Source organism: Dermacentor albipictus, chromosome 8, assembly GCF_038994185.2.
Source record: "Dermacentor albipictus isolate Rhodes 1998 colony chromosome 8, USDA_Dalb.pri_finalv2, whole genome shotgun sequence".
Lineage (NCBI taxonomy): Eukaryota > Metazoa > Arthropoda > Arachnida > Ixodida > Ixodidae > Dermacentor > Dermacentor albipictus.
Window position 1 is genome coordinate 16,711,368 of NC_091828.1, and position 253,000 is coordinate 16,964,367.

The 253,000-nt window shown below is 47.0% G+C and overlaps 3 protein-coding genes, 3 long non-coding RNA genes and 2 pseudogenes across 13 annotated transcripts; 5 read left to right on the forward strand and 3 right to left on the reverse strand.

The window, feature by feature from the left end:
• Positions 1-2,989: 2,989 nt before the first annotated feature.
• On the reverse strand, positions 2,990-104,040 carry LOC139048636 (uncharacterized). Of its 3 annotated transcripts, none has more exons than XM_070523087.1 (5): positions 103,336-104,040; positions 20,145-20,511; positions 14,139-14,257; positions 11,059-11,128; positions 2,990-4,058 (listed from the first exon to the last, which is right to left on the reverse strand). In XM_070523087.1, exons 1-5 carry the CDS (start codon positions 103,824-103,826, stop codon positions 3,948-3,950), a joined length of 1,158 nt encoding a protein of 385 aa, XP_070379188.1. In that variant the 5' UTR covers positions 103,827-104,040; the 3' UTR covers positions 2,990-3,947. The 3 variants fall into 3 exon arrangements, with proteins under 3 accessions (XP_070379188.1, XP_070379189.1, XP_070379190.1); XM_070523088.1 differs by lacking the exon at positions 103,336-104,040 and adding an exon at positions 71,563-72,224; XM_070523089.1 differs by lacking the exon at positions 14,139-14,257 and having other exon boundaries at positions 103,336-104,033.
• LOC139048373 (uncharacterized) lies at positions 40,967-41,792 on the forward strand (annotated as a pseudogene).
• LOC139048374 (uncharacterized) lies at positions 55,853-59,226 on the reverse strand (annotated as a pseudogene).
• On the forward strand, positions 64,234-70,876 carry LOC139048635 (uncharacterized). 2 transcript variants are annotated; one of them, XR_011507843.1, is made up of 3 exons: positions 64,234-64,370; positions 64,436-68,230; positions 69,038-70,876. XR_011507843.1 is itself a non-coding variant. In XM_070523086.1 (2 exons), the coding sequence occupies exon 2, from the start codon at positions 64,444-64,446 to the stop codon at positions 66,637-66,639; it is 2,196 nt and encodes a 731-aa protein (XP_070379187.1). In that variant the 5' UTR covers positions 64,234-64,370; positions 64,436-64,443; the 3' UTR covers positions 66,640-70,876. The 2 variants fall into 2 exon arrangements, 1 of the variants encoding a protein (XP_070379187.1); XM_070523086.1 differs by having other exon boundaries at positions 64,436-70,876.
• Positions 104,041-128,987: 24,947 nt separating the features above from the next.
• Positions 128,988-137,723, forward strand: LOC139048631 (uncharacterized). Of its 5 annotated transcripts, none has more exons than XR_011507841.1 (3): positions 128,988-129,040; positions 129,179-130,603; positions 137,611-137,723. It is a non-coding gene; the product is annotated as an uncharacterized lncRNA (long non-coding RNA). The 5 variants fall into 5 exon arrangements; XR_011507838.1 differs by having other exon boundaries at positions 128,992-130,176; positions 130,308-130,603; XR_011507839.1 differs by adding an exon at positions 131,145-134,542 and having other exon boundaries at positions 128,992-130,603; positions 137,611-137,711.
• LOC139048632 (uncharacterized) lies at positions 130,691-150,098 on the reverse strand. Its single transcript, XR_011507842.1, has 3 exons — positions 149,850-150,098; positions 146,829-146,861; positions 130,691-130,866 (listed from the first exon to the last, which is right to left on the reverse strand). It is a non-coding gene; the product is annotated as an uncharacterized lncRNA (long non-coding RNA).
• A 16,380-nt stretch (positions 150,099-166,478) lies between these two features.
• LOC139048375 (uncharacterized) lies at positions 166,479-174,257 on the forward strand. The gene is made up of 3 exons (XR_011507646.1): positions 166,479-166,672; positions 168,178-168,314; positions 173,376-174,257. It is a non-coding gene; the product is annotated as an uncharacterized lncRNA (long non-coding RNA).
• Positions 174,258-212,612: 38,355 nt separating this feature from the next.
• LOC139048633 (astacin-like metalloprotease toxin 5) lies at positions 212,613-249,660 on the forward strand. Its single transcript, XM_070523084.1, has 6 exons — positions 212,613-212,783; positions 215,545-215,618; positions 218,965-219,037; positions 228,933-229,047; positions 241,549-241,724; positions 245,321-249,660. The coding sequence occupies exons 1-6, from the start codon at positions 212,678-212,680 to the stop codon at positions 245,539-245,541; spliced, it is 765 nt and encodes a 254-aa protein (XP_070379185.1). The 5' UTR covers positions 212,613-212,677; the 3' UTR covers positions 245,542-249,660.
• The last annotated feature ends 3,340 nt before the right edge of the window (positions 249,661-253,000 follow it).

Sequence of the window (253,000 nt, forward strand, 5' to 3'; positions counted from 1 at the left end):
CATCTGTCAAGAACGCGACACGGCAGCCATGGTTTAGATGCGGAGGCAAACCATGCAGGAATGCAAGGCCGCCAGAACCAAATAGGTGCAGCTTCACTATGGCCGCAGTCCGGCCTGTCTGGGCACGAGTTTACGCACTTAGCACCGAGCCCCTCCAGCCAGGCTGTTAAAAGTCTCAGCTACTTATCACCCTTTACTACAGACTCTGGTAGTTGCCTGATCGGTCTAGGGAGCCCACACGGTAACAGTGCTTTTGCTTGCATGTAGGCTCCCTAGATTGGTCAAGTCCAGCGCTTCCAGCGTACCAGGCAGCAGCTGGTGAAGTTGGATCTGTCATGCCAGAGATGGTAAGTTCGCTAAAATTTTATCCTGCGCTTTAAATGTGACCTGCAGCAGCACGGCGATCAGGTGTTGCCGCAGCGCTAGCGGGCAAGTGAGCTCTTCTTTGTTTGTCAAAGGTGCAAATGCAACACACTTGCTTCACTGAACCCAAACAGCATGCTGCTGGTCAGCCAAGCTAGCGTGCGATGCACCCTGTTCCAGCTGCTCCAGTGTGCGACAGGACATGTTCTATTCTCACGCCAGCCACACTAGAATGCAGTGCGATGAATTTTTGCCGATGTAGCGTAACTGTGCCACGTGTAGATCGCGTCCGCGTTAAGCCGGACTATACAGCACCTTTAGCTTCGCCACCCCAATGCGCTCTTCTTTGAGCGGAGGCAGAACACATTGAGGCCTGCTGTTGACGTAGACAACCAGATAGAGAAAACCGGCTGGACACAGGTAATACTTCGACGAGAAAATCGTGGTTGCGCCACGACATTGTCGCAGTGCACAAATCAGCTAACAAAGTGCACATACCAACTCTGTGGCTAGCAGACATACTGGACCTGTTCACTGATACACTGGAATGGAATACAAACCATAGCCTCCTCTCAAGGTGGCCTGGGGAAGCAGACAGCACAGGTGCTGGTTTTCTCCACATTCTTCACTATATGTCACTTTTGCCGGGCGATTATGGCGTTTTCCTCAGTTTCGGTCATTTTGCGAGCTCTTTATGTCCCATTGACCTGTATTTCAAGCACAAGTTTTTGCACAGAGGCTGCTGCATGTCCAAAGTATCCGAAACTGGGCTTCTTACGCGGTCGAAAATTCTGTCGCAGTTGGCCTTTAAAGGGCCCCTCACCAGGTCTAGCCATTTTCAGCTGACAAGCGCAGAGCATACAATGCACGCCAATAATCGTGTTTGCAAAGAATTGCATCGCTACGCGCTAAGGAAAGGCCTGAAATTTCAATCTGTACACCGTTTTCCCTTTCCGTCGAGGTTACTGCGCTCCAAGCCAGACAGCGACGTACTTGTGTCCGCAGTGTGATGTCGCTTGTGGTGACACGCGACTTCGAGAATTTTTCAAGGCAACATCTGTTATTTCTGTGATCTGCTGCTTCAATTGACGAATTGAAGTTTAGAAAATTAATAAAACACATAAACGGAATGTCTGTGTTTTCTGTTTTACTTCGCACAGAAGCAAGAGAGATGTACTTTTGCTTTGTCTTTTTGTTCTCACGGTCATGCAGTCACATGCGCAGGTACCGAAACTATGCCATTTTCTTATGTTCCAGCGTGTTATCATGCTCTGTGACCCACTTGTCTGCCTCAGTATTCATGTAGCACTGAATTATACTGCTAGTCACGTATCCTTGTGCACAGTGCTCACAGTCATGCACTGCGTGAAACAAGACAATCATAACAGCCCGCGCGCTCGAGGTCCGGCGTGGGAGAACACAGGGAAGGAATTTTGCTTGCGTAAGATGGACGGGGTGAGTGGAGAGTGCTTCACTATGTAGTGGAGCTCGCCTTCTGAAATCATGGGTTCATGGCACTGAAATATTTGTATCTCGGCTATTAACGAGCCGATTTGAAACATTTTCACGGCTGAACGCTCCCAAGAGGACACGTAACAACTTCCAGCACATAACCAAAACTTTCTATGGGACCTGGTGAGGGGCCCTTTAAGCCATTGGCAGAACTGAACAGCATAAGGGGCCAACAAGCAATCTGGGAGCAGCACCCAGCGCTGCTCCCAGAACTTCACTGACATCAAGTCAGTGAATTTGGCGCTTTCCGTTGTGTTTCAAAGGGTGGGGCAGCGTAGAGCTATGGGAGCAGCTCATTCGTGTTCGAAGGGGTGGAAGGGCGACAGGGGAGAGACGCGCGAGGCTGGCCAACACCACCTAGAGTGCTCAGTAATTTAGGTGATATTGGGCTGGCGGTGTGGAGAAGGTATGAAAACAGCACGCGGTAACGTGCAGCGGCTTGAATTTCTGTTCTTTCTTTTCAGAGATTTCGCATTCGCTTACCTTTCGGCACGGACACCGAGTAGGCAGACTTCATCGTTGTAGCCGATAATGCGGCATGGGGGCATTGTAGTAAGTGAGCTATTTTACCGACAGAAGTTGACGGTGCAGTCATTCTAACCGGTCATTCTAACCGATATATACTAGTTAAAACCGGTATCGTTAAAAGTGGGTTCAACTGTAATGGAATTTTCTTGGCCACCTGAATATTGTCATAATTAAGTTTGGCTGCAGCAGCACATGCAATGGCTCGACGTGTGGGAAGCACAAATGAAACAAATCTCAGTTACAACTAAATGCCGCTGCTCTTAAACTTTGTGACAACTAATTTTAGGGGTGCTCAAACAGCGAAATCTGCAATCAAATAAATGTAATTATTAAAAAAGACTTCAAATGTTGATTTGAATACCAAAGATATTCACTTTCTAAACAAAATAAAATATAAAGCTTGTGAGGAGTGTTTACATGAGGCTTATTTATGTTGACACATGTAATACCATTATGTGGACATCAGGTCAGCTGGGAAGCCTGCTGATGAGAAACAAAAGAAAGGCGACTGTGTCTTGTGCACCACAAGAATGACAGTCGTGAAACAAAGGAATGCATAACAAGATGCACCAGAACTTCACAATGATTCAAGGCTACCAAATACAATGTTTAATCATTGTGAAGCTCGCACTCGGTGTGCTGGTCATCCACGCTTACTGTCCCAAGGTTATAAACTTGTAGCTTCAACTAAGAAATGATGCTGGCAGGCCAGAAATAGAATAACTTGATATAGAGTCAATCACCGGGTGTAATGATCTGCACTGCGTCTGGAGTACACAACTTAGTTATGATTCTGCCATGTTTGCTGGGCATTTGGGGTCCAAGCCATACATTGGGTCACGTGACCCTACAATCTCATCATGTGGCCCAATTGTATGCGAGATGCTGGTGTGTCTTCTGCTGCACGGTAACTGAAAACTCCTACACCATTTGATGGCAGCAATCATAATATGGGCTTTCCACGACTTGTAGCCTCACCACCTGTGGCCTCACTAATACACATCTGCCACTGATATAGCACCATCCCACTTGGCAGCACTATGCTCAGTCATCTGCAACTGGTAAACTTGGCAAGCCCCCTGACTACACGGCAAGGTCACATCCAACAGGCTCCTGTAACTGCAGTGCACACACTTCTAGCATATGCTGAGGAGAGAAACAGGTGTGCTAAGGGTCTATGGCTCCTCTGACTATGCCTTCCGATTCCCTGGACAAGTTCTGCACCATCGTCCTTGATAAACATCCAATCACTCAGTTTACTGCCTGCGATGACTATATGATGAATAAGCATTCTTGCTTTGTGCTCCCTAGCAGAATGCAGTTGTCATGGCCGGAAATCAAGCGCGCAACCTTGGTTCTCACAGCAGCAGAACTGCACAGTCACTTAGGCACTTGGGTCTGTTGTAATGGCGTGGCACACAGGCACACAGCTGAGATCTGCTCTCCGTTTCAAGTACCTCTTAAGAGGAATGCCATTCACCCACTGCACTGCACTGACTTGGACAGAGTTCTGACAAAACAGCTGGCAGCCTTTGAGGCCATTTTCACGCTACACTGGGTGGAGATGTCTCTGGGAAAGATGAGTTCGACCGCTGCAAGACGTGCCAACTTCCGCACTGCATCCTGGTCACTAGCACGGTGTCCTTTATCTTGTGCTGGAAGGAGAGAGGCCAGACAGTTACAGACAGATACAGGCGTTCGTCCACTGAGACGAGAAATCTTCAAATAAAGAAGAGCTGCCGAAAACCTAAGTGTGTACTAAAGACAAGAGGCTTCCACTAGTCAAGGGCTGCATTCTGCACTTCACTTGCCTTTATGAAGGCTCGAAACCCTAAAGTTTATTTTATACCCACATTAACAGGGCATTCTTTGGTATCTGCTCCATAATTTTGTAGTGATGACTCTGTCCTAGGTGCACACAGTGCCAATGTTGCTCATGTCACAAAGCCTTTAAAACATTATCACCTTTGTACCAAAACTAATAAAGGAAGAAACTATGCAGATCTCATGCTCTGTGGAAAACAATGTTACGAGAACCACTGTGCAGGGAGCTGGCTATCTAGTATCATTTGGAATAGTGCAAAGTGTTACTAGATGGCCTTACTTGTCCGTGTAAGGTGTGTGAGCAATTGTGCATGTAACAATGGTAAAGTGAGAGCATGAAAACAAAGACGGCTTGACAACAATGACAATACTAGTATGCCAGTGATGGCGAAGAAATGCTACAAGTTACACAAGGGCCTGCGCCGATTCCACAGGTAGTACACTGGTGTGGTGAATCGACTTGAATGGGCAGCGTTTCAGTAATTTTTAGTCTGTATCTAGATTTGTGGACTCTGTTTGCGGAAAAAAAGAAAAGTGAAGCCAAGCCAAGGGCAGGTGACTCGGGCAGGTGTGTGAAACAGCCAAGATGCAAGAAAACTTGAGCTGTAAAGCTGGCAGACCCGCAGATGCATGCACTATACCGGTCTAAAAGCTTCTGCCAGAAGGTGTTCCTGCCGTGGGCCTGTATCAAGGAAGCCCTTCCGGTCCACCTGTTGAGGGGCATTGTGCATGATGTCTCTCTGGGATGAGGGTGCCAAAGGTGCAGGCCACTTAGGCTGGCCATACTGACATGGCTAGATGCTGCACAGGGTAGTGCAGCCATGTGTCAATGTCAGTCTGTTCTGGCACCTCGGCTTGCCTCCGGGAGTAAGAACACAAAAATCCACCTGCCATCCTTCTAATGGTCACATCAAAAACTGCGAGATGACATTCCCCTGCTTTTCGACATCAAGTGCTCAGGATGTTCACGATTATTTGAATGCGAAGCTTTTCTTTACGAATAACGGTGGGTTTTACGACTGTGTGTGCTGTGGCCTCGCTGTGCCCTTGCTGACTAGGCCAACTAATTGTAGCGGAGCACGCGCACCACTGGGTTCCTTGCAGCACCGCCACATGATGCTTGCCTTTGAGCATCTGCGGCGCTGGCTGTGAGGGGGAAATAAAAAAAAAGAACCAGAAAGCTCAGCTTCGCACATCCGTGGCTGCATGGTTCTTGTAGATAGAATGGATTTGAATGGACTCGCTAGTAGTCGGCAACTCCGCTTAACAAAAGGCTCGGTACAATTTGTGTGCATCCACGCTTGTGTGTGTGTGCACGAGTGTACTCATGTTTCGGCTCTTCATGCACTCACGGAAGGCTTCGCTAGAGTGTACTAAAACATGGAGAATGTCCAGAACGGGCGCTCTTTCAATGCATTCAAAGTGAAGCCAAAAAATTGTAACGCCGTTGGGGGTGCTGCGATCGGTAGCACTCATGCGGCGTGGTGCAGAGGTAGAATGTCTGCTTCCCACGCAAAAGACCGGGGTTCAAATCTCAGCAAGGGGTAGTGTTTTTCTCTCTTTTATTACTTCATGTGCTGATGTTTATATTATTTATACTGCTGCTTAATACTTGCAGCTATTGCTATGTAATGCAAGAAAGAGTGAAGCATAATATGAAGCAATAACAACAAAATAAAATTTTTTTACACTGAGCGGTAATTTTAGCAGCACCACTTCACGGGAATGAATAAAACTATCCAAATCAAAGCATAGCCTCCGAGCCCTGTACGCATATACAAGCCTGCCGACGCCGGCTTGACAGGCTCCACTTGCTTCGCTGGCTGTGCTTTCCGAAGCCATCAGCGCAAAAGGGAAACGAGCTGTGTTAGCCGACGTTCGGTGACCGCAAAATGGCGCAGTTCGAATACCGCTAAAGAAGTGATATTGTGCCTGTGCTTTCATTCTTGCCAATTGTAAAAAAAACAGTGGACATGGTGGTGTGCATGAGCGAAGTGCACGTAAATGAGATTTGTGCGTAGAGGCACGTTTAATTATTCAACAACAAGGACTACCCTTCTTGAACAGCCTTCTTTATTGGTATAATACTTTGACTTTTCAAAATATTTACCAGAGTGCATGCTTCTTGCATACCATAAGCAATGGGAAACTTCTTTCTTGGGGTGCATTCAGTGTATGAGTACGCGCGTTGACACAGCACATGCAGTATTCGAACCTGCACCATTTCGCGGTCACCGAGCGTTGGCTACTACAGCCCGTTTCCCTTTTGCGTCGATGGCTTCGGAAAGCACAGGCAGCGAAGCAAGCGGAGCCTCTTGAGCCAGCACCGGCAGGCTTGTGTATGCGTACAGGTCTCGAAGGCCATGCTTTGGTTGAGATAGTTTTGTTCATTCCCGTGAGGTGGCGCCGCAAAAATTACTGTTCAATGTTATAAAAATTTAATTTTATTGTTATTCTTACACATTATGCTTCACTCTTTCTTGCATTACATAGCAACGGAAGCGAGTATTAAGCAGCAGTATAAATAATATAAACATCAACGCATGAAGCATTAAAAAAAAGAGAAACACACTACCCCTTGCTGAGATTCGAACCGCGGTCTTTTGCATGGGAAGCATTCTACCTCTGCACCACGTCGTGCGAGTGCTACCGATCGCAGTGCCCCCAACGGAGTTACGGTTGTTTGGCCTCACATTTGGAAGCTCGTTCAGGGCACTTTCCAATTCTAGGTCACTCTAGCTTCGCTGTATATTGACACGTGTACTTTGTATCTTTATTGGGCGACTGCTTTTCACCGTCTAACAAATGTTATCGCTCAGCGCAGGATGTGCCCGCATGTATCGGAAGTTTCTCTAACGTTACTGATTGTTCTATTTGCTGTCTGTTGTCACCAAACCTTGTGTAATCCGATTGCATATACTATACGTGGCACATGGGCACCAGCGATTACTTTAGAACATTCAAATCGTGTATAAAAGCCGATGTGCTTGACCTGCTGATGAGATTTTCACCAATTGCTCACTGTGTTCGCTGCTATCATTCTGCTTTAGGCGTAGCCCGTTTTTCTGGGCACAGGTTCGCCCAATAAAGGGTTAGTTTTGCCATTCACAGTTTTGCTACTGTGTTTTTGACCGTCACTACCACGTGACAATATAGATTCCAAGATCTGTGGCATTTTCTTCCTTTCGTTCTGAGCTCGAGCTTTATTCGTCTTGCTAAACTGTCTCATGCACTATAGCTATCTACTTGCATTTTTGTAACTTGCGTGCAATGATTTCTTTTTTGTTTTGTTATCACTTGTCAAGAGTCATTTCTGGCCTCACAACGTACAAACAATGGACAAATGTCCTAACCATCACCATTAGGTAAAGTGGGCCAATCCCAATGAGTGTGGCATGGTGGGCAGAGGATCAGACTATTGTGCTGGTGGATCCTGTTCAAATCCTACTATCAAACACCAGTATGGTATTGAAGCACAGGGTCATAAAGCAGTTGAAACAAAAAAACCTTTATCGCCACACTACTTTCCCTCCCCTACGTTTCTCTCAATGTGAGCAACACAATGTTATCGAATAAACGCACTGTGCTGGTACAGTAAAACCTCGTTAATTTGGATTTCACAGGACTGAAAAAAATGTCGGAGTTAACCGTATCTCGAATTATCGACAGTATCCAGAGAACAGTTAGCAATTGCTCACTACATCAAGGCTTTTATTTAGGGAATGAATGAGCAAATAATTTTTCTATTTTGCACAATAGCAGTGTGGAAGCTGTAATTCTCAGCTCCTGACTCGTTGGCTCTCGCAGCAGCAATCAAGGGCCTGCAACTTTCTTCGCGGCACGGCTGCGGCATGTGCCTTCATTTGCGACACACTTTTCACTTCCACAAGCACATCCAGATTATTTTCTCGCTAGTGAACTGATCGCTAACAGATCGTCCATCCACTGCAATATAGCCAGTGCTTTTCATCCTCGAACGCATTGCACCTAGTCAGAATGAAACTACCATTCACTGCAACAAATGCAGACAAACCCGCGGTCGCTATCGACGCGATCATGGATGGCGACTATGCAGTATTTAGGTACGCAGCCTACACACGTACCGAGCCAAAACAAAGTTCCGTTAACTGCAACCGCTGTAGAAGAAACTGCAACCGCTATCGTCGCGATTATGGAAGGCAACTATGCACTTATGAAAGCACACGGCCAACGCCGTGTTATACAAGGCTGTAAATGCAAGAATACAGGCTTTAAAGGCAGAAATAAGCATGAAGCCTTCCGGCACTGCTGTCATTCACGTACGATTTCCGCTGATGACTATACCGATATGGACTCCGCCGTTTCATTTCAGCTGGGCGCTGGCAGTTTTTGCTCTCTTGCATGGCAAATTTGCGGTGCTCCTCACTCGCCAAGCTCTGAAAGTTGTCTGAATTAGGCAATGTGCAGCCAAATACGTTTGAATTAACGAGGTTTTACTGTACTTTCCTTCGCCCAAGCATAAATGCGACGGTACTCGTGTGAAATCCTCGGTGCATCTACTTGGCAAGATAAGACTGCATGCCACACCCAGAGCAAGAGGCAAAGAAGGCTTCCCTTTAGAGTGCCGCCACTACCACTATCCAGAAATGGCACAGAGCCCAGAACATTAATAAATACTAGTGGTCACATCACAACCTGGAGGCATTGAGTGAGTGATATGCTTCCAGGACCCAGGAATAACACCCATGTCAGCATGTGTGCATTATTCAGCAGACCAAAAGAAATTATAGTTGTTGAGCGCAAACAAGGAAGGAAGGGGACAAGGGGCGCGCCAACTTTCGACTGTTCATTCTATTCCGTATTACAGTCTAACATATATATGCAGCTAAATGCACAACGAAAAGCTTCAATTGTGTCACACCCAATCACAGCCGACTGTCAAAAAAACTCTTCCTGCATGCAAAAGTAAAACTGAAGTATTGCTAATACATGATGAACCTCGTTATTTATTGTGATAAGCCTCTTAACAATTCACATGCTGTGGTGTCCCTGCTTTTTCTAATCTGTATCTTGTCCAATCGTGGTTTGCACCAATGCGAATTGCAGTGTGTAGGCAAATGTGCCCTGTGCTTACTTTTTGGTGAAAGCTCATGTTCTCTTGTCCCCTTCCATCCTTCCTTGTTTATGTTAACCGACCATAATTTCTTATGGTCTACTGAGTAATAAGAAATGACTAGCCCAGCAACATGTACTTTTGTGTGCATTATCCTGGGACATCCGTCATATCCCCTTCCAATATGGTGCCCACGTTTTCAAGCTGCTATACTTAAAGGCTGTTGATTAAACAAATAAATTAGTGGTTGCCAACCCTGAGCCAAGGTCAAGAGTACTTCGACAGTTTATATTACTTATTTATAACTATTTTAGGTGCTACTTTCGGGCATACATAGAATAAATTTCACAAAATGCTAGACATCTATGTCTCAGCCAAGGGAAGATGTTCAGTGCTCTTGAAACAGCTTTTCGTTACAGGTATAAAGCCGGAGCAACAGCAAAATAAAAAAGAAAAGAATGAGAAATGAGTATTATGCGGGGCTGTGACAGAGTTTCTGTTTCATGAAGGCATACCTACTCTATGTCCACAGCGACAGATCTCCAAAACTGTCATTCTTTTCAGCATCATGCCTATCACTTTTCATTGCATCTGCACATCATCAGGACACACTACACTACATATGTGAGGCGAAGACTCAGAAGATTAAAGTGAAGCAAGGGGCTTGATTTTGTTTAATTACAAATACGCATGAAGTAGACACAGAATGAAGCAAAAAAAAACGTACACCAAGTTAACCGTTCTTTTAACTGAAATGCAGAAATCTCGAGGAAAATAGAAGCAAAGACAACCTGCTGTAAGAGCTGAACGGTATGTGTCCAAAGCTGCACGATTAAGCTACCAAGGTGGCTGACACACGGTCCACTTCATTGAGCATTCACGCACGTGTCATAGATTTAGCCTTGGGAGTGTTGATAGCCAGGGCCACTCAAGCCATGGTGGCGGATGTGGAATGCCCTTTTAACTGCGGTACATGAACATATCGAGTGTCTCGTGTCACATGACAAAATGTTTGCGAGTCTGGAGATGGGATACATGCTTGCAACTGTCACTGCACAAAAACTCTAATGCTGAAAGCAGAGAAGACAAAACTAATATGGACAACCTAGGGAACATTTTGCAAGATCAGCAAAATAGCAAGTAATAATAAAATAAAATAACACAAAGGTATCTATTACCACAAACGGTCACATTGTGCAATAATCAACAGCGTAAGGAGTTAAAGATGCAACAATAGATGATATCATGGGGGTCAGAGAAACTGTGGTGGTTTTTGCCAATCGTAAATAGCAACCATATGTTGACACTCCTGTGAAAAGGCCTGCTGCTTTTTGCAACGTAAAGTGACCTGCATATCATTTCTCAAATAGTTAAAAGATTTTGTACTGACAGCCTTTTGTTCTCTCTTTATAATCGCAATAAGATTGTTTTCTTAGCTTCCTTGTTTGTCCATAAAAGCTGAACCATTTTATGAGTACCTCAATGCCATAGAAGTGAGTTGCCACACAAACGTGGAGTTGCTTAGATGCTTGCAGAAAACAAAAAGCCTAGCCAAGAAATGACAGCAACCATTTTCCTTTTTTAATTGAATGATGTGGCCCAAAAATACAACCTTGCCATCCAATTTGAAGAAACACAAAGCAGCACCAAGTGCAACATCTTTTAAAGCTTTTAGAATAAGAATGTAGATCAATGTACTATGACCTGTGAGAAAGACATGTATACCACTGGTGACTAACCTGTAACTGACTGGCAGGAAGCCAATGAATTGCGTGTCCTCCTTTCTGCATCTTCGACGGCAGAGGAAGCCTACAAAGCAAAAGTGGTTACAAGCCACCTCAGAACACCGCTGGAAACATGTCACATGATGCAACCCATGCCTGCTTCGAGAAACTTAGATTGTCACTTTGAAAAACACTGCTCACCAAGGTATACATAGCTTTGTAGATTTTCACTCAAGGAATAATTCACAAAACATTTCATACAACACAATGGCAGTATATGTGGCTAAATGCTAAAAAGAAGACACAGAATAATGGCAATAAAATCAAATTTACAGTGCAGAAATTTCTAGTGCATGTAGAAAAAAAAAATGGTCATGAAACTAGCGTTTAAAGCTTTTTCAATTGACCGCGCGAGTTCTACATGCTTGCGACGCAAATTATGTCACATTTGGATACAACTGTCTTAATTTTGCTGGGAATGCAAAACCCACATTTCAAAGAAAGTAGAAGCCTTTGTAAGTACTTGCAATGGCCTTGCTATACAGGGGTGGGACTGCGCAAAGTAATTCTGAAGCAATTCTGGTAGCAATTTAAAGCAATCTGTTGTTCTGCCCACAGGGGCAGAACAACATATTGGAATAGATTTATGTTATACCAATCCTGGGGGCAGATGCCAGCCCGCTCAATACGGTGTAGCACACACCTCCCTCATATCTAGTTAGCTAGCAGAGCCCTCAGCCTACTTTTCATTGTTTTGTACCTTAAATAGAGAGAATTGCATTGCTCCAGCCACTCGACCATATTCTCAACACCACCATCATCATCAGCCTATATTATGTCCACTGCAGGACGAAGGCTTCCCCTGCAATCTCCAATTACACCTGTCCTGCACCAAGCGATTCCAACTAGCGCCTGTGAATTTTTTAATTTTATCACTCCACCTAGTTTTCCGGCGGCCTCGACTGCACTTCCTTTCTCTTGGCACCCATTCTGTAATCATAATGGTCCACAGGTTATCTAGTCTACGTATTACATTACCTGCCCAGCTCCATTTCTTTTTCTTAATGTCAATTAGAATATCGGCTATCCCTGTTTGTCCTAATTGACATCCATATTCTAGCACACTCCAAGTACAGCCGTCCTGGCTGTTCTGACAGCAGCAACAACAGTCGGGAGTGGCCGCAAGTGCACCGGCCCCTTGCCGGAAGCACCGACAATCTGGTGTTATAAGCGTGAAAATTGCGAGGAACTGCAGGAGGTGCCCTAGCACAGTGTGTGTAATGTCAATGGCTGCACTCTCTTCTGGAGAATGAATCCACTTGCTGTTTGCAGCCACTGCCGGAGCACACATTCCAAAGCTGTTCTGGCGCAGCGTGGTGCAATTTAAGTGAAATTTCTATGTTTGGCACAGTCTAGCGCAGGAAACTGTGTTTTTATCAAAATGGCGCAATTACCTCAGTCCTCTGCATGGATTAATCTTCGGATCTACTCCTACCTTTTGCCAGGTGGTACCATTACCCTACACGAAAATTGTAGGTTCCGGAACTGAGGCATGAAACCGCTATCTCTGAGGCTATGAAATAAACTGGTACATATGCAAAACATTGTCATGTTCTGAAGTGTGATGCAAACACTACAGAAAAACATAACTGATCACAATTATTTCGTTTGATTATGTAATTGATTACAGTTGCGAATTACTGCCCCACTAAAGCAATCAAGCAATTACTAAATAGTAATGGATTACTTTACTGTTACTTAGCTCTATACTTTAACGCTGGACAAATACAGTAAATAGAACAAGGCGGCTTGGCTCTTTCAATGTGGTCTCCGAAAAGCTTCAAACATTATTTTTACAAGAATTGCTTGTCAAAATTTTGTTCAGCAATTTTCCCTAGTTTTTATTGTGAAGATATCTGCAAGGAAACTGAAAACTCGCTCCACATGCCTGCTAAAGAGCACTGCATAATAACATACAATGACTTGCTCAAAAGATTGTAGTAACTCAATCCCGTGATGCTCCAGGTCTGGGTTCTCGATAAAGTGCAGCACTTAATTGTTGGGGAAGGTGCTGCCTATAGTGCCAATGAAAAACAGAAAAATTGATCAGACATGATTTTCTTGCGTCAACGTTTAAAGCGGAGCCATAGAAGTGACGTTTCAACTTGTTGTCTAACATCTGGCGGACCTCCTGTTTGGGCACCCTCCACTTGTCAGCCATTTAGACTTAAACGACAAATTGTAACGGACACTAGCAAAGCAAATCTTGAAAATCTGGCCATATCTGTAATGGAATTTAATATGAAGCTGCATAGTATTCAGCCGTAGAAATATTGTTTGTGTGCTCCAATCACGAAAATATGTTTATTTGAGTCACGTAATATCAAACAGGTAGAAACTTATGAATTTATTAGCTAAAATATTTGTCTGTATTAGAGAAGTCATAGACGGCACTAAGCGAAGAATTGAGCAGCAGCCCTTTCTGCCTATGAAGGCAGCTTAAATGTGCTTCCAGGATAGAGTGAGAGCAATTTATTATAAGAAACAATTCAACAATTACGGTACTCCCTGATGAAGAATTTGAGCGTAGCTCTGTACGTGTTTTTATAGCGCTATATATCGTCTGGCGTGGACAATGTCTCGTGCGGCACACTGCAAATGAACATATGAAGCGAAGTGTGGCGTGATTGCCTCGCTAATTGAGAGATCATGAGAGGCAGCACATGGGTGACGTGTGGGTGCGATTCACAGCAGCTGCCGCAGACAAAGTGCTGCTCATGCAGCACTTCGTTTCCATATATGGTATCAGTGGATACACTCGGTTCATCCCATCACTGAACAGACGATGGTGCACTACTCTTCTTGGAGCAGTTGTCGCCACAGAGCCTGTCTTTCACGGCACTACGCTTTTCTTCTCACACTTTTGCCCCACCCTCCTCCTTCCACCTTTCCACCTTATGGTTCCACTGCACCCTCTTTCTCACACTCTCTTTGAAATCGCCGTCTTTAATCCCCCGCTGTGCTCCGCATTCACTCTTTCATCCTACACTGTGCTTGTTTGTTGAGTTACACTGAGGGACAATGCTGAGGCTCACCAATGCTGAATGCGGGAACTGGCGCCTAAGAGCTGCGCTGTAAAAAAGCTCCGAGGTCGGATTTCCGAGAGAAGTGCGCTAACATGCAAGTGTGACATGTTCAGGTGATCCAGGTGTACCTGCAGGAGGCAGATTGTGGGTCGGAGGTAACCCCATGCACATGGTTTTATTCCTCTTGCTAGTTCGAGCCAATTAAGTGTTCCAAGCTGCGTCGCCTGTCAGCGCTTGCTTCATCAAAAATGTAAGTGGCTACATGCAACTGCTTAGTGAAAAAAGTAACTCAATTACAGTGAGTGTTACCGAGTGACCAAATTATTGTTAAATTAGAAAATTATAAAGAAATGTATTTAATTACATGTAATTCGTCACATCCAAGTCTGGTAGCACTTAATAGAAGTTGTCATATAAGAAGCCAGCAAACACTGACACCAGGGACAACATAGGGGAAATTACTCATGCTTAATAAATGAAATAAAGAAATGATAAATTAATGGAAATTAAAGTGGATGAAAAAACAACTTGCCGCAGGTGGGCAATTTATTTCATTATATTAAGCACAAGTAATTTCCCTATGTTGTCCTTGGTGTAAGTGTTTGTTGGCATCTTATGATAGGGCTAATAAAAATCGGGTCCCTTGGTTAACCCCCTTTCTTCTCGTTTAATAGAAGTTGGATATTCACAGGTCACTTTTCAAACTGTTTCACTACCGTAAGCAAGCCACACAAAGCGATTTTTGGCTTCCTTTTGATGCCACCATCCAGTGGCTTTTAGCGCGATAGCTTTGCTACTCCAGGTACAAACCCAGAAAACGCCTGGTTCCGCAAATCTGACCGTCAAGCTCGGCCGAGGTCAAATTGGGACTCGGGCCTGCCAGTATTGGCAACTGCTGCGTATGCCATATGGATGGCCTCATCTTGAAAGCGATCTGCGATGTGTACAAGTGTGTGTGCCGAGTGCTGGTAACTTCATATGTGCAGTGCTTTCGATGCTTAGTTTGCGTTGAAGCGAGACGCAGCATGAAGATCAATTCACTCACTACTGCTGCCACGCCAAGCAGCATCTTTTTGTTGTCTTGTGGTTCAATTGTAGATGCAGTAGTTGCTATCAGCGCCGAGCAGCGTTTGTCTCCTTTCTTAAACTAAGCAAAGCTGTGCTGTTGCTCGACAAAATCGGTTTAACCGCATTCAACCACGGCAACTGTTTTCCTCTGCTTCATGCAGAGGGAGAATCAGATGTTTGTGTATCATGGAGAGACTGTGAAACTGTAATCAAGATACTGTGAAGTATAAAGAGATTTTCTCGTCATTGCCTCAACAAGAATATTGGTTGTGATTTGCATAAAACTTGCATAGTTGTAGAAAGAGTGCACATAAATTATGGGAATCATAGAATTACCAAATTATGAAGGTGTTTAATGAGTACCTTGTGATAACTGAATTTGCACAAGTGAGTACCATTCAAAATTTCAAGCTGAAGTATGGTAACATTTTATTTTGACGTAACCCAGTAGAGCCATGTTCATAGCTTCTCAAAAAAAAACATGAGAAACTGTTTAAAATGGCAAAACGTAAGATCTAAAGTCAGTAAAGAACTTTACAGGCTCAACTGTAGTTGACATCTATTTTTACATGAAAGGCAAAGCGTTCATAAATCGTTGCAGCACGAGACACCCATGTGCTGAGCTGGTGAGGCCTAAGAGGCGATTTGTCATTTTTGCAGCTTCCGGAAACTTACCGTATTTGCACAATTGTAAGTTGACCTATTTTTTTTTATTTGAAAATGTGAAGTGGAGGGGGGGGGGGGTCGGCTTTAAATCGAAACCAAAACATGGCACCGCCAAAAAAGCGAAACCAATGAGATATCAGGGGAGCTATAACGAAAGTACAATTTTATGCTTGCTCTCTGGTCCCACCCATAGCTTTTTGCTATCCCATGTGTTTGTTCCCTTCTCGGAAGGCTTCTTCAACATTTTTGAGTTTTACAGTGCACACAACAGTCACTGGGGTGAGGACGATGGTCGATAGTTAATGGAAGTGCCGCTGTTCCATTTGCGGCGGCACCCTCAGAATGGCGGTGCTTTCGGGGAGTATCGATAGTTCAAGAAAGAGCTGGCACCGCTCACGTGTTTCTCTTTCTCTCTAGCTCTTAGTTTACCGCGTTCGACTTGACTGCCGGCTACGTGCTACTACCATGCTTCCTCAGCCGTCATGAGTGCTTTAGGCCCACTAATATTCGACGCTCATTCACAGCAGCGTTCAAGAGTGCTGCCATCCTTTTACACTGAAGAAATAATATCACTGCGCAGTGGGCCGCAAGTTCAATGTTTCTGAACAAGTGTTGCGGGAGTGGCAACTGCAGTGAAGCAAAATTTTCACCTGTGACGGCAAGTGACGAATTTCCCACGGGCCAAAGTCAGGACGATTTCCAGAACTGTAGGCCAAGCTTGTGGCGCACGTCACTGAAAGGCGTGATCGGTTCTTGCCAGTGAAGTGCGACATGGTCATGAAACAAGCCCGGATCTTCGCCTTTTGAGGACCTGCTCTGCTGCGAGTATGAGTGGCTGGCAGCAGAAGACTGCAAACTTACGCCAACCAGACCTGTCAAAAGAGCCTGCCTGACAGCTACGTGTGGTTGGGTGCATTCGGTGTGGGCTGCTGTTCCACAAGATGTCGTGGTGCGGTCGTTTGCCAAATGTGGAATTTCACTGGACGACGACGCACTGTGGGACCGCAGCAGCAATGACGATGGCAGCACTAGTGAGGACGATGGCACAAGTGAAGAGTAGTAGTCCAGTGACCAGGCCAGCTACCAATAAATTTTTGTTATCGAATGTGCCCTCGGGTATGCTCTTAACTTTTTTTTTTCCCCTGTCACACGCGATATGGGAGGGTCGACTTACATTCGAGTCAACTTACAATCATGTAAATACGGTATGCATGTGTGCACTACTTGAATTCAGCCTGTGTCAGAAGCTTGCACAGCGTGTCTACCAAGTTGACATTTCCAAATTCCCTGAGTTTTCTAGGTTTTCCCTGAGTGGCTTTGCAAAATTCCCTAAGTGATGCAGAACTAGTTTTATGTCAAGACGAGCTGAAACCATATCGCCCGATGCGGTCATTCTCTAGCAAGCATATAAAAAAATTTTAAAAACGACTTCATCCAATTTGAATACTAAGGAGTAGTGTTCATGTTATTCAAAAAGAAAATAGAAGGGTGGGGTTAGTAAAATGAACAGCAAATAAGATATCTTCGAAAAAAAATTGCTAATCAAGTCGGACATTCTCAATTGCAAATAAAAAAGGAGATGCATACAAAAGCAAATATTTTCGAATATGAGCTATTTCTATCAACTGATAGGAAGCTCAGTGGTATGAGGCCCGAACTTTATCACGACTGAGATTCTCTCTCAGCAGCTCGTAAGTCAACCTTAAATGTCCTGACATACTCTCAGCCCACGCACGACGTCTCACTGTTATGTTTCACTGCTTTAAAGAGTTTATTTTTGTTTGCATTAGGGACACTTGCATCTAAGCATCAGCCAACACTTTGTTTTTTGAGCTCAAGCTCCTTCAAAATGGCGGCAGCATGCTTCCTTTCCCGTTCATTCCTCAATGCGCAGGTCCTTTCTGTTCCTGTACTCCTTCCACCACTCGTCCACCCCACAGACCATTTGAAGCATCTTCTTTGCCAGTCGCAGAGTCCACGTCCGAGTTTTCGAACTCCTTAGGGGTTGCGAAAACGTCCGAAAAATCGGCCAGTTGGAAAAAAATAAATGCATGTCATTTACTGCCCTTAATGGCTCAAACCACCACAGGCACATTCGAAAATGCTCTGAAGGCCTTTCGGGACATGTATTAGGCATATCGGTGCTCACACTGTGAAAGGAAATACCGATTGCACGCGTGTATAATTCAGGAATACATACTGTGTCCCGTGGCAATTGCCCCTTCCCATGCTTGTTACGCTTCACTGCAATACTTTTGTGCATGCTTCACCAAGTAAGATTTCTATACAGAGGCAAAGCTGACTTTCGGGAACTGGCATTATGCAACGCACAGTGCTTTCTAAGCCAATCGCGAGGACCGCAAAGGCAGAGTCCGTGCCATTACTGACAGCAGTGAATTCTTTCAGTAAAGAACACGGCACCCAACGGCAAGAAGCTTCATATCGAACGTCGAAGTAGCTAGGCCTAGTGTTGCCGCAGCGTTGGCTACGGCTGCCAGCGGATCTGCGTGCCAGAGCAGTGATTTCAGGCGGCGAGGTAATCAAAATGGCAGCAGTGGCAGCTTTTATTAATACTGTTTCGGACCAGCGGTCACGACAAAATGTCCGGAAAATCAGACGGCAAAGAGTTCTTGCGTCTGAAATTATAGATGTTCTGATACATTGACTCTAGGGAGACGTGGTGGTGCCGCGAAGCCATCCAAATTATCCGGAATCCGGAAAGTAGGTCGATGACTGTACACTGACAACTTCCCAGCCGCCGACAGGACGTCAAAGACGATTCATTACGATTTCTGTCTGTTGCTCGATCCAGAATTACCGCGACTTTCGACCCTTTCAATAAAATTACAGCTAATTTTCCCTGATAGAGACACAAATTCCCTGAGTTTTTCCAGACTACTCAAAATCCCTGAGAATTCCCGGTTTTCCCGGTTGGTAGACACCCTGCTTGCAGAAGTTTTGATGTGCCCACTCAGCACGAATTGAACACAAGAAGCCCATGCAAGTCAAGGTGGTGAGGCCCAAGTGCATGGCGGTTGTCGTTTTTCTATTGCATAATGTTTAAAGATCGGGGGAACCCGAAAGGAAGTCGAGCTGGTTGGCAACGCAAAAATACAATGCCGCCAGAGTGAAACATGATGCTGACTTGCTGCAGGTGGTGCATTTGGGTTATCGCCTATTAAAAGCCTGCATTACACTTCCAATGACACTACGACCCATGCGCTGTGAAACAGATAGGTGAAGATTCTTATTGCAATAGGTTTGGCGGCGATAGTTGTGAATGCACAGTGCGATGACCTGGGAGGAGATTTGCTGCTACTGGAATAAGAAACCGAGTGCACGCTGGTGTTTTCAGGTGAGACGGGCAGACGAGTATTGCAGGAAAGCTGCTGCAGTGGGTCACCTTTCCTTGTTTACATGACATCAAGCAGACAGAAAACATATAATATGACGGTAGTTTGACAGTGTACCGAACGTTGATGCTGAAAGATTGCGTTTTCCAGGAACATATGAACTGGTAAAAAAGCTTAACTGTATTGGGTAATTTTCCGTCTTATCAATAGCGAACATTGATACCAATAAATTGTGTGTAACGGGACTGTATCAACGAGGCTCTCCTGTATACAGTCCTGTGTGGCTATGGTTAATTAAGTGCACTGTAGTCTCTGACCCATTTGACAATGCAATTTTTTGCCTCCCTTTGTTTTTGTTTTTTTATATTGTCTGTTGATTGTGAGGGCTACGTTAACTAAAAGTGAAAATTTTTGCTGTTAGTATTTTTGGTTGTTTCTTAACTTGATATCATAGTATCACCTGAAATTAGTCTGTGTTAGTGAATAGTGAAATTTTTGCATATATGTTGTGCAACATGATCATCAAATATTGAACTGGATATAGAATGTTCAATATTTAGCTTGCACGGAGTTCTTGTTCTGGAAAAGAAGAAAGCAGGTTTATGTACACTGGCACCATGCAACAACTGCTTTGAACTATCTGGAACACAATGGCAATGACAAATTGTTGCTGTTAGTATTTTTGGTTGTTTTGTACCTTAATATAATAGTGTTACCTGAAATTATTGTGTTAGTGAATAGCAAAATTTTGGAATATAGCGAAACACGATCACTGTATATTGAATCGAATATACAACATTGAATAGTAACAAGGCAAGCCTTATGCCCTTGGTATCTCTCGTTATATGTGCATCATGCAGCTTCAATGGTTCTAGAAACGTACGAGGAAATGTCTGCCAATTGGCGGCCACGAAATATCACAGCTCACCAAGCGTTCTGCAGTGCCGTCAGGGGCATTTTTATTGGCTGTTGAACTGCACTGCTCTTCAATCGGGTACAGCGTTGGCACTGCGCCCCTTTTTAGACGCTTCCTATAGCCCGCACTGCCACCACGTGGTTGCTGAAACCGGAAGCAGCGCACTGTGAAGTGCAGTGAGCACACGAAACTGATCTCATTGGTTGGTGGGTTCCAGTCACAGGCATCACCACAGGGGCACCCACGCACAAAGTCAATCCAAGCCTGGCGCTGGGACGGCTCAGCAGGCAAGGGGTACAGGATGGAGCTGGGTGCTGACCGTGAGTGGCAGACTGGCACGACACACCGTGCGGTTCTCGGTGCAGCAGGATCTGCATTGCTGTTCCAGAAGATGTGAGCTATAGCAAAACTCTACAGTTTATGTGCAAGCCACATCACCTGCCGGTTGCATATCACACTACAGTAAACTCTCAGTTGTACGAACGTCGCTTTATCGAATATTTCAGAAAAACAAACTTTTTAAAAATCCCCGGCAGTATTCTTATAGATTCTATGCAAAAATATTTCACTTAAACGAATTTCGGAACAGTCAACATTTCAGTTTTACGAACTCGCTCAGAGGACCAAGGCTTGCACTGCACTGAACTGCAGGTGCAACCGAGGCCCGCCCTCACCAAACCGCCGCTCCAGCGGCAATGTAACGTCGCTGGCGCTACAGTGCCCTTGGGGCAAAGCGGCGGCACGGAAAACGAACGGCAACGAGGCATGGCCTCCTAGATCACCTGCACAAAACGAGCAAGCATGTAATCTCGAAGGCCATGATCAAAGCAACATTGCTGGTGCTTGCAACGCTGCCAGAGCAAAGCAGCAATCTGTCACACCACAAACCACGTGGTGTGTGTTTTTTCCGACCGGCTAGTCGTGGCATGGTCATCGTCTCTTTTTTTCCAGTCTCGTCGGTTTCGCGTGCGCACACAAACTACCCACATGGCGTGTTTTTCATTGATATGTACAAATTCCATTTCACATATTTCTAACACTATGGATGCCATGTCTTATGTTGGTCTAGTGGATATTTAGTTTTGTGAACTTTCAGTTAAGTGAACGATTTCCTTCGGTCCCTTGAAGTTCACTCAAGTGAGAGTTCACTGTATACTGGACATATGCGGTTACCAACTGTGACAACTGGATGGATGCCGGAGGGCAAACATTGACACCACACTGCCCCTTGCTTTGTTAAATGCTCTGGACCCATCTCTGTGAGGACACTTGCTCATGCCATGGCCTATCATACACTGCTACACTGCTCTGCCTGCTACCTGTTGTCACAAATCCTCTCAGGCAACACAAATGATAATGAACGTTGAATTCCCCTCTGAAAAGGGACAGTAGCAGATGTCTCACATTACAGCATACTGTATAGACTCGTGTAAGGCCTGCACTTCTTTTCACAATTTCTTTCACGGCCCTTTCCCAAATTTCACGGCCTTTGCATGGAACTGAACTGTGGAGCAGCGGGTGACTTGCGCACACCCTAGGTCCAGTGATCTAATAGCGGCACACAAAAATTAGCCGATGCACAAGCGCTGCATCGGAGCTACAAATGCGAGTGCTTCACCGTAGGAAACTTTTTCTTTTAAACTTTGGGCTGCCAAGTTGGGGGTGTGGCCCTACACAAGCCTAATGGTACGATTATACCTGCCAACTGTGAACTTTAAAATCTGTAAAGATTTTCTGGACACTACATGATGACAAAGAGGGGGGGGGAGCAAAAGGTGAATAGCATGCACTGTTTTTAATGCCTACCCACAGCAAGCGCCTTTTGACACACACACACACACGTATATATATATATATATATATATATATATATATATATATATATATATATATATATATATATTACATATATATATTTATATCACGTGCTCATCCAACTTTGCCAATAATGTTACCAGTCATGTTTCGTTGTGTTAACACTTGCTCACCAGAATATATGTACCCACCTCTTATATAATACTCCTTGTGGGTCATTAAGGTATTAAAACACACACACACACACACACACACACACACACACACACAGGGTGTTAATGTTTAAGTTTTACGAAAGCTTTAAAAATAGCATGTTGAAAATAACATAATTCTAGTCCTTCAGCTGGATTATTCAGAGAGGCAGACTTGACTTGCATGAGAAATTGAAATCCATATTCAACTAATTAACAAAAATCCACTAATTATCTTTTGAATTAATTACTTTATGAATACATTGCAATTTATGAATTGTAGCCAGTGATTTTGCGAGGCATATCCACTTGGAACAAATGTCTAGAATGACACCGCTTTGGAAATATGCACCCTCAAACTTGCCGTAAAACTGCATTGTTGTTCCACTTTAACAAAACGCTCTTTTATGCATTGAAACACAAAAGTAACTGGAACACCCATGTATTTTGTTCCACACTTTGGCAAATATTTTGAAACTGGTGTCATCCTGGAAATTCATTTCAAGTGGACATGTCTTGCAAGCTCACCAGCTACAATTTGTAAATTGCAATGTATGCCATAAAGAAATTAATTAAAAAGTGAATTAAGCAAGCTCGGCTGAGTAGAATTTTGGCCGAGTCCATGCGAGGTAGGTTGAGCACAATTTTGGGGTCTGCACCCCCATGCCATAAAATCACACCATGGAATAAAATAGTAAGCACCTGCATCTCAGAATCTAATGAAAGAAAAATTCGGATATGCAAATTTCATGCTGTCTTTGTATACCCTGAAAGTTGCATGGTACTTATGGCGGCAGTAATGATGGGACATAGTTACGAGTTTATGCACTAATACATGTTATTGCAAAACAAACTCATTAGCAACTTTGCCTCCGTCACGTTGAGCATGGCCTAAGCCTCGTGATACGTCTGCACACTTTATTAGCTGTGGATGTGCAAGAACCATCCGCACTTATAAAGATGCTATAATTCGCTGGAACAGACGCAACTGACTGACTTCACTGCACCATTTTGATTTGCTTTCATTTAATGTGCTGTATACTCTTTATAAAAACAAGGTGCTTGTTCACTTTCCACATCGTTGCATGTGTTTCACAGGAGGTAGAGAGAGAGAGAAGCAAAGAAAGGAAGGGATGTTGATGGTGAAGCAGTTTCTTAGAATAATGCAATATCTTATGATCAGCATAAGCAAAAGAGTTTAAATGCACTGAAGTAAGTGCAATGTGCAGTTACCTTTTAAAGTGAAGGTTGATACAGGTGTAGTAAGGTTACTAAGTCTGCAATACATTGGAGATTTACTGTATTCAGTGCAGGAAAGAAATGGTACATCAGAAAAGATAATAGTGTTTAAATGATGCTTATCACGGATTCATGCTTTGACAGCAAATTGACGATGCTGTTTATTCTTTGTCAAAGTGTGAAACATGTTATTGCAGTGGTGGAACGTCCATTTCACCTTTCGATTAAGGTCCTGGCGCAGGCAAAAAGTCGATTTGGCGCATCAGCAAGCGCTTCTGACGCACGGTTTAACGCACATATACTTACTACATAACTAGCGAATTTTGACTGATATAGTCAATATGTTATGGAGACGGGTTTGTGTGAGGGTTACCCTGCAAGCACGTTCAGCAAAAGACGCGATGCTCCTCCACACCGCGATGCACCAAGGGTGCTATAGCCAGGTTCGTTGATATGGCACAGAGAAGGCACCACGGACAAATCGCCAATAAGCACATGTTTATTTACCCAGGATGCAACACAGTGCAACAGTCGTGGCTTGTGAGCAAAAGTTCACCACAAGACTGATGGAGTACACATGCCTGCACTGCACATGAAATCATGCAATATACTGATGTCATGCCAGCACATTAGGGAGTTGTCGAACAGGGGCCACAAAGGTTTTGAGGCTTACTTTTAATCCTGAATGTCACATCCTCCTTTGGCAAACTAAGCAGTACCACACGAGTTAAATCAACACCGAAATTAAGTGCCAGGAAGATAGTACAGCAGCACTACATTGTATGCCCTCAGAGAAAAATGAGCTAAGGACGGGTCGTATGGTTCTCTGCATTCTTCTCTTCTTCCCATACGGGTCTCTGCTTCCTTCTGTGATGGTGAAGATAGTATGCTGTTGGTTTTGATTTCAGCTTTTCTAGCTGTGAAGTATTGACAGATGGAGAGTTTCACTCTCATGCATACTTTGCTGCACGTCTACCGATAACCTACACGTGCGCTACTGCGACATGCCCCTTTGATAAGAGCTTATATACCGCGGCGCCGAGCGTAACCGCACACTTCTTCCCAGCTTATCACAGCCGGCGGCCCAGCTGTGCTGGCGCTCGCCAGTCACCTTGTCAATGGAATAAAGCAATTCCCTTTTGCGTACTTTCCCTGCTACCACCTGGTTCCTGCCTGCCTGGAAGAACACCACATAATGACGACGAGAATCAATTGCAGTCTCTTCTTCGGAACCGACAATACTGCGAAATGGCCTCGCAGCTGGGACAGATGGAACCTTTTGACGATTCGACCAGTGACTGGATGTCGTATGACGAGCGACTCTCATCGTAGCTGAGGGCAAACAAGGTTTCAGCCGACCTTCAAGTCGACGTTTTCATGAGTCTCATCGGTCCGAAAACATACCAACTGTTAAAGTCTTTGACTGCTCCCGATACACCTACATCGAAGTCGTTAAGCGAGTTAAGGGAAGTTTTGAGCAAACATCTGTCGCCAAAGCCATCCGTTATTGCCGAGAGAGCCAAGTTTTACCGTGCCGTGCAGGGCGAAACGCAGACGATAGCTCAGTTTGTAGAAGAGATACGCAGGCTAGCTCAAACCTGCGATTTCGGTTTTTTTTTCGACGATGCACTTAGCGACAAGTTTGTGTGTGGCATGCGGCGAATAGACATCCAGAGACAGCTGTTCGTAGAGGACAAGCACTTAACTGTCCAGAAGGCAGTTGACCGTGCTCTGGCGTCCAAGGCCGCAATGAACAATGCAGTGACAGCCCATGATTTATCAGATAGCGGTGGCCTAGTTCACCGAATGCAGAGCGGAAAGCCGAAGAATAAGTACGCAAGTAAACGTGCCAAATACCAGCAGTGTTATCGCTGTGGTTCTTTCAAGCACGATGTGCAAGCGTGTCCGCACGTACAAGCTACTTGCTTCGAATGTAACCGGCAGGGGCACATACGCAGAATGTGCAGAGCAAGAGCGGAACCAAAAAACCAGAAGCAGTGTGTGCGCACACTTGAGTGCAAGATCCAGCACGACTTCACTAAGCTCAACAGTGTCGACGTGTCACGAATGGCCCCCATAATGTTAGGCGTAAATGTAGAAGGAACTACTGTAAACATGGAGCTCGACACTGGAGCAGCAGTATCGGTCATGTCGCGCCATCAGGCTAAAGTGTACTTTCCTGGTGTTCGTTTGCAACCAACAAAGATGCAACTGAAGACGTACACAGGGGAAACCGTAAAGCCTGTAGGAGTAATGGATGTGCTGGTCCGCCACAATAACCAACAGGCACGATTGCCGCTTTACATTGTTCCGCAAGGCGGTCTACCGCTCTTAGGTCGCAACTGGCTACAGCATATCAGGCTAGACTGGGGTGGCGTTCGAGGTCTTTGCAAAGTGTCCGCTTCGTCAGGCAGTCCACCCACAGGCAGTCCACCTGCAGCACTAGAAACGCTGCTATGGAAAAACGAAAACCTGTTTAAGGATGAGTTAGGGACCATATAAGGAGAGCAGGCAAGCCTCAAGTTTAAGGATGACCAAGTGCCTCGTTTTCTAAAAGCACGGAGTGTGCCTTTCGCTCTTGTAAAAAGGGTAGAGGCTGAATTGGAAAAGCTTGAGAAGTTGAGAATCATTTCTCATGTCGCCAGTAGCAAGTATGCTACGCCGATTGTTCCCGTAGTAAAGTGCGACGGGTCGATTAGCATCTGTGGAGATTACAAACTCACGCTGAACCCAATCCTAGATGTCGAGACGTACGCGCTTCCAAAGCTGGATGAGCTTGTGGCAGCATTAGCGGGCGGTCAGAAATTCTCCAAAATTGATTTAAGTCGGGCTTATCAGCAAGTTGAGATGGACGAGGAATCCAAAGCCTACCTGAACTTGAACACGTCCAGGGGCTTATATGTTGTTAACCGCTTGCCTTCTGGCATCGCCTCAGCGCCGGAGATCTTTCAGAAGATCATGGATAATATTCTGAAGGGCCTTGACCGAGTTACCTGAAGGGCCTTGACGGAGTTACTTGTTACATCGATGACATCATGGTCACCGGAAAGACTGAACAGGAGCACCTAAAAAATTTGGAGGCGGTATTGAGACGGTTATCAGACAGAGGCATCAGGGTAAAGCGCGTGGAATTGAACCGGCAACTGACAAGCTAGAAGCTATCACAAAGGCTCCGCGTCCCACGGACAAGCAGCAATTACATTCACTGTTGGGCTTAAGTTTGTTCCTAACCTGTCAAACATCGTTTTACCCCCGAACAGATTGCTGCGGCTCAATGTTCCCTGGGCCTGGAGTGACGTGTGCGAAGCAGCCTTCTCGGATATCAAGCAGCTGCTGTCGCAGTCACCGGTTCTCGCTCACTACGACCCCAGTGCGCCCCTGCAACTGTCGTGCGATGCATCGGGTGCCATCCGGTTGCGTACACATCACGTACCTTATCTTCAGCGGAGGTCAATTATAGTCAGCTGGAAAAAGAGGCACTGGCTCTAGTTTTCGGCGTCAAACGCTTCCACGACTATCTTTTCGGGCGTTCATTTGTTCTCATTACTGACCACAAACCCTTGCAGACAATTCTCGGTCCCAAGACAGGAATACCAACTGTTGCCGCAGCTAGACTGCAACGCTGGGCTAGCTGCGGGCTAGCTGCAACGCTGGGCTAGCTTATATACCGCGGCGCAGAGTGTAACCGCGCACTTCTTTTCAGCTTATCACAGCCGGCGGCCCAGCTGTGCTGGCGCTCGCCAGTCACCTTGTCAATGGAACAAAGCAATTCTCTTCTGCGTACTTTCCCTGCAACCGCCTGGTTCCTGCTTGCCTGGAAGAACACCACATTTGGTGCAGGCTCAATTAAATTTTTCGCTAAAATGCCATATCGGCGCAGGATGGTGCAATCGGCACAGCTGTTCCACCAGTGTTGTGGAAAATTCATTATGATATATAGTTTGCACGTTCACCTTGTGAGCTTGATAAGTTGTCGCGTCTCGCAGAGAAAGTAACAGAACCATGAAATAAGATAATTCATAGGAGAAAACACACATGAAAGCTGAAACCAACAGCCCGCAACTAAATGGTCGCGTGTACCGTGCAGCGTTGAAATGTCGGATAGTATGCTGTAATGTCATTTCCCCTCGACACAGCATTTCACCATAATTGCACATTCTTTAAAACGCTCTCTCCATAAAAGTGTGCCGGGCTACGACTGTGGCGTTTTCGTATATTGCAAGTAGCATGTATGTAATAAATCCAAAAATTAAGGCGACATCTGAAGGCCATGCCTTCTCGTGAGGGGCACCTTGTAGAATTTACAACTTGCAGCAACTGTAAATAACAGGAAAGGCACGCAAACGTACATACTGTCAGCACCTAAAGCCTAATCTAATTCTGGGGTTTTCTGTGCAAAAACCACGATTTCATTAAGAGACCTGTCATAGTGAGGGACTCCGGACTAATTTTGACCACCTGGGGTTCTTTAATGTGCACTCAATGCACAGTACATGGGCGTTATTGCATTTCAGCCCCGTCAAAAGGTGGTCGCCACAGCCAGGATTTGATTCCGTGCCCTTGGGTTTAGTAGTGCAACACCACAGCCACTCGGCAGGCCTACACCCAAAGCCAATGTGAAGATAAATAGGGCATCACTTTATTAGAAACATAGTGTGTCAACAAACATAAAAATCACATACTTCAATCTGACTTGCGATTGCAATTTCTGTGCACGCGACCGAAATTGCGCTTCCGGTGCGATGAAAATCGTATCATGAGAGACAGGCTTAATAGCTGCACTTTAAAAAGTAACAGACTGTTGTGGCTAGGGTGGCGTTCAGGGCATGGAATCTGCCATGCCCATCGACTGCTAGGTCAGGTTGTAGAAAATGAAAGAAAGGAGATTTATGGATTATTGGATTTATGAAAGGAGAAAGGAGAAAGGAGATTTGCCTGGATTGGGCTCCAGTTATTGAAGCCCAATCCAGGCAAGAGCAAGTTAAACATCTCAGTTCACATCAGGACCTTCTTTCTCCCACTGCTCGAAAAGTCTCCACATTTAATACTGTCGTCGTCCCCAAGCAAGTCGACTATGGAATCTAAAGACTGTCCAACAGGAAATCATAATCGTTGACTCCGTTGTGATACCACGCCCATGCTTGCAATAACCCGAAGTAGCTCCGCCTCCGAAGAGGCTGCTTTCGAATCTGTGGCAAGAAATCAACCTGCGACACCCCGTTCGTCATCGTTGTCCCCCTCCTTTTCATCCTTTCCTCAGGCTTCCAGATAATGGTGGGGTGAGCGCCTTTCACCTTCAACAGTCGGTGTCCATGCTGCACTGACGTCTGGATAGGAGAGGTGATGGTTTGACAGGTGGCAAATGTCCAATTAACGCCTCTGTGTTGTTGAGACGTAACAAACACCTCCACTGTCAAGACATTCGACATGAGGGTGACCAGATTTCAGGTTGCCCAAAGCGCCGATGTTCGGTTGTGGCCTCGGGGACCATTTTAGTTGTGATGGCCGATGTCACATGGCGGCTCGAGGGCCCAGCCCTCGCTTCATTGTGTCCACCTCCCTGGGAATACACAGGCACACACACACACACTTGTCGGCACGCCTGAGTGACATGCCTGCCAGACACTATGATCCCCGTATCACTTACAATGTTTTACCCTTCTCTCTGTCTCTCTTTTCTAGTCGTGGTCAGCACTCAACAAGACAGAAATAGGTTGCCTAACTCAATAACATCATTAGCAATATGCATAAAACACATTCTTAAAATGTTTACTCTTGAGTTCATTGCTTGAGATCTCCGGCTCAGACTGTCTGGATTCTTATTCCGGCCAAATGCGACCATCATATCCATCTCCCGTTCCTTTCCATCATTTGCTTCAGTCATGCAAGAGGGCCATGGTCGCTCTCGACTGTGAATTTAGTGCTTTGAATATTGCATCCTAGCTTTTGAATTGCCCATTCCATGCAAAACACTTTCTCCGAGGTACTAAATACCTCTTCTCGCGGTGTCAGTTTTCGACGGAGGTACAGCACAGGATGCGCTTCACTGCTTTTGTTAATTTGGGCAAGGATAACACCTCGACCGCAGTTGCTGGCATCACATCAGAGAATGCATTCTCTGCTGAGGTCTGACGAGACAAGTACAGGGTGTGAAGACAAAGTTTCCTTCTCGAGCAGTCCACATTTTACGACTAGCTCGGCTACAACTTCCGTGCGACTTGCGCACTAACACCGTCTCTCTCTTGTCTGCGAAGGACCCGCACTAATGTAAAAACCAAGAAATGTTGCGTAAATTACCTGTTTGAAATTACCACGAAGATTCAAGCTTATTTTTTCATTTCTATCCTGCACGCTCTAAGTGATACTAAAATGCTGCTGTCTGATGAATACATGCGCAACACATACCAACACTTTGCTTCTTTGAGTATGGCACGCCTCTAAGGGACAGTATTAACTTTTTCAATCGTGCGGTTAGCAGCGGTTCCGCTAAATAACAAGTCTTTCTTCCAAAGAAAAAAAAAATATTGTGACCACTCATGAAAAGTGAACTGTTACTCAAGCACGCTCTACTGGTTTCTAACAAATAATCACGACTTGGTGGTACAGGCGTACCTAAAAAAAAAAAAAAAAAATAAGCCTGTCTGTTAAAAAAAACGACATATCGAAAAAACAACGTTTCTAAACTTTATGCGTTTCAAAACCGTCTCTTTGAACCGTACTCGAGGTGGGTGCTGTCTGAAAGCTGCTGTCGAACTGGTCAACCCGGGAATACAAAGGGCACGTATGTCATTCCCCTTGCTGCACAGCTCCGATACCTTTCGTACAGTCCACCTACTACGTAACATCGCCTAACCACTGCGTTCTCTCGTGTCATACAGGGTACACCTTCAAATGAACTAAAGGAGCGAACATTGTTTAACTGCGCGAACAAACGAACCACAACGACAGAGAGGGACAAGGACGGGCGCAGACTTGCAACTAAAGTTTATTCCACAATGTACACATATAAGTACACAGCCGACATGCACCACTGCGCGTGCGCGAAAAAAGATAAACAAAGGTAAAAGAAAAGTAAAACCTTGTATAAGCGAAACGCGACCTACCTACGCTCGTCAATAAACCTCATCTCACTGTGATATAAATAAACTGAGGTGTCACTGACACATTGTTGCCCCTTCTTTCTGATGTACGCCTCGAGTAGCTCTCTGGCTCGGCTATCTCGGCATCGGCACAAAATCTTCACTTCCTTCATTATCGGCTTGCACGTGCACGCCAGGCAGTGGACAGGCAGGTGCCCATTCGTTTTATTTCTAATAGACAATTCATGCTCACGCAAGCGCACATTCACACACCTTCCTGTTTGGCCTATGTAAACTTTGCCGCATGATAGAGGTATCTGATATACTACTCCAACACAGCAATGTACGTGGGAAATGGAGTGCTTAGTTCCGCACCCTTGGAAGTTATTTTTACTGCTTCCTATGCGCGAGCATAGCCTAGCGAGCTTGCCGGGAGCCGAGAACGCTATCTCAACTCCATACCGTTTCACAACCTTCTTTAAGTTGTGGGAAGTCTTGTGAACATAAGGCACAACTGTCCTTTTCTTATTTTTGCGCTCCCTTGCGTCTTCAGCGTCATTGCCTTCTGTCTTTGCCTTCTTCTGTCATTGCCTTCTGCCTTCTTTCTTTTGCGAGCTCACGTGCAAGCCGATAATGAAGGAAGTGAAGATTTTGTGCCGATGCCGAGATAGCCGAGCCAGAGAGCTACTCGAGGCGTACCACATCAGAAAGAAGGGGCAACAATGTGTCAGTGACACCTCAGTTTATTTACATCACAGTGAGATGAGGTTTATTGACGAGCGTAGGTAGGTCGCGTTTCGCTTATACAAGGTTTTACTTTTCTTTTACCTTTGTTTATCTTTTTTCGCGCACGCGCAGTGGTGCATGTCGGCTGTGTACTTATATGTGTACATTGTGGAATAAACTTTAGTTGCAAGTCTGCGCCCGCCCTTGTCCCTCTCTGTCGTTGTGGTTCGTTTGTTCGCGCAGTTAAACAATGTTCGCTAATATCTACCAACTCGCCCAACAACAAGTTCTACTAAACTATGAACTAAAGGAGGGGGAACATAACTGCCCCCTGGCCTTTGTCCTCCTCCGTGCCAAACGTCGCTTTCTTTTCAACCTCGTCGGACGACTTGGATGCGCTCTGAATCGAACCACTGCACCCGACAAATGCGCCTTTCTAAACCTTTCTCTGCACTCCCCACAGAGTTTAGTGGCTTTAGATTTACTCGGCCACATTGTCTTCTCTGCCACTATTCTGAATTTGTGACACCTCTTTCCCTTGGCCCTGTTTTTGGTGTTCCGTTCTGAGTGCCTTTTTTTTCTTTTCGCTGGTGGCTTCTCGGCCTTACCAACTTCTTTAATTTCTGCCGGGGACATCAGAAAGAATCCCTCCTCCAACTTTAATATGCCTCCCGAACTAGCTATTTTATCCTCTTTCTTCGCACTGATTTAATCGTAATTCAGTACCCGACTCTCTTCCTGAATTCTGGGAGGCAAAATCGCAAAGATTTCCTTTTTCGGCTGCACTACGTCTCCCGAGCTAGCTACTTCAACCTCCTTCTCTGCACTGTGTTCCGCATTGCAACACAGCGTACTCTCTCCGACTTTCGATTTCCTCCTCCGGCTTAACAACACCTCCCGAACTAGTGGTTTCATCCTCTTTCTTTGCACTTCGTTCCACATCGTAGCACAGTGCCAGACATTCTGCCTGAATTTCGGTTGGGGAAATCGGTTCCTCCCGAAATTCCTCTGCAGGGAGCTTGTATTTAACGAGCAAACCCACCTTCACTCAAATGTACTTGCCTGCCTTGGCTGCGCTCAGTCATACTACAACCTGCGCGACCTATCAACTAACAACCGCTCTGGCCCTGGTGAAATGATCATCTCTCACAAATCCGTTAAAAATTAATCAGGAGGAGACTGATGCCATCACCTGTTTCGTACGGCTGAAGCGAACTCACCATTTCTACGCTTTGCATTTGTGGAGGCGCTGTATCCGCACTCCGCATTAACCTCGGTCACTCTAGTCTTAGTTTTGCGAGCTCAATGTTCATCTGCCTCTTCTCTACCTGCCACTCCTCCTCTTTTGTCTCGTATTCCTTATCTTCATCCCTTTCTTCCCTCTCGTGCTCCTTCTTTTCCGCTTCTTCTGCCCTCACGGGCTCTTTCTCTTCCACTCTTTCTTCTCATGTTCCTTCTCTTCCTTCTGGCGACATACCTTTCCCAGGGATCTGTGAGTCGTCCCCATCGAAACCCACTTCGTCAATCGCAGTACGAATTACTGGCTTCCTCAACCTATGGTTAATATCAATACCGAGCTCTGCTGCCAAGAGTAACAGCTCTTTTTTAACGCTGTAATATCCAGGCTTTTCGAGAGCTGACTACAACTTCCCCTGTATTGATCACACACCTGGTGGCGATCAACTACAGCTAATTGCCCGATAGAGCCCTGTCCTTATTGTCCGGCAAAACGTAGCCACTCAAGCAGTTGCCCAATGTTGAGCTTGCGAAGGTCGAGTCTCCCAGAGCCACGTTCTCAGGTCCGCCGATCCCAGATGGCAGAACTGCCTTCTTGTTCTCTTCCAGATTCCTCGAGTCACCCAAGACTCTACGCCGTTACTGCGACGGTTGAGCCTCCCGGAGCCACGAAGGAGGTCTGTTGATCCCGGATCTGCAGAAGTCGCTCTTCCATCAGTAGTTTCCCTCAATCTTGGAAGTTTGTGTCTCGCAGAGCCACGTACACTGGTCCACCGATCCCAGATCATGAGGACTGCCTTCTTGATCTCGCTGCTGCCACCAGTTTGTTACGGCTAGGGTAGCATTCAGGGCATGGAATCCACCATTACATTAAGGAAAAATGGTTTATTTAGCTTAGTTACATGGCTCCAGTTATGGAAGCCCACTCTAGGCAGGTTCAAGTTAAATGTCTCAGTTCACATCAGGACTCTCTGTCCCGACTGCTCGAAAAGTCTCTGCCTTTAATACCATCTTCACTAGGAAATCTGAAGACTGTCCAACAGCAAATCATAATCGTTGACTCCATTGCGATACCACGCCTACCACGATACCATGCACTAACTCCACCTCCAAAGAAACTGGCTTAGAATCTGGCAAGAAAGCAACCAGCGACACCCAGTTCGTCGTCGTTGTCTCCCTCCTTTTTGTCCTTTGTTTAACTTCCAGATGATGGTGGGGCGAGTGCCTTTTGTGGGACCCTCAACAACAGTCTGTGTCCATGCTGCGTTGACGTCTGGATAGGAGGGGTGGTGGTGCGATTTGTCGCAAACATCTAATTAACTGCGGCTCTCAGTTTGTCATCATGGTTCCCCTCCTTTTCATCCTTTGCTCAGGCTTCCAGGTAATGGTGGAATGAGCACCTTCCATGGGGCCCTTCAACAGTTGGTGTCCACATTGCGTTGACGTATGGATAGGAGGGGCAGTGTTTGACACGTGGCAATCGTCCAATTAGCGTCTTTGCAGTGTTGAGACGTAACAAGACCTAGTACTGATCTTTGAGCAACGCCAGATTTAACTGCGCAGGGGTGCGAGGAACAATTATTAGTTATTACTTTAAAAGGTAACATTTGGTGGGACACCTTGTCAAAGGCTCTTGAAAAGTCACTGATAGCAACTTTGCAGGTGCTTTGAAAAGTAAGCCTGGGATGCAGCACCAGACAACAACACTTTGCAGCAAGGATGTACGAAATTTGCAACTGCAATTTCACCTTTGTTCGGGTGCCAAACGACTACTTAAGCAGTAACAGCTGCAGGAAAGGCACGGGCCTTTATACGAACGGACATGTACACGATATTACCGGAGTTTGAGACAATCCAGTGCGCATACATGCGAGATGCATCCCGCAGACGAATACAACAAAGCCCAGTTATACAAAGTGGAGCTCGAGTCAAGAGGTAGTTTTCTTTTGCTAATGAATGCGATGTCTTGATCCTTATTTTGTAATTCTACCCTTGCCACATTACCATTTCTGTACCTCAATAATAGGCACATGTCTCTGGTGAAGACATACCTTAAACAACTTCGCATGGTGCAATGCCTGCACACATTGCAGCGATCTTGTCAGCGATGGATGCACGTGATATTGCCAAGTAAGTGATGTCAAAGTCACCACAGAAAGAGTAATTGTGAATTGGTACACTATTAAATGAAGTCACCAAATGCACAGACGAATGAAAGCACAAATTAGCGCTGATTGGTTGATTATTGGAATTTTATGGAACAAGGGCCAGTTCTGGCCAAACAGTGCCAAACAGGCAATGCAATGATTCAACAATGGTCCCTGAAGTCAAGGATGTAACATGGCTGTAAAGTGATCTAAAATCAATGGCTATATAAATGCATAAAATTTATGTACTAAAACGTGACAATAACAGGTGAATGTGCTATGGCCATAAAATATATGTGGCGACGTGATCAACAGGTAAAACTGTAAGCATATGCAAGTAGCACTGACACCTCACCTGGGCCTTTGAGTGCAAGGGCCGAGAAGCATTCGCTCCAAATACTATTGTTGCAGCAGCAGCTTCTGATAAGAGGCTGTGCTACTGATCGCATGGGTGTACAACATGTAGTATCCAAACATATTAAAAAAAAGCCGAGACTAGATTACTGTCAAAAAGCGGGTCGTTGCCTAGGTATACTGCTGGATGTAGAACTTGTTGATGGTGTGGTGAACGAAAATGTATTTTCTGTAAGCCTTTAATTCATGACATTCCAGCAAAACATGGAGCACAGTCAACGCCGTGCCACATGTAGCACAGACAGTTGGCTCATCACTAGTCATCAAGTACGAGTGTGTGTCAAACATATGGCCAATTCAAAGTTGACAGATAATGACCTCGGTTCGTCCTACTTTTTAAATGGGTGGCCAATTTCCCAACTGGGGTTCAATAACATGCAGCTTATTAGATGTTTCAGTGTCCCATAATATTGCCAATAGTTGCTAAGGTGTTTTGGTAGGAAAGGTGTTTCAAGTGTATCGCAGACATATCTATAGAGGAATCAGTATCTTTTATTGCTACTGATCTGGTGGTTTCGCTGGCAAACACATTGCTGTCGGTTCCTCCATGCTCAGGAACTCAGCATATTATCACATGCCTAAGAGATGAATAAATATTGCACAAGACTGAATAGACCTAAATAAAAATAGGATTTTTCTGCTTTTGCAATGACATTAACTCTTTTACAACACTAATGAGTCTGAATATCACTGCATTCAGCAGTTCTAATTTCTTCTTATTACAGCAGACAATACTGCATAAGCTTTTGCAGTAAAGATGCTTGTTTGGGGTGCAACATATCAGATTCAGAGAAAAAGGGACTAATAGCCACATAAAATATGCCAGCAAGCGACTTTGATGTGTTGGTGTAGAATTCAGAGCAAGGGTACTTCATTTTAATTTCAAGGAAGTGCATTCGGATTTCTAGCTCTGGAGCGTGCTTTGTAACTTCTAGAAATGACGTACCACATTTTATCACCTGCCACTCTCAAGGCGAGATTGTTCGTACTTATTTGACTGGTTTTTCAGAGTGATTGATATGGAATTGGTGAAAGATTGCTTTTTGACAACGAAAAACACTGAAAGACTTTGGTGTGGCGTCTTTTCTGAGGGCGATAAGGGAGTGAGGGGGAAAAACCAGCCAAGGTGAACATGTACTTTTCGGCAGTAACACCAGCCACCAACCATAGAGCCCTACACGGGGACACTGCAGAGCCTGTAAAAACAACAGACCCTGCAAATGCCAGCTGTACTTTACCACTATAACCGAATATGACATAACCTAGGTTGGCTACTCACACAAGGTTAACCCCTGCTGCCCGGAAGATCGGAAGTAAAAAGAAATGGAAAAAAAAGGAAAGACTGCAAGTGAAACACAATGGTTGGAGAGGATAGTAAAAGGCAACTACCGATTTCCCCTGGGTGGGTCAGTCCAGGGGTGCCGTCTACGAGAAGCCAAGGCCAAAGGGGTGTGTTGCCTCAACCGAGGGGCTTAAAAGATCTAAGCACTCAGCATTGGCCCAACCCCTAAGATCCCTTTTCCCCCGCAGCCAAGCCATGCACGGTTAAATGCGGGAGGGGCCAACATTCATGTGCTAAGGTCCAAGGTGTCGCAACACACCAAATGCCTGCTGATGCAGACGCACCTGTGGGGGAGTTAGCACTGCAATGCCGATGCAATTCCGCAGTGTAAGATGACGAACTGCTCTTCTCAATGAAGCATTCACAAAGTATAGATGAAGTAGTGCCCATGAGGAGCAAGGCCACGAGAGCATGTTGAAGATGATAGTTAAATTTATGCGCAATTCAATGCCTTAATAAATGTCTTAACATGTCAGTCAGTGGCACCAGCGGATTGTCTCCCAAAATTAAAGCAGGGTGTAAAGATATGTGTAGTTGATATAATACCCCTGTCAAGCGGGCAAGTTAAGTGTACATTGCCAAATCTAAACGTCGCAATTGGAGTGCCACTTGCAGAAGAGTGCGCTCCGGTTGGAGGTGCATACACGGAACACACTTTGCTGGCTGAGTGTGCAGCCTCTCTGCCAGCGGTTTCAATGGTACAAAATGTAATGCATCTAAACAAAAGTTCATTTTAGTTGTTAAACAGCTTTCAACAAAATCAGAACAGAACTCGCTCATATTCTGTTCTATCAGGATCAAATGCTGCCTTGTCACATGCCACCAGTCCTGGATTGGTTATGCATTCTTCTTGGCTGGCATTGACTCGCAACTCTTATTATAAAAAAACTTTTCATTTTTTGTTGAGCAAAAATATTATTTTTATTCATAATACAACATAGAACAATCCCATTTAGAAGTTTTTTTTTTCTTTTTAATCTACCTCTTCAAAAAACATGCTCTTATTCTGTCACCAATTTTTCTTTGCGCGTGTGCTCTGTTTTCCCGTTCAGCAACGCTTAGCCTAAAATGTCACTTGTGGGGATGCGCGACTCTCACGCGCCCTCTGATATATTGTTTTCCCCTATAGCTCCCGTCTCCTGTAATCCGGCTTCGCCGCGAGGCTTGATTGCTCGCGGCAGTCGGTGTGGGTGAAGCGCTTCGCGAGAGATGGCACGAGTGTGGCTGTGCTAATGCCACGTAACAGCGGGGTTACTTGGGCGCAAAAAGGAGAAGGCTCTTCCTCTTCAGTTGGAAGTCTGCAAGCGGCGCGGACGTTCTGCGCGTGCGCCGATCCGTGCTTCTGTGAGACCGTCTCGCAAAACCTCGTTCGAACGCGCGAACGACCAGGCGTTGGTGTTCAGCATGAGGCAAACATATTCGCTCGTTAAACGGTTGCAGTAAGTCGGACTTCCCAAATTTGTCGCGCGCCCATCGTCATGTTTTGTGGATAGCAACTCGGCTGGCAGGTCTATGAAAGGTGCAATAAATGCGCTTGTGATTGTTTGCACTACTGTGTTGTCGTTCCTTTGTCCGAAGAGCACAAGTGAGAACCCCACATCTGGCTGCCAAACATGGACCTCTTGGGGCATCGGACGATATTTTAAGTTTTGCTTTGTTCGAGACCTTTTTTTGAACCGAAGCGTAGGGCTCGCATGGATTTTGATTGCTAGCGTCAGCGGCGTGCTTTCTTGAGCGAGGCGACGATGGCTGTAGTGTGTTTGAACTTGTCGACATGCTAAGCCTTTTCGCAACTGTTTTTTTTTTTTAATGACATTTGTTGGTACGAAAGCCACGTGGTCTACATCCTGGGAGAGCGAGGCTTAGCGCCCGCGGAGCATTGGCAAGCCTGAAGCGAGTGAGTACGGAAGCCTTGTGGGTGGTCCGAATTTCTTATGCAAACAGCTTCTTCTGTCTCTTTGACTCTGATGAAGTCGCAGCTCTGGGAGCCGGGTGGCCGTGGGCCACGGGTGCCGCTACGGGCTGACTGGTATTGAGGCCTGGCACTGGGCGCTCCGACACAGTCTGGAACAGTGGGTGCCATCAACTCGGATGCTGCGTGCACCGAGCGGGGTAGGACCACCCAATAGAGCTGATATCTCCACGTGGCTGCCTGCTTTGTGCCCATTTTGGGTGTTGTTTTTTGGATGCCGGTTGTTGTCAGGGTAGCGATCCTTTAGGCCCAAAGCTTTACGAAGCTGCCTGTCGCACGTGGAGGGACACAACCTGGTGGACCATGGCGTTGAGGTGCTGCACTTTGCTTCCCTCATCCTAGTTAGCCTTGCACGAACTGAGATTACTTGTTCGACTCAAGGAAGCAAGTTTCGTTCACGTGAACTTAGCATCTCAGTAGCCGCCTGACCTTTGCTAGCCGAGTTGAACACCGTACCACGTGGGTGATGTGCATGCAGAATTCCTCTCCCTTGCACTACTTTAGTGTTTTCCAAGTGCGTTGAGTGTACACAGTGTGAGTGGAGTCACCCCTGGTTTGCCGTCGCCTGCACATTGTCTGCGCTGCTGCCCCGGACTACGATCAAGCCACCCTGGGCAATGGTGATGCTGTGGCCAGTTCAGCGCAGCGACATCGGTGGCCACTTGTATCCAGCTCGCGACCCTCGGCGGCAGAGAAAAGAGCCGGCGGTCACCAACAGCTACTGCAGCTCTCGCCAGCAGGGCGCGTCGGCGCGAGTGATGCTTGCTCGTACCGACTACTGCATCACCGTTTCCGGACTCCTGGCCTGAAATCGTGCCGTCGAGTCTGCAGAGCTGCTGCTGTAACCAGTGGACGCCAGCGGTGTACCGAAGGACAATGTCGGCTCGCATGTTATGGACGTGTGGACATTTCCTCGGTGCGGCCACTGCTGCATGTACTACCTTGTTCGTGAAGCATATGTTGGTGTTAGACCGCGTGACACGTTTCACCAGAATATGTAGTGATTTAAGGTTGGGGGGATGCGTGACTCTCACGAGTCCCCTGATATGTTGTCTCGTATAGCTCCTGTCTCCTGTAATCCGGCTTTGCCGCGTGGCTTGATGCCCGCAGCAGTCAGTGTGGTTGAAGCGCATCGCGAGAGATGGCGCGAGTGTGGCTGTGCTAACGCCACCTAACAGCGGCGTTACTTGGGCACGGAATGGAGAAAGCTCTTCTTATTTGGTTGGGGGTCGGCAAGCGGTGTGGACGTTCTGCGCGTGAGTCGATCCATGCTTCTGCGAGACCATCTCGCGAGGCCTCATTAGAACGCGCCACCATTCACGTGACCATACACGCGAACGACCAGGCGTTGGTGTACAGCATGGGGCAAACATATTCGCTTGTTATCCGATCGCGGTGAGTCGGACTTCCTAGATTTGTCGCGCACCATTGAAAGGTGCAATAAATGCCCTTGTTATTGTTTGCACTACTGTGCTGTCGTTCCTTTGTCCAAAGAGCACGGGTGAGAACCCCACACACTCAAGGTCCCGAAGTGCACTTCCCGTAAGTGCACTTAAACTTGCCTACTTGACAGGGGTATAACTTATGCAAAAGTTTTTGTCTGTGTTTCAATATGTGTACATGACAGTAAAATGTGCATCACTGTTAGCGGTTCTTGCAATTTCTCGCATGTTGGTGGGTTTTCTTTTCTAAGTAAAAGAAAGTGTGGGTGAGGTGTGTGTGCCCAAGGCACTGTTGGCATAGGACTACTTCAATTAACCCTTTACTGCACCTTGTTGCATATATGCAACATACCGATAAACGGCCATAAAAACAAAATCTAAGTTCATTTGGTTCTTCCTGTACACGATGTTGCATTTCTGCAACAATAGTTTGAAAAAAGCGTCTTTATTTTCTGCTCTCTGTGTTCATTCTGCGCAACTATTGCCAAACAAATATGGTGGACGCTGCTCGCGCCAGCACGTAGCTATACAGGTAAGTTTTGCCAGTTATAAACGCCTTTCTGAAGGAAATAACCTGTGGAAAAAAAATGTTAAGCTGTGCAATACATCCTCCTAATCGTTTAGATGGCAAAAAACATTATTTTCTCGCAATAGTTTATTTCTCGCGACGGAAAGTTACTACGTTGCGTATTTGCAACAACGTGCTCACTGGGTTTGATTTTTGTTCTGGAACTAGAAATGGATCCTAAACGTTATTATTGCCGAGCAATTCCGTCAGATAGCCAAGACAGCGAACTTTCCGGGAGTGGCGACGACCCCGAGTGTAAGTCTGTTTGGATTTATCGTGTGTGAAATGTGTTGCCTGGTGGAATGCCCGAATTTTTTTATCGGGGTGAGCGCGCGCGCGCTCTGCTGTCTCGCATCGTTACGGCTTCACCCTTATGTCTGTGCCAGTGGCCTGGCCTGCTAGGTAGGCCGGGCCTGCTGGACAGCCCATGCCTACCTAGCGAGCAAGAAATGAAAAAAAGGAAGAGGATATTTTGAAGAGAGAGTTGCGGTTGTGGATGGAATTGAGCTGTCATGCACAAGGTAGCAAGATACCCGAGCAGTGACTTTGCTCTCTTCATTTGTTGGAACAAAGCCTGCTACAAGTGGATCAAGGTATAATCGTAAAAAAAAAGAGCAGAGTGAGATACTATGCCCTGCAGTGATCACCATCTACAATAAGCAAATGGGAGGCGTCGGCCTTTTGAACTCCCTCATCTCCATTTACTGTCCCTACTAGAGGTCGAAAAAATATTATTTTCCTGGTTTTCTGCACATTCTTGACTTGACAGCTGTAAATGCTTGGTTCCTTTACAAGAGGAACGTCATGAAAAAACGCGATCAGTACACTGAAAGGCTACTTCCGTTGGCTGAGTTCAGGATGGACCTGGCTGCATCACTCTGCAAGGCTGGGAAGACGGCGCTGAAAAGCGAGGAAGGCCTAGCAATGAGTCAGTAGAACAAGCCTCTGAGGAGAAGAAAAAAAAGGGACCATCAACTCCAACTCAGGATGTCAGGCTAGATCATGTATTATTTCTCAACAAGAATATCTGCCTCAGTGCTCATTATTTTCATTGCTTTCCTGAGGTTGGTCACTGGGTTCTTTGCAGCAAGAAGCGGCAGCGCTGCAAGCTTCCTGGCTGCACAGGAATCTGCATGAGCTACTGCGTTAAATGTGGAGTGCATCTCTGTTCCACAAACAAGAGCAATTGCTTTTTTGTGTACCACACTACAAAATGAGTCCACCATTTCTCATTACTTACTGATTACTGCTCAAGGTATAGAACCAACCTTTTCAAGCAAGCAAGTGAAATAGCTTTCTATTGTACCATGTGTTCCCCCCTTGCTGATTGTCATGTAAATAAATGTGACAGTTTGAAACACAATAACCCGGGCTTTCCTCAACATTTTCTTTATGTGCACGTTGTTGCAAATATGCAACGTACCCTTTTTCTGCCAATACAAACTGTAAAAGTCCACTGAACATATTTTTTTTATTATTACAACTATTGGTATGGTTCCCTGCAACGACATGAATAATCTTATGGCAAAAGAAAAAATTGTGCGGTAAAGGGTTAAACCGTTCCTGGTGATTACATGACTTCCACTTGCTAAGCACAGGTTTAGCTAGTTGTTTGAGCAAGACTTCCATCGATTGTAAAGTGAAGGCTTTCCAAACCATTCGTATACTATCTTTGTATGGAAGTGTCCTGTTCGTTATGCCTTTGTACGTTGCCATAGATGTGCATCTATCTTCTGCTTCATCACCCAGCATCCCAACAGGGCTTGGGACCCTGCAGAAGTGAATTGACCTCCCGTATTTGTTAGAAGTCACCATGTTTAAAATATCTCCTAGCAAGAGTTCATACTTGGCTTTCAGATGCAGAGCCTTTAATGTACTTAACGAATCAGTGTATATGACTGCATTTGTGTGCTTGTCAGCAGTGGCGTAGCTAGGTAGTCTGGCACCCGGGGCCCATAGGTCTTCTGTCACCCCCCTCCCCGGGTGTAGCCGGCGGAAAGAGGGGTGTCTTCAGACGTATATGACACCCACCCCCCTTACTGGCCCCTTGCACCCAGGGCCCACGACCCCCCTGTTGCTACGCCACTGCTTGTCAGTGACAACTTTTTTAACTACAGTCCATAAAGCCGGGAACTGAGTTGCAGCGGAGCGCCTGAACCAGAGGACCAGTGTAGCAGGCTCTTACAACAACCTAGCGTGTGCTGTGCCCAACTAAGTTGGGCACAGCATGCAACAACTTTATTTCGTCACCTTTTGCAGTGCCAACCGAGAGTGTTGACCTTCAGTAGTGAAGACAGAGGCATACTGTGATATTCGAATACCTGTTTCCCAGCTTTTCGTTATGGCCCCCCCAATCGCGTGTTCTCGGGTTGTAGAATCATTCGTGTAAAATCCTCTGTGATTTTGATATTTGTTCTGAACAGTGTTGAAACTATGAGAACAAAGAAAAACTGCGCAAAAAAAAAGACAAGACAGAGAAAGAACCACACGACACAGGCGCAGACTAACAACTGGTTTAATGCTCCAACGCCTCTTTCCTACCAACAATAGAACGCATGCGCACCAACCACAAAGACCAATGCCGCTATCATGTAGTCGAGCCTAGAAACGCCAACTCCTTGCGGTACAAATGTATGGAAGCCTCACTAACACATTTATCTGGCCCTAATCTCGCGATTTCTAAAGCTTCGATTACTTCACGCTCTTTCTTATCCCTTGCGCGTCCGACAATCTTAGTCCCGCCGAAAAGTGAGGTACAAACTTTGCTGTCTGCTTTTGCCAGTTTTAATTTTACTATTGAACTTCCTGAAAACTCTTGCTTGCAATTCCTAGACTTAAAATTATTTTTTAACGATCCTGACCACCTCTGCTGGGCGTACATGCCTAGGTCGCAAAAAGAACTTCTACCCTTCAACTCGAGCCATTCGAAGCTGGTAGAGAGGGGGATTGCGTCAACGTGCCTCAGGGCTTCGTTAGTGAAGTCCTGCCCACGTAAGGTTCAGTCTAGTTTTGATGCCCAAGCTGATCGCCTTCGGTCAGCCGGTTTTCCATTGGCCCTTCTTCGGGCTGTTGCCGAGTCCCTGCTGAAGTCCTTCCGACCAAGTTCAAAGCCTCGTGGGGTGGATCCACAGGAGAGGAGGAAGTATGAAGTTATGCCCTATGTCCACAGGGTCTCGCACGGCCTGAAGAGGGTCGCGGGTAAATTCGGCATACAGGTTCTCTTTTCGGCACCTTGTAAGCTGTCCAGTCTGTGCAATTTAGTTAGACCTGATAGGAAAAAGAAAATCGAGTGCAGCACTAACCACAGGAACAAGTTTGTGCCCTGTAGTGCGAATGTGATCTATGAGATTCCGCTGAGTTGTGGCAACGTGTACGTTGGACAAACAGGCCGCTGCATTAATATTAGATTATTAGAACATGCCAATTCCCTAGATGATTCTAGAGGACAGCATCTTCCTAAGCATTGCAAGACCTGCAGGCATGACGGCAAAGTTTGTACCCCACTTTTCGGCGGGACTAAGATTGTCGAACGCGCAAGGGATAAGAAAGAGCGTGAAGTAATCGAAGCTTTAGAAATCGCGAGATTAGGGCCAGATAAATGTGTTAGTGAGGCTTCCATACATTTGTACCGCAAGGAGTTGGCGTTTCTAGGCTCGACTACATGATAGCGGCATTGGTTTTTGTGGTTGGTGCGCATGCGTTCTGTTGTTGGTAGGAAAGAGGCGTTGGAGCATTAAACCAGTTGTTAGTCTGCGCCTGTGTCGTGTGGTTCTTTCTCTGTCTTGTCCTTTTTTTGCGCAGTCTTTCTTTGTTCTCATAATGCCATACCAACTAGCCCCTCACCGTACGCTTCTAGTGTGGAAACCTTGTATCATGTGTCCTTGTGGAATGCCTCTTTCTTTAGATGCATCAATGTCCAATCACATAACTGTGCAAATTCGTACCATGGGGGCAATTGTTATGACTCTTTAGCCACATGGAGAACTGCATCAGGAATGCCAATCCAGACAGCATTCCTCATATCTTAAGACAAGTGGCTTAATCATGTTCGGTTTATTAGTATAGTGTAAGCGCGAGTTGCATTTTGTGACGATGTTGTAGCATATGCATTGTGCTGATGACTGAATCTTCAATACAGTGGACCTTGAATAAACAAAGTTCTCTTAAACAGAATATGGTATCAGCTTTGGTTGGTTGCCCATAGATGAAATGTTAAACTACAGTTAAACAGGACCCATCTTTTTGTTAACTCCGGTTAAGCGGAACTTTTACCGAAACGACCACCATTATCGGTCTATGGAACATTAAAAGTCTGAGAGACATGTCAAATGGTGATGCTATATAGAGTGGAGGGAATCTACTCCATTTGGTAATTGTGGTAAAAATAATGTGCGCTAGAGATGCTGAAGTTGCAACGGTGTTTCTATCACGAGGAATTCACTACGCAAGTAATGATTCCGGAGGAAGAAGAGTAATAGAATCGGTAAGACCTTACTAGCTACCTGTCACTGCTGCTTCGTTCTCAGAGCCAGGAATAGAAGGAGGAAGAAAAAAACTGATTAAAAAAAAGAGAGAAAGGGCAAGCAGGTGTCTTTCTGCTTGTGCGGGAGGCGCTCTTAGTCCAGGGCTCCTGCGGCTCTTGCTGTCTGCCGGGCCCACTGCACCAGTTGATGCTGGTTACGAGGGTCCGATCTAGTCAGCATGACCTCCCACTGCTCGGGTGTGGGGTTGGGTATTTGCAGGGCTGCCTTCATGTTGGAGCACGCCCATGTGGTGTGATATAGGGAGGCGTAGTCGTTACAAAGGGAACATTTGTATGAGTATAATGTAGGGTGTATTGCGTGTAGTCTGCTTAAATGGAGGTATGTATTGGTTTGTAATTGTCGCCCTGTTACGGCGTCTTCACGTGAGAGAGCTATACTCAAATATTGCGTAAAATTGAATTTTATTTCTGCAGTGTCTTGTATAATGCTCAACACATTACATAAACTTTGTATGACTGAGACTGAAGCACGGTTTACTATGGTTTACACCAGCACACACCAGGGTGTGCATTCTTGTGCAATTCTGTTCCTGATTTAGCGCCAGAGAATAATTATTTATTTTTACAACAGCAATAACAACCATGCATGTACTCATATAACAATACTCATCAAGTATTTATAGGAATAAAAATTTTGTATTGTGAGAAAGTGCTGCGCCCTTGAGAGGAATGCTACAAGCGGCGACTGCTACAACGCCTGCTCACTGCGAATGTGAGACTTTTCTCTCAGACAGGCACTTAATTGTGCACTCTCTCGCTCTTTCGAAAGGCTGCGTCGGCAGTCACAATTGCTGAACATCTTCAAGTACGTTTAAGCACATCTGCTGCACTGCTAGCAGGGATGCTTGGGGCCTCCTACGAGTATGCTTCATTTTATTTTATGTTGACGTACCGCTTCCGAAGCGTTATGGCGTTGCTTTGCACTTACCCATTTTGCGACACCAGACTACAGCCAGGAAGCAGCAGCCTTTCCTACCACAAGTAAGTTTGTGTTCTCAAAGTCCTAAAACACGCATTTCAATGAGTACATAAACGAGCAATGCATAATGAAGCCCTCAATAAAATTTGAGTGTCAAGCCACTAGAAGTACAACTGTCTGTGTCTTGTATCAGTAGTGCCTTCTTTTTCCTATTCTGAAATTTCATAAAGCACTTAACGCTACAGCGCCAACCTAACACACTATAAACCAAGGTCCAAATGGTCAAAACATGTTCTTTCAATGTGTACGATGCTGTCACTTTCTCGTCAGGGCTTCGACACCACACCACGACACAAAAACATTGTTCCAGCCGCTGGCCCAGTGCGCTATCACCACTTCGAGCAAGAGAACAAAGCAAGAGAACAAAGCCAGAAAGCTTTCTGCTGCACTGTCCCACTGCAGGTTATAGCAACTGCACTTGGAGCGAAACCAAAACTTGTAGACTAGTTCGCCAGTCAACAGAATGCCAATCCGTAGCCTGTACTTCCTATCATTCCCATGATGGTGGAATGATCGCAGTGCCAGATTTCCCTCTAGTTATACTAATATGAAACTCTATGGCTGTGAGGTTGCGACAACATTAGACGCACTGCTCCCTCATGAATTTGACGACTATGAGACGGCTACTGAAGAGATCACACAACGAGCAGAGGCAGCTTGCACGTCTGCGAATCAACGAACAGGACTGTGATGTCAGCAGCTACAATCTTTGGAAAAGACTCGTAACATACAACATCAACAACAAAGTGTCGGTCTGGACACCCATTTGTCAGCGTGAGCTCTCTGAAAAGCTCCTGCGCAAATACTTCGGGCCCTACATAGTTCTCCGACGCATCAGTGACAACTACGAAGTCGTTCCAGACAGCTCTCACTGTTCAAAGCGCCGACGGCATTTACCTGAGGTCGTTCACGTGCTTCATATGAAGCCATACTATGAAGACTGACAAGACTGCACCGCTTTTTATCGCTGCTTTCCAAGCCTCTATCATCGGGACGATGATCTTTTCTAAAGGGGGAGCAAATGACACAGCTATATTTGGGACAACTATATTGCCACGGGTATGTGCCAGTGGGAACAAGGTTGATGTAGTGCAGGTTCTTAGGCTAAATGTGGAGACGAAGAAGACTATTTTCTTTGATGACTGATAAAGTGCATTTCTTGGTGGTGGTGCTCCACATTCTCATCGATCCCACGTTGTTACAATATGGCAGAGTAAAATTTATCTTGCGTTTCGAGTGTAACAATGTACTAAAATCAGCAAGAAAAAAAAAGAAGCGCAGGCTGAACACAACAATGCTTGGTTTCGAAACACTTGTGCCTTGAGAATAAGGCATTGCCGAGTAAAGCCATAGAGAAAAAAATAAATAAAGCTGGAGATTTGTCTGGGTTTCAGAAGGAAAAATCTTTGCAAGAAAATTGGAGAACTCGAAGGTCATTTACATCACATGTGAGGATGACCACGTGAGGCTAGTGTAGGTACTCCTGAGACTTCAAGTCTGCCTTTCAGCATAACCATGGCATTCCCAACCGCTCAAGCCAAGCAACTACCATGTGATAGGATACAAGTACACGTTGCTGCAATATTCGCAGCATAAGAAAAGATTTCAACTTGCTCCTTGCATTTTTATCAAAGGATGGGCACAGGTTCGACGTGCTAACACAACGGAAACTTCATTAAAAAAAGGAGAGAATGTGGCCATTCCTGGTTATGCAACTCTGTCGCATCCATGTAACTTATGTTCATGTGGTGGTGGCGTGGTACTTTTTGTGAAGAACGGCTACACATTCACTGGATTATTATTGCTGCATTGCAGTTTCCCAGATATGGAAGCTCTATTTCTCAGAGTGTACTGTTTTGGTATAATCGGTGTTGTTTATCAGCTGCTAAATTCTAACATTGCTTTCTTTTTCGATAAAATAGAACAATTATATTTCAATCTTTAAAGAAAGTACAATGACCCCGTGGCAATTGTTGGAGTTGTGAACATTGACACATACAACACTAGTCGTAATAATTATACGACAACTACTTCATTCATTTTTTGCAACCTGATCAACATTCCCACGAGGTTAACTAATACGTCGGCATTGAAAATGAATGCTGGTGTGTACAATGAACAAATACCAGATCACCTTCCTGTTCTTGTCTCTGTTCATGGCGTAAGGAAAAAGAGCACGACGTGTTTGACAATGATCCGCAATATCATCATCATCAGCCTGGTTACGCCCACTGCAGGGCAAAGGCCTCTCCCATACTTCTCCAACTACCCCGGTCATGTACTAGTTGTGGCCATGTCGCTCCTGCGAAATTCTTAATCTCATCTGCCCACCTAACCTTCTGCCGCCCCCTGCTACGCTTCCCGTCCCTTGGAATCCAGTCTGTAACCCTTAATGACCATCGGTTATCTTTCCTCCTCATTACATATCCTGCCCATGCCCATTTCTCTTTCTTGATTTCAACTAAGATCTTATTAACTCGAGTTTGTTCCCTCACCCAATCTGCTCTTGACGGTAACCTCCTATATGAACACAACAATCAAACCCCGGCCCTCAGTCCCCAGCAGCTGCGAAGCAACTGACCACGGCGGCAGTCAGACCTGCGATGAAGCAGAGGGTGCTAAGAATCCCTGGCACCGGACAGGCCACCATTGGAATATGATCCTGGAAACGTTTAACGCTAGAACGTTATCCAGTGAGGTGGGTCTAGCAGTGCTATTGGAGGAATTAGAGGGCAGTAAATTGGATATAATAGGGCTCAGTGAAGTTAGGAGGCCGAAAGAAGCATATACAGTGCTAAAAAGCGGGCACATGCTGTGCTACCGGGGCTTAGCGGAGAGACGAGAACTAGGAGTCGGATTCCTGATTAATAAGAATATTGCTGGTAACATATACAGGAATTCTATAGCATTAACAAGAGGGTGGCAGGTCTTGTTGTGAAACTTAATAATAGGTACAACTTGAAGGTTGTACAGGTGTACGCCCCTACATCCAGTCATGATGACCAGGAAGTCGAAAGCTTCTATGAAGACGTGGAATCGGCGATGAGTAGAGTGAATACGAAATACACTATACTGATGGGCGACTTCAATGCCAAGGTAGGCAAGAAGCAGGCTGGAGACAAGGCAGTGGGGGAATATGGCATAGGCACTAGGAATAGCAGGGGAGAGTTCTTAGTAGAGTTTGCGGAACAGAATAATATGCGGATAATGAATACCTTCTTCTGCAAGCGGGATAGCTGAAAGTGGACGTGGAGGAGCCCGAACGGCGAGACTAGAAATGAAATAGACTTCATACTCTGTGCTAACCCTGGCATCATATAAGGTGCGCTGCAGTGACCATAGGATGATAAGAACTCGAATTAGCCTAGATGTGAGGAGGGAACGGAAGAAACTGGTACGTAAGAAGCCAGTCAATGAGTTAGCGGTAAGAGGGAAAATAGAGAAATTCCAGATCAAGCTACAGAACAGGTATTCGGCTTTAACTCAGGAAGAGGACCTTAGTGTTGAAGCAATGAACGACAGTCTTGTGGGCATCATTAAGGAGTGTATAATAGAGGTCGGTGGTAACTCCGTTAGACAGGATACCAGTAAGCTATCGCAGGAGACAAAGATCTGATCAAGAAACGCCAAGCCTCTAACCCTACAGCTAGAACAGAACTGGCAGAACTTTTGAAGTTAATCAAGAAGCGTAAGACAGCTGACATAAGGAAGTATAATATGGATAGAATTGAACATGCTCTCAGGAACGGAGGAAGCCTAAAAGCAGTGAAGAAGAAACTAGGAATTGGCAAGAATCAGATGTATGCGTTAAGAGACAAAGCCGGCAATATCATTACTAATATGGATGAGATAGTTCAAGTGGCTGAGGAGTTCTATAGGGATTCATACAGTACCAGTGGCACCCACGACGATAATGGAAGAGGAATGGTAGAGGAATTCGATAATGGTAGAGGAATTCGAAATCCCACAGGTAACGCTGGAAGAAGTAAAGAGAGCCTTGGGAGCTATGCAAAGGGGGAAGGCAGCTGGGGAGGATCAGGTAACAGCAGATTTGTTGAAGGATGGTGGGCAGATTGTTCTAGAGAAACTGGCCACCCTGTACTGTATACGCAATGCCTCATGACCTCGAGCGTACCCGAATCTTAGAAGAACACTAACATAATCTTAATCCATAAGAAAGGGGACGCCAAAGACTTGAAAAATTATAGACCGATCAGCTTACTGTCAGTTGCCTACAAACTATTTACTAAGGTAATCGTAAATAGAATCAGGAACACCTTAGACTTCTGTCAGTCAAAGGACCAGGCAGGATTCTGTAAAGGCTACTCAACAATAGACCATATTCACACTATCAATCAGGTGATAGAGAGATGTGCGGAATATAACCAACCCTTATATATAGCTTTCATTGCTTACGAGAAAGCGTTTAATTCTGTCAAAACCTCAGCAGTCATGGAGGCATTACGGAATCAGAGTGTAGACGAGCCGTATGAAAAAATACTGAAAGGTATCTGTAGCGGCTCCACAGCCACCGTAGTCCTCCATAAAAAAAACAAGATCCCAATAAAGAAAGGCATCAGGCAGGGAGATACGATCTCTCCAATGCTATTCACAGCGTGTTTACAGGAGGTATTCAGGGACCTGGATTGGGTAGAATTGGGGATAAGAGTTAATGGAGAATACCTTAGTAACTTGCGATTCGCTGATGATATTGCCTTGCTTAGTAACTCCGGGCACCAATTGCAATGCATGCTCACTGACCTGGAGAGGCAAAGCAGAAGGGTGAGTCTAAAAATTAATCTGCAGAAAACTAATGTTTAAGAGTCTCGGAAGAGAACAGCAGTTTACGATAGGTAGCGAGGCACTGGAAGTGGTAAGGGAATACATCTACTTAGGGCAGATAGTGACCGCGGATCTGGATCATGAAACTGAAATAATCAGAAGAATAAGAATGGGCTGGGGTGCGTTTGGCAGGCATTTTCAGATCATGTACAGCAGGTTGCCATTATCCCTCAAGCGAAAAGTGTATAACAGCTGTGTCTTACCAGTACTCATGTACAGGGCAGAAACCTGGAGGCTTACGAGAAGGGTTCTACTTAAGTTGAGGACAACGCAACAAGCTATAGAAAGAAGAATGATAGGTGTAACGTTAGGGAATAAGAAAAGAGCAGATCCGCAATATAGATTACATCTAACTGCGGAATAACATTTTTTCCATTGACTTTGATAATGCATTCAATAATGACATAAACACTGAATTTCAGAATGTAATACACATTCTTTCCTGTGCCGTCGATGATAGCCAATCAAATGTATCTATACGCTCATACAAGACTCCTTTGCGTCCCTGGATGACGAACGAGATCCTTGCATTAATGAAGCAAAAGATTTCTGGTACCACAAATGAAGGCAGCATAAACATAACGGTTACTATTTAGGCCAATTTAAAATTTTAAGGAATAAAACTATATCCCTCATGAGAGCATGAAAAAGGGAATATTATTCCCATCTTATTGAACAATCTCAAGGTAATCTTTAAAAAACTTGGGAGATTCTAAAGGAAGCTGTTGCCAATCCACCTTCACAATGCGTGTTACTTGACATTATTGATGCATACACCGTGGATAACTTTATAAATTCTTTCATAGAAATAAGTCCAACATTAGCAGCACAGTTCTCTCCTGACAGAAACCAATGTCTTTCACACTCTTCATTGAATATGTTTGCTGTTCACAAGATTACTTTAGAGGAAATTCAATACACTGTTGCTAATATGAGCACCAGTAAAGCTATTGAGTTAGATGGGGTTACAGCACAGATCATGAAAGCTAACATTGACATCCTAGTCTTATGTCATGTATTTATTAATTCATCGCATACATCAAAGTATCCCACTCGTTTAAAAAAATCTAAGGTTGTACCGATATATAAAGACAGCAATCGCTCTGATCCGTCAAGTTACAGACCTATATCTCTTGAGTATTACAAATAATATTTTTGAAAAAATTGCTGCAAAATGTGCACACATCTTCCTAGAAAAATACCATGCAATTTACCCTGAGCAACATGGATTCAGCTCACACCACTCCACTTCATGCTAACTTTAGCACAAAAAATTAACACGGCATTATAGAATAACCTAATTGCAGCTGTAGTTTTCCTTGACCAAAAGAAAGCTTTCGAGGCAGTAGACCAAGAGAGTTTACAAATGAAATTAAAACACTAAGGTTTCTGCGGCAAAATATTTAACTTATTTTCTAGTTACTAAGCAAATGCCAACAGTCATAATGTGCAATCTTTCCTCTTCCCTACTACACATAAAAACAGGGATGCCGCAGGGATCCATTCTCGGGCCCTTACTGTTTTTGGTGTACATGAATGATCTGTCAAATAAATTCCACAGAGATGCTAATGTACACTGACATTACAGTGATCATAGTTACTGCTAATAATTTTAGAACATAGAACGAATGCAGAACAAAAATACATTTGCAAGTGGTTTTCAGAGAACAAATCAATAAAAACTAGACACACAATTTTCCACTCCTGTTACAGACCTTTAAACACTGAATCTTTTTGCCTAACAATAAACAACTGTCTGCTTCAGCAGACATCAGATTTCAAATATTTGGGTGTATTTTTCGGCAGCTACCTTAACTGGCAGTGATATCACCTCAGTAGGCACTAAATTAGGGCCTGGGAGCAATATGCTGCTAATGGCTAGGAATTTTTTTAATGGCAATATTGTTCAAGTTTATTATATTTCACATTTTTTTTTTTTCATTGTCACCTGTTATATTGCGTCGATTCGTGGGAATGGACAGTGTGCCGATGTTTCATGAAACAGAAATCTTGTCTTTGACATCTTGCAACAAAATAGAACTGGCATTAAGTATAAACCACATGCAAACAATCTTGTGTGCGACAGCGACAAGTAATGCGACGGACATGGCTGTCACATTCAGTCGTCACCTACAAGTCGTACCCCATGCAAGTGACAATTTTGAGCGACGTCTCCCCGGTATTGCAGGTATGAGGGCAGAGACATACGTGCCAAAAGTTGCGCGACACATGCTTTATTTAATAAGTTGATGTATTTTACGGTAAACAGCAGCATAATATATTTCTGAGGGTCTTGCAATAGGTTTTTATCCTTGCACATAAAAAAATTCTATCGTTTGCTCCTTCCATACGACAATCAGTAGTACTTGAGTGATATTTATTTATTTACTTAACATACTGTCAATCCCTCATGGGATTATAACAGGAAGGGCAAGTATATATGGTAGTATTGTGAACAAAGAATATAAACACATTATATAATCACGAGTGTGTTATTGCAAAAGTTTTGGCTTTGCTAAACAAAAGAATTAAGTACTTCATCACAAATGCAATATTTCGGTACAATATACTATAATGAAGAATCTGAGAAAAGAAGAAACCAAATAAGAAAAAAAACACACCTAAGAACACATGATATAAAACACCTAATGAACATGATAAACAGGATGCAGTCATGTGTATAATGCATTATACAAAAAGAACACTTGTAGATTAAAGTGTTAGGCTATGAAGATTGGTAACAAACTGGAGTATGTAAATCAGAGCTGTAAGGCAAGGAGATGTTATTCCACTGAATTAGCAAATGTATCTAATGAGGAGCTGGTACTAATGGATTCACTCAGTTTATTCCATTCTCTTATCGGTAAAGAAAAGAATGAATTCTTAAAGCAATCGGTATGAAAAGACTAATCATTGAGTGTTTGTGTTTTGTTGCGCTAGCAGTGTTTCATTTCTGGAGATATATCTAGAGGTATCAATATTAAGCTTGTTGTGTAGGAGCTGGTACATAAGTTTAGAATGGGCTAGTACAGCTCAGTTTTGTACTGTTAAGATTCCGGCTTTGTTAAGTAGTTCGGTGGGCGAGTCTGTTAGTTTATGTTATTGTATATATTCCGTAGTGCTTTCCTTTGTACACCTTCTAGTTTAATTAGTTTTTTAGTGTGTGGGAACCAGATAACATTTGCATACTCAAGGATTGACCTGACGAAAGTTTTGTAAGCCAGAAGTTTTGTGTCGGGCGGTGCTAGTCAGAGGCGTCTTCCAAGAAAGAAAAGGCATTTCATTGCAGTTGCTGTAACATTGTTTATATGGGAGTTCCATCTGAAGTCATGTGTTAATGTTAATCCGAGGTACTTCTGTTCATGAAATCATTAGTGGCACGGCATTAACGGTATACCTAAAGCTCGAGTTACTTTTTTTCTGGTGACTGAAAGAACAGCAGATTTATTAGTATTACTGGTCATCTACCAGTGGGCACACCAGTTAGACACAGCTTTCAAGTCGTCATTTAATGTTATGTGGTCATTAAGTGAGTTAATATTTTGATAAAGAACGCAGTCTGCAAATAGCCCATTTCCTGCGATTTTCGTGGGTAGATAAAAAACACTAGCTTTTGGCTTTGGGTCTAACCAGTTTTGCCTATTTTTATACATTGTAGTCTAAAATGTGTAATAAAAGGAAGAAAAAAAAGAAAAGCTAGTCTCGTCCAGTTTTGCTATTTTTTTTTTCAAATGCTACAGGAGAGAGAACCTACAGGATATATATATTTAAATGCAAAGCAGAGCCAAACAAGTATTGATTCGTTCTGGCGGTAAGGGCGGTTTATGCCTTTGCAGTGTAGGGATCACACTTCTACGCCACAAAATATAATCAAAAGAATTCCAACGGGTAAAAAATGCACAAGCACAAAGACGCTCAGTTGTGATAACTATTACCACAGTGCACACTAAAAAACATGGACGAAGAATAGACAAACACGAGCGCTTACCCACGACTCATGTTTCTCTATTCTTTGCGTTTTTTAGTGCGCACTGTTTGTAATAGTTATGAAGATGTACCTACTCGCCCAGCTAGCTATCAAATTCAGTTGTGAAACAACGCACTCTGCATGGTAGGTGTGCTCAAACGTCATCGATGCGTACAGACAACATGACGCAAATTTTCAATTAAAATCGAACAGCAATACCACATGCCGCAGCTAACAGCAATCCTCACCCTGAGCTACATTACCAAGCAACCGCAATATGAGAGATGTCGTCGGGTGAAAATATTAAAGCCGTTTAAGAAGCACTTGCCTCTAATTTTTCCGATAAAACACAGTGCGATTTAAGCTGCTTACAAATGAGACGAAAACATTGTACTCGTAAAATTAACAACAGTTCTGCATAAAGCAACAGTTCAAGAACCCACGCATAAAACAGATCCCCAAGTAACCACGGATATCCGTGGGACGTCCGCCATAAGTCCCAACGTCCGTCCATTCGGATATCCAACATGGACGTCCGTGGGACGTACAGGAGAAGTCCATATCCTGTTTGGATGTCCGAAGGACATCCCAATGGGATGTCCATGGGACATCCAGTTTTGAACGTCCGCTGGCTGTCCGTAAATAGGCATGTCCAGGATATATACACTAGCTAACATAATTATGTAAACTAACATGAAAATATTGCCGGAAAATTGTTCATATTATGTTTGCTTGTTTTTATTCTCTGTCAGACACAGTCTACGCTTTGCAAAGGCAAAATAAATATATTTCCAACTTGATATATAATTTGCCCATTTTAACATCGTAGTATTATAATACGTTTCTTTTCTATCAGTGGGTCATATAAATGAAGTTTGCTTTCAAAAAATGCTTGTGGATGACTAGCAGAATAGATAAGCGCCCATTTGAAGCGACTTCAAAAAAAAAATGGAAAGACGCACGTAGGAAACGTACACAAGACGGGAATGAGGCTGGTTCCTGTCTGTCCAGCCTCTTTCTAGTCTTGTATTCCTGCGTGCATTTTTTGGCATGTTTTTTTCTTAAAACAGGAAGTAGTTTCCTGTGTTCAAATTTGCATATAATTATACAATTGCATGCTACAAGTGGAGAATTCTTATTTTGTTTCATTTTGAATCCTCAATCACTATGTGCAGCCAAACAGGTCTAGTAAAGCTTTAGTAAAAATCAAGGAAAACATTCCACAATTCAACAAGACTTTATTTTCCACTTTTGTAAGCTAATTAAGCACCATCATGGTCCTGCACGGAAGTAGCGTCTGGTTTCTGTACAGCAACTGAAATAAACAGACAAGTAATAATTAAACTCCATTTTAAGCGTTAGCTTCAACCTCTAGCTGCCAAATGTTTACTCAAGAAAACCATTTCACATACACTTTCAGTCTTTCTTAGCAGTGGCTGCACACCTTTCTTTTGCCCTGCGCAGCCACTCCTTTATGTGGTAGAGCACGTCGTCTACCGTGCAGTCTTTGTGGTGGCGTGTCCGCCGAGCAGCCGCTAAAAGAAATGGGCGCGCCTTAAGTTTCAAGAAACAGTCAATTTCTACCAGATGTGAAGATGTACACTTACAGAACAGAACTTTGACGAGCTTCAGGTCCCTAAATCAAACCTTGCCTTTGCGGCCGTCCATACTAAATTCCGACGCAGCCTGATCACTCATTATATAAGCCATCATTGACTTAATAGTTGTGTTCAGGGTTCTTGTTCCATAGCCCATAAGGTCCAGAACCTGGAAGAAATTTAGGATGTGTATGTAACTCTCAGCTAACATGCAAGTACATAGCATATCTTCTGAGATGTCGGTGTGGCAGTGAAATGGGTTTACACAGATGCAAATGCCAGGGCCACTGAGCACATGTATCTGTGAATGCAAACAAGACGAAAATTGTATGCACTGAAACAAGTGGAGCAAAGTTGGTCATTCACTGGCACACTTTTTTGAAACAGGTTGTACATATGCAAATATTCAGCAAAACCGAGACGCTAGCATCTGAAACGAAATGTCTTACTGAACCATACCAGAGCTTCACTTTTTCCTTCAGTCAGTTCTTCATTGAAATCAAGGACTTCTCGCACACTGTCCAGTGGGCAGCGCAGCACTGGCTCAGGAGTGTTTGAAGTTTCTGCACCTGGAGGACTATTTCTTTGTAGGGCTACTGTCAGCATCTGTATAATTTCAGCCTGATTGTGCCTCACGATATTTAAACTGTTTATAACCCGCCGCTGAAACTCTGTAAGAGGGAAAACAGCATTAAACAAGTAAGCCAGAGTACTGCTGTTCGAAAACTTACCAGCACTGCTCAGGGCTGTCCCCGAGGTTTGTCGACAACCTGGAAAGTGCAACACAGCGATTAATGAGCAAGCACCCCAAAAGTGTGTTGGAACTGTGAGAAATAGGCAAAGTGAGTTTTACAATTGGCACTGGGGCTGGCATCCAAATGCTGCTGACTCTCAGCTCCTGCAATAATAGCTGCAGTGTTTGTTATGCAACTCGGTTCTGAACGTGTGCAAGCAAGACAGAACAAAATGACATGAAATTGGGAAAACCTTTTTACCTTGGGACTGTTGCGCCACCTCAGCCACAGCCACACAATCCCTAATTAGGCCGACTTCGTCCTCATTCCGATTTTCGAAAGGAAGAGCGGGTGTCTCCCGACTAGAACCTGCAGAAAGAGAGGGTCAGTGCAATCAAACGACACCTAGCTGGCAATGAGCTGATATGCTACCTGGCAGTGACGTCATCTCTGAATTTCCTTGCAGAGGCTCCATTCTGCGCTTTTTTGGGACTCTGCAAGCTGAACAAAACCAATGAAACCTCACATTGAAAACAACCACCAAATGGTCTGCCAACAAAAAATATGCGAATTTTATAAGCTCAGGGCCACCATTTAAAATTTTCTAAGTTACTCATGTTACTGGATCCTTATGTAGTGCACCACCTGGCAATCACTTTTCCACACACTAGTGCCACTGAAAGTAGCAACTTGACCAAGGTAAAATACGAAAACAAAAGTCTTACGTGTCTTGTGCTGCATGGAAAGCTGCAAGGGGGCGCGCGGAAGGTCATCATCGGAATCAGATTCCGAACTGTAGCGCAAAGGTCTAATTCTCTTCCGCTTTCCACCGCCATCAGATTCCGATAAATCGGACCTGAACCGGGCCTCTTCCAACTTTGCACGGCCATCTTCATATGTGTCTGAGGTATAGTGCATTGACAATAGTTAAAAGGCCGAAACTATGCACACGATCACATGTATACCATCAACATAAATTAATTGAAGCGCGGACAGTAAAGTGATGACAACGACTGCTACGTGCAATGGCTTTGGAGGCTGTTTCTAAACATGCATGGAGCAGTTCAAAGTAAAAATTTTAGAGTGAAATAACCCACTGGCATGCACATATGCAGGTAAATTTGTAAACCGAACAAAGCAATTAATGCAATATAACTTCGTAACTGGCGTTTGAATTTATAGTGACAGTACACATAATAGTCAAGGGAATACTCACGGAATACACCTTTCACGAGCGCATCATATGAGAGGAATCCCGCATCTGGTTTTGCTGCGCGTCGAACCATTCTTGTGGCTCTATCTGATGGCACTTTTGGCCACAGACATTTGTCACCATTTACCCACGTGCAAGGCACAACCTCCACTTCCTCTGTAGCAGTAAACTCCACAATTGCATACATCTGAAATGATGCCACCACGCGCATATTAAAACAAAAAACCCAACTATACATTTAAAAAAAAAGGTACACTATTTCAGCTATCGCTCTACACCATCCCAGACAGGCCGGGCCACATGCACGCTAATCGTTGTCAAGGCGGATTAGCTGCAGCGCGACAGGTTAAATAATAATAATTTATTTGCTCAAAGACATGAGCCCCCCACCCGGTGACATGCAAGGCTACAAAGGATAGACGCACGTGCGCCGGCTAGCCCATCAACGAAGGGTAATAAATAGTACAAATAACGGCAGCGCTTTGCATAAATATTAATATAAGGACCACTAAGCATAGATGCACTTACCATGCTCTGGCAAACTTCAAATTAAGTGACCGCGCCGACCACGCTCCGAGCTCAGGTTTGAATTGGGCGCCGGGACAGACGAAGTAAATATCTATACGCGTACAAAGGTAGCAAGCGCACAGAAAAAAAAGAAGCGCTACATATATATATATATATATATATATATATATATACATATATATATATATATATATATATATATATATATATATATATATATAGTGGTATAAAGTTTGTAAACAGGGATAACGTACCTCAGACAGGCTGGCCAACGTTTCTACAGGAGGACCTATCTTCGTCAAAGGCGGCCTCGTCATCGTCGGCGTGTTAGTTTTAAAGGGTTAGTGCAGTGACGTCACATGCGGAAGTTGTCGCTGGCGGCTGGTTTTAAAGAGAGCGATTACAAGAGGAAACAAGCGCTGTCGTCCGACGTCTGTGAGCTTCATTCTCAAGACGAGAGGATGAGAGCGTGAGAGTGGGCACGCGGGGAGAAAAGAAAAGAAATAGAAGCAGAAAAAAGGGGGAAAAAGGGGAAAGGGGGGTGGGGTAATGGGCGGCGCAAAAAAAGGGGGGTAGTGAAAGAAAAAGAAAGAGAAAAATGAGATCTTTAAGAAATACGGGGGCTTGGGGGCGTGTTGGAGATGCGAAAGGTTAGGAGGTACTCAGGGGGAGTCGTTGGCGGCATGTTTTTGAGGCATTAGAACGGCCACACACACACACACACAAGAAAAAAAACATGAGTAGGCAATGTTAAAGGCACGGAGCCTGGACGATCAGCGAAGTCTGGTGGACCGGGCCCGGGCTGCAGCATTAGCCAACGGCTTTCTGGACTGAGAGAGCCGCCCACCTAGGGCGAAGAAAGGACACTTTCTCGCTGTTTCTTAAAATAAACGTTCATTCCTCCTGAAAGTGACTTGAGTAGCATAGTAGTAATACGCCGAGTAATTTTGAAATAGTTAAGGTGGCGACGTCGTTTCGTCTGCGGTGCAATGTATGGTGTGACTGCAGGCAGCGGCATGGTCTTTCAAGGGGCACTGCCCCACGCGCTTAACGTAGGTGTCGTTACGGCGGCATCCAGAGATGGCGATACTCTGGGTTGAGGCGCCGAAAAAGGCATATTGACTTCCGAATGTGTTGTCGAGGGGGTTTAAAAAAAAAGATAAAAAAAGGGGGGAGGGAAGGGAGAGGGGGGCCGAAACCGGTATAACAAACAGGAGGGTAACGCACGCAGAAGCGGGCGGGGGCAAGTGTACATGGAAGAAGGGGATCGTACAGTTGGTATAGACGTAAAAACCTGAAAGAGTACATTAAATTGAGTAGTAGGCAGGAAAAATTTTTTTCGAAATGGAAGAGTAGATGAGGTTAAGAATTAAAGTTGGCTCGTGGCCTAATGTGTTTTGTGTATTGGTTGATGATATGAGAGTTTCAGATTTAAGTTACAGCTTTTAAAGATTCTAAGTTGCCGCGTGCCAAATCAATTCCTGTCGGGTGTAGGCAATTAAACTTGTGTATGAGGTATGATTCCGTATATATATATATATATATATATATATATATATATATATATATATATATATATACGGGATATACGGCTATACTACGGGAGGCCTAGCTCGCTTGGGCTCACTCGTCTGGTGGCACAACATAGTGTGCGTAGAGCATCGCAACTTAAAAACGAGGAGCAGCTTCTGTTGTGTCAGTCAAAGCTCACTGAATTGCAAGTGCTGGAACTGGTAAAGTACGAGGGAAGGAAAAATTTCAATGTCCAAGAACAACAAAGAAAGAAACGGGAGCGTGACAATATCCCAACGGCCATCAGAGCTGATTCTCAAAGCCAAAACCCTGACTCCGAGGCGACCGATTGTTCTGAAGTAATCAGTGGAAAAAAGCACGAGACGGTGGGCAACGCCTCAAATGTCATAAACTTGTCGAGTAGCCCATTGTCGAGTGCGCAACTAAATCTCCTTTCGAAAGGTCTAACTTTTTGTCCGGCGTCAGGAAGGATGAACGAGTTTCAATTGTTTCAAGATTTGGATGACTTCGCGAGAAATTTGCGACTACGGGAGTACTTTTATGATCGAAAAACTACAGAAGGGTGTCTTGACCAGCTACCTGAACTCTCCGAAAAATCATGGACACCTGGCGAGGCACGCGACAAATACTTGGACATGTATATTTGTGCGGTTCAAAAAGACATTATAAAAGAGTACGAGAGGCATCGTCCCATCCGCAGCAACCTCTCAAAAGAGGAAGAGCAGGCACTGCGAACTCTACGTGATGATCAGACAATTGTCATTAAGCCAGCGGACAAGGGTGGTGCAGTGGTGGTACTTGACCGGAATGTTTACATAGCCGAAGGTTTCCGTCAACTGGGAAACTCTAAATTTTACAGAGAACTCCCAAGCAATCCTACCCAGAAATTTGAAAGCGAAATAAAGGACGCCCTAACCACTCTGCGCAAGGCAGGGCAGATAACCGATAAGACGCTCAAAGCATTGATACCAAGAAACTCTGGCCCCGGCCGTTTCTACCTACTACCCAAAATCCACAAAATAAACAATCCCGGTCGGCCTATCGTTTCCAGTGATGGAACAGTGACTGAGAAAATATCCAGCTTTATTGACAGTCTCATTAAGGACATCCCATCTTCATTTCCCTCGTACATTAAAGACACAAATCATTTCCTTCGGGAGGTATCAAACCTGACGGTACCGGCGGGGGGTTACTTGGTCACTGGATGTCGCATCTTTGTACACCAATTCATACCTCACGCCGAGGGCATAGCTTCCGTAGTTTCAGCTTACGCTGGCTCCAGCCAACCTAGACAATTAGATAAAGACACAGTTGCGACTCTTTTAAATCTAGTACTGAAATATAATCACTTTGAGTTCGAGGACAAGCATTATTTGCAAATCAGTGGAACCGCCATGGGAACGAAGATGGCGCCAAATTATGCAAATATCTTTATGGCATCTTTAGAAATACCCTTCCTCGCAAACTCGGCCGTAAAACCAATATTTTATAAGCTATTCCTGGATGACATTTTCTTTGTGTGGGCCGACAATGAACAAAGTCTCTTAGACTTCATTTCCAATTTCAATTCTCTGCACCCGTCAATCTGCTTTACGCACAACTTCTCCCAAAATAGTATTCACTTCCTCGACGTCACTCTGTCACTGAGTGGCGGTCGCATTTCCCCGTCCCTATACAAAAAGCCAACAGATCGTCGGCAATATCTGCATTTTTATAGTAGCCACCCCCATCACTGCAAAATAGGCATTCCCTACTCCCAGGCCCACAGATACAGAAGAGTCTGTTCCCAATCTGCGCAATTTGAGCGACACGCGGAGGAACTGAAATCTGCTCTCATACGCCAAAAATATCCTCCAAAAATAGTAGACGATGCCATTGAACGCGCCCGCAGCTTAGATCGCGCACAGATAATGGGAGAAAAGGTTAGCAATACCAATACACAATCAGATCGAAACTTGGTCCTCACATACACCACCGGTGCTCCGCGGGTCAATGCCATGGATTCTCACCCGCCATTTTAATATCATGAAACGCTAGAGCATCCGACTCGCTACTATCTTCAAGCAGCCGCCTCGGGTTGTGTATAGAAGAAACAAAAATTTAAGGGATTTGTTAGTCAGGGCGAGGACACAGAAGTCAAACACGCCCGAGGGCTGTCGACCGTGTGGGAAACCTCGTTGCAAGGTATGCCGTCACATGACAACAGCAGACACGGCTGAAGCATCGAACTCGCCCTTCGTATATAAAATTACCGAAAATCTTGACTGTGATTCCAGTAACGTCGTGTACAAAATTCGATGCGAGGTGTGTAAGCAGGAATATATATCGGCCAAACAGAGATCCCTTTCCGCCTACGGTTTAACAATCACCGCGCGCATGTGAAAAGTCTCCCCAATTGCACCCTTCTCCAGGCACGTTCGGCTGCCAGATCACTACTTTGAACGCGTGAGCGTTGTGCTCTTGCAATCTGGTTTCCAACACACCCGTGCACGCGAGCAGAGAGAATCTTTTTTCATCCATAAATTTGGAACGTACACTAAAGGAATTAATGAGAGTCCGGGGCGGATGACGTGCCTCCGAGATATGCCGTGAAAGTGCATGGGAAACGCGAATACATGCTATGTACTGTAAAATTGAGACGCTGGCTATTCACTGCTTACTCACCCCTCCGCATACGCCTCAAGGGGGCGAGCGGAAAACCAATAAATTCAGTTTCCTGGACCCTGCCACTGAAGTGTCATTCTAAGTGACCTATTGCCCTTCCTGAAATACGCACGTGCTGACTTGATGTCAGTTGTCTGTTAAACAACGTTCAAAAACTGGACCACAAGGAGGCTATTTAACTCGACGCCCTAAATCTAAGCCCATGGGCGCACTTGCGTTGCGAATCCCATGCATTTTTTGGAACTATTTTTTTTTCTTTTTGTCGCACCGTAGCTGGACCACAAAGCTGCCGGAACGGGCCGTGCCTTGTATATTTGTACTGTGACACTGTGTTTCTTTCTACAAGTTGCCGCTCTTCTGTCTTCCTTCTGGGCCCCTTCTCTATTGTGTCCCCCGCCACCCGCTCCCGCTACAACGGCAGCCCACGCACTGGAGCTGCGGAGCGACCGCTTTCTCCCTCCTTGCCTCGGGCGCACGGGAACCTAGCTGCCGCTACTTCCCGCCCCCCTCCCTCTCCGTTTTACGTCTCCCTCCTCCTGTGTGATTTTTTCTTTTTCTTTCCGTTTTCTTTTTTTTTCCTCACTTACCTCCTTGCTCTACATACATGTGACTCCGCCTTCCTCTAACTGCCCTGCATAGCTGCCAAAGGCCGCTGTAAATCTGCCAAGGCGCCGAAAATCAATCACTGTCACAACTGTTCCTCTCGGTTTGATGTATGTAAGAACGACCGGGTACCCGGTCTGGTGTCTTCCCTACCACGGCCGAACTGCCATTTTTTTGTAAACCCTGATGAAGATCGGTCCACCGATCGAAACTGTCGAAATTAAATACTTGTTCTGTTTACCTTGTAGCACCACTCAAGTTCTTTATATATATATATATATATATATATATATATATATATATATATATATATATATATATATATATATATATATATATATATATATATATATATATCACCCATGGTGCTGGCGATGGCACTATCGCTTGTGCGCGACGGAGCATTGGCCCTCGCCAGGCAACAAAAACAAATCTCAAAGGCTATGCTTTTGGTGCCCGCGTGCGCTGAAAGCGAGTATACGAAAGCTACAGTACGTCACAGCCGCCATGTAGTAACAGTAATCTCAGAGGCTATAATTTTCTGCCCTTAAAGTGCCAAAAGCCTTAGCAGCAACACAAAACGCGAAAATCGAACAACGAATATTTCCAAAATAAGTAAATATTTCACTGTGTAATAATAAAATACTTTAAAAATTTATTTAAGTTTGCGTAGATGCACGTTGATGCGTTATAGGCCCTTTGCAAAGCAGAAGCCTTGCAGTGATCCAATCCAAGCCTAGCCATCGTTGTCACGGCGTCTTTCATTGTGCGATTGTTTCAAGGGCAGCGGAACAGCGGACGTGTGTTGATTCGTTTGTCACTTTCCGTGCCTGCCAAAGTCTCCTGCTCCTGCAGCTAATAAGGTATGACAGCTACGTCTTATTTCTTTTTTAATTCGTTTGGGTGTTGAAATGTGCTTTCTGCACAGGTGCCAACATGCTTAGGCTTAAGGAGAAGCCTTATACGCGAAAGAGAGCGTCGCTGGAGACAAAGATGCTATTCGAGGACTTTGGATCTCGCACCGGCAGCCAGCAGTCAACGGCTCGAGAAGTCGCAAGTGCAGAAATGTGCAGTGGCGCATGTACTACTCACGCATGTGTTAACACGTGTGGTCGTGCTGTACCTGCAAACATTTGTGTGCCTTGCGACTCTGGCCGCTGCACCGAGGCGACATCAGAAGTTCAGGCCGCTGGTTGTGACACTGCGCGCACTACGGACAATGTACCTTGCTTCCTTGATGGATCCACTCTAAGCGACTCTTCGGATGGTTCACTTGGCTCGCCTGTGAGAGCGTCACAAGAGGATCCCTTAGGAGAGGTGAGTGTGGGTTCTCTGGTTAGCAGGACCCCGGAGCCTACATTTGATTTAGCTACCGCGGACTCTTCATCGGTGCCCTCTGACTTTGCTGAACGACTGCGCAGTTGGGCTATTAAGGAAAATGTTACGCATACAGCGGTCACATCACTGCTAAAGATGCTCAAGACGAGTAGCTTTGACCCCTCATCTCTCCCAAGTGACGCTCGCACTTTGCTCTCCACGCCCAGGGGTACACAACGTGCACCTGCTTTAACTGACATGGCTCCTGGGCAATACTGTCACTTTGGCTTGCAGTGCAGTCTAGAAAATGCCTTGTCGGAAGCATGTTTTAAGGGCAGCCATGTTTCTTTGTTGTTTAATATTGACGGACTGCCAATTTCTAAGAGTTCTAACATGCAGTTGTGGCCAATACAGTGCATGATTGGTGAGCATGGCAGAGTTTCACCCTTTGTAGTCGGCATTTTTGCTGGGCCTTCAAAGCCTGTTTCAGCGAATGATTTTCTGAGCCCCCTTGTCAGTGAGCTGCAGCAGCTTCTTTCGCATGGAATGGTTTTTGAGCACCGGGTAATTAAGGTTTCGTCAACTTGTTTTGTTTTAGATGCACCAGCACGGTCATTTGTTTTTCAAATTAAAGGACACACTGGATATTCTGGGTGCCCAAAGTGCACAGTAGAGGGCACATACAGCAACAACCGACTCAGCTTTCCAGCGAGGTCCTCCACTTTGCGCACCGATGATTCATTCAGGCGTCAGACTGACCCTGACCATCACCTAGGCACCTCAGTTTTGATGACGCTTCCCATAGACTGTGTCGCCTCTGCACCCCTTGACTACATGCACCTTTTATGTCTGGGCATTATGAAAAAGTTGCTTAGTGCTTGGTTAGGTGGCCGTTTAGAGGTCCGTCTCGGACCTGCAGAACGAAGACGGTTGTCTGACTTAAACCTATCTTTAGCTCCTAATGTACCTAAAGAATTTTCCCGCAAACCTAGAAGTGTAGCAGAGGCTGAGCGTTGGAAGGCCACAGAATTCAGACTACTACTTCTCTACACTGGGCCTGTAGTACTCATGCCTGTTCTACCTCCTGATCTTTACATGAACTTTCTTTCGCTGCACTGTGCAGTGTACATTCTGGCAAGTCCTAGCCTGTGCCAGCAGCATACTGATTATGCCGAGTCTCTTCTTAAGTACTTTGTTAAAACTTTTGCAAGATTGTATGGAAATGACCAGGTTTCCTACAATGTTCACTGTGCATTACATGTTGCAAATGATGTACGCAAGCACGGACCACTGGACATGTTCAGCGCATTTCCTTTTGAAAATAATATGCAGTACCTCAAGCGGCTTCTAAAAAGCCACAAGACTCCACTTGCCCAGCTGTACAACCGCTTAAAGGAGCGAGAGGGAAAGGGGGCGGCAACCTTTCCATCACTGAACGCGATTAAATTTACAAAAGAACATTCAGATGGGCCTCTCCTAGGTACCTGTGCACCACCCCAGTACAAACAGGCCACGTTTGCTAGCTTCATCCTCAGTGTAGATGTTCCTGATAACTGCTGCATAATAGATGGCTCTGTCGTGATTGTAGATAGTTTCGCACACTTTAGAGCTACACAAGCACCTTGCATCATTGGTCGCGAATTCATGGTGAAGGAAAACTTCTATGATAAGCCATTTTCTTCTTGTACCATTGATGTTTATGTGGTTTCACAGCTTTCTGATGTTAAATGTTGGCCATTAAGGAATGTGCGTAAGCTTGTCAGGTTACCCTGGCATGGGAAATTTGTTATAATTCCATTGCTGCATATGTCTTAATCGCAGGTGTTATACCTGTGCCACACGGGCGAGGTTAATGGCATTAAATGTTTAAGACCTAAGTTTCTTAATGCCATTATATTTCGGTCGCTGCTACATGCGCATACTTAATGACATTAAGCTTTGCGATGGCGATAGATGCAGTGGAATGGTCAAGTTCGTTTGCAGGGCGAAATGCGAAAACACCCGTGTGCTTAGATTTAGGTGCACGTTAAAGAACCCGAGGTGGTCAAAATTTTTGGAGTCCTCCACTACGGCGTGCCTCATAATCAGAAAGTGGTTTTGGCACGTAAAACCTCAAATATTATCTATTATTATTAAATCGTAATACAATAAAAAACAGTCATCTAGGGAGCAGATGTTTAATTAATTGGCATATTGTATGTAGTTTACTTCTGGAATGTCATTGTTACACCCAGCCGTAAACTGTTTGAAGCCAAAGCTAGCTCGACGGCCAATCCATAGCGTAGCCAAAGCATTGAAATTGGAAAAATAGCGCTCACAGCTTCAAAGCTCCCAAGCAGCGATCCTGAAAAATGTGACCGTGTGCTCCAGTTTGTTCTGACATACGTGCTTCGAGTCGAGCATCGTTGAGAAATTCGAAGGCTTCAGTATGAGGCCAACAAGGCAAGTAGCCGCCGCTGTGCAATCGAACAGCTTCTCCTGGCTAATGCGCTCACGGTTAGAGCTGTGGCCGTGAGTAGCGCCAAGATCGCCTGCTGATCTCTACGAAAATAAAAAGCTCCTTTTAAAAAAGTGAAGAATGTATTAGTTGTTTTGATCTACAAGTTTGTTTAATATCGTGAGGATATGGTCACTGCAGCCACGGCGGGAACATTGTAAATGAGAGTACGCATTCGATGGCCAAGTGAGTTTCAATAATTGTAAGAACTCACTACGCCGCAAGAGAGAGCTATTTTTTAAAGAAAGTCAAGAATATATTAATTGTTCTTCACTAATAGTTCGTTTAGTCACGTCAGATTGGGGAGACATTGGGAACCAGAGTACGCATTCCACGGCAAAGTGAGTTACGAGAACGCACTACATTGCGAATGGCATTTAAGCTTGAATACCATTAAGCATGTCCGTGTGGCACCCCGCAAATTACATTAAAGTTTAAGGCATTACCCAGTTAATGTCATTTTATGTGCCCGTGTGGCAGGGATATGAGTGCTATTCAAGTGATGTAGTCAAGATTAATTCCTTCATGTCATTTCTGTTGCTTTCGCAGTTTAGTAATGCTAATTCATGTCTTTTTGCTCTCTTTCTTTCAGCATTCTGGGCTCCGTTGGAGCCCAGAATGCTCCGTTGGATTTTGTGTTTGTCTGCGTATAACTACAGCCTTCAGTACAGGCGAGGCCAAGAAAACTTCAATGCAGACGCACTCAGTTGTCTGCCAGCTCCGGGAGACGAAGACGAGCCACAGCTACCTGGGGACGTGCTCCTGTTGGAAGCAGTCGAGTGCGCACCGCTGCAGGCGGCAGACATCGCTGCGCTGATCAAGAAGGACAAAGTATTGTCCATGGTAAAGGACTGGATCCTTAGTGGCTGGCCGTCAACACAACTGGACAGCAAGTTCGCGCCTTACGAGGTGAGGAAGACGGAGTTGTCGTTGCATCGTGATTGCATACTGTGGGGGAATCGCGTTGTAATTCCTCACGCAGCAAGAGAAAGTGTGCTTCAACTCCTACATGCAAATCACCCTGGGATGAGTGCTATGAAAGCGTCAGCTAGAGGGCTCATGTGGTGGCCGAAAATGGACCACGAAATTGAAGAGTTTGTACGACACTGTCAGCCATGTCAGAGTAACCGGCAAAGTGATCCCAAGGTTCCAGTGCATTTTTGGATCAATCCAGATCAACCTTGGAGTCGCCTACACATTGATTTCGCTGGTCCAGTTAATGGAGAAGTATTTTTAATCGTGGTAGACGCGTACAGCAACTGGGCTGAGGTCGAAATCATGTCATCCATGAAAGCTACAGCTGTCGTCACCAGCTTAAGGAAGATGTTTGCGACACACGGTATGCCAGACGTTATCGTTTCGGATAATGGCACAGCATTCACTAGCTCGGAGTTGCAAACGTTTTTAAAGTGCAATGGTGTGCGTGCTATTTTCACTGCTCCTTACAATCCCGCCAGTAATGGCAGGGTGGAGAGAATGGTAAGAGAAGTTAAAGAAGCAACAGGAAGGTTCAACGCAGTGCAAGATTTCACGGTTCCTGTTTAAACAGCACACGACGCCGCATTCGGTCACGGGGAAATCTCCGGCAGAATTGATGTTCGGACGAAGGCTGAGGACAGCCTTGGACAGACTTCATCCGGACCGGCAATACGTGCCGGAACCGCAACGACCGGAGATTAAGAGGTTCCATGTCGCTAACGCGGTCTATGCTAAAAGCTTCTGTCCAGGTCCAAGGTGGAAGGCGGTCAGGGTTGTGGCAGTGCGAGGCCTGGTGTCGTACATCGTCCAGTTGGACAACGGCGAACGCCATCACAGGCACCGGAACCAGTTGAGGAGCGCCTGGACGAGGCTCGAAGCCGATCCAGTCTGAAGTGCAGACTACCACGTCAGGCTGCCTCCTACAGCCAGACGACCACAACAGCCGCCGGTCAGCACGGAAGCAGCCGCAGGGGCAAGACCGGGCCAAGCTACCCAAGACCCGGTCGAGACGCGAAGATCAACACACGTTAGACGGCCTATCGCACGTTATGGCATTGATGACTAACCAGACATTTTGCAATTGTGTAACGAATCTTAGGGGAAAGGAATATTGTATATTGATATCGCGTGTCATACTACATTTTCATGATAATCGCTTATCGGCCACGCAAGCATCAGTCGGCAGATCACATGTTCATCACCCTATAAAAAGGGCACGGCATCAATAGACGTCTGTTCCACCCTGGCGTCCGGCTAATACGCTACACTTTCTTTTCGAGAGCAGTTTACTGTTGTTAACAATTTCTCTTCCCCGACTTCTGTTAGCTCTGGTGTGCCACAAGGCAGCGTCCTCGGCCCCTTACTCTTCTCAATCTCCATTAACGACTTACCCGCCCAGATTACTTCCTGCATGCGCCTTTTTTCCGATGACTGCGTAATCTACCGTCCTATTCACACGACTGACGAACTTCAAGCAGATCTTAACCTTATCGCTAACTGGTGTAACAAATGGCTCATGACACTAAACTGTACAAAGTGCGAGGTGATGTGCTTCAGCCGAAAATGTGTAAGTTCTAAAAATTCATATCATCTTAATAACACTATGTTTTCCCACACTTCATCATATAAGTACCTTGGTGTTGTTCTTGCAGAGAATCTTTCATGGACCCCACACATCACTTCTACATACACCAAAGCATCACATTCTCTTGGCTATCTACGGCACAACTTGCGAAATGCCCTGCCAAACATTCGAAAACTCGCTTTCCACACATTCATTTTGCCACAGTTAGAATTCGCCTCCCCAATTTGGTCCCCTCATCAAAATTACCTAATAAATATGACGGAAATGATACAAAACAGAGCAGCCCGGTTCATATCCCATAACTACAGTAGAAACTCAAGCATTACACAAATTAGACTAGACCTACTGTTGCTGCCATTAGATGTCCGCCGCAACATCGCTCTTCTCTGCTTATTCCACAAATATATTTACACTAATAAACGAACCCGGTTACAAATACAAATACCACACTCTTTTTCACGCAGATTACATAATCAGTTGAGTTTCATGCGCACATATGCTAAAACAAATGCATTTAATTCATCTGCACTACCACGTGTCATTCGTCTCTGGAATGACCTCCCTGATAACACAGCCTCCATATCTAATCCCGACACGTTCAGCTCTCAGTTACTCATGCTTTTCCCATTTAATACCATTCACGAGTGACAAATCTAGTGTATGTTATCGTGTATTTTTGCCATGTTGTATATCATTTTCAGAAACGGTATTCCTTTGGTCTGTTAACAGTAACAAGTGTTCATGTGCCTTCAGATATTGCTTTGTATTCCTAGTGCCTTCAATATTGTGTAACACGGTAATCTCTTTCTGGCACTGTTCCTCTTGGAAATTTGAACGTTTTATATCTTTACTGTTTAATATGCCCCCCTTAATTACTTTATGCCCTGCCATAAGGCCTGTAAGGTTCTTTTGAATAAATAAATAAATATTTGCTTTTTGGCCTTTATATGTATATGTATGAGGTGACAATAAAAGATTAATTGTATTTGGAAGTTGGTGTAGGTTCATTTCTTGTTTTTTTAAAACAAGAATGCATTCAAGCACTCGACCAATGTAATATATTTAATGGTCGGGTGCTTGGATGTCCCAACCGCTATTGTTGCTTCAAGGTATGTGTATATCTGGAATATCCCCGGGCACACACGCACACACACACACACACACACACACATATATATATATATATATATATATATATATATATATATATATATATATATATACTGAACGTCCCCTGAATATCCATGATGGATGTCCGCGTCGGACGTACTACGGACGCCAAAGCAGTTACCTTTGGATTCCCCAGGGACGTCCCTCGGACGTACGTCGGATATTCATGGACGTCCCACGGACATCCCGAATATCCAGAAAGGACGTCCGTCGGACGTCGCCTGGATATCCGTGGTTACTTGGGTCTAAGCACATGAACTTGTGAAAGCTGGTGCGACGACTTCATAGGCCGCATAAAACGTTCAAAATGAACCCTTCCAAGTCTCAGCAACTTTCACACACAACACGATGCACTCGTACAGGCGTGCATCCTAGCTAAAGCGACACGGTGAAGAAGCGGCACGTGGTATTCAGAACATAACGTGGTATTCAGAACATAAGTGAAATGTCTTTAAACTGCATGCTTGCACCGCGGTAAATTCAAGCAAAATTCATCTTCGTAACTTACCAGTGTAAGAAACGACTTTCGTTCCATGAAGTGAACTCGTATTTCGGGTGGGCATACGTTCTCTTATTTCGGCTGTCACTGTTTAATTTCCGCTTGAAGATATTGGTCGCAAATTCGTGGTGTTGGGCATTTTGTTGAGCTCGACGCTTACGACTTTCGCGGTTCGAAATTCGGGCCGCCTTCAAACGCTGTTCTCGTTGTTCCGCCGACTCCGCGTTGACTTGCGCACGGTACTGGGCAGGGCGGGAAGCTCGTCTTGTCGCTAGTCGGGCTGCATGCTCTTCGGGGGTCTCCTGGGCACGTCTAACCCGAATGTATTGTCGAGCACGTTCAGCCCATGCTTGGCGTTTAGCGATGACTTCGGGATCGGTAGACTCACGTTGTTCGAGGCGGCGCTTACGTTGCGCCTCGGTCCTTCTAGCACGCCGTTCGGCTGCAAGATCACGAGAAGGGCCTGCTCCATACATACTACTTCACAGCGATGGAGCAGGGACTGTTATACGCAAGCGTCGATACGATACGTGCCCCTCCGAGCGCCGAGTTGTCTGACTGGGTACTCGCGCGCTATATATACTTGTGCCGATGACGTCATTCGCAGCGTTTGTTGGCTGTTTCCCCTGTTTCTGATACTTCTGCAGATATGTTTATTAAGGCCATCCATCATCGGCCGTGGCCACTGCGCCCATAGAGTGAGAAACTGGCTGCACCGTAGAAAACAAACAACAGCGAACCACATTTCCGTTTTGGTTTTGGACGCGCGTAATTTGAACGCTGGCTAGTACGTGTTACCGCGACTGCGCTGATCGGCGCGGCCTGTTTTTGCTTCTACTTCTGAATCGCGCGCTGTCTTGGTGCAAAATTGTACATTTTATTTAGTAAAATAAATGTAATTGCGAGGTACCTTTAAAAGCCTTGATCAAAAGTGTAGTAGGAGTTCATCAAAGTAGGAGTTCTCGTGCGACGTTCCGCCGGACGGCTTCAAGCGAAAAAAGTGAATTACAAGCCTGTGTTTGGTGTTTAAAGGGGCCCTGAACCACTTTTTATCGAAGTTGAGATAGCCATTTGAAGTAAAAATAGGCTCTCTCAGAAATACTTTGCCACAAAAAGTACTTCAATGCGTTCAGCAGAAGCGGAGTTATTTGCAATCAAACACGGCCTCCGCTGTGCTCCCGTTCCTTCTTCGATGCCTTGCACTGCGAAGGCTACGGCGGAGTGGGGCATGCACACAACGCTCCGCCTTCTAAATGTCACCGTGGCCCACTGTTCAAATTTGCTTTTGGATGTTAACGCAGACGCCACGACTTCCGCCTTGGGTGCCTACGACGAGCTAAACAAGCCAAACGCGGTTGACCTCAGCGAGCCGCAGTGCGCTTAGCCAGTGGACTCGTGGCGGCACCTCACTTCGACCGCGGTACAAATGGATAATACAGACAAACACAGACATCTGGCGCATATCGACCGCAAAGAAAAACAGTCTATCGTGCTATGCCAAATTGGAACCTGGCAGTGAACCATACTACAGGGGTCACACCCCGAGCGCACTACTCTTCCAAGCTCGCAGAGGATCTCTGGCCACTCAACAACGACATTAACTGTTCGACTCAGTTTAAATTTATTCAAAAATAAATGCAGCCATCTATGCGGGCGAAGAACGCTTCGTTTTACCCGCCCTGGTTGCTCAGGAGTATGGTGTTCGGTTGCCGAGAACGAGGTCGCGGGATCGAATCCCGGACACGGCGGCCGCATTTCGATCGGGGCGAAGTGCGAAAACACCCGTGTACTTAGATTTAGGTGCACGTTAAAGACTTCCTTGCCTCTGGAGTGAACAATTACCACCTTGGTGTTTTTCGTGCCATCGAAAGAATTCCATGTGCAAGCTCGATATTTATCCATAATTTCAGGCATTCATACGCTTCTCTCAACCTCACTGAATTAATGAAACAAGCGGAGGTCATACGACAAACGCACAAGCTATCGAACCAAGAACGTCTTACGCCGAAACAGTTGTTGGGCACTCTTCTGCGGAAATCTCAATAAATGTAGCAGTATACTCAGACAAATCTTTATTTTTGTTTGGGATAGCGGCCGAGGTCGGCTTTGCTCGAGTGAGTTGGCGGACTTGCTCGTTGAGCCTAAGGACGTAGGCCTAGCGATGAGACCGAAGAAAGGGAAGGCTGCGGGGGACAGGGAGCAAGGGCAGTGCGACGAGTGCCTGCGCTGGTGCTTCCTCGACGAGACCAGTTTCCAGAGTTTAGCAGACGCGGAGGGGTCTAGCTTTACGTGCAGGCTGTGCGAGGGTGTCAGGGAAGCAGTCCAAAAACTGGAAGGAACTTGGGCAGCCAAGTTCGAAAGGATTAAAGCATATCTGAGGGAGGAACGGGAGAAGCGGGTAGCACTGCAGGCGAAAGTCGCCGATTTGATCAAGGTGGAAGCGGTCCAGGCCGCGCAATTAGTAAGGACCGTGACCGAGCTTGGAGAAGAGATGGAAAGGAGCGCAGAACTGGAAAGGCGGCTCGATGCGCTTGAGGCGCGGGCAGCGGAGAATGATGGGTCGGGACATCAAGCCGGTGGCAAAAGCCCAGAAAGTAGGGTAGACCCTACAGGCGAAGTGGGAGGCAGGGTGGCAGAGCAAGCGGTCGTCGGCTCGCCACCGGTGAATCGGCATAGTTATAGTGAAGCGGCGCAACACACCCCGAGTGAGGCGACGCTGCAGCCACAGGGGCGCCAGCGGGCGCGAAGAGAGGAGGGGAACAAGCTAACCCCAAGGAATGAGGTCACAGTCAATGATAAGAGGCAGCATAATCTGGAAGTTGAGAGGGATGAAGGGAATACCCTAGTACTTATCGGGGGTGATTCAAATATGAGGAGGTGCAAAAAAGCTATAATGGAGCATTCAAAGGGTGATAAGCGGGTAGCAGTCGGGGTGTTCCCAGGCAGAACAATGAACACAGTACTGAGGGAGACAAAAAGCAAGCTTTCTAAGAATGTCGGAGAGCGCAATTTGGTAGTGGTAGCGGCGGGGCTAAATGATGTCCTGAATGGTGAAGCCGCAAAAGTAGTGGAAAGATTAGTGGAGGGAGTTGATGATTTAAGGGCGATAGCACAGCAAGTACAGATCATGGTATGTAGTGGAGAAGATTCTGTTAGAGCAGTTTCACAACTGTCTCCCAGAGCAGGAAAGGAATTGGTTACAGGACTGGAGCAACATGACTTCTGCAATGAAAACGGCCGAACTAGTTGAGGAGTAGGCATCGCGCTGAAAGCTTAGCAGCATTCTAGGAGTTGATATATGGCCTACAATTTCCAAACAAGTGCGAATAACCGTTATGCGAAGCACCCTTCAAGCCCTTGAGTTGAGAGAGAGGAAGAAAAAAGGTCCCTTCAGGTAAAAATGAAAGAAAGGACTACAGTGAACTGAGTAAAAAAGTGACCAACGCACAAAAGGCAAAGAGCCCTTTTGAGACTAGGCAGCCGATCACTGGCTACAAATGCAAGGAGCCGGGTCATATATAACGGTAAACTGCACAAAGGAAATGCATTTTCGTACATCAATGACTGCAAAGAAAACTGCAATGTTGTTGGAGCCTTACATGCATGGCGTGGTAGTAAAGGTGAAACCGTGCAGAGCACTGCATGACTCTGCGGCCAAAATGAATGTCGTCCATCCATTGTATGTGCCGCCATCCTACTACTCAGGCCAATGCACATGGATCTGCGACGTGGTGGAAGAAAAGAGTGTGTAATGCCACTCGCGACAGTGGTCATCGAGGGTCCTTTCGGAAAGCGAACACCTGAAGCTGCGGTTTGTTCGCAAACAGATCAAATATGTTATTGTGAAAAACGGGCATTATTTTCGGTGACCAGGTTGTACAAGCATTAAACCCTTCAAAGGTGCAAAAATTCACAACTCAACTCACTTCCGAGCGTTACACTATGGAGGAAACACCCAATAAGACTGTGGCGGAAACGGATGAATGCAGTGCAGACTACTGCAATAACAAGATACCCGAGACCGGTCAGCTGGAGAATCAACCTCGCGAACTGCAGAACGAGGAGGTCCTTGAGAACACGTTATTGCCACCAGTGTCAAGTACTTTCACTACACTCCTAAGGGGGAATAGAGAAAAGTTGGCTACTGAGCAGGTGGAGGACCCCACCATTCAGGAGATCAGTGAGTGCCAGAAAACAAGTACTCCAGCAAAGAAGAATATTTCCTTCCAGCTGAGAAGCGGTGTGTTGTATCACTTATACAAGGATAAGCGCAGTGGAGTGAAGTCAGCTACCGGTTCCCCAAAAGTATTGTGCAGACTTGTTGCTGCTCTCCCATAAGAGTTTGTGGTCGTGTCACCTTGGAACCAGGAAAACAAAGCAGAGGTTGTTACAAGAGTATTTTGGCCTGGATGTTTTAAGGATGTCTTTCCCCTTATCCTGCATCATAAAGGTGCAGGAGAAGTGGAAAGCACTGATGGTGTTAGTACCGATTATTTAGTAAAGCAATGAAGGGGGGTAGTTGGTGAACGTTCATGGTTATTTGCGCTTAGTTTAGCAGTGACGATATTAAGTGAAGGACAGGACCTGGACCTATGTAGTGCAATGTATGTCCACGTCCTGTCTCTAATTGCGCTACGTACGTCCACGTCCTGTCCTTCACTTAATATCGTCAGTGTAAAACTAAGCACAATATAACCATGAACCGATTATTTACTGAGCTGTTTCAGCGGTTAGTGATAGACGTAGTTGGGCCACTTCCCGTGAAAGAGACAGCGCACCGGTACATTATATGTTATGCCCCACCACAAAGTTTCCAGAAGCGCTTGCACTGCGTGAGGTGATGTCGGAGAGTGTTCAGGGTTCACTGTTGATCTTTTTTCGAGTTGGCTTCCCTTCTGAAATCCAAAGTGATCAAGGCATCGTGTTCACAAGTGTCCTCACGAAATCATTTCTAGAGCGATGTGGCATAAAAAATGTGCACACCACATAGTGCACAGCTCAATCCTTCATACACAGAGCAAGAGTGTAGAAAGGTGGCATCCCGTTTTTAAGTGCATCCTTAGAGGACTGAGTAAGGTTTTCGGTTTCTTCGCCTGACCCAGGCACAGTGATGAAGTCGTCGCAGTTCTGTCACCTTCGTGAGTTCCGATCGGTTACCGCCTATCTGCCACTGCCGTCCACCGAAGGCTTACCGAGAACAGATATCCTGTCGGCTGCGCCAGTAAAGTTTTTTTGGTTTCTTCTCTTCTTCTTCCGCCGGGTTCTTCTTTCTTTGTGGTTGTTGTTCGCTCTCGGCTTTTCCTGAGCCGATGCCCTGCTCTCTGCTTCGGTATCTCGGCATTAACGATGCTTGATGTCAATAATTCGAACTGATTTATTTACAGGCAGATAGTAACGGTTACAAGGCGTATATGGAGTACAAGGAGTTACAAGCAAACAAGGAAAACAGCTTCACATTTACGAATGCGGCTGAGCAAGGCCTCGGAGCAGTCCGTCGCTCCGATCGGGCACCTGACGAGAACGGTCCGTCGTCTCTCAGGCCTCAGCTCACACTGCCCGCCCAGCCGCACACATTATCACCCCCCAGCCAGCCGCGGGACCATGTCCCCGGGCTGCGTAACTCGCACCGGCGGTGGCCGCCGCTCGAGCCCCCCCGCGGCGCCTCGGCCCGACGCAAAACACTCCCCAAAGACACCCTTCTCCAGATGTCGCTACAACGGCTCACTGCGCGATTTATGGCACTCGCCAGACCCAGTGCTCGAGAACCACTGCCGCTCCCTTTTTCGCCGAACAGCGTCCGGCCACCGTCTTCCCAAAGCAGGCACTCCCTGGAAGCGGCCAGGGTGCGAGCCAACAGCACAACATTGCCATACAACACATACCGTATACAAAAACAGAGTGGGCCCCACAGAAGTCGGGGAAGCACGCACTTAAGCAACGAAAATAATGCACATATGAGCTTCACCAAGCCGAACATTCACAACGACCTTACAGACTGTATTATGAAAATAAGCACAACTGGGATGCATGCCCACCAGCAGCACTTTTCAATTTGCAGTCGGTACCACATGAATCCACTGGATTCAGCCCTGCCGAGTTGGTTTATGAAAGGTCACTGCGCTCACCTTTGCAAATGTGGTGTGGGAAATGCAGGAAGGGCGTGGTGAGGACTCTATTGTGGTGGAGTTTGTTTTGAACTTGCTGAAGCGTCTGCATAATGCAAAATAACTTGTTGAGGCCAGCATGAAGTCAGCTCAGGTGCGATCCAAAGTCTACTATGATAGCACCGCCCATCAGAGAACATGCTGTATTGGTGACAAGGTAATGTTACTCAGAGCCTCAAGGCAAAACAGGTGCGAAGTACAGTGGGAAAGGCCCGATGAAGTGGTTGCGAAGCTCTGACACGAAGTATGTGGTGAAAACTCAGGGAAACGTAAAGAGGTGCGCATTTTAGCATCATAACCTAATGAAACCTTATGTGCAAAGAGAGGCTGTGGTGAATATGCCCCTGAGCCTTCTTGAAGAGATGGAGGACAACCTGGTCTGTATAAGTGTAGGGGGAAGTAGCGCTCAAGAACTCCTGAAGAGGACTGAGGAGAGAGAGAAACTAAAGGAAACCCAATTGTCTGATATCGGTGAAATTATAGCAGGGTTTGATGAATGGTTCATCGACAAACCAGGTAGAACTGATTTGACTGAGCACGATATTGAGGTGACGTCCAAGGAGCCGGTGCAATCAAAGTGTTTTCGATTCTCTCCTAGGCAGCGAAATCCTTGACAGGGAAGTGAAGCGCATGCTCGAATTGGGAGTAACTAAGCCCTCCCAGAGCAAATACGCTTCACCTATAATCTTGGTGGAAGCTCCGGGTAAACACACAAGGCCCGTAGTAGACTATCGGAAATTGACTGCTCTCACCAAGGATGAAGTGTATCTAATTCCAAATATTGAGGAGAGGGTGAAACAAGTGAGTCAAGCAGCCTATGTGACTATGCTAGACCTTACTCGAGGGTACTTGCAAGTACTGCTCACTGAGCGAGCCAGCAGATATGCGTCATTCGTCATACCAACAGGCAGCTCTCAACCGACAATGATGAGCTTCAGACTCAAAAATGCTCGCTCTTCTTTTTCACACATCGTGGATAGGATTCTAAAGGGTCATGAAGCATTTGCCTTGCCCTATTCAGATGACATTGCAGTCTATTCTGATTCATGGGCGAACCCTTAGGTGCATATTACAGTGGTGCTCAGCCGTTTGCATCAAGCTGGGCCCACCGTAAACGCGGAGAAGCGTTGTCTTCCAAGGGCGACCGTGCACTACCTAGGTCCCTACATAGGTGAAGGTTTTAGGAAACCTAGTGAGGTTAAAATATCAACGGTAGCAGGCTATCCTCGAATGAAAACCAAGTCGGACATTCAGGCATTTTTGGGGCTCGCTAGGTATTATATTTAGTACATCCGGGATTATTCAATTTGGCAAGCCCCCTGACTGATGCTCTCCGCGGAACAGAAGGCAGTTCTCGTGCAGGCATCACCTCGAGTGGTACGCTTGGTCTTGAGGCTGGCAGCTTACAGTTACCAGCTGGTTTACTGTCTGGGAAAGGACCTGGGACTTGCTGATGCCCTCAGCCACCTGCCTCTGCCTGAGGTGCCTGATGCTGTTCCAGAACCTGCTGAAGTGTTCATGCTGGAGCATACCTACCCGGAGGTGCTCTCCAGATCTGCGGTATCACAAGCGACCAGCCAGGACCCAGTCCTGTCTCAGGTGGTCAAGGTGGTGTCCTGTGGGGAGGAATTGGTTCAGCAGGTCTACAGCCACAAGACCGCTGAGCTGAGCTTGCATCAGGGCTGCCTACTGTGGGGTTCCAGGGTGATGATCCCACAAAGCCTCTGGTCTCGAGTCCTACAGTTGATGCATGTGGGTCATCCTGGTGTGGAAAAGACCAAGATGGTGGCCCAGTCCCATGTTTGGTGGCCTGGCCTGGACCAGGACATCGCTGACATGGTGCAGAGCTGCCAAATCTGCCAGGAGCATCAGACGGGGTCTTTGCCAGAGTCGGGAGCTCCAGTTTTTGCCAGGAACTTTCGTCCTGGCCCGCCCTGGTCCGTTGGAGAGGTGGTGTTTCCTGCCAGTGCCTCATCGCTGCTCGTCCGCATGCCAGACGGGGCCCCATGGCACAGACACGCCGACCACGTCAGGCCTCGCCTCCCGACCTGGCCAGCACCCTCGACTGCCACTTCAGAGTTTCAGCCCGCAGGAGGACTAGCAACAACAGCAGTCGCTTCCAGCGGAGTACCGCCTACCTCGGAGGCGGCAAGCATTGCCAGTGATGTGGCGCCCGTTGGGCCGGTGTCAAGTCCGGCATCACTCACAAGGCCGACCACTGCGGATCCTTTGGACAGAGCGAGAGCTGGCTCAGGCAGCACCCGGCCCATCAACACCGGTGTTGATGCCCAGGCACAGTACTCAACCATGGAGGCCGCCGGACTGTTACTCGCCTGGATAGCAGCCACCGTCAACTTGTCTGGGACGGCGGCAGAGCCTTATGCTCTGAACATGGACGTTTGTTTCTTTTAGTTAACAACCAAACTGGGGGTAAGGAGGTGGAATAAGCATGTGACGCCCCTTCGGGCATAATTTTCGTTGGCCTGCCAGGCTCTGTAAACAACGTTGGTCACCGCACCCAATAAACACCGACAAGCACAGCTGCTTGGCTGTGCTTGTCGGTGTTTATTGGATTATCGTTCGTCACCACCATGCTGCGGAGCGCATGTCTAACGGAGGGTGTCTGGAGCCTCCCTATTTCACGAACCTGGGCGGATCATGACAAGAAACGATAAATGCAGCTTGGGATGAAAAGAAGGAAGCTGCCTTAAGCCTGAAGGCTGTATTGATTAGCCGTCCGGTGTTGCTAGGTCCCAATTTTTGAAAGCATATCTAGCGCCAGCGAACAAGGACAGAAGCGAGATGACGCCACAATGCGCTATGCGAATGTGGTGTCATCTCCCTTCTGTCCTTGTTCGCTGGCGCTAAATATGCTTTCCAAGTCAGTTTACCAACACGCCTAACAAATGGCAACTCCAAATTTTGACCGAGAATTTATGATCTAGCGTGATGCCAGTGATTGAGGACCAGGTGCCGTTCTCTGCCAGAGGGATGACGACAGTAACGAACATCCCATGCTCTATCTGAGCCGAAAACTGAGCTCTTGTGAGATGGCATACTAGGCGTTGGAAAAAGAATGTGTTTGTATTGTGCGGGCCATTCAGAAATTGCTATGCTATGTCGGGGGCACACAATTCACTGTAGAGACGGACCGCTGTCCCCTGGCCAGGCTGCAAACCGCGACATCAAAGAACTGTCACCTCCAGCGGTGGAGCTGCATTCTACGGCAATATCATGTTGACATAAAGTACAAGAAGGGCAAATTGAATGGGAACGCGGATGCACTTAGTCACTCTTTCTAAGCGGTCTGGTGTTGCTTTTCCCCATTACTCAAAATTGCTACTTAAGCTTTATTTGTGAGATTGTGTGTATAGCATAACACAGCCCATCAGGCTTATCAGCATAAGCGAGTCCACATAGTTTTAATTACGTGAATTTCGCAACGAGCTACTAAAGAAAAATCAACTGCCATCCCTCTTTTGACCTGGTTTGTTCAGAGGGGGCCAAGTGCTTGCTTGCGAAGACAGCCCGGAGAATCTGGTCGGCGACATATTCAACAATGTGGCAATCGATGGTGAGTTTCTGGCATTCATCTGCAGTAAATGAAGTTGTCTCTCCGTGCAGCAGCAGTGTCTGCTGCCCTCTGTGACTATACTGGCAGGGGAGGAAGCTGTTATGACTGGCATAGACAACATGCTGTTGGTCAGGCGAAAGAGTACAATGTGAGAGCCACGCTGGTAGATCGCCGGAGGACAGTTTCCATGCGATGCTGGGTGCAGCTAATTTTCCCGTAACCAGCTCCCCTTGTCAGAGAAGAAGCAACACAAAAGGAAGAGAGAGTTGCCACTCAAAAAGGTGGGGGGGAGGGAGGGAGACGACACGAAGAGCTCATGGACGTTTCCAGGAAGAAACCACGAACTGGTGCCTGCCCTATACTGAGAAGAAGCAGAGAAGACCACCTGGGAGTAAAAGGTCTCTCCCATAGCCACGGCCAGACTCTCTGCATTTTTGCCCGCTGGAACTTTCTGGGAGGGTGGGTTCGCCGATCCAATATTCTATCTGAAACAGTGTTGTATATGCTTCTTGATTGGCAGGTGCCCTTGTGAGTTGTGAGTTGTGTGATTGGCTGCCGCCAGGAAAGAGGGTTAGAACAGAGGTGTTACAATGATGGTGCAGAGAGGAGAGAAGCTGCTCTGGGGCATGGAAATGAGGCCGATCCAGATGTTCGTTGCTGAACACTTGACCTTTTCCTGTTGTACAGTGAAGCTGTATATGGCTAGCCGATTCGTCTGTCCGTCCATCTGTCGCCTGTACACTGATAACTCTGGCACAACCCGATGCGCATGCGCTAAAAAAAATAGAGGCACGCGAATGGCTTGACGTCGTTGCTCTTCATTGCAGCCGAGTGCGCATGCAGCAGCTTCTCTCGGGCTTTGAAATGGGTAGGCCACAAGTCATACGTACTCCTGAAGAGCAGACAGCTTTCTATCTGTAACATAACGAGCAGAATGGGGAACGAGCTCATCTACACCGTGCCGATTCTGCAGTCTGGGCACAAGAACAGGCTCGTGCAGCCGAGCACAAGGAACAACTGCGTACCAAGGGTCTGGCAACCTACCAAGCCGTCATTTAATGAATAGTTGAGATTAACCCAGTGATAAACACCGGGGCCGCACGTTGCAGCTTCGCTGGTTAACTATCTGTACACAGTGCTTGGGCGGGGATTTTTTTCCCTTTTTAACGATGTAAATAATTTTTGCTCAAGTGCCAGTAAACTTATTGGTTATCGCTTTGCCTACTTCCAAGACCATTGATTTCTTCAACTCGAAGCCTTCACCGTGCTACCATATGGAGCCAGGTTCAAGACATTACCTAGCGCCACAACATCTATATCTATACATATATATATACAGTCGAACCCCGCTATATAGAACTCGCAAGAAAACACTATCAGCTCGATATAGAGCATAATTTGATGTGCCGGCTAAATAATTGGATGTCAGAAAAGCACATACCATTTACAAAATCACTTTACTGATGAAACTTAGTTTCGCAGGAAATAGTCCTGCATTTTCTCTTGCTTGGGCAACTTCACTGCCTGCGATGCATGCACTTTTCCACATTGTCTAAGGAGTCGGTGCAGCTGAGGCCCCAACCTTCTGCATTCGCGCAGAAGCACCGGACTAGTGCGGGCGCACCAATCACTTCAGAGGATGTGGGCAAAGGACCGTCTTTGCTTTCCTCGTTGTGCCCACTTTCACTTGTTCTCGGTACGATGTCTTCGTTTTCGGGCTCTTTCGTGGTCGCGACACCATCATTTGCACTCACAAACTCGTCCACCGTTGATTTGTCAACAACTTCTGGAAATTCTGACAGCTCGCTCCAAACTTCGGCAACACCGGCAATGGCTTTGTCACATTCATCAGAATTTACAGTCATCACCGAGCACGCGGAAGCCGGCACGGCTGAAGCATTTTCGGATGACCCACTCGTACATGGCTGTACGTAGTATGTGTCAGGCGCCATGGGCAGCGGGTCGGAAGTTCGGCCGCTTTAGCTCTAATCTCCCCTTTATTCATCAAGATCATGCTGAGAGTGCTCCTCAGAATCTTGCACACTGCAGGGACATTCGACTTCTCGCCGCATTCGATCTGATTTATGATTTCGAGCTTCACAATGAAAGGCGAATTCTGCCGCTTCATCACGGTTACACTGCAGGAGAAGGCCCACAAGGCGCACACACAATGAACCAGAAAAGCAGCGAGACAACTCGTACTTTCGCCATTTTGCGCGACGAGGGCACAAGAGCCTCTGATTGGCTGTCCGAGCAAGTGCTGCAGGCGGGCCACGATCATTTTTTGCAAGGGGGTGTCGACAGCTCGTTCGAGGCAGCATGGTCGCGATAGGGTGAACAGTTGGATGGAGCCGCGCCGCCGGGTTTCCCCACCACCACAAGGGAAAGCCAACTTTGGGGGCACTTTTCCGCCACTTATATATTGATAATCGCGAGTCGCTACTATTTTTGTTTGATGTAAGCATAATTTTTGCTATATATACTCATTGTAACTATACCTTGTCTGAACATTGTTCGATATATAGAATAATTTTATGTAAACGAATTCGAAAAAGTCGAGTTCAACTGTGTACACAAGGTCTGTTAGAAAAGTATCCGATCTTTGGCCAAAGAAAGGAAACTTGCATAACTGGAGTGTTGAAAACCTAATCACCCTCAAAGTAGCCTCCTTGGGACTCTATGCACTTCTCCCAGCGGTGCTGCCATTGTTGAAAGCATTCCGAGAAGGCCTCTTTCAGAATGGAGTTTAGCTCAGCTGTCGTTGCAACCATAATGTCTTCTCTTGTCTGAAATCGGGCTCCTTTCAATGGCCTCTTGATTTTGGGAAACAGCCAGAAGCCGCAGGGGGCCATATCAGGAGCGTAAGGAGCCTGTTGAACTAGAGGAGTCTCGTTTTTCGCCAAAAAAGGTCTAAAACAAGTGCGAGGAATGTGCAGGAGCATTGTCATGATGCATGCGCCAATTTCCTGTTGGCTACAACTGTGGTCTCTTGCGCTGGACAGCATCACTCAGGTGACGGAGGACATCCCTGTATATGAGTTAACTGCTGGGCTAGTTGGTGATCTTGCATACTAAAAAGATCTTGTGCCAAGACAACACACACAAGAAAGAAAACAACACCACGGGCGCTACATCAACTGTTTAATGATGGTGAAAGCACTCAACATATATAGCCCTCCAAAACACCGTGCATGTTGTTTTACTCCACGCGTTGCCTTGTATGCAGGCACGGTGTTTTGGAGGGTTAATATACACCTACTTAGGGCAGGTAGTGATGGCGGATCCGGATCATGAGACAGAAATAATCAGAAGAATAAGAATGGGCTGGGGTGCATTTGGCAGGCATTCTCCGATCATGAACAGCAGGTTGCCATTATCCCTCAAGAAAAAAGTATATAATAGCTGTGTCTTACCAGTACTCACCTACGGGGCAGAAACCTGGAGGCTTACGAAAAGAGTTCTACTCAAATTCAGGACGACGCAACAAGCTATGGAAAGAAGAATGATAGGTGTAACGTTTAGGGATAAGAAAAGAGCAGATTGGGTGAGGGAACAAACGCGAGTTAATGACATCTTAGCTGAAATCAAGAAAAAGAAACGGGCATGGACAGGACATGTAATGAGGAGGGAAGATAACCGATGGTCATTAAGGGTTACGGACTGGATCCCAAGGGAAGGGAAGCGTAGCAGGGGGCGGCAGAAAGTTAGGTGGGCGGATGAGATTAAGAAGTTTGCAGGGACGGCATGGCCACAATTAGTACATGACCGGGGTTGCTGGAGAAGTATGGGAGAGGCCTTTGCCTTGCAGTGGGCGTAACCAGGCTGATGATGATGATGATGATGATGATGATGATGATATGTCGAGTGCTTTCACCTCCTTAAACAGTTGAAGTAGCGCCTGTGGTGTCATCGTCTTTCTTGTGTGTGTTGTTTTGGCGCAAAATCTTTTTAGTATGCGACATCCCTGTAGTACTCTTTGATGATTGTTTGACCCTGTGGTGCGTACTCACGGTTTACCACATCACAGGAGTCAAAGAAAGCAGTCAGCATCACTTTGATTTTGCTGCGCACTTGGTGTGCCTTCTTTGGTCTTGGTGACATGGAATGCTTCCAGTGTGACAAGTGGGATTTGGTTTCCGAGTTGTACCCGTACGCCCAAGGCTCGTTACCAGTGATTATCGTGTTCATGAAGTCGGGGTCACTGTTTGTGGAATCCAGCATGTCCTGTGAGACTTCAACACTAAGTTGCATTTGCTCCACTGTGAGCAGCTTCGGCACAAAATTTGCCGCAACTCTCTTCATAGCCAAATCTTCAGTCATAATGGAATGTGCAGAAAAAGTGCTGATGCCCACCTCTTCTGCAATTTCTCAGATAATCACACGATGGTCCCGCATAATCACAGCGGTCACTTTGGCAATGACCTGGTCATTTCGGCCTGTTGATGGCCGACTGGAGCGTGGCTCGCTCTCCACCGATGTGCGGCCATCTTTAAACCGGTTGTACCACTCCTTAATCTGTGTGCTGCTCATAGTATCGTCAACGAAAGCCATCTGAATCTTCTGAATGGTTTACACTTGGCTGTCGCCCAGTGTCTGGCAAAATTTGATGCAGTAGCACTGCTCAAGTCGCTCCACTATTTTCCTTGCAATAAAAAACCGATGAGAGCACTGCGCACTACCTCATTCAAACACTGTGTCCCAGCAACTGGCGCTACAGGCAGGCAGGAAAAAATTTGCACATGTGCACGAAGGTTCAAGGTCGGCTGATGCAAGCGCATTTGTTACATACCCAAAAGGTGTTCGCAAGAAAAAATAAGGTCAGACACTTTTCTAACAGACCTCGTATGCATATGTGTATATATACATATATATATATATATATAGTATACATATTATATATACATATATATATAGAGTGTGAGCATCTATATTATGGACGACATCTTCATCTGTACATAACATTCAACATCGCTCGTGCTTACGGAATAAAAGCGTCGAGTAAAACTGTTGCTTCCCAAGTGGTGGAAGTGCTTTAAGATCCCTTTGACCTCTCACATTCCTCTCCTGGAGGTGCCAAGATGAGCCAGTAGCGTTCACTGGCCCCGTTCAAGTGCCAGCCACGCCACCTTCCTGGACTGTAAGCAGCCATCAGTGCGATCCTGAGCTGTTTGCAGGCCTGCTTGGTGATGACGTTGAAGACTGGTTGGACAACTACAATCGAGTAGGCTCCTTCAACCGCTGGGGCGATGCTCCTAAATTATGGAATGCTGCCTTCTACATCACTGATGTAGCCAAAACATAGTTGGTCTTCTTTCAAAGAGCATCTTCAGCGTATCTTTTGTAAACCTATGGTCCGCTCTGAAGTTTCGAAGAAGAATCTCTCTGAGTGCATGCAGCATTATGGCGAGTCCTATACGTCATACATTGAGGATGTTCTTGTGCTTTTCTGTTGTGTCCACAACGCCATGCCAGAAACTGACTGTGTCTGCCACCTTCTCAAAGGCATCGGATCTACCACTTTCAAAGTCCTCGCGGCGCAATATCCTTCGAGTGTACACGACGTCAGCTCTGTCTGTCAGTGCCTCGATGCCTTGCAATCAATCTGTTTGCAGCCTGACTCGTCCGACAACCCCCGACCTGCACTACTGAGCTCTGAGCTTTCATTAAAGTTCTCATTCATGAGGAACTGCAAACTCGCAATTTGTCACCTTCTTCTAGCACTCACTTTCATCCTGCTGCTACAGGCCTGCGCGACATCATTAAAGAGGAATTGGCCTCCCTGAACAGCGCCAAACATGCAACCACTTCTCCTTGCCTGCCACTGCCTTCGTACGCCCCCACTGCTGCAATACCACCCGCATCTTCTTGCGCCACATTGCCTTTGCCGGTTCAAGGTCAGTTAGCACGTTTACTAATGCAAGCGCTCAATCTGCCCGACTTCTCTGCTTGGCGTCAGTTGCGCCCAACTTGCTACTTCTGCGGCATACATGGGCACATCTCCCTGTTTTGCAGACACTGCCAACAAGATGAACGACGTCGCTACGTTGCTTTTGAGCCTGATGCGCATTCTCCTCCTAGATCATACAACCAACCCTTTCATAATCTGTCCCGTCACCGGTCTCCATCTCTCTCCAACATGCCCCCCAGTTCACATACCTCAAGACGCCGCTCCACATCGCCATTCTGATGCTCCATTTCTCCGCTTTGCCCGGCTTCTCAACCCCCTATCCAGCGCCCAGAAAACTAACCAGTGCAGTTTTTGGTGGGAAAGCTGCAGGTTTGTGAACTGTTCTCATTCCTCCTGAGCACTCGTCAAACATGTTATCAGTGTCTGTGGAAAGTGTGTGGTTATTGGCTTCGGTTGACACGGGACCTACTATTTATTGTTATGCGTGCGGACTTGCGCTCCCGCCTGAAAAAAGTGAAAACGACTTACATTGGACCATCTCCGCCTGGAGCTGATGACGCAATTATTTGACCCTCCGCAGAATGTACTGCACATGCTATCATTGATGGTATCCGTCACCACATTCAGTTTGTGATTTTGTTTCCATGCGCTCACAAACTCATTTTAGGGTGGAACTTTCTCTCGTTGGCATTCACTTTAATTTCCTGCTAGCAATGCGTCATAAAAATGACTGAGACTGACCATTCTACTGACGACGACGAAGGACGATTGCTTTTGTTCATAGCTGCCGATTCTGTGCTCCCTCCTGACCACGACAAACTTCATCCAATGCCATCCCCGATGGCGATGATTTTCTCACTCCATATGGCCGTTGTCTTTCACGTGGGGTTGTCTTCGTTTCAAGTATAAGTCTGGTGCGTTTCAAAGATAGTTGTGCGTTCATCACCGCTTTAAATACAACCCCAGAGACCATTATTCTACCTCAAGATACCACTGTCACTTGCTGCGTGGACATTCAACCACTCTTCATTTTCTTTAGTTGATGCTTCTGAAACGATCCCTCAGCTGGACAAATCTGCTACTCCATCCGCCCTTGCTTCCCCAATAAGCCCTAAACTTACTTTTTTGCAGACTTGGGCATTGCAAGATTTGCTTATGAAACACCAGGCATCCTTTGACGCCAATTCTTTTTTGCTCAGGTAGACTTCCATCGCATTCCACTGCATTGACACTGATAGCAAAACTATTGTGCGTCATCATCCCTACCGCGCCTTCTTAGCTGAGTGCCAATTCATTGAGGAGAAGGTCGCAGACATGCTGGAACATAACATCATACGCCCCTCTGCCAGTTCTTGGTTATCACCCGTCGTTTTAGTACAAAAGAAAGATGGATCGGTACGTTTTTGTGTTGATTACCATACGGTCAATAAGATCACTCGCAAGGGCATCTATCCGGTACCTGGGGGAGAAATGCGAAAACACCCGTGTACTTAGATTTAGGTGCACATTAAAGTATCCCAGGTGGTCAACATTTCCGGTGTCCTCCACTACGGCGTGCCTCATAATCAGAAAGTGGTTTTGGCACATAAAAACCCTATAATTTAATTTAAATGTTTTTCTATCCGGTGCCACGTATCGATGACGCACTTGATTCTTTGCAAGGGACGCAATACTTCTCCAACCTAGATCTTGGTTCGGGCTATTGGCAGATTCCAATGCATGAAGTTGACAAAGAAAAGACAACCTTTTCTTCTCCTAATGGCCTTTACAAGTTCAACATAATGCCTTTCCGCTTATTCAATGTTCCCACCTTTCTTTACCCACCGTGGTTGCTTAGTCACTATGGTGTTGGGCTGCTAAGCACGAGGTCGCTGGATCAAATCCCGGCCACGGCAGGCATATTTCGATAGGGGCGAAATGCAAAAACACCCATGTACTCAGATTTAGGTGCACGTTAAAGAACCCCAGGTGGTCCAAATTTCAGAAGTCACCGCTACAGCGTGCCTCGATCAGATCGTGGTTTGGCACGTAAAGCACAATAATTTAATTTTTTTAATGCTTCCGCCATGTTTGAAACAATGATTGGCACTCGTCTTCGGGGCCTCAAGTGGAAAACCTGTCTCTAATCTCGACGACGCTGTTGTCTTTTTGACGACTTTCCCCGAGCATTTGCAGCGTTTTGATGAAGTGCTGACGTGCCTTGCAAGTGCTTGTCTTCAACTAAACACCAAGAAGTGCCGCTTGGCTAGCAAAGAGATTAAAGTTCTGAGTCATCTTGTAAACAAATGCGCCATTCAACCTGATAAGATTTCCGCAGTGCTCAAGCTTTTCATGCCCACTTTGTGTGATAGAACTGCGTAGCTTCCTTGATCTCGCCTCGTACTTCCGATGTTTCATCCGGGACTTTGACACTATTGCAGCGCTCCTCCATGGACTTCTTGATGGTGCCAGCCCCTTTCAGTGGTGCGATCAGTGCGAAGCCACTTTTCAGGAACTTAAGCGCCCCACCCATCCTTTGTCATTTTGATAGTAAGGCACCCATCCTACTGGACACTGACGATAGCAGCCAAGGAATCAGCGCCATGCTGCTGCAGCGTGACGGCGCTTCTCATGAGAAAGTTGTCGCATTGGCAAGCCACATTTTGACTTCTGTGGAAAACAAGCACACAATCACTTAACAGGAGGTCCTGGCTGTTGTATGGTGCATACAGAAATTTCGCCCATACATCCACGGTCGGCATTTCATTGTTGTCAGCGATCATCATGCCTTATGGTGGTTGTTAACAACCAATAACTTCTCAGGATGCCTTGGCCGCTGGATCTTCAGATTGAATGAATGAATGTTTGATGTTTAATGGCGCAAGGGCCAGGAATGGCCAAAGAGCGCCAATCTAGTGTTCATGAGTTTGTAGTGGTCTGATGGGATCTGTGATGCTAGTGTGACGTGGCTGTAAAGGGGCCTAAAAGACGTTGCTGCACATGGCATAAAATCTATGCGTAATAAAATTATGGCAATGATTAATGACATGTACCATGAACACTAGAATGCATTGGGAAAATTATGCAATATACAAAATATCTGAGATGCTAAAATTTTCTAAGAGCACTACTGCCTCGCCAGAGCCTTTGAACCCAAGGGACGAGAGGCATGTGCTATACGAAACAACTATCACAGCGCTATCCTCTATAGAGAGGAGGCGCTACAAACGTATCGGCTAATTACATGTAATATCGATATTCGTGTAATACATGAATATCGATAAGAAGAACTGTTTATGTACAAATGCATCACGGATATTTGCTTCAATGTGTACAAGATGATCAGTGGTGGACCGCCCTTCTCTGAAGCCACACTGATAGGGATCAAGCAAATTGTTCAGTTCAAGGAAATGTATTAGTCTACGATTATTCATTTTTTCCAATAGCTTACAAAGACAACTTGAAAGAGCTATCGGGCGATAACTTGCCGCCAAGGAAGGGTCTATACCCGGCTTCAAGACGGGAATAACAATAGCTTCCTTCCATGAGGATGGAAGGTACCCGGCAGCCCAGATGGAGTTGAAAAGTGCCAGAAGTGTCATTTTTGTGTCTTCGCGTAAGTTCTTAATCATGTCATAGATGACTTTATCAGCTCCCGGTGCAGAGCTTCTGCATGTGCTCAATGCAGCTTTAAGCTCGGCAATATTAAAAGGACGGTTATATGGTTCATCCGGACGGCATTTACGATCAAGTGTCTTAAGTTCAGCTATTTGTTTATACTTCAGGAATGATCTTGTGTAGTGTGTGGAACTTGATACATACTCGAAGTGTTCGCCCAAAGCGTTGGCCTGATCTTCCAAGGTAGTTCCTTGGGAGTCAACTAAGGGTAATGGGTGGATGTACTGCCCCTTTAGCTTTCGTACACCATTCCAAACTTTAAACTCTTGAGTGTAGGATGTGATGCTCTAGAGAAACCTCTCCCAGCTAGCCCTCCTTGCCTGTCTCCGGGTGCGTCTTCCTTGCAATTTGGCCAGTTTAAATTCAATGAGGTTTTCTGCAGTCGGGGAGTGACGCAGCAAACCCCACGCTTTGTTTTGTTTCTTTCGTACGAGTCTGCACTGTTCATTCCACCAGGGGACCCGTCTTTTAAAAGAGAGACCCTGTGTTTGTGGAATGAACTTTTGAGCTGCGTCGAGTATAAAACAAGTAAAATATACTACTGCTTCATCTATGTTAAAATTACTGATAAAATCCTGTGATAAGTATGTGGATGCGTTAAAATGGTTCCATTCGGCGAAGGCTAGTTTCCACCGGGGGGCGTGTGGAGGGCATTCATGTTGATGTATTAAATTTAACTTCCACAGGGATTTTCGGTTACATGCCATTGTAAATCAGGGAAAATTGAGGCATAGCCAATTGACAGGTCTATTGAGGAATATGAATTATGATAACTGTTAAAATACGTTGGTCCCTTCGTGTTGAAGAGGCATGCACCGGAATTCAGAAGGAAATTTTCAATAAAACGACCTCGCGCATCACATTGCGGGTCTCCCCTCATGGTATTGTGGGCGTTAAAATTGCCTACGATGAGGTAAGGGTCCGGGAGCTGATCAATCAGGCTATAAAAATCGCTTTTTCAGAGATCATAATTTGGGGGTATGTATATGCAACATACAGTGATTAGTTTATTAAAAAGAATTGCCCGAACTGACACAGCCTCAAGGGGCGTCTGAAGGGCGACATAATGACAAGCTACTGACTTGTCAACAACTATTGCTACACCGCCAGCCGAGGCATTCGCCTCGCTGCGGTCCTTACGATAGATTGTGTAATGTCGGAGAAAATTTGTATTCGTAGGTTTCAGATGTGTCTCTTGAACACACAGCAACTTGGGATTGTGTTTGTGTAGGAGTTTGCTAATGTCGTCTAGGTTACGGAGGAGTCCTCTAACATTCCATTGTAGTATTTGTGTATCCATTATGCTATATGTGTTGGGTGCTGTGTGTTTAAGAGACAGAGGTTAGCTCACGGGCCTTTTGTCTGGCGCCGTGACAGGAGCTTTGTCTCTTTTGGAGCGATCGAGAGTGCCTCGCCGCTCCTTAGGCGCTGGTGGCGCCGTCTTGCTGGTGGTTGTGTCCATCGCCTCTTGCGAGGCGCGCTGGACACGCGCTCTTCCGAGCGCTTCGTTTGGCGTGAAGGCCTCGGCACGTTGGACGAGGCCTTTGGGGTCACCTGCCCAGGGGTAGATGGCCCCTTCTGTTGGGTTGGCGTAGCAGTGCTTGCTGCAGCCGCCGAGGGGGCGGATGGCGTGACTGCCGCCTCACTGGATGTGAGTCGGACAGCCGCCGGAGACTGTTGTGGCGCTGCCCCCTGACGCGCCGCTTCGGCAAATGTGTTCTTGGGCAGGTAGGATACCTGCCTGCGTGCCTCCTTGAAAGTGATATTTTCCTTTGCTTTTATGGTCACAATTTCTTTTTCTTTTTTCCAAGATGGGCAGGACCGCGAGTACGCGGCATGCTCGCCATCGCAGTTAACACAGTGTGGGGTATTCTGGCAGGTTTCAGAGGAGTGTTCATTTTCACTACACTTGGCACAAGTCATCCGGCCTCGACAGTTCTGTGAGCTGTGGCCGAACCTTTGACACTTCAAGCATCTCAGGGGATTTGGCACATATGGCCTAACACGAATCTTGAGGTACCCAGCCTCGATGGTGTCGGGCAGAACACTAGAGCCGAAAGTAAGTATTAGGTGTTTCGTCTGAATTTCTTTTCCTTCCCGCCTCATCTTAATTCGTTTGACACTGATGACGTTCTGATCACTCCAGCCCTCCAGGAGTTCAGTTTCAGATATAGCTCTAGCAAATCAGCATCAGAGACGACGCCACGGGTGGTATTCATGGTACAGTGTGGGGTAACTGTAACCGGAACATCACCAAAGGACACTAGTTTAGGTAGTTTTTCATGCTGTTTCTCGTCACGAAGCTCCAGTAGGAGATCGCCGCTTGCTATTTTTGACGCTTTGTAACCAGGTCCAAAGACTTCAGTCAGAGATTTCGATACCAGAAAAGGTGAGATCATTCTCACTGTTTTTCCAGATTGATCAGAGTGGACGACGTTAAAGCGGGGAAAGTTGCATTTTCGGTTGCCCGAATATTGAAAGATTTCAGTGCGCCCTCATTTAGGAGGACGATCAGGAAGTGGGGGAAAAGAATTTTGCATGAATAGGCATAATAAATTTAGCAACAGCGCCGACCACCCACCACGGAGCCCAACAAGGGGACGCGGCAGAAATTGTATACAAGTCTGCACGATGCCAGCCGTATGCCGTCACTATAATCGTATATGGTGTACCCAAGGTAGGATAGCCACACAGGGTTAACCCTTGCCGCCAAGAAGAAGGAAGTAAATAGAAGAGAGAAGGAGACAGCAAACGTGGAAAGTAAGGGAAAGACAAAGGTTGTAGGAAGAGAGAGACAGGAAAAGGCATTGCCATTTGTTGGGCGTGTTGGTAAATTGAAAGCATATTTAGCGCCAGCAAATAAGGACGTAAGGGAGACAACAACACAATGCGCTTTGTGTTGTCGTCTCCCTTACGTCCTTATTTGCTGGCGCTAAATATGCTTTCAGGAAAAGGCGACTGCCGAGGGCGAAGAGGTGTGTTGCCTCCACCAGGGGGCCTTAAAGGTCCAAACACCCAGCATCGGCTCAACACCCCCAGGATCCCCTTTTCCCCAGACATGGCTAAGCCACGCACGGCTACACGCGGGAGGGTCCAACCCTCGTGTGCTCGGGTACGTGGTGTCGCCACACACCAAACGCCTGCTGACGCAGACGCTCCTGCGGGGGATCTTCAAATTAATCATGCGATTTTGAAGTTGTTTATAAGTCTGGAAGAAAGCACCAAGACGCCGACACACTTTCCCACTGCACACTACCGCCATCTTTCGATCACATTATGTCACCTAGTCAACTTGGCCATCCGGACGTCACGTCTTTAGTTTGACCTATTGCTTCCATGACCCAGTTGCCATCTAGCCGCCCTTCTGTGTTTTCTCCTAACCACTGCACTGGTCCCTATTGCCACGACATCCGGGATTGCCTCGTCGGTATTTCAATCCTACCTAGCGCCAAAAGCTCAAACTGTTCAAATTAGAAAATGATGTTCTCTACCGCTACATTTTTCACCCATTGATGGTTTGCTATCATTTCGCGCTCTCTCTGTGCTGAAGTTCTCCAGGCTTCTTACGACGACCCGGCGTTTGGCCACTTGGGTTACCACAAAACCCGTGCATGAGTACTCGGCCGCTTCTTCTGGCCAGTTCTTTTAACCAGCGTAGCTCGATATGTCCCCTCGTGCACGCTCTGGCAAGCAACTCGTTGCAAGCAACCTACCACGGCACCCACCGGGACACTACAACCACTACCTTGTCCAGCAGAACCTTTCGCTGTCATCGGCATTGACTCTCACAGCCTTCTCCCGGCCACTGCAGAGAGCAATCGATGTATCGTCACTGCTGTGAATCACTTGACGCGGTACGCGGAAACTGCCTTTGTCCACTCAGGGACTGCTTCAGAAGTGGCTGCCTTCTTCATTCAAGCTATCTGCTTACGCTACGGAGCCCTTCGCACCCTTTTGAGTGATTGCGGCAAGGAATTTCTCTCAAACATGCTTGCTGAAGTTCTCCGACGGTGCAACACCATGCACAAGACAACCTCCAGCTACCACCCCCAAACGAATGGTCTGATAGAGCGATTTCATCTCACACTCAGTGATATCGTAACTGGGATGTCATTCTCCCCTTTGTGACATTTGCCTACAACACCGCTGTTCAGCGTGCCATAGGTTACTCCCCATTTTTCCTGGTCTCCGCCAACATCCACCCTCTGCCCTCGACATTTCTTTATTTTCTGGCACTGTCAATGCTTCTCCATTCATTTGCGACCAGTTTTTGTCTTGTCTTAGCCAATGTCACCACCGTGCCTGCATAGACGCCAAGGTGAGCCAAGAAGACTCACCAATCCGCGCTAACTACCTTTTTGTTGTGCCCTCAGCAATGCGTCGAGAGATTCTGCACGTCCTACATGACGGACCGACCACTGGGCACTTTGGTTTCTTGCATACCCAATCAAGGATTTAAAAGAAGTATTACTGGCTGCGCATGACCGCCGCCGATGCTTACGTCAGTACATGCCGGACTGCCAGCGATGGAAGACACCCCAAACAAGGCCAGCGGGATTGCTGCAGCCAATCGAGTCAGCTTGCCGACCATTCCAACAGATCATTATGGACTTGTTCAGGTCATTTCCGGCATCGACGTCTGAGAATAAGTGAATATTCGTGGCTAATGGCTACATTACCCTCTACGCTGAAACAGACACCCTACCCGAAGGTACCGCAGCCAAAGTGGCGAAATTCTTCGTCGAGAACATCCTGCTGCGACATAGTGCCCCAGAAGTCCTCATCATCAATAGAGGAACGGCGTTCACTGAAGAGCTCACCCAAACCATTTTGCAATACAGTCAGACAAGCCAAGGAAGACAACTGGTTACCATCCGCAGACGAATGGTCTTACGGAGCACCTGAACAAGACCTTTGCTGAAATGGTTGCAATGTACGTCAACGTCGAACACAAGACGTGGGATGCCGTCCCGCCGTACGCAACTTTCGCTTGCAACACGGCGGTGCATGAAACAATGCTGATCACACCGTTCAAGTTGGTTTACGGCAGGAACCCGATGATGATTCTCGACACCATGCTGCCGCACAGCTCCGGCAAAGAGAATATCGATGTCGCCACCTATCTCCAGCGTGCCGAAGCCCCACAGCTCTCCCGGCTGCTCATAAGGTACCAGCAGATGACCGACAGCCAGCACTAAAATTTACAATGATGATACGCCGAGTACCAGCCCGGTGACCGTGTTTGGGTCTGGACTCCAATATGCCGACAACGACTTAGTGAGAAACTGTCACAGTGCTGTCCGTTGTTCCGGACCCTACAAGATCATCCAACGCATTGGCGCAATGGACTATGAGGTCGTGCCGGATGTAAAATGCAGAAATGATTTTCTGAGTTAACTACTGGGCCGATTTTAATGAAATGTATTGCATTTGAGTGAGATAGTGAGTCTGCATCAAAAAGAGATATCATCACTCTGTAAATTGCATCCATCAGAACATACAAAGCGGACAAAATTAACATATTAATTTACATCTTACATGAATTTGTTACAATGTTCATGAAAGCATTTGCAAATGTGCTACTCACATATTAGTGGTGGATCTGAGAACCATGCATAATACCTCAAATTTATACCCTTTAGATGCAATTCACACAATTGCGATATTGCTTTTTTTTTAATTGCTGAGTTAGAGTTGTAGACTTGATAGTTTCGTTCTTAAAATTTGCAATTATTGACAATATTTATAAAACAAACCAACGGCCTAAATAAAGAATCTGCTTCCAACAATCACTAGAGTTTACTTTTTTCTTTTAAATACAGCCAACCTCCTTATATTTGGTGCAGTGGTTGCCGAGAAAAACAATTTCTCCTTTCCCATGAATTTAGATAGGAATCCTCAAGCTGAAGCTTTGTCTTAAGCCTTTCTGCACCCACTGACGATTTTTGTTGTTTTCTTTATTACGGGTACTTTTGTTCTTCACTCTTGTGTTTGTAGCATCGGGACGATGCTTTTCAAGAGGGGGGCATCGACATGTGTACTTATTTGTCTCTGGTGACCGCTTTTCCCCAGCTAAGAAATGTTAAATGTAATCGCTCAGCGCAGGACACGCCTGAATGTATGAGGAGTTTCTGAAATGTTTTCGATGGTTCTAGCCGTTGTGTGTTGTAACTGAACCTTGTGTAATCCGACTGTATGCACCGTGCATATTGCGTACCACTTTGCGCAAATTGAGCCATTTGCACAATGAGCCAGAAAATTGAGCCAAATGGCTCAATTTGCACAATGCAAATTGAGCCATTGCGCAATGAGCCCATTTGCGTATTGGGCAAATGGGCTCATGCCATGTTCCAGTTGTCGTATTTGCAGTGATGTAAGCATTTTCTTAAAATATTGCACCACAGTCATTTATTCAACTTTGTTTTGAAACGTACAAAAAGTAGCCACCCAGTAATGGCCAAGATAGTCAGCAGCATTGGCAAAAATATGATGCAGATCCAATGCATTAGTTGGAATCGGCATGAGGCGAAGCTTTCACGCAGCGGTTAATTAGATTCTATAAAACTAGTTTTATTTTCATCCGATGAAACATGGACTCCTATGCAATGTTTGCTTATGCCCTGCACAGGTCACAACTCTAATGTCATCTAATGTATACATAGCTTGGTGAAATCACTTAAACGTCAGCTCAGTAAGACCTGGACTGACCCTTAAGGCTGAGTTTGGGTGAGCCTGGCTGAGTAGAATTTGGTGAATGAGTCAAAGCAAGCTCAGCTGAGTCTGTGTGAGCTAGGCCGAGTAAAATTTAGGGGTCTGCACACACATGCCATTAAATCACACCATGGAATGAAACAGTAAGCAGCTGCACCTCAGAATATAACAAAAGGAAGGTTCAGACACACAAATTTTATGCTGCGTTTGTGTACCTTGCAAGTTGCATGATGCTTATTTTATAGAGGCAGTAATGACAGGACATGGTTATGAGTTTACGCAGTAATACATGTAATTGCAAACTCATTAGCACCTCTCCCTCTGTCTTGTTGAGCACAGCCTATGCCTTGTAATATGTCTGCCCACATTATTAGCGGTAGATGTGCAAGAACCATCCGCACTTGAAAAGATTCTATCATTCGCAGAAAGGGGTGCAACTGACTGACTTTACCACACAATTTTGTTTTGCTTTTGTTTAATGCATTATCTACTGTTTATAAAAACAAGCTGTTTGCCTGCTATCTACATTGTTGCATGTGTTTTACAGGAGCTAGAAAGAGAGAAGCAAGGAAAGGCAGGGATGTTCATGGCAAAGCAGTTACTTCAAGTACCGCAATATGTGACAACCAGCATAAGCAAAAGAATTTTAATGCACTGAAGGAAGTGCAATATGCAATTACCTTATAATGTGAGGGTTAATACAGCTGTATTGAGGATACAAAGTCTGCAACACATCAAAGGCTTATTGTTTTTCGAGCAGGAAAAAAATTATTGGGAGGGGAGCTCCACCACTGGAAAACTGGCGCCACCATCGGCGTGACGTGGCATGAGAGATCACGTGTACACATCGGCCACGTCGGCTGCTTCGGAAGCACCGAAGCAAGCTGAAAACGAAAGTTTAAAGTCCCACCTGCGCTGCGGTTCTGATTACGTGGTGAGGCTATACCGCCATGGATGTCTGCTTGACAACATTTGAAAGCACTATAATTGGTAGTGGCTGTCTTTGGAGGCGTGTAGCATGGTAGGCTACTGCTCGGTGCCGTAGTGCCAGACATACGCAACGGAGTCCGCGGTGTCAGTCTTATTCACACGTAGCCGCAGAACAAGAAGCTGCGTGAAGCTTGGCTCGCGAAACTTAGAACCGGCAGACAGCCACCGGCTACAGCTCGAGTGTGCAGCAAGCACAGACGCGAGGAAGATTTCTAATATGGCGCTGGGGCTGCAATGTTCAGTGAGTGGCACAAAGCGCGCAATGAGACGCTCGCCCGAGCGCTGCCCGGCTCATGTCATAAAGTTTTGGCCTCTGAACTTGTTGATGCTAGGTATTGGCAAGTTCACAGTAATGGAAAGGTGACCATAAAAAGTACACAAAAAGAGGAATGACATATGCTCAGGCTTGTGCAGCACCAAACAATGAAATGTACTGGATTAAAGGGACCCTGAAACAATTTTGACGGTTTTCTACAAACGTACTGAGTCGTTAGAGTAGGTCCTTCTTATCATTAGTTGACACATCTAAGTGCTCTGTGTAAAGCATGTAACTTATTATAAGGTTTTAAAAATGCACATCGCTGCCGAACACAGCACACAGCGCGGCGGAATTTTAAGCCGCCCCTACCCATATGACGCAAATCCCTCATATGACGTCAGTGGGGCGAGCTATCCAATTGGCTGACCAGGGCGCGTGAGCGATAATTTTTCCAACTTTATGATAAACAAATAAAGTTCGTAATAATTGAAATGTTAGTTAATTTGCTTTTATAAAAAGTAAGAAAAAAATATATAAAAACAGTTTAAATTATGCTTATTGAGCATCCACACTTCGAAAGCAAATTGACAATGCAATTTGTTCCTAGCCATAGCGTGAAATATGGTATTGTGGAAAATTTATTATGATATATAGTTTGCCTGTTTGCTTTGTGAACTTGATAAACAGTCACATCTCACACCTCATAGCAGAAGCAACAGAACCTTGAAATGATAATTCACCGGGAAAAATATGCGTGAAAGTGGAAACCAACAGACTGCAATATGGTCCCACATACAGCACGAAATTGAAATGGATAGTATGCTGTGATTTCGTATCCCCTCGACACAGCATTTGACTGTAATTACATAGTCTTTAAACTTCTCTGTCCGTAAAAGCATACTACGCTACAACTGTGGCGTTTTCGTATACCAGGAGTAGCTTGTACGCAACAAACCAGAAAATTGGGATGACATCCAAAGGCCACATCTTCTCGTGAGAAGTACCTCATAGTATTGAAAACTCGCAGCGCACGCCAGTAATGGAAAGGCAGGCAAAAGTACATACTATTAGCACCCGAAGCCAATGTGACGATGCTCCATGGCTTCGGGAGTTCCAGAGTTTTCAAGCTATACCGTCTTGCCTGACACACTCGCATTGTCACAAACCACGTAATTCTTCAGGAGTCTTCTCGGCATGCCTAGCCTGTGCCTTTTGCTCATCTTGTTCAGTTCTTGCCCAGCGCTTGCCAATGACTTCAGGGTTGGTTGACTTGTGCTCGGCCTGCTGCCACTTGCGTTGCTACTCCATCCTTCTCGCTTGGCCTCTCAATCGCCAGATAAATCCTGTACATACATAGTACACGGTCTGTAGCAACTGCCAGAGGAGGTGAAGCCAGCATGCCTGCACCAAAGGGTTCTCCGTATCTTCTACAGCATACACTTCCATCTCCAAGCTTGGCGGCCTTCGATTTGTACCCCTGTCACATGGGCACCCGCGAACTCCTTTGAACTCCTTTATCTTGAAGGAAATGCACTCAGTGTCCCTAGTCTCCCTTCTGGTAAGCCAGTTTAATGGAACTTTTGGTAAATGTTGTTCAGCAATGACCATTATGGCTGCATGGAGTACTCTTGTTTCCAGATAGCTACAGCTGCGATGAAAACAACATTAACAAAATTGTCATAGCTAGCTCACTTATAAATTGTTTTTCTTGCAAAATACTCCATGCCATAGAACTTTTTAGTCTGTTTTTAAGGATATCAGCGCCTATACCCTGTACACTCATGCTTCACCATGCCCCATGGGGAAATGTTCTGACATTTCGTTAGTTTATCTGCATGCATCGTGTGATTGTGCATCACAATGAGCAATCCCGGCGCCTCATCGTCCCCGTCACTCGCACCGGCATCAGTGGAGCACAGCAGCAGCACCCCTTCACAGCCATGATTTCACAGCACACAACCACAACTTGTCAGTTGTGCATCGGTTGAACAATGTGCCCCCCTGCATAATGATGATGATGCCTGTGGCCACATCCCTCTGAATCGGGAGATTAACGGGTAATGCCAGATTGGGCCATAAAACAAATGAAAATAGAAAAATGGAAATATAAAATGTAATGCGTCTCTGCTGGTTCATCTACTGCCTCTTCCCATCTTTAACAAAACGCGATCCCAGCGGCACTTACTCACAACACCATTGTTTCAGTCACCTCTTTGTAATATCCATTGCAACACTGCATCGAGGCTCCCCCATGCCACGGAATCTTAGCGCCATCCAAGCGCATTCCTGTGATCGTCCGCTGCAGCACCCTGGCTACGGGGTGCAACGGGATGCAAGCCCGGACATTCAATGACTAAGAATGGAAATGTTCAATACACTTGGGTACCAGCCACTGAAAATGGAAGCACCAGATATGAAATTCTCTCAAAATGTTGCCTGTCAATGAAATTGCATTATCTTGGTTATTAGCACTCAGTGGAGTGTTAGGGACGAGAAAAGCCATTTTACACTGCTATATCTTGCCAACTGCTAGGTCCAGTAGCTGCACAAACATGCACTGTTTTTCACTTATGCATCGCACTTAGGACATGAAAGCATCAAGCTATCCTAAAGCTAAAAACATATTTGGAATGAGGATATCAAGCTATATACGTGGTACAATTTTCATTTGTCTAGCATTAATATTTAAAAAAAAAAACGGTTTCCGAGGAGCATCTCCCCTTAATGGTCTCCTCCCCAGCCTGGCATCAAGGGCAAGCCATGCTTAGATCCGCAGTGAACTTGACCCACAACATGCGTGTTCTAAGCACACCATTGCCTTTGGAGTTGTCGTAGATGGTCTCTGACAATATTAACTTTTCCAGCATAGTATTTCGCCAGGACAGTCTTCACTCGAGTTGCTACCACCCATCTCTTGGTCGCTACCCTCTGCGTAGCTCTTGCACCCTCTGCCTTGAGCCATGCCGGAGGGTGTTGCGACGGCTGTTTCTCGAACCTTGACTGGCGTTACTATTGGGTAGCGTGGTGTTGTCGGCAGGCTGCAGGCGTCCGGTAGATCATGGCGACCAGACAGGGACGAGACAATGTCTAGTGCGAAACTTGCACTGTTATTCAATGGTTGGTGAAGGATATAGAATAAGAGAATGAATGAATTAAAAATACATTGCGAGGCTACTTAAATAGGCCCACTAAAATCGTAGGCGGGATCTTGCTCACATCAACGTCACATTACATGCACTGAGGCTGGTCGGGGAGGGGCGGTTGATACTTCCTCCTAGGCGATGTTGCACGTGTGTGCCAACCCGTGGGTCCCATTTGGTTCGTGGAAAGGGTGCTCCCCTAGAGTCGCACAGTTAGTGAAAAGGGTTCTCCCCTAGAGTCGCACACACACAAAGGGGCCTGTAATCACTGCGGGGCACCCGCCAGACTGGCAACGACTCGAGACAACCATACCAAATTAGGGATCCATCCTCTGTTTCGATTAGGCATGGTCTTTGAGCATCCTTTTTGCCCGGGGTGTTACATCCCAATCGCAACAAGGGGTTCAGTGAGTCGGACAGCCTCTACTATCACTGAGCTAGCCACCGGGTTTAGGCAACTCATTTTGTTCTTACTGAGCCGAGGTGAAAGTATTTATATGCTTCCTGAGCCCAGTGCTCCTCCAGCATACTGCTGAAGCACCTCTCGTATGAAATGATGAGTCTGGCGGGCAGTAATGAGTCCAACTCGTCATTACTGCCCATCAGCAGGTCAATATCATCTGCATAGAAGCGTGCAGGCAGCTGTCGCGCCTTTAGCATGCCCAGCTCTGAGTAGCCAAGATCGAAGCCTAGCCCTGATTCTGACAGATCTCTCTCCATCCCAAACACATACAGCATGAAGAAGAGCGGCAACATTGGACAGGCCTGTCTTAGCCCTTTGGTGATCCTAATTTGATGGGTGAGCATGCTGCCCCACTAGACAACCGCCTGGGTCTGTGTAGGGGCCCTGTAGCAGGCAGAGCAGTTCCTCCAGTATACCGATCACCCGCAGCAGCTACCACAACCTGGCTTGCTCAATGCTGTCGCAGGCCTGAGAAATGTCAAGGAAGGCATCAAAACGCTAAGGTGCACCAAAGCAAGAGCGCAGTGTGGCCAGCGTCGTTTTCAACATCGCCATGATTTGAGAATACAATTCTTGCAGTCACATATAGCATACTTCCTTGCTATGATTTTATAAGATTACATAATGCGTAAAAAAAAAGAACAACTAGATGTAAAATTTTGCACGTGAACACAAGCCCAGCTTCGCCGTTTTTGTTGTTTGTGTACCATGCTGCTCCCGTTGAAAGGTAGTGCTGCGACATGGGACACGGTCGCAACTTCCTTGTCGTAAATTTCCGTTTCGGGGTACACGGAGCGGAAAACCGGCGTCAAAGCGACGAAATTCGCCCAACAAACTTGCGCGTAAAAAAAAAAGTAAAAGAAAGCAAGGCAAGGAGTCAACCGGGTGTCGACGCTAGAGAAGACTATAGACATACCTGGTCGCTGCAGCTCGGCGAGCGCGAGCCGCCGTTCTCATGCGATCAAGCAAGTGTGCACGTTCCCTCGCCGGCATCAGAAGGTATCGAGTCCTTTGAAGTTCTCTGCGGTGAGCCAATTCCGCTTGCCGTTCTTCTTCGCTCATCGAAGCCCATCGGATCTGCTTAGCCGCCCTGCAACGCAGGAGACGCTCGTTGTATTTCTCCGAAGTCTCGGCAGCCACGCGTCTGTGTTGGGCGACTCTGTTCCGCTCCAGGACGTCCAAACGTTGCGGGACGTCCCGCCGCTCCTGGCGTGCACGATATGCACGCATTTGGGCGAGTCGGGCTTCGCGAGCTTCACCCGTCTTCTTGGCGTGGCTGGCGCGTGCTTTGGCGAGACGAGCCGCGCGCGCGTCGGCACTTTCACTGGCCCGTCGAGCGCGCGCAGCCTCGGCTCGTTTGCGTTTCCTCTCTTCAGCGTCAACAGCTGCCTTGCGACGCGGCGGCATGCCGGCGTTATGAAACACTCACACACAAGGAAGACTCACGCAGCCGGCGGATTTAAACACTTGCACTTTTCACTGCTTGAGACCTCCAGCCACAACCTACCGACCCAGCGCACACTTGCGTCCCGAACGTCATAGTCAACGTCCCGATGATGAGAAATGCAGCATTTTTCTAGGATAGATGTTATGAGCGCACCGTTTAACTTTGGCACTTCGCGCCATCTGGCCTAGGGTGCTGCAGTTAAATTTGATGGCACTTGGCGGCGGCACGGCAGGGGGCGACAGTTACTTAACCGACCGTTTCTTTTTGTACTTAAGCGGTTACAAGATCACTAGATCCCAGATACGCTAACAGTTCTTTATGTGCCAACTCTGTGTGAAGTCAGCTAAGAAGACCGTCTGGCCTTGAAACCGAAACGGATTTGAAGCAAAGTGCGGGCAAAGTGCTTGCCCGCACCAGCACAGTGTGCGTGCCCGCTTACGCTCCGGCTGTTCGGCGAGCGCTAGCCGCCGCTCACGTGCGATCTAGCAAGAGCGGCGTACGCGTCGGCGAGTCCATTCCGATTCCTTACGCGAAGCCAATTCCACCTCGTGCTCTTCGCTCATCGAAGCCTTGGCCGCCCTACAGCGTGCGAAACGTTCACGGTATTCTCCGGGTGTGTCGGCAGCCACACGTTCGGAGACTCTCTCGCGCTGCAGGGCCTCCAAACGCTCCTCGATGTTATGTTGCTTCCGTTGGGCACGCTTCGAGCGCACTCGACCAAGGCGCGCTTCGCGCGAATCGGCGGATTCGTGTGGCGTCGGCACGCTTGCGTTTCCGCTTGAACCACTCTTCCCCGCCGCTACAGCTGCACGCCTCATAGTTTGTGCGGCCCTGTATTGTAGCGCTATCCACCGCGCGCACTAAGAATGACAGCAATTTCCAATGGTAGGCGCACTCACGCATGAGTGCACTCACTCACACCCGCAAAAGGCGTCAGTGCGAGCGAGCGCCAGTGAGTTTGAGCGGAGGTGAGTGAGTGTGCGACTGAGTGTGAGTGGAGGTGAGTGGGAATGCAAGCGAGTGTGAGCGAGTGTGAGCGGAGGTGAGTGCTAGTGAGTGAGTGTGAGCGGGGGTGAGTGTGAGCGAGTGCCGGTGATCGCGAGTGAGTGCCAGTGAGTGTGAGTGGAGGTGAGTGCGAACGTGACTGAGTGCAGGCGAGTCTGAACGTGATCGTGAGTGCAGCTGTGTGTGAATGTGAGTGCTTGTGAGTGAAAATAAGTGTCAACGTGTTGTTTGTGAGTGAGTGGAGATGAGTGTGAACCTGAGTTATTGAGTGCGGATGAGTGTAAATGTGAGTGAGCGCTTGTGAGTTGAAGTGAGTGAGTGAGTGAGTGAATAAACTTTTATTTGGTCCAGCGAAGCGCGATAAAACGCGCACCTGGCTAATCCCACGACGGTACTGACAGATCTAGTCTGCCGCTTGTGAGTTGAAGTGACTCTGAATATGAGTGCGAATGACGGTATGAATGCAAGTGTTCGTGAGTGTTAGTTGGCGTGAGTACAAAGGTGAGTGAGTAGACGTGAGTACTAACGTGGGCGAGTACAGCACAGCTAGCACAACAATTAAAGACGTTTAAAGTTACCTTTAAAGGGACAAGAAAGGTTACTATGAAGTAAAGTTAAAGTGACAAAGCAATGCTCTAGGGCGTTAGGCGTCAATATAATCGCGAACAGAGATTTAGTAACCGAGAAATTGAGGTAAATGCATGACACGATTTGAGACCCCCAGCGACATTCCGGTACTAGCCCGATGACGAAGGCTCTCCTCATCATAATTTATGTCACTAGTACTCAAGTACTCGTAATAAAAAGATAATTTCATTAGGTTTTAAGATGGAAGAAAATGCTACTTGTCTACTTCTGTTCGATTCTAAGAAAAAAAAACTACCGACGATTACGTTACTTCCTAATGCGAAATTTGAGCGCAGCAAATAAGCTGTTTCACCTTTTTGCGAGCCTTTGTTTGCGTTTGGCCTCGGCCGCGCGAACGGCAGAGTCTTCTCGACGGCGGCGATGAGCCTCCGCTTCGGCGGCGCGAACTGCAGGGTCTTCTCGGCGGCGGCGATGAGCCTCCGCTTCGGCGGCGCGAACGGCAGGGTCTTCTCGCCGGCGGCGCTTAGCCTCTGCTTCGGCGACGCGTACTCCTGGATCATCTCGACGGCGGCGACGGTAAGCTTCTGCTTCGGCGGCACGCACCTCTGGATTCTGACGGCGACGGCGCTGGGCCTCTGCTCTGGCAGCTCGTTTAGCAGCAGCAGCAGCAGCAGACGGAGGACTTCCATCGGTCGTCTCGCTCATGGCTCAGAAAGAACTGGCAGATAATTTCGCAGTGGCGAACGGCAGCGGCAATTTCGGCTCGGGCGGTGCACATATACAGATCCGCCGCCACCGATCTGGCTCTCTGATTGCCACCGCACAGGGGTTGCATTGGAGGAGGAGCGAAGAAAGGAATTAAGTTCGAGCCGGCGCTTTGACAACCGGAGACTCGCAGGAAGAGGGGGGAGGGGGGCGGCGTGTACACCCAGCGGCAAACGATGGGGGCAGAAGCGCGCGCAGCAAGCGGACAACACGATAAAGGGAGGAGGGAAGAGATAGCAGCGACTGACTGATGCCGCTGACGCCGATAGTGAGTCAACCCCAGCTGCGGAGTTGGTTTCAGGGACAACGCCGCCGATGCCGACACAAACAATATGATGCCCTCGCTTCCGCAGCGCTAAGAACCAGGTGTAGCCGTGGGAAGCTGGTCACGTATTCGTCGACGTGCCGGGGCCTACGTGAAATAACCGGCGCGTCGGCAACTGAAGAGCGCCCTATCCGCCACACAAGAACAGGGGGGGGGGGCACCCTTTCCTCCTCTTTCTGCATGGCGGCGACGGTGTTCTATGCAGTCACGTTATCTTGACTCTCTAGCGGCGTCAGCGGCATCCAGCGGTATCAGTCGGTCGCTGCTAGCGCTGGGGGGATGAAAGGGGGGCGGAGCTGGTTACGAGGCCGACGACAACGCCGACGACGACGCGAAACCCAGGAACGGACGCCAAAGAGCTGCGCTCTAAAATAACATTTTGACGTTACCCTTTAGTAGTATGGGTGTCGAAAGGTTTTGTTTTCGCTCGACTCTGCGCGCTCGACGCTGCGCCGCGCGCGCATTGGAGTTTCAGTTGTTTCGTCATCGCGTCGTGCTGCGCTGGATTTGCTGGCTCGCGAAACTTGCATTGAAACAAGCAGCGAGAATGCCACGTCCATGTGATGTGGGATGCGCGAACGGTCCGCGGAACTTGGCCAAGGGCAGCTGCAGTGGCGAATCCAACGTTACTTATCACTGTGTGCCAACGAGTGAACCTCCCCGTCCGAGGTGGTTAAGTGCCGTACTTCTGCCACAGCGCGTTGGCAAGGAGCCGAAAAATCGCATAGTGTGCTCGCTGCACTTTCGTCCAGAGGATTACGAGTTCAACGCCGACACATGCTGCGACTGCAACGACGAAAATCGGTGCTGTCGCACGCGTCGCAATGCGATTTTTAGAGGGCTCATTTCACATGATTGCGATTTCAACAATGCGGATGGGTGGATGGATGGATGGCGGCTATACCCTTTGTAACGGGCGGCGGCTGGCGCCACCTAGCCTTTTGCTCCCCCCTCCTATTTTATTATTATTCTTTTTTTTTCCCAACCTAGTTTTTACTCCCCCCCCCCCAAGATAACTATCTAAAACAGTAGAGAAAACATTTTGTCCCCGATTTATGTTATTATCTATCCCTTGACTTCCTCCACCAATCCTCTAGCCTCCCCTTCGTTACTGCCACTCTTTTCTCATCTATTTGCCCTCGTTCCCCGGGAAAACCTAATGCCCCTTCCATATCTGCCTCTGTTCCCTCTGCCTGGGTCGGGCGAAGGGCTGTGCATCTCAGCACTATATGTTCAGTGGTCTCCATTTCTGCTCCGCAAGCTGCGCACCGAAGGTCCACGTCTTCAAATTTATCCCTGTATGTTTTCGTCCTCAAAACCCCCGTCCTAGCCTCGAATAATAGTGAGCTGCCCCGCGAGTTATCAAATAAGAGCTCTCTCTTAATCTCCTGTTTTTGTGACCTATACATTGATAGCGATGGCTTTCCGAGCATTCTTTCTTCCCACATTTTTCTTTCCGTCTCCTTCACCTCCTTTCCCACACTAGAACCACTTTGGATCCCCTCCCTCGGCTGTAGGTATCTATTCCTCAGCTTCCTCGTTCGGAGTGTCCACTTTGTGTTCAAACTTTTCATGTACAGATATTTGTACACTTTTCCTGCCCACCTTTTTTCCTCCAGTGCTGAGAGTCTCTGTTCAAATTTTATTTTACTTATTGCCTCTCTACCTTCAAATGACGTCCATCCCATGTCCCCCTGCACTCCCTCATTAGGGGTGTTCCCGTGTGCTCCTAAGGCCAACCTGCCTACACTTCTCTGTCTCGTTTCCATGCATGCCTGAACTTCCGATTTCATGCACAGTACTGAATTTCCGAATGTGAGGCCAGGTACCATAACCCCTTTCCATACGCCCCTAACCACCTCGTACCTATTATAGTTCCAAAGTGCCTTGTGTTTCATTACAGCCGAGTTCCTTTTCACTTTTTCAATCATGATCTTTTCCTGTTCTTCCAAGTACTTTTTGCCCTCGTTTAGCCATATGCCCAAATACTTGTATTTTTGAACATGATCAATCTTAGTGCTTTGTATTTCCAATGGCTCCCCCCTTTCTGCATTGTATACTATTACCCCAGACTTCTCTCTACTGAATTGGAGTCCCAATTTTTCTCCCTCCTCTCCACATATGCTCATTAGTTCCTGTAGTCCTTCTCGGGTGTCAGCAAGCAGTACTATATCATCTGCATACATCAGTCCGGCTAGTACTTGAACTACCTTCTGCCCTTCCAGCATATAGCTTATGTCGGTTCCTATTGTGCTCTGTTCTAGTCTCTTTTCCATTTGGCTCATGTAGATCATAAAAAGCAGAGGTGACAATGGACAGCCCTGTCTGAGACCGCTTCTTATTTTAGCTGGCTTTGTAGTTTCCTCCTCCCATGTTATCTCTACCTCATTATCTGTATAAACTTGTTGTAGGAACTCTATCATCTTTCTCTCTAGACCATATTCCCTCAACTGGCTCCATAACTTTTCTCGGTTTACATTATCATAAGCTCCTCTAATGTCTAAAAAGGCTATCCATAGTGGTTTCTGTCTGGCTGTCGCTATCTCTATGCACTGTGTTATAACAAATAAATTATCATCTAGCCTTCTGTTCCTTCTAAATCCATTCTGCAGTTCTCCCAAGATCTCTTCTCGTTCTGCCCATTCCTCCATTCTCTCCTTCGCCATCTGCATTGCTACTCTGTATATGACTGATGTGATAGTTATTGGCCTGTAGGATTTAATGTTGTCCTTGCTTCCCTTACCTTTGTAAACTAATAACATTCTGCTTGATTTCCAGTCCTGTGGAACATCTCCCCCTACTACTATTTGTTCAATAAGTTGTCGTAATTTTAGTTTACTTTTCTGGCCTAATATGCTTATCAATTTCATAGGTATGCCGTCAGGTCCTGTCACTGTTCCCACTGGGACCTTGTGTTCAATTCTGTCCCATTCCTTACTTGTCATCCTTCTGTACTCCTCCTCTAATTCTGTCCTGCTGTTGTCATTATTCTCCATTTCGTTACGCACTGGCTCTGCAAATGCTGCCTCTATTGTTAACCTAATATATTCCTGAGCTTCCTCTCCCTCTACCTTTGTTCCATCTGGCGTGGTCAGTGAGTGCTGAACCACCTCTGTCTTCTTATTCTGTTGCCTAATGTGTTCCCAAAATTTCTTAGAGGCATTCCTGTCTTTTTTTCGTATCTCTAACATCCACTGTACCCCAACTTTTGCTATCTTGGCTTGAATTAATGTCATTGCTTCTCTTTTCATTGCAAGGTATTCCTCCCATTTAGTCTCCACCTCTTCTGGTGTGGCTCCCCTTTTCTTCGCTGCTCTGTGTTTTCTGCACGCATCTTTGCGTTGCTCTACGGCTTCCTTAACTTCTCGGTCCCACCAGCTTTTCGGTTTATATTTACCCTGCTTACTTCCTAGTTTCCTAATCTGTCCCTTCTCTAGCTCTCGTTTAAAAATACCTATTAACTCGTCGTATGTCCATGCCCTTTGTGGTTGCTGGGATACCATGCTTTCAATGCTTTTCGCCACTTCTTGTAGCTGCCTGTCATTCAATTTGCTCATACCTTTCCTTTCTTTAGTTTCTACCAGTGGTGCTGTCCTTCCAAAACTGATTTTGATTCGTTTGTGATCACTCCCCAGGCTTTTTGTACCTTCCTCATCAATTTCCATACATCCCAACCGTTCATACAGCTTGTGGGACATTAGGCAGTAGTCGATTGTCGAGTGGGTGTTATTTCTTTCCCATGTTATTTTCCCATCACATTTAATTTCAGTATTAACTATCACAAAATCATGAGCCTCACAAAAATCTACTAACATCTGCCCTGTTGCATCTGTCGCCCCGTCAAAGTATTCCAAATGTGCATTCATGTCCCCTAGGATGATTATCTCCCGTTTCATAGCTACCTCCCTGATGTCCTTGGCCATACATTTGAAATGTTCTGCATTCTCCTCTTTCGACCCATTCCCCGTTTTCAGATACACAACTCCCAGGATTGTCTCAACATTCCCTACGGTGCCCTTGAGCCACATGTGCTCACTGCAGCTCTCTCTTACCCTTTCCCAGTCCTGTCCCTTCACTAGCGCCCCAAGGCCTCCTCCTCTGCGTTCTTCCCTTTTTCTGTTGCAACCAACCCAGGTGTATCCCGCAATGAATGGTGGCTCTTCCTCATCTCTTAAATGGGTTTCGGCAACTCCATATACCTGAAAATGACGACTGGTGCGACGCCCAGGGTACAGTGGCTACAAGGGGGAAGTGTGAGGAGCGCGCCCGGGCAGGCGAAGCGCTTTGGAAGGAAAGGGGCAGATGGCGCTGCAGCGCGCATACACGTCAGATTCTTCGGCTGCAGCGTTGGTAAACGCGTGTTTTATACGCGGCGGACGCAGTTTTTCTTTCGTCATGTTTCCATGGCTCTCACTATATTACAGAAATCGGTTCTGCTGGACACTTGGTTGTACAAGAGAGCCGGAAATATTACTGAGTTAATTCCAAATTGAGCAGAATGTCAAGAGAAAGCAGACTTACCGTTTCCATGTTGGATCGCCCAACAGCGTAGATTATTTCGCGACGGGTTGATTTCTGCTGTACTCGGACAAAGCACCACATGTTCAAATGCGCAAAATTTCTGAATAAAGCTTTATTTTGCTAAGCTGCTCTGGTAGCGGCAAAATAAAATGATTTCCTGGTACTTGGGAGTGAAACCTCTTCCAAACAGTCCTTAGGTAACCCGCCTCAGTTTCAAGTGCTTCTTTTTTTCCCGCGATGATTCCCTCTCTTTGTTAAGGGATTTCATGTAGAAATGAAGGCGTGTTAGCAGGAAAAACTTGGTGATGTGGTTGGTAATACTCAGCCCATGAAGTTCACAGCCAATCAAGACATTGTTCTTCCTGAGACAGCATGTCAGCTGATCAAGGCTGTCATAGTGCAGTTGGTTGTTGCTAAACCACATAGAAAAGGTGAGTTCTAACGCCTCTACAAACGAGAAAAGTTCGTGGGATGGGTAGAGCAGACCACCTTTGTCACAAAATTTGGTAAATGTCGAGAGTTCTTTGTTAGCATTCTCCGGATTCACGAGAAGCTGATCAAAACAGTCTTTGCAGTGAGTTTTCAGGATGGTCTTTCGTGCAACATACCCTGCAATGTAAAACACCAGGCGGCTGTCGCTCGTTTTTTCATTGTACACATGGTCAGAGAGAAGCTCAGATTTCTGGAGCCTTTGTGAAGCATCTTCTATCTGTCCTCTGTCAAGAAGTTCATCCACTTCACCGCCTGCTTCCTTCTCACCCAGCAAAAACTGCAGGGTGCCTCCTTCACAGTTTCCGCTGCTCGGCGCTTTCACTAAGTTATAAAAACTTAGGCAATTAACAGTGATGAGGAACTGGGTTGCGTTGGGGTGGTCATTACAGCCGGAAAACTGACGTATGACGCCAAACAGTTTTTCCAGGCTATCCTGACAAAGGCGGCTTGTCAGCAAGTACTTGTACCCAAGCTTGTCATGGACATACTTTAACAGATCTAATGTTGCATGGAGGGTAACCCTCAGTCCTTCAGCTGTGCTTGCTGACAAAAAACCTACTCTGGAAGGTGCCAAGGATCTTTCCCATTTGTTAAGGTACTCGATGAAATCTTTGATGTTTTTCTCTTGAATGGACCCAAGTCTTAGAGCTTCGGATGGAATACGTGCTGTCATCGCCTCTATTAGCTTGGCCATTGTGCTGACAAATGCCTCAGTTGCTGCTGGGTCACCCCAATTCCTTTGAATTTCATTCTTGTAAAAGAAAAGGCCACGAACGACTTCTGAGCTGAAAAGTTGGAATGCTAAGTTCACCCTCATTTTCTCAAAATTATTGGGCTTCACGTGGCATGCACTAATTTTTGGCATGACCTTGAGGGTGACTGCACATTTATCTTCCTCGTGTGCCACCCTGATGTGCTCAATGTAGGCAGCACCATCCGGAGTTTTGTAGAAGCACTTCAGGAAACCGTTCCTTACGCATTTTATCAAGTGGGGAAAATCTGACATAAAAAAAAGACGTCTTTCTTTATCAACAGGATGAGCAACCGACGACTTCACACAGCTCGAGGAACCAGATATTCCAAATATGCGCCACATAGAGCGGTTCCATGAAGCGCCATCAGCTGTCACAAAATCAACCTTCAGGCCAGCTTTTTCGGCAAGAATCACAGCTTCTAGGACGATTTTCGACAACAGAGCTGCCTTCACATTGCCCCTTGAGGCAAAAACACCAAGTATTTGATGCCAAGAACCGCTTAGAGGTTGAAACATGACCACTAGACCGTGATCACAAGGCACATGTTTCTCACTTTCGGGGGTGAATTTTCCTAAGTCCACAAGTCCCTCAATCTTTCCCCCTCCAACTACACTGAAACACTCGGACAGTTTCATCTCATCTATTATCAGGCCACCGTGGCACCTGAATTCATCCATGGTCTTCGTTTTCTTGCCAATCCCTGCAAGCACAAGGGAGTTGAAGCCAAACCCGCTCTTATACTTCCGCATATATGTCTTCAAGCAGGTTCTGTTCGGGAGTGTTAGTATTCCCTCTCTTCTGACGTGCTCGCAGAGTCTTGGACTCTTCATGCGCATTATAATGCACTCGAGTAGCCAATCTGGGTTGTATTTCATCCCTCTCAGTGATTTGCGACGAGCTGCCTGAAAACACTGCAGTACCGCGAGCCTTTGCTTAGGTGGAAGAGCTTTTAATCTGTCTTCCAGGACGCTCTCTTCCAGTTCTACACTCTGCCTCTCAAGATCCTTGATGGTTTGTGTGTAGACTGACAACTTGGCCTTGAGTCGCCTAACAGTTTGCGTTTGAAGTTTTTTCTTCCTTGAGAGTCTGGGAGCTGAATTCTGGCTACGACGCTTTTTTGATCGCTGGTTCAAAAGAGCTTTTCTTAGATGCTTGCACATCACACATGGCCTACTGTCATGCGCTAAACCACGACACTTTATGCTTGAAATGATTGCGTCAAAAAAGTGAAATTTCTTGCTTCCCAACGCAAACGGAAATTCATCGACTGTGCCGGCTCCAACACAGACTTCCATGCTGTCGACCTCTTTCAAAAGAGATGTAGGATCGGTGGATGACAGCCCCGACTGGCGCACTCCCTTTAAAAAAACATCTTGTTTCACACAGTTCGCTTCTTGTGAAAACACAACCAGCTTGCTTGCATATAGGACCCGTTTATCCTTCCCTGGTTTGCACACACTGTAAGCCACAGTCAACGGCGAAGGGTTCAACGTGTGCATGCCCCACGAACACGACGGTAAAGTGAGGTCCTGAAACGAAGCTGTGCAGTACGGAACCTCCTCGAAGCCCACACTCACAGAAACGGCACTGTCTTCTGCACATTTCTTCTTGGCTGGAGCTGTGGGTTCAGGCTTTGCGGGCCGCTTCCTGTCAGGCGGCAGTTGCTTCGATAAATACTTTGGTAGGTTTGGGAAAAGCGTGGGCACAGCTCCAGGAAGCAACAGAGGCCTGCTTCTTTCGATTCGGACGAGCTCTCCATTCACTGTGTGCTCAAAGTACCTTGAAATGTACCTTGTGTCGAAATGAAGCTCGCACACCGCAGAGTTCTTCTCGAGTTGTTTGTCAGCACGCGGTATAGCCCGCTGCCACTGCGCCAACGCCAGTTCATTCTTGGGTACACCAAACAGCGACAGTTTCATCTTGCACGATTTGTAGCCAGTAGTGCACCCAGGCACAAAACAGTGGCTCTGTTTTCTGGGCATCACCACACATACAGCGCACAAGAAATAACTCACACAACTGCCGGCAAAGCCGAGAGAAACACGTCAGGCCCCGTACACTCTCAAGTTCAACTAATGGCCACAGAGGGCGAAAAAATCGACCGCGCGCCGCTGCTAACAAAGCCGACCTAGTAGGATCACCTCGGGATTCGTTCGTTAGTTCCAACATTTCCCGGTAGAGGCGTCGTAATAAGCGCAATTTTATCTTACAAACTTTCTCTTACAATTACCGAAGCATTTTCTTTTACATAAAAACAGGGCAAAATTATCATTGCTAATTAGATATTGTACTCTTTGTTAGTAAGTTTATTGTTTCTTCGCCATTATGAACGCAAATAGCGTTCAGCATCATCGATCTTTCACGTGACCTCTGGCCTGGATTTAAAATTTTTACCGGTATTTCCGAGTGCACGGCGGCACGGATTCATTCGTTCGTACACTCAAGACTGGTTGCTTCTTTGTTTCTAAAACTAGTTTCTTGCGCTTCTATGTAACTTGGGGTGAAGTTACGTGTTTGCAAGCGGACATGTAAGCCCGGCAGTTGGGTTTCGGTCGTGAGCCATTCGGAACAGGTCTGCATCGAAACGGGAGCTGGATTTTGCTGCGGCTGACAACGGCAATAACGGTGAGTCGTTTAACACCGCTGCTTCAATCGTTATATAATATCTGTCTCATTACCTTCCAGGCGGGCACAAGTTAACGAACTAGATCTTGCATTACATATGGGCAGTGAGGATCTCAGTTGCTGTTTCCTAAATAAACCTTTACTTGCGAGGCTGTCGTTTGGTTTACACACACAACCAGGAAAGAAAGAGCGATATCGGAACGCGCGTCTCATTTTTCATGTTATTGTAGCCGTGGTTGTAGGTGACTGAGTAGCCTTATCAATATACAGATTAAACTTTTTTTCGAGTCGGCCGGCAACGTCTGTCGTCCACAAAACCGAATAATCCTTTGGTAAAATGAAACAAAACTAACAACAAAGTAAGAAACACGGGAGCCATCCCGTCACAAATCAGAGACAGGATACGCATACCACCACTCCCGAAGAATATGCATCCCAGCCACCACCAGGACAGGAGGAAAGACAGGGTTAAAGCGTTACAAAAATCACTAGATAAACAGCAAGGGGTGTTCTACACGGATGCAGCAGAATATGAAAGCAGACCAGGTTTTGTCTCAGTGACGACACAGGCTAACGGTGAGAACTCAAAGAGCTGTAGTACCCCGCAAAACAGTGTGGAGGTTGCAGAGGAGGTGGCCATAGCCCTAGCTTTGACTCAAAAAGGGGTGAAAATCATAGTGTCAGATTCCAAAACGGCTATCAGGAATTATACCGCAGGGAGAATCTCCAAAGAGGCGCTCAACATATTGGAGAAAGGACCAATTCCAGAAGAATTAGTGAACCTTATATGGACTCCTGCCCACGAAGGCTTGCCCGGCAATGAGAAAGCGCATGCATTGGCCCGAGAGCTTATTTACCGGTCCACCAATGCAGCCTCTACAGCCAGGGAGCCCCTACAAAAAGAGGAAGGTGTAAACACTTACAGCGAAATTCTCGATTATTATAGAATGGGAAGGAAAACACTGCCAGAGGCGCATAAGAAACTAAGTAAGCAAGAAGAGATAACATGGAGGCAACTCCAAGCGGGGGTGATCTGCAACCCCTACATTCTGAAGAGATGGCACGATAGCATTGAGGCCATGAGTTGCAAACACTGCGGGGCAAAGGCGGACATGATCCACATACTATGGACATGTCCTCGATACAATAAACCAGACAGGGATAGACAATCCTGGGAGACTTTAATGACCAGCTCAAAGGAAGATGACCAAAGAGAAGTCATCCGCATGGCCCTAGACACCGCTGAGCTCCAAGGAGCATCAGCCAGCTGAACGGGGAGGAGTAAGCCGAGGAGACAGGAAGACTCTTGCCTCCTCGGGGCTCTTTTTGCGGGTGCAAATAAACGTTATTTCTCTCTCTCTCTCTCTTTGGTAAAATGAAGTGAAAGTACAGAATTTAATGTATTAAACAGTTGCAAGCATGATACCCATATTTCGTACTTGTTGGTTCCAAATGTTCTTGCTGTTCAGATTGGTTTACCGTAGGGCATTTATTTTTGCAGTAGTGAAGCGGTGCGTCACGTTCGTGGAGAAAAATAATGCATCAGTTCTAATAGCTTCATGACTTTCATGCATTTGCTTGAGTAACTAGCAGTGTGATCACTTCTAGAGCATAAATGAACCCACAAATGTTCTCATTTGTGATCTTAATAGTACTTGCGCTGTTGACATGCATTGTAGTTAGGCAGACATCAATTTTATGGGCAATAGCAATATTTATTTAACATGCTGCTTAAGCACCCTAGAATAGACAGTGTACATTTGCATGTGTTCTGTAGTCGCAAATCATTACAACATATATGTCACACCTTTTTGCATTTCATATTGCAAAACTTTGCTTTTTCAATTTCTGATTCAGTCAAAATTTCTGTTCCAGACATGCAGTAATGAGGACGGCACCAGTATAAAGCAACACACTCCACGCACTAAACAGAAGCTGCTGCCTGCTACGACAAGGTCATTGTGTGGACATTGGCTACTACTACAAGGTAAACAACATATGGTTCAGAAATAAATATGTTTGATCTATGCTGTATTGGCTTGCCGTTTGCAGCAGATATGAATGTTTGTTCATATATATGGTTCAGTATAATTGGTTCGAACATATAAAACCCACATAAATTTGGCTAATCTGTGCTATATCTCACGTGTCACCGTTTTGCCCCAACAGAGTCTATGCCAAGCACATCTTGGTCATCACAGGAGCTCCTATCTGCACCAACAGGAAGGGGCTGGAGCCGAATTTGCAAGGCTTTTACACCAAGAACAAAGAAGCACATGCACAAGAATATGGATGAGATATCAAGTCTGCAAAGGACTGTGTTAAGACTGCAAAGAGCTTCAGCCACCATTCCACCAGCACGGACATTTGGCTGAGTCATCCAAGTAACTCAAAAAGGACTTTCTAGAAATTCTTCGTCTTCAGATGCACCTGCAACATCTGACCAAGCACGGACGACGCTGGCCAAAAGATTGAGTTTCATCAGTTCGTCCTTAATCAGCTTCCAAGCCATGTTAATTCCGTTTGTGCGAAGTGTAATTTTTCTTCTATAAATGCAAGCTTTCTCATTGCCCATTTTTGTTAGAGGTTATTCATCCTCATCCAAATATAAAGGTCAACCTTTATATTTGGATATTTCGCTGATACTTAATACCAGTCACTGTCTAGCAGCCTAACATATCTGTAGCAGTATCTTCTAGTGTATGTTGTCATGCGCAATTACTCTCCTGAAATAGCTGATGCAGCATCGGCATGCGTCTTGCATTAACCTATGCACATGTGCTATGCACCATTTTACTTTTCTTGGTGTTTTTAGCCTTCAATGCTTGCAGAGCAGAGTGGCTTCTCTCTTGAATGCAAGCTTTCTCATTTTCCATATTCCTAGTCTCGTTGATGATTGCTCCTCTTCCTTGATAGCCTGGGTCTTTGTGCAAGCTACAGTGAAGTGATTGATTGCAGAATCTGGTTTTGCTGCCACACTTGGTTGTGGTAACTGTGTTACAGATGTGGGGGCCTGGTCAGTTGCATTGGTAAGCAGTCCCTCGAGGTAAGCATTTGCTCCTGCAGTCCGCAAAGCGACATAGACTCCCAGTATACACACACCGTAACTGGTGCGCCCCGTTCGTTCTGGCCTGCTGCAGCCATGGGCAAATTGTGCTTGTGGCCTACCTCGGCCATGATTTGCTCAAAACGGAGACCAGCATATGTGCTTACATGGTTCGAAGTGTATGAAGTTGATAGCCGTATGGGTGGAAAGGCCCGCAAGAATGGCTGCCGAAGGTGATGCCCACAAAAGCGACTTGTCCACATTGCGACAAAGTGGGACACAAAGTGTGAGCCACACATAGCGGCCCCCGAAAGAAAATAAATGTGCAGGTTGGAAAGGAGTTAACGCTAAAATGCCGGGTAGTCCATGTTGCTGTGTTGGTTGCGGCAGCAGATGCCTGCGTCACCTGATTGCTTCGCAATGGAAGTTGCTCATCTTCAACGGCAACTGTTGGTTCAAACAGGTGCAAGGCTCTGTCCAATCTGTTTGTACCGCAGGTTGTCGCTCGTTACCAGACCACCACATGTGACAAAGGCAAGCATTATGCCTGTAAGATGGTACGTAGCCAATGTATAATGTATTGTCAACCTCAAGCGGTGACTGATTGCCGTTTAATTTTGCTGTTATGTCACTTGGTTACGGTCGCAGTTTTATGTTTTTCGAATATTGCTGCCTGGTCGGTTGCACTGGGAAGCAGCCTCTCGAAGTAAGAATTTGATCCTGCAGTCTGCACAGCGACATAGACTCCCAATTTACGCACACCGTGATTCGTGCTCCCCGTTCACCCTTTCCTGCTGCAGCCATGGGCAAATTGTGCCTCTGGCCTTTCTCGGCCGCGATTAGGCATGAACGGAGACCAGCATAAGTGCTTACATGGTCGGACGTGTATGAAGTTGGGTGGAAAGGCCCGCAAAAGTGGCCGATGAAGGTGATGCCCACGAAAGCGACTTGTCCATATTGAGACAATGTGGGACACCAAGTGTGAGCCACACATTAGCGGCCTCCAAAAGAAAAGAAACATGCAGGCTGGAAAGGAGTCAATGCTAAAATGATGGGTAGTCCATGTCGCTGTGTAGGCTGCGGCAGCAGATGCCTGCGTCACCCGACTGCTTTGCACTGCAAGTTGCTCATCTTTAACAGCGACTGTCGCCGCAAACAGGTGGGACACTCTGTCCAATCTGTTTCTGCTGCTGGTTGTTGCTCGTTAGTAGACCACCACGTGCGACGAAGTCGGGCACTACGCCTGTAGGTAGGCAGCTCAATGTACCCTAAGAGACCCGTGTATGTGAATGCTCACTGTTGCCATATGGTTCGTCGCCAATGTATGATGTATTGTCTGAACCTCATGCGGTGACTGATTGCTGTTTAATTTTGCTGTTATGTCACTTGATTATGGTCGCAGTGTTATGTTTTTCGAATATTGCGGCCTGGTCGGTTGAACTGGGAAGCAGCCTCTCGAAGTAAGAATTTGATCCTGCAGTCTGCACAGCGACATAGACTCCCAATTTACGCACACCGTGATTCGTGCTCCCCATTCACCCTTTCCTGCTGCAGCCATGGGCAAATTGTGCCTCTGGCCTTTCTCGGCCGCGATGAGGCATGAACAGAGACCAGCATAAGTGCTTACATGGTCGGACCTGTATGAAGTTGGGTGGAAAGGCCCGCAAAAGTGGCTGATGAAGGTGATGCCCACGAAAGCGACTTGTCCATATTGAGACAATGTGGGACACCAAGTGTGAGCCACACATTAGCGGCCTCCAAAAGAAAGAAACATGCAGGCTGGAAAGGTGTCAATGCTAAAATGATGGGTAGTCCATGTCACTGTGTAGGCTGCGGCAGCAGATGCCTGCGTCACCCGACTGCTTTGCACTGCAAATTGCTCATCTTTAACAGCGACTGTCGCCGCAAACAGGTGGGACACTCTGTCGAATCTGTTTCTGCTGCTGGTTGTTGCTCGTTAGTAGACCACCACGTGCGACGAAGTCGGGCACTACGCCTGTAGGTAGGCAGCTCAATGTACCCTAAGAGACCCGTGTATGTGAATGCTCACTGTTGCCATATAGTTCGTCGCCAATGTATAACGTATTGTCTGAACCTCATGCGGTGACTGATTGCTGTTTAATTTTGCTGTTATGTCACTTGGTTATGGTCGCAGTGTTATGTTTTTAGAATATTGCGGCCTGGTCGGTTGCACTGGGAAGCAGTCTCTCGAAGTAAGCATTCGCTCCTGCAGCCTGCACAGCGACATAGACTCCCAATTTTCATGCACCGTGATTCGTGCTCCCCGTTCGCGCTTTCTTGCTGCAGCAATGGGCATATTGTGCCTCTGGCCTTTCTCGGCCGCGATTAGGCATGAACGGAGACCAGCATACGTGCTTACATAGTCCGATGCGTATGAAGTTGATAGCTACATGGGTGGAAAGGCCCGCAAAAGTAGCTGATGGAGGCGATGCCCACGAAAGCGACTTGTCCATAGCGAGACAATGTGAGACACCAAGTGTGAGCCACACATTAGCGGCCCCCGAAAGAAAAGAAACGTGCAGGTTGGAAAGGAGTGAACGGCTAAAATCTGGGGTAGCCCATGTCGCTGTGTAGGCTGCGGCAGCAGATGCCTGCGTCTCCCGATTGCTTCGCAATGCAATTTGGGCATTTTTAACGGCGACTGTCGCTGCAAATAAGTGGCACACTCTGTCCAATATGTTTCCGCTGCTGGTTCTTGCTCGTTAACCTGACCACCACGTGCGACGACGACGGTGAGCCGTTTACGAGCTCGCGTCAATGATTCCAGCGTATCTCGACATGCAAATTTTATTTCTGCTATTGCACGAGGATGTACACTGCTTGTCTTCTGCCAATAAAGTCGCGCGTTCTGTTCACTCACTTGTGGCTTGTTTGTATGGGCGTCAGTAGAGGCTCTTGGCAATGAGAACGCACCAGCTAAGCGGCAGCGAAGGCATTGAGGCATGCCGCATAGCCTGCAGGGCAAGCACGGCACGTACCAGCGTACGCGACCGGCAAAAAACGGCCATATTGAATTTTGCGCTAAAAAAAAAAAAGTTTGCACTTCCGCTTCCGGATTGAGCAACGTCATCTGGCGTCCCCGAAAGTTAGTTCCATGCGCTGCCGCTGCTTATTTTCGAACCACTGCCAAAGGTACAGTTCCCCTTCTCTAAAGTTGTTCTTTATTCTATGAACACGTGCAGCACAGCTCACGCCAGCGTATGCCACCGCGCCTTGCCCATCGACTGACGTGCAAACGTCGTCGAGCGCCGCCTGTCGGATCCTCCTCAAAGGCCTCAGTGGACCGCATACGGCGAGCGGCGCGCTGCTCACACTTCCCCCTTGTAGCCACTGTACCCAGGGTGACGACTGACGACTGGTGCGACGCCCAGGGTTGCGTACTGCCAGGTTTCGTGGCACACGCTGCATAATTCTTTTATTGTAATGAATAAAACGTTTACAGTATGATATTATTGACTTTTCTTGATTACAAGCAAATAATATGTACGTTTAATAATTTAAAAACGTTAGTTAAGATTTGTCTTGTAGTGCGCGACGGCGGTTTCGGTAGTTCAGTGCGACATGGAGCACGTATACCGCTGTTCGCAGGTGGTTCTGCGCCGTGTGTTGTCTCATCTGCCTTCTATGACCGTTTCGTTCTGCCTGCGCTACAACAATCTCCAAGATGACCTATCGACCGGTTCATATTGCTACCCTCACCGCATATGCAGTAGTCGGAATTCGGATGCCACGAAGTCGTCGTGTCAGCCCAACAATATCCTCGCGCTACCCGTGCTCAGCGTCAGCTTCTGAAGAAATGATGCGTGTATATTGCCCGTGATTGCGCATATGTGGTGCCTGCTACTAGCCATATTCTTACGTCAAACGCAACAAGAAGCACCAACCCGAAAGCACGCGTGTGCCACTGAACGAAGCCTCAAATGATCTGTGTGATTACGACGTGGAATGAAAATTGTGTTGTGAAATTCAACTTTAGCGCTATCCTGGTTCGTCCATCGCCGTGCTTGCGCTGCGAATATATATATGGGAGCCCTCTCTAAATATTTCTAAAGGCGCAAAAGCCGACGCATCAAATGTTTCAAGCGGTTACCGTCACTTTTGTAGAAACCTGTACGTTGTAACATATCATTCTAAAAGACACGCTTCTCGCCCACTTTGTTGTCCTGTGTCTCGCGCTGGCAGTATACTCGGAACTTCTAACAAGAAGACCATATCAATACGCGCTATTCACAATGCAGGATCGTAGGCCTGCGGCAGGCGCACTTGCCGTAGAATTTTTCAGCTTTCTGCTCAGCCTCGCACTTCTCTCACGGTTAGCCTGTTTTGTGGAAATAAATATTGTTCTTATATTATTAATGTTATTAGATATTATAGTTTCTTCACTGTAATTTATAGCAATGATCCAGATTTCTTAAGCTAGTCATGCATTTAACCTGTATTAGATAAACATTGTTACGACATGCTTATGGGAGTCATTTCAAACTAGATTGCTCAGTCAGAGAAAGTACAAATTAATGCAAGTCTCAATGTTTATTCGAATTTGGTATTCCTAAACAGATTATATTGGCAGAATTTTATGCCTGCTTGCATTTCCTGCACTTCAATGTTCAGAGCTGGAAAAACTGATTCCTTTCCTTGCTGTCGAAAGGCTGCTTCAATGTCGATAGCAAGCTATAATTATTCATTTCGAAAGTGTTAAGCAATGACTGACAATGAAGCAGTAAGAACAGGGTACGCTAACTTCTAATTAAAAGGTTTATTGTGAAAATGCAGTGATCTATAAAGGTTACCAGAAAGTAGTACAGCAATAAAACCTGATAAAGACTAGTGCTTGATGAAACCAAACATAAAAGCGGGAAAGGGAGAAAATACATGTAAGATATACAAGTCCAGGGAAAAAAAACATTGTGATCACCAAGTGTGCATGTGGCTACCTTCCAGGAAACTCATTTTTTTCCCAATGGCATGGAACTGGAAGAATGTGCTTGCATAAGCAAGCTGTCAGTCTGTCTACTGGAATAACAACAGTGTTTCTTGAAAGGTGCTGGCATGCAGGATTGGCAATTGTAATTATTTTTTTCCTGCTGTTGGAATTTTTCTCTATTTTCTTTCTGTAGCATTTTTATTTATGTTTGGCTGCACCAAGCACCAATTTTTATCTATCCTTCAAAGATGTCTTTCTTTTTCTGGGGAAAACTCGGGGAAGGCGGGAGATGGAAATTCAAGACGATGAGCAACATGAGAACAAGGTGAAAGTAGGAGCCAACGTTTCCACAAGTGGACCTTGAAGAAGACAAGTCCACTTGTCGAAACGTTAGCTCCTGCTTTCACCTTGTTCTCGTTTTGCTCATCGTCCTTTTCTTTTCTGGTAAGTTATATAACTCGCCACATTTTTACAAATGAACCTCAGTTGAAAGTTAGTCCTCATCCATATCTAGTGTCATCCTGTTGATACTGCTTCATGCGATGCACTCTTGCAACATTTATGTGTGTGTGCGCGCGTGTGTGTGCACATGCGTGGATTTGGATGTGAGATCGGGCCCTTGGGCAGAGGTATCATTCTTCTCCTGTGCAGCCTTATGAATTCATTAACTATAGTGCAACAGAAATGCGATGGAGAGGAACGAAGTGAACACACAGAGCGCTTTGTTCTTGTCTGTTGTCTATCTGTTGCGCTTTAGTTAATAATGAATACACACAAACTCATCCAGTTTTCAGTTATTATGTCGGGCTTATAAGCCCGCTTGTGTCCTGGAATATCTGCATGGCTATGTATCCTGTAATTTAATTTCTGGCCATGTGCTTGCAAGTCGCGTATCAATCTCCTGATTTTCCTGACAATCTTGTATGATGTGCAGGCCCAGACAGTTTCTGGTGAATCCATGCAGGGTGTTGTGCAAGGTGTAATCTGCACTACAAGTGCTGCTTTGATTGCTTTCATTTCAGCTTTTCTAGATGTAGGATGACCTGGAATGGTCATCCTACATCTAGAAATGGTCCTACATCTAGAATGGTCACTTATATGGGGTTTAGTTTTATGTAGTGTCATACTACTGTTACACTGCTATTGCCAGATCAGTGTACTATATGTGCCTTATGTTTGCTTGCATCTTCATGATTCGCAACCTCCTCTGTGCATTTGGCAGTTGCATATAGTCTCCTGGCCTAATTGTTTGCCCCCATATTTCATGGTATGGGCCTGTTGTGTTTCAAGTTCAGGTACTCCCGAGGTTGTGTTTCTGAAGGGAGGGTCTTTGCATCTCATATGCTAGCTGGCATAGTATCTTGGGACGAGGTTCTGAGCTCTTGAGACAAAGAATTTGTGCTGCAGGCTGCGACTCTACTCTGTCTAGGTGCTTGTTCGTTAGCTCTTTCTCATAGAGGTCTTCAAGCATGGTAAAGTTGGAAAGACCTGTTATTACTACCCGATGCCTGTATTCGATGAGTTGTCTTTATGTGCTGCTGGTAATTCATACCGGACCATACCTTGGACACAAGCACAGCATCTGCAATTCTCTATAGTATCCACTCGTCCACCCCCACTATTTCGAGATTATTCTTTTCACCAGGTGTGGAAGCTGCATCCAGGCATTGCATAATTGTTTCACCCATGTGCTGGCTCTGCCGTCATGGGCTTACACTAACTGAGGATTTGTGGATGTTGACTTGCGGGCATATTTGTCCAGCTATGTGGATCACAACGTGCAATCTGGGGTAGTTCTTGATTCTAGTCTTTCTTTCTTTTCTGACGTCGATATGAGCTGACTTATCGGAAAGCGAGAGGCCAGACTGGCCAAGAAAGTCTGCAGTGTCGTCGAGAGCTTGTTGCATCATTCTTGATTTCTGTATAAGATAGCTTTCCCATAGACTGTAATACACCATAGGCTGTAGTGTTTCTTGTAGTATGCCCGTGTTGTTGGTGTGTGCGGGCCAAATGTACCTCCAACTCTCACCTGGAATTTTCTGTCTTTCAGAAAGTTACTGTTTAAGTGCTATACCAGAAATGCTTTTGCTCATCGTTCTCTTATTAGAGCAGCATGAGGTACTGCTGTTAAAATCCTATTCACTCACTTCATTCTTTCATAAGCGGTATTACACAATGTCCTGTAATAAAGTTTCTGCTGCTTATGGCCCACTCATATCTGCAGGAAGGGACAACTCTTGAAAAAGGTTTTCTCTGTGCTATGTGTGCGGCGTAGTACGAGCATTCATGCCTTGACATTTATACATCTGTAGAACCAGCTTCCTGACAGAGTACTTGCTATACCTGATCATGCTTATTTGTGCAGCGCTGTTGAACAATACATATTGATGCAATGAATATTTACACACTCGAATCATCACGAAAGATAGTTGTTTTACAATTCTGCCCTTTGCTTTCTATTGGTGTTAGATTTCCCATAAGCATGCCCCCCTATGCAACAGTATTTTGAAGTGTGAGGGTTCAATAAAAGGTTATGAACTAAATCTAAGTGCAAGAGCTCTTTTTCTCACCTATGACTCCCATCGAAATGCGACTTCCATGGCTGGCATATCAATCCCTCGCCTTGTGTTAGCAGCAGAATGCTATAGCCACAGTGGCAGGTGAACAAATTGAAGAACAATATTTCTGTCTATAATTTTTTTTCTTGCCTGCATGTAAGTAAAGTTTGGAATAAGTTTGTCATTGCAAAAAAGCCCAGGTTGTGGTCTTTTATTGAATAAACCACATATTATGTATAGTTGAAATGCAGAAATTTGTTCTAAAATCCTCGGGTGATATATGTTCTTGCAAGTGGCATGGTATTTCATTACTTATAAAGATAGTAATCGCAGCGGATATCGTTATATGGGCTTACACACTAATATATGTGATCACAAACTTATTAGAAACTTACTAGAAACATGTAAGGCATATGAATGTTTCTGCACATTTGATCAGCTGTGAACGTGCAAGAACTGCTTGTACTGGCTGACTTCACTGCACAGTTTTGATTTACTTTTCTTCAGCATGTCGTTTTATACTGTTTTATCCCCACAAGAACAGGCCGTTTGCCTGCTTTTCGCATTGTTGCACGAGTTCTACATAATTGTGCAGGAGGGTACGGTGTCACTGTGCCACTATAGAAAGCAATTTACTTAATCTACTAGCTGTACAGTTAATTACCTTGCAGAGCAAGTGTTCATACAGATGCAGTAAGGATGCAAAGTCTGCAACATAGTCAATGTTTATTGGTTTCTGTGCAAGAAAAAAAAAATTCTCCACAGAAGAGGTGCAACTTAGCGTGCATGTAATATTTTATTCAAGCCACGGATTTAATGCTATCGTAGCAAATTCATTACGATAGCCTACACTTTTGCTCTGTCAAATTTAATAAGAGGCAAGATAAGCTTTCAAGATGCATCGGGAAATTCATGCTTGAAAACCGACAAGAAAATGCAACTGAACGGTACCGCGTTCAGCGCAACGTTGAAACTTCGGGTACTTTGCTGTCTTGTCATTTGCGCTTGCCGAGGTTGAAATATTTCAAGCGGCTCCGTAAGCGCGATTTTTGCATGCTACTCAACAAAAGAAAATTGTGACCCTCGTCGTCTGCTAGGGATCGAACACCTCCTAGCACTGACAACTCGCAAAGGCGTACGAAGCGAAGGTGAAAATGCACTTCATTTGCTGTGTAGCGTGTCAACAGACGCATAGCAATCGGAGAATGCAATCTGCGGTACAAGTTTTTTATTCTCCCTTCGCGTACGTACCGAATTCGACGATCCACGTCTCCGCGCATTGCACTTGTGCGAGGCGCCTCTTTCCAAAACAAACCGGCGAAATAGCTCCGTTGACAGCTCCCCGCGCAATTTCGACGGAAAATCGCAGCGGACGGTGCGACTGTGCGACCAACCGGTTGGTCGCAGCCGAAAATTGGGGGGTCGGCACTGCGACTGCGATTTTCATCGCAAACGACGGAAATCGCACTTCCGGTGCGACGAAAATCGCATCATGTGAAACAGGCAACAGGCTTTACTGTGGAGTGCCTTTCAAAGCAATGCTTTCCCGTAGCGCTGTTTCGTCGGTCTTGCCTGCATTCTCCCGAAGTTCAAGAACAACTGCAGGTCCACGGTGCGTGCGGCATTTGGTTTTCACGAAGGAAAAGCTACAAATGTGCGAATATGTACAGCCATGACCTGCAGTTGTCGTCGTAGTAGAACGCAAGGACGGCGGCAGCCCGAGCCCTCAGCAGCAGGTCACGTTCATCAGTGCTTAAATCGCTGAAGTCGAGCCCAGCATGACAATGTGTCGTTGTCATGGTCGTCCATTGCAACGAGTGTCAAAGTTGGCGTCATAAAATAAAGAACCAGCTTATCGTCGCGCGCAGCGCTGGATTAAAGGGGGGAGGGGGAGCTAAGGGGGCTGCAGCCCAGGGCCTCACCTTGGACAGTAGGAGAAGGGGGCCCATTTATTCTAACCTGCTTAGTATATGGAACCATGGGCAACGGAACTTCGAGCGACATGTATGAAGCGATAAAACCAGAACGAGCAGACGGGGCCCCCCGCTTAATTTAGAAAGTGTCTGCGTTCACCCGGTGAACGCAGCGCAAGCGTTAGGTTCACCCAAACGTCACGTCCGGGACGTCACATCAGGTCTTTGTTTTTTTCACGTCCGTGATGTCACATCCGGCCTTTTTGGCGGCATAAGGGCATAATATGGCATATGGCAGGTTCGGAGGGTAGTTCTGAACTTAGTGTCACACATTACTCCCCCCCTCTTCTTTGGCTTCTGGATTGGATTGGCGCGGCTCGCTACGTGCTTGCGCGCGCTTTTCCGAGCGCAGATTGGTGTGCGCCTGGTTTCTGCACTAGGCTGTTATGCGATCGCTTTTTCGAGCGCAGATTGCGGAAGTGCAGCGCCGCGGGCCTACCGTGTATGGAAGCGCACAGCAATGCCGGGAAACATTCATACAAAAGCAAAGGGTCAGAAAAGTGCGCTTTATTTTCCATTACTATGTCACACTGGGTAGCGCCGTGCGATCGCTTCTAATAAACGCAGAAACGAGTCCTTGCAGCGCATGTGCCCATTAATCGATGCCCACCATAGCCATATCAGGTGCGACTCGAGAGGAGAGTCACCCTGTAGCCGGCGGAGTCGAGGTAGCGCTTCACCTTCTGCCAGTAGCTTTCGATTTTCTGGGTGTGAGCGCCCGTGATTGGGTCTACAAAGTTCATGCTGTGGTTAACAGCCTCCCATTGCAAATTCAGTCTTGCTCCGTTAGCCCCCACCAAGTTCGGGATGAAGTTGTATGGGGCCCATTCATCACTGTGGATGGTGGTTCCCGGTTCAACGTTGGCTGCAATAATGGGGCCTAGCGTCGCCGCGTCTCGTCGGTCGACCTTGAATAGTCGGAGCTCCCCGGTGGTCACGCAGATCATGCCGAATACCCATGGTCCACGATCTGCAATGCCGCCGTAATTTTGGCGGCTCGGCGGAACGTTGTCGCCCGTCATCAGGCGGCCTCGATTGTATTTTCGCTTGCCGCGAAGGAGGCATTCATCAATTTGCACAATCCTCCCGGGGCCACCGAGTGGGGGTCGCGCCAGCAGCTCGTCCCGCACGACCTCACGAGCGTAGTTCCTCCAGTCGGCGATGACATGGTCCGACAGATGAAGCAAGTCGCCGGTCATCTCCTTCATGAGCCACGTGCCTATGTTTTTGCTCACGCAGTACGTGAGTCAAATCACTTGCCGCCTGCAGTAAGCGACGCTCACTTCGCCTTTTGAAAGCCCAGTGCAAAAAGCAGGCGATCGTGCAAAAGCCTAGTGCAGAAACCAGGCTCACATCAATCTGCGGTCGAAAAAGCGATCGCATAACAGCCTAGTGCAGAAACCAGGCGCACACCAATCTGCGCTCGGAAAAGCGCGCGCAAGCACGTAGCGAGCCGCGCCAATCCAATCCAGAAGCCAAAAAAGAGGGGGGAAGTAATGTGTGACACTAAGTTCAGAACTACCGGTTCGGAGTGCACGAAGCGGTGGATCGCTTATTTTTCGGGCTTTTGCTTCTCGTAAGTATACTTCGTCTTTGCGTTTGATGTGCATCTACTACGCGTAGCTAATCTTTCGACTGCATGATGCCATATATAGGTGTTCTGTGATGATACTTTATAGCCAGGTTCCTCACGAGCTTTTGTGATGCATTGCAGGGACCGCCACACCGGCCAGCCAGTGCTACAGTGTCCTAATGCAGAGAACGTATATTACACGGAACTGCGCTCCTTCAGAGTTATTTAGAGTCTTTGTCAGAAGCACGTAACAGTAACATTACTTGGTTACGGTGCTGCTACATGGCAGAATATTTGAATGGCAGATGTCCCGAGTGCGGCATGTAAGTACGTACGTACGCGCGCTTGTTTAGCCTAAATAAGAGTTTCTATTGTTCCCCAATGGAAATGCACATTCCTGATGCACGGTTCAGATCTGCCGGCTAAGGGCGGTAGTGAATAAAGTCACCAAATTGCGGCCTCGTTGCGGTCTCGCATTGCGGCCTCATTGCACGGTCGGGAAAAATTGCTTTAGAACCAAAATTTCGCTGCGCTGTCAGTAGCCATTCACTGATAAGCTTTCTCCGCAGCGTAATGCTCAGTGCAGGTGTGATGGGGGTTATGTGTGCGGTCGGTATGTGACCGATATTCCTGAACGCAGTGTCATTCAGCGATGTGCACAGCTGTGGCTGATTGTCGAATGTGGGCTGTGACAGGAGTGATGGGGACCATGCTCCTGCCTCGGCCAAGGTTGCAGCGATTTCAGAGCTGCAGGGAGCGCCCAGGCAGAACCTAATCTCGGCCCTATGCTGCAGCTCCAGCTTCTTGAGACGGGCACGTGGTAGTGCCACGAGTGGGAGGACGTACCGCAGGCGTGAGGTGGCTACTGCATGGTACAGCCGCAGAGCCCACCTAGTGGTGCAGCTCTGTCCTCGGGCAACAAGCTGGGAGACTGCCTTGTGGACCCGGAGGACCTGGACGTGCAGGGTCTTGACAGCAGGCAGCCAGGTCAGCCGGTGATGAACGTGTAGTCCCGGGTACGTCACTGCCGGGCTTCAAGGTCGCCTTCCAGTTGCAGCTGTGCAGCGGGCGGTTGCTCTTGGGTGGAGCAGCATGGCCTCTGTCTTCCTTGCCGAGATGGCAAGGCCAATGCAGCTCAGGTAAGCAGCGGCGGTGTCGAGGGCTCTTTGCAGAGCCGAGCGCGCACTGCTGTGGCTGTGTGGTGGATTTCGCACACATAGGGCGATGTGGTCCGCGTTGATGGAGGTATTCACGTGGTTGTGGGGGTCAGTCTGCAGGACAGCAGGCAGTCGGGCCAGGTTGAACAGGAAAGGGCTCACCACTGATCCTTGTGGGACGCCCTCTACCAAATAGGTCCAGGGCCTGCTGAACGACTGGATAGGGCAGGCCGTCAAAGGCCCCCTTCATGCCGATAAGCACCAGGAGCACGGCCTCACCGCAGGCCTTGGCCTCTTCCAGCGTGGAGACCACGTCCACGATGGAGTCCGCACTGCATCAGCTCCGCCGGAAGCCTATCTGCTCATCGGCCAGAAAGCAATGGCCTCCATCAGCTTGCAAGCAGCAGAGGTGAGTGAGACTGGCCGATAGGAGCTCACGTTTTTCAGCCGGCCTTCAGGATGGGGGCCACGTAGGCTGTGCGCCATGACTCCGGCACCTGCCCTGAGTGCCAGATGTTTAAGCAGTCAAGCAGGTGCAGCTGCTCGCTGGCGGCCAGGTTGCGAAGCATTTGGGTTCCTGGTGCACTGGGCTCCTGGTGCACTGCGATGCTTGGAGCTCGTGCAGCGTCAGCGGGTCCTGGTAGATAGCCATAACCTGGCTCGATGGCCACCCTGGGTGGTGAGAGAGAAGGGAAGACGGAAAGGCAGGGAGGTTAACCAGGCTGAGTCCAGTTTGCTACCCTACACGTGGGGAGGGGAATGGGGAGTGAAAGAGGAAGAGAGAGAACTTAAGTGTAGGATGTCTATAGTCGGGCACTCAAGTCTGTTGCCCTCAGGTAGCGAAAAAGCGCTCAGACTGCTTTCTGGGCCAATGAACTGTGAGGCCAGGCTCCCAAGACTGGATGACAGGCCATTTACAGAAGCGAAGACCCTGTGTGGTGGTTGTGCAGGCAGCTAGGCAGGCTGACGGAAGGCTGCCCTACCTTCAGGATGGCTGCAGTGCGTGGTTCAGCCAGCGCAAACTGGTTGGCGAGGAGCTCCGCAAGGGCCTCTTCGCTGATGCTCAGCGTGATGGCCACGGCGAGGACAGGTTGTAGGCTTCCTCTCCTGCTGGTGAGGGATTTGAGCAGTCTCCAAGCCAGGGGTCCCCTGGACCTGCCCTCGATGGCAGAGGCTCCTCCTGCGCCGGGCTTGGCGTCTGCAGCGGGCATCTGCACGTCTGTACTCGGTCCAGTGCTCTGCCTTGCCCGTCCGGATTGCTCCACGCTCCATACGGCGCCTGGAGGCACGAATGTTGAGCAGGTGGAGGTCCGGAGCGGGGGTATCTGGTTGGGTAGAGCACTGAACGGTGGCAGCCTGAGCACAATCCACGATGGCGCTCAGGAAGTCACGGCCATCTTCCAACTTGCTGCAGTGCTTCCGGAACAGGGACCAGTCTGTGACGTAAGTTCTTGACCTAGGCCTTCTCCCAGACCTGGGGCTGATCACAATAGGGAAGTGGTCAGACCCCCATTTGTCCGAACTTGTGGCCCAGGAGTAGGAGCACTGCTCAGTGTTGAGGGAGAGGTCAATGGCTGTGCGAGCTCTGCGGTAGACGTAGGTGGGCTCCCTGGTGTTCCAAGGTCAGCAGGCCAGCTCAGCTGATGGCATCTGTGAGGCCTTTGCCTCAGCGGGTGCAGCTGCTGCTTCCCCAATCCGTGTGGTGTGCGTTGAAGTCACTGCACAGGACTGCATGCCCACCAAGGCGAACAGCCAGCTGGATGAGGCTGGAGGGATCCCACGGCTTTCCTGGACGGATGCAGATGCTCGCCACAGCCGTGTCCTGGCTGCCAAGGCGTACCACAACGGCGCATTACTCCAAGGGGCCACCGGCGATGTCAGCAACAGGTAGAACAGCACGCGCCAGGGTGCTGCGGACATAGATTGCCGTGCGTGGCTTTCCTGGCTTATGGACTCCATCTAGGCAGGGTGCCGCAGTGCAACTGCATGTGGCACAGGTGGTGGCACCCGTGTAGTCGGGAAGCCGTAGGTTCTCGGCCACGGCATATGTCTCCAGCAGTGCGAGTACCGTATAGTGCGGAATATAGGTTGAGGTTTTTTCCCAAAAATATTACTAAAAGTTCACCCCTTGACTTACATACCGGCCCTTGGCACAGCATGAATAGTCGTCTGGCAGCATGTAGGAGCGCAGACCTTTCGGCATCCACATTGTTATCGCCCCCTTGGTGACCGACGCGGCCCAACTCGCAGGCGCTGCGCGGTTCTTTATTCTGACGAAGTTCTTTATTCTATGGCGCAGTGCACCCGGAGCTCAAAGACAGGGTGGCGGATTTTGTCCGCGAGCATCGTGCCAGATCATTGCCAGTCACAGCAGAACTCATCTGCATCAAAGCTATTGAGATCGCCCGAGAATCCGGACTGCCCAAGGAACAATTCAAGGGCTCCATTTATTGGGTTCGTCGCTTCATGCAACGCAAGGGATTCGCACTTCGACAGCGCAAATCAATCTGGCAGAAGCAGCCAGAGGCATACGAGGACAAGTTGGTCGAATTCCAGCGCTATGTTATCCGTCTCCGGCAGCAGCATGGCTACATGTTGGTACAGATCGGCAACGCTGATGAAATGCCGGTGTGGTTCGACATGCCGTCGCTCACCAGTGTGCGAACGCGGCACAAAAGAAGTCGAGCTTCTTTCTACGGGGAACGAGCATTCACGGTGATGCTCGCGTGTACTGCAGATGGCAGAAAGCTGCCCCCATACATAATATTCAAGAGGAAGACGCTGCCGAAAGAGGCTTTCCCACGGGATGTCGTTCGCGTGAATGAAAAGGGCTATATGGACGAGGCCCTCATGCTCAATTGGATTAAGACCGTCTGGAATCGGCAACCAGGGGCACTCTTGCGGTTTCCGAGCATGCTCGTCTTGGATGCCTTTCGCGGGCACTTGACCGCAGGATTGAAGCTGGCACTCCGCGACGGGAGGACGGAACTCGCCGTCATTCCGGGAGGCATGACGTCAACACTTCAGCCACTGGACGTCGTGCTCAACAAGCCTGTTAAAGACCGTGTCCGTGAACAATATAATCAGTGGATGGCCGGCGACAACCTGATGACCCCAACCGGCCAGCTGCGCAGGCCGCCTCTCGTCACTGTGGCCACGTGGGTGTCGCAGGTTGTGCTCGCTGCCCGACGATATGGTGGTGTGGGCATTCAAGAAGTGTTGCATAAGCAAGAAGTGTTGCAAAATTTTTTGCATAAGCCAGGAACGCACACAGGAGTCCAAAGAACTTTGTCACCAGGAGAAAAAGTTACAGCACAGTGGGTCGAGTTGTAACGAAACTTGCGAGCGTCCTGGGAGACGTCTGTGTTAAGCGGGGCGAGGCGTCTGCACTCTGCGAGGCGAGACACAAACTGTTCCAAGAAAGGAACTGATGGGGGTACAGGAGTCGAAAGGAATGATACATCAAGAATGAAACTTGGTGAACAGCCATAGATGAAGAAAAAACGTTAAATCCAGTGGTACGTTGCGTAGCCATGTTATAGGCGAATGTCATGAACGACAGGATTGCATCCCCGTTCGTGTGGCCAGGGTAGATGTACAGTCGCATGCAATATGACTTGCAACACTCTTGTTCGTTGTTGAAGGGGCTCCACGGCTGCGCAGCAGCTCTGACATTCGAAATAGCAGTTTAATAGACACCACTAATTGAAGCTGTGTTTCGGTCTGGAACTTACCATGTGTCTGCACAGCCGCACAGCCTTGGAACCCCTTCGACCACGGGTACCGGTGTTGCAATTCATATTGCACGTGACTGTACATCGCAATCATCAAGCTGTTGGTCTGCAGATGGTAACTGGAAGTCGTCTTGCGAATTGTGTTAGAGGTGCACAGAACTTCGGTAAGGATAGAAGAGAGGAAGACTGCTGCAGTCACTGAGGAGAACGCGCAGAGCGCTGCGGTGTAAGATAATATTGTGTAGAAAGAAATCGGCGACTTCAGCAGCAGTCCAGGATGGTAGAGATGCTGTCTCCGCATAGCGTGTTGGATGGTCTATGGCCGTTGCAATCCAACGATTTCCATGTGAGGTCATGGGAAGAGGACCGTACAAGTCTATTCCAACTACTTCAAAAGGCGAAGCGGGACAAGGCAGAGGTTGTAAAGAGCCAGAAGGAGCTGTTGGGTTTGCTTTGACAATGAACGCAGGGTGCAACATACTTCGCAACGGCTGAAGATGGGCCAGGCCAGGAGCAGCAACTTCATATTCTGTTGCAAGTCTTGTGGTAGCCTAGAGGACCAGTCGTCGCATGATCGTGAAAGGCTTCAAGCACCTCACATTGCAGAGAACATGGTATGACCGGGACCCATTTGTTGCCATCGATGTGATAAATGTTGCGATGTAAAACCCCATTGTGCAGCTTGAATTGATTAAGTTGTCGACGAAGTCAGGCGTTTGGAGGTGACGAAGAATCTTCCATGCGTTGGAGAATAGTTCAGCAGTGTGGGTCGATGCATTAGTGGGACACAAGGACAGATGGGCTGTTGTGTCTTAGCCATTCGAGGGCTACAATGGGTAAAGCCGATGAAGAGGACTCAGGACGTACACAATCACGGAGAGGTTATGGTGAATCGTCATGATTCGGCAGAGGGTAGCAAGAGAGAGCATTGGTGTCTTGATGCTTCTTTGCAGCCCTGTAGGTGACATTGAAATCGTACTCCTGTAGGTGAAGCACACAGCAACCCAGGTGACCTGATAAATTCTTTAGCGATGAAAGCCAGCACAGTGTGTTATGGTCGGTAACGACTGTGAAATGGCGGCCATGTAGACATGGGTGAAATTTTTGCACAGCCCAACAGCAAAGCACTCCTGCTTGGTTATGGTGTAGTAATTTTCTGCACTGGTTAGTGCACGACTAGCCTAAGCAATTACTCGTTCGCGGAATGTGTTGTTGCATTGTAGTAGAATGGCACCGAGACTGACTGCTAGCGTCGGTGTGAAAGATGGTGGGCGCGGTTGGATCAAAGTGGCGCAGTACTGGGTCTGACGTCAGGGCATGTTGCAAAAGCAGGAAAGCATGTTCACATTCGTCGGACGAAACAAAGGGTGCATTACTGGGGAGGAGTTGATGGAGCGGGGACGTAAGTGTAGCGAAGTTGCATATGAAGTGCCGGAAGAAGCAAGTCCAAGAAAACTGTGCATGTCTTTTTGACGCAGTGGACACAAAATTCGAGGATGGCAGTAAGCTTCTCGGGGTCCGGACGAATACCTTCTTTGCAGACTATGTGCCCCAGAACTTTGATGGCCTTGCTGGCCAAACTGCATTTGTGTGTGTGTGTGTGTGTGTGTGTGTGTGTGTGTGTGTGTGTGTGTGTGTGTGTGTGTGTGTGTGTGTGTGTGTGTGTGTGTGTGCGTGTGTTGAGCTGCAAACCAGCATTTGCAAGACAGGCAAGGACTTCATCAAGATGTTGCAAATGTTGTGAGAACATGGTTGAAAACACAATGTCGTCGAGATAGCACAGACAGGTTTTCCATTTCAAGCCACACAAGACTTATCGATCATGCGTTCGAATGTGGCAGGCACATTGCAGAGTCCGAAAGGCATCGCACTGAACTCGTAGAGCCCATCAGGGGTAGCAAATGTCGTTTTTGCTTTGTCGGATTTGGACATCGGTATTTGCCAGTAGCCTGGTCTAAAGTCAAGGCTAGAAAAATACTCAGCACCGTGGAGTGAATCTAGTGCATCATCCATCCGTGACACGGGGTGAACATCTTTGCGCACGATTTTGTTCAGCGCACGGTAACAGACGCAAGAACACACTGAGCTGTCTTCGTGACAATTGCAACGACATGAGTGTCAACAGCTCAAGTGACAGTTGATCCACGAGGCAACAGTTGGGGTTCGATTTGGTTTATTGCAGTAAGCAATGCAGACCCCTCAGAGAAGCGAATAAGGCCAGGGGTAATCAGAATTGCTCGAGATAGGGTATGGTCATAGGGTAGAATGAATACGCCGCCATCCACAATGTTACAGGAGTTGACACCTATAACCTTTTCTCTAGGTGGCCAAAGAACGTAATCGGAAGAGGTGACAAGACGAATGCATTCTTCGTGGTTAGGAAGAGAATTGCCAGTGGCATCATCCAGTTGTGTGAGGCGCTGACGACAAGAGATAGAAGCAAACGCCAAAGATAAGAAGTCCCACCCCAAGATGAGTTCATGGGTCACTCACGAAATACCGCAAAAACAATGTGGTGAAGAATTTAGTCTATGGACACACGAACAGGACACGGTGCAATTGGACGAATAATAACCTTGGCCGCTGCACAAAGAGAAAGGCCGGAGTAAGGCAATTCTTGTGTTTTATAGAGTCCCAAACAGTCACATGGCAATAATTGCCAAGCGTCTTGTAACATGGAGCCACCTCAGAATTGCGCCAAACAAAGATGATGGATGCAGCCAGTCTTGCCAGATAACTACATTTTGACTATTCTGTATTGTTTGCATTTTTTGTGTAAAAGGAATTGTCGCAGAGAGTTTTATCTTCAGTGGCCTTCAGTTGACGTCATCTGCTACAACTAGCACATAAGTTAACTCCATAGCACCACTAGGATGGAGACATTGTGTCGTGGGGTGCTTCCTTAAAAGTGGACAAGAAGATCCTAAAGGAAAAGTGTGAGATGGTCACAGTAATAACCAAGGCATTTGGCATGGGAATGACCCAGCTATGAAAGTATTATCAGATGTGCACAAGCATATAATACTAAATGGTGCCTTGCACGAGTCCCAAGTGTCAAATGTAATGAGTATTGTGCATTGAAAGGGCCAAAAATGTTTTGTACATGCAAGGGAACACTATGGGCATTTTATAACAGTTGCTTAGATGTACTACATTAACAGGAACCAAACGAACTCCCTTAGACATAAGCATGCAGCAAATTCAAGGACTAGATGAAGCTTCAAAGAAGTAACTGCATTTCATGTAGGATAGGTGTGAATGACCTTTGTGCACGAGATCAGTGACAAAAACACTAAATGAATGCAGTACAGTGTCTGTATCATATCTTGTGCAGACCAAACTAGCCTGGAGTTTCAGCGTTCCTTGTCAGTTCATTTAAATAGGCACTACATTGTTCAAAGTGCAATATTGTTCTACAAAACATAATATGCAAGATGTAGCATGCTAACCCTCGTGGCTCAACAACTACTGAACCGAAACCTGAATGAGCAGTGAAGCTTCCTTGTAATTTTCATCGTAACCATACTTTCGCTCTTGAAAGTGAACCTCTTTAGTGAATTTGCTTGTGTATTAATTTTTCTTTAGGCAAGTATTTTTTATACATGTTAATGTCTCAATCCTGCTTTTTCTTTCCGGGGCTAAAACAAAATGCCTCTTATTTCACTTTGATCTTTTGACCTAGGAAGCCATCATCTGGTGCTGTGTACAGCAAGCACATGCTTCGGGCAAGGAGGGAGCCAGCACCATATCTACATCAGCAAGAACCTCGGTGCTCAAAATAAACATTTTCTGTGCAAATACCTGTCTTTTTATACTTCCAGCATGAATTAATAAGTTTCTTTTGCCTTCACATGCAGGAAGGTTTATAGGAATAAATAGTGACTGTTGAATGCCCAGGAAAAGCCTTGAAGCCATTATACTTGTACAGTGATAAAGTACATGTGTACTTGAACTTAATAGTACAGAAACGAAAAGCAAAGTAATAGGCAAAATGCTCGGGGCAGCAGTCGTATAAATGGTAGATGAACACAGCTAATTGTGCTGTCCAGTTTCATTCAGTTTGACCAAATGTTGCAAGATTTGCCTTCAATATGAATCATTCAGTTTAGCCAGCTAAAGTCGAACTCGTACAAACTTTGGAATGTCTGCTGGGAATTTTAGCATAAATGGTATGTGTGCATCCTTCAGCAGCACCACAAGCCCAGTAAGGTTTTTGTGTTACTGTCCCCCCTCCCTTGGGGTTATTGCAGTGTCTACTTCAAGTGCTTGAGGGTATAATGGAAAATGACTCCATTCTCCAATGAGAAGGCTATATAAATATGCAGGACAAGAGCTTGTAGGCCTGGTTATAAGCATGAATTAGATATGTATAGACCAAAGGCAATATGAATACAATATGTTAAATTGCATCCATATGTGGGAACTGCCCACATCAAAGGAAAGAAAGTGCAATACTTGCAACCTACCAACATAAACATCAGTCTAGGGAAGGATTCTGTAAGGATCCACTAAGTGGACTGTTTCAGCACACACTGATTAGGTAGAGCTATAATCTGGTAGAGCAAGTGGCAATCATCACCATGGGCTCTCGTGCTCTATTCATTCAGCGTGTACTGGAATGGACAGTCCACTTAGTCAACACTTACAGACTAGCCCCCTAGGGCTGTGGAAGCACGCAGTATATTAAGCTTAAGTCTGGAGTGCTACCTTCTGCTTATGTGGCAAGTCCTCCTGTTTACCTGTTCCTTTCAACTGAGAGCTGAGCACTGCCTAGGTTAAGTCAGAAAAAGCAACCAGCGTCCATAGAATTCAAACTATTACTATTTGCCCTATATAAGGGGACAGTGAAGCCTAAAATGACACTTGACTTGGGCCATATTTTTCGCGATATGCCCGAGAATATTGGGATTTCCCATCAATATAACCCTTCCTACATCACATAGTGAACAACCTGAAAACTTAACACTGTTGCGCAGAGCGATGAAGGGTCAGGATTTGAGCGAGAAAACAACACATGACACCTGAGCGCAAACTATGAACTGGTTTATTTTTCTGCAAGTGAAGCGTACATAAAGCCTACACGCATGCACAGGAGTCCTCTTCCCGGTCTACCTACACCCTCTATTGTCAGTGATTATGCTAATCTCTTTATTGCTGAGTGAAATAGACGGCGGGCTGACACATGAGCCCTGTGGGTCCACCTTGAGGTTGTATGCTTCCACGACTTGTCTTTTCCTTTGGTTCCTACTTTTCAGCAGAATCATTGCCTTGTGATAATCACCAGTTGATAGTTTGTGCTCAGGTGTCTATTGTTTTCTCGCTCAAGTCCTGTCCCTTCGTCACTCCGCACAACAGTGTTAAGTATGTTGAACCAACTAGCACACTGCACAATTTTCCTGATCTTGAAAACAATTGTAAACTAAAGTCCGTGAGAAACAAAGTGTTCTGTCATGACATACAGATTTATGCATGATCACTTGGCTATATAAAAATACAATTTTAGCCAATGTTAACAAAGAGCTTCACTTCTGGTGTTCACTTAAATAATGTCTGTGATGCATTGTGACAGTACGAGGTCCTGGAGATCGTACTGTGGAGATATGTCAACATTGAGCCTATTCCTGTTTAATGTATGGATAGATGCCTTCACGAAGAGTTGGAGAAACTGCACAATACAATGTTTTATATCACATGTAATAATTATGGTGTGATAAAGTGTACACGCTGAGCTTAATGTTTTAGAAAAGCTCAAGAAAAGGCTCCAGAATAGGTATGATGGATAGGCAACCTTTTATTTGGCTCTCTTCATAGTGAAATCTAGACGCATCACCTCAGCCACACTTAGTAAAATCTGTGGGCTCGTACTGCCCATGCCTTTACTGCACAAGTTGCCTTGGTGCTCCCAGTCTTGACAGGTAACACTTAAGCACACTCTCATGCACGTGTTTGTTCCAAAGCTACAGCTGCTAACTAAAGTAACTCCCACATGCGATTCTGTAACTCTAGACCTAACTGCAAAAACGCATGCAGTACTACGAGTTTGGCATGGAGTCCACATGACATGTGCACAACTTCAAATTTCGTATAGGCAACAGATAACTGGTAACCTGTTAGAGTAACAAAATGGATGCCAAGGAAAATTCACCCAAAGCCTTAGGCAGGAAAATGAGGTGTTGTGATGAGATAAATAGCAATCACATTTGATCGACTGACTAAAAGCTGGCAGGGGTATTGCATTTGACATGACTGAAATGACCTGCAGCATGGCATGGTAACTGTGGCAGCCTTTACAATGCCGCGCACTCTGAATTACACTTATGTGCATCCATATGCTGCAGCGACCAACTGTTTTTATTCAAGAAAGCCAGGTTTGTGGTTCAGCACACATCATACGCTGGCAAACTCACTGATGAGTCAACTCCCTGAGATCATCCCATGAGTCTGAGTGAGCCCAGCTGAGCAGTATTTTGGCGAGTTTGAGCCCGAGTGAGCTCGGCTGAGTAGTATATTCTTATGAGTTCAAGTGAGCAGCTAATTATAATTTTGGCGAGTCTAAATAGTGAGTTCCGATTATTTTGCCAACATATATATGGTCCGTGTACTTTCGAAATTCAGCTACGACACTTGCGCATAGGTTGGAAATTAAGCTTCTCGCCAAGTGACTACTGCATAAATGATCATAGAGCTAGCGAAGAACGATACGCCTTAATGATGCAGCGTGCCGCGCGGGATCCATGTGTGCAGCGTGCCAGTGGATGGGTGCGTGTTTGGGAAATTAGGGGGTTTCGACCCATCCACAGATAATTTACATAATACCTTTCTCCATAGTGTATTATTGCGATAGCAATTTTTGGACACCCTAAGCGAATTTTCGCCATCGCCCTGATGTTTGGTTTAAAGTCCAAATGTGACAAAAATTATAGTGCTCCGTTGCATCCCTTATGCTGGGGTTAATTGCGAATGAAAGGGTGCGATTGTGAGCCGAGAAGGATGGCAGCTTTATGCGCGCTGTCCACGTCCCGTGATCAAGTGCGCGCTAGGGTCAGAGAGCGCGCGACGTCTCTTGCCTGGCCGTGCCCGTGCATATGGCTGTCCGCGCGCAGCAGAGTGCATATACACGGCCCGCGCGTGCCACATTTTTTAAAAGTAATTTGCGGCCGGTGTAAAGGCGGCAAGCCGACGTGGCTGCAGCTGGTTTCACGAGTGTCAATTGGAAGTAGCGATATCTAAGTTTCGGGCGAAACTTAGAGAACAGTGACTTCCTTAGAGGGGCCAAAATTTTGGGGCGCATGAGCGGCACGTATAGTAGAATGCAATGTTCCATTGTAAAAAAAAAAATTGATGTAACAAAATAGAGTGCTGAGTGTTACGTCTTTGTTACATCAAGGTTCAACAAAAATTAAGCGCTGGAAATCAGCGCTGGACGCACATGCAACTCCTTACTCCACACTGAAAACATTTGAGAAAACATTTTTTTTAAATGCTTTGTACATTTGTATAAATCCCTACCTGCGGATATTCCTCTGGTTTAGCCTAATTATGTGCTGCCTACTTAACTTACTGACGCAGCATACGTATCATTGCGAAATTTATAATTTTTTGCTTTTAGAAAAAGCATCGAGTTATTGAATTTTGCGAACAGAAAAAAAATTGCAACTTCCAATATAGCGCGCTTCCTAGGCTATTAAATAGCTACAATGTTCAAGGAACGTACTGTTTCCATGAGTGGTTTACTCATGCAGTAAGATGTACTGCTCCTATACACCTTGTAATAAAAAGCATATGCATCGACACATAGCAGCTGATATTCTTGCTTATTTTCTCATCACAGAGGTAGATGGGGCACATGAACCAATATGCTCACACAAATCAACGTGACCAACTACTGCGGAGACATGGCAACGAATTCTTTGTTTACCTTGTACACCACAAGTGCGAGGTTTGCGCATTAACTTGACTTCATGAAACCCTACTTATACTACAGGCTTTACGGCAATGCTTGCATGCAGTGCGGTGAAGCGCTCGACGAAACTGCACATATTATATGATTTGTTTGATATTAACTCGAGATGCAAACGTTTGTGCAGGCAGGCAAGCAATGTTTCCATTCACGCAGCGCACCAAAATAGCGAGGTGTATGCATTGATCTGGTTTCATGACATCGTACTTTTGCCACTAGCTTTACGGCAGTGCTTGTGTATAGTGCTGCGAAGCACGCCGGAATTGCACGTTATTATACGGTGTGCTTGAAATCCACTCGAGATGCAAACGTTTGTGCAGGCAGGAAACGAATGATTTAATCCACGTAGCACAACACGAGAGCGCGCTCTATGCAGTACTTTGATTGAATAAAACTCTATTTCTGCCACAGGCTTCACAGCAATGCTTGTGTAGAGGGCTGTGAAGCTCGACGCAGCTGTAACAGCATCCCACAGTACACCCGATTTTTACCGAGTTTGTTTTAAAGGGCCCCTCACAGGCTATATAACAAATTTTGGTTATACACTGAAAGTTGTTACGTGCCCTCTAAGAAGTGTTCTACCGCAAGCATTTTTCAAATTGGTTCATTAACAGCAGATAGAGAATGATTGAAGTGCCGCGAACGCATGATTTCAGGAGGCGAGCGTCGCCGCCTATATAAACACTCTCTCGACATTCCCCGTTTCGCCTGTGTAAGCAAATTTCCTTCACTGCGTTCTCCCATACCGGAGCCGAGGGGTCGCGGCGGGTATACCCTGCCGTCTTCTTTTTTTCACCGTCACCGGCACACTTCCGGTGACGGTGTCGCGCGAGCTGTTGCGCTTGTCTCGTTTCCTGTAGCGGACGATAGTGCGCGCTCTACACGAGAACACGTAATTAGCGGTATAAGTCAGTGCCCCAGCACTGAGGCAAACGCGAGAGGATAAAAGAGCATTCATGATCGCAATGCTGGAACACATGTAGACAATGACGTATAGTTTCGTTCTCTGCGCGCGTGCAAACGTCGGGAAAAGGAGACGAAACGGAAATTCATCTCTCTTGCTACAGTGCGAAGTAAAACAAAAGCACCCAGACATTCGGGTTGTATTTTTCATTATTTCTCTAAACTTTAATTAGTTCACTGCAGCAACAGATTCAACAAATAACTGATGCTGCCTTGAATCTAAGTCACGTGTCACTCTGAGTGCCATCACAGCACAGCCTGTGCTCCTATGCAGCAGCAAAGTTACGGGCATTCATCTGCTTGCTGCTGCGATAACATTATGACACTTTAACTCAGAGGTACGATTTTTGTTGTGTGAGATTATAGATAGCCAGTAGACTACTTGTCTGATGTTAAATGCTATGACCCACTGGCAATCCACGATGCACTCAACGAAAACGTTTTTATGCTGTGTGTGGCGTGACTCACCAGTGACCCACACGCAAGAATTCTTGCTCTTGTGTTGCCATCTGAGGTTTGAAATTGCAACTAATATATATTTTTATTGCATTGGACATGGGGTGGCATGTTTGTTTCGGAGAGTGGAGTGGCGGCGCATTTCTCAGTTGGGTTTCTTGCAAACTTTCGCAGCAGTCTTTGAAATACGTCCCATTGGAATAAGTACCTGCATTTTTCTTGCTACTCCCAAACTTTTCAGCGTGTCTAATAGATAGATCCTCATGCCCCTTACGGATGAAAAAAAAAAGCACAATGCAGAGGAAACAAATAAACTTAGTTTTGGGCCAGAAGAATGCACCAGCAACTTCGCGATCACCAGCGGATGAGTCAAGTGCTTCAGTGTCAGATGTTCAGCAGTGGACAGTGAAATCAGTGACAAAGATAGTGTTTACGAACCATCACAGACCTCAGCCAGCATGTCAAATGGAGAGTCAGACCTGACTGATGATTCTGAGGTGAATGATTCAGGATACAATGCTCTCATTTCTCTCAGCCCATCTCTAGAGAAATGGACACCGGCAACAACCACTTCGCCTAGTGTGACACCACACGTACTCTAGGCCGCCCACTATCATTCAGTTGCCATCTAGCCGTTATGCCCCATCTTTATGTTCACTGTTTATTACGGATGACATTTGGCAAATGATGGTCAATGAAACAAACAGGTTCACACAAGTGTTGAAGTCAACTACTCCTAAATCTAAATCACGCTTGAAAAATTGGACGGAAACCAATGCCAAAGAAATTAAAGCATTTATTCGAATACTGATTTGTATTGGTCTCCTCCGTCTTCCTACTCCCAAATCTAAATCAAAGTTGAAAAATTGGATGGAAACCAATCTCCAACAAACGGAAGCATTTGTTGGAATACCAATTTGTATTAATCTCGTCCATCTTCCTATCCGAGTCACTACTGGGCAAAAAGTAACCTGTATGGTGTTGAACTCATTCATCAAAATATGAGCCGTGACCGCCTTCTCCCTACTTTTGAGGTTCCGGCATTTTGCGGACAATTAACTGATTGCAGAGTTGCAGGATCATGTCTTTAAGATCCATCCTCTGGTAGAGAAATTGAACCAAAATTTTTGCCACTGTGCTTGAGCCAGGAAAGGAGGTTGTGATAGATGAAACAATAGTGCCATGGTGTGGCAGACTTTCGTTCTTACAGAGTCAGGCTGTTCAAGGCATGTACCAAAGACGGTTACAGGCTAAAGGTTGATGTATATGCCGGAAAGTGTGACTGAACAATTGGCATCGGACATGCCGAAGATGTATGCTTGAAACTCCTGCAAAATTACAAGGAAGTTGTGTGCCCGCTGTCCGTAGACAACTTCTACATGAGCTTGCCGCTCACTTTTCGCCTTCTAAAGGAAGACACTTTCATTCGTGGCACAGTTCGCTCAGTGAGGAAAGGGCTGCCAAAAGATCTCACTGAAGTAAAGGTTGCAAATGGCAGTGTTACCGAACTTCAGTCCAAAAATGGAGTGAAGGCACTGAAGTGGATGGACAAGAGGCCTGTTCTGATACTCACATCTGTCGCCAAATATGAAGCAACTTTGGTGGACAGTGGGAAGAAAACAAGGGACGGTGCACCAATCATGAAACATCAGGCCGGTCTCGATTACAATGCAGCAAAAAAGGGCGTCGACTATAGTGACCAAATGACGTTATACCACAGCTGCCTTAGAAAAGGACTCAAGTGGTACAGAAAGGTAGCTGTTGAGTTGCTTGTTGGATGTGTCATCATAAATGAGTAGAACATTCGTGGCATGCTTGAAGGAAACTCTACGCCAATTATAAAATTTCAAGATGAACTGGCTCATTCACTGTTCGGCCCTCGTCAAGACAACATCGAAGAAACTCGTGGGAGAAGTGTCCACATGCTAAGAAAAACTGGCACATCGGCACACGACACTCAGTGGCTCTGCACTGGCTGCTATGCGGCCAACAGTACCAGCAGTAGCCCAAACACTATGGAGAGAGTGAGAAAAGTGACCACTTTCTGTGAATAACGCCCCGGCAAGCCATTCATCTGTTTGTTGTGCTTTAATTCTAAGCACAAGTAACCTGAGAAGCAAGCTAGCTTCAACTGTAAAATGAGTAGGATGAAAACTTCAAGACATGGCTAATGTTCATACTAAATTTTAGCCTTTCTCTAACTAATAAATATTTCTAACACAGGAACTGACTTCTTGTCTTTTTTAATGGCAAGCACTTTGTAGTTCAACATAGGTTTCTAGCATCTTGAATCCATTGAGGGGCTACAGAATGTATTAAAGAAAGCTAAAAATGCATAATGTTGTGCTGAATGTGATCAAGACACATGTACAAGAAACTATAGTCATTAGTTCGATGAGGACAGTAATGTGCTTTAGCAAGTTAGAACTTTGTTACCAACTTGCCCACATTCACATCTTAACAGATTTAACAATGTTTCCACTACGTGGAGAACCTTGATCTACAGTGCTTTTATCATACTGAAGAAGGTTGGTGTTCCTATTATAACACGTGTACTTAAGAAGCTCAATCTCTCAGGATTTCATGTTGTTTTACTTGACATAAGCTTACGAGGCTTACAGATTACGTGCTCATATCTCAACGTAAACACTTACTTCCTTTTCAATGATTTTCATTTCTGTAAAAGTACAGTAAATTTCGTCAGACGAGAAGTGCAAATGTGTTTTTTATTCTTTCATACTTGGTGCTTGCTATTATACAACTTACTTATATCAACTTGCTTGTTTAGAAAACTCATAAAAAACACTCCCCCCACCTTCTTCTTTTACTTTCCATTGACTCTGACTTTCATTATGCTAATAAACTTCAGAAGAGCTTGCTCTCAGGCTAGTTTGTACACACTGCTAAGAATGAAAAAATGGAGAGAAAACGGGACAAGAAAGAAAGGCCTACAGAATGCTGATTTGCGCGCGGCAATCTATATCAAGGACGGGGTGCTGGACCAGGGAAGCTAAGAAGCCGCCACAACAAACTATGGGAGCTAGGTGAATGGCTTCGATGTCCACACAGAAACATAAATATAGGAATGTTATAGAATTCTGTGTCATTCAACAACCCCGTGAATGTTGAAAAGTGGGACAGTGATCAGCTGCAAAGAGTTTCAGAGAGCTCCAGGGAGTGGGGAGGATGATACAGTAAGGGGGCTAGGGTGGTGACACGCATTAAGGGCATCAAGAATGAAGTGAAAAATTATGGAACACAGGGGGATTGTCTCATCACTGCTCGATCGCTCAACACCAGATAGCTGTGGCCAGTTGCCTTAGCTGAGATTCACCTACCCTGTCATAGCATGTGCTGTGCTTGCTGCTTTGCAGTCTTTAGAATAGGCAGGTGTCAGGGAAGCATGCCCATAATGCCTGCAATTAAGTAATAGGCGACTTGCAAAATAGTGCCCGCTCTCTTCCATACACAGCCATGGCTGAACCACTCACTAGCAAATCTGGTAAGAAAATAACGCTGACCTTCACTGCTACTTGGGCTGCAACAAGTCTGGGCTGCAAACAAGAAGACACAAGACAGAGCGCTGTCATGTTTTTAGCACAGTTCACTTTCCTAAGTAATGTACCAACAAGGTCATAATATACATTATATAAATACATCAATTTGTAAACAAAATGTTATTTTTAATATAGTCATTTTTAAAAACAGCACAAGGATGATAGCATAATTTTAGGTGTAGTCTTAGCAATGAAAAACTTTTGTCAGAAGTTAAGCAAAGTTTTGGCAACGTAAAAATGTGCATCCTCATTGCTAAAGCATTCCTGTCCGGGGAGTGCTAGGAGTTTGTCTTGGTGTGATGTAAAACCCTCCACACATTTATATAGTGCTAGAGAGAGAGGTGATGGGGGAGTGGTAGTGGCCAGTGGAGAATCCTTCCCTGAAATGAATTTCTGGCTACGTCACTGAATGTCTGCAATGCCTTGTAATAGCAATAGGTCTTGGATGGAAACACTATAGATGATACCAGTGAACCTATTGAGCCTATTCCTGTTTAGTGAGGTGATGTATGTTTTCCCAAAGAATTATAGAAACTGTACAATGGAATGTTTTGTACCACCTGTAATAATCATGCTGTAAGAAAACAGAAAGGCTGAGCTTAGATGTTGTAGGAAATCTCTTAAGAGGCTCAAGGATCGGTAAAGATGACTAACTTCTGTATTCTCCACTCAACCCTCCACCTGGATTCAAATGCACAGCAGCCCCACTCCTTGACACAGGCGGTTGTTTAGCTTTAATTAAACTTCATGTCAATTACTGTGAAACACAGCGTCGTCTTCAGTCAAGGGGTGGCACTGCGCTCATCTCAGTGGAATGAAGCTTCCAGTCATAGATGGTTTCAGAATACAGGGTAAGTGACCTCACATTTTACTCTCTTCGTTGTGAAATCTAGACACCAAAGCCTCGGTTTGAACAAGTAGTGCTTTAAGCGCTCTCTCATGCATATGTTTGCTTTAAGGCAGAGTCAGCTTACTATTTCCTGCTTCTGCCACATGCAAATGACACAAAAATATCTCAATAAAATGATTGTGATTTAAGTGGTACACACTCTCTGCAATGTGATTAAATGTTTGTAATAAAAGACGCACTACTCACGTGCTGGTCAGCATCTGCAGCATTATGTTCACCAAGATAGCTTTTTTGTCTCAATATATTCAATATTGTTGCAAATTTAAGAGGTTTTGCAGCTAACATGTATCTGTCAACTTGTGTCTCGAGAACATACAGCTTTAGTTGAGAGGAGCGCTATATTGCATGAGACAAGGGAGCATTTTTAGACTGCTTGTTTTATTTATGTGTGAAAAACAATTGTGAAGGTTTTAATAGCAAAGTAATACAGTAGGTGTTGGCAACGCGAACAAGCCATGCAAAGTGTATGCATTAGAAATGAACTATCCAGATGAGGACCCCCCACCCCACTGATATATGTCAATGCTATAATATCAAATGCTGTGACATTTAACACATATGGTGACTAAAAAAAAGGATAACTAAAGCAAGAGCAGCATTAATAAAACAATATCAACTGCAAAATTTATACAATTTTTCTCAAAACTTTTATCTTCGCATAAACTGTGGCATCACACACTGTGGGCACTTTTGCTAACAACCTTCACATTTCACTAGTGCTAATTCTAGCTTCCCTTTAGCTTCTAGCTTGATTCTAGCTTCCAGCTCAACTGCAATGTTTTGAACATCAGGGCATGTGCAAGTGAATATTAGTTTGTGATGGCCATGTGGATCTGTTTCTCTGCCTGAATAATAGGGAGAGGAGGGCAATATAATTGCCTTGAGAACTATTAAGCAGAAGCAGCATGGTGGATGAGGAGCAGTGGCCGGAATAAAACATTTCAGGAGTTCAATGTAGTAAGGATACAGGAGTCATATGATTAACTTCGCAAGAATATGAGGCCATTATAACACTAAGGGAAACAGACTGGCCCATCACACTGAATTTTCAAATATCCTAACTGGTCTAGAACACCTTGCACAGCTGCTGTAATTAGGAAAAAAAAAATGTAGCATTGTCTTAAAAAGACAGCTTTTTTGTTTGTTTACTCTGCTATGCCACTGTACACATTATTACTATTACTTTTTTTTCTTTTGGAACAGAAAGTCACCATATGCCTGGAGGTTTTAGATCACCTTCTTGGTGTGCTCCCAATATATGAACAGTTCGAAAACATTAACATTGTTGCTTGGTTTATTGCCCAAGTAGAGCGGCACGTAACGACTGACTACGGAACCAGGCGTGTGAATATGCACACCCTGTATCCAATCAACCCCTATATCAATCAATTTTGTACAATTAGACCTCCATATATTGAACTTTAATGTAACAAACCGTTTTACTTTGGAGAACTTATTTGGTGTGCATATAGAAATCTTCAATTTATTGAATTCTGTTTATCTGCAATTTCAATTTACGGAAACTATAAATTCTTCTAAAATTTAAATGAGGATATGTGTTGCATTTGAACTGTAAATTCTATGGACGTACAAGCGCTTTCCGGGAGTAAAGCTTCACGATTTCCTTCCAAAGTTTATTCGACTTAAGGACAAAATTCTGCAGCAAAGTTATAAACGACCACAGGTGACAAGCAGCTGAATGCGAGGTATCTGGTACAGACCCACGGGGGAAAACTTAAAAACCACAATAGCACACATTCAGGCGAGTATGTAAACAGGCGAACTAAGCAGGGAACAAAAACAACACAGCACTGCTTTCATAGGTCCCGAATGATCAGAGTTTCGTCAGAGTTGGTGCAAGCACGCATCCGCAGATAAAACGGGCTCCCACCGTGCATTGACCAATACTTCGAGAGCTGACGCCTACACAATAACCGGGGTAGGTTACAGCACTTGTTTCTGCTCTGATCGTATAGTGTTCGAATGATGTCGCGACAACGCAAGTACTTGCAATAGGGGCGACGACCTTCCATAACTCCAGAACATCACAAAAGACCGTTTGCACATGTACTAACCAGCCAAACAAACTAACCACGGCAGCGAAGACCACTTAAATCGAACATACAACGCAGAAACACCTCGTAAAGGTTTCACCATAGAGAAAGGTTACACCTTGTTGCACAGACGCTCACAAGAAATTCAAGAAATGTCCAAAGCGCACTACCGCCGCCTTTTAAAAATCCAACGGGAGCCAAGCCAAATCAGTAATAAGTTGGCTATTTGGGTGAACGCAACGTACCCGTTGCGTTCACCGGGTACGCCCAACGCCGGCCCTTAATTTAACAGCATACGTTTAGCCTGATCAGTTGGGGAGGCTTGTCGAGCTGCAAAAACAGGAATCCACCGCCGCCCCGGCGGGACCCTCTTTCTTAAGATGCGAGGTGCGTTTGCTTGGAGAGAGAGAGAGAGAGATAGCACTTTATTTACACCCGTCAGAGAGTGGGCTTCTTCGATTTTCCGCTTCTGGCTACCCGCGGGCTGCCAGAGCCAGCCAGAGCGTCTTCGTTTTTCTCGCGTTGCTCCGCCCACCGCGCTACGCACTTCCGCCGGGCGTTCGTTTTGCTCGCGCTGGACGGTTCTGGCTACCCGCGGGCTGCCAGAACCTGCCAGGACGATTTTGGTCTGGCTGCTCTCTGGAAGTTCTCTGGCTAGCAGACGACTAAAAGAGGCGATGGGCGCTCGCCGCCATCTTTACGGGGACTTCACGGATTGCAACGCGGGCGCTTGAGGACTTAAATTTACCTCGCTCAGCCAAGTGTATACGGTCATCTCCGGATTTCCTTACTTCTGGCGTTATCTTTTTAGGTGCTAACGCTCCGTTCCGCATCGCGAAGCGGTGTGATACGAGCCGTGGTGAACCGTTTGAAGCTTTTGTGTGTGTGTCCCCTGATTGCTTCTTCGCGGCGGTGAACAGCGCGCCGTGCTCTCATGCGTGCATGTTATATGCATCGTGTTCCATGCAAATTGTTGACGCTCATTCACACATCGCGGTACATCTTGGTTTCGTCTTTCTCTGGTGGCGTTCCTTTTCACATATTTCGCGTATGTATATCTCTCCTTTCTCTGCAGTTAGCGAAGGCTTTGCAGTTAGCCCGTGTTCGCTCCGTCTCTCCGTCGTATGATTAGGTGGCAGCTCGAAACCGATATGTGTTCGAACTGCAGGCCGTTGATCTAAGAATACACTGATTGCACTCGGTACATTTAGACACACGTACATTGGCTTATTGCTCTCATGATTGCGACCAATGTTGTTTTTCGTGTGAAACGTTTCGCTGGTCACAGGCGACGTGCATTTTCACGCGCCAGCCGCGTCCCCAGGTCCTTAAATGCGAAGCACCATCAGCCACAACAAACATTCTGAAATCGAAGCCCAAACAGGTCGGCGCGAAATTTTATGCGTATGAGACGTACCCGTTAACCTGCTTTTTCATGTCTTGTGATGACAGAACGCCAACTCATCATTGTCGCCGGTGGTCGACGTGATCGCTGCGAGCAGGGATCCTCCAGCTATCGCTTTCGAGTATACAATCACGATTTCGCGTCTTGTCATGCGCCTCGTCGGAGGCCATCTGTTGCGCTGCGCAAGGCGAGGTTGGCCGAGTACGCGTCCTGCGCCCAGTCGCGCGAAAGTGATCGTATTCCTGAATACAACTATATATTTTCAAGCTGGCAACGCACAAATGGGCCGACTACGCCAAGCGCGCGTCGGCCTCGACGGGCGCTGCCATGCTGGTAGCATGTTTACATTTGGCCAGCTGTACCGGCGTTCGATTTTGCAAACTTCAGGCAGGTTCGGGTTGTCTTGGGATCCCAGCCCACGTGACTTCCTGTCAGAACCGGAACTAGCTGGCTGCCGTCTGGCTCCCAGCGGGCTGCCAGAACTCCGAAAATGGGTGATCGGGTGAGACGCAGCTCTCCCTATCACCGTCTACCTCCCCCCTAGACGTCGGCCGGAATCAGTTGACTTCCGGCGGCGGCCTGGGCTTGACGGATGGCCTGTTTTTGGGCTTGCTCTTCCTGGCTATGGAGGGAGGATTCCCATGACTCTCTGTTTCCATGTAGGCCGTTTAGGGCTGGGCAAGCCAAAAGCATGTGATTTAGCGTTGCTATGCCTTCACAGTTTTTACATTTTGGAGAGTGCACCTCAGGATGCCATTTGTGCAGAATATACGGGTTTGGGAAGGTACCTGTCTGCAGTTTTCGCCATATTACCTCTTCCTGCTTTGTGAGAGATCTATGGGGGGGAGGCAGAGTTCTCCTCCCCATTCTGTAGTGTTCTAGAACTTCTCTGTTTGTGGTTAACTCTCGCTTTTTGGACAGGAAGTAATCTGCCTGCGCTGGGGCCCGGTGTGTGAGTCCTCGGGCGACCTCATTGGCGATCTCGTTCCCTGTGAGTCCACTATGAGCGGGTGCCCATATTATCCTAATTAGGTCGTTAGGTACGTTCTCCTTGCCTGCTTGCAGAATTTCGCCGGCCTCTTTGGAAACCTTACCTTTGTCATAGGCTTTGATTGCAGTTTTAGAATCGGTGATGACTATTCTAGTTGATGGGTATGTGATTGCCAGGGCAATCGCCGCCATCTCTGCCTCATCTGGTGAAGAGTGTCGTACGCTACAGCTAGAGACTAGCTCGCCTTTGTCGCTCACTACTACTGCAGCATAATGCCCTTCTGGGTATTCTGCCGCATCGGTGTACACTACCCCTTGTTTTTGGAGGAGGGAGCCTTGGAGTCTTTGGACCCTGCTTCTCCTGCGTTCCTTGTTGTGTATGGGGTGCATGTTTCTTGGGATAGGGGTTATTCTTAACTTGTTAGCAATTTCTTTGGGGATGACGGTTATCCTATCACGTGATTCTGGGTTTTGATAGCCCAGGTTTCTGAGGATGGATCGGCCCGTTTTGCTGCCAGTTAGTCTGATATATTGTGCCGTGAGTTTCGCCTCGCACATTTCCTCTAGGGTGTTCGACACTCCTAGGTTCAGAATCATCTCGGTTGATGTGCATGCTGGTAAACCTAGTGCTGTTTTGACACCTTTCCTGATGAGAATGTCTACCTTGTCTCTCTCTGCTTTAGTTGTTTTTAAGTACGGGATAGCGTAGGTGATTCTGCTAATGATGAAAGAATGAACGAGCCTAAGTAGGTTTGCCTCTTTCATCCCCGCGTTTTTGTTTGCTATCCTCCTGAGAAGCCTGCATGTTTGGTTGGTCGTGGCTTCTAGTCGGTTAATTGTTTCGGTGTTTCTTTTCGTGGTTTCCTGTAGTCCGTCCGTCCAGTGCTGTCTGGAAAGGAGGGGCAAATGGGAAACACCTAAAACATGCAATGTGGGATGAGGACCTAAATCTCCCGTGCCCCTCGTCACCACCACGCCACCTTCCACCTGTCAAATAGTTCCGCCGCTGTCCTTCTCATAGAAAGGATGTGCTGCAGTAGTAACTGTGCCTCCCATTCGACTTTTCTTTACCGTGATGGTAATTTGCGCGGGGGAGGATGAGTCCGATAGCAGCTGATGATGAGTCTGATGGCAGAGTCTAGGCAGGAAAGGAAAGAAGACGTCACACGTGCTTTTGTCCGCGTACCGTGTGGCATGGAATGTTCACTGTTCGGGCTAGGGTTGTGGAAAAGTGAAGGGTGAAGTTGGAGAGCTGGACACAAAGGCCTGTCTCCAGAGCCCATTCCTGCCTAGTGGCTGCGCACCCTCGCGCGCGCTCGACGGACAAAGGACGTCAGACTGGCCGCCGAACTTTCCAGGAAGAAGTAGAAAAAGATGACTCAGAGGCGACGGAGGGCGCGTAACTTCTCCCGCGCTAGGAGTCGCCCTCGCCCCTTCGTTCTCGCGCTTGGCGTCGACGGGACGAAAGAAATATCGAGAACCTCCCAGAACCGACGATTGCTCCTAGCTACTAGGAAGACTAGACCGGAACGGGAGAAGGAGTGAGTTTGTACGGAGAAGGAGGGAATTTGTACAAGGAACTCTATGCGTATTTGAACGCATGCTTTGGCGCTAGTAACAGACAGACGCGGCGCGCTTCTATAAAAGGAAGTTGATCGCGGGCTGCGATTCAGCCCCGAGCCGCCGGTTAAGCTTGCATAAGCCCGCCCGCTGAGGAGCTCCCGGGGGACGCACCACTCTCAGCCAGCCACAGACCATCCAGGCAGTGTACGCCAGTCATCGGGACGGCCACTGTTGGACACCTGCGGTCGCGTCGGACTGACGAAGTGCCCGGTGAACAATGAGCATTCATTCATGCGAAAATGCTCGGTCGGAAGCATCAAAGTGGTGCGTCTAAACGAAAGGCGAAGTTAGAGAGAGAAGATCGTGAAAAGAAAAGAAGTCGTTGTAATTAAGCTTTTGGCTGTGTGCAACCTAGCGTTTAGTGGCAGTGAGGAGATTTTTGGTTCACCGAGAAATGGCAATTATATGGGAGTGCTTGAGGCCATTGCTAAGTTTGATCCCTTTCTAGAGGAGCACTTCAAACGCCACGGGAACAAAGGAAAAGGTCACCCCTCGTAGCTGTCAAAAACCATTTGTGATGAATTTATCGAGCATATGGCAAAGGCTGTCAAGCAACGTCTCGTTGACGAAGTGAAACGCGCAACAAACTTCTCTTTAATTGTTGATTCGACTCCATACCTTACTCACGTTGATCAGCTGTCAGTTTTGTTACGGTACTATTTAAATGGGAAAGTGTATGAACACTTTCTTGGATTTGTTCGAATCGAATCGCATACCGGTTTGTATCTTTTCGATACTGTGATGTCCCTTTTGACGACCAATGGCATCTCAATTGATGATTGTAGGGCCCATGCTTATGATAATGCGAGTAATATGTCAGGAAAATACAAAGGACTGCAAGCTCAAATCAAACGCCTGAACGAATTGGCATTCTACGTCCTGTGTGCTGGTCATTCCCTGAACTTGGTTGGCGCGTGTAGCGTTGACAGTTGCCTTGAGGCAGTCAAATTTTTCACTGTAATTCAGAGACTGTATTGGTTCTTTGCTGCCTCACCTAAGCGATGGAGGTATCTTTTGGACAGCATGGGCGGAACTGGCCAGGAGCTTGTTTTGAAAAGTCTCCCTAAGACCAGGTGGTCAATGTAACGTAGCCCAGCCTAGCGGGAGCGCATTGCCCAGCCGGCAACCCTGAGCCCCCAAGAGGCTGTTGCGCGTTCTCGAGTCGTCGGCGTGCGTTGAATCCAGTCTTTGTTCAGCACTCGCCTTGGTGTGCGTGTCGTTACTCACGCTCGTTACATGGTGTCAGAAGTGGGATAGCCGTTCGCGCGCAAGCGGCCGTGGCATAGCAAGCTCGAATTTCAAGCCTGCGCATGGAAGCCCTACCGCCTCCTGCTCCGCTGGTGCTCGCTGAGAACGCGGCAGCCAATTGGAAGAAGTTCAGGCAACGCATCGAGCTATATTTCGTAGCCACGGGATAGGAGCGTACCAGTGCGGAGAAGGCTGCCATTTTTTTACATGTGGCCGGCCAGGAGGCTATTGATGTCTTCAACACTTTTCGACTTACGTCTGCCCAAGCGGAGGACTACGATGTGCTGGTGCGCAAGTTCGAAGAGTACTGCGCACCACAACAGAATGAAACATTTGAGCGATACGTCTTCCGCATGCGACTCCAGAATGAAGGTGAGCCATTTGAACAGTTCTTGCGGGACGTGCAGCTCAAGGCGCAGTCGTGTAACTTTGGCGATCTCAAAAACTCTATGGTGCGTGACCAGTTAGTCTGTGGAACTCGGGACACAAAGTTGCGCTACAGGCTGCTGCGCGAGAAGGACTTGACACTCGAGAAGGCCATTGATTTCTGCAAAGCGGCGGAGGCTGCCACGAGCCAGGCGCGAGTATGGGAGCAGGCAGAGACGGCACAGGTGATCGGCGCAGTGGAAGGAAAGTTAGACGGGCCGGCTCGGGGCAAGACTTTGCGGCGGTGCAACTTCTGCGGCAACTGTCACCCGCCACGAAAATGTCCGGCATGGGGAAAGAGGTGCGTGGTGTGCCGAAAACTGAACCACTTCGCGGCGTGCTGCAGAGCGAAGAGAAGCGTTCAAGAAGTTGAGTGCCCGGAAGAAAAGTCGGAAGATGATTTTGAAATATTAGACGTGCATATAGCCGGCGTCGCCAGCTCGAACGATTGGATCGTCCCGGTTAAAGTTGACACAGATACAGTGCACATGAAGGTCGACACGGGAGCCCAGGCGAATTTGTTGCCGTTATCTTTATACCGGAGACTCAAGCGAAAGCCACCGTTGCGCCCCAGCCAGACTGTTCTTTCAGGCTATGGAGGCAATGCTATACAGCATGTTGGTACAACGGTGTTGCCTCTTCAAGTGGGCGATAAATGCGAACAGCTGGTTTTCTATGTGGTGAACACCCGCCGTGGTTGCTCAGTGGCTATGGTGCTAGGCTGCTGAGCACGAGGTCGCGGGATCAAATCCCGGCCACGGCGGCCGCATTTCGATGGGGGCGAAATGCGAAAACACCCGTGTACTTAACACCCGTGTACTTGGGCACCTTAAAGAACCCCAGGTGGTCAAAATTTCCGGAGTCCTCCACTACGGCGTGCCTCAAAATCAGAAAGTGGTTTTGGCACGTAAAACCCCATAATTTAATTTTTTTATGTGGTGAAGAAGGGCAAACAGGCATTACTCGGCCTTGAGGCATGTGAGAAATTCGGCTTTATAGCACGAGTCCGGTGAGTGTCACAAGAGGAAGGAATGGACAAGCAGCGGATTATTGAAGAGTTTCCCGCTCTATTCCGTGGCCTAGGATGTACGAGGCGGAAATACAGGATCAGCCTGAAAGACGATGCCCGACCTATAGCGCTACCATCGAGGAGGGTGCCACACGCACTGAAGGAGCCCCTGCGCCAGGAGTTGGACCGCATGGAGGCGGAGGGCATTAGAACTCGGATGCAGGACCCAACTCATTGGGTAAGCCCGCTTGTCATCGTAACTAAGAAAAATGGGAGATTAAGAGTGTGCATGGACCCGCGGCGTGTGAATGAGGGTATCCGAAGGGAGCACTACGAGCTGCCCCGAAGAGAGGACATTGAGGCAGAGCTGGCCGGAGCCAGGTATTTCAGCAAACTGGACGCTAATAGAGGCTTCTACCAGATACCTCTAGATGACTATACGTCCTGCATTTGCACGTTTAGCACGCCGTTTGGCAGGTACCGGTTCCTGAGGCTTCCATTTGGGCTGAGTTCAGCGCCGGAGGTTTTTCAGAAAGCCATGAGTGATGCCCTGGACAACCTCTCGGGGGTGCGAGTCTACATAGATGACATCTTAGTATGGGGAGCAACCAGGGAGGAGCACGACGCCCGACTGAAGGCGGCGCTCAGAGCAATTGAGACTGCAGGCTTTACCCTTAACCCGGAGAAGTGTGTAGTGGCCGCTGACAAGATCAAGTTCTTAGGTGATGTCCTCTCTAAAGAAGGAATACGGCCCGATCCGGATCTGGTGCGATGCGTAGCCAGCATGCCCTCACCCACGTGCAAACAGGAGGTGCAAAGACTCCTAGGCGCAGTCAACTATTTCGGAAAGTTTTTGCCTTGTCTGTCTGAAAAAACACACATGCTACGCTCCCTCGGAATGGAATGGGAATGACAAGGAATGGAAAAACTTGTGCGGCATGCTATCCTCTGCCCCCCTGTTGGCCATTTTCGACACTCAGAGGCCCACTAAAGTGTCAACCGATGCGGCCAACTTTGCCTTGGGTGCTGCTCTCCTCCAGCTACATGAGGGGGGTTGGAGACCGGTGGCGTATGCCTCGCGTGTTTTAACGCAAGCGGAAACCCGGTATTCTCAAATTGAGAAGGAGGCACTAGGAATAACATTCGGCTGCGAACGCTTCAGAGAATTCATCGTGGGGTCTCATGTCACCATAGAAACAGACCATCAGCCCCTTCTAGCTATTGCGAAAATGGGACTGAATGAAATGCCCCCTCGTGTTCAGCGTTTTTTCTTGCGTCTGATGCAGTTCGACTTCACCCTGCAGTTCGTGCCTGGAAAGCAGCTCCCACTGGCGGATGTGCTGTCGCGTCTGCGGATCCCACCAGACTCAACTCGGGCAGAGGAATATGAGGATGTAGCCATACATGCTATGAACGTACTTTCAACCCTCGTCAGTGACGCCATGGTAAAGAGGCTGCAGGCAGCGACGGCTGAAGATGAAGACCTCAGGCGAGTGATGACCGCTCTCGAGAATCGTGAGGCCATTCAAGGGCAGTTATCGCCGGTGGCAGCAGAGTTGTCGGTTGTGAATGGTATCCTTATGAGAGGCGCTAAAGTAATAATACCTAAGAAGCTACGGAAAGAAATGCTGGACCGCGTGCACGAGGGGCACCTCGGGGCGAACAAGGCAAAGGCGAGAGCTAGAGCCCTAATGTATTGGCCGGCTATGCAAAAGGACATTGAGGAAAAAACGTCAAAATGTGAGCCCTGCTGTCGCTACGCGTATCGGCAGCCATCAGAGCCAGTGCTAATGAAGCCTGTCCCTTTGTCGCCGTGGACAAGAATAGGGTTGGACCTGCGTGAGCATGCGGGAGTGCACTACTTAATGGGCTATGACGCTCACTCAAACTACCCAGAAGTAGAGCAGCTGACTCAAACAACGAGCCACCAAGTCATCCAGAAACTGGAAATGTGGTTTGCCAGGCATGGGATACCTTTAGAAGTGTGCACTGATGGGGGACCGCAGTTCTCCTCGAGGGAGTTCCTAGAGTTTGCCAAGCTATGCGACTTTCGACACGTGGTTTCGAGTCCGAGGTTTCCAAGGGCAAATGGGCTAGCCGAGAAAGGAGTACAAGTGTTCAAAAGACTCCTGAAGAAAACAAAGCATGCTAATGAGCCTCTGTGGCTTGGACTTCTAAACTACAGGTCATCGCCATTAGAGGATGGAAGGAGCCCTACGCAGCTGCTGATGGGAAGACAACTTCGAGGCCGTCTTCCAGACTTCTCCACCCCTCAGGCAACCGAGGTGAAGAAGCAGACACAAAGGCACCGGCCAAGGCCGGAACTACCGCCACTCAGGACAGGAGACACTGCCCGCCTTCTAGAAGATCAGGGTTGGACTAGCGGAGCCAAAGTAACGCGGCAGGTCACACCACGATCATATTTGATGGAAACCGAAGACGGGAGCCTACTGCGTCGAAATCGGCAGCATATCCTGCGGACGGCAGAGCCGTTCCACTCGCCTAGTGACACAGCGGGCAGCCCCCACCATCCTCAGAAAGCTAATGGCAGCGGTCAAGAAACAAGCCCTGCAGGCACCCCAGAACGTCCACCAGCCTCTGGCCTGCACGACGCAGCAACTCCCATGCGCCGCCCTGTGCGGGCAAGGAACCCGCGAGTGCGTCTAACTTACGATGAGAACTTCGGGCAAGAACCTGGACCCTCACGTGGGAGTGAGGGAGGTGTAACGTAGCCCTGCCTAGCGGGAGCGCATTGCCCAGCCGGCAACCCTGAGCTCCCAAGAGGCTGTTGCGCGTTCTCGAGTCGTCGGCGTGCATTGCAATAAATCCAGTCTTTGTTCAGCACTCGCCTTGGTGTGCGTGTCGTTACTCACGCTCGTTACAGTCAAGACACGCTGAATCATGTAAGGCCATTCTGAGAAATTTCAATGCAGTCTTGTGTTGCCTTGAAGCTATATCAAAGAACGTGGAAGAATACGGTCACACTAGAAACGAAGCGCACTCTCTCTTCAAGAAAATGACAAAACTAGAGACTGCATTCATGGCGATTTTCCGGAGTGAAATCTCGGAGCGTTTTGACAAAACGAGCGTAGCACTTCAGAAACCAGGCCCAGATATTTCAGCTGCTGTAGACCTGCTGAGCTCTCTAGAAGGCTTTGATAATTCTTTGCGACCTCTCTCTGATACCTTCGAAGAGAGAGCACGCATGCCAAGTACCAATCAATGTTACCAGAATGAGGGCAAACGTATCGTTCTGAGTAAGCACTCGGACGGAAAGAGCGATAGTGCGCCACAAGGTAGAAAAAAAGTTTGTCGTAGAGACCTACATTGTTGTACTTGACAGTCTAGGCTCCGCTTTGCGAGTGGGAAAGGCTGCCTACACTGAACTCTGCGAAAGGTTCGGATTCTTAAAATTGCTGACAGAAGTTGGGAGCGAGGCCTCTCTTACACAGCCGGCTGAGAAGTTGGTGAAAACCTACAAAAATTATTTAAAGCCAGCATTTTCCGCTGAAATCGTTCAGTTTCCGAACTTTCTGTACAACTTTGTGCGCGAGGACACGAGTCCCCTAGGAATAATGAAGTTGCTGCACGAAAGAAAGCTTATTGATGTGTTTATGAACCTTTCTATTGCTTTGCGAATGTACTTAAGCACACCCGTGGCAAACTGGGAGATCGAACGATCGTTTTCCAAGTTGTCGCTGATAAAAAATCGCCTTCGGTCGAGCCTCCTTGACAACAAGGTGAACTCGCTTGCTATCATGTCCATTGAAAGTGACCTCCTCCGCGATCTATCCTTCGAACAGACTATGTCTGATTTCGCCAAAGCGAAGGCGCGAAAGATGTCATTTTAAAGGAGGACTGTTTGCGCTATACAAGAATAGTTCCCATAAGTTCGTTGTGTCTCCTCCCAGCCTCAACGTTGCCAATGAAACGCTGAGCAGTGTAATTCAAGATAGCAAATCTTTTGTTGTTCGTCTCTTGTTTGTTCTTGTGATATTTAGCGTGCTTTAAAAATGGCCAGGCTTAGCTTGGTTAAGCTACAGTGTTCTTAGAACACTGTAGTTAAGCCAAGAATGCGTTGCATATTGCGCGAGTTGGGCCCCAGCTATTCCTCCGGCTGTCGTGACGTCACGTCACGTGGTTGCGCTAAAGGTCAATGGTGGCTGCCCGGCCGCGCCCAAGGGCTGAACTGATTGATTGCAATATGCAACGCATAAAAATAGAAGCAACTTAATAACTGTAATGAAGAAGAAGAGCACAAGGACAAGGCCAGCCAGATCGTCAGTTCCGTGCCTGCAGTGCAACCAGTTGGCCTGCCGGATCGTCAGTGCTTAGCACGAGCGTGAGCCGTTCGGGCAACCAGCTGTTCCTGCTCTGCGTGACCTTCCTTATCGATTACGAACAGACGCTACCAACTGAACTGTTCAAACACTCCATTACAATTGGTGGAAGGTGCGGGGTATTTAAGAGCATCTACACCCTGGCACTCCGGTCTCGGACTCTGCCTCCCGTCATGCCTGCCTCTCCCCAGCCGACGTCGCCGCCACCCTCCGTTGCCTGCTCTGGCGCTGTCCCGCAACGCCATCCAGCGGTTTTCAGCGGTGCGGATGAGCAGGACGTCAATGACTGGTTGTCTACATACGAACGGGTGAGCTTGCACAATCGATGGGACGATACCGCCAAGTTAAATGCCGTCATCTTCTACCTTGCGGGAGTGGCTCACCTGTGGTTTAAAAATCACGAAGCCGACTTTCAGTCCTGGTCCGCGTTCAAGGCCAGTTTCGCTGAAGTTTTCGGTCGCCCCGCCGTCCACAAGCTGCGCGCCGAGCAGCGGTTACGAGCGCGAGCGCAACAACCCGGTGAAAAATTCACCTGTTACATCGAAGAGGTTCTCGACCTAAACGTGTGGTTGCTTCTATGCCAGAAAATGAGAAGTTAAAGCACATTTTGAAGGGCATCGCCGATGACATTTTTCAAATGTTTATCGCCAAGAGTCCGCGCACCGTAGCAGAGCTCATAAACTTGTGCCAAAGCTACGACGAGTTGAGAAGGCAACGCGATTTGACCAGGCGCCCCTCAGTGGCTGACGAGGCCCTCTCTTCCATGACCGTCCTCCCTGATCGCTCCCCCCTGCTGACACAAATCCAAGCTTTCGTGCGGGAGGAAATTGAACGTCAGCTCTCTCTAATGCCCTTTGCTGAGCTACCCCAACAGCAGCCGCTGCCGTCACAGCCTCCTACACAGCTCGCCCCTACGCTCCGGCGGGTTATTGAAGAGCAAGTTGCTGAGGCCCTACCTATGCAGCATCAGCAGTACCCTGTCGCCGCGCCACTTACCTACGCAACCGTCGCCGCGCAGCCTCAAGTTGCTGAGGCTCTACCAATGCAGCATCAGCTGTACCCTGGCGCCGCGCCACCTACTTACGCATCCGTCGCCGCGCAGCCTCCTCGTCAACCACTCGTTGCGCTACATCCACGGCCGCTACCACCCGTTCGTCATCCCGTTCATCGGCCTGCTCCTGCGTTTGCTAATCCTTGGCGCACACAAGACAACAGGCCCATATGTTATGCCTGCGGCATTCCCGGCCATGTTGCACGACTCTGCCGCCGCCGCATGCTGCACTCTGATGGGTTGGTGCAGTCGCCTCCCTACGCCGACGTGCAACCTTTTCAAGACACTTATTTTAGTCGGCAGTCAAACAGGCCACCAGCCGAGCGCCCGGTCCTTCCACGTCGTTCGCCTTCCCCGCGTCGCCGCTCGTTATCCCCCTTGCGTCGGCGCCCTTCACCCAGGCAAGAGGAAAACTAAGCGCCGCAGTTCAGGAGGCAAGAACTGCGTCGCCATCGATCTGTACAAGTCCTCCATTGTCGCCTTCGAACGTTGTCGATCTAACTGTGGACGGCCTCCCTACCGTTGCGTTAATTGATACTGGAGCAGCCGTGTCTGTCCTAAACGAACGCCTCTCTCGCGCCTTACGAAAAGTTACGACGCCACTTTCTGGGTTTTCTCTTCGCACAGCATGCGCCCAGCCAGTGCAGCCTTCAGCAGCATGCACAGCTAGAGTTGTTATTCAGGGCGTTCTCTATATTGTGGAGTTTGTGGTTCTTCAGTCCTGCTCTCACGACGTGATACTTGGGTGGGACTTTCTTTCGCAAAATAACGCCTTCATCAATTGTGCACGTGCTGAAGTCGAATTATCGCCTCTGTGTGACGTACCCCTCGTCGGCGCCACATCTCTTCCCGCTAAGCTAGTCCTTCGGGAAGACGTCACCATACCGCCGTACTCGTCTGCCGTTGTTCCCGTCTTCTGTGGCGCTGTCTCTGGAGGCACTATCCTCTTCACTCCTTCGGAACTCTTCATAACCCGCAAAGATGTTCCCCTCCCTTTCGCCACGCTTGAGATTTCAGCCGGACTCAGCGCCATCGTTGTCTGCAATCAGCTTCCTACAGCCCTTACGGCTCTTTGCGGTGAAGCACTTGGCCATGTTCAGCCTCTTGATGACATGTTCATAACCGACGTGCCGGATGCTTCGTATACAGAGCTCACTGACTTCTGTGCACTTTCCACTTCTGCTTCGCCATCAGCTGACTTATTCACACCTTTCATTGCCGATGACCTTACTTCCGAGCAGCGCTGCCAGCTTCTTCACCTGCTTGCCCAGTTCCGTTCTTCTTTTGATGTCGCTCAGCCTACTCTGGGTCGCACGTCAACCATCAGCCACCACATCGACACTGGCTCCAACGCGCCATTGCGGCAGCGCCCGTACCGCGTATCCGCCAAGGAGCGTCAGGTGATCAGTGAGCACGTGGACGACATGCTTCAGCGCGGCGTCATTCGACCTTCCAATAGCCCGTGGGCATCACCGGTGGTTCTCGTCACAAAAAAAGATGGTTCCATTCGGTTCTGCATCGATTATCGCCGTCTCAATAAGATAACGCGCAAAGATCACTCTAAAAATTTTCACACCCTTATGGGTGTAATGCGGGTGTATTCATCTTTTCACCCTTGTAAGCACCCTTGAAACACCCTTTCTTAACGGAAAAGGGTGTTCAACAAGAAAACACCCTTGGAACACCCCAGTCTTTCTAATTTACACCCTAATTATAAGGGAGTAAGTGAACAAGCTTACAGTATGTGATAAATGAACATTGCCAGTTAAAGCGTTGATATTGGCTATACATGAAACGCGCGTTACCTGCGCTTGAATCAGGTAGCTGGAATGATTAGATCGGGGCATCTAGGCAGCAGCGCACTGGCTCCGAACAGTGGTCAAAAATGAAGTTTCCCACGAAAGTCGATATCGAACGGATGACACTAACGCGCAGACTTTGCATAGCCAGATATCTGCAAAAGGCTTCATATGATCAATGGCAAAATATTTACAATGCTATCACTGAATACTTAAAGGTGTGCAACCAGTTAGACTGGGAATGGTTAGGAGGGTGGGCTAACGGTAAATAGCTCACCAACTTACGGTTTGTAGATGACATTGGCATACTCAGCAACGCTGCAGACTATTTGCAACAAACGTTTGAGGAACTTGTCGAAGAAAGTGTAAGTCTGATTGAGATTTAGTATGCAGAAGAGAAAAGTAATGTTCCGCAGCCAGGCGAGAGAACGAATGCCATGGTCTGCGCAGAAATACGTTTATTGAGGTTAATTACTCGCAGGGGCCTCTGATCAAGGAAATTAACAAAAATAAAACATTAGCTGGAGAGCTTACGGCAGGCATTACTAAATCATGACCAGGGAGCTTATTGCTAACCGTTGCTTTCTACCGTTACTAACGTATGGGGCCGAAACTTGGAAGTTACCAAAGAAGCTTGGGAAGACGTTGAGGACCGCGCAACGAGCGATGGAATGAAAATTATTAGGCATGATGATAATAGACTGGAAGACAGCGATGTGGATTAGAGAGCGAACGGGGATAGCTGATATTCTGGTTGACATTAAGAGGAAGAAGTCGTGCTGGGCAGACATTGAAATGCGTAAGGGAGAGAACTGCTGGTCTATTGGCGTTGCAGAATGGGTGCTAAGGGAAGGGAAACAGAGTCGAGGACGGCAGAGAATAATGTGGACGGGATGGGAACAAAGAAAAACTGCGCAAAAAAAGGACAAGACAGAGAAAGAACCACACGACAGAGGCGCCTGTGTCGTGTGGTTCTTTCTCTGTCTTGTCCTTTTTTTGCGCAGTTTTTCTTTGTTCCCATAATGTCATACCAACTAGCCCCTCACCGTACGCTTCTGGACGGGATGGAATAGGGAAACTTGAAGACACGTGTAACCAGTTAGCACAAGACAGGGGTATTGGAGATCGCTGGAGAAGCTTTCGTCCTGCGATGGACGTCAAAATAAGGTGATGATGTGATGACATCCATGCTAGCTTCGCGGCATGTCATTCATGTTGTGTCATGCATGCGTGTCATGCACGTTCTGATAGCTCGATTTGCGGCGATAGCGGGGGGGGGGGAGGGGGGGGGCTAGTAGCGGCGTAGCCAAGTGGGGCACGCCGGGCACTTGTAACGCTCACTAACAGTAAAATTTTCGCTGCTATGGCAATGGCCCCACTACTTCCCCCCCCCCTCACACGAAAATATTTTCTAGTTACGCCACTGTGGGGAGGGGGGTGTAAGATTGCTCCAGACCCCTCCCCCTAACTTGTCAACGGAAACGGGGGACGGGAGGGCAGCAGCCGCCGGGCCGCAAACCTTAGGCAGCCCAATTACCGGCTGCATTTTCCTTTGGACGTGAATTCTGCTCTAATGCCATTACACTGTAGGATTCGTGGCGGTTCGAGGGCATGAGACTATAAAAAAAAACACATACAGCCATCAGCAAGTCTTAGCTTGAGCAGATCTTTGGGAGCTGGGCAAGACTCTCACAAAAAAAAAAACAAGCTTGGCACCCCTCTTACAGGCATTGTCAACTTTGGGTCCCACCGCTGACTGTACATTTCCGGTAAAAAAAATCACACAGGAACTCCTCTCGGATTTGTCTAAGTGTGCGTAAGCATTGTGACTCTTCCTCATCCACACGCAGTCCATGTCGTCATCAATGTTATGAGACTTGATCCGACAAGTATTAGCGACAGCGCTGCGGCGACACGAGCTGCTCTGGTCGGCGGCGCAAGCGAAGTACTGCAGGTGGCGGGGCCAGGCGCGCTGCTGACGTTCCGTTCGTTTTGAGCCGTTATCGCTCTTTAGCCCTCCTCATCCGCGACGAACCATTATCAACCGTTCTCCGGCGGCGGCTGCTTGTGGCACGGCCGCGCGAACCGTATCTTGAAAGCGAACTGCATTGTAGACAGAGTGTGCCCACTGCTGAAAGCTTAACGCGCTGTGTTCTCACCGTTTACTTCGCTTTGAAAACAGACGCGCGTACACCTATCTTGAAAGTGATCTGCGAAAAGCGCATAGTGCGGCATAAGCTGAAAGCTTCGTGAGCGCAGTGTTCTCGCCGCTTCGGTCACGTTGAAGCGAGAGCTAGCACGAAGGTGAATTCACTCGCTGCTGCGGGTTCTATTTTGAAAGATATCGTGCGGTACGGACTGACGGACAGATGGTTTTTCTTTGTCTTTTTATGCTATTTAAGCGGCCAATTATGGCCTCTCAGGATCAAGCGCGAAGCTGGCGCGCGCGATCCTGAGAGGCCACAATTGGCCGCTTAATAGCATAAAAAGAGAAAGATAATGCCAAACGACATAGCTAAAAATTCAAACAAAGAACTGATCTTAGCTATACTGTTTGGGGAAAAGAAATAAAAAATTAGACAGCCGCAACACACGCCACTAAAGCCACCACCGCCGGCATAACGCGGAACCAACAGTTGGCAACATTCATTCGCGCGTCATTGCTTCGTTCGCTTCGTCTCCGCAACAAGAGCCGCCATCTTCTCGCGCCTAACGTTTTGTATGGCTTTGTTCTCTGCAATCCGCGCACAGAGCTCATCGGTGGCTGCACGTCTGCTCGGCGTCGCAATGCGGCCTGCGTCATTTTCTGGTGCTCGCGCAATCGGTGTGAAACATGTCGCATGTGAAATGTTTGATAGAAGTGCCTCACGTCCAAGTCAAGCCGCCGTACGGGTGTATGGCTGTGCGCCTCGTTCTCGGAAGCGTCGACGGGTTTCCTGCATGCGGATTTCAGGTACGTGCAAATGCGTTTCGCCCTCCTATTGAGCTCCGGAGCAAAGCGTGCAATATTCCATGTGAAAGATGCAGTGCCCGTCATCATGGTGTGAATTTCGAGCGGCAAACGAGAACTTTGGCACTTAGAGCATACCGCGGCTGCTAAGTCAGCGTGGACATTGTTTTACGTTACCGTAAAATGTTGCTGTCAGTCTAATCTGTGGCTTGTGGACAGCTAGCCCATTGACTTTTGTTTGTGGCAGCGATAGGTATATAAATGGAAGCGGTAATAATTTTCGAGAGCAGAGAGTTTTTTCGCTCGATGTTTGGTCGTGTTCATGGCGTTATGAAAGCTAGAAAACTAACTGGCTTGATCGTGCTTAGTTCCAACTCCAAGGGGCGTAACGTTGGCGCTGTATATGTTTGTTTTCGGTGTCACGAGTACCACTTTCATGCTTTTGTTGCATGAGAGTTGTTGTTGCTACATGCCGTCAGCGCAGAACACAATAAAAGCAATTTCCTCACTCATACGTATGCAGTGTGACGTAACAAAATTTCCAGCGTTTTATTCGGAGCGTAAATATCCAGTATAGTTTAGTAAGAAACTCAAATTCTGTCTTAGCTTAGTAGGCGTGAAACAAGTGAAACTCTCATTCCTTTTTGAATTGTTCGCCCAAACCGCACCGCCCGCAGATGCGTCATCGGGTAATTGACAGTAGCTTCGCTACGTGAGTTGTTTTATGCGCCAATATTGCCCGGTTAATTATCCTGTTAATTTATGCTGACGCTAGTTCATCTTGATTTTAAGCGGTTACTATCCCCGAGTACCGGACGACGCCAAACTTGTGAGGTGTAGCAAACGCGGGAAATTCAAAGTGGCGTGGCTGCAAGTTCCTGTTTTTACATTTCTTGCATTCAAAGCCAACAGACACAGTATCACTGATGTATTTTCCATTTCTGCTGTACTTGATCAATCTAATGTGACAACTGCATTTGCTCTTTAATGTTCTCCATTTACTGTGTATTCAGCTTGGCTGCCGCCCTCTCTTCAGAGGATGCCGCTGTGATAGCTCTTTCGTATAGCACATGCCTCTAGGCCCTTGTGTTTCAAGGGCTCTGGCGAGGCAGCAGTGCTCCAAGTAATTTTACCATCCTATATATTTTCTATTTTGCATCATTCTTCCACGATGGATTTTAATGTTCATAGTATTCGTCATTAGTCATCGCCATAATTTTGTAGCACGTAGATTTTACGCACTTTACAGCGCCAATTTTTAGGCCAGTTCACAGCCAAGTCACATCTTCCATAATACATCGTCAACATTACCACTTGTCATGGCGCTCTTTGGCCAAACCTGGCCCTTGCGCCATAAAACACCACACATCGTCATCATCAGCTTGGCTGCCAGAAAATGCTTGAATTTCTTTCAGTATCCAAGTGACGAAATATTTCACTGACGGCCGTGTGTGAAACGCGCAAGTTGACAAAACTGATAGCAAAATGATGAGATATTTCTATTATAGCGTTTGGACTCGACTTTTGGTGAGGATGTCGATCGACCTTGGGCCTGGTGACAGCACACCCGACATCGCCAAAGTGCAGCCTATCAGTTGAGTGCCCCTGAATGGACCATCAACATCGGAAAATGAAGCAGAGCCAGGTAGGGGCAATTTTTACTTTGGAACAGAATACTGACAGCTGCCTCTTTCTTTAAGAACATATTTACAAACCAATCCTTTCCCTTTGTGCAGCCTACATAGAATTGTTTTTTGCTTGTTTTACAGACCTTCAGAAAGCAGTTCTTCTGAACCCTTTTTGCATGCACAAATAAATAAAGAGGAATGCACTTTCTGAAGAAATTGATGCACTGAAATGTGCGTTCGACACACAGTGGGATGCAAAATAACCAACAACTTTAAAGCGGTGAAAAAAAAAGTTTGATACATGTTCTAACATCATAACCCGCCTTGGCATACGGATCTAAATATAACAGCAACGGAGGTGCATGCAGAGAAGTGTTTGTAAATGTTTGCAAGACATGTACATTGTCTAAGAAATTGTTTTTATTTACTTGGAGCTTCTTGGTGCTATGGCAGTGCAGTAAAAGCTCAAAATGATGCCCTTGCTCCTAATAAAGCACCTTTAGATTTTAAAATTAAATTATGGGTTTTACATTCCAAAACGTAATGTCTTGGAAACCTGGCTTCTTTAATGTACACCTGAATCTAAGTGCATAAGCGTTATTGCATTTTACCCTCATTGGAGGTCAGCTGCCATGGCCTAGATTGAAGCTGGGACCAGCGTGACTGAGCAGCATGGCATCATAGTAAGTGGGCTATAACACCAGGTCAAAATGAGAAATACTGCTTAGAACTACCAACTTCTTGGCTTACAAGCACTTTGCACTAAGTTAGAGCAGTATGGAGTACTGAGAGCGACCGTTCATGTACCAATTTCTTTTTAGGCTGACTCCATTATTAGGGTGCAAAGCTTCAATTAGTCAAAACCAGCGTAAATTACAGAACCAGCTCAAAACACGCACCATGTATAGCTAGATTTGGACATGCAAATTGAGTCAATTCATGTCGCCGAAAATGGAAGTGGCAGTCACACTATTTCATGCATTTTGCCAAAAACATAGTCAATAATAATTAATCAATTTCTAAAATATTCTTTCAAAAAGTTTTTTTTTCAAGCATGAAAGGAGGCGCCAAATGGTGTTCAGGTGCACGAGCGGTTAGTTGCACGGCACTTCTTGCATGTGTTCACTGGCTTCTTTCAAGCTTGAAAAAAAAAATAATTTGTTGCACCTACTGAGCAGTAGAAAGCTGGATTGGGAATTTTTCAGGATGCTCTACAATTTTCGCACTGACACTTTTGCTTTGAATAAAATATTTGAGCAGTTAAATAATTGTTAATAACTAATTACCTAACTAGGAAAAATGCAAGAAATGGTTTCACTTCCTCAAAACGATGGCAAACGACATTGCTTTGGTGCTGTACAGCTACGTGGCACTTGTACGTATTTAAAGCTTGCACATGTCATACAGACCACCTGGTAATTACAAGGCATATATAGAAGTGGCCAAGTTGTGTGAGCCAGCTATGTGTAGCGAATCATGAGAAACAGCCATGTTTCTTTGACTTAAGGGCATAATAAGATTTACATGCTCGACACCTTGTATCAGTGTGCTCTAGGCCTGTTCGTAGTTTAGCTGCTACATAAACAATATTTCTCCACGTGTAAGCTCATATGCATCTTTCAAGTATATTGCCTCGTGTGTCCAAAATAAACCATCTTCGCGTTTCCTTCATTATGTCTTCATCTGTTGCTGTGCTAAATTTTTAACATGCAACTGCACAAATTTTCATCTAGTTTTCATATTTCCTCGTTGTTTGGTGGATTTATTTCTGAACAAGTTGTTTTCGTTAAACCCTATTGCACACAGCAGTACACAGCATTTCTGCTTAGAGTGGGAATTGTTTTTTTTTTCAGATTGACATTAATACACCTTGCCTGGGCAATGTAAGGCATTCTACATAACACGGCCCTGCAATATTGTTTTATATTGCATTCCAGCATCATGCAAAACTGTTTACTTACCAGATTAGAATATGTATAAGTGTTGGTAGTAACAGAACTGGAAGAAGCCAGCAGATAATGAGGCCAAGGAAAGTATACAGGAACATGTTTTAAGTTTTTTATATAAAGTATAGAAATGATAAATTCTAGGTAAGTGAAAGTGGATTAAAAGATATCCACCTGTGGGTGGGGAACGGACCCATAACCTTCACATTACGCATGTGATATACTAACCACTGTGGTACTACGGCCGTGTTCGAGCGTCGACAATCTGAGGGGCCATTGTGGACGGTTGAATGCTGCCTCGGTGGCACAGTGGTTAGTGCATCGCATGTCTAATGCAAAGGCTGTAGGTTCGTTCTCCCCCCATGCCTGGTTGTTTTTTTTTACCATTTTCATTTCCCTTTATCATTTGTACATTTAAATAGAAAATTACAAATAAGTTTCCACGTGCCTTCTCTGGCATCTTCCAGCTGTGATTCAGAAAAATTTTGACCCTCAGTATCCTTTCTTCTCGTTTGGAAGAACAGGAGCTTCATTTTAAAAATAATGAATTTACCTTGTTCAGCATCTCAATGTGGTCTCAAATCTCATCACAGCATGTGTATTACTAAGTGAAGTTATTGTTAAGGTGATGATATAGCATGGGACCTAATTAGTAGCCTTTGTGTACAGATATATGACTAGTCTAATAAATAGGAGGATTTTAAGAAGCACTTCTAACATGGTCTGAGCATGTGTTTAAAAAAACTAATCTAGCATGATTTCAGGCATAACTGTTGCCCCTGAAAAATATTTGGATCATCTGCATTGGCATTGTTTTTAGAGAGCACCAATACTGCTTTGATAGAACCAGCCTCGTGGAACATGAAGCATCGCTTCTTGCTGAGTCAAGGAAATATTATCTGCATATCTGAGGTGCATGTGTCATATGCTCGAATGCTGTGTAAAGGCTGCTAAGAAGAAAATTACTTAACTTGCCTTCTAGAGATTGCTTCAGTAGTCTATGCTACTCGATCATAAACAATTTACCATAGTGAGCATTCATCACAGTTGGCTTTGCAATGTTTATGAAAAATACCACAATTGCCTACTAGACATGTGACTGCACTGAAACTTGGAATTAATGACCAGTAAGATTTATCGGACAGCAAAACTTAGTTTATTACTCCTCTTTCTGCCATAGTTTCTTACAGTAATTACTTGAAGGGAACTCTGGTGCTGGAGTCGTACCGCCATGGGAATGATGGGAAGCACATGGATTTGTCTGATATTCGTGCTTGTGAATTCAGACGTTCTTGTGGCTTCGTATATTATACGCTATATAAATCTTATTGTCGTACATTTCAGCGCAGTCTATAGTCTTCGAAGTGCAGAAGACGGCGCCAACAGGCACAATTGCTATTAATTACAACGATTGAGCTTGTCCAGGTGGCCAAATCGAAAGGCGCCAAGCGCCTCAAGGCACTGGTATGCCCGCGATAAATTCATCAGGGCGTTGCACTCGCTTGTCGTTACATGCCTCCGTGGCTTAATGGTTTCAATATCAGACTTCTGTTCTAGAGTTCCTGTGTTTGAATCCTGTCGTCGGACGATTTTAATGTTTATTTATTTATTACACAGTATATTGTTGAAAATGACTAGTTTACAAAGTCACAAAGCCGTTTGAAGCCAAACAGATGAAGTTTAGGCAAGTCCATGTACTTCCCATAATTTCCATGCTGGTACAGCCGTTCTTGTTTGATCTCCTGTGGACACTAACGTCAGAGTTCCCTCTAGTAATTATTGTATGAAACTCTTATTTCTGCACCTCGCTCGTGCAGAAGCGGCACCACACCTGCTGCGTAAACATGCACTACCTTTCGGCCAAGTGCAGGGAATGCTGTGAACTCGCCCTGTACAAAGCCTGCACTAAGTAAAACAAATCGCAATATGCAGTTGCTGCCACGTTGAACTGGTGGAATGAGTAGTGAAATCAGCACCTCCTGAACTAGTTCAGAAAGTGCGCGTTAATCAAGTGGAGATTATATAGTAACAGAAGTTGGGTGATTCTGCATTACATTAACGAAATATACTCCATGATACTTTTCCATTTATTTCCTTAGTTATTAAGAATCCCTTTTGCATTGTTGGACAAAACTACAGAATGCCAACATATGTTCTAGCATTCACTGGTAGCAAACATGTCAAAACTTGTTCTAGTTTCTGGATTGCCTCTTTAGCCGTTAACCCCCAAGTTAATTCCGGAAGAATGTACCAAATTTTTTACGTACTCAATTTTTCGGTGTCATTCTCATTCTAAAAATATATTACTTCATTGGTCTCTGGTTAGAAATAACACAAAAATAGGAGCTGCTCTTGCGGGCAGCTTTCCCTCAATGCCGACTGTAATTCATCTGACAATAAGAGCAGCGTAACATCGGGCAGAAAGAGTGCGACTCGTCATTGGCGATATTGGTACTACTTCCAGTCACTAGTACAGCTTGGGATCAATGGTTAAAGGTTGCGACTTTGTTGCTGCCCAATTTTTATTCTGCAGCTGTTACACTTGGGTGTAGCGTGTGTATGTACGTGTGCATGCATTAAAATGACTTCACGCTAGAGCAAAGCAACTGTAGTGCAGAGAGGCATTAGCCATCTTTATACATTTGCTTTGTAAAGATGCACTAAGTTTATCTTTTGCAGTATAGACTTGGCGCTCATTGGCCCAAAATGCCCTTGTGCTACTAAAACCAATCAATTAATTCGCTTTCGGTCTGTGAGTTTTAATTTGTTTTTCTTGAACTGTGCAATTCCCGCTCACAGGACTGCATGTCATCCGAGGTGTTCCTTTTTCAATCAAGAATATTGAGGTTGTGTTTGTGAAACTCGATTTCTTGCCTCAAACGAGCTTGTGCAAACTGACCAAGCTGATAATTCTACCTGCTTATATATTAAATATGTTGCGGTTATGAACCCTCATAATGAATGACACATAGTATAAAAATTTTATCTAATAAAACAATTTAATGAAATTTTTCATGTTTTTCGTGTTTATGTTCACTTCTCTACTCTAGTGACCTGTCTGCATGCCTCACCTCTTTCTTTTGCATAAAAAATATCGTATAAACTTAACCATGCTTTTTTACCACAATGCAGGGGAAAAGGTTCCGGTAACACCATGCATTCAGTATGGCGGCCCAGATGTGTATGCAAGCAACCTCCTTCATGTGGACCAAGAACTACTCTGCAGTGTCTCGCAGACTTCATTGGAATGGCTCGTTCTCGTCTCATTGGAATGGCTGCTCATCTATCTGCGTGTCCATCACCAAGACGGCCAGTTGTAAAGCTCCTGTACCCGTTTTAAGAAAGCTTAATGATTTTTTTTATTTAGTTTTCACGGTTGGCCATAGAATCTTAAAATTTTTGATGTTTCTAACATTTTTACCTGGCACAAAGTGGTACAATAACTTTAAACCAGTGTAATGTATTTAAGTGTTGCTCACTCTAATGCCTATCTGGTTTTGTTTGTGTTTAAGAAATTTGAGTGTCTGATGAGGTAACGGCATTTGAATTTGTCATCGTGGCTCGTTTCAATGAGCTGCTAGGAAATAAGACGCATAGCTTATCACACGCCAGTTGTAGCATTCTTGTTTTCATGAGTGAAGTATACACGTTTCAAAAGATGGAAAGTGGGGAAAAAAGCCTCAAGAACATAATCATCCTAGGATTGTCATGTCCTTACAACTCTGCAATGATACATCTTGGGAGCACATTGGTCGCAATGCCTACAGGTATACTTTATAAGAGAATAGCTTGCACTCAGATTTGCCACGCAGTTGACGGCTGATGGCTTTTGTCGTCTTCATGTTACTACTATGTATTCAATATTCATTTAGATGTGCTGCGGTTTTTTTCAGTCACCTATATATATATATATATATATATGTTTTCGTTTCATTAAAAATTTAGTTGAGAGTTAGCGCTCATCCCGTCTGCTTCTAGTCTGTGTCCGTGTCACTTCGCGCTACCATCCAAGATCATGTTACTGTACCAACTCGCCCAACTTTCTATCCTTGTGTTAAAGACACACTCAGACTTGTTCTGACTTATGTGACCGGTTATTTCTGTGCTTTATAATAAGATGCAGTGCTTTTTGAATGAAAACATGTAATAGTTCGTAGTCAGGTTACTTAAAAAAAAACTTGTGCTTAAAATTTAATTGAGCAAGCCTGTGCCATTATTCGGTGCTTATGTCTTTGTACTGGTATGGTTTTACTCCTTATTTTCCTTTTTACATTTAGAATGTGCAAACATTATTATGTAACCATTTCTCTTTATTGAAATAAATACTTTTCTTCTGACATTTCCTCACAAATTTTACAATGATTTTGTTCAATTAGGTAACCTTAGACTAGCTGATTGTTATTCTGGTAGCTTAACTTACAATGCCTGTGGAATATTCAATGCAAGCACATGGTGAAAAATAAACTAAATTATTGGGTATAAGCAGGTCACTGGCAGTAAATGGAGCATACATATACTTCAGGAAATAGTGCATGCTTATATATTGAACAGCATGCACAGCTACACATGCTGTTTTGTTCGTAAATGCTGAAACATTATTCGGCGTGGAAGCACTTTGTTCTTTGGCTTTCAGTGCTACCTTTAAGTCTAAGGTGTGAAAGTACTAGTAGAAGCATCCCGTGGAGATAAATGACAACTTTGATGAATAGAGGTATAAAATGTGTGCTTAAAACGGCAAAAAACTGCTTGACAGGCAAACGTATGCTTCTGTAGTACTGCACTTGTTACCGTCGCCAATCCATGCATTGCTTGCGCTCTATTGCATTCAATATGAGCTACAACAACGTGCTGTGGTGTGTTTCCCTCCTGGTCGAGCCGGTGTTGCGAAAAGTTTTGGCCAAGAAAAGTGGAGGTTTTTAATTATTTCTGAAATGCATGTAACCATGCTTTTGGCTGTGTGCTGTTTCCACTGGGTTATAAGTACTGGTGCACCAAGGTGCGGGAGATCCGGTGTCCTTAGTGCAGCGCGCATTGTTATTGCGCTCTGCATCCTGCCGGCAGCGTACTATCACTGCAGAGGAAGATTACGAAAAGCATGGCCTGTGTGCCTTGCTGCAATGGCGAAACCTTAAATTGTTTGCCTGAAAGGGTCGCACGTTATGCTACCACATGACGGACCAGAAGCGCAATATGAGGACGCCTCACAGATTCTGGCTTATACTGAACAAGGTAGTTACCATAGCTAAGGCTAGGCAGCATTCACAACAGCTAGTCTGCCCATTAACTACATGGCTGTAGTGAACGCCAAAATACTTGCAGGGATAACACCCTTTTGGAAGGGTTTTGTCCATGCTACACCCATATTGAAAGGGTGGTGTCTCTGTTACACCTTATATAGAAAGGGTGTTGTTTGGTTTTACACCCATAGGCGAGGTGACGTCATATTAACACCCCTTCTTTTGTGGGGTGTTAATTTGCATCCCGTTGCTTGGGGTGTAGCAATACACCCAAAAAGGGTGTCACCCACGGGACAAGTCATTTACACCCTTAAGGGTGTTAAAATTTTTAGAGTGATGTCTACCCTCTACCGCGCATTGACGACGCTCTGGACAGCTTGCAAGGCGCTCAATTCTTCTCTTCGTTGGATTTACGCTCGGGCTACTGGCAGGTCCCGATGTCAGCAGTTGATCGCCCTAAAACTGCATTCATTACGCCAGATGGTTTATACGAATTTAATGTGATGCCATTTGGCCTATGCAATGCACCTGCTACCTTTGAACGAATGATGGACAATATCTTGCGTGGCCTAAAATGGAGCACGTGTTTGTGCTATCTCGAAGACATCGTTGTGTGCGCCCCTGATTTCAGCACGCATCTTCTTCGCCTTAGGCAAGTGTGGACGTCCTTGACCAACGCAGGCCTGCAACTGAACCTGAAAAAGTGCCAGTTCGCCGCGCGCAAACTCATGATTCTAGGTCACGTCGTATCACAAGACGGCATTTGCCCCGACCCATCAAAACTTCGCGCCGTGGCAGAATTTCCAGAACCAAAGACACTCAAAGAACTCCGCGCCTTCATCGGCCTCTGTTCTTACTTCAGGCGCTTTGTTCGCAATTTTGCCTCTATAATTTCACCCCTGACACAACTCTTAAGTGGCGCCAACGACCTTTCCTCCTGGTCTCCTGCATGCGACACCGCGTTCGTGACCTTACGCCGTCTCCTGACGTCTCCGCCTATACTGCGACACACTTCGACCCCACCGCCCCAACTGAAGTGCATACCGATGCCAGTGGTATTGGCCTTGGCGCTGTCCTTGCGCAGCGCAAGTCTGGCTACTCCGAATACGTCGTTGCTTACGCCAATCGTGCGCTGACCAAAGCGGAACGCAATTACAGCGTCACAGAAAAAAGAATGCCTGGCCATCGTTTGGGCACTCGGGAAGTTTCGCCCCTATGTATACGGCAGGCCTTTCAATGTGGTTACTGACCATCACGCCCTTTGTTGGTTATCCTCTTTAAAAGACCCGTCTGGACGCCTTGCCTGGTGGGCTCTGCGCATTCAAGAATACGACATACACGTCATATACCGCTCAGGTCGCAAGCACACTGACGCTGACGCTCTGTCCCGCTCTCCGCTGCCAGCCGATACGGCCTCCCTCTCCACCATTAAGGCGGTATCCTCGGTCGACATTGACACCTTCGCATCAGAACAGCGCAAGGATCCTTGGGTGGCCTCTCTTCTGGATCTCCTTTCTGGCTCGCCTGTATCTCCCATCCCCCGCTCCCTGCGTCGCCAGGCTGCCCACTTTGCTGTCCGGGATAACCTCTTATATCGACGCAACTACCAGCCCGATGGTCGCAAGTGGCTCCTGGTTACCCCTAAGACTTTGCGTTCCGACATGTGCGCGTCTTTCCATACTGACCCACAATGTGCACACGCAGGCATTTTGAAGACGTATGAGCGCCTGCGGCAACGTTAGTACTGGCGAGGAATGTTTTCTTTTGTCCAAAAGTTTGTCCGCTCGTGCCCGCAATGCCAACGCCCGAAATCTCCGCCTCTTCCAGCCCATGGTTTATTACAGCCGCTTCCGTGCCCTGCTCGTGCCTTCGACCGTGTGGGAATTGAGCTGTACGGGCCGCTACCGCTAACACCCGCTGGCAAACGATGGATTATTGTCGCTGTTCACCTTACACGCTATGCTGAAACCGCTGCTCTCCCTGCAGCGACCGCCAGTGACGTTGCATCCTTTCTGCTCCATCGTTTCATTCTTCGTCATGGCCCACCTCGGGAGCTGCTGAGTGATAGAGGCCGTGTGTTTTTGTCGCAAGTGGTTGCAGCACTGCTTGATCAATGCCGCATAGTTCACCGGACCACCACGGCGTACCATCCTCAAACTAACGGGCTTACGGAGCGTTTCAATCACACCCTAGGTGATATGCTCGCCATGTACGTTTCATCGGAGCATACAAACTGGGACTTCATCCTCCCATTTGTCACATACGCATATAATACGGCTACGCAAAGTACTACAGAATTTTCTCCATACTTTCTTCTCTACGGTCGCGATCCGTCCCATACCATCGATACGGTTTTGCCTTATACACCAGACGCGTCAGAGTGTGTTCCCGTTTCAGCCGTCGCCCGATACGCCGAGGAATGCCGTCAATTAGCCCGAAAGTTCACCTCCGCCGACCAACAACGACAAAAAGCCAATCGTGATGGCGACGCTACGAATCCGAACTTCGCTCCCGGCACACTTGCCTTGCTGTCCGTGCCTGCTACCACGCCTGGACTTTCGACAAAACTTCTCTCGCAGTATGATGGACCATACCGCATCGTCGAACGCACCTCACCGGTCAACTATGTCATAGAGCCGCTTGCACCGACATCCGACAAGCGCCGCCGTGGACGGGATGTTGTTCACCTTCACCGCCTGAAACAATTCTACGACCCGCTCGTCTCCACGTCGTAAGTCGCCAGGATGGCTCCGCTTTTGCACCGGGGGTAATTGTAATGAAGAAGAAGAGCACAAGGACAAGGCCAGCCAGATCGTCAGTTCCGTGCCTGCAGTGTAACCAGTTGGCCAGCCGGATCGCCAGTGCTTAGCACGAGGGTGAGCCGTTCGGGCAACCAGCTGTTCCTGCTCCGCGTGACCTTCCTTATCGATTACGAACAGACGCTACCAACTGAACTGTTCAAACACTCCATTACATAACAAACATAGCAAACTTAAAAGAGAATAGACCCACATATGAGACGCGCAGCAATGAACAATGGCTCATACCCTCAATGGTGGCTGCCCGGCCGCGCCCAAGGGCTGAACTGAGTGATTGCAATATGCAACGCATAAAAGAACAGTATTTTTGTTGTTTTTGATAGTGCCACGTTTATTTGGTGTCGTCCTTGCTTGTCTTACCTTTAACGCAGATACTGCAGTCTGATGCTTGAATTTTAATAAAGAATGTTTTGGATACAACCATGCGTCTCCTCACTGGATTAAACTTAGTGATGCAAACAAAGCCTAGCTTCAGAAGGATAGACATCTGAGCTGTGTTGTCTTTTCTACGTTCTTGTTCGTCTTGAGTGCACTAAACTTTTCCTTAAAGCCTAGCGTTTGCTGAAAACAGAACGCAGATTAATCACAAAGTGATCATGTGTGTTGGTGTTTACAACAGCACGCATTTCAAGCAAGTTTTATTGTTTTCCTATAATAATTTTCCTATATGTTTTCCTACAATAATAATAATCCCGTTCATCGCACTTCGTTCTTTTTAAATTGGTGGAATTAAAATGAAACATGGCATATTTCCAGTAGCGTAGCAGGCGGCAGGGGGGTAGGGGGGTCAGTATAGGGAAAGTGGGCCTGCATGCGCATTAGCCCAGGGCCCCCATTTTTCTTAATCCGGCCCTGGTCGCGCGCTTTCCCCTTCCGCTAGCCACCATAGTTCCGCCATAGGGTTCCGCTTTCGCGCTGCTGTCGGCTCTGTCTTGGCTCTGTTTCTGGTCGCGTGTTTGCGTTTTGCGCAGAAAAGCCGTAGCGCCGTCTGCGCGCGCCGTTCTACTCACCGATGGCACAACGCATGACGCAACGTCACTATGAGACCATGACGTTACCACTCCTCGATGGGAGGGCGGGTGATTTTAACTGCGCTAGAGGTACGCGGACGCTTGAGAACGCATTTTCTCTTAAAATAAGTCTCTTCTTCGCATGAAACAAGTGTTTCGAGGTTTCTGGGATGGTATTTCAACAGTCCATGTTGACTTTAAGTCCACGTGTCCCTTTAAGAGTGGAACGCGATAGCGTAAACGTACGTGCTACGTTCGCATGGGAAATCGTGGGAGGCTGTTGATGGCGGGACCCTATTGAAGAGGAAGTGGACGCCGCATCGAAGGCACGTGCATATGCCGCTTCAGAACTTCGTGTTAAATCCCGTTTAAGAGCGTGCGCACCATCGACAGACAGTGGCTGAATTCGGCGATAAAGAAAAAAAGAGAGAGAAAGTGGCTGAATGCTGGTCTTGCAATCCATAGTTCCTGGGGTCGAATCCCCGGCCCCGGTGGCCCGCAATTTCATTTTTAGGTTAGTGTATATTAACTTATTGCTTTTATCGGAAATTTTCGCTCATGGCCAACAGACACCGACAAGGCCGACACCGGACTTTCTGTGGCCCCGCAAGAAACCAAAACAAATAGCCATCTTCACGCCTCAGGCTGACGAGTCCGCCACTGCAACTTGACGAAGTACTTTTCCGGTGATCATAGGCGTAGCAAGAGAGGGGGCTAGCTGGAGGGCGGGGGGATTTTAAAATTTTGCCTTTATGGTGATGCATTACGCATGATTCAGGGAACATCTCAGATAATAATTCCCGGGGTTTTACTTTCCAAAACTACGATACGTTTAAGAGGCTCGCCGCAGTGGCGGACACCGGATTAACGTTGAACACCGGAGGTTCTGGCATTCCGCCCCCATCAAAATGTGGCTGCCGCGGCCGGGGATCAAACCCGTGTCCTCGAGCTTATAGCAGTGCTACTTTTCAAATATAATGACTCTTAGCAGAACCACAAGAATAGTCTCAAACGATAGCACAAACACAAAAGCCAACGGGTTCTAATATGCTCAGTTCGACGTGCCTACTTCTGTAAATTCTAGGATTACAGGTATTTTGGGCTCTTCATCATCTTTTTTGTGATATTTTCACCCAAGACTGCTTTGGTAGGAAAGTGAAATAAAACCTGCAAAATGTTCCAATTAACTAGTTTCTTCAGGACTGAAAAACTAAGCGTAGAGACATATCTCCACATCCAAAACACCTTGCGGTCTTCCTCTCGTCACTTGGCACTCGTCTTCCCTGTTTCAGCGCTAGGGAGGCGTAGAGCAGCTTCCATAGAGTTACGCGAGTTGAGACATTAAATAATAAGTTCTGGCCTTCAATCAGAAGATTTCCCGTCCATGTAGACCAAGCACCGCTCCCGGTCCCGCTCCTTCTCCAGACCGAGGTCGTTCCAGATCAAAATCCACGTCGATTCCAGAAGCCAGATATACCTCAGAAAAGGTGAGCTTCGCAGAAGCCCTGACGGGCGTCTCTCGAGAGGGTCACATAAAATCCCCCCCCCACTGCCTAAACTCAACACAGACAATACAGATATCGAACACCTTAAGAAAGAAAACGCAGTTATGCGTGATTTAATCCAAAAGCTTACCCAGGAGGTTCACATCCTCAAACAACCCAAAACCCAACCCACACGCAGCACAGCAGAACCCGCTACCAACAGCCAACCCGAAGAGCTCTCAAGACCAGCCCCCAAAAAAGCGAGCCTTCCAAGAAGGAGCTCAGGGCCAAGTACACTCCGAAGTCAAGGATTTGCTCGTAACACTCCAAAGCACGGTGGAAACTTTACAGAATTCTCTAATCGCCCTTATGCACTGAGTCACCGTCGTGGAAGCTAATATTCAAACCCTTTTCACACAAACCGCTTCCACCGCTTCCACCGCTCAAGCCGTAGCCATGGACACCACAGGAACAGTCGCCGCCACCCTGCCACCTGTGGCATCCCCTATCCTTCATCATGGCCCACACTAACACAGACACAACATTGTGGCAGTGGAACTGCCGAGGCTACCTCCATAAACAACCTGTCTTCTGTCAACACCTCCGTACTACTTCATGTCAAACCGACGTAATCTCACTCCAGGAAACACACGATACTCCGGCCAACCTTCCAGGATATCAACCTTTCACTGCGAACAACGCTCCACACGGAGTCTCCACACTCGTTCGAAAAAGAATTACCGCAATCGAACACGATCTCAGCGATCGGCGCATCGAACACCTCTTCATTTAGCTCATCCCGCACAGAAAACAAAAGGAAGGAATATTTATCCTCAATATCTACAATACTCCATCTCAATGCCATAGCCGATTTCTAACCCTCTTCAAAAAGGGCCTTAACATCGCAGGCAGCAGCCCCCTTATGATTGGAGGTGACTTCAATCTCCCGCACACAGGATGGGGTTACAGACACAGCTCTGCTGCAGGTCGTAACTTATGGCAAGACTCCCATGATCTCGGGCTTACACTCATTACTGACCCAGCCTTCCCCACTCGCCTCGGCACTTCTACTGAACGAGACATGTCACCAGACCTCACTTTCACCAAAAACGCAGACAACGCCCATTGGCGCAACACCCAACACGACCTCGGGAGTGATCACTCTATCATCGAAATTACTCTCCCACACCTAACAGCCGTTATGAGAAGAACAAGGGACTTAGACGGACTGGGATGCGTTCCGTAAACGCCGTGTAACAGCAACGACGGACACTCCCATTACCGACATAGAATCATGGTCATGCGATCTACTGTCTGATACTAAATATCGGCCACCCGCATTATCACAACAGATGCACCGACTGAGCGCATGGACAGTAGATTCGCCCACCTTATCGAGGCCAAATCATCCATCCTCTCTAGATGGAAGGGACAACGGCTCAGTAGAATACTCAGACGGAAGGTCGCACTTCTCAACAAGGAAATTGAAGCACACTGCCGCGTTCGATGTCAACAGCAATGAACAGAGCTCTGTCACTCTCTAGACGGGCAACTCCACCACCCCCGCCCGTGGAAAATCCTCAAACATTTTATTGATAGCACCACCACCCGTTCATATCAACAAGATCGCCTCACCAAGCTTTTATTCACAAAAAGCAAGACGTATGGCCAGGACCACGTTAAGAATAGCTTATGTCAAAAGTAAATCCCATCTGGACCCACTTAACCTCACGGGCCATACACAGGGACCTCCAACCCTGCCCTTGATGAAGATTTCAGCGTGGCAGAGATTCATGCTGCCCTGCATAAGCTCAACAGCCGTTCGGCGCCAGGCCCAGATGGTGTTACGAATAAAACACTAAGAAATCTAGATGACCCCTCGGTGCAACAATTCACCGAATACATCAACAACTGCTGGGGCCAGGGATCCATTCCCCCGACATGGAAAACGGCCAAAGTAATTCTCATCCCCAAACCCGGTAAGCCATCTAGCCTCGCCAATCTCCGGCCCATATCGCTAACTTCATGTGTAGGCAAGGTCATGGAGCACGCAATCCTAACCCGTGTAAATACTCACCTCGAAGACACATGTGCTTACCCCCACTCGATAATTGGCTTTAGACAGCATCTTTCTACCCAAGACGCTATGCTCCAACTTCAGCATCAAATCCTAGATGGCAAATCCCGTCACACGAAGGCGATCTTGGGTCTCGACCTCGAGCGCGCCTTCGATAACATAAGGCACTCCACCATCCTCGAACGCATCGAATCTCCTTGCTCAACCTTGGAGAACGCACTTACAACTACGTAAGAGAATTTCTATCCAATCGGAAGGCCTTCCTGTCGGTCGGAGACATTCGATCGGTGGAACTCTCCCTCGGCAGCATGGGCACACCGCAAGGCTCTGTCATTTCCCCAATACTGTTTAATCTGGCTATGCTCGGATTAGCACAAGAACTACAAAAACTCGACGGCATTGAACACACCATATACGCCGACGACATTACGATCTGGGCTGCAAAGGGCAGTGACAGCCAAATCGAAACTGCCCTATAAGACGCCATTGACGTCGTAGAAAATTATCTTGAAGGCACGGGACTCCGGTGTTCCCCTAAAAAGTCGGAGCTTCTCCTATACCGCCCCACACTCCGTGAACGCCCCCCGCGGGGCTCCACGAATAAACACCAATACGAGGAAATAGAGCTCAACCTGAAGGATGGCAGACCTATACCCGTGGTCCCTAGCATCCGCGTTCTTGGTATGACCATAGAAGCCAACGGAGCTAACTCTACGGTTATTTCCAAGATCCTTCGACAGACCGCTAATACATCCAGACTGTTGAAACGAGTGACCAACCGGCGAAGAGGTATGAAGCAAGAAAGCCTCATCCGCCTTGTCCAATCTTTTATCGTCTGTCACATTACTTACGTTGCGCCCTTTCTCAACTGGTACAAAGCTGAAAAGACTAAACTGGACATCATCATCAGAGGAGTCTATAAGAAGGCCTTAGGACTACTCAACCACACCAGCACGGAACTTCTACTACAATTAGGTATCCACAACATGCTAGACGAGTTAATCGAAGCCCAACGTCGATCCCAACTAGAGCGGCTTACTCTAACGGAAACGGGCCGCAGCATTCTAAACAAGCTTAATATCACCTACCACCGTCAACATGGAGACAAACACCCAAGTCCACGCGACATTCAGGAATGGATACACGCCGACCCTATTCCGAAAAACATGCACCCAGACTACAACAAAGAACGCAGGAATGCACGATCTACCTCCCTTATCAAAGCTTATGCCAACACCGCGGGTGTCACCTTCGTCGACGCAGCTGAGTACCAAGATGGACGGCGCTTTGCGGCGGTTGCCATGGCAGGCGGCTTGCTCCGACATGCTGCCAGCATCGTTACCAAAAATGCCGACACGGCCGAGGATCAAGAGGTCAAGAGTGGCCATCGCCCTGGCCACTCTTGACCCAGCCTGTCACACCATACTGAGCGATTCTCGCGCAGCAATCAACAACTACATCAAAGGTCGTATTTCTCAACAATCACTTCGTATCTTACGACAAGCTCCGCATTCGCCTGAAAATCAAATCACCCTTGTCTGGATCCCAGCACACGCCGGCATTGTCCACCCGCACCTCACCAACCTCAACGAGGTCACACACCGTAGCACGAGGACTAGACAACCGTGCCGGAGACGGTGCAGGTGCACACGCAGGACGTGACCACCTTACAAGATACAACGACCTTGTGAAGTCATTTTACCTCGCAAGCAGAACCTTCCCCACCCCTCACCGCAAGTTAAACAGGGCACAGGCAACCACCCTTCGCCTGTTGCAGACGAATACATACCCCTCCCTCACACGCTATCACACTAATTACCCCGACATCTACCCGAGCCAGACGTGCAAGGTCTGTAAAACTGAATCAGCAACACTCCCCCACATGCTATGAGAGTGCAAACATCAATACCGAGACCTTAATCCCGTGACTCTCTGGTCGAGATGGCAGCGCGCCCTGCGCAGCTCCCATCTCGACGACCAACTCTGGGCGACCCAGCAGGCCTACGAAGCGGCGAAGAGGCAAGACCCCGACGTCCCATCGTGGGAGGCCTAGGCCCAGCCGACTGAACTGCTGGTGCTCATTAAAGTTCACTATCTCTCTCTGCTGTTTGCGCATGCGTTTTTATCGTGTTTTATATTGTGTAATACTTGAGAAACCATGGGAGAGCACTGCTAACCTGCCCAAAGCAAATGATTTTAGTGCATTTCGGCAGAATATCTTCGTTTCTTTTATTTTGTCGCGTTGTGTTGGCTGTCTGCTGCTAGTCGGAAGTGATTTGAAGCCAGGTCACTTTCTGCAGCCCTTCTAAACTCGCACGTACCGCATTGCTGTAGTTTATACAGTTTTTTCGTGTTCTCGGCATTTATTGTGCAAATGGCTCTTCCGCTGAATCCTCGTTGTGAGGCGGGTCAGGGTGGAAAAATATTTCCTTTCCTGCAGCGAAAAGAGCGCGGAGTGAGTACGCTCAAGCAGGCGAACAGGAGTCGCGTAACGTTTATTTATTCTTTTAGGAATACAGGCGATCTCGCAAGAGATCGTTGCAGGGAGGGCATACATATAAACACTAAAGAAGCACAATCAATTTATACAATGGAAAACACTAAAACACTAGCATAATTAATGCATGAAATTATTAGTAGCAGTACGCTTGGTATGAGCAACAAACAGAAATCACGAGAAATATAATGACACGATGCGCGATCAGATTATTCAACCAAAATCCCGATACAGGTTCTTTTTTTTAAAGTGCAAATCCCACGCACTGGCAATCGATGTAAGCGAAGCTTTCCGCGCTGGATGCTTTGATTGACGATAATTAGCGGCAATGTTGACGACTAAAGCTTAATTTCTTCAACGTTTAGGCTAACACGAGAGTGGTAGCAGCGGGGGCAGCGAAGAGCACGCCAGAAACGTCTTTCTTGTCGCCGCAGATAAGCCCATCAAACAAGCCACATCTGCTGCTTGCCTCGGATCCACGTGCCTACGTTGGGGGTGTGGCAACAGTATCTTCTGGAATCTGCGCCACTGTACCGCCACCAGGGGCCATCGAAGCCTATATAAACCGGACATCATCGTGCGCCGGACCATTTGGCAGCAGCGGGGGCAGCGAAGAGCACGCCAGAAACGTCTTTCTTGTCGCCGCAGATAAGCCCATCAAGCGAGCCACATCTGCTGCTTGCCTCGGATCCACGTGCCTACGTTGGGGGTGTGGCAACAGTATCTTCTGGAATCTGCGCCACTGTACCGCCACCAGGGGCCATCGAAGCCTATATAAACCGGACATCATCGTGCGCCGGACCACTTGGCAGCAGCGGGGGCAGCGAAGAGCACGCCAGAAACGTCTTGTCGCCGCAGATAAGCCCATCAAGCAAGCCACATCTGCTACTTGCCTCGGATCCACGTGCCTACGTTGGGGGTGTGGCAACAGTATCTTCTGGAATCTGCGCCACTGTACCGCCACCAGGGGCCATCGAAGCCTATATAAACCGGACATCATCGTGCGCCGGACCACTTGGCAGCAGCGGGGATAGCGAAGAGCACACCTAAAACGTCTTTCTTGTCTCCGCAGATAAGCCCATCAAACAAGCCACATCTGCTGCTTGCCTCGGATCCACGTGCCTACGTTGGGGGTGTGGCAACAGTATCTTCTGGAATCTGCGCCACTGTACCGCCACCAGGGGCCATCGAAGCCTATATAAACCGGACATCATCGTGCGCCGGACCACTTGGCAGCAGCGGGGGCAGCGAAGAGCACGCCAGAAACGTCTTTCTTGTCGCCGCAGATAAGCCCATCAAGCAAGCCACATCTGCTGCTTGCCTCGGATCCACGTGCCTACGTTGGGGGTGTGGCAACAGTATCTTCTGGAATCTGCGCCACTGTACCGCCACCAGGGGCCATCGAAGCCTATATAAACCGGACATCATCGTGCGCCGGACCACTTGGCAGCAGCGGGGATAGCGAAGAGCACGCCTGAAACGTCTTTCTTGTCGCCGCAGATAAGCCCATCAAACAAGCCACATCTGCTGCTTGCCTCGGATCCACGTGCCTACGTTGGGGGTGTGGCAACAGTATCTTCTGGAATCTGCGCCACTGTACCGCCACCAGGGGCCATCGAAGCCTATATAAACCGGACATCATCGTGCGCCGGACCACTTGGCAGCAGCGGGGGCAGCGAAGAGCACGCCAGAAACGTCTTTCTTGTCGCCAAAGATAAGCCCATTAAGCAAGCCACATCTGCTGCTTGCCTCGGATCCACGTGCCTACGTTGGGGGTGTGGCAACAGTATCTTCTGGAATCTGCGCCACTGTACCGCCACCAGGGGCCATCGAAGCCTATATAAACCGGACATCATCGTGCGCCGGACCACTTGGCAGCAGCGGGGGCAGCGAAGAGCACGCCAGAAACGTCTTTCTTGTCGCCGCAGATAAGCCCATCAAGCAAGCCACATCTGCTGCTTGCCTCGGATCCACGTGCCTACGTTGGGGGTGTGGCAACAGTATCTTCTGGAATCTGCGCCACTGTACCGCCACCAGGGGCCATCGAAGCCTATATAAACCGGACATCATCGTGCGCCGGACCACTTGGCAGCAGCGGGGATAGCGAAGAGCACGCCTGAAACGTCTTTCTTGTCGCCGCAGATAAGCCCATCAAACAAGCCACATCTGCTGCTTGCCTCGTATCCACGTGCCTACGTTGGGGGTGTGGCAACAGTATCTTCTGGAATCTGCGCCACTGTACCGCCACCAGGGGCCATCGAAGCCTATATAAACCGGACATCATCATGCGCCGGACCACTTGGCAGCAGCGGGGGCAGCGAAGAGCACGCCAGAAACGTCTTGACGCCACAGATAAGCCCATCAAGCAAGCCACATCTGCTGCTTGCCTCGGATCCACGTGCCTACGTTGGGGGTGTGGCAACAGTATCTTCTGGAATCTGCGCCACTGTACCGCCACCAGGGGCCATCGAAGCCTATATAAACCGGACATCATCGTGCGCCGGACCACTTGGCAGCAGCGGGGGCAGCGAAGAGCACGCCAGAAACGTCTTTCTTGTCGCCGCAGATAAGCCCATCAAACAAGCCACATCTGCTGCTTGCCTCGGATCCACGTGCCTACGTTGGGGGTGTGGCAACAGTATCTTCTGGAATCTGCGCCACTGTACCGCCACCAGGGGCCATCGAAGCCTATATAAACCGGACATCATCGTGCGCCGGACCACTTGGCAGCAGCGGGGGCAGCGAAGAGCACGCCAGAAACGTCTTTCTTGTCGCCACAGATAAGCCCATCAAGCAAGCCACATCTGCTGCTTGCCTCGGATCCACGTGCCTACGTTGGGGGTGTGGCAACAGTATCTTCTGGAATCTGCGCCACTCTACCGCCACCAGGGGCCATCGAAGCCTATATAAACCGGACATCATCGTGCGCCGGACCACTTGGCAGCAGCGGGGGCAGCGAAGAGCACGCCTGAAACGTCTTTCTTGTCGCCGCAGGTTGGATATCACTCCCATATATACTTTCTTTTGTTGTTTTAGTTTTTCTTTTTCTTTTTTCCCCCTTTTTTTTCTGCTTCCCGCTTCCATAATTGTCCACTGTTCGTTTGGTACCCTGTCTAATTATGTCTACTTGTTTCGAAGAAGATATCAGGAAAGAAATGAAAGAATTCAAATCTAAAATGGAACGTGATCTGAGGAAGGAGTTGAGAGAAGTCACGGAAAGTCTTGAGTTCCTAAGTCTAAAATTTGAAGAAAGCAAAGTGAAAAACGATATGCTGCAAAAAGAGAATGAAGCTCTGAAAAAAGAGAACCTAAAGCTCAAAGATGAATGTGATAAGACTGTGAAAAAGCTTGCAGATCATGAATCAAGAATCACAAATAGTAAGCAATACTCTAGGAACCGCAATGTCGAAATCAAGGGGATAGAGGAAGGTAGGAATGAGAATCTGCATGAAATACTGAATCAAGTGGGTACAGCTCTGAATGAACCAGTAACCGTGAGCGACATTGATGTTTGCCACAGAGTGAAAACCAGGAATGATTCTTGTTCAAACATAATAGTGCAATTTAAGAATCGCTCAAAGCGTGACGCCTTTCTGCTTAAAGCAAGAAAAACTAGGCTCTCGGAAAATGACATTGGTCGCTCAAGCAATAAGCCAATATTTGTTAATGAGCATCTCTGCCCTACTCTCAAGAAATTGCTTGGAATGGCAATCAGTAAGAAAAAGGCATGCGAATGGAAATTCGTATGGACAAGAGATGGTAAGATTTTTGCTCGAAAGGATGAGCAGTCCGCAGTGATTCGCGTAAACACTGAAAGTGACATCGGAAAAATAGTTTAGGTGAATGGCGTCAGGCTATTGAAGATCACTCCTATTCATCATGGCATTGCAACCCGAAGACGTTAGCAGTCTTGCAGTTTCCGACAACGATATTGGACTAACATGCTTCCACCTAAACATCAGATCTGCCTACCATAAACACGACTTGCTAAACGTCTTCCTGGACCAATTTTGCTTTAAATTCGACATAATTATGCTGACCGAAACGTGGTTTAATTCGGACTGCGATGCCATACAGATTGATAATTATCAGACTTTTCGTCTAAACCGCCAAGATAAACGTGGTGGAGGAGTGTTACTGAATATCAAGAAGTGCATTACTTGTGACCTACTTCCTGAATTTTCATTTATAACACCTGATGCAGAGTGTGTTGCTATTGTATCACAGAAAGATATTGTAGCTGTTATGTACCGCCCTCCACATGGAATTGTGGATTTATTCACTGTGTATTTGGAAGGTTTATTGAATTATGCAAGTGAAAACGACCTGGTACTAATACTGGGGGGGTGGGATTTTAACATCGACATGCTGAATTACTCAAATGCTCAAAACAAGTTACAGACAATGCTATCTTCGTACTGTTCAACTAATGTAATTAGAGATTTTACACGAGTGACAAACACAACGAATACATCAATTGACCTATTTATAACAAACCTACCAGAGCACAAAGTTATTGGTGGTGTATTGGCATCAAGCATTAGCGACCACTTACCTATCTTTTTATTGGCAAAAGTGCTTAATAGAGACCGTACGCCACTTCCACAAACCAAGAAAATTCTAGACATTTGCGAAAAAACATTGCAGAACTTTCGCAATCACCTTATCAAAATAAAATGGGATGCCGTATACATGTCTCATACATCTGACGATGCATATGACGAATTCTTGCGCCTATTTCTTGATGCGTACATGAAGTCATTTCCATATATCGTTCGCAAGAAAAGTAAAAAAGCGCGCAAGCCTTGGATAAATAAGGAATGCCTTAAAATGGTTAAAAAGAAAGATAAGCTTGTTAACAGGTTCCTCCAAACGCGTAACACTCATTACTGGGACATATTTCGGACACACAGAAACAAAACTAATGCCTTATTACGGAATACAAAGCGAAACTATCTCTACAGTTACTTCGATATCGGGAGAAAACAGAAATTGGACTTAATGTGGAGGAATATTAATGAGATGCTAAATCGGGTACCAAAAAATGCAGAGGTTGGGGAAATAACGTGGAACAATCAACTTAAACAAGGAGCTGAATTAGCAGAAGCATTTAATCACTACTTCACAAATCTAGCCACTAGCTCTCATTCTCCGGAGGCAGTAAATGGGATCTCGAGAACTTCTACAAGCATATATATGAATCCCACAACTGAGAGTGAAATAAATAACGTGTACAAATCTCTCAAGAACAGCTTAACGTCTGATATCGACAACATTCAAATCAGGCCAGTAAACTACGTTCTTGACATCATATTGACACAGCTCACGCATATTTATAATCTAGCTCTCTCGACAGGTGTTCTTCCAAAGAAAATTCAAATAGCAAAAGTTATTACGATATTCAAGGGCGGAGAAAGAAACAACTTATCAAATTACAGGCCGATATCTATACTACCCGTGTTCTCCAATGGTTTAGAAAAAATAATGTACGCTAGAATAATTGGGTTTGCCAACAAATACAATTTGATTAGCCCCACCCAATTTGGATTCAGAAAAGGCAGGTCCACAGAACTTGCCCTTGTCATGCAAAAAGAAATCATTCTGAAAGCATTCGATGAAAAACGCCTGATAGCTGGTATATATATATCGATTTCTCAAAGGCGTTCGACCGTCTAAACCACTTAACACTAACTAAAAAACTAGAAGTATACGGAATTAGAGGCACACCGCTCGCGCTTATAACATCCTACCTGCAACATAGAATGCAATGTGTTTGTATTCAGGGAAATTTATCTACATGCAAAGCAGTTACCTCAGGTGTTCCCCAAGGGAGCATACTTGGACCGCTTCTATTCCATTTCTATATCAATGACATTACACAAGGTAACCACGGCGCAGAGTACATAACTTATGCAGATGACACAATTTTTCTTCACAGTCATCATTATGGAACTCTTGAAAGTAAAATTAATGGAGCTCTCCGCGATTTACACAAGTGGAGCATAATAAATTCGCTTGAAATTAACATAAATAAAACAAAAGCTAATGTCTTCACACCTCGACAGTCCCCTGCAACACCCACTTTGAATATAATCTTAGGGAATTCACGTATAGAAATTGTTGACTCAGTAAAGTCACTTGGTGTAATTTTCCTAAAGCATATGTCTTGGGACATCCATGTTAACCACGTTGCCACGCAAATTGCAAAGGCAGTAGGAATTCTGGCGAAATTCAAGTTCCACTTACCAACAGCTGTGAAACTTCATATTGCTACGGCATGAGCCGGGCGAGCAGAAGAGGAAGAAGACGTTAGCGTGTGCAGCCTCGGGACGCCATCTTGACTTGACCATCAATCTCGTCCCTTAAATAAAGCCGGTTTAACATTAACCGTAACAGTTTTGTGGTGGAGGTGCTGGGTACTTCGACCAAGACGACGGAGCTGGTGCAGCAAGTACCACGCCGGAGCCGACGCCTCGCTCGACTGCCCCCAACACCACTTGAGATCCCGATGTCCCACAGCGGTGATCAACAGCCTTCTCTGGCAGCTCCAGTGCAAACAACTGGCGCCTGGATGCATCAGATGGAGCCCCGCCCTTTCTCAGGAAAATTCGGCGAGGACGTGGAGGAATGGCTCACCCACTACAAGCGTGTGAGCAAGTACAACGGCTGGAATTCCACGGCTCAGCTCGACAATGTGGTTCTATTCCTCACAGACACTGCGCTAGTGTGGTTCGAGAACCATGAAGATATCTGCACAACGTGGGACAGCTTCGTTACTCACCTTACCGAGTGCTTCGGCGATTCCACCACGAAGAGGAAGCGGGCGGAGCAGACATTGCTGCAGCGCGCTCAAGTCCCAGGTGAGACCTGTACCACGTACATTGAGGCAATCCTGAAGCTTTGCAGAACGGTCAATCCTCGAATGTCCGAAGAGGACAAGGTTGGACACCTTCTCAAAGGCATAGCCGAGGATGTGTACAATTATTTAATCGGCAAGGAGAGTCTCGCCTCTATCGCCGACCTCATCAAGCATTGCCGCACATTTGAGGCCTTGAAGCTGCGCCGTATCACCCCTAAGTTCGGCAGGTTAGCAAATGTCGCAACGGTGGCAAGCGTTGAAGACAATGACAACTACAGTTTTCAATTTGACCTCGCGGCAACTATAAGGCAAATTGTTCGCGAAGAACTTGAAAGACACACCAAAGGGGCCGATGTCGAACAGCTTGGGCGGGCTCCCAACCAACCTCAAGAACATGCATCTGCTGTGCCCGCATTGTCTGCCATGCCAGGCGTTGCAGAGTGTCGAGTCGATCAGCTGCGACAGCACCGACATACCTTTCCCGACGACGTGACGCACGATCAACGAACTCGTCGAGCTACCACCACGAATCGGAATTCGGAAGATCGCATTTATTTTTCGCAGCGTCCCAGGGTTCACCCCGAGGCTTACAACGTCGGTCGCGCATCGCCTGTGTGTTACAGCTGTGGCGCCTCAGGACACATTGCTCGTTTTTGTCGCCGGCGCCGACAGACAAGATATGGCCCACCACCAACTTGGCCTAATTTTGAACGTGACAGTTATGACGACCGTTGGCCGACAGACCCGGATGGTGCAAACACCACAGGCGCGCCACCCCGGAATACCTTCCGTCAATATAGTAGAAGGAGTGGCTCGCCAGCTTCGGACCGCAGCCTGACGCCCCCAACCAGTCGCCAACGCCGTTCACCGTCACCACGGCGACGTGCTGCGTCACCACCGCCGTCGGGAAACTAGCCGGCGCGACCGATGGAGGTAAGGTCGGCGGACAGTCTGCGTCTCTGCGAAATACTCCTCTGCCTATTATGATGGTGAAGAACAAAGTGCGTGTGTTAATTGATAGTATACCTGCAACAGCATTAGTGGATACTGGTGCTACCGTTTCCGTCATGAGTGTGACTTTCAAGGAGAGGCTGGGTCGGAAAGTTATGTTCCCGTGGAATGGTGATGTGACGTTTCGTGGTGTCAGTGGAGAGTGCCTAGTTCCCCTTGGTATTTGTGTTGCAAGTGTTTTGTTCGGAGGAGAAGACCTTAAAACAGAATTTCTCGTATTACCGCGGTGCACCCATGACGTAATTCTCGGGATTGACTTTCTTCAGGATTGTGGTGCATCTGTTAAATGTGGCACAGGCGAAATTACTTTGAATAGCGCGCTTCTCGCCACCCTTGCCGACACATCCTTACCAGTGAAAAGCTATTGTGTTGTTTCGAAGGATTTGCTGGTACCGCCTTGGTCGCTGTCACGTGTCCCTGTCAACTTCGCTGCTGCCGACCTTTCATCGTTTGACGCGCAAGTCCAGCCACTTACGTCGAGCTGCGCAAAGAAAGATATACTCGTACCACGCTCTGTCGTGAGAGTAGTGAATGACGTCTCAAATCTGTGGGCTCTCAATTGTTCTTGCGTCCCTGCTGTTCTTCCGCGTGATATGAAGCTCGCTGAATTTGACGAGATTACTTACAGCTCCATTACAGTTCTGAGCGAGGCGGAGCAGTCTCGTACTAGCGATCCTCACCAAAGCACTTCTGAAGAGCAGATCCTATGGATGATCAACAAGGCGCTGCCCTCACATGAGGGACATGCTCTCGCAGACGTTTTGTGGGCACATCTTTCTGTATTCGATTTCGCACAAGGCGACAAGCAGGCTTCACTCCCTCGTTCCCGTGCTCGCCACAGAATCGACACCGGATCTGCGCACCCCATTCGGCAAAAGCCTTACCGCGTTTCTGCAACAGAGAGGACAGTTATTGCTGAACAGGTGAAAGACATGCTGCGGAAAAGTGTTGTTCAAGACCTCTAGTCCGTGGGCAGCACCAGTAATCTTAGTAAAGAAGAAGGATGGATCGTGGCGGTTTTGCGTCGATTACAGGAAACTGAATGCAGTCACCAAAAAGGATGTGTATCCACTTCCTAGAATTGATGATGTCATCGATTGTTTACATTCCGCTGCCTACTTTTCATCACTGGATTTGCGATCAGGGTATTGGCAGATACCCATGCACCCAGACGATAAGGAGAAAACGGCCTTCGTGACACCAGATGGTCTTTATGAATTTAACGTTATGCCGTTCGGCCTTTGTAACGCGCCAGCAACATTCTAACGATTCATGGATACTATCCTCCGAGGACTTAAATGGGAAATTTGTTTGTGCTATCTCGATGATGTGGTGATTTTTGGCAGCACATTGAGTGAGCATAACCACCGTCTCAGTCTTGTTCTGGATTGTGTCAAACAAGCCGGCTTGATCCTAAATTCCAAGAAATGTCATTTCGGGGAAACGGAGACGTTGATCCTTGGGCATCGGGTCGACAAAAACGGTGTGAGGCCAGATCCACGGAAGATTGAGGCAGTCAGCTCCTTCGAAGCACCGAAGTCAGTGCGGGAGTTGAGGAGTTTCTTGGGCCTGTGCTCGTATTTTCGGCGCTTCGTCCCAAGATTCGCTGACGTGGTGTACCCCCTAACATGTCTTCTCCAAAAAGCCGTCCCTTTCAACTGGACATCGGCTTGCGACGACGCGTTCCGCCAGCTAAAATTTCTGCTAACGTCAGGGCCCATACTGCGTCACTTCGATGCATCCGCACCTACGGAAGTGCACGGTGATGCCAGTGGCATCGGCATCGGTGCCGTACTAGTGCAACGTCATGACGGAGCTGAACACGTTGTGGCTTATGCTAGTCGCTCTTTGACTAAGGCGGAACGCAGTTACACTGTGACCGAGCAAGAATGCTTGGCAGCTGTTTTCGCTGTCCACAAATTTCGGCCCTATATCTACGGACGCCCGTTCACTATCGTTACTGACCACCACGCGTTATGCTGGTTGGTGAATCTCCGTGACCCGAGTGGACGACTGGCACGTTGGGCTCTTCGACTGCAGGAGTACGACTTCGTTATTTCCTACAAGTCCGGGCGTCGCCACGCAGATGCGGACTGTCTCTCCCGCCTTCCTCTGACGACAACGGAGTGTGACGCAGACAATCTTGATGACTGTTTTGCTCCCATTTCTTCTACATCCCCAGACTCGACGACTTTCAAAGCAGAGCAGGAAAGTGATATTAGTTTGGAACCTCTATTTGTAGCCGCATCGCGTCCTGGAGCCACCGGTCGATTTTGTGTCCGCGACGGCCTGCTTTACAAGACCAATTATTCAGCTAAAGGTGCACGCTTCCTTCTGGTGGTGCGGCAGAGTCTGCGAACGGACATACTGAGAGCCATGCACGACGATGTGACCTCTGGCCATCTAGGATTCATCAGAACTTTGAACCGGACACAGGAGCGTTTTTACTGGCCCAAAATGCGGGACACAGTCAAGCACTACGTCGCCACTTGCGAACAATGTCAACGCTGCAAGCGCCCTACGACCGCTCCACCAGGTCTTCTCCAACCTCTGCTGCCGCCTCGCCTGCCATTTGAACAAGTGGGTATCGATCTTCTGGGCCCATTTCCCCGATCATCTAACGACAACCGATGTGTATGTGTAGACCATCTGACCAGTTACGCGGAAACGGCGGCCGTACCATCTTCAACAGCTGCGTCCGTTGCAACGTTTTTGCTTCGATTTATTGACACGTGTATTTATATTTATCGGGCGACCAGGTTTCACCGCCTAAGAAATCGTATCGCACAGCGCGGGACGCGCTTGAATCTATCCGAAGTTTCTGGAAAGTTATCGATGCTTCTATCCGCAGTCTGTTGTTGCCGAACGTTGTGTTATCTGATTTATTCGCCTGACGCGAATGATGTAGAACTTTATGGAAGGCACGCGGGTGCCAACGATTAGTCTGGAACATTCGACGATTGTGTATAAAAGCCGACGCGCTTGAACCGCTGATCAGATTTTCGACGATCGCCGACCGTGTTCGCCGCTATCGTTGTGCTATAAGTGTAGCCTGTTTTGTGGGCACAGGTTCGCCCAATAAAAGTTAGTTTTGTCTATCACAGTATTGCTACTGTGTTCTTAACGTCACCACCACGTGACATCTGGTGGAGGTGCTTTTGGTCCATGTACCGGACGCCCCCGACAGGCCGTGATCCAAGCCCGGAACGCAAAGACAACACCAACGCAGTCCCGGACCATCGAGCAAGCCGCCGTCTTCAACAACTGCCCCCGGAGCACGGACTTTTGCCTGAGACGACCAGAAAGATTGCCACCAAGTCCACCCCAATGGCAGCCCCAGCATCGCCCATCGTGCTACAGCACCCCAGGGAGCCTCCGACGTTCCGTGGTTCAACTTTCCAGGACCCGGAAGGCTGGCTTGAGACGTACGAGAGAGTCGCAACGTTTAACAACTGGAACAGCGACGACAAACTGCGATATGTCTTCTTCGCATTGGAAGACGCGGCCAGGACGTGGTTCGAGAACCGAGAAGCCACCCTAACGACCTGGGAACTTTTCCGAAGCAGCTTCCTGAAGACATTCGCAAGCGTCGTACGCCGAGAACGAGCCCAAGCGCTATTGGAAACCCGGGTGCAGCTACCTAATGAGACGACCGCGATCTACACGGAAGAAATGAGCCGTCTCTTCCGCCACGCCGACCCTGAAATGCCCGAGGAGAAGAAAGTGCGCCTGCTGATGCGTGGTGTGAAGGAGGAACTTTTTGCCGGAATGGTACGAAGCCCACCGAAGACCGTCGACGAGTTTCTTCACGAGGCCACCAGCATCGAGAAGACACTCGAGATGCGAAACCGGCAATTCGACCGCCGCGCGACCTCGACAAACATCGCCGGAGTTCAGTCACTGGCCGCCGACGACCTACGCGAGACTATCCGAGCTGTCGTGCGGGAGGAGCTACAAAAGCTGTTCCCATCATCACAGCCTCAAGTGGCTTCGATTGCCGACGCCGTGCGTGAGGAACTCCAACAACAACTTGGAGTAGCCCCTGAATCGCCGCAGCGTGAGCCGCAAGCGATGACCTACGCCGCCGTCGCACGCCGTCAAGGACCCCCTCCGCGACCACGCCAGGGCCCTGTCACGCCACAGTTTCGTCGTCCGCCGCCGCCGCCGCCAGCACGACCACCCGTCGCCCAGCGCACCTACGCGAGGAAGACGGACATCTGGCGTGCTCCTGACCACCGCCCGCTCTGCTACCACTGCGGAGAAGCGGGTCACGTCTACCGACGATGTCCGTACCGGGAGATGGGACTGCGAGGTTTCGCCGTCAACGCGCCGCGTCCACAGCTTGGCGAGCGCCCACGTGACATCGCCGATTACCTCGCCGCTACTCAGTGTAGCCCTCGACGGCCGTCCCGTTCGCCATCACCAGGCCGCTACCTGTCGCCGCAGCGCCGACCATACACTGGCCCAGCCCGGGGCCGGTCAGCGAGCCCATATCCGGAAAACTAAAAGCAGCAACCGATGGAGGTGCGGTTGCTGTTCGTCGAACTGACGAAGATCCTCCGCCGCCGACGAAGACGACGACGAAACGATCTCGACGACATAACAACGACACGCCGCCGTCCCGACGAAGTCAGGAAGGCAAGACTACACCGACGAACGACGACTTGACGACGCGACGTTCCAACTTCAGTTCAACACGACGCAGCCGTGATCCGACGCCACGACCTAACTGCAACGCCAGACAAAGAACCACCGACCTCGACGTGCTTCTCGACGGACACGCAGTCACTGCCTTAGTCAACACAGGGGCTGATTACTCCGTCATGAGTGGACACATCGCCGCCCAGTTGAAGAAAGTTAAGACTACGTGGGAAGGCCCTCAAATTCGAACCGCTGGAGGACACCTCATCACGCCGTCTGGAGTCTGCACGGCAAGAATTACCGTTCATGACCGGACTTACCCTGCCACCTTCGTTATCCTCCAACAGTGTTCACGAGACGTCATACTCGGCATGGACTTCCTGAACCAACACGGCGCAATCATCGACCTGAAGTCGAACTCAATAACGCTGTCGGAAGATCAAGCGATACCGCCGGAGAGCCCTCGTAGTCACCACGCCTTGAGGGTGCTCGAAGATCAAGTGAGCATCCCACCTCGCTCCAGCATTGTCATTTCGGTCGGCCCCGAAACACCCGTTGACGTAGAAGGCGTCATCGAAGGCGACCAACGTCTACTGCTCGACCGTGAAATTTGCGTCGCAAGAGGGATCGCTTGACTGCACGGAGGAAACACGAAGGTGTTGCTGACAAACTTCAGCCAGGAATTCAAGCACATCAACAAGGGCACGACGATCGCATACATCGAGGAATTTCAGGAAACCAGCGATGCGTTTGTCCTCTCGGATTCTGTTGCATCTACCCCGACGACCGCAGTTCCCGAGCCAGACTTCGACATAAATCCAAGTCTCCCCGTGATTAAGAAGCAACAGCTCAGAAGTCTGCTTCGACGATACAAAGACTGCTTTTCGACGTCATCGAGGATTCGACAAACCCCAGTCGCAAAGCATCGCATAATAACAGAAGAGTGCGCTCGACCACTCCGCCAGAGCCCTTACCGAGTTTCGACGCGAGAACGCTAAGCTATAAGACACCAAGTCGACGAAATGCTGCACGACGACATCATCCAGCCGTCGAAAAGCCCGTGGGCGTCTCCAGTTGTTTTAGTGAAGAAAAAGGACGGAACCCTACGTTTCTGCGTCGATTATCGTCGATTGAACAAAATCACGAAGAAAGACGCATACCCCCTCCCACGGATAGACGACGCATTGGATCGGCTCTGCAATGCTAAATACTTCTCATCGATGGACCTCAAGTCTGGCTACTGGCAAATAGAGGTCGACGAAAGGGATCGCGAAAAGACCGCCTTCATCACGCCAGACGGCCTCTACGAGTTCAAGGTTATGCCATTCGGACTGTGTTCGGCACCTGCAACGTTCCAGCGCGTCATGGACACAGTATTAGCAGGACTGAAGTGGCAGACCTGTCTCGTTTACTTGGATGACGTCGTCGTCTAGCTTCGCCGGGAATTTCGACGATCACCTCAAGCGGCTTGCGACAGTACTTGAAGCCATCAAGTCGTCAGGGCTTACTCTGAAGCAGGAAAAATGCCGCTTCGCTTACGATGAGCTTCTGTTCCTAGGCCACGTAATCAGCAAATCTGGTGTCCGTCCAGACCCGCAAAAGACAGCTGCAATCGCACAGTTCCCGCAACCTATCAACAAGAAGGCAGTGCGTAGGTTCCTTGGCAGGTGTGCCTACTATAGGCGCTTTGTCAAGGACTTTTCACGCATCGCGGAGCCGCTAACACATCTAACGAAATGTGATGTCGAGTTCAAGTGGGAAACACCGCAGGCCGACGCATTTGAAGAACTCAAACGACGCATGCAGTCGCCGCCGGTACTTGCGCACTTCGACGAGTACGCCGATACAGAAATCCATACTGACGCCAGTAGCCTAGGCCTCGGTGCCGTTCTAGTCCAGAGGAGAAACGGAGTCGAACAGGTGATAGCTTACGCTAGCCGGTCGCTGTCAAAAGCGGAAGGCAACTATTCTACGACCGAAAAGGAATGCCTCGCCATCGTTTGGGCTACAGCTAAATTTCGCCCTTATCTTTATGGCAGGCCATTCAAAGTCGTCAGTGACCATCACGCGTTGTGTTGGCTAGCGAATATAAAGGATCCTTCAGGACGACTCGCGCGGTGGAGCCTCAGACTACAAGAATACGACATCACTGTCACCTACAAGTCCGGACGAAAACACTCCGATGCCGATTGCCTATCACGCGCCCCCATTGACCCGCCGCCGCAAGACGACGAGAATGACGACGCCTTCCTCGGAATGATAAGCGCGGAAGACTTCGCTGCACAGCAACGGGCAGACGCGGAGCTAAAAGGCCTCGTCGAATATTTGGAAGGGCACACCGACGTTGTCCCCAGGGCATTTAAGCGCGGATTATCTTCCTTCACGCTTCAAAACAATCTACTCGTGAAGAAGAACTTCTCCCCAGTCCGCGCCAACTACCTTCTTGTTGTCCCGTCAGGACTTCGTCCAGAAGTATTGCACGCCCTACATGATGATCCGACCGCTGGACACCTAGGATTTTCCCGGACACTATCAAGGATACAAGAAAAGTATTATTGGCCGCACCTGACCGCCGACGTCGCCCGTTATGTCAGAACATGCCGAGACTGTCAGCGACGCAAGACACCGCCGACAAGGCCAGCCGGATTACTACAGCCAATCGAGCCTCCTTGCCGACCATTCCAGCAGATCGGGATGGACTTGTAGGGACCCTTTCCGACGTCAACAACCGGAAATAAATGGATCGTCGTGGCGACGGACTACCTCACCCGCTTCGCTGAAACTAAAGCACTGCCGAAAGGTAGCGCAGCCGAAGTGGCGAAATTCTTTGTCGAAAACATCCTGCTGCGACATGGTGCCCCAGAAGTCCTCATCACCGACAGAGGAACGGCCTTTACAGCGGAGCTCACCCAAGCCATTCTGAACTACAGTCAGACAAGGCACACGAGGACAACGGCCTACCACCCGCAGACGAATGGTCTTACGGAGCGGCTGAATAAGACCCTCGCCGATATGCTAGCGATGTACGTGGACGTTGAACACAAGACGTGGGATGCGGTCCTGCCGTACGTAACATTCGCTTACAACACGGCGGTGCAAGAAACAACACAGATCACGCCGTTTAAGCTGGTTTACGGCAGGAATCCGACGACGACGCTCGACGCCATGCTGCCCCACGTCACTGACGAGGAAAATCTCGACGTCGCTAGCTATCTCCAGCGCGCCGAAGAAGCCCGACAGCTCGCCCGCCTGCGGATAAAGAACCAGCAGAGGACCGACAGCCGACACTACAACCTCCGACGACGCTTTGTTGAGTACCAGCCCGGTGACCGTGTTTGGGTTTGGACCCCTATACGCCGACGAGGACTGAGTGAGAAGCTTTTGCGTCGCTATTTTGGACCGTACAAGATCATCCGACGTATTGGTGCACTGGACTACGAGGTCGTGCCAGACGGCATTTCGCTGTCACAGCGGCGCCGCTCACGACCTGAAATTGTCCACGTTGTGCGGCTCAAGCCGTACCACCAGCGTTGACGAACTTTGGCACTTCGCGTAACTGACCTTTGGACTTTATTATTTTTCGTTGTTTTGTTATGTTTAATAAGTGTCCCTTTGTGTTTCGCTCTCTTTGTAGCATCGGGACGATACTTTTTAAGAGGGGGGTATTGACACGTGTATTTATATTTATCGGGCGACCAGGTTTCACCGCCTAAGAAATCGTATCGCACAGCGCGGGACGCGCTTGAATCTATCCGAAGTTTCTGGAAAGTTATCGATGCTTCTATCCGCAGTCTGTTGTTGCCGAACGTTGTGTTATCTGATTTATTCGCCTGACGCGAATGATGTAGAACTTTATGGAAGGCACGCGGGTGCCAACGATTAGTCTGGAACATTCGACGATTGTGTATAAAAGCCGACGCGCTTGAACCGCTGATCAGATTTTCGACGATCGCCGACCGTGTTCGCCGCTATCGTTGTGCTATAAGTGTAGCCTGTTTTGTGGGCACAGGTTCGCCCAATAAAAGTTAGTTTTGTCTATCACAGTATTGCTACTGTGTTCTTAACGTCACCACCACGTGACATTATTATTCTTCGACATGGTGCCCCCCGTGTCATCATTAGCGATCGCGGTCGTCAGTTTGTTGCGGACGCCGTAGAAGAACTGCTTCGTCTTTGCAGTTCGCAGTTCCGTCATTCAACGCCTTATCACCCTCAGACAAATGGGCTAGTAGAACGTACGAACAGAACTTTAACTAACATGCTGGCCATGTACGTATCTTCCCATCACAAGGACTGGGATGACGTGCTCCCCTTCATCACCTATGCTTATAATACTGCAAAGCTTGAGACGACCGATCACAGTCCTTTTTATCTCCTTTACGCACGTTCACCGCTAAGCTGCATTGACGCTATACTACCGTTTGACTTTCACAGCGAGTACTCTGTTGCCAAGACGCTTTGTCTTGCCGAAGAAGCCCGGCGTATCGCTCGCCTTCGTACTGTGGCATCTCAACACCGATCGAAAGAGCGCTATGGCAGCCGACACCAGTCTGTCTCGTACGCTAAAGGAGACTTTGTGTGGTTGTGGACTCCGGAACGTAAACGTGGCTTATGCGAAAAGTTTTTACCCCAGTACACGGGCCCATTCGTCATTGTAGATCGCTTGAGTGACTTGACGTACGTGGTGGCACGCTTGACGTCCGCTGGTCGTCGGTCTAGCCGGACCCAGTTAGTACATGTTGCCCGTCTTAAGCGGTTTCACCCTACGCTTTCCGAGTGATTTGGACTTGCCCAGCGGGCTTCGTCTGGCAACCGGGGATTGCTACGGCATGAGCCGGGCGAGCAGAAGAGGAAGAAGACGTTAGCGTGTGCAGCCTCGGGACGCCATCTTGACTTGACCATCAATCTCGTCCGTTAAATAAAACCGGTTTAACATTAACCGTAACAATATTTATAACGCACTACTTTTTTCACATTTGAATTATTGCTGTCTAGTATGGGGCACAACCACGTTAACGAACCTGAACCAGTTGCTTATGTTGCAAAAGAAAGCACTTCGTCACATTGCATGCATTGAAAGTACTGCGCACACAAGACCTCTATTTTTAAAATACAATCTTGTAACTGTGCATAAATTATACTCTCTAAATCTAGCCAGAAAATATAAATATGATTCAGACGGTCTTCTACGTACACTTTCAGAGTTGACACCACTCACAAGGTCTTATAATTCACGCAGCGATGATACCTGGAAAATACCCTTTACACGCCTTATGTTAACAAAAAAATGCTTCGTCACACGCTTCCAAAGCTGTTAAACGAACTTCATCAATACGGAATAAAATTAGAAACAACTGGGAACCGTGCAATCAAGGCATTTTTTGTTGCGAAAGATTGATCCATTTCTTTTGTATGAAAGCTGCATATGTACAATTTTGTTCCAGATTTCCGAATTGTTATTTTTTGCAGTGTTATAATTGTATAAAGCATCGTTGAATTTATTGTCATGAATGCCTGAAGGAATTAACATTGTTCAACGTGTACATACGTTTTTGTATTTCCATTCTCTCACTGTATGCCATGTAAACGGGGGCTCGAAGCTTCTCAAGTGGGTAAATCCACTTTTTTTCGAGCCTTCGTCTTCCACAAAAGAGATTTGTTGATGGAATAAAATTTTTTGATTGATTGATTGATTGATTGATTGATTGATTGATTGATTGATTGATTGGTGAGTTGATGTTAAACGTTATAAGTTGCGTGCACCACTGCCCTTTGTCTGCGTAGTACACAGAATACACAGGAAGACCCAAGCAAAAAAAAAAAAGCTAACGCTCGGCAGAAGACTGGGCCGACGCCCATGGCCAGTTCAATAGTAGACGGCCCGATCTCGGCCATCTGGGTCAAGCCGAGCTTGGTAGTTGCACATGACCAGCCCATTTGCCGACCGCCGACAGGTAGTTGGCAGACGACGCCGCGCCGGCGTCATGTCAAACGTGGCCAGCCTTGCTGCGTCGCCGACTCTCCGAAGGAAGCGCATGGTGGATTAACGCTGCCGTGATCTCCAGTTCTCCGAAGGAAGTGCATGGTTGGTTAGCGCTGTCGTCGTCACCGGTTTTCTGAAGGACGCCACCCCCGCGGGTCGATCGAAACAACTGCAGCGGGCTGAGATAGGTTTGCAGAGCAGCACCCCTTTAGGCCGATCCTAACACCGTATACTTTGACGTATATCTTGAAACTGGTTGGTTCCAACTAAGTAGAACCTACATGTTAACGGACTCATTTCCACCATTGCAACACGTGTAATAAAGTTATTAATTAAAAAGATAGTTGGCACGATTTTGTCACTTAGCAGCTTGTGCACTACTCATTTCCAAAGTCCACCTGTTAGATGTAACCCAGATGAAGAAGCGGAATGCTGGTATCTGTAACACGAATTTAAAAAATTGACATAACGAAAGACTCTGCATAATTCGCTGTTTAATTCCTGCACACGTTTGTGTCTTAAAGCGCTCTACAGAAGGCACTGTGCACAAATTATAGCTACAGTACATTTATTGTCCAATTTTATTGAGCTATTTATGCAAGCACAACAGAAATATTACTCAGCACTATAATTTATTCAAGAGAAGCATGCCGCTACCACAAAAATCACTCAATAAGGCACAAGAAGTCACGTACAGGCGGCTTCAGACGGGCACCAACCCATGCTAGGCCTTCCTGCACAAAACCTTTCCGGACGCGCACCCTCACAATTTGTGTCGCTTTTGTAAAGATATAGCTGTAGCCTTGCTGGATGGAAGGATGTATGGATGGATGGATGTTATGAGCGTCCCCTTTAGAACGGGGCGGTGGGTTGCGCCAACAAGCTCTTGTTATTATACTGCCTAATGTCCTACCTAGGTTAAACAAGAAAAAGAAAAAAAAACCCTGAACTCCCACAACCAACTTTTTTGTTCCCCTATTGCGAACTTTGCTTTTGTACGTCTCCGTTTTTTTTTTGTCGTTTCCCTACTTTTCTTACACCAATCCTACAATCGCCTCTTACTAATCCCTATTGCGGACGTCTTTACTTTTCCACTGCTCTCGCTAAACCGAATGGCTTCAAGGAGGCCAGTGGTGCCTAAATCGACCGGGTTGACGTCTTCACATTCTAATAAAACATGATCCATAGTTTTCCTACCTTTACCGCAGCAAGCACATGCTTCTTCTTCCTTCTTATATTTCGCTTTAGAGGTGCGTGTTCTAAGGCATACCGATCTCGCTTCAAAAAGTAATGAGATTCCCTTTGAGTTATCATAAATAGTTTCTTTCCTGATTTCCTTTTTTCCCCTTATGTAGTTACTCATGGCAGGTTTCTTTTCCATTGCCGCCACCCATGAGATTAATTCAGCCTCTCTGACTTTCCGCTTGACGTTCCTTGTGGCTGTGTTGCCCACCCTACAGGCCGCATACTTGCTGATAAGCTTCCTAGTTCTTTTCCTCCACTGTGAATCAATGTTCTCCCTGTACAGATGCCGCAACACTCTCCTAGCCCATTTACTTTCTTCCATATTCCTCAGTCGTTCTTCATACTCAATTTTACTGCGAGCTTCCCTCACTTAAAACAAGTCCAGCCCATATCACCCTGCACAGCTTCATTTGCAGTCTTCCCGTGAGAGCCCAATGCAAGGCGTCCCACTGACCCTTGGTTCTTATCGAGTCCTGATTGTACACCTGATTTAAAGCAAACAACCGCATTTCCAAAAGCAAGTCCTGGAACCATTACACATTTCCACATACCTCGGAGCACCTCGTACCTATTGTATCCCCATAGCACTCTGTGCTTCATTATGGCTACATTTCGCTTCCCCTTTACTGTTATTGTTCTTTCCTGTGTTTTCATATATCTATTGCTTTCGTTTATCCATATACCGAATTATTTATATTTTGTTACCCGAGGTATTTCTTTGCCCTGTATATCCACTGTCTGTTCACTGTTTTCATTGAATACTATAACACCTGATTTCCTAACACTAAATTTCAAACCTAAGTTGTTGCCTTCCTGTCCACAGATATTAGCTAGACGTTGCAAATCACTTTGCTTATTAGCTAGCAACACAATGTCGTCCGCATAAAATAAACCTGGGAGTTGCTGCTCTACTACTGTACCCGCCTGTTTGTATGAAAGATTAAACCCGATATTACTTCCTTCTAGCGCCCTCTCCATCCTCGCCATGTACATCATAAACAGCAGCTGTGATAAAGGGCACCCCTGCCTCAGTCCTTTGTTGATATGAACATTCTCCCCGCTTCTCATCCCTTCCCATTCAACGCAAACGGTATTTTTCTAAGTAAATCTCTCTCAAAAGCTGTAGACAATCGTTACCTAAGCCTTCCCCTTCCAGAATACACCACAATATGTCGCGGTCTACGTTGTCGTATGCTCCTGTAATGTCCAAAAAGGCCACATACAACGGTCCGCTTTCTGCTTTTGATATTTCGATACACTGAGTAAGAACGAACAAGTTATCATCCAAACGCCTACCTATTCTGAAGTCATTCTGAAGCTCTCCCAAAATGCCATTATCCTCTGCCCATGCTTGAACCTTTAATGTGATTGCCTGCATTGCGAGCCTGTATATTACCGATGTGATGGTCAATGGTTTATACGAGTGAATTCTAGCTTTCTCCCCCTTACCTTTATAAATTAAATTCATCATACTTTGTCGCGAACTGTCTGGTATTCGTCTATCTTTTAAAGTTTTTTCCACTGCTTTCACCAGAGCTTCCTTACTTTTTGGTCCTAGTTCATTTATCAACCTAACGGGAACCTCGTCTAGCCCTGTGGCTGTGCACTTAGGAATTTTCTCCTCCGATTTCTTCCAGTTTAAATTTGTCAGCACCAGCTCCTTTTCTACTTGGGTCTCTTTCCTGCTCTTTTTTTTTCTTCAAATAGAACCTCGTCGTTGCCTTGGAAAGATTCGGCTGTTACTTTTCGGATGTAGTTTATTGCCGCTTCTCCTTCCAGTCTGATTTCATCTTCGTCTAGGATATGTTGTTGTATTGTTGCTGACTTCCTGCCTAATAATTTTATATGGTTCCAAAATTTTCTAGGTGCGGCCTTCTTTTTCTCACGTATTTCTGACTACCAACGTTCACTTTCACCTTTTAATTTTGCTTGCACCAGTATTTGAGCCATAGACGTTTTCTCTCGGTATATATCCAATTTACTGGTTACTTCATCCTGCGGCAACTGCGCCTTCTTAGCCTGCCTTTGCTCTCGAGATGCTTTCTGTCGTTCGGCGATCGCTTCTCGTATCTCCTTGTTCCACCAGCTTTTCGGTTTCTTTTTTCCTTTCCAACGAACATGTTGTTTCTCTTTCCGTATTTCTGTCGTTATTACACTTAGAAGCTCACCACATTCCCACTCTTGGCTATTTTCCAAGTTCTTCTTCAACTCTAGTGACTATATTTGCTATTTGTTCGGCGTTCAAATTTGTACTGGCCATTTTGCTCCCCGTGCTCTCTTTCCCAACTACATATCCCATTTTTAAAATGATGCGTTTATGGTCACTCCCTATGCTGCTATGCCCTTCCTCATCAATAACTATTTCTCTCAACTTACCACGAATTCCTTCTGTCATCAGACAGCAATTTGCAAGATAGTGAGCGCCATCTGGCGCACAGCAGGCAAAAAAGCTGCAGCGCTCTGCGTGCGAGAGTATGGGGTTAGAAAGCGAGTTTCGTTTCTCGGCTGCTGCCTGGCCTCTGCCGCGGCCACCGCGTGTGTTCACTGCGTCGAAAATAATTGAAGACGCCGTCACTCCGTTCCAGTTTTCGTACATGTCATGGACCTCCGGCTTCTCGAAGCGTAACATTCAAACCGATCGCTTGTGGGAATATCTGCACTGAAGGATGATTACGTTAAATATATCGTATATTCGGAGGCTGCTGATGCCAGCATGGGACTGATGCGAGCGACATGCGCTCCTTCAACAAAGAGCAGGATGCACGTCTTGGTTTCGTACACTGGCTGCGAGCAGCGACTGCCGTGCAACGCGGCTCGCCTTCTTGCTCTCTGCGGCAGACAGAGTACAGAGAGAACCAACTCTGTGTACATTTAATCGCGACATAATTGTCCAGACGCTAAAATGCTCACGAAAATAAACGCTTTATGACTCGCTGCGTTTTCACTGCAAGGGCCATCGGCGCTGCGGATTCGACAACCGCGAGCTAGGTCTACCGACTCGATCAATCGGCGGCTGCCCACAAAGTCAGCGCGCCGAGCGCGATGCTCCGCTTAGGAGAGTGTATCCTACTAATATGGCCCATCTGCAACAAAGCAAAGTTTCACGAGCTGTTTGTTTTAGTACGACGGTCCTTTTTCGCGCACAGTAAATACGGGAAAGTCTCAAACGGCGACCAGAGATGCGTACATCACCTAAACAAAGCGCTGGCATGGGCTTCGGACCCACTGCGCATGCGCTACTCCGCTTGCGGCGGCGCGAGCTACGCGTTCCACGTTTTCTTTCTGAAGAATGAGCCACGCAACGGGTAGAAATGCTTCGTGTGTCGCTGCTGCTAAACGAGCTTACCGAGCAGAGTCTCCGCGCCGCCGACGAGAGCACCTTGTCTTGGGATATCAAATTATTTGCCATAATATTGTTACGGAAGGATGAAAGGAATGAGAGGAATAAGATCGCGGGACGCTGGCTGCTGCGTGTTGTTGGTGGTCAGCCATCTTATCTAATCTGACTCATTTTGTATATATATTGTAAATACAATCTTATATACTCCCAACATCCCCGTAACATAGTAGTGGATGTGCGGGGTACCACGGCTGGAAACGGAGCTACGCAGTGGACGTCGCATCACCGTCGGCACCATCAATAACGGTGAGCACTCGGGATCAACGTCGTTGCCGCCTCCTACGTCATAGTCGCATGCTACGTCGCTGTCACCTTCGGTTGTCGTTGTGCAACCCAAGGATCCTGCAACTTTCTGCGGGACCAATGGCGCCGACGTTGAAGAGTGTGTGGCCATGCACGAACGCGTGAGTGGAATCAACAGATGGGACCCTACGCCTATGCTAGCTAACCTGTTGTTCTACCTAAGAGGCACGGCAAAGGTGTGGTACGAAAATCACGAAGATGAGCTAACCAGCTGGGACCAATGCAAAGAGAAATTGACAGAGTTGTTTGGCAAACCAGCCGACCGTAAAATTGCTGCAAAGTAGGAACTGGCCTCCCGTGCCCAATCACCCACGGAGTCCTATGTCTCGTACATCCAGGACGTGCTGGCACTTTGTTGTAAAACCGATCACGACATGAGAGAAGCTGAGAAGGTCGGGCACGTGCTAAAGGGCATTGCATACGACGCGTTTAATCTGCTCATGTGCGAAAGCTGATCTACAGTTGATGCAATCATTAAAGCGTGCCAATAATTCGAGTAGGCCGAAAGCCGACGCGTCTAGCAACCATTCGCCTGACTTCCCAATACTGCCGCAACGTCGACGTGTGGAGATCAACCCGCACAGCCGTATGCGTCGGCTTTAGAGGACGTGGTGCGAATCGTTAGACGTGAACTGGATGGGATGGCACCCGCAGCTTTCTATTCGCATTGCCCTGATGCTGCCACATTTTCAGTTCCTCTCGTACAAGCCATAGTTCGCCAGGAATTTGGAAACACTGGTTTACATTCTGTGCTGTCGCCAATCCCAGAGCTAACGAACGCTGTTAAGAATGGCGAGCTGCAATGCAGGATTGCCACCCAATTACGACTGGGGAACAAGACGCGCATCCCCCACTCTCCGTCGCTTCAGCTAGGATGCGTTCGATGAAGCGGGCTTTGTGCTGAAACCGCCGCCATCCTCTAGCCCAATCGCCGTTGTGACGGAATGAGTTCGGCGGGCGCACTATTGTGCCCGAACTCCCCAGCGCGGACCTGATCTGCTACGCGTGCGCGAGCTGCCGCGGGAAAGCCGTTTTTTGTTGCTTCCCACGCGCCGACCGGGACGCAGGACAGCGAGCTACCCAGAATGGCTCCGAGCTACCCGGAACGGCTCCCCTCTGACGTCGGTTCCGGACATGCGCCCGTAGGTGCCTTTGTGTGTGTAAACTGTCCTGCGGGGCGGCGGCGAGTTTACAATGAGTAAACGAATGTTCGCGTCACCTTGTATCGCGGGAGGACCGAGTGTTTAAAAACTGCTGTGGTGCGAATGCTCGGGACACTTTTTCTTAAGCAGTCATGTTGGACTGACACACCTTTTCTCAAGCAGTCATGTTAGACTGATAAAAATACTGTAAATAAACCCATATTCCTCGTTCTCGATGAGAAGCAGTTCTTCCCTTCATCAACGTCCTCAGCGTGGATAAGTTGGACGACGGCATGGGCCAGCTACTTTCGAATTCATGCCGGACTCCAATCTTGACAACGGATCACGAACGATGGGATTGAGCCCCCAATCCTGACAACGCCGTTCCACTATTTTCGCTCCACCCCGACGCTTCTCTCTGCGTTATCGCGACGCGACTGAGTGAAGAACTGCGGATGACCAGCCGATATGTTTCACCTGTCGCCGCGTTGGACATGTCACCCCGTACTGTCGCTGCTGATGGTCCTCAACACCTTGCGCACCGACCAACCTGAGCTGTTTCGATGGAAATGCCTGCATTGTTTCGCCCACCGCCGAGTCGTACAGTGCCGACAACTCTGCTAGGAACACGTGGTACAGCCGCTCACCATCGCTGCGCGTACACCAGTCTCGTTCACCGCAAACACGTCGCCCATATTCCCGTTCGCCGCAGCCTCGTCGCCTTTCATCCCCCGTGACTTTTGGCCGCACCCTTTCGAAAATTAGGAAATGCAGCCCTCGGAGGTGGTGGTGCAGTGCCGACTACTGCAGCAAATCCTCTGTCTTAGCCCACAAGAAGTGTAATTGATGTTAAAACAGACGGCGTCCAAGCGCTCTTCGACACTGGAGCCCACGTTTCTGTGATGAGTGCTAGCGTATACGCAGACGTTTAAAAAGGTCCTCACCCCAGCAGCTGCCCGAGTGCTTCGTGTGGGCGACGGCGGCGTGCTGGTTGTTCGTGGAATGTGTACTGCGCGTTTAGTTATAGCCGGCCGCCCTACTTCTGTTCTCTTTGCTGTGATCGACAACTGTCCTCACGACGTTATCCTTGGATTGCACTTTTTAAACACTCATTCTGCTCTCGTAGACTACGCGACCGGCGTTCTTCAGTTAGAACTGCCTCAACTCGCCGATGCCGCCCCACCGCACTTGTGCTCGCTTCACGATGTGCGCCTGTCACCCGAGGCAGTTACTTACGTCACTTCGACCGTCCAGCCGCAGGCTCCTGACGGTGAATATGTGCTTCGCCCCATCATCGACGTGCTTTTGAACCGGAACGTTGCTGTTCCGCATACGTTAGTCAGGGTTACTAATAACGATGTCGTTCTACCACTTCTGAATTTCAGCCTGTGCCCTCAAGTGGTTCCGGCCGGCATGTCCTTGACGAGGCGTGCGAGGGCCAGGTGTGGTGACGTCATCCGGCAAGTGGAGAGGCCTGAAGAGAATCTAGGTAGTGGTGGTCATGCGGACATCTCTTGCATTTTTTGCGAAGGACATCATGGGCACATGCTGCGTACATTTTGCTATAAATGTAATCTGTATTTCCTATCACGCCTATAACGTTTGCAACACATGCTGCGAGACAGGTGCAACGTTCAGAGCCCCACGCATCAAGAACGGATTGTGTGCACAACAAGTTATGCACGCATGCACGCTTGCGGTGCTTAATTATTCTAGGCTTTCCGCCAAGCGCAAGTGGCCTAATTACTGCACTAACTGAAGCTTTTAAAGTAAACTGCGTCAGAAAATTGACAAAATGCACGTACACAAAAGCTGCAAGCATGATAGCTTCGGATTGTATTTGGGACATGCGAAATTGTGTTACGAGCAAGCTTAAAGACAGCACCTCTCGGAGGACAAACATTCACGTGCATGCCAAAAAAATATCCACGTGCGATATTCTTGGGTCATCTGTGGGGGTATACCCTAAACAGGTCCATGTGCGATGTTCTTGGAACGTCCATTGTATAGGATGTCAACACTTAGGTGTCTGGCGGATGTCTTATGTCTTTCTGAAATGGTGTGCGGACATTGGGACATGATTCGAGTGTCCTACGGAAGAATTGTGTTGACTGGAATGAAGCTAACCCATTTTTTTAAACAACAGTGATGACTGAGAAATTAGATGCTGTGCGGCGCTACTATTAACCACTTAAAATTTTACTACATAACTTTGTCATTCGTATTTCTTGCACTTGATCTTTATTTTCTTCCATACAGGTTTTTTCCCCTTTTAATTGTGGTGCTAAAAACCATGCGTCAACATCGAAACCAACTAGCCCAACAAAAAGCTCTTCCATCTGTAGCAGCTAACACGCTTTGAAATGAAGGGCAGGGTCACCGACGAGGTTACCCTAGCTTCACGCCTACAGGGCTCGCATGTATGATTTGCGACGGGCAATAAGAAAGACGGCACGTAATCTGTAAATCGGCGGTTTCGAGTGCCTGGAATATGGATACGCTTATCTCTCATTGTGCGTGATGTTAGCAGCGGCCATGGTCGATGGTCGCTGAGTAGTGAAAACGTATCAGTCGCTTGAGGATTTCACCCCGGCACCATTGTTACTTATCTTGCAATTACCAAAGTCACAGCGCCGTGCAAAAGCTGTCGTCATATAGTGACGTGCTGTATAAAGGGCACCCCCAACGAATGTTGCTTGTGGTGAACGTTCTAGTGGAGGAGTGGCATGATGGGTTTGGAATTGTTCGTTGCTGCTGTCTTCTTGGCACCCGCGCTGTGGAGTGTGCGGGCAGCTCCCTGGGTCGAGCAAACGACTTCCTCGCAACATTCAGGTACATAAACACCGTTCTATTGATCTGCTTGAGCAACAGCTTTTACAGTGAAAGAAAACTACACAAGGAGAAATACACCCTTCGGTCAGGTGCCAATTAAATATGTCCACTGCCAATTTAGGTTCACCTTTCTTAAACCTTCAGAATCACGAAAAGTGGATAGGTGCAGAAAGCTGCAGAAGGAATTACGAATTTCCAATTCTTGACTGAGTTTTGTCAAGTTCACGGAATCTGACTCCACGCGATAACTCCTCCACAGGAACGTCAGATACGAAAATGTCGCCTATTTAACGCATAGAGTACTTAGAAAGTGCACATGCAGCCACGTAAAAAATAAAAATATTATAATACATAGCGAAAAAGAGTGACATAGGTGAGCCCGCTTCATGATGAAATACTAAAACCGTGAGGAAACGTGCAGCCGTGTAAGTTCCAACTCGATTTACTAACACAATTTACACGTATTACTAAAACTTGTAAACAGGTTCAGTCTGAAGTGTTTCAAGATGTATGCGACGCGATTGAGATATTTTTATCGGTGATTTTGTTTTTGATGCGCTATCTTGGCGTTTGATGCGCTATCTTAGGAAGAATGGACTCGGCGAAGTATGCCGGCCCTCAACCCGGACGTGATTTTCACGTCTTGTGCTGCAGTTTACATATGGGCCGACATTTAAGATCTTATCGTAAAATGCCCACTTTTTATAATTTGAAAATTTTTCATTTGCCTCTACTTGCGTCCACAACTGCATTTTAGTTAGGGAGACAATGATTCTGTGAAGGATTTAGGCGCAGTGTCTCGCCAATTTTTAGCGCCTAGTATTTCGGGCTTGTTCGATTATTCTGACCATAGCAGCAGCGCCACCTGCTCGTAGAACTGATTTGTAAGTGCAACAAAAATTTGGGCCGCAGTTCCACGAATAAATTGCAGGAATGTTTCTGTTTTCCTGTGGTGCTAATCTCTCTTGTTGAGACTGTAAAGACACAGTACCCCTTCAGAGCGCCCGTAGAGAACACTCTGCAATTTTTAAAGTAAACAGTCAACATTGGAGTAATTATATTTTCGTATTTTTCACAATTTTTTTTACATTTCTTAGCATTGACAGCAGTATTTTTGCATATTTCAGTTTGACCGATCTGCTATAATATACTGTAGCCGTGAGAATGGGACAAATTGGTTACGAGCCATTAAACAGTACCAAGAGGGAAGACGAACACGGAAGCTTAACTTAGTTACCTGTGCTTTCTCAAGCTCAGGTGCGAAAAATGTATCCGCATTATTATTATTATTATTATTATTATTATTATTATTATTATTCAATTTGAAAACATATATACACATGGCAGGAAAGGGAAAGCGAGAAGCTGGCTGATAACTGCCATCGGAAGGGGCACAATGCCTGCCCACTGTTCAGAAAGGAGGAGGCAGAAACTTTAATTATGCAGAGAGCCCCTACACGCTCAGTAACATTGTGTCACTCGAAAACTTCTGGATAAACCTAACCATCTATCTCACGGAAGAATATGTCACTTTGTAATAGCAGTAAATCATCGAAGCTAGCCTTTGGTGCCGCTTTAGGGCTTTGTTTGTCAGAGAGAGAATAATGTATTCGCGTGATGGCTCGAGGCATATTTCGTGACGTGGTAAGGAAGGTCAGAGTGTGGTTTACAAGCGGAGCTCCATGGCTACGTGTCTTGGAAGTTGGCCGGACCCAGTCCTCGAACAACGTTGCCGGCTCTGAGCGTTATATACTTGTCCCGAAAAATCCTTAATCCTTCGCATTCCCGCACGAGATGATGGACGCTTCGAGCCCTTGCGCGTCCAAGGTTATCGTTTGACCATCAAAGGAAGTCCTGCGCTCTACAGGTAACTATGGGCAGCATGACACTCATTGTTTCTAATCACAATTATGTTCCTGGCGAAATTAGAGTGAGGACACGTAAATGCTACTTGTACCACGACGATGCACCGGAGTACGTGTGCACATATACGACGCGCAGGCACGATGCCGCAGGCAAGCTTCTGACCTTTTGAGCGCTTTGGCCACGCACTGTCGGCGAGTTGGGGATGGGAACGAAAATGGCTGGCCACAAGCTTTCTTAACAGTCGGCAATCGTCTGCCTCGTTTCCGGGCGCACAGGCGTGGAAGGGGAGCCATTGAAGTCTTCCCTGCACGCTAACTTACGCACCCTACCGTGCATTGTCTCGCGTGCACTGCTTAAGTCAAATGAATTGGTAGCAACTGGCTGAAATGTTGATCCTGCCAACTTAAGCAACGTAATGTGAGTCTGTGCAATGCACTTTTATGCCGTGTACTGAGCACTAGCAGAACGAGTCCTGTCGAAACCATCGCTCGAGTGCCCGGACTGCTGGCTTGCATTCCAACGGTACCTCAACTAGCTGCACTGCGGAGGACGAGGCATAAGCAAGGAAAAAAGTTAAGCGTGTGACATTCAACTTTCCCAAAAGAATGCGCGGGTACGAGGTATACTGCACTTGGGGGCCACGGATTAATTTAGTCCGCCTCGAGTGCATTAACACGCACCAGAATTTAAGTACATGGAGCGTTTCTGCATTTCGCCCCTATCGAAATACGTCCGTCACTACCGGAAGTCGATCCTGCCACCTGGAGATCGACGGCAGAGCGCCAAAGCCACAGGCAGGCTCAAGAGCAGACACTGGGGCTCAAACATCGTGCACAAACACCCCAATTAGATGTTTGTACCTGCAACTCGCTGCTATACACGTGTTTATGCGCAGGGGTCTGGAGCAAAGAACAAGAAGGTCGACTGTTTGAAGGAGACATTGTGCTACCAGAAGATCTCGCAGATGATGTGAGTTTGCCTTTCGCTTTTGTTCACAGAAATGAATTGCTTAGGCCCGGTGAAACCAGCATCAGACAGGCACAGTGCGCGTAAGCCTAAGATGGGTGACTGCATTTTATTGCCAAGCTCAGTCGTCATACGTTCATCTGGACAGCGTTTTATGTTTATTCAGTACAGTAGAATTTACAGCTGTGGTTTCTTGGGTCGTATAAACGACATAACTATTATGAACACCACGGCACATTTTGTTATCTATGCCGAGGACGGTAGTTTATAACTTCTAAAAACGTGGGAAATCTGCTAAGTATTGCTAATGCCACACTAGAACAAATAAAGTGGACCTCATTAAGCTCATTAACTTTTAGTACTTCCAAAACAAAAGGTGTTTTTGCCAAAGAACAAAGAACAACAAGACGGCGTAAGAGAACAAGAAGCGGAGCATCGATGGACTTCTAAAAGTAGTAACTTCTATGACAGAGATAGTGCCATCAAGTTTACGTGTAATATTCCAAGAGAACATGCTGCGAAGTGACCATGATAATATCGTTGCTAACAGGCTTGCTCGAGTTGTTGGGATACTAATAAGACTGCGCTCCCTGTTACCAATAAGAGTAAGGTTGACTATCTTCTTTTATTTCACGTGAACTATTGTTCTCGTTGACGCCCAGCTATAGCATCAATATTCTTTTTTTATTGCAAAAGAAAGCCTCCTGTGTAATTTCACACTATTCATTCGACACGCACGATGTCCTCTTTTTTGTAGATTACATAAAATGCCGATAATATTGTGCGATAATAAATTATTACTAAAAATTCTGTTACTAAAACATTATATCTCAGCAGCCGTTGGTTTGCAGATGACATTGTTCTAATCAGCAACACTGCGGACAACTTACAGCAAATGATAGAGGACCTTAACACAGAGACTTTAAGACTGAGGTTGAAGATTAACATGCAGAAGACAAAAGTAATGATCAATAGCTGGGCAAGGAAACAAGAGCTCAAGATTGTCAGTCAGCCTCTAGAGTCTGCGAAGGAGTACGTTTACCTAGGTCAATAATTCACAGGGAACCCTGATCATGAGAACGAAATTCACAGAAGAATAAAAATGGGTTGGATCGCATACGGCAGACATTGTCAGCTCCTGACTTGAAGCTCACCATTATCCTTGAAAAGGAAGGTGTACAATCAGTGCATTTTACCAGTGCTGACATATGGGGCAGAGACTTGGAGACTGACAAAGAACCTTGAGAACAAGTTAACAACCGCTCAAAGAGCGATGGAACGAAGATTGCTAGTCATAACGTTAAGAGACAGAAAGAGAGCGGTCTGGATCAGAGAGCAAACGTGTATAGACGATATCCTAATTGACATCAAGAGAAAAAAAAATAGAGATGGGCAGGTCATGTAATGCGCCGGTTAGATAACCGTTGGACCATTAGGGTTACAGAATGGACACCAAGAGGAGGGAAGCGCTGTCGAGGACGGCAGAAGACAAGGTGGGGCGATGAAATTAGGAAATTCGCGGGCGCTAGTTGGAATTGGTTTGCGCAAGACAGGGGTAATTGGAAATCGCAGGGAGACGCCTTAGTCCTGCAGAGGACATAAAATAGGCAGCAGCTGCTGCTGCTGCTGCTGCTGATGATGATGATGACGAAAGTATTCTTTAAAGGAAGAAAAAGCAACGCTAATTTTCTGGGGCACTTGTCAAAACTAACATTAAATAAAAGCAGGCAGTACACGTCAGAGAGAAACCTGGCATAATCCATGCGTAACCATCATTGCTCAACTCTCTTCATCAATAACCATATTTATTATTCTTTCACTTGTGCCTAAACTTGTCGTTCATATTTTCATGTGCGTGTGTGTTCATGTGTATTTCTGTTTGTTGTCGTTCTTTTTTTCTGGTCTACTTGAATCCTAAGCTGCAATTGCATAGTGAAGTAATTAATGATGTATTTTTTAATGTTCCCTTTAAGAAAAAAGTGATTTATGTTTTGCATTTTCGTATTTTGATGTGACTTGTACTGTACGCGTGTTTCTGCAACCATGTCGGTGTTCGATGCTGTGAAAATAAAATAAATTCGAACATACAACTTCTCTCAACACTCATATTTTACATCTATATTGTCTTGTTAGGTGAGATGCTGTGGACATGTATACATGTTCATTTGTTGTATTAATGGCAATTCTGGCGCGTACTGCCAAAGCAAAACGGCAGGGGACAAGAAGTCAACCCAAATTTGTGGCTTTTTTGTCTGTGCACCTGTCATCTGTGCTTTGTAGGGATGCGTAAGAAATAAAGTTCCAGTAACGTTCCAATTTCTAGTTTCGGTACTCGATGTGCCCTTCTTACGCGATGCCGAAATACTTAGGCGCTGTAGTACGTGCATGATGTCGCAGGCCGAGCACTTAGTGTAAATACTAGAAGGCTCTTAGAACATCACGGGGATGCGTGGTGAGAAAGCCGTGTTACGTCTAGGTGGTGATACGAAAAAAAAAAAAATAGAGAGAAGCGAGTAATGATCCCTTTAAGGTTGTTCACATACGTGCCTGTGAAACTGGAAACGAAAATTGAAAAGAAAGCCATCGAAACGCATTCTGTGCTTTTTAGTCTTCAGATTACGGTCACCGTATAACGGTATTTTATTTAGAAGGTGCTGCAAAGACTGCGATGTCAAAACGAAAGGCGATAGGTTTGACTACATGTGGAAAAGACGGCTTTGGTTTTGATGCGGATTAAGTGTATGTCGCAAAACTAACATTTTCCTTTTAAAATGTATGTGTAGTGTGTGTGTTTGTGTGTGCGTATTACTCAGTAATTTAGCTTTAGTTCGACATTCGTTGTTTTCGCGTCTCCGCGTCTCGTTGTTCCACACTGCTCCATTTCATTGCGCAAGTATGTCAGTTATCCATATCCGTTCGCAACATATCAAAATTCAGTACCGTTGTGCTAGGAAGTGCGGATATAAATACACCTCTGAAGTAAGCGAAGATGTTATTGGGAGTTTCAGATTATTTTGTTGAACTGCACTTGTTTAACAGCGCAGCATTGTTTAGCATTATTTATGGTCGAAAAGCATGTCATCAATACTGCTGAATGCGTACAAAAATGTAAACTCGGCCTCCGCGGCAACAAACAAACAGAAAACAGCGAAAAGCAACAACGACGACAATGACACACCAATACACTGGCTCCTTTGGCCAGCGTTTGTTTTTACCGGCGTAATTATGGTAATAATTAGGGTCATGTTTAGTATATGCTGGCTTGAAATGGTTGGCTTAGAACTTGCACGCAGGGAGTCATCGTGAGTATATTTCTCACAACGTCGCTGCTATTTGTGCACGTACGCAGAGAGCTGCAGTGACCAGAGATGCCAAGCTGTGGCCCAAAGGGATCATTCCGTACGTCTTCGAACAAAGACCAAGTAAGCGAAACACGAAAATATTCAGAAGTATTTCTGAGCTGCAGTCGGTTTACACACTCTTGATGTCGCTTCTGACACCCTCGCTGAACACCGCCCTATACTTCAGATGGTATCATCGGCAGCTACTGCCATCACTACAAGCAATTTCTTTGTGAGCTCGCCAGCTAGAGGAATCACTATTCCTACGGTCCACTCCTCACACGCTCTATTTGGCACATGACAAACTGCCTTAGACATACACGAATGATATATTGTGCCATAAATCCATTCTTAAGATATTATTTCACTTCAACTTGAAGGGGAAAAAATGCGCATGGGTCCCGAAACGCCAATTAGTTTTCGTTTATGTTATCTTGGAAAGTGCTCGTGTGGTCTGACAATTATTTTCATGGCGCAATTTCCTGCAAGATTTCTCTCTATGAACCCTTTTCGCGGAGCAGTTTGCTCTGGAGAAACTAGATGGCGCTTTCGGTGGCGCGCCGCACGTTGCCTCAGCGAAAGCGCACGAATACGAAACCGCTACCTCTTCTTCCCTGCTACTGAGCGATCAGCTTTTGAGATAGCAAATGGGCGTTCGCTAACTCACTGTGCTCCGTTCATGCCGCCACATATGGAACGGTAGAGGTAATATGTGCGCAGTAGTTGGCTGCAAAACTAGAGACTGGGATTTTAAGGAATGCAAGGAGTCTGTGTGACCATGCTCATGGACTGCTGTTATATAAGAACTTCCTGTCTTGTCGGCCCTTCGCAATGCACGGTTTTCCTCGAGAATAAACAACATCAATCATCCACCAGTGTTGTATCACCAAACTCCAAAGATATAGACTTCAGCCACGGAACGTCGGCAAGAGTAAGCATCGCTCGTTACACCCTGACAAAAGGAGTAGCGCCGCGTCCTGGCATAGTAAGTTTCTCGCACGTTGCCTACACGCACGTGTACCCCAACTTACACGCAAACTAACGCAAACTGCATCGCCAAGGCATCAGGAATAAGTAAATAGGCGCACACCAAGAGAGCGAGAGAAAAAGGCAAAGGAAAGAGAGGTTAACCAGATAATTTCTCCGGTTGACTACCTCCTACCGAGGGGAGGGAGAAAAGGACACGATCGGTGAGAAAAAAGGAACGCAACAAGAGAAGAAAAATTACAGGGACGTTTCATTTTTCGTGAACGAGGGTTACGCGCGAGTGCTATCCCTCTATAATTGCGATAGCAATGACATGGACACTCAAGGCACATTCTTGCCATGGTGGTCGCCGCGAGAGAAAGAAATAAACTTTATTGTTAGACCCGGCTTCTTGAGCCCAAAGGTGGGTGGCCTCCTCAGTCCAGGTAGCCATGGCTCGCTGCCGCCCCCCGAACCCTGTTCACCAACCGCAGCTGGCTGTCAGGGTCTTGCGTCACCAGCAGAGCCTCCCACTGGTTTTCCGATTCTTCCTCTGAATTTGCTTCTTTCTGGATGTTATCACCTGGTGGCGATGATAACGGTGGTGCTTCTCGAATATTCCTGCGCCCCAGCACCATATGGCGCAAGGTGTTGGGCGTGTCTGGCGGGCAGAACTTGCAGTCTCGTCCGTAGGTGTCCGAATACATGGCGTGTTCCATGTGGGTAATTTCCAGCATCGAGTCTTCTCCAGGTTACCGCTTGTTCCCTACTCATCGTCTTATGCGCGGGCGGGTAGCGAAGCCTCTGCTTCCTGTAGTGCTCCAAGATATCCGAGTACTTCTTGGATATCCGTTCATCTTCCTCGTCACAGTCGTTGGTCCGCGTTCTCTGCGTGTCGGAGGTGGCTCGGTGTGCATTGTCTCGAGTCGCGGCGTGCGCCACCTGGTTCTCCGCGAGAGACTCGTGTCCCGGCGTCCAGAGGATTTGTGCTGCTTCAATCTCGGTGTTGCTCAAGACCCGAAGTGCTGCCTTTCTGATCCTTCCGTTCATATACCTTCTGCATGCTTCTTGCGAGTCCGTCACCACGGTAACCAGGGTCTTCTTGCACGTTGCGATGGCCAGAGTTATGCCCAGCTCTTCCGCTATGCTCGCGTCCTTGGCACGTATGGATATGGCTGTAAGTTATTCGCCCTTCTCGTCGACCACGCTGATTGCAAATAGGTCGTTTGTTTTGTACGCAGCTGTATCCCTGTATCTCACATTTTCTTCTTTGCTGTTGATGGGTTCGAGTATGGGCTTGAGCGCCTGTATTCTTCCCTGTCTCCTTTCCTTGTCGTACTCGGTATGCATGTTTCTGGGAATGATACTTATGTGTAGCCTGTCTTTGATCTCGTGTGGGATACGCTGAGGTAGGTGCCTTTCATCCTCGACTTGGTAGCCCAGATCTAGGAGTACGGCTTTTCCCGTATGTGTCAGCTTTAGTCTGTCCAGTTGGTGGACGTTGTGCGCTTCCACGAGCTCTTCCCACGTGTTGTGGACTCCCATTTTGAGTAGTTTCACTGTGGACGTGGAGGGGGATAGGCCCAAGGCAATTTTGTAGGATTTCCTGATGAGGGCGTTTACTTTGTCTCGTTGGCTGTTCTTCATGTCAACGTATGGGGTCCCGTACGTGACGATGCTCATGTGTAGCGCTTGTATCATTCTCGTGCAGTCTTCTTCCTTGAGTCCGTGACTTTTGCTCGTCACTCTTTTGATAAGGTGTGTTATTTGTTGCACTGTCCTCTGAATTTTTTCCAGCTCTGCTCCCTCGGCCCCGTCCTTTTGAATCACGAGTCCGAGAATCCGGAGTATCGTAACCTGCGGAATCATGATGCCTCCCACCTTTACTACCGGGTCTGGAATTTGCTGCGGTTGTCGGCCTCTTGTGCGCTTTCTTAGCACCAAGAGTTCCGACTTTTCATGTGCGCACGTCAGTGCACATGCTTCCAGGTACTTTTCCGTAGTGTCAACCGCTTCTTGCAGAGCGTCTTGCTGTTTACCTGTCGACCCTCCCGTAGTCCAGATGGTGAGGTCGTCAGCTTATATTGCGTGACCAATCCCTTCTATTTGCTTCAATTGCTTGATTAGCAAGCTCATCGCCTGATTGAATAGCATCGGCGAAATCACGGAGCTTTGTGGCGTTCCCTTTCGCGGTATGTCAGATTTGTGAGAGCGTAAGTTGCCTATCCCCACTGTGGCTGTCCGTTCTTTCAGAAAAGCTTTGATGTAATTATAGATTTTTTCGCCGCAGTTATATACGTTGAGGTGTTGCAGTATGGCTTCGTGTGACACGTTGTCGAAAGCCCTTTTCACGTCAAGTGCGAGGATGGCTCTTTTGCTGTGCGCGTCCAGTTTGTCGATCACTTCTTCTTTGATCTGCAGCAACACCTCTTGCGTGGACAGGTGAGCTCTAAATCCGAACATAGTGTTTGGGACGTGTCCGTTGTTTTCGTGATATTCGATCATGCGGTTATGCACCATGTGCTCGTAGAGTTTTCCAGCACACGAGGTGAGGGATATATAGGTCGAAGGTTCTGCACGCTGATGGGCTTGTTGGGTTTAGGCATCATGGTTGCCTCGGCATGTTTCCACTCCGGTGGTACCTTACCGTGTTCCCAGCACTCGTTGGTGTATTTTAAGAGCGCATTTACAGAGGGTCCGTCAAGGTGCCGGAGTGTCTTGTTGTTTATTCTGTCGTATCCCGGCGCCGTGTTGCGGGTGAGCTTGCTCAAGGACCTTTCGATTTCTGTTTCTGTGAAGGGCCGATCCATTTCTATGTTTGGGTTGCCTCGATACTCGTCGAAGTGCGGATCTACAGTTATGTTCCGCTCCGTACCGAGGAACTTCTTCACTTCTTTGATAATTTCTTCCTCATTCCCAGGGTGGTTGTGTATGAGTCTCTGCACTTTCTGTTTTGCGGCGTTCTTGTTCTCCTTCTTTGATAGGAGAGTCTTGAGTACCGCCCAAGTGCGTTTGCTGCTTAAGGTCCCTTGAAGCTTGTTACATGTTTCGCGCCAGTTCTTTCTTTCAAGTCGTTCAGAGTACTCTTGCGTTTCCTTGATCAGCTTGGAGATTTGAATTTTGAGTTTCCGGTTGCACTTGTTACGCTGCCAGCGTTTCGCGAGACCCCTCCGCGTCTTCCACATGTGCAGTAAGTGGGGGTCGACCACGGGGGTGACTTGCGACAGCTGAATTGTCCTCGTATGCTCCTCGGCTCTTTCCACGACTCCTCTAATCCATATTTCTATGTCGTCTATTGTCGCATTAATGGCGCTCTCGTCTTTGCGAAAGGACTGCCAGTCCATGATCTTGGCTTTTCCGATCTTCATCGTTGCTTTGTGGTGCGAAAGGATCGTTTGCACTATATAATGGTCGCTACCCAGATTCTCGTCCATGCAGCTCCACTCATACTGTTTGAGTCCGTGTACGAATGTGAGGTCGGGGCTGTTGTTTTTAGATACACTGTTGCCGATGCGCGTGGGTGTCTTCGGGTCGTTGAGTAGCGGGATGAGATGTTGTTGGGCTACGCTGTGCACATCTTCTCCTTTTTTCTTTGAGGCCGCATAACCCCAGGCCACATGGGGAGCATTGAAATCTCCAACGACTATCAGGCCGTTACCCTTGCTCGGCTTCTTCGCCTCTCGCATTAGCTTGTCTAGATCATTTAGGGGGTCCTTTGATGGGCTGTACACGTTTAACACAAACAGGCTTTGATGCTGTTTTTTCTCGGGTATGATTTCGAAGAGGGTGTGTTCGATGTGGTGTTGGATGTCGTGTCGTTGAGCATTGATGGCCTTCTTGGTCAGGATTGCTTGGTCAGTTGCTTGGGTAGCGAGCTCATCGCCAGATTGAATAGCATCGGCGAAATCACGGAGCCTTGTGGCGTTCCTTTTCGCGGTATGTCAAATTTCTCAGAGCGTAAGTTGCCTATCCCCAATGTGGGTGTCCGTTCTTTCAGAAACGCTTTGATGTAATTATAGAGAAATGTACCGAGCCGCAACACGCACACTGATGTTCCGTTTTAACTCCAAGGGTGATAACACTGTCCGCGCGCGCCGTATGCTGTATGTGCCAGTGAAACCGTACGACGGTGAGCCGAATCGCACCCAAGGGGAGGGCAGCGCGGGGGGTGGGGCGTATACTCTGGTAGCAACTGCGTAGGTTGCGCAGTGGCGCGCGCCGCATCTTGAAAGCGATGTGCAGACGGCTCATACCTTTGTGCGTGCTGTGTTCTGGCCGCTTAGTTTGGCTTGAAGCGATAGACCGCACGAAGGTCACTTCGCTCGCTGTTGCCATGGCGCTCTTTCTCACGCCAGCACTTGCTCGTGCCCAGCGTTTCGCGACGACTTCGGTATCGGTCGACTCGCGGTCGGCCTGCTGCCGCCTGCTTAACTGCCCCGTTCTTCCCGCATGGCGCTCGGCAAGTCGATCACGAGACGAACCCGGTTCCTTCATAATGCGCACACAACCCCTAGCGACCGCCAGAGGAAGTCCACACAGCGCGCTTCGCCTACGCGTCACCTCTGTGAAACTTCGCCTCTTTTCTCATTCCTCGCTTCGCTCCACGCCACCTTGACTTTCCTCTACGCGGCGTTGTCCACCACAGTCCACCAGCAACTGTGGCAAGTTGCGCAGGGCCACCATGCCCGGTGATGGTGTGATGCCGTTGGAGTGTGGTGCGCTACCCTTGTAATGGAAAGGTGCATTTCACCGTTACAAATACCAATGACCGCACCAGTTCAATGTTCATGTGCTCGTATGGAAACAATTGCAACAAACTTAAGTAGGGCTCCCTAGAATAAGCATTAGTGAAGCTCAACTGGAATTCGCTCAGGCTGGTACTTCTCTCTGCTACAACTATCCCACCGCGCTCCTTCGTACTCTCCCCGGCACGCGATGCACTTCTCCACCTCCAGGCTTCTCCTTCCTCCACTTCCTTTGTGGCTTCACACTACTCATCGAGAGTCCCTCGGGGCGCATAGCCATTTATAGTCGCGCATAATAACACCTACAATGGAGATCTGCCTCTGTGGGCTCTGTGACAGCTTGCGAAGGCGTTACGTAGTTTTACACAGCGTCAACGTCCCATTGACAAATTTTATGTCACACAGGACACAGCAACAACTTGCCACAACTTGTCACACAGGCAGGTGTCTCACACAGGCAGGTGGCGCAGCAGTGCCTTCATAGCGGTTTGCGCTGATGTTCGTGTAGGCCTGTTTCCAAGAATGTTGTTTTCCGTGAGTTGGCGCTTGTCCAAAGAGCAGGCTTCTCAGACACGCTCTAGCGTGTCTGAGAAGCCTGCTCTTTGCGGGTTGAAACGAGGGCACTCGCAGTGTGACTTCTGCACCCGCAGAAGTCACAGAGTGGGCTATTAGCCATTTCGAGCAAAAAAAGAGTACGCATTTGAAAATGCTACTCCAAGCCTCCAAGCCATAGACAGAATTAGAAGGGTGCAGCCATAATAATGGAAGGTCGGTTGTAATACTGAGCTGTAAATGAAAGTCCAGGATATGGAGGCATGCACTTCTGTAGTCGGATGAATTACAATGAACTGATATTATGTTACGTTCAAGAATCAATGCTGCGAAGCATGGGTGACGGCGACACATCAACCATACACATATGTTTGAAGCTGAACATTTCGTGGCGGTACTCAGAGTAAGCTAGGGATTCACGATAATACGTCTTTGCTAAATGCTGTTACAAAGTACAAAAGACCTAAGTCCCAAGCCCTTGTACGCAGCAAGAACAACATTATCGCAACTGAGCCCACCCGCGAATATTAGGCAGAAAATAATCAATCAGATAGTGACCGCGCCGAGGAACTTTACCGAGATAGAAACATGACAAATCAATGCTTCAAAGTGTTTGCCAAATACTGAACGAAAGGGATAGCACCCCAATCCTGATTCACCTCACAAGCGGAAACATTTGCACAGCTTGGAATACATTTGTAGCGCCGCTGTTAGTACAAGCACCGTTTACGCTGCTCCCACAGCTTGGAGAAGGCGCAATGAGCTCCGCAAGCACTTCCATGTCCTTTTAAGCTGTGCCCACTGCTTCGTGTCGTCCACCCAATCACTGTCTGCGATATCCACCGAAACAGAGGCTTGCTGAATCGCAACGGGCGTCATTCACATCTATTATAAACACGGAGGAAACGGAGGCAGCTGAGGCAAACAATGGATGCGCCATCACGTGATCAAACATCGCCATGAAGAGGTCGCCGTGAAGATGGTTTATATGCCGCGCCCGCGAGCAGCAAACGTCACGCACAGCTGTCCAGCGATTGCACTTGCGAAGAGTCGGTAATCCGCTTGCCGCGCGCATTGTTGGTTTTGGAACAAACAGTCCACCAGCAACTGTGGCAAGTTGCGCAGGGCCACCATGCCCGGTGATGGTGTGATGCCGTTGGAGTGTGGTGCGCTACCCTTGTAATGGAAAGGTGCATTTCACCGTTACAAATACCAATGACCGCACCAGTTCAATGTTCATGTGCTCGTATGGAAACAATTGCAACAAACTTAAGTAGGGCTCCCTAGAATAAGCATTAGTGAAGCTCAACTGGAATTCGCTCAGGCTGGTACTTCTCTCTGCTACAACTATCCCACCGCGTGGAACAGAGTGCAGTATACATTTAAGAAATGTACTGAGCCGCAACACGAACACTGAGTGCGATGTATTTTAGGAATGGCCTCAACGCGTCATTTTCTTGCACTGCAGTGAAAAACAGGTCTCAGAGTGATCGAAGGGAAGAACGGCTTTCTTTTTCTGGAATAAAAAGTCAGTTGGAAGTCAGCGCTTGTCTACGCCTGTCTCTTTCGCCGTCCTTTATCCAAGTTCGCGCTGTTAAACGTCATGGATTAACACCGACTTGCTCGGTAGCATACCTTACTACAGTTTTTTTCTAGCTTTTTATAGTATGTGTACATTAGAGAGTTTTAGCTCAGCGGGTTTACGTTTCGCTCCGCTCGCGGTCTCCACCGTTGCGCCAGCGGAGCGGCTCGCGAAAAAAGAATTTTAGCCCGGCGGATCACTCACCCGCTCGAGCGGGGAGAGCGGGGCGCTCTGCTTCCCCACCTAGTGGTCCGAATAGGAGTTACTGAGAAATGAATTTGAATTACGATTGCATTTATAATGCAAGAAATGTTGAATAAAGATATATTACATGTTCTCAGTACATTATTTGTTAATGATATACTGAGTACTAATGTACGGGTCAGCGCCGCAGTCGCCGTCGTCGATGCAGAACTGCCGGCGTTCATGTTCGCGGCTGCCATCTTGCATTTCCCATACACGCCCGCGCGCGCTTACGCACGCTATGGCGGCGAGGAGTTACGGAGTCGCCCTCTATCGGAAGCGCCTCGCTGGCGTAGTATGAGGGATCACGTGGCGCGCTCCTCATAGGTTTTGCTGTCAGCGCTCACTGAAAACACCACGCGCGAGCTCTCCCGGACATTTCTGAAAGTACTTTCGAAACGAGAGAAGTTTCTTACTGTTTAAATAATAATCTTGGGCAAAATGAAAGCACACAATCGTTTACAGCCGCTATCTCTTTACCGAATACGTACAGTGAACGCCACTGCGCGCGGTCACCGCGATGGAGTCTCCCGAACCGGCTTCTTGCGTGAAAGGTAGGTAAACGCTGAGAGCAAACTATGTGAAATATGTTCTTATAGTGTTTGTATAACTAAATTGAGCGTAATAGAATGAAGCCTCAATGCAGCGATCGCGCAGATTCGCAGCGACCGACTGCGCGTCTGCATGCTTGTCCGCGCACTGTTTCGCTTTCTGCGCACGCGCGTTTTCGCACCGTGCCGTGAGCTTAAGGCCGCAGAATATGAGTATTTGACAGTATACAAGCAACCATTGTTGCGTGGGCGCTATCAGAGCTGTTCAAAAATAATTTCATTGTAGAGACTTCGACGCCTACGGGACTGTGATGTGCCGTCGCGACGATTCAATCTTTTTTTCTTCTAAATTCTTTGACCTTTCAATACTATTTCTCGAGTTGCGTCGCACTGTATGTTTATCGGCGTTCTCAGCGTGCAATTTCCCGCTGCTCCTTTTTTGTAATCCAGTGCATTAATTCATAACACAAACGTGACCATATGCCATGCTCTCTTTAAATGTGCTTCTTACCGCTGCCTTTCCACTCTACTGAACTTGCCAGTATCTATAGTATCGACAAGTTCATAGACTAAACCGTCATGACATTAGTTGGGCAGCAGACTCGGGCGAGCGTCTCAGTGCGCGTTTCCAGAACATCGCAGACCGGGCGCCGTAGCAGAAATCTTCCTTGCGTCTGTGCTTGCTGCATACCCGAGTTGTAGCCGATGACTGTTTGCCGGTTTTATGTTTCGCGAGCCAAGCTTCACACAGCTTCTTGTCCTGCGGCTACGTGCGAATAAGGCTGACACCGGCCTCCGTTACGTGCGTCCAGCCCTGCGGCACCGAGCAGTAGCCTACCATGTCGCGCGCCTTCAAAGGCAGCCACTACCTATTGTAGTGCTTTCAAGCGTATTAAAGGAGACACTTGAAGCGTGAAAATTTCGCCACTAAATGAAAACCGCAGCGTACGAGGGAATTTAAGCTCGTTTTCAGCTCGCTTCGGCGCGCCCGAAGCAGCCGACGCGGCCGCTATGTCCACGTGATCCCTCCTAGCACGTCACGCCGACGGTGGCGCCAGCTTTTCCAGTGGTGGAGCTCGAGGCCAATACCCTCCGCAGGGGAGTGCTTTCCAGCGGGCGTAAACGCTGCTCCGTAAAACCGCTGGCCGCCTCAGCGTTGTGCGCATGCGCAGTCGTGTCTCCGCTCGCCCGCTCCGCTCCGCTGGCCGTAAACCCGCTGGGCTAAAACTCTCTATTGCATCGACAAGCGCGACAGAAAGTGTAAACGCGTTCTTAAAGCTTTGCATGCGCTGTTTGCTTTGCCTGCGAAGCTTGAGGTGTGGCGTGTTGTTCCACAGATCGACAAAAGCGACTGATCCGGGAAGCCATGGAACAAATCGAGGCAGTGAGCTGCCTGCGCTTCGTGAACCGCACGACGGAGCGGGACTACGTCTTCATCGACCGCAATGACACGTAAGTGAGTGAAGAAACTTTATTGCAGGTCCATCGAGGATGCGAACTCGTCGCGCACCCTGCTAGTCCCACGTCGGGACCGGCTGTAGCCCACCGGCCCGGTCGCGGGCACGCCGGGCAGCCAGGATTTGCTTTTATAGAGCGGGGCTACGCAGAAGCGAGTCCCACTCCTCCTTGATGAACTTGGGGTATGTCGACCCGCACTCCCAGAGCTTGTGCGCTATCGTGGAGGTCTGTCCGCAGCGGGCGTCGTCGCGATACGTGAGTAAGAACAGCGCTGCTTCTCGAAGAAGTGTACGGCGACCAGCCAGCATTGCACGGGATTTGGGCCCATCCTGCTGCTGTAGCTTGGATGGCAGTCTTCGTATTATTGAACTTGTGATGGCAACTGATGGATGAATGGATGTTCATCTTGATGTCCGATAGCGCAAGCTTCTGGGACTGAGGCAAGCGTAATTATATACCAAGTGTTTTAATAGCCTGTGGGAGATAGCAAAACTCCAGATCTTTAACGGGATTTGTCAAAGAGGCCGATGTTCGAGGAATCATAACGCGTAATCGACTAATTATTTACGTGTATTTACTTTATCGCACATATTGCAATTTGCGAATTGTAGCCGGTGAGTTCGCAAGGCATATTCACTTGGAAATAATTATGAGGACGACACCGATTTCAAGATATGTATCGTGAGAATTGCGGTAACAACGCAGCGTTGTTTCACTTACTTTTTTAACAAAACGTCTTTTTATGCATTCAAGCGCAAGAGTAACTGAAAATTCAGTGTATTTCGTTGGGCACATTGGGAATTAATTTTTCGAAACTGGCGTCATCCTGAGAATTCGTTGCAAGTGGATACGCCCTGCGAATTGAGCGGCTGGAAATCCTAAATTGTAATGCACAGTGAAGTAATCAGTTAAAACTTAATTCGGGAAACTTTTTGTGCATTGCTATTTCGCAGTTGTGGTATGATACTTTACAGCTGAATAACAAATCGCATTCGTTCTTCATTGCTGCTTGAGAGAGGGTTGGAGATCGGCTCACTTCAGTGGCTCCTCAGGCGCTGAACAGTTAGTGCGACAGCAGCAGGATGTCACTGTTAACACAGCCATCTTCAGAAGTACAGGCCCCGTATTCACAAATAACTCTTAAGCTGGAACTCTTCGTAAGAGAAAGTTTAAGTCAATCCTGATGCCAGACGTAATATTAGCGAAGGCGGAAAGCCAACGGAAAATATCATCTGCAAAAGAACGGCTTCGTGAATATGAGCACAACTTCTTTGAGGTGCACACAATATCGGCCGCGATCGCTGCCGTGTTACGCGCGATGACCTCCTAAATACATGCACAGCCCCTGCTGGGGCAGCCCGAACGATGCAGCCGGTAACTCCCTTGTAGTGACTGGGATTACCGCATTTCATGGCGTCGTTCAGGAGCTCACTCGACACACGTCCTGCCTCTTCGAGGAGCAAAGTGCAACTGACGGTCTTCCGATGCACACCATGATCAGTTGCAATATATATAAATTACGTCCAAGCGCGTAAAAGGGACTCGGGCATCAAGAAGAGAAGGGAAGAGGACAATGAAGACTGTGCAGCGGCCATTCCTGTTGTTCGTAGACTGCCGTTCCTGCTCTCGCACGCCTAAATAAATCCCTTTTCCCCGTGCTTGTAACAAATTGGTGGAGGTGCTGGGTATCGATCCCAGTACCTATCGCGCCATACCTTGGTGGATGCGCTTTCTAAGCATCTGTGTCCGCGTTCTCGATTCCCGAGTCACAAACGCGCCATACTATCAATACGGGATCTGCGCGCCCGATCAGGCAAAAGCCTTATCGCGTGTCGCCTAACGAGCGCAAGATAATCGGGGAACAAGTGAGTGACATGATGAAAAATCGGATAATACAAGAGTCCTCGAGTCCTTGGGCAGCTCCGGTCATACTCGTCAGAAAGAAAGACGGTAACTGGAGATTTTGCGTCATTTATCGAAGATTAAACGCCTTCACTAAGAAGGATGTCTGCCCGCTGCCCCGGATTGATGATGCAATTGATTGTCTTCATTCGGCCTCTTATTTTTCTTCAGTGGACCTGCGCTCAGGATATTGGCAAATCCCGATGCACCCGGCAGACAAGGAGAAAACAGCCTTCATAACCCCGGATGGATTATTCGAATTCAATGTGATGCCATTTGGGTTGTGCAATGCTCCAGCAACCTTCGAAAGGTTCATGGACACCATTCTGCGTGGGTTAAAATGGAACATCTGTATGTGCTATCTTGACGACACCCGCCGCGGTTGCTCAGTGGCTATGGTGTTAGGCTGCTGAGCACGAGGTCGCGGGATCGAATCCCGGCCACGGCGGCCGCATTTCGATGGGGGCGAAATGCGAAAACACCCGTGTACTTAGATTTAGGTGCACGTTAAAGAACCCCAGGTGGTCCAAATTTCCGGAGTCCCCCACTACGGCGTGCCTCATAATCAGAAAGTGGTTTTGGCACGTAAAACCCCATATATTATTATTATTATCTTGACGACGTTGTTATATTCGGGCGCACATTCAATGAGCACTATACGCGCCTGGATATTGTCCTTGACTGCATCAAGATAGCTGGCCTGGTTCTGAACTCCAAGAAATGTAAATTTTGTGACCGTCAAACTTTTGTGCTGGGTCATTTTGTTGACAAAGACGGTATCTGGCCTGATCCCCTCAAGACGGCAGCTGTTGAGGCATTCAGTGTACCGCAGTCAGTGAAGCAACTTCGTAGTTTCCTGGGTCTTTGCTCTTACTTTCGCCGATTTATTCCTGGTTTTGCTGACGTCGCTTATCCTCTGACAAGACGCACGGTTTGAGTGGACACCCGAGTGCGAGTCTGCATTTCGTCAGTTGAAGTTCCTGCTGACCTCCCGACCTATCCTGCGCCACTTCAATCCTAATGCGCCGACAGAAGTCCACACAGATGCTATAGTGGCGTCGGTCTGGGTGCCGTCTTGGTCCAACGTTATGACGACCGTCAGCACGTGATTGCTTATGCAAGCCGCTCATTAAGCAAACCTTAACGAAATTACACGGTGACAGAGCAAGAATGCCTCGCTGTAATCTTTGCAGTTCAGCGATTTCGCTCGTACTTGTACGGACGCCCATTCCTAGTCTTCACAGACCATTCCCTGTGCTAGCTCGTGAACCTTCGCGACCCTTGTGGTCACCTTGAGCGCTGGGCTTTGAGGTTGCAGGAATATAACTTCACCGTTTCCTACAAGAGTGGCGGAAAACATGCTGACGCAGACTGCCTTTCCCGTATGCCGCTTACCACGACGGACTGCGACGCAGACGATTTTGATCATCTCGTCGCTTCTGTGACATCCGCTTTTCCAGATATCGATGAGTTCAAAGCAGAAGAACGGACAGACACCAAATTGGAGCCACTCTTCACTTCTGCCCATTCAAGTGCAACAAACAGCTACTGTCTACGTCACGGGCTCCTGTACAAAAGGAACTACTCAAGCACTGGTGCACGCTTCCTTCTAGTGGTGCCGGAGCGTCTCCGGCCAGCAATCCTTCAGGCTATGCACGATGACCCTACCTCCGGTCACTTAGGCACTGTGCGCACCCTTTATCGCATTCAAGAACGCTTTTACTGGCCCCGGATGCGACATTCGGTTGAGTTGTATGTCGCCGGCTGCATGCAATGCCAACGTCGGAAACGCCCAACCACTACCCTATCTGGTCTCCTTCAACCTGTGCCGCCTCCCAGCTCACCCTTTCGGCAAGTTGGAATTGATCTGTTAAGCTTTTTTCCAAAGTCATCTAAGGGGAACCGCTGAATAATTGTCGGCACCGACTATTTCACACGCTATTGCGAGACGGCGGCTATACCATCAGCCACTGCCACCGAAGTGTCGCTCTTCTTACTTCACGCTATTGTTCTGCGACATGGACCACCTGGTGTTATCATAAGCGACCGGGGACGTCAATTCACGGCGGATATCGTGGAAGAGGTTGTGCGTTTATGTAACTCGCACCTCAGGCACTCGACGCCGTATCATCCGCAAACGAACGGCCTCACTGAGCGCACTAATCGAACAATCACCAATATGCTTTCCATGTATGTTGCGTCCGATCACAAGAACTGGGATGAAGTTCTACCGTTTATTACTTACGCCTACAACACCGCCAAGCACGAGACAACCGGCTACCGCCCCTTCTTCCTTCTATATGCTCGGCCACCCCGGTATACGCTCGACACTGTCCTTCCTTTTTACCACCACGACAATCCTACGGTCGCCGATACGCTATGCCTTGCTGAAGAGGCTTGGAGACTTGCGCGTCTGCAGACTTTGGCATAAGAAGAAAACTCCAAAGCCCGCCACGACGCACGATATCGGCCTGTTACATATCACCCTGGTGATCTCGTTTGACTTCGGACTTCCTTTTAAGCGCGGTTTGTGCCGAAAGCTGCTGGCAAACTACGATGGACCGTATATTGCCAGCGACAAAGTCAGCGAAGTGAACTATACTCTCGCGCGTCTCACGAACACTGGTAGACGTTCTGCTAGGACACAAGTCGCGCATGTCGCACGGTTGAAATCATGCACGCCACGACAAGCTAGTTGACTCGCACAGTGGGCTTTGTCTGCGAGGAGAGGTGTGTTACGTCCAAGCGCGTAAAAGGCACTCGGACATCAAGAAGAGAAGGGAAAAGAAGAACGAAGATTGTGCAGCGGCCCTTCCTGTTGTTCGTAGCCTGCCGTTCCTGCTCTCGCACGCCTAAATAAACCCCTTTTCCCCATGCTTGTAACAATATTTATGATCGAGAGAAGAAAGGAAAATGAGCGGCCTGATTTTTATTAGCCACATCATGAGAAGCCAACAAACAATGACAGCAGGAAGGGGGGGGGGGTGTTTATTAACTGCAGTTCTTGATTGAAATACAGAAATAATAAATAAATGGAAATGAAATGTGGATGAAAGAACAACTGGTCAAAGGTGGGATACGAACCCACATTTTCGCATTACACGTGCGATGCTCTTACCAAATGAGTTACCGTGGCGACGTTTTCCTATCCACTTTCTGGGGCGTTTATGTTTATCAAGCGAAGGTCTCGTGGCGAGGGTTTCGAATACGGCAGCTTTGATGCCTTCAGGTAGCAAGTGTGGGTTTATTGAGCAGTTGCCCTCACCTAAAATGTTCCGGTAAACGTGACGCCTGCGCCGAGAAGAATGTTCTATATCCGCCACCAAGGCCGTGAAGGTGGTGCTGACAAACGCTCCCAGGCTTGGTTATAGTAAATAAACATAAATACCCGAGAAAGTGGGCGGGAAAACGAAGCCGCAGTAGTTCAGTTCGTAAGAGCATCGCATGCATAATGCGAACACGTGGGTTCGTGTCCCACCTGCAGCCACTTGGTCTTTCATCCACTTTCATTACCATTGATTTATCCTTAACCAACAACTGCAGTTAATTTCCCCTATGCTGTCCTGGGTGTCACCGATCGTTGAATTCTAATGGTATCACTATAAGATATATATATATATATATATATATATATATATATATATATATATGTAGATTTTCTGATGAAGGCCGGACCCCGGCCGAAACGTCAATAAACTTCATACGCGAGTCTACTTCACTGTGAATATTTACCCGGACCCAGAACTGCTTTTTCCTGGTATATATATATATATATATATATATATATATATATATATATATATATATATATATATATATATATATATATATATATATATGTGTGTGTGTGTGTGTGTGTGTGTGTGTGTGTGTGTGTGTGTCTGTGTGTGTGTGTGTGTCTGTGTGTGTGTAGAGTAATGCCAATAGAGGAGCACTATAGTGGGTTTAAGCCGGCTGACGTGCACTATCTCACGACCGCGATGCCGCAGCTGGTCAGATGGAGTCACAGGTTCGACCGCATATTTTACAGGAGGTGCACAGTTGACGATCCGTTAGGGTCTGTGGTATTGATGCAACAGCACGAGGAAAGACCGGGAACGTGAGGCGCAATCCATAACCAAACGAGGGAGTTGATACGGAAAGTGGTAAGGCTCAGGTCGTGGTCATGCCGATTCTGCTGGTTAGCTTGACCCTCCGTCGTGAAGGTGCGGGCAAGTTGTCGGCGTTCTTCAGCATACTTGGCTACTTTTGATATGGGCCTACATTCGGAGGCGTCGGATTGGTAAGGCAATACTGTGTCAAGCGTACACAAGGGTTCTCGTCCATACAACAAAAAGAACGGGGAGAAACCCGTGGTCACTTGAGTCGCGGCATTGTCAGCGTAGGTTACAAAGGGGGAAATGTTCCAAAAGCCAGGGGAACTCATGCTTCAAAGTGTTGTTTTCACTGGCTTTACTCAACAACGAAGTATAACAAAAACATAGACGTTTCGCCACCTATGCGATGGGGCCCAAGAAAGTTCGTAGAATCATGGTTCATCCGTCGTAATCAATCTTCATGTAACTCTAACCGTGGCCCCCTGCCGGATGTTTACGGCAGTTTCATAGATAAATAGGATGTATTTCTCATTTGTTGCCATTGTGTACTGACGATGCCACCCGCATAGGTGGCGAAACGTCTATGTTTTTGTTATACTTCGTTGTTGAGTAAAGCCAGTGAAAACAACACTTTGAAGTTACAAAGGGGAGAACCATGTTCCAGGTGGAATGGTCGGGCGCGATGTATGTAGTGAGCATGTTGCCAAGAGTGCGATTGAAGCGCTCAGTTAATCTACTGGTCTGAGGATGGTACGTGGTAGATCTGTGGTGAATGACGTGGCACTTGGCAAGCAGGGCTTCAACCACTTGGGAATGAAAGACACGCCCTCTGTCACTGAGGAGTTCTCGAGGAGAGCCATGTCGAAGCACGAAATTGCAAAAGATGAAGAAATCAACCTCGCGTGCTGTAGTGGCAGGAAGGGTGGCTGTCTCAACATATCGGGGGAAATGGTTAACATCAACGATTATCCATCGGTTTCCAGACGCAGTGCTAAAGGTCGATGCCGACGCGATCGAAAGGCCGCGCTGGACAAGGTAAGGGCTGAAGAGCGCCGCTCGAGCGTCGCGGAAGAACCTTGCGTTGTTCGCAGGCTTTGCAGGCACATATATATATAACTTCAGTACAAAGCACATACCGGGCAGGAGCGTTGGCGCAAACTTGCGTAAGTTTTCCGCACGCCTGCGGTACCCCTGTGGGGGTCGGCATGAAAAGCTGCGCAGATGTCGAAGTGCACGTGACGATGTATTACGAGACGCCACTTGCGACCATCCGGTATATAGTTGCGACGATGGAGCAGGTTGTCTCGCACGGTAAAATGAGAGACTTGACAGCGGAGCGCGCGGGAGGGCGGGATGGTTCGAATCCGACAAAACGTCGGGCATGGTAACAATGCACGGGTCCTTTCGTTGCTCCGAATGCATGGACTCAGCGTTAAACTCTGAAAGAGCGGTGTATTGTGCCGGGAGAGACACTGTATCATGGGGTAGAGGAGAGTGAGAAAGGGCGTCAGTGTCGGAGTGCTCATGGCCAGGCTTGTACACCACTTGGATATTATACTCTTGTAGCCGTAGAGCCAAGCGACCGGTGTGGCCCGAGGGGTCTTTCGTATTTGACAACCAGCAAAGAGCGTGGTGGTCCATGATGACTTAAAAGGGTCGTTCATAAAGCTAGGGTCGGAAATTATGAAGAGCCCATACTGTAGCCAGGCACTCTTTCTCAGTGGTTGAGTAGTTGGTCCCGGCCTTCGTGAGAGTTCGGCTCGCGTAGACGACAGCATACTCGTCATAACCAGGCTTGCGTTGCTAGCACCGCACCAAGGCCCACACTGATGGCACCTCCGTAGGCACCCGTGGATCGTAGTGCCCGAGTATAGGAGCAGATTTGAGTAGGCCGTGTAGTGTCTGGAATGCGTCATCACATTCAGGAAACCAGCTATACATGTCGGTGCCAACGGTGAGAAGGCGTGGAAAAGGAGCGATAATGGTCGCGAAATTGCGCAAAAATAAAAAAAAATTAAGAACAAAGGCCGATGAAGCTCCGGAGGTTCTTCAGTGACGTTAGTTTAGGAAATTCGGCAACAGCTCGAAGTTTCACAGGATTGGGGAGAACGCCGTCTTTGGAAATGACGTGGCCCAAGATTGCTAAGTTGCGAGTCCCAAAGCGGAACTTTTTGATATTCATCAGAAGACCTATGTTCTCTATACATGTCAAAACTTGGTGGAGACGATAGAGGTGCGTCGAGAAATCTGAAGAAAACACGGCGATTTCGCAACGTAGCACAGACAGATATTCCATTTGAGACCGCGAAGTACGTTAGCCATCATGCGCTCGAAAGTTGCGGGCGCATTGCAGAGTCCGAATGGCATGACGTTAAATTCATATAGCCCATCAGGGGTGACAAACGCTGTCTTAAAGCGATAACAGGTGGCCATGGGAACTTGCCAGTAACGAGACCGCAAGTCCAATGACGAGAAGTACTCGGCGCCTTGTAAATCATCATGTGCATCGTCAATTCGGGGTAAGGGGCAGACGTCCTTTCGTGTTACTTTGTTGAGACGGCGGTAATCGAAATATACTCCAATAGAACCATCCTTTTTACTCGCTTTCACAACTGGAGAAGGCCACGGACTCTGGGATGCTTGAATGGCGCCATGCTCGAGCATATTGACACATGTACTTCTCTTTATCGGGCGACTACGTTTGACCGCCTAACAAATGTTATCGCACAGCGCAGGACGCGCTTGCATGTATCTGAAGTTTCTGGAAAGCTATCGATTCTTCTATCCGCTGTCTGTTGTCGCCGAACCTTGTGTTATCTGATTTCATCGCGTGACGCGAATGGTGTAGAACTTTGTGGAAGGCACGCGGTTCCCAACGATTAGACTGAAATATTCGACGACTGCTGTACAAAAGCCGACGCGCTTGACCCGCTGATAAGATTTTCGACGATCGCCGACCGTGTTCGCCGCTATCGTTGTGCTATGAGGTTAGCCTGTTTTGTGGGCATAGGTTCGCCGAATTAAAGTTCGTTTTGGCGTTCACAGTATTGCTGCTGTGTTCTTCAGCGTCACCACCATGGGAAAATATCATTCACTTGGTCGTTGATTACACGACGCTCCGTCGCTGAGACGCGATAGGGACGTTGTCTGAGGGTAGGCCGGTGTCGATGTGGTGGGAAGCACTGTCCGTACGACAGAACACGTGTTCCATACAGTCGAAGGAATAGCGGAAACTATCCAGGAGATACATAAGTCGCTTGCAGTTTTCAAGGGGAAGGTTGGCGTCAACGTATAAATCAGACCTCGGTCAGTTGGGAGCTCTTCGGAAATGTGTCACGGCATCGAGCAAAAGTCCAGAAAAGGAGCCCGGTCCGTCCAAACACTCAGATATGTCAATGGACTCGACAGAGCCGAGAAACTCGTCGCGAAGGAGAGTGAGCGGGTATGCGATCGGGGTTGTGCACTAACATAATTGTTTTACCCCCGCCTACGTCAAGAACAGCGAATGGATGTGGTAGAGGTTTGCGGTGAAGAAAAGTAGATGATTGCGTGAACCGTACCTGGGCGTCAGGCGCAGATGGACAAAACAAAAGGACTGGTGCTGGAGTACTTGGCGGCAGATCAGTATCGGCGGCGACAGTTATCTTTACAGGGGCGGGAGAGGTAGCCGGCAGAATGTTGTTAAGGACAGACAGAGCAATTTCGGTGCGGGCGCAGTAAATGACGGCTCTTTGGCGCGAGAGAAAATCCCATCCCAGGATGGCATCACGAGAGCAGGAAGGCAGCACAACGAACTCAATCGTGTAAAGTACGTCCTGAATGACAATCCTAGCGGTGCATGCGGCTGAAGGTTCGATGGGCTCCGTGGTGGCAGTACGAAGTACAAAGCCAGAAAGTGATGTGGTGAGCTTCCTGACCTTACGGCAAAGAGCCTCACGTATGACGGAAATGGCTGCGCCCGTGTCGACATGTGTAAATGTAGGGACTCCTTCAACATGTATTTCTATATCGTTTTGCGGTGATACCGGAGGTCTTGGGCATTTCGACAAGCGTGCAGCTCTAGCCTCCGAAGCTGCAGCACGTTGGAAGCTCGTTGGAAGACGGGCGACGTGCTCAGTAGGACATACCCACACGAATGGCGACGTGCTCTGTAGCACGTACCCACACGAATGGCCGCCGCCATATTCTGAGGATAAATTCTCCTTTACTGATTTCACATGGGTTTGGCGTATCTAAGATCTGGGTATCCCATCACCAATTCCAGAAAGAAAACTCTTTGACTCCTTCGAGCGTCGAAGCGAATCGAAGAACTTATCAAAATGTAGATCTCAACGAAACGAGAGTACACGAATAGTCGTAGCGGTACGGGCGTAAGTAGTGCCAACGTAGTCGAGATTGAACCACATTGCACTATTGTGATGAGTGATAGCTGGGGCTATTATGTGTTGAAAATACATGTGAAGAAGACGAAGATGACGAAGCCGGTCGGTTAAGCGAAGTGGGAGTGGACGCGTGATGCGCGAAGCTGGGGAAGTGCGAGATGAGTCATAGAAAAAGGAGGGAAAGGCGGATGAGCTGGCATTGCGGATTTGGGCGAGGAGCCGGGAAGACGTATCTCCAGCTGTGCTCTGGCGACGGGTAGCGGCAGCTTTGAGGACCTCAGACCTGCTCCCTGCTCTCCATGAAGGTCCGAGAGTTGGCCGGCGACAGCTCCAGCTCCTGAGTCCCGACTACGTCGCCGTAGCTGTGCTTAGCGGCCCCAGTCCAGCCCCAAGATGCCGTAACCGGCCGCTGTCCCGTGCCACAGAGGCAATCACCTGGCCATGTCAGAGACACGGCACACTACCGACAACAACCACGTCCGGCGCCACGTGCGTCTCGGGTGCACTGCCGCCAGGGAGAAAACCAGCCCCGTCCAGCTACAACGGCCGCGTGTTGTTCTGCCACGTCGTGACGGCCAGGCTGTTTTGCTTGCCTCATATAAGGAATTGAGACGATAGTGGAAGTGTTGGTTGGTTGTGTATGAATAACTAGGTTATATATTTGGCATGTGTTTACACAGTCATTGTTCTTTGTCGTTTTTTTTTTGTCTTACTCGTTTTTCTGTTATAAACGTTTTCTATCATCTGTACATGGTGTGCTGTCTGTCACTAGGTACGCCTAAATACGTGACAAACATAAGGTGCCAATCTCCGCGATTGGCCCCCGTGGCCGTTTGGTGAAAAAAAGTAAGCAATCAGCAGCACTCGGCACTAAAGTAGACGAGGTAGGCATATTTGCTGTTGGAATACGATACGAATAAGATACAAAATGAGGGAATAATGAACACGAAATAGAGACAGGATAGAGAGATATAATACACATTTATTTGTCGAATCACTTGAACTAACATATACATCAATCTTGTCTTTTGCATCGTTGACACTTGGATGACCTTATTTTAGGCTGTACTACCTTTGCAATCGGCCCCCATTTTAAAGCAAGGCTCCCATTGGAAAGCAGGGTTTGGGTACGGGCTAGTTGGTATTCTATTGTTTCAAACATCACTCACAGCGCGCACATAGACAGGGACCAAAAGAACGACGAAGACAAGTCCTATTAGGAACCCTTCCGGACTTTCGTGACTGTTGCTGCTGCTGGGTGCGGCTGCTGTCTTGCCAAATAGATCACGCGTAAAAAAAATTAATTAGGTGTCTGATGCAAAAATCGAAGCTTGATGCTCTACCATTAGGCGTGTCCTTCTATCGTGCTGCCATTTTGGGGATAATGATGATGACGAATATTATGGCATATACGTTAAACGGAGAATTCGCGAAGAAGCTGGTTGCACATGCGAAAAAAAAGTAAGAAGAAATGAAGGAATGCAAGGCAATGTCAGAGTTGTCGGATACTGTAGCGCAATGGAACGAAGAATGCTTGGCATAACTTTAAGAGACAGGAAGAGTTTGGATCAGAGGACAAGCGGGTATAGCCGATATTCTAATTGACATTAAGAAAAAAAATGGAGCTGGGAAGGTCATGTAATGCGCAGGTTAGATAACCGTTGGACTATTAGGGTTAGAGAATGGGTACTAAGAGAAGGAAAGCGTAGTCGAGGACGGCAGAAGACTAGGTGGGGCGATGAAATTAGGAAATTCGCGGGCGCTAGTTGGAATTGGCTGGCGCAGGACAGAGGTAATTGGAGGTCGCAGGGAGAGGCCTTCGTCTTGCAGTGGAAATAAAATAGGCTGCTACTGCTGATGATGATAAATACTCTTCAACGGAAGAAAAAGCAACGCTAGTTTTATGGGGTACTTGTCAAAACTAACGTTAAATAAAATCAGTTGCACTACACGTCAGAGAGAAACTCATAGAGCAGAGAGCAGCACAACATCAAGGCCACTACGCCACAACGGCGCGTGGATATCTAGATAGCCGGAAGGAATACTGGTCTGAGTATGCTGTGAATGTCATTCACGTTAACAAGGGCCATTTTTTATTTCTATTACGTGCGCAGGTGCGGATCGTACGTAGGCCGCAAGGGAGGCCGCCAACATTTGTCCCTGGGGCTTGGCTGCATGCAGATTGGCTCGGTGATGCACGAGCTCCTGCACGTGGTCGGCTTCCACCACGAGCACTCGCGCTCCGACAGGGACGAGTACATCGACGTCTTCCTGGACAACGTAGAGCCGGGTACAGGCTTCCTCGCGAAAGCTGTCATACTGTCGTTCGGCGGAAGCTCGAGCTCCATAGCCCCTATGGGAAGAGAAACATTGCTTTGCTCAACGACCAATGCATCGAATGTAATGCGGTGTAAAGCCTAGTGCGTTTTACGAGAAAACGCTTCATCTAGCGACTTAAACAAGTAGATCTTTTATTTAGGTGCTTAATTTTTGGTACATCTGTAGAAGATCGCAACAAGTCAGGTAACAAGTTTTAAACTCTGTGCCTGCGCAATATTAAGCTGCATTACAATTGTGTAAACTACGCCTATTATCTAATGTCCAGTGCTCTGATATATAACACACATTTCAGAGTAGGAATTCTGCATCACCTTCGTGGGCGCTGTAAGAATTTGAAATGGACTGTAAACTAGAGCCTTGCCAGTATTCGCAACTTCCGAATAATAAGTCGAGTAATGTACTATTCGGCTTGGCCTTGGAATCGAATAGTCACCATTCGTAAATACGAATATTTTTCGAATATACCTCACAAATATTTTAAAATGTCAACTGTACGCAATCGAACATCAAACTGGAGCAAAAGTACGATCACTGTCGTCTCTTGAGAAACATGATAAATTACGTAGTAGCGCCGACGAAGTAGCTGACGGAACCAGACTTGATCGGGTTTATAGCGATCAGTGGCACTCTCCGAATAATGCTCTATATGAGATCAAACTGCTTAGTCATTTCTAATGCTTCATCTGTGCACTTTCATAAACGACGCATTACGACGTGCAGTGTAACTACATAAACTTGCTAATAATGTGATGTGAGCGACGTGTTATATGAATTGGGGAAATGGCGGCTCGACATTTGAAAACTACTGGAAAGGTATTTCATTTGATTCGTCTCCGGTTCGCGTACCCCTACTGTAAACACATATATTGTATTCGTACGATTTAAGTGCTCCAACATATGTAGTTTGCAAAAGTGCGATATCTCTAATTGGCGCACAGTTACGGATTTTGAAAATTCGTGCTTCTATTTTTCCGAACTTACCAATTTACGCAATTTTAGTAAAAAGTAGGAAAGCATAAGTCATTATGCTCTTTCCTACAGTTATCCGAATTCAACTTCTGCTCTCCCATGCAAGAACTTTCATCCGAAGCGGTCCAGCCGTTGCTTTATGAGAGCATATTTGTACGTTTCACTCGCATTTTGAGAAGGAAACAAGAGTTGGGGGCCCAGAGCCCCGCAGTATTCAGCGGAAGGCCCGTCAGGCGCCGGCTGCGAATTTTATCTCGATGTTCCTGCAGTATCGGGAGGGGAAAATAAAGCTAGTCAATTAATTATTTCATTCATTCAGTAATTGCGACTCCTTCAATACTGAGTATTACTCAGGTATACGCCGGACAACTGTGCTCTTGAGCACAAGTTTGCAGGTTTGAGTATCGACGAGCGGACTTATTTGCTGGTGCCAAAACATTCATGCAGGGATCTTTTTATGCCCGTGAAAGAAGCACCAGTGGCAACAAAGATTTAGAGGTACCTGCAACTGCCGTAATTAATGTATGCCTTCAGCTTGGTGAATTCAACGAATTGTTATTAGGAGACAAGGGAGTTACTGTAAAGTATTCCTCTTTTATTGAATGACAAGGTCCTGTCGCAATGTTACCTTCATTTCATGCGTATATATATATATATATATATATATATATATATATATATATATATATATATATATATATATATATATATATATATATATACACGAGAAGAAAGGGGGTTAACCGAGGGTCCCGATTTTATTAGTCATATCATAAGAAGCCAACAAACATTGACACCAAGGACAACATAGGGGAAATTATTGTGCTTAATAAACGAAATAATGGAAATTAAAGTGGATGAAAAAACAACTTGCCGCAGGTGGGAACCGAACCCACAACCTTCGCATTTCGCGTGCGATGCTCTACCAATTGAGCTACCGCGGCGCTGTTTTCCCATCCAGTTTCTTGGGTATTTATGTGTCCAAGTAGAAGCCTGGGAGTGTTAGCCAGCGCCACCACACACAGACCAAGGCGGTCTGTGTGTGTTGTCCTTGGTGTCAATGTTTGTTGGCTTCTTATGATATGACTATATATATATATATATATATATATATATATATATATATATATATATATATATATATAGTCATATCATAAGAAGCCAACAAACATTGACACCAAGGACAACACACACAGACCGCCTTGGTCTGTGTGTGGTGGCGCTGGCTAACACTCCCAGGCTTCTACTTGGACACATAAATACCCAAGAAACTGGATGGGAAAACAGCGCCGCGGTAGCTCAATTGGTAGAGCATCGCACGCGAAATGCGAAGGTCTGTGTGTGTTGTCCTTGGTGTCAATGTTTGTTGGCTTCTTATGATATATATATATATATATATATATATATATATATATATATATATATATATATATATATATATATATATATATATATATATATATATATAGTCATATCATAAGAAGCCAACAAACATTGACACCAAGGACAACACACACAGACCGCCTTGGTCTGTGTGTGGTGGCGCTGGCTAACACTCCCAGGCTTCTACTTGGACACATAAATACCCAAGAAACTGGATGGGAAAACAGCGCCGCGGTAGCTCAATTGGTAGAGCATCGCACGCGAAATGCGAAGGTTGTGGGTTCGGTTCCCACCTGCGGCAAGTTGTTTTTTCTCTCCCTCTCTCTCTCTCTCTCTCTATATATATATATATATATATATACATATATATATATATATATATATATAGAGAGAGAGAGAGAGAGAGAGAGAGAGTCATGCTGTTTTATTTTGTATATCACGGGCTTTCTTTAAACGCAGGGAAAAATCACCATGCAGCATGTACGTTGCCGCAACGAATTGAATCGGTCGTTTTGAAATGCCCTCTACAACGTAGGTAAAAACACTTGGTCCTAAAGGAAATATTAAAAAATTTGCTTAATTGATCTTAGTTAAATAAATAATTAAGCGCAATATCAGAAAATATATCAAGGACTGCCACATGACGGCACATCATATGTCTTTGGTTTATTCAGCTGCGGTTAACGACTTTTTAAAAACACTTGGTTAATGGTTTTTAAATTTTCTTTATTTCCCTTCTCCCACTCTTTTCATGCGTGTGATTTTTTTAAAGATCTTCATGTCTCCCTTTCCCCAGTGCAGGATAGAAACCTACTGCCTTTCTCATCTCTTTTATATACCTCTCTCACTCTCTTTGGTTACATGACACACCATGTGCATATATATATATATATATATATATATATATATATATATATATATATATATATATATATATATATATATATATATATAATGTGTGTGTGTGTATTAGTAACAATCATATAGTTAACAGACGCAGTTGCGCGCAGCATGAACGCTTTACTTAATTCGTACTGTATTGGCAGGTACAGTTCTGTATATAACGCGCTATGCTCCCTAATTCTTGGCTTTGTTCTATAATTATTTGCCGCTTCGTAGATCGAATGAGTGCATTTGTGTGCCGGTCCGCACATATGTTCCCCATGAAACGGCTCAATGTGTTTGCTCGTGCAGGGCGACAGCACAACTTTCGCAAGATGCAGCCCTTTGAGCACCGGCTGCTCTCGCCCTTTGACTTGGACTCGATAATGCTTTACGGCTCGGAGTTCTTTGCGCGTGCCCCGGGCCTCTTCACCTTGCTGGCCAAGGACGGCAGTCGCCTCGAAGCGGTCTTCAACAAACGGCGAATCAGCGACAGCGACATCCGTCGCATTCGGATGCTGTACCGCTGTTGAAAGCTTCAGCGTGTCTTTAGACTCCCATAGACTTATTTATTCTTTGAGCTTACTATCGCAACCGTACGGAATTTTCTCATGCAGGGCTGAAGAAATATGCAGCATGATACTATGAGTCAGTGAAAAATGATGCAGTACAATCATGCAGTAGCACTAGTGTGGTTTCGTGTATCGACCGTCTTATGCTTTAGCGTCAAGTTAGAGATACGTCTTAAGGTGTCATTATTTCTTCTAATTTCGATCGCGTAATGTTGTGGTGAAATTCGTTCGTAGATATTAGGCATTAGCAAAGTGAGCTTTTTAAATAGAGGACTGGTGTAAGGGTAATAAGGCAAATCTAGGATACATTGTATGGCCTTTTTTTCGTATTTTATGCGGTGCAGTATCATTAAATAACGTTGCCGTACTCCAGACAAGATAGCAATAGGATAGATATGAACTCGTACTCCAGACAAGATAGGAACAAATATTTGTACGTGTACAAGATAAAATAAATGTTTTTTTTTAACAAAAAAGAAACGTGACCTGCAAACTTTTCCATTCTTCCGACACAGCTTACCGATTACCATTTTCTCATAAGAATTCTACAACATATGTTGCTCGAACACAATGCCGAGACATTTGACACAATTAATAGTTGGTATGACGGAGTCATTAAGCTCCAGTGGGGCACGTGTCTCAATATTTCGATTTGTTAGCCTAAAAACTACCTTTGTTTTGTAAACAAATAGGGTTAAAGAATTCGCGACACTCCAGGACCACAGTTTTGTTTCCTTTGATCACAACTGTAGGATTCTTCCTAGTGTCGAGTATAGCTTTGTCGTTTGCATATACAATAAATTAGAGTCTTTCTCAATACTAACTAACTCATTATTATACACGTAAAGAAAAGCGAATGTCCCAAAAATACTTCTTTGTGGCATCTATGCACGAACCGCTTTTAAATCGGGTGCGCGACTATACTTGCTGCATGCGGTATTGAGGATACGATCCAGTTATATTTTGACGCCCCCAACGCTGCATTAAGATTTAAATTTTTGTTATAGGGTAGTATGATTTACGCAATCAAATGCTTTGGAGTCATCCACAAAAACACCTAAAGTTAGTAGCTGGCGTTCCAAGCAATCTAATATTATTTCCTTCTGCGGCAGGAAGGCAGTCTCAGTTCACTGATTTTCACAAATCCAAACTGCATATGTTCGTCATTATTTATGTTTGATTATAAAGCATGTGATGCTCTGAAAAAAATTTTTAGCACAGTGATACAATTTCGAACGGGTGAGGTGGGTCTTCACGGCAAGAATTAGAAAACAACGACGAAGGCGGGCATCGTGATTAAGGGAAAAAAAGTTGAAAAGAATGTATTCATTTTATCGGTACATGGTTGTGACCCTATCCGAGTGTCGAGCGGTTCTGATTACCACGGAGGGCAGGACGGCCTTAAATAACCCTGTGCGGTCTTGTGGTTGTCGATGACTTCTTCGAAAACTTGGGGAGCCTGTGGAAGTATCAGTGCCTTCGTCAGGCTCTGCAGTCGACGAGCTCCTGCCCTTCGGGTTTTCTTCTCTTCGTAGCTCGTTTTGTGTCTGCTCAGGGAATAAAGATGTGAAGCTTTTTCGGGGAAGAGGGCATTTATCTCGTAATGCGAACGCACGTTTGATCGTTTCTCACGCGTGACAGGTCGTTCTCCAGGCCTATCCTAAAAGCCTTTTCTGCGAAGAGGCAAATCATCCTGTCACGAGGACGTACGCCCGAATACTTCTCACACTTGACAGGTCGATTATAACAACAGATATGGCTTTAGAGTTGATTAATTCATTCTTTCCACCCTGCTGGCGTAAAACTATAACTTTAGCAACCTGAAGTTATTTCGAAAAATGCCACCAGATACAAAAAAACAGGTTAAAAATAAGTGCGAACGCTGGGGAGATTACGTCTAGTCCATAGTTTGCTGGTCTGATTTCAAATCCGTCAACGTCGCAACATTATCTACTTTTATAGGCATAAAAATATCAATATTTTTTATCGTTGGAGCTAGAAATGAAGATTGATTAGTCCTAGAGCTAAAATAACGCAAAATCATCATCCGCTGTTGCCATTTCAGAATTGCCATCCCATTGTGGTTTTGCTGTGGTCGTTATACCGCTTTCGGCATCGACATCGTTCCATCACCGTCACTTCGTCGTCGTCAAACAGTCGGCATTACGTTGTCGTGGTCATGACTGACCCTGATGACAAAATGCCATAACAATGTGAGTCAATCTCGGAGAAAGTGTATGTCCCATACAGATTTGAAGCAATGGAAATCTCAGATTGACCCCTACTGATAAAAAAAATGGCACTCGGCAATGCGTGACGTCCATGTAGTGTAAAGCATTCATGATTTGTAGAGAACGGGTCTACGAGTGACGTAAACGTTATGTAGCGAACGGTTATGGGGAAATTATATGCTGTACTGTTACCAGTGATAAAAATGGCGGTGGATTCATCCTTTGGGGATGATTGACTACGGTAATGCGATTACCATTTTGTCTTACTATAAGTGTTTAAGTAGGGCTTACACGTGACGAATTCTTGTGATGGGGAAACCAGCGAGAAAGAGACAGAATCGCATGATATGTTCAAGTGCACAGTGTTTATTTTTACAAATTCAGGTTGTTTTCTTCGGGCAAGGCATGGCGGACGGCATCGCCCGATCCTACTTGCGGACTGGGACTCCTTCCCCTTCGCGCTCCCACACCTGCTAGCAGCAGTGGCCATTTGGTTTTAACGGCCCAAGTTACCCAGTGACACACTCATGTTAGCGTAAAAAAAGGCTCATTGAAGAACGGCACATAACCCGTAACCGAAATTGGGGTGAACGATGTTCACATTAAGGAGCGACACATACACAGCGAAGCATACCCAGTGTCCCAATTAACACCATGGAAATGTAGTGTAGTGTGGCGCATACCTAGTTTCACATACCCAGTGATCCACGTTGAGAAAAGGGAGCTTGACTGCGGAGTCGCACGTAACCAGCGGCGCGTATCTGTAACACGAGTTGGCGTGCAGCGGGCAAAGCCGTGAGCGGCACATGCACGCTCTCACGCACCAAGCTTGCCCGGCTGCCGTTGCCGAACCCGGTTGCCTCGTCGCAGCTGGCGAGAATATGGTTAGCAACATCGCGGGCAGGCTGCCTCGGGAAAGTGCGCGCAATATCATAAGAATGCTAATCGCATTAATAAGTAAGGTATTTAATAGCTATGTTTATAATAATAATATGTATGTTTAAAATGCAGGATATAAGATTAAACGCAAAGTAATATCCAGCGTCACGTACCCAGTGGTACATACCCGTGGTACATAATTTAGAGTGCACTATCAACTCGATCGGCCTACGAAAACGGGGAGATACACCGCCCGCTCGACCACCAAAAAAGTGGCTGCAGTTGGAGAAGTATTCTTCGCATTATTAAAGATGTTTTTGGCAACACGGTGTGTCGCTGCATTGTTGCAATGCTAACCGTATAGCGTCGACAGGCGTCGTGAGAAGGGTATTTCCGGAGCTCTTTTTTTTAAATATTAGGTGCGTTTTCATGCAACTCGCTTTTTTTAGAGTGCTTTGCCCACTTTTGAGTCGGCGTGTGCGTATCTGTATAGCCGTTTCCCCGAGCTTCACATAAAAAATAACTTGGGAAGCGATTCAACCTCTAGTTATCATTCATACTTTGTGTTGCGCAGCAAACACAATCATTAAGGAGATAACTAGATGACACGAGCGCAAACTCTCAACTAGTACATTATTTGGTTATTATTATTATTATTATTATTATTTATTATTATTTGTTGGAATTTTTTATAAATTCCAACAATCGTCAAATAATGTAAGCAAAACTTGGTCTTTGGTAAATCATCTCAGAGGAATGAGTTCCAATAGCCGTTCTATTTTCGGCGTTTTTCAACAACCTCCCACAGAAGTGGCTGATGCTTTCAACAGGCACTTTGTTAAAGCGTCCCAAAGGGCCCTCTCTCCATATACAAGCACTTCACCGTTAGGGCATTCCGTATCTGCGTCGGCTTTTCTTCCGAAAATTTTGAAGGGTGATCTGGAGGCAATTATTTTCAGTTTCCGTCCTAACAAGCCCACTGGGTATGATGGAATTTCTTTACACACCATCAGGAGGAATTTCAATGCGCTGTCAGATATTATCCTTCATATACTGAATGGTTTTTTGGAAGGCGACGAAATTCCAGAATGCTTAAAAACTGCAGTTATTATACCACTACACAAGTCAGGGAAGAAAGATAGTATTGAAAACTATCGGCCAATTTCAATATTGCCGATTATTGCTCAGGTCTTAGAAAAATTTCTTTTCCACACTATGTCTTCTTTTCTTAACAAATTTTCTATCCTGACCAATCGACAGTTTGGTTTTGTTTTAGGGCGTGGTACTGTGGCACTGCTTGAGGAATTTTCAGATGAACTGTTTTCGGCATTTGATCAGAATCTTTTCACATGTGCGCTATTTTTAGATGTAGCGAAAGCGTTTGACACCCTGAATCATCAAATCTTGTTAAGTAAACTGCATTTTTGGGGATTTCGTGGGCCTTTTTACAAAGTCCTCGAAAATTATTTGAGCAACAGATTTCAGGTGGTCTCTACCGATGATAAGGGTATATTTAGTTCTAAGCTGTCGGTAAAAGCTGGAGTTCCTCAGGGGTCCATTTTGTCACCATTGTTGTTTAATATCTTTGTTAACGACTTCCCTTTGGCAATTTCGAAATGTTCAGTATTCCAGTATGCTGACGACACTGTATTATTAGCGAAACACCTTTCTTATAAAACATCCACTGAAATGTTGCAAAATGACGTACACAAGGCAATGCTTTGGTTCTCTAATAATGGAATTGTTGTAAATGCCCAAAAAACAAAACTTGTTTGTTTTCGCTCCCCACTTAAGACTACTGTTATTAACTTGCCTCTCTACCTGCATGAGTCAGACTGTGTTCATTGTAAATGCCCACCTATTCCATACGTGGATTGTGTGAAATATCTCGGAATCTATTTCGATAGTAATTTATCGTGGCAACATCACTTATCACTTATTTGTTCCAAACTGAGGTCAGTAGCCTGGCTGTTATTTAATATCAAAAGTATTGCACCCTTGTGTGTAAAAAAGATTATAGCACAGGCACTAGGTTACAGTGTGTTAAGGTATGGCATTACAGTCTTTGGCTTTTGCTCGGATCGTTGGAGATGTAGAGTTGACCGGATTCTAAAAAACATTCTTAAAAACGTTGCGTACAATTCCCCAATAGTAACATCTGCAAACATCTTCCGTGAACTTGGGCTACCAAACTTCCATTCATTACTTATAGAAACAGTTGTCGTTAAACATTTCTGGACTTCCGATTTCAAACAAAAACGTGCCGCCGCAAGGGAGCTAAGAAAACATGTCCGTTATGTTGTTCCACGTTCAGCCACAAGGTATGGCGTGGCCAGACGCTGTGCTTATGTGCCTGACATATTTAACAAACTACCAGAAGAGTTATTTAACGCGACATCAAAAAGAACGCTCAAACACATCATAAAACAGCTAGAGTAAAATTACCCTCTTGTACATCGCTTTTTTTTTCGTCGCAATATTTACCTCTTCAATTTTTGTTATATGTAGATAAACAAATGTTATCTTGTTCTTAATTTTTTGCCTTTCATTTTTTTGTTTTTTTTCTTTTTCATCTCTCATCAATTTTTGTACATCTTTTGCCTTGTCTATCATATTCATTGGCACGGTCCTACAAGCCAACTAAGGCTTAGACCGGCCTGCTTGTGTTCTTTTGTATATTGTGTGGCAATAAGCATTATTATTATTATTATTATTATTATTATTATTATTATTATTATTATTATTATTATTATTATTATTATTATTATTATTATTATTATTATTATTATTATTATTATTATTTGATATCTGGTAATATTTTCACAACCCTTGGTCTTCCATGCTTTCGAACACTCTTTCTACAGACTGTAGTGGTACAACATTTCTGGGACAGCAATTTCAAAACACGTCATACAGCCTCCCGAAGCCTGCATAGTTCCATTCGTTTTAAGGTGCCGCGCTCCTCAACAAGGCATGGGGAAGCCAGGCGCTGTGTTTATGTTCCCCAAATTTTTAATGACTTACCATAGGAAATGTTTTTCGCAACATAAAAAAAGGGCTAAAAATCATGGTTCACTCATTGTAACACGGTTCCTATATGCCTAAAGAATGTTCATGATCAGGCACGAATTGTTAAAATGCTGTTCCTTGCTCTTTATTTTTTATTTCTTGTTGATGTTACTTTTCCTAACTTTTTGCACCTTGGTCACTATTGATTTCATGTTAGTATCGTGTTGATATATTGTGTTTATATTATCTTCATATTTTATGTTTTACTGCACTTCCGTCTGCCGACTTTGCCGGGCCAAGTCCCTCAAGCCACTAAAGGCTTTGACAGGCCCGTTTCATTGCCCTGTATACGTTATGTGCAATAAAAGATTTATTATTATTATTATTATTATTATTATTATTATTATTATTATTATTATTATTATTATTATTATTATTATTATTATTATTATTATTATTATTATTATTATTATTATTATTATTATTATTATTATATTATCCGAAGACAGCCTTTGTATTGCCTGTCAAAAAAGTCTGCCTAGTGATGGGCGTATTATGGCATGTTGTGAATGCAAATATTCATATCATCTCGGACAGACTGCTCGGGTATTGCCCCTAATACCTTTAACACTATGGGACAGGCGAAACGTGAGGGTTGGGTATGCAAGACCTGCAGAGCGAACAAAAAGCAAACTTCTTCATCCCAGTCGGATTCAGCGCAGGCGGCAGGCAATAACGACGCTATTTTAGCTCTTGTTGCGGAAATCAAGGACGTAAAAAAAAGCTTAGAAGTACTACCGGCACTGCATTCTAAGGTTGACTCGCTCTTGTTTCTGAAAGCCGAATTCTTAAATCTGTCGAAGACCGTCTCTGACCTTGAAGACGCCGTCACTTTCTTGTCAAAGCAGTACTAGACTACACGTGAACAGCTCAAGTTGTCTGAAGAAGCAGCCAGGACCAGAGACAGAGAAATTCAGAAGTTAAATGAGACTTTCCGTGTTCAGGCTGAGATTTTGCAACGATTGCAGCACGATCAAAATGAATCTGAACAGCACAGCAGAAAGGCAAATTTGGAAATTCGTGGCATGCCAGTTGCTGATAAGGAAGACTTGAAAAAAATACTGCATGATCTGGCTGATAAAATTGATTTACCCGAATTTTCTGTTGATACTGACGTCGTTGCTGTCCACCGACTTTCTGGCAAAACAGACACTGTCCCTACAGTCTTGGTTCGTTTCTCAACGGTAAACATGAAAGAAAACTGGATGAGGGCTCGTGGAAAGCTTCGACAGCTCTGTGAA

Excerpts from the sequence above, each read along its gene's own strand:
- LOC139048635 (XM_070523086.1), top strand. The coding sequence starts at position 64,444 with ATGCTTAGGCTTAAGGAGAAGCCTTATACGCGAAAGAGAGCGTCGCTG.
- LOC139048636 (XM_070523087.1), bottom strand. The coding sequence starts at position 103,826 with ATGCCGCCGCGTCGCAAGGCAGCTGTTGACGCTGAAGAGAGGAAACGC. Across the intron at positions 11,129-14,138 it reads AGTTCCCGCATTCAGCATTG|GCTTCCTCTGCCGTCGAAGA; the intron begins GTGAGCCTCAGC and ends TTTGCTTTGTAG. Across the intron at positions 4,059-11,058 it reads TTCCTGCCAGTCAGTTACAG|CACAAGATAAAGGACACCGT; the intron begins GTTAGTCACCAG and ends CTCTCCTTCCAG.
- LOC139048633 (XM_070523084.1), top strand. The coding sequence starts at position 212,678 with ATGATGGGTTTGGAATTGTTCGTTGCTGCTGTCTTCTTGGCACCCGCG. Across the intron at positions 212,784-215,544 it reads GACTTCCTCGCAACATTCAG|GGGTCTGGAGCAAAGAACAA; the intron begins GTACATAAACAC and ends GTTTATGCGCAG. Across the intron at positions 215,619-218,964 it reads CAGAAGATCTCGCAGATGAT|AGAGCTGCAGTGACCAGAGA; the intron begins GTGAGTTTGCCT and ends GCACGTACGCAG.